Genomic DNA, 288,358 nt, shown 5'->3' with positions numbered 1-288,358 from the left:
AAAAAGTCTCCTGCCAGACACACTGAAGCTCCATTGTATATTATTTGATTATTTTCTCTTGCTGTTTTCAGGATCCTTTCTTTATCCTTGACCTTTGGGAGTTTGATTATTAAATGTCTTGAGGCAGTATTCTTTGGGTTAAATCTGTTCTACAACTTTCTTTTACTTGAATATTGATACCTTTCCCTAGGTTTGGAAAGTTCTTTATTATCCCTTTGAACACACTGTCTACTCCTATCTCTTTCTCTACCTCCTCTTCAAGGCCAATAACTCTTAGATTTTCCCTTTTGAGGCTATTTTCTGATGTTGCAGGTGTGCTTCATCCTTTTTGAATGGATGTCTCCTCTGTGAATTTCCAAATAGCCTGTCTTCAAACTCAGTAATTCTTCTGCTTGAATAATTCGGCTATTAAGAGACTCTGATACTCTTCAATATATCAACTGCATTTTCCTACTCCAGAATTTCCGCTTGATTCATTTTTTATTTTATTTTATTTTTCGAGATGGAGTTTCATTCTTGACTCCGAGGCTGAAGTGCAATGGCATGATCTCGGCTCACTGCAACCTCCGCCTCCCAGGTTTAAGCGATTCTCCTGCCTCAGCCTCCCAAGTAGCTGGGATTTACAGGTGCATGCCACCACGCCCAGGTAATTCTTGTATTTTTAGTAGACATGGGGTTTCACCATGTTGGCCAGGATGGTCTCGATCTCTTGACCTCGTGATCTGCCCACCTCGGCCTCCCAAAGTGCTGGGATTACAGACGTGAGCCACCATGCCCAGTATTGCATTGTTTGCTTCAGTATCAATGGGGGTAAAGGACAGTGCTGATTTAAAAAGAGCATAAAAGAAGGTTTTGTGATGATAGAGTAATGGTTCTATATCTTGGTTGTGGTGTAAATTTTATGACGATATGCATTTGTCAAAATTCACAGAACTATATACCTTTTTCAGGGTGAATCTTATTATTATATGTAAATTATACTACAACAAACAGGCAAAAAAGATCATTTAAGACAATACTCAAACTGCTCCGTAACAGCAATTGTTCTCAGAATTCCCCCATATATTTAATTAGCAATTATCAGAGTTCCTAGTATATATATTCAATAGTTAACTGTTTCGAACTACAGCTATCCAAATCAAAGCACCAGTCAACTCCTAGATTTTATGGGTTGTTCACAATGACACAGTAGATTTATATCAACTGCATTTTATTATTCTGTCCCTACTTTAATGAAAAATATGAAATAAGATTATCACATTCTTAGTGATTATAAGGTTAATATTTTTTACCCTTAACAATGCCTGATGAAAATGTCTGACTAATAGATATTTCAAAAGAAAACTCCATTATACAAATTTTTTAAAATATAATATGGTAAGATGGTTGAAAAGAATACTATCTAGAAGATAAATTACCTGTGTATCTGGATTTGAAGGAGTCAATATAGCAAGCAGCATCATTTTCTTTAATGCCCATCTGCTCTCCCAAAGATTTAGCTCCCATTCCATAAATGATCCCATAGCAAATCTGAAAGGGAGTCATCCAACAAATAAAGGTTATAAGTACATAAAATGCAAATAAAAGGGTTCATTAGGATTGGAATTTCGGCAAACTTTTTATTTCACAGTGAGTCAAAAAATGATTAGATTGCTTTTGGTGGGTTAGATCCAGAGGCTGATATCCAGCAAACATCTTTTCTGCCTTTCAGCATTACTTTTTGAGAGAGAGAGAGGAAGGCAGGAGGGAGTATCAATGAATAGGTATGTGTGATCTAAGGAAAAATTTATTTTTGACTATTTGTCATTTATCCAGCAGTCTTTATAGCAACTTTTTACTCCTCACAGAACTTCATTAACTTCCACTTCAAGTGCTTAGGAGTCAGGGAAGAGAAGCATTACAAACATCCCTCTTCTTGCCCTTGAAGACTTGAAGAGTAGAAAGAGTAGGCTTCGTGACTTTATGACGAAGACGTAACTGGTAAAAAATATCCTCTTCACCTCGCAGCCACCTAAAATGCTACAACTGCAGAATTCGTTTCACTTAAATACAAACAAAAATACCTAAGAAAATTTTGGGAGTAGTGAAGGGAAATGATCTAAACAGGCCATTAAAGAAAGTCTGATTTAATCATAAGGACTGCCGGGGTTCAAAGCCTAGCTCTATCATTCACAAAATGTATAATCTTGCACAAGTCACTTAACCAATTTGTACCTTAATTTCTTCATCTATAAAATGAAGACAGTAATATCTATATCATGGGATTGTTAGGTTTAAAGGATTGCTAGGTTTTACTTGTAACTGTTTAGGAAACTGACATAAAGCAAGCTCTGTATACATATCATTAAATAAAATCTAAAAAGATAACTCGCACGATTATCAGAATTCCGAAAAAAACTTTCAGCATAAGCTAGCTAAAGTCTACCCCCATCCCCACGTTTTTTAATATATTGAGAGAGGGCTTTTTTCCTTTCCTTTTTCTCTTTTTCACGTTTTGTTTTGTTGTTACTACTGTTGTTTTTTTATCTCATGTTACTTAGTGCTGTCTGAGATCTCAGCAAGGCTCAGGGATTAGGTGGTTCGGTGCATGGTGATACAAACAAAAACTGGAATAGCATGAACACTCTTAAATCATGTGAGAATCTATTAAATAGAAGCAGCTGTCTCCGGCGGGGAAGTGTGTTGGATAGGAAGTCAGGGTGCTCAAGTTCTGGCATTCTGAATTTATTCTGGCTCTACCACTTACAGCTACATGACCTTAGGCAAATTACTTTCTGTGCTTCAGTTTCCTCCTCTATAAAATGGTGATGGTAATAATAATAGCTATCTCATGGGTTATGAGAATTAAATATGGGAATATTACCTATTTTACCTAGGGTTTGATTCTTGCTAAATGCAGGATGCCTCTGGGGATTAAACAGACAGAGAGGACAGAGCTGGCTTTTTAAATAGTGGAAGAAACAAGTGTTGGTGCTAAACAGGTGGTTAGAGAAAGTGTTCCATGCTTGATGAGCCAGTCAAGAAGTACAGCTGTGAGGCTGGGTGCCGTGGCTCATGCCTGCGATCCCAGCACTTTGGGAGGCCAAGGTGGGAGGATCACTTGAAGCCACGAGTTCAAGACCAGCCTGGGCAACAAATTGAGATCCCACCTCTGCATAAAAAATAAATAAATAAATAAATAAATAAACAAACCCTACAGCTCTGAGGAATTAGAAGTGTAAATGTGAAACAAAAACACAAAAACAGCAGGATCTCAGAGTACGGTGATGTGCATTTACATCAGCTAGCAATCCTACTGTCTTGCAAATGGCATCAGATTTCCCACGAGCCATGTGGTAAGAAAGCATCAGTGTTAATCCAGGCCAGGAAATGGCATAAATGTGGCCTTTGACTTACTCTTTGCCTAATAAGTGGATTAACTAACCAATAACTTCAAGAGCTAAAAAGCTATCAGGTACTAACTATAATCTACAGGTCAGCAATATTTTTCAACAAACATTTAGAGACCACCTTCTATACAAAGCACTATGGCTTGATGCTATAAAAAAACACAAACACGAAAATATGGAACTTTACCTCAGAACACTTACAGACTAGAAAGATTTTTTTTTTTTTTTGAGATGGAGTCTCGCTCTGTCTCCCAGGCTGGAGTGCAGTGGTGCTATCTCAGCTCACTGCAAGCTCTGTCTCCTGGGTTCAGGCCATTCTCCTGCCTCAGCCCCCCGAGTAGCTGGGACTACAGGCGCCGGCCACCAAGCCCGGCTAAGTTTTTGTATTTTTAGTAGAGACGGTGTTTCACTGTGTTAGCCAGAATGGTCTCGATCTCCTGACCTCGTGATCTGCCTGCCTCAGCCTCCCAAGTGCTGGGATTACAGGCGTGGGCCACTACACCCGGCTTAGAAACATGTTTTTTAAGTATACACATGAGCACACATGCGGGTGCACACTAACACACACACTCTTACCACCACTGCCACAATGACATCTACTGAGTACCAGGCACTGTGACCAGCCATACAATGGCTTTAAATGCATATGGTTTTCCTGACACGAAGTAGCCTCAGATCTCAGTCTTTTTGGTTCTTTCTACTGCCACCACAAAAGAAAATATAATGAATACCATGAGATAAGCTCAGATGAAATGTGCTTTGAAAGATCCAAAGTTGGAGAAACTGTTTCTCAGTTGCAAATAATTGAGACCATTTTAAAAATTTTTTGAGTCACTAAATTCTTCTCCTTTATATTAAGCATGTTCACAAAAATCACCTGTTTTGCCTGCTGCCTCAGATCATCCCCAACAGACTCTGGCTCAATCATCTTCCATTCTGCTGCAATGCTCCTGAAAACATCAGCTCCAGTGTTTAACACTTGAATGAGACGACGATCATGGGATAAATGAGCCAAGATCCTCAGTTCAAGCTGGGAGTAGTCAGCAGCCAGTATTAAACCACCTGAAGTAGAAGTGATTTCAGAAAAGCTAGGACCAAGTTCTGTATCACACAATCCAAATTTTATATCATATAATTGAGCAGGATGACAAAAATTTAGTTCTAACTTAGAACTTTGAAATCACATGCCAAAAGTTAAAACCTTCCTCTTAACATGATGGAATTCGGCTCTGTATCTTAGGTCATTTTTTTCCATGTAGCTTTCAAGTACATATAATATGGTTAAAGCCACCCGGACATCTGCCCACTGTGGAGTGTGTTCCTCAGTGTTCCTACAGCACCTGGCACATAATCCAAAATGGTGCTTTCGTGCCTCTCTTATTTTGCTCTGAGTACTTATGAATTGGAAGCTTAATTTTCCTTTTCATTCTACAGAAAACCTTGCACAGTTGCTGGTAGATAATAGGCCCTTAACAAACGATTGTTGAATGAATTAATTAATGAAAAAACTGGTGTCCAATGTGTGCAAATGTTAAGTGGGCTGGAGAGAAATGTGTGCCCTGATTTGACAATAACAAAGTCATTCAGTGAAAAAAATCAAGTGGTCAACAGGTGAGCAAGTTATTAAAAGGATTAAAATAATTTACCTATAGATTAGAAATTGGAGGATTAGATATGCATGACAAAACAAAAACAAAGTTAAAAAATAAAAGCAGGGTCAAAGGAAAATTAGAAAAATATTTGCAACTGATATCACAAAGGACTCATTGCCATTTCACAAAAAGAGTTGTTACTTGTGGAGGAAAAGACCAACTATAAATAAGAAGTTCAGACATACTAAAAAACAAAAGAACCTTAAACATATTAAAGAATGCTCAACTTCATAAGAGAAATGAAAAATCTATGGCAAGAAACAATTTTTCTTCACCTATATTGCAAAAATTACAAAAGTCAGACAATACTCTGTGACAAGGCTAAGGAGAAAAACACTCGTACATCGTTACTGAGAAGTAAAATGGTAATCTCCTCCCCATTAGTTGGCAATTTAACAATATCTATTGAAATTAAACAGGTTTTTACTCCATGACTCAGCAAACAAGCCCACAGATTGCTGCACAGACTGCCTGCACATAGTTTAAACTGGTTTTTGTTTAAATGTCCTTATTGATAAGCAGAAGTCTCTAGTGTAGAAACATTACGGCTGGGCACAGTGGCTCACGCCTGTAATTCCAGCACTTTAGGAGGCCAAGGCAGGCATATCACAAGGTCAGGAGATCGAGACCATCCTAGTCAACATGGTGAAACTCTGTCTCTACTAAAAATACAAAAATTAGCTGGGCATGGTGGCACATGCCTATAATCCTAGCTACTTGGGAGGCTGAGGCTGGAGAATTGCTTGAACCAGGGAGTTGGAGGTTACAATGAGCTGAGATCCTCCCACTGCATTCCAGCATGGTGACAGAGTGAGACTCCGTCTCAAAAAAAAAAAACAAAAAACAAACAAAAAAAGAAACATTACATGAAAAAAGCAAGGTACACAATAGTATATACAGAATGCTAATTTTGTGTAAAAATAGGGAAAGAAAAGATTATATACCCATATTTGCTTATATCTGCATAAAGAAATACTGTCAAAATACATAAAAAACCTCATACATGTAGTAATCTGTAAGAGCTGGGAAGGATAGTGTAGATGACAGGGAAGGAAGAAAATACCATCAAAAAACATAAAAAACCTCATACATGTAGTAATCTGTAAGAGTTGGGAAGGATAGTGCAGATGACAGGGAAGGAAGCAAAGCTTCCCAATACACATCTTTTACATCATGTTGATTTCTGAACTATGTTAATAACCTATTCAAAAACAGAGATAAATACTAATTTAAAATAGAGGTTGAGCATCCCTAATCCAAAATTCCAAAATCCAATATGCTTCAAAATCCAAAACTTTTGAGCACCAACAAGATGCTCAAACGCCACGCTCACTGGGGCATTTCAGATTGTGGATTTTTGAATTAGAGATGTTCAATTGGTAAATATAGTGCAAATAAAAAAAAAAAGTCTAAATCTAAAACACTTCTAGTTCCAAGCATTTCACATAAGGGATACTCAACCTGTAAATGACCACAACTTTGGTGGACTTCCTACCACAGACAACTATAAGATTGGACAAATTATAAGGAGAAAAGTTCTCAGATGTTAGACAACAAGCCATGCAGAACTATAATCACTGAGAAGGGTAGAAAATTAGGTGAGCCACACAAAGGTCTTAGGGATCTGAATGGAGGCATTTTCCAGAATCTGTAGCAGGGAAAGGGAGCTGAAACACAGCACTCTATCTCTCTCAACTAAGGAAACAGAGTCTAGAGTTTGGGGCTTTGAGGCAGCTGGAATTTGGAGAGAAAAAAGGTGTGCATAAAAGGAGCACCAGAAATATGCACAGGAATCTCCTTGGATTTTTGATCAAATATTAAGTTGTGCAGGGAGAAAGTGCAGGGCACCAGGCAAAGAACAAACACTGAAGAAATAAATATTACTAAAGGAAGAACAAATACTGCATAGCTTTCAGCTGAACAACTACTTCAACAACATATTCTTGAATGCTAAGAAATGATCAAGCTGTAACAAGACTGAGAAGAAATCTTGTTTAAACAACTTTAGCACCAAGCAGACTCCAGAAAGGCCATACCTTATGAACAGGAATAACCTAGCCCTAGAGTGCAGGCTACTCTAAACATTTGTTAGCAAACCTTTAAAGGCCTCAAAATGACCAAGCTGATGTGAAAGTAAATTGTCTGACAAAAGAAAACTTTATATTCTATTAGTGAAGACTACAAAATCCAAAGATTCAACAAGGTGGCAACCATAACGTCCGCATACTAGCAGCAATGCTTCAGTATTTGTTAATTTAGTGTTCACTGTGGCTTTGTAGAATGCAACTACTATGAATAACAAGAATCAATCACATTTTACAAAAAGCGAAAGATCTTCAAATAACCCACCTGATATGATTTGGCTATGTCTCCATCCAAATCTCACCTTGAATTGTAACAAAACTCACACGTCAAGAGGCAAGGTGAAGATAATTGAATCATGTGGCTGGTTTCTCCCATACTGCTCTCATGGTAGTAAGTCTCACAAGATCTGATGGTTTTATAAACGGGAGTTCCCCTGTATAAGCTCTTGCCTGCCACCATGTAAGATGTCAAGATGCCCCTTTGCTTTTCCTTCATCTTCCACCATGATTGTGAGGCCTCCCCAGCCATGGGGAACTGTGAGTCCATCAAACCTCCTTCCTTTGTAAATTACCCAGTCTCAGGTAGGTCTTTATTAGCAGCATGACAACGGACTAATACACCACCAAACAATTACCCATAGATTCTATAGGTAACCTAACAGTATTGTAGATCAATCAAATTGCAAGTGTTTCTTTTTTGGCTTTGGATAAATTGTTCCATAACAGAGAAACTGCTTAATTAATATTCTGAATAGGCTTTGTCTCAGTGGACTTCCAAATTTTATTAGCTTACAAAATCAAACCAGTGACACAGATATTTTGGAATCTTTCACATTTGTCAAAGAAGAATTTTAAATAGATACGAAAAAATTGGTTTTTATCATATTGACAATGCTCTAGCTTTGTCATTAAAAACCTCTATTTTTTTAGAATTTTAAACAGGAGAATGATGTTTCCCTATTTCTTCATTCTACTATATATATAAAAAAGATTTATATTCAGTTTTCTAAATCAGACCATCAAAAGTGTTACAATACAGTTAAAATTATTTTATATATGTGTACAAATGCTGAGTCATCACTAGCTTAAGGAACTGTTGAAAATTTCTGACAATGAATTTAACAATCTTGTGTACTCTGTCAAAGCTCATTCATGAAAGAGTCCTACAAAGATTTACTGTACTCCAATTCAATATTTTCTTGAAACAAAAGAACATTTGCCAAGTATTCAGTAATCAAAGACAAAAAGAACAATGTGATTTATGTTTTTTGACTGATATCACACAGCATATATTTGAGGCTCCAAGAAAGTGAAAAATGTACTTCTGATCTAGCTAGACAGGTAAGAGAATTTATTTGGAAATGAAAACTTTTCATAAAACCAATTAATAATGGGCGGGGTGCGGTGGCTCACACCTGTAATCCCAATAATTTGGGAAGCTAAGGCTGGAGGATCACTTGAGCCCAGGAGTTCCAGACCAGCCTGAGTAACATAGTAGGACCCCCATCTCTACCAATAACAACAATAATAATAATGATAATTTTATGCATTTTTCAAGAATAAATCAATATGCAGTATAGTTTAATTACAATCAACATGTTCTATAAATTGAAAATATTAAAAATTTTTAAAAATGCTCTGATGTTGATGAATTTAGAGTCGCTTTTTTATTTAAGTAACAGTCCTTTGAATTTGACATACTATAGGTACACATCCCTAATCTGAAAATTCAAAATCCAAACTGTTCCAAAATCTAAAACTTTCTGAGCACTGGCATGATGCCACAAGTGGAAAGTTCTACAACTGACCTGTTGTAACAGGTCAAAGTTATAACTTTGTTTCATGAACAAAATGTAAAATATTGTATAAATTACCTTTAGGCTATGTCTATAAGATGTATATGAAACATAAATTTCATGTTATGACTTGGATCCCATCCCCAAGATATCACATTATGTATATGCAAATATTCCAAAATCTGAAACACTTTTGGTCCCAAGGATTTGAGATAAGGGAAACTCAACTTGTAATAATGAGTAACATAAGAGTAAATTTACTTAACTTGTATAGACATTGTTTTGTAATGGATGTTTCTGCTTCAAAGTCAAATTAATACTTCTAAAAAAAAGATGAACCAGCTTTGTCAATGCAGATGCAATTTTTTAAAAAATGAGTCTCTGGTACTCAATTCAGTTACTGGAATTTTTTTTTTTTTTTTTTAAGATAGGGTCTTGCTCTTTCGCCTAGGCTGGAGTGCAGTGGCATGATCATGGCTCACCGCAGCTGCATCCTTCTGGGCTCAAGTGACATGATATTCCCACCTCAGCCTCCTGAGTAGCTGGGACTACAGGTGCGCACCAACATGCCTAGCTAATTTTTTGACTTTCCGTAAAGATGGGGTCTCCCTTTGTTGCCCACGCTGAACGTGAAATCCTGGACTCAAGCAATCTTCCTGCTTCGGCCTCCAAAAGTGCTGGGATTACAGTTGTGAGCCACCACGCCTTGTGAGAAATACTTTCAAGTATGTTTGAAACAACTTGGGCATGTGATCTACTTTTTCAAAATATAAGTTTTATAAAATCAAGCATACCTTGCTAATTGGACTTTATTATACCTCACAGATATTGCAGTGTTTTGTTTTGTTTTTTTAAAGAAATTAAAGGTTTTTAGCAACTCTGAGTGGAGCAAGTGTATCAGCACCATTTTTCCAACAGCATGTGTTCACTGTGGCACATTTTATTAATAGTAATGCCCACATTATTTCAAACCCTCTCATTATTATCTGTTATGGTGATCTTTGATATTACTGTTATTACAACCCATGAACCACACTCATGTAAGAGTGAACTTCATTGATCAATTTTGTGTGTGTTCTAACTACTCCACTGACTGGCTGTTCCTCTACCTTTCTCCCCTCTCTCTCAGAACTCCCTATTCCCTGAGATACAATATTAAAATTAGGCTAATTAATCACCCTACAATGGCAATGGCCTCTATGTGTTCAAGTGAAAGGGAAAGTCACATCTCTCGTGTTAAACCAAAAAGCTAGAATTGATTAAGCTTAGTGAGGAAGGCATGTCAAAAGCTGAGATAGATTGAAAGCTAGGCCTCTTGTGTCACACAGTTAGCCAAGTTGTAAATGCAAAGGAAAAGTTCTTGAAGGAAATTAAAAGTGTGACTCCACTGCACACGCAACTGATAAGAAGGCAAAACAGGCTTATTGCTAATATGGAGAAAATTTGAGTGGTCTGGACAATAAAACTCAAACCAGCCACAACATTCTCTTAAGCCAAAGTCTAATCCAGAGCAAGGAGACTCTGATGTACTATTCAGCATGTCAATTGCATTTTCCTACTCCAGAATTTCTATGAAGGCTGAGAGGGGTGAGGAAGCTGTAGGGAAAAAAAAAAAAAAACAACTGATTCATGAGTTTTAAGAAAACTCTGTGGCACTCCAGCCTGGGCGAGAGTGAGACTCGGTCTCAAAAAAAAAAAAAAAAAAAAAGAAAGAAATTACCATACACCTTGGCTGGGCGAGGTGGCTCACGCATGTAATCCCAGCACTTTGGGAGGCCGAGGCGGGTGGATCACCTGAGGTCAGGAGTTCAAGACCAGCCTGACCAACATGGAGAAACCCCGTCTCCACTAAAAATACAAAATTAGTCGGGTGTGGTGGCCCATGCTTGTAATCCCAGCTACTAGGGAGGCTGACGCAGGAGAATCGCTTGAACCTGGGAGGCGGAGGTTGTGGTGAGCCAAGATCGCACCATTGCACTCCAGCCTGGGTAACAAGAGCAAAAGTCTGTCTCAAAAAAAAAAAAAAGAAATTACAATACACCACACAGACCTTCTGGGGACTCCCTTGGATAACTTTGATAGAATTTTGTATGCTGATAGTTTAGATATAAGTAAAACTAAAAATTGCCAAGCAGGGCATGTCATCATAGGTCTGAATTCACCATTGGCAAAAAGTTTCTGATGGAATTTAAATAAATTCAGATGGTTAATTGTGCTCACTAGGACTTGCCAGTTGGTGAAAGATTAAAGAACAAATATGTATACTAACAGTCGGGATGATCTGCAAGTTACATCATCACTTCCAAACGTCTTGACAACAAAAGGTTTACGACTAGAGTACTGAGGAGAGGTCAGGCAGAATGAGAATAGCTTTAGGGGCCACCCCATGCAATAGGAAGCAGCAGTGCAGAAAAAGAGAGAAAAAACATAAAAGCAAACAAGTTAGAAGGAGAGAAAAACTGTGCCCTTACAGGTCAAGGGAGAAGAGAAATTGAAGGAGGAGATGATTAACAGTGACAAATGCTGTAAACAAGTTAAAGAGGATGAAGACTGACAAAATCAACTGGACTTTGCAAAGAAGTTTATGACGTTAGAAAACATGGTTTCAGCAGACTGTTGCTGCTGAGCACACACCATAAAAGTTTTCCACAGAGCAGATCATGGAGACGATGACGGCTATAAACCTGGCACGACAAAGGAGAAAGGCAGGCTCCACTGTAGACAGAAAGATGGAGGGACCAATGCATGCTCTAAATCTCACTCATATTTCAGGCTTTATCCATGCTTTGAAAAACATTCTCACAGCAATGAGAAGCTTCAAAGCTATCAGCCACCTTACCTGGGAAAGGCACAAAGGCATGTCGCATGCTAATTGAAAATGGCATTCCTCTGTCTGCAGCTCTCTCCTCCATCTGTGCCTGGCGTCCAGGGTTCAGGCTGCAACCCTTCTTACTTTTTCCTCTGTGTTGCAAACAACATCATCAGTTAGACATGAAGCAGTCTCAAATATATGAAAAAGGTCTGATTTTCAGTAACATCAGTATTTCCATCTAAGAAACTTAATAAAACCCTTATCTGAGGGCTGGATGTGGTAGCTCACACCTGTAATACCAGCACTTTGGGAAGCCAAGGCGAGCAGATTGCTTGAGCCCAGGAGTTCAGGTCTAGTCAGGGCAACAAAGTGAGACCCTTGTTTCTACAAAAATTAACTAGGCATGGTGGCACACGCCTGTGGTCCCAGCTACTCAGGGGGCTGAAGTGGGAGGATTGCTTGAGCCCAGGAGGTAGAGGTTGCAGTGAGCTGAGATCGCGCCACTGCACTCCAGCCTGGGCAAGAGAGCAAGACTCCATCTCAAACAAACAAACAAACAAAAACAAACAAACCTTTATCTGAGACTCATTTTAAAGCTTAACAAAGACATTAGAACTTTTTTTTAGCAAACAGTCAATTAAGCATGAATTAGATTCTTTATAGATGGGACTCAGAATTCAAAATGGTCTAGGACAGAAATGGGTATGTCTGAAACATAAAATTAAGCTAATTTCATTTATTTGTCTAATAAGCTATTTTGAGCCATTCATACTTAAAAAAGTTTATTAATACAGATACAGAGAAACAGTGCCTACCTGCCCATGGGAAGTAGGCCTTTGCCTATAGCTTGAGAAGGTGGGCTTTCTCCTACTAGTGTTGGCATTTTGATTTCAAAATCTCTTGGCACATTCTGAATATTTGGTTCTGTAAAGGTTATTCGTCCTAAAATCAAGCAGAATAAAGATATAAAATTAGAAAAAAAATCTGGTATTTGTTTTAACAGTATTCACATTTCTGGATTATCTTAAAAATGCAGACTATCAATGCCGAACTGAAATAAATTTACATTTAAATATTTTTCATCATGTTCATGTGTCTAACAATGATAAAATAAGTACAAGACCATCCCAAAATATACGAATGTATGAATTGGCTACAATACTATGTTTTACACAGAAAACAATCTCACAATGAGAAGTAATTTGATAAACTGAACTATTCCTATGCTAAAATGAGTATCAGATTTCAGCCCTATAACATGTTAGTGGCCAGATTCGTGAGTAAAGGCTAATCAAATGGATCTTAGGAGAAACAACCACTGAAGCTTCTAAAAAGCCCATCACTTTCAGACATCATCTGGCTGTTTTTCTTCATCATTATCATTCATTAAGAGAATCAACAATAGTACTGACTAGAAGTACTGAATCAGGTGAAACTTGAATCAGGTGGTTAATAGTAAATTTTCCAGTGAACAGAAAGCTGTTTTTTTTAAAAAATGCTTATAAGCCTGGCCAACACAGTAAAACCCCGTCTCTACTAAAAACAAAAAAAATTAGCTGGGCATGGTGGCGGGTGCCTGTAATCCTCAGCTACTTGGGAGGCTGAGGCAGGAGAATCGCTTGAACCTGGGAAGTGGAGGTTGCAGTGAGCTGAGATCATGCCACTGTACTCCAGCCTGGGCAACAAAGTGAGACTCTGTCTCAAAAAAAAAAAAAAAAAAAAAAAGCTTATAAAACCTTTATTTCCCAATATATTTTACATCTTTTGTTTACTTATTGGTTGAATTTCTCTAAAACATGAAAACATGTTAAGTATCACTCCAAAAAAGTTTGAGTAATTTTGTTACTGTGATTTTTATAACACTATCAGTAACACTAAAACTCTATTTTATGACACACTCTTCATTGTAACAGGCTGTCTACTAGCTATGTATAACTCTATCGTCTTCTGATAAACCAGACATTTTAAGTGACTTGGACATTGTTTTTCTGAATGATCCCCTGATATTATATATTTGTCATTTAGCTTTTAGCACAAAATAAGTGCTCCATCAATGATAACCTTTAACATAATTATTGTCATTAAATGGCCTGTGCAGTGTTACAAAGCTAACAAACAGCAGAGGAAGGCACCCAAGGCTCTTTTTACGTCAACACATTGTCTTCTTTTCTATAACACTTAATATTCAGCACACTACTCTGGTCTATTAGTTGAATTAATGAGGCAACACTGGCAGACCAAAAAAATGGTAAAAATAAATTACAAAGAATGAATATATAGCTTAATGGACATGAAGTATATTCATGAAATGGCTTTGCTATGCTTAAGCTTGTATTTCTAAATATTATAAAAGTTATAAAATATTATTAAAATACATTTCTAAATTCACTAAGTAAAATCAGTAACAAAATCAAAATAAATGTTGCATATTTATTTGTTCTTTACAAACAAATAACAAAGCAGAAGGCCTATTACTGATTTTACCTTCTGCTTTGTAAAGAACAAATAAATGTGCAACACCATTGAAAATTCTACGTTGCTGGGCGTTATGGCTCATGCCTATAATCCCTGCACTTTGGGAGGCCGAGGTGGGTGGATTATGAGGTCAAGAGATCGAGACCATCCTGGCCAACATAACGAAACCCTGTCTCTACTAAAATTACAAAAATTAGCTGAGGCAGGAGAATCGCTTGAACCCAGGAGGCAGAGGTTGCAGTGAGCCGAGATCACGCCACTGCACTCCAGTCTGGCGACACAGTGAGACTCCATCTCAAAAATAAATAAATAAATAAATAAATAAAAAATAAAAATTTAAAAAAGAAAATTCTAGGTTGATGTTGTCTTTTCATCCCGGAGGGTTTTATTTTACATACGTTTATATTATTAGCAAATGTTTCCTTTTTTTGTTGTTGTTGAGATGGAGTCTTACTCTGTCGCCCAGGCTGGGGTGCAGTGCCGCTATCTCGGCTCACTGCAAGCTCCGCCTCCCGGGTTCACGCCATTCTCCTGCCTTAGCCTCCCGAATAGCTGGGACTATAGGTGCCTGCCACGATGCCCAGACTAATTTTTTGTATTTTTAGTAGAGACAGGGTTTCACCATGTTAGTCAGGATGGTCTCGATCTCCTGACCTCATGATCTGCCCGCCTCGGCTTCCCAAAGTGCTGGGATTACAGGCGTGAGCCACTGTGCCCGGCCTAGCATGTTTCAAAGTGAAATTTAAATACTAACAGGGCAAGATATCACTAGGATGGGACAAGTTTAGAAAGTTTAGAACAAGGGATAAAGCAAGTAGAGAAAAGCAGCGCCTCATGAAGCTTCCGCACTAGGTAACAGCAGCAACTGATAGTGAGCGCTTTCTAGGAGCCATGCACTATTCTAAATACTCTACATCTATGAAACTATTTAATCCTCAGAATTACCAGGTGAGGTAAGACTGTTATTACCTTGTTTATTTGTTTATTGGTTTATTTATTGATTGACTGAGACAAGATCTCACTCTGTTGCCCAGGCTGAAGTTCAGTGGCTCAATCACAGTTCACTGTAGCCTTGACCTCCCAGGCTCAAGCGATCCTTCTATCTCAGCCTCCCAAGTGGCTGGGACTACAGGCACAAGATACCACACGCATGGCTAATTTTTTAACTTTCTAAAGAGACATGGTTTCACTATCTTGCCCAGGCTAGGCTCAAACTCCTGGGCTCAAGTGACCCTCCCATCTTGGCCTCCCAAAGCGCTGGGATTACAGGCAGCAGCCACTGTGCCCGGCCCATTACCTTCTTTTATACATGAAAAAACTTAGGCATTGAGAGGTTAAGTATCTTGTCTAAAGATTCACAGAACCAGGATTCAAACCCTGATTTCTGATGTCAAAGCCCACATTCTATACCACCAATCTAAACTGCCTGCCTCCTCTATGAATGAGTTAAAGCCACCCTTTCTTCCACTACACATCACATTTGGCAAATATTTAGAGTTTTGTATTGCCTAGAGAAAGAATACATTTTTCTTCATAAGATTACACTCTTACTTATCTCAAGAGGACCATGAGATAACCAAAGGACTCTACAGCTTTCTTTTCTGCTTGGGTAAAATAAGACACTTACTTATACAGATGCCCCAGAGGCCTACTGAGATCAACTTGGAGAAATCTTAAGAGGCTCAAAAAAGAGCTGGGACTGAAATCAGATAAGACCACTGACTCAAATATTTAATTCCTGTGTATACTCACACTGAAAGCACTGTCTCAGACATCCCAGTTACTCTATACAAGTACTTAAAAGCAGGAACCAGGCTGGGTACAGTGGCTCACTCCTGTAATCCCAGCACTTTGGGAGGCCGAGGCGGGTGGATCACCTGAGGTCATGAATTCAAGACCAGCCTGACCAACGTGACAAAACCCCATCTCTATTAAAAACACAAAAATTAGCAGGGTGTGGTGGTGTGTGCCTGTATTCCCAGCTACTTGGGAGGTTGAGGCAGGAGAATCACTTGAACCTGGGAGGTGGAGGTTGCAGAGAGCCAAGATCGTGCCACCACACTCCAGCCTGGGCAACAAGAGTGAAACTCTGTCTCAAAAAAAATAAAAAATAAAAAATAAATAAATAACTAAAAATAAAAGCAGGAACCAATACTCATCTCTGTACCCAGGTAGTATCTATCTATGCTTTGGAAAAAGCATGTATTTTATAGGTGTAAAACTTTACTGAACCCCTTGATCAATACTTGAATTCTTGGCCATCATAAGAAATATTGCATATGAAAATGTTTTTACTTCAAAATTGGATATTGTTTATACTTAAGATTTCTCATCACCTGTAGCAGTGTGCGACTGTGATACAGGATAGATTCTTTCCATTCCAAGAAAAGGATTAAGACGCTTTTCCCGCTGAAGGGGAAAGACCACTTTGGTAATAGCATTAGTGATTCTTCTCCATTCTAATATCAAACCTGGTAAAGGATGTAATGCCTTTAATTTATTTAAAACATCCTGCCAAAAAAACATAATAAGGTAAGATTGAATTCTTGTCCAAATTCCATAGCAAGTTAGAATCTCTTTTCTGTAAATAATACAATCTCAAAATTAAATTTGAGAGTAATATCTACAACTCAAAACTCTTACTTGGGTTTTTTTTTAAACCACCATATTGATAAAACTATAACTACAGTTTATAAAATGCAAATGTGGTAATACTGAGCACTATCAATTTAAAACTACCTTTTTCAAAAAAAATCAATGAATTGTCAGTCTAACAAAGTAACTGCCCCCGCACACCCCACCAAAAGTTTATTTTACATCATCTGTTTTCTTTATGCATTTTCCTCCTTCACTCCTCACATGACTGGAAGTATACCAGTTGTTTTTGTGCTTGCCTGGATACTTAATATGCTTTCCATATGAAGGTAATCAGGAGACATTTATTTTTAAAAGTTTGAATTTTTCATACTATAGACTTTCAGTGAACTATTAAGGAACAGAAACTTGTGAGTTAAAAGGCCAGTGAGATTAAATAAAAAAATGTGCTATAGCCTGGAGCTAAAGAAACTTCCTAGGAGCAGACAAATCATAGATAACGGTATAAGGACCACAATTCTACACAAGGGCAACTTGGATAGCTCTATGGCTATATTTTCTACCCTATTTTTCCCCTGAAACATCAGTAAAAAGTAAAATTAAGCCCTTTCTTCCATCCCACTAATGCATATAGTTTCCATGGATTATGATTAACAATTTTACTTTGAAATTAGCAGATTAAATTCTTAAATCAGGGCCTGGTGCAGTGGCTCATGCCTGTAATACCAGCACACTGGGAGGCTGAGGCAGGAGGATCCCTTGAGGTCAGGAGCTCAAGACCAGCCTGGCCAACATGGTGAAACCCTGTCTCCACTAAAAATACAAAAATTAGCCAGACATGGTGGCTCAACTTTATAAACCTTTATACCATGTTAATGATAGGAAGGAAGGACACAACTGCTAACTTAGATTATGATTCAGATTTTCCATGCTGGAATATCTCCACAGAATTTGTGGGCTACCAAACCACAAACCAATGTGTTAATTTATATCTGGGTAAATTCAAATGGTAGGCTAAGATCTTGATTTCATCAGCATTCTTTCTAGACACCAAAATGTTAAAAGCAGTTTAGGTTCTGCCCTGCTCTGTGACTGCCCCAAAGAGCACCTTACTAGTGCTGAACTGTCTTCCCAGCCTTAGCTTGCGTCCATTGTCATTCCCTCTTCTGGTGGAACCCAGAGTTTTCTTGCTGCCTTGGTTTTTCATCTCTCCATTTGGGGGCAACTTCAATTCCAAAAATAAAACCTGCAAGAAATTAATGCCTCTTTAGTCAAGAATGAAACTTGCAAGGACTATCATTTAGAAAATATTTTAAGTTATTTTAGAAAACAATCTCTACAGTTCAACATGGATTGAAATAATGTTTCTCCGGATAATTTGGAATTACCACATTTAATAAATGATGGCAATGAAAATGTATATGTCAGGTAGTCGATCCATATTCTAATTAGGCACTATCAGATTAATACTAACACAGGCCTTTTTTTTTTTTTTTCTTGAGACAGGATCTCACTGTCACCCAGGCCAGAGTGTAGTGGTGTGATCACAACTCACTATAGCCTTGACTTGCTGAGCTCAAGTGATCCTCCCACCTCAGCTTCCCGAGTAGCTGGGGCCACAGGCGTGCACCACCATGCCAGGCTAATTTTTGTATCTTTGGTAGAGACAGGATTTCGCCATGTTGGCCAGGGTGGTCTCAAACTCCTAAGCACAAGCAATCCACCCACCTCGGCCTCCCAAAGTGCTGGGATTATAGGCATGAGCCACCACACCCAGCCAGCTTTTAAGCAGTCAGGAACACAGGCATGTATATACGTTGTGCTGAGCAACTGGCAAACAAGTTATTAACATTGAGACTTATTGCTGTAAGAATTGTGAGCTCTCCTAAATGAGCCTGTTCAATCAGTTAAGCCCCATAGATCAACATGGAAGCTTACATGGCTATTGTCTCATTACAAAAATCAGAAAACACTAAAGTAGGAAGGGGTTTAAAAAGTCATCTAGTACCACCACCACAATGCTGGGCCCTGACAGTCCCTAGGCACAAAAAGTTAGGAGAAGGTGGCCAATACAATGTGGCAATAATGAATGCTAGAGAGGGCTAGCAGCACCCACTGAAGATACCAGGACCACGCTGTGCAGAAGGTGGAAGATCCCATGTAACACTCACAAGCTCAGATTAGAGGGGATGAAACTAGGGCAATTCAGAACATTATCTACTATACCTAATCATTCACTTATATATTTTGAGTGGGTTTTAATGAACCTTGAATTATTTTCCCAGTAATAATTCTAAAAATTGAAACTATTTGTGTAAGCACAAGAATTTTTCCCACAAGTTGGGCCAGGGATGGAAGGGAAGATAATCCCTGTGCTTCCCTAGAATAGTAATGATGACAGAAATAATGATCTGGTTCCAGTTTCAACTGGGGTCTTAGGAATGAAAGGTACTGAGGCTTTCTGCAGATGTCAGTAACTACTTAGCCCAAGAACTGTGTTACACAGATGTGAACATATGCATGTATAGGGATTAGGGTTGCCACACATACCAAATAAAATTACAAAATGCCCAGTTAAATTTGAGTTGCATGGGGCATACTTATACTAAATTGTTATTCATTGTTTACCTGACATTCAAAATTTTTTATTGACAAATTATAGTTGTATACATTCATGGGGTACAAGATGATGCTTTGATGTAAGTATACAATGTGGTGTGATTAAATTAAGCTGATTAACATATTAATCACCACACTTAGACCTATCATTTTTTATGGTAAGACATTTGAAATTTACTCTCTTACTTTGAAATATATAATACATTATTATTGACTATAGCCACCCTGTGTACAATAAATCTTAGAATCGATTCCTCTTGTTTATCTGAAACTTTGTACCCTTTGATAAACAATTCCCCATTCCCCTATCTAAAACTTTATACCCTTTGATTAGCAACTCCCCATTTCCCCACTCCCTACTTCCCCAGCCTCTGGTAACAACTGTTCCACTTTCCACTTCAAGGAGTTCAACTTCATTGGATTCCACATATAGTGAGATCATCTGAAACATATGGTACTTATCTTTCTTTAACTGGCTTATTTCACTTAGCATAACATCCTCCAGGTTCATCCATGTTTTCAAAAATGACAGGATGAAATACAAAATTGAAACTGGATGTGCCATATTTTATCAGGCAACCCTAGTACAGGTATCGAAGGGTACACGAATGGCAGTATAGGAGAAAAAAATCAAGTAACTGGATAGGAAAAATAAAACACTATTAAAGTAACAATAAGGCAACAAACCCAGGAAGAGAGACCCATTATGAATAAAGACAACACAAAGATCTCAAGTTATATATGTAGAAGTTCTTTAGCTTAAGCTTTTTTTTTTTTTTTTTTTTTTTTGGTGAAGCTTTCAGAATTAACTGTGAAACTTCTCATACAAATTACCTTCCAGGTAACTGCCATTTTGACATGCAGGACTAAGAAGAAGCCAATATCAAAGGTCCTTTACTCTTAGTCCAGGGTTTGCTTGAGACCTATAGCTTACATGCTTTCAGGCCCATCTGAATCACAAGGGCAGCAATTCCTGCCTTGCCCCAAACCTACTTGTGCTGAAACAGAGATTCTATATTTTCTATAAGTTCCCTATGTAATTTTATGTGCAGTCAGCTAGGTATTGGCTTGGGGACTTTAAAAGCGGATACCAAAAAGAAAAAAAAAGGGCACCACTAAATTCAACACATGAATAAGAGAAATCAAGTTCCTCATTTTCTTTAAAATATGTTAACGAAGGAACAGAAAATCAAATACTGCATGTTCTCCCTTATCAGTGGGAGTTAAATGAGAATTCATGAGCACAAAAATCCCTTTTTCATTTAATCTCAGAAAAATGTCCAGTTTCGTATTCTATAGAAAGATGTTAGGGCAAGCAAGGAAGGGGTAAGGGCTCATGAAATGACTAACTTTCTGGAGAAATAGCTATGCTGTCATGCAACCACCACTACCAATCATTTCTTCAACAAATATTTAGTGAGTCCCTCCTCTGTTCCAGGCAAATCTCCTTCTTGAGGAGCTTACTTTCTAGAAGTCCTCTTTATTACCTTCCTTTATTTGTAAATTATATCTGTATATAATTATAATTTATAATCTGTATAAAATATACAGATATAATTTACAAATTAGATGCTAGAATATCCCCAAAGCAATCTGGTTAACTGGCTGTTTCATTTTAGTGATCTTTAGTGTTCAGGTAAATACACACACACACACACACCCCACAATCATTTTAACTCTAAAAATTATTTATCTATATCCCTATCCCCATGATACAACCTCAGCGATGTCATCTGAACTGGTGAAAGAAAAACTGTGGCCAGCTAGTTGATAGGCCTGGGTCTCAATTGCATCCAGCTTGGCTTGCATTATGTGTTTCTGACCTTCACATTCTGCAGTACTAAAGCCAATTCCATTTAGTTCGAGCAAGGCCAAGCAGTACTGAGAGGGCATTTCCACCTTACGGAAAACATCTGGAAGAAAAAAGAAAATTGAAATGTTAATTCATTGGCTAAGTGGCTAGATTAGCAGCCTTAAACTATACAGAATTCATCTAGAAAAATCCAGAAACGCTACCAATGTATCCTTCAGGAGCCAGTCTCCCAAGCAGCATCCTCAAGCCAACAATGAAAGGTGGAAAAGTACAGGCTAGTTTAGCACTGGACAACTATCCTTGTCTCTGCAGAGAGTAGAAGAGTTGGCAATCTTATGACTAGTCTGGATTACAAGAGACTATATTTCTCCAAAGATGTTTCTGCTTCTACTCTTAGCAGGAGCATAACAATCAACCTTACTTTGAAATCCAAAATGCTCCAAAATCTGAAACTTTCTGAGCAGACATGACACCACAAGTAGGACAGTCCATACCTGACTTTATGTGACAGGGCACAGTCAAAATGCAGGTGTACAACACAAAGTTTATTCAGCGTCTCTAAAGGAAAAAAGTCCCTCTTTGCCCCATTCAGTTTCAATATCTCTTTTCTGCCAGACAACCACAGACTGCCTACATGAGTGACTGAGACAGTGACACCTTTGCTTTCTGAAGGTTCCGTGTACACAAATTTTATTTTGTGCACAAAACTATTACATTGTATAAAATTATCTTTAGGCTATGTCTATAGGTATATATGAATTCTACATTTAGACTTGGGTCTCATCCCCAAGATATCTCATTATGTATATGCAAATATTCCAAAATCCAAAAAAATCTGAAATGTAAAAACACTTCTGGTCCCACATTTTGGATAAGGCAGATTTAACTTATATATTAAAGGCCCTGAGAGGACCTGAAGCAAAGACAACTATTTAATTTTATTTTAAGTGAAAGTCCCAAACTTATTTGACCATTAAATCCTTTTTTCATATAATACTTCTTAACATCTTGAAAAGTAAGCATCCATGGAATGTACTATAGGAAATGCTGTCCTAAATCATTAAGAAAGAATCCCTAACACTTCAGCTTCCAGTATTGAGTCACTAGGAATCTGAGCAACCCTGGCCCACCCTCCCCAGCTCCACACAAGCACATAATTTGAGGCACTGCTGGTCTCAATTAGCATGAGAAATCTCCAGGGACACCCATAACCACCATGAAAAGCAAAGAAACAAATGAGAGTTACTGGCTTCTAACCACCTGCAGAAGGTACGAAGCTGTCAGAGCCTGGCTTTAGAAGCCTGGAACTAGTGGAGAAATTCATGTTACTTGAGACTAGAGAAATAACGAACTTGGGTCAAAACAGGAACAATCGGAGAAGCACAAAGTAAGACTGGCAGGAAGCTAGACTGCATCCATAGCCATTAGGAAGGAGCAAGGTCGTTATGGGAATGGAATCCCATAGCAAAAATGTTAAGGGGATATGGATCCTTGAAACAACAACAGGATGAGGAGCTGAGTCTCAGACTCCTGTTCTGAAACAAAACTCTCAAAGGTTACTGTGGTCCTTGGATGCGGAGTAGTGTGGTACCCAGCAGAGGCAGGAGCAAAACCTTTCTAAGGGAAGATTTCCCCACATAAGTCCTGCAGGGATCCTTGATCATAATAAATCCTGTATGAACTCACAAAAAATGTGAAAAATACAAGACAGCAAAGAAATGTGAATAGGACTCAGAAGAAACAACCAAGAACAAATTCAGATCCCCAAAATTGCAGATAACGACTAGTTAAGAATATTGCACAACTGTGAATGAACTACTTACAAAACAAAAAGTGACTAGAAACAAAGTAAAATAGTAGGAAAATAGAGAACAAGTGTGTATCAATAATCATAATAAGCAGAAATACATCAATGATCACAATAAATTGGCAAATTTGGAAAAAAAAAATATATATATATGGTAAGCCTGAAAAATAAATAAGCTATACTTTGTTTATAAGACATGTCTGAAGATAGGAACCTAGAAAGGTTAAAAGGGATAGAAAAAAGCTATATGAAGTAATATTAAGAGAAAGCTGATGTTGCCATATTCATATAAGAAAACAGACTAAGAATAAAAATCATTATTTGTTATACAGATGGTCATGATACAATAATAGAAGGTTTAATTCACCAGGAAGACAAATCAATTTTAAACACATACACACCTAATAAAATGGCCTCAAAACAAAACTGATTGAATTACAGGGAAAATAAGACATAGAATATTTTGAAAACAACTTTGACTTAACAGACATATAAAATTGTGCATCCAGAATTAGAGTACACATTCTTTTGTGTGCACATAGAGCACTTACACAATAGTTCAAGTTTTAGATCATTAATTGTTCTCTAAAAATTTCCAGAATAAGTATTATATAACCATGTACTCTAACTACAACACAATTAAGTTTAAAGATAATAAAAATACAAAATAAAAGTTTCTAAATATTTAGGAATTAAAAATCATTCTTCTAAATAATTTTTGAGTGAAAAAATATACCAGAAATCTAAAAATATCTAGCATGATAAGAATATTATATATCAGGCCAGGAATAGTGGCTCACACCTGTAATCCCAGCACTTTGGGAGGCAAAGGCAGGAGGACTGCTTGAGGGCAAGAGTTCGAGACCAGTCTGGGCAACACAGCAAGACCCCCATCTCTACAAAAAACAAAAAAAAGTTGTGTGTGTGTGTGTGTGTGTACACATCAAAATTGTGGAATACAATAAAAGTAGTGCTTTGAGGAAAATTTATAGCCATATATATATACATTTTGTGTGATACAGATCCTCACTCTATTGCCCAGACTGGAGTGCAGTGGCAGAATCTCTGCTCACTGCCAACTCCGCCTCCGGAATTCAAGTTATTCTCATGCCTCAGCCTCCCAAGTAGCTGGGATTACAGGTGCATGCGACCACACCCAGCTAATTTTTGTATTTTTAGTAGAGACAGGGTTTCACCATGTTGGCCAGCTGGTCTCAAACTCCTGGCCTCAAGTGATCCACCCACCTCAGCCTCCCAGAGTGTTGGGATTACAGGCGTGAGCCACTGCACCCCGCCACCTTATATTCTTAAGTTAGAAAAGAAAAAAAAAATTTGAGAAGTAATGGTTTTAAGGTCAAAGAGGAATATTGAAAAAGGACTACAAAATAAAGTAAGGGGAAATAGATAATATAGATGTGGATAGAAATGAAGGAAATAGAAAACAAAAGTAATAGGAAGAATCAAAGACAAAAGTTGGTTCTTTGAAAAGACTAGAAAATTGGCAAAATTTCAAGTGACATTAAATAATAATATTATGAAAGAAAAAGAGGATATAACAAATAAACCAGAGATGTAAAAAAGAGAGACTTAGCAATAGCTGTATACCAATAAATTTGAAAATTTAGATGAAACATAAATTCCTTAAAAATATATAGGTTGGGAATGTCACAGCGGAGTAATAAAAAGAAAAAAAAATTGGAAAAAAATAGATATATATAGCTTACCAAATATACTCAAAAAGAAATAACTGAATAATCTTACAGTTATTAAGGAAATCAAAGTTGTAGTAAAAATATCTTTCTATATCAGATGAGAATACCTCCTGGCTAACAGAAAAATTTTAAAAATAAAACGTATCTATATCTCTTTCTACAAAGAAATAATTATATTCAAACTAAATCTGATAGCTGTCTACATTCTCTCCCAAAACTTCCCTTATCTCAATGCACTTCAATTCTTGAATTCTATGAATAGGAAAACATTAACAATGTATAAAAATGCATTTAATACCTCCTAACCACCCTTTTTTTTTTGAGATGGGGTCTCACTATGTAGTCCAGGTTGGTCTCAAAATTCTGGGCTCCAGTGATCCTCACACCTTAGACTCCTGTGTAGCTGGGATTACAGGCAGGAGCCACTGAGCCAGGCTAGCCATACATTTTTGAAAGTGCAGAAAAAAAAGAGCTTTCAAAAGCACATTGAAATGGTGAGAGTTAAAAATTATAATAATCAACTAACATAATAAGCACCTGCTCTATGACGAACACTGTCCATATTATATTCACTATCTTATTTAATCCTTAGAACAACTTTATAAGAACCAGACTTACAGTTTCAGTAGTTTGCCCAAAGTCCCTCAGCTCGTAAGTGGATAGTCCAGATCCAAACCCTAGTCTGTATGAACTCATCCATCTATTTTCTAGTACCTATTGATCAGTCAATAAATTCAGTCATCTCCTCACAATGAAGCCAAATTTGTTCTACTTCACATCTCTATCATAAGCATCCGTTAAGCTCTCTGTAGTCAGAGTGCTCAATCTGGGCCAGCAGATAACAATGACAATAAATTCATGTTATTTGCTATGAGGGAACAAAGAGACTCTCATGACTATCCTTTGCTGTGAAAAAACATCTGTTGGTTAACAGTTTCAAAAAGAAAAGAGTTAACTCTTTGAAATCCATTAAGGATGTCTTCTAAGTGTGAATAAAAATTATTTGATAAAGTTCAAATACAAAATTAGCAACAACTGCATAAATGCCATTTTGTAATTTTCTTCACACAAGGGCCAGAAGTCAGCAAATTATGGCCAAACTAACACTAGATGCATGTTTTTGTAAAGTGCTATTGGAAGACAGCCATTTGTTTTGGTCTTGTCTACAGCTGCTCTTTTGCTACAATGGCAGAGTATTCGTGATAGAGATTGTTTGGTTCACAAAGCCAAAAATATTTACTTACTCTCTGGCCTTTTACAGAAAAAAAGCACTAGACAATCCAAAGGTAGGATTTACATAAATACGTGATTTACCCATTTTTTATAAAGAGTGGCTAAATCTCTATCTCTAATCTATAACATAAAAATGCCAGAAACTTGGTTTTTACCTTGAAGGTTTTCCTTCTGCAACAGAGAGTTGAGCTGATTCATAGAGTTGAAGATGAGAATGGACTCCACAGATGCTCTGTATCGCCCAGAATGCTCACTGCCAGCATTTAGCCCCAGGCTTTGAATCCCTTGGCTGGTCTCCATCCCTTCTAGGAGTGGAAGCTCATGAGGAAGAAAACTGGTAACTATGCTATGAAGAGTCGGCTCCTGAGAATCTGGATCTAGTAACCAGCATGCCACCTGAATGGGATAGCAATGAGAATATTTTCCTGATTTTTTTCGAAGACACTTTTGTACCTCTAAATGAAAAGGGGAAAAAAGAAAGCTTATTTCTAACCTCACTCATTTTCATTTAATATTTATTCAGTGGTTTTCCCAGGAAAGGAGAAGGAAAGAATAATTGTAACAGGACTCATTTTTGGTAGCAATAACAGCAATGGCTTTCAAAGAAAGAAAAGTTGTAACTATTCCATTACTACAATGCTCAGGCCGATCCAGTTTAGCAGTAGGCTTGACAAACAAGTGTGTCTCAGCAAACTCAAACCATGTGTCTGAAAATGAAGATGGACTCCTCCACTAGGCTAATTTGGGCTAAGCTACTGTAATAAAGATGGGCTACTGTGAGGTTTTAGGTATATTTAGTTCTTTCAACACCAAAAGAAGTGAGGTATCAGGCGCGGTGGCTGCCGCCTGTAATCCCAGCACTTTGGGAGACTGAGGCGGGTTGATCACCTGAGGTCAGAAGTTCAAGACTAGCCTGGTCAACATGGTGAAACCCTGTCTCTACTAAATATACAAAAAATTAGCTGGGTGTGGTGGTGGGCACCTGTAATCCCAGCTACTCAGGAGGCTGAGGCAAGAGAATTGCTTGAACCTGGGAGGTGGAGGTTGCGGTGAGCTGAGATTGCACCAATGCACTCCAGCCTGGGCAGCAAGATCAAAACTTTGTCTCAAAAAAAAAAAAAAAAGAAGTGAGGCATAAATGTTTTACCATTAAAAGTTTATATCCAGAGTTTCAGAAAGCCTCTAGACTTTCCCCTCAGGATGGGGGGTTTGTCACCAGAAAACCATCCAATTATTCATTTGATTGCCATTTCCAACCTCCTCATGAGTAGGAGTCCTGTAGTTTCTAATACTAGATCAAGCAGATCATTAACTGGATTAGAATAAGGGAATCTAAGCCCTGTTCACAATTCTGACAATTACTTTACTATATGACTCAATTATTTCTTTTGTAGGTTAAGAATAAAGTTTTATAGGGGAATACTGAATGAAACAGTCTCATGTAAAGGTTAACAGGTTTTTTAACTGAGTCATCATTATGAAGAGTGCATCAAACTTTGCTATTATAAAGGAAAGTTCTCAGGAGCCAGTAAGGGGATTTGCCTCTATGCTAAATGGCCACTAACTACAATCCTTTTTGACATCTTATTCACACTCTTTTCCAATTTTCTGCCTCCACCCTTATGAATATTTAAAACCTTCTGCTATCATATACCTAAATCTGTTCTCATTTCACTTCCAATTTACTATTAGACAGAAAACTTAGGACTTATGACCCAAATTAAAATTTTTTCAAAATCTCTGAGGAAAGACATACACTTTAGGGCTCCAAATTTGTGACATCTCTGTTTTTATCTACACAGAGATATTTGGTGCATGATATTCTATTCTGGGTAGATGAGATTATTGAATAAAGAACTGACTAAAATTCTTAAGCTGCATTACTGAAGCTAAGGAAATACCAAGTCATTTAAGAATTAACACTAAAAATGTTGTTTTAAGTATATAAAAATTAAATAAGACATAGAACCTTAGGATCTTCATAACTTTGCTCCAAGGAGATGCCACAAGAAAGAAGAAGAATTTTATAGCTCTGGATGAAGTCATAGATGACAACAGAACATTCTTTATCAGATTCCTTTCGCAAGCAAGATTGAAGGTGCCATATCCTGTCTTTCAAAGTCAGGCTTGGATCTAGAGAAGGTGGAACCAAACTGGCACTAATTTCTTTAAAAAAAAAAAAAAAAAAGGAAAAAACAGTTTTAAGGCAAAAACTACATGTTTTCATTTGAAGCAGAATCTTTAGTAGAAAGACTGAAAAAGACTAGAAGCCTAAGGGTCTGGTTCCATGTGACGAGTAATTCAGCATCTTATCAAGGTCATATCAGCTATGTAGACGAAGTGCATCATAATCTAAAAATTATGGTTTGGGCTAGAAGATTTTTAATGCTCTACTTAATTAGGTGGGAGAAAATATTAAGCATTAATACTTCTAAAAACAAAATTTCCCAGAATGAGGAGTTAAAGACAGGAAAAGTATTTGGAAATAAATTTTAAAGAGAGATTTAGTATAAACAAATACTATTCTATCCAAATAAAGAAAAAGCTTAAGTAACTACTCACCCCAACATATTTTCCTGCAAAACAACTGAAAATAGTTCATGCTTACTAAGGAACAGACACTATACAGCATCCTTTAAAATGTTTCCTTATTAATTTTGCTCCTGTCCAAAACCAACCTATCAGCTGGGGTATCCAACAACCACAGTCAGATCACAGGGTATTTCCAGATTACATCCTTTCCATTCCAAAGACTTCTCCAAAGTTTATATGATTCGACTACTATAGACCTCTAGCTCAACGATCCCTCTAGATGAGTTTCAGACCCATTCAATGGGAGGACAGAAGACTGAAAATAAACCGCCATACTTTAGTCTTCAAAAGCAAACCCTGAAAATGGCAAGAGAGTTCCTGAGGTTTCACTGCCCCCTCAGAGGAAAAACCCATAGCATTAATAGCCTCATGTGACAGGCAGGGAGAAGTAAGGAAGTGCTTCTTAAAACATTAATTATAGTTAATATATGCAATAACGTACATGCCAGCTGCTCTCCAAAAAATTACAAGTTTTGCCGGGCACAGTGGCTCACGCCAGCACTTTGGGAGGCCGAGGCGGGTGGATCACCTGAGGTAAGGAGTTCAAGACCAGCCTGACCAACATGGGAAAACCCTGTCTCTACTAAAAAAAATACAAAATTAGCCGGAGTGGTGGCACATGCTTGTAATAGCAGCTACTTGGGAGGCTAAGGCAGAATCGCTTGAACCCAGGAGGTGAAGGTTGTATTGAGCCAAGATCAGGCCACTGCAAGCCAGCCTGGGCAACAAGAATGACACTCTGTCTCAAAAAAAAAAAAAAAAAAAGAAATTTAAACTCTAAAAATAAATCCTAGGTAAATATCAGGAAATTATTCTCAAAATATAAGATCACTACCCTAATGGATGTTACACTAATTACATAGTGACTTACTCAAATACTCATTACTTACCAGAATGCTTTTGTTCCTTCTGCAATGAAAAATAATAGGCATCCCTTCCACCCCAGCATACTGCCAGTCCAACCACCAAGATGTCATCACAACCTTTAATAGGAAATCCATCATCTCTAATAGGAATTTCCTGAGGTGAGCTAGCTAAGTAAAACAAAAGTGAAATAGTTAAAAATCTCTAAAAATAAAGACATTATATAAATTGTTAAAACAATTATAATAAAAAATCTATCTTTGATAGGCAAAATTTCCTTAAAAAATAGATATTTGGACAGTCATTTTAAGTATAAGTAAGATCTTTCCAGGTTTCTCATCAATTAAGATAACCGTCACTATGAAAAAGCAACCAAAGATTTGTTAAATCTATAGTGATTAAGTTCAAAAAAGAGAGGCTGCATTTCAAATTTTATAACTCAAACAAAAATACAGATCATTTGCATACTACAAATATTTTACAGCAAATTCAGCAATTCTTGGCTAAGAAACTCCAGAAAAATAAAGACTATTATTCCCTAGTGAAGTATAATTTTGTATCTAGAGTCAACATTTTTTCCTAAAATAATGTATCTCAAATTTTATAAAGGTCACGAATCAATCTGTCTTATTGATAATTATATCCCTAGTATCAGGAAAATAACTGGCACATAAGAACTTAGTACATATTTATTAAATTTAGGTGAACTTTTTTATCCATCTAGCCTCTATTATATAGCCTGATACAGAAAATGTGCTCAATTTTGTTTGTTGCATCAAAAATGGAAAGAGCTATTCAACACTAAAAGTACATAAAAGTTGTGGTTAACACATCTGCGCCATGAATTGAAAATCAGACAAATACCCAAACTTTTATGAACAAATTAATTCATAAAATAGCAAGGTTTAATAAATCTAATCAAACACCTGATTTCCAAGCTGTCTACAACTGGTCCCCACAATCCAGAAGGCAGAGTTCATGCAATAAGACAGGAATATACATAGCCTTACTTGACCAAAAGGTTCAACTCTCTCAAAACCTGGAAGGGCTCCGCAAGGTTTTGGAAGCAACATTTCCGTATACAATTCATGACTATCAATGGAGGTCTAAATTCTACTCAAGATAAATCTTGGAAAATGTAGCTAATGTACACTGTGAAGAACAAAGTTCCTATTAGCAATGTACTTTTGTAATTACATAAGCAAACAAGGATATTACAATTTAATAGAAAATAATTTATGAGGCCACGCATGGGGGCTCACGCCTGTAATCCCAACACTTTGGGAGGCTGAGGCAGGTGGATCACGAGGTCAGGGGATTGAGACCATCCTAGCTAACACAGTGAAACCCCGTCTCTACCAAAATACAAAAAAAAAATTAGCCGGGCGTGGTGGCGTGCGCCTGTAGTCCCAGCTACTCAGGAGGCTGAAAAAGGAGAATTGCTTGAACCTGAGAGGCAGAGGTTGCAGTGAGCTGAGATCACACCACTGCACTCCAGCCTGGCCAACAGCAAGACTCTGTCTAAAAATAATAATAACAATAATTCATGAGGCCAGGTGCAGTGGCTCATGCCTGTAATCCCAGCACTTTGAAAGGCCAACACAGGCGGATCACTTGAGGTCCGGAGTTTGAGACCATCCTGGACAACATGATGAAACCCCATATCTACTAAAAATACAAAAATTAGCCAGGCACGGTGCACATGCCTGTACTTCTAGCTACTTGGGAGGCTGAGGCAGGAGAATCACTTGAACTCAGAAAGTGGAGGGTCCAGTGAGCCAAGATCAAGATCACGCCACTGCACTCCAGCCTGGGCAACTGAGCAAGACTCCATCTCAAAAAAAAAAAAAAAAAAAAAAAAAAAAGGAAAGAAAAAGAAAAAAAAGAAAAGAATTCATGAACACTGATGATTAATAAAAACCATTATGTTACAACATTAATATACCATAAAAGAACTGTCACATTCATATTCAAAATATATATTATCCTTATTTTTGTAAACTTTTATTCTAATATATATTACATGTTCCTTTTATACTGGAGGGCAACTACCATTAATTATCAATTTAGGTATGCTGAATAAATAAGGCTGTTCTATACATAAATCCACAGCGGAGATACACACTACAATTTGAACAGATTATATTTAATACCTAACATTGAGAAATCTCTTATCTCAGTCTACTAGTTTATAAACATGAAAAAATAAAATTAAAAAAGTTCTTACCTTGCTTAAACCTACCACCAATAGTAGCAGTTTTAGAAGATGTGAAACTTCTAATCTTTTCACAAGCCAGTGAGACGGAAAATCGCTTTTTGCACCGCCACTCCTTAATGAATGTTTGAAAAAGATTTTGGTCACTTGCTACATCAATTATGGCCAAACTTTCTGAACTGCTTGAGGCTGGAGTTAACTGTAATCCATCCTGTGATAACTGAAGTGAAAAGCCTGTGTCACTAATAGGGTTGTTGTCTTTGAACCCATTTCTACTCTCTGGACTTAAATCGTGCTTTTTAATATCTGAAGGTGAGTCAAATAAATAACTTTCACCAGGTTGTAAAACATTATTAGTTTTCCAACGGTTTACAGGTGTTTCAAGAATCCCTGGAAATGTCAGCTTAGAAGCAGACGTTGGAACGGGTGTAGGAGGAATGAGACCATTATCATCAACTATATCGCTTTCTTTACGAGGTAAGAGGGATGAGGTTTCACCATGATTGGCATTGTTTTCTAGAATCTCAATCTTGCTTTTTACTTCACTATTAGAAGAAAATGAAATTCCCTGCACTTGGTTTGTCTCCAAGTTTGAAATAACTTCTTGTTCTTCATTTAACTCTGTATTTTTTCCATTCAAACTAGACAAGTTTATAGTCACTGATTTTAGGTTTTCATTTTCTAGTGGACTGGACACTTTATCTAAAATCCTTTGCAGTCCTGGACTTAGATCAAATGATGCCCCTGACCATATGAATGAATGATTTTGCCTGGTCCCAGTTAATTTTGATTTTTCAGCCCTTTCATCTTGATCTCCTCCATCTTGATCACCTTGGTGGTGCTCATCAAGTACTGGATCATTTAGTTCTAATGCTCTAGGATATACTACAGTATGATGCTTCTCTTGAACAGGAAATATATCCGCATTGTCCAAAGCTTCAACCATCTGAACAGAATCCATTTCTGAAAATATAACAGATTCATCATTGGAAAAAGTCAACTGCTGGCAGGTATCTTGATTCTCATTTACATTTGATTTTTTAATTAGGTCTTCTTGTTGTAGACACAGAGAATCACTAACATGGTGTGATGTTACTTCTGAAGGAAGGGGTTCTTTCGTTTGCACATCAGGTAATTGTTCTTTTACTAGATAGTCATCACTGAAACTATCAAAGAGTAAACTATCACTCATATTCAAACTTGTTTCAGGAACTGGAAGACATTCTCCTTCTATACCAGTGGGAGTTCTCTTTTGAGGAATCAGAGGTATAACTGGTTTCACAGTTTCTTGTGTTTGATAACCTTGAAGAAAACTATTTAATTGAGAATCAGTAACAGAAAGTTCATTCTTTTTAAAACAAAGACCATTTTCCTCCAATAGTATTGGAGAATGGAAAATTGGGCTTTCTGGAGTCAGGATATCAACCCCATGTGAATCAGTGCTTTGTTTCATAGTACCTACAGTCTTAAGATCCAAATGATCTATCTTAGTCATGCCTAGAGGATGCTGCTTAGCAGGAAAAGGAATGTGACACTCTTTCTGAAAAGAGTTCATCAAGTTCTGTTGGACTACGCTCTTCTGCATTATCCCTGCTGCCAGGTTGGTGTCCTTTGCTCCTAGTTTGGTACTTTCAGTTGCCATCTGTTGCATTATTTTCTCTGACTGAGTATCCAGGTAGAAACTATCTTCAAAATCACAGTCAGAAATATGATTATTTCTAGTTTTGTTTGTTGTGTAAGTACCCGTTTTTTCTTGTAGTCTAGAAATATTTAGAAAATTCTCATGCTGGCCTCCTGATTTGCTAAATGCTCCAGTTGATGGAAGTACTTCACTGGGTATCGCAGTTCTGCTTATATCATCTCCTAATGCCTGAAAATGACTTGGTTTATTTTCCTCCGTATTAAGCTTTATCCTTTCACAATTAATAGTAACATTTGAGTCTCTATTTATGTAACTACTGACTGCTTCACAGGGCATTTGTCTCTCTATTATATTTTTCTGTTTGGTAAAAGTGCTTGTCTGTTCATGAGATTGCTTTTGCGGGTACTGGTTAATTGGATCGGTGTCACAGTGTTTCACATAAACATTCTGGTTTTTTGAATCATTTTGTATCAGCACTTCATTTATTTTTTCTGCCTCAACAGCTACTCCTCTGCCCTTTTCACCAACCACACTAGTGGCCTGACAAGTCACATTTTTACTCTGAGATCCTGTGACAATATCTTCCACAAAATTGTCATTAGTTAGTGTTATGTTCCGTGAACAACTTTGCTTTATTTGTAATGGGAATGATGTTTTGTTATCTTTTTCCTTACCACTCAAAGATACATTTTTATCAAATGGCCCTGAATTTCTAAATTCTGTATTCTTCTCATCTAAGGTAAATGGGTCTTCACAAAGACTAGGATTAGACAGAGTCTGTCCCTGTAAATGGATTCTACATGCTCCAGAGTCTTTCAGGGGGCTGCTGTCCCTAGATTGCTTTAGATGCTTTCTATGTTTCCAAGATCGAAAACTTCTGCTCATCTTTTCTGAATTGAAATTCAAAGGTGCCTTTTTTGTTTTCTCTGAAAAAGTCTTAACAACTTTCTTATTGCTTGTTTTCCCCTCATTCTGAGAGGCTCCTGGCTTCTCTTTATTTATATCCAAAGAGGCCCATTTTCTTGCTCTGAAAATGGAATGTCTCTGATGTTCTTGATTCCCATCCTGGAAATTACAATTAAAGGAACTTGTATGCTCTCTACTTTTATTTAAGTCTTGCACTATATTTGGTGAATGCTTAATATAAGAATCACTAAATATTGTGTTACTTTTGTTCTTTGATGTTAATTTTTTATAAGAACTCTTAGTTTGGGATATAAATGTGTGTTCCTTTACTTCTGACTCACTGTGAGTCAATGAACATGTACTAGAATGTAACAGGGCACAGGGATTCCATTGCACTCCCATTTCAACTAAGTCCTGCTGCAGAATCATTCTGGCTTCTTCCACTATAAGGGCTGCTGCTTCCCTTTCAGTTAAACCTTTTCTGCCAGTCACCCAGATAGTTCGCATATTCCGACGTTCTTCAACTGCTTCCTCTTCCTCATCCACTGCCTTCCGGGCACTACACAAAGAGATGGGAAAAGACAGAAATGAATTCATTCATTCGTAAGGCAAATATTTATTAAACATTCAATCTGAGCTGTTCTAGGAACTGAAAAATAGCAATGAAGGAGAGAGAGAAATGTATCTGCTCTCATGGCACATTCTAGCTGGGGAATTCAGAAAATAAAGGTTTAAAATGCATTCTATATTACCTGGTGATGAGTTGTATACAAAAATGAGGCACCAGAAAGGGGTGGGTGGTTCTGTAGCTTTTAAACGGCATAATAAAGGAAGGCTTTGCTAAGACAGATTCTTTAAGTAGAAGCCTTTAAAAAAGTGAAAGCCATAAAACTTTCATTGAAAAACATCCAGCCAGGCGCGGTAGCTCACGCTTGTAATCCCAGCACTTTGGGAGACCGAGGAAGGCGAATCACTTGAGGCAAGGAGTTCGAGACCAGCCTGGCCAACATGGTGAAACCCTGTCTCTACTAAAAATACAAAAAATCAGCCAGGCATGGTAGCAGGTACCGGTAATCCCAGCTGCTTGGGAGGCTGAGGCATGAGAATCGCTCAAACCTAGGAGGCATTACAGTGAAACAAGATCACACCACTGCACTCCAGCCAGGGCAACAGAGCAGGACCCTGTCTCATTTAAAAAAATTTTTAAAAGGCTGTATGCAGTGGCTCATGCCTGTAATCCCAGCACTTTGGGAGGCAAAGATGGGTGTATCACCTGAGGTTAGGAGTTCAAGACCAGCCTGACCAATACGGTAAAACCCTGTTTCTACTAAAAATACAAAAATTGGCCGGGTGTGGTGGCATGGGCCTGTAGTCCCAGCTACTTGGGAGGCTAAGACAGGAGAACTGCTTGAACCCAGGAGGCAGAGGTTGCAGTGAGCCGAGATCGCACCATTGCACTCCAGGGTGACAGAGTCTCGCTCTGTCTCAAAAAAAAAAAAAAAAAGACAAGAAAGAAAACAAATCCTCCTATACAATACACAATATAAACTCTGGACAAAATATATGAAGGGACTAGAAAATGAACAAAAAAGAAAGCAGAAACTGGAGGGGGGTTGAGACTTGCAAGAAAGAAATGGCAGTGGGTGAATTTTCACTTTTTACCTGAAGGCAGGGTCCAGTCAATACCCTGTAGGTTGGCTAAAAACTTAGATAAAAACCTGGAGTTCACTGATTGACAGAAGTCAGAAGAGAGTTAAGAGTAACTACATTAAGGAGAATGACGTAAACCCGGGAGGCGGAGCTTGCAGTGAGCTGAGATCCGGCCACTGTACTCCAGCCCGGGCGACAGAGTGAGACTCCGTCTCAAAAAAAAAAAAAAAAAAGAGTAACTACATTAGTTGGAAATTGAAGGCAATATAGAACAGATAACTAGTGAAGAACAACTCCTAATTCTTCATATAAACTCTGCCCAAATCTCTGACTGACCTCTAAACTGTGCAAGTGTGAACAGATTCCAAGTGGTCAGTTAAAATAAACCAGGGGTCCTCAACCCCCGAGCTGTAGACCAGTAACAGTCCATGGCCTGTTAGGAACTGGGTCGCACAGCAGAAAGTGAATTATAGGCAAGGGAGCACTGCTGCCTGAGCTCTGCCTCCTGTCAGATCAGCTGCAGCAAACCCTATTGTGAACTGTGCATGCAAGTAATCTAGGTTGTGTGCTCCTTATGGGAATCTAATTGTTTCATCCTAAAACCAAACCATCTCCATCACCCTCCTACCCCCACCTCTACTCCTGGTCTGTGGAAAAATTGTCTTCCATGAGGAAGAGATATGCAAGAGCAAAGAGGATAGTAAAATACTATACCCCATCCCTTCTCACACAGGTTAAGGTCTCAGAGCTGGGAGTCAGGTTTAAAGTGAATGGGAGGGAAGAAACACTGAACTGGAAATAAGATTGATGCTTCCATCTAGAACAAATTGTTTAATACCTGAAAATAAAACTGGTTGTTAGTACCTCAAAGTAACTAAATACCTATAGAATCTGCCTGAGATTTCATATAAGAGAGAGTTCCAAAAAACAGTGGTAGAAAAAATAATTAAGCTATTCTTTGATTTATATACTGAGTCTAGCCCATTCAATAAATTGGTTATGCAGACATACGCACACAAAAAAAATCAAGGAATCTTCTCACAAATTGTTTTGAGGGACACTAGCATTCCAAAAAACATTTCAGAGGAATGTATTTTAAAATGCTTTTGTCTAATGAAAGTGTAAGATGAGCCTGAGATATATAATGAAATCACATCAAAATTATCAAAATCCATCAAAGCAGATCAAAATCAAAATGCATCAAAGCAGAAAGCATTGATACCAAACTTTTGCTCAGTTTTTTTGAGACACGATCTTACTCTGTCTCCCAGGCTGGAGTTCAGTGGCGCTATCAGGGCTCACTGCAGCCTCAACCTCCCGGGCTCAACCAACTCTCCAGCCTCACACCCCCAAGTAGCTGGGACTACAGGCACATGCCACCACACCCAGTTTTTTTTTTTTTTTTAAATTTTAGTAGCGATGAGATCTTGCTATGTTGCCCAGGCTATTCTTGAACTCCTAAGCTCAAGCAATCAGCCTCAGTACTCCCAAAGTACTGGGATTACAGGCGTGAGCCACTGTGCCCAGCCCCACTCAGACATTCTAGTAGGAATGTTTTTAAGTCATGTATTATTTTTAAAATATACAAAACAAAAAGTAATCTGCAAGGGGGAAAAAGTAGCCATATTTTCTTCCACTTACACCAAGTATATAATAAGATTATTTAACACAAAAATACTTTAATACATTATCTACTATTTTAAAATTAACATTTTTTTAAATTTAATAAGCCCATGTAGGTAAAGGTATTCTCTTACCTTTTGAAAGGCACAGCACTTTTCAGAATCACCTCCACCTCCACAATATTTGCCCTAGCAAGGTCCGCCACAGTATGAAAGCCAGAAGCATAGAGAACCCTGGCTCTCTGAGCATTTAGTAAGGATACCCGAACCAGGTCACACAGCTCCCTCTGGATGCCAAATGTAAGACGCTTCTGAAATTGGGAAAGTAGTAGTTCCATGTTGTGCCAGCCCAGACGGTTGGAAAACACTGTAATCATCCCTAGAACATTCATAGAATAATTGTTGAATTGATTTTTTTTTTTACAGATGAATTCGCCATTTCTTTAGATGTATTTATATTTCCTTGTTTTTTCCCTGCAAAATTGTAAGATTTAACAAGGCCCAAGGTGTAAGTTAACAAGGGAACAGACATATATTAAGAGCCTTAACTAATTGGACAATAAATGTGCTAAGTTTTATGAGATGACATTAAATGTCATCTTATTTATTCTTCATCCTGAAGTTAACACAAGAAAACTGAGGCAGAGCATATAAACACAAAACAAACAAGAAGCCCTCACCCTAAATCATTTCTCTCTCTCTTTCTTTCTTAAGCAAAAGAGAACTCTTAAAAAGGTGTTTAAGAACTCTTAAAAAGGTGTTTAAAAAGGTATAAAGGTGCTGGGCACAGTGGTTCATGCCTGTAATTCCAGCACTCTGGGAGGCTGAGTAGAGCAGATCACCTGAGGTCGGGAGTTTGAGAACAGCCTGACCAACACGGAGAAACCCCGTCTCTACTAAAAGTACAAAATTAGCCGGGCATGGTGGCGCATGCCTGTAATCCCAGTTCCTCGGGAGGCTGAGGCAGGAGAATCGCTTGAACTCAGGAGGCAGGAGTTGCGGTGAGCCGAGATCGCGCCACTGCACTCCAGCCTAGGCAACGAGAGAAACTCCATCTCAAAAAAAAAAAAAAATTAGGGATTCTTTCCACCTAGAAGAAAACAAGAGAGTTGGTTTCAATATTCAAGTGCTGAGAGAACTAGAAAGAGAGAAGTTCCCATGTGCATTTTCTTCAAAGAAAGGTTGCTGAGCTCAATAGCTGCACTGTCTTGGAATAAAGAAACCAAAACAAGTGCCATGTCATAAAGACATCTGTGGAATTAAAATTGTTTTACACTTCCCTATAAGAACATAAACCCCTTGAGGCAGTCTTTCATCTTTGATGACAGTGAGTCTAAGAGTGAGTCCCTCCCGGCTGGGCGCGGTGGCTCAGGCCTGTAATCCCAACACTTTGGGAGGCCGAGACGGGTGGATAACGAGGTCAGGAGATCGAGACCATCCTGGCTAACACGGTGAAACCTCGTCTCTACTAAAAATACAAAAAAAATTAGCCAGGCGGGGTGGCAGGTGCCTGTAGTCCCAGCTACTCAGGAGGCTGAGGCAGGAGAATGGTGTGAACCTGGGAGGTGGAGTTTGCAGTGAGCCGAGATCGTGCCACTGCACTCCAGCCTGGGAGACAGAGCAAGACTCCGTCTCAAAAAAAAAAAGTGAGTCCCTCCCTTCTTGCCACTATCTCTTCTCATCTTCCCCATAGTACTCCCTCATAAGCACATATCTTCACGATGAAACCTCTTATACATATAACACAACCTCTCATAGCCCATAGTTTCCTTCTTAAGGGCTTGTAAGGATTCCTTAGTAAAATCAGACTCAGAATTTCTCGTTTGCTTAGGGTTTAATACATTAAGGTAGACCTTAGAATAGATCATTTTTGTAACAGTCAGACAGGAGTTCAGAAATCCCTCTCCATCTTCCATCCTTCTCCTTAACAATATGTATTAATCAGTACCTTTTTTTTTTTTTTTTGAGACAGAGTCTTGCTCTGTCGCCCAGGCTAGAGTGCAGTGGCGTGATCTCGGCTCACTGCAACCTCCACCTCCTGGGTTCAAGCAATTCTCTGCCTCAGCCTCCTGAGTAGCTGGAATTACAAGCACCCACCACCACACGTGGCTAATTTTTTGTATTTTCAGTAGAGATGGGGTTTCACCATCTTGGTCAGGCTGGTCTTGAACTCCTGACTGCGTGATCCACCCGACTCAGCCTCCCAAATTGCTGGGATTACAGGCGTGAGTCACCGCGCCCAGCAATCAGTACCTTAATGAGAAAGGGGAGACCACAGAGAACTCTGTTTCGTTTCTTCTTGCAACAGGAAAAAGAAGAAAAAGGAAAACAGAAAGGAGGATAGTCAGCAGGTTGCTAAGGAATAGAGGCCAAGACATTCAGCTAGTTACCAATCCTCTGTAACATGGTACTGAGCCCTGAGGAGCCAGAGTTTTGAATTTTCCGATGATGACAAGAACTGTACAAAATTATAGCACTTTTAAAGAGGCCTACAATAAAATGGAATTTGAAAAAAAAAGCAATCTTAACTCGACTTCAAATCATCGTCTTGAATAACTATGAAACCCTTTGTTTAACTGACCTGCATAAACAGCAGCTGACTGTTGCAAAGATTGAATCTGTCCACGATTGCATCCATATTTCTGATTAATTTCCCTTAAGGGAACTTCACTGATTAAATCTAATAGCACAAGACTGGTGAAAAACCTGGGAATAAATCATCAAAAGCATGGTAAGAGATCATTCACGTCTACTAGGAGATACAATGTGTGTTGCAAAATGACTAAGAACTGGAAAGGCAACAGAGGACTTACATAATACATTCTGGTAAGATTCTTAATAGAAAATAGGGTTACTGGCCGGGCGCGGTGGCTCAAGCCTGTAATCCCAGCACTTTGGGAGGCCTAGGCGGGTGGATCACGAGGTCAGGAGATCAAGACCATCCTGACTAACACAGTGAAACCCCGTCTCTACTAAAAATACAAAAAATTAGCTGGGCATGGTGGCACATGCCTGTAGTCCCAGCTATTCAGGGGGCTGAGGCAGGAGAATCGCTTGAATCCAGGAGGCGGAAGTTGCAGTGAGCCAAGATTGTGCCACTGCACTCCAGCCTGGGCAACAGAGTGAGAATACATCTCAAAAAAAAAAAAAGAAAGAAAGAAAATAGGGTTACTGGACAAAGATTGAGATCAATGCTTGCAAAGCAAGTTTTGACATGCATTAGTACTATAGTAAAGAACTAATGTGTGTATAACAAAAAGTTGCCCATATTCAATATTGCTGCTATCAAGAAATGAGACTTGGTTCAAGAAATGTGATGACACAAAAATTTAAAAGATAACTTGATATACAGTTACATGTAAATCATTACTCCAATAAAATGACAATATAAATACAGCATCCAATTTTGATTTGAAAGGCAACAGTAGCAAAAGTAATCCAAGTATATAAATCCTTATAAAATTTATACTTAACCATATTATAAATAATATACTAAAGACTGCTTTTTAAGAAAAATCATTTCATTATATTTCTCTTTTTTTTTTTTTTGAGATGGAATCTCACTCTGTTGCCCAGGCTGGAGTGTAGTGGCACAATCTTGGCTCACTGCAACCTCCATCTCCCAGGTTCAAGCAATTCCCCCACCTCAGCCTCCCAAGTAGCTGGGATTACAGGTGCACACCACCACAAATGGCTAATTTTTGTATTTTTAGTAGAGACAGGGTTTTACCACATTGGCTAGGCTGGTCTCGAACTCCTGACCTCAAGTAATCTGCCCACTTTGGCCTCCCAAAGTGCTGGGATTACAGGTGTGAGCTACTGCACCCGGCCAATTTCATTATATTTCAAAGAAGCTAACAGCCTGTATCAATTTATCCACCTGAATCTTTTAATTAGCTCTTCTTCCCTATTGGTAGTGAATCACTTCTAAGCATGATATAAAGCATAACCCCAGGTGAAGTCACAGTAAATTGGTGGTTCTTCTGATCAACACCTTCTTTACAAAAGAGAGGTAATTAAATATTATACTTTAAAATATAAGATCTTTATATATAAGGGCTACTAAACTGTGAACTGCAGAAAGAAACTAAAATACCAATAAATTCATTAAATACAGAAAACTTGCCAGGCGTGGTGGCTCACACCTGTAATCCCAGCACTTTGGGAGGCGGAGGCGGGCAGATCACCTGAGGTCAGGAGTTTAAGACTAGCCTGACAAACATGGAGAAACCCCGTCTCTATTAAAAACACAAAACTAGCCGGGCGCGGTGGCTCAAGCCTGTAATCCCAGCAATTTGCGAGGCCGAGACGGGCGGATCACGAGGTCAAGAGATCGAGACCATCCTGGCTAACACGGTGAAACCCTGTTTCTACTACAAAAAATACAAAAAACTAGCCGGGCGAGGTGGCGGGCGCCTGTAGTCCCAGCTACTCGGGAGGCTGAGGCAGGAGAATGGCATAAACTCGGGAGGCGGAGCTTGCAGTGAGCTGAGATCCGGCCACTGAGCTCCAGCCTGGGCCGCGACAGAGCGAGACTCTGTCTCAAAAAAATAAATAAATAAAAATAAATAAAAAACATAAAAACACAAAACTAGCCAGGCATGGTGGCACATGCCTGTAATCCCAGTTCCTCTGCAGGCTGAGGCAGGAGAATCGCTTGAACTCGGGAGGCGGAGGTTGCGGTGAGCCGAGATCGTGCCATTGCACTCCAGCCTGGGCAACAAGAGCAAAACTCCATCTCAAAAAAAAAAAAAAAGAAAATGAAAAAAAAAAAAAAACTGAAAAATCTTATACTTTGCCAAAATTTTGATTTTATTGACAATGAAAGTGACTACAATAAACTGGGCATCTACTACATGCAAGACACTGTGTTAAATACTGGAAAGCCCAGAGACCTTGATGTTTACCTTTTATGGATGGCCATTTGTCGATGCTGTCTCTCAGTTCTGGTTACTACTTTTCCTTTCACACAGCGGGCCAAGAACCCCTCTTCAACTCCCACTAGCTCTGCCACCCTTTTCATTGAAGTTGGCAACTTCTCCCATAAACAGAAAAATCGATACCAATCAATAGTAGTCCAATCCTCGAACATAGGTGTAACCTAAAAGAAAAAAGTATTATTCATTAACTAAAACTATTACATTACAAAAAACCATTATACACAACCTTCATATTAAAGACAAAAGCCAGGCGTGATGGTATGCACCTGTAGTCCCAGCTACTCAGAAGGCTGAGATGGAAAGATCGCTGGAACCCAAAAGTTTGAAGCTGCAGTGAGCTATGACTGAGCCACTGCACTCTAGCTCAACTGACTGGGTGAGACTCTGTCTCTAAAAAAAATGAAATAAAATAAATAAAATGGCCAGCTGTGGTGGTTCATGCCTGTAATCCCAATGTTTTAGGAGGCCGAGGCAGGAGGATCGCTTGAGCCCAGGAGTTTGAGGCTGCAGTAAGGTATGACTGTGCTACCGCACTCCAGCCTGGGCAACAGAGCAAGACTCCATTTCAAAAAAAATTACAATAAAATAAAATTACTTAAAATAAAAAGACAAAGGCCTCAGGATTTATAAAATGTCTAACTGCGATAATACCTCATTTATATGGAAACATCATTTATTCACAAACAATGCATTGCCAGGACAAATGGAAAGAGATCATTAAGCATACAAACTGGATTTTATAGAACCCAAGTCTTTTTTTTTTTTTTTTAAAGACAAGGTCTTGTTCTATCATCCAGGCTGGGATACAGTTCACTGCAGCTTCAACCTCCTGTGCTCAAGCAATCCTCCCACTTCAGCCTCCCAAGTAACTGGGGCTATAAGGTGAGTGACACCACATCTGCCTAATTTTCTAATTTTTTTGGTGAAACTGGGTTTTATTCTGTTGCCCAGGTTGGTCTCTGACTCCTGGCCTCAAGCAATTCTCCTGCCTCAGACTCTCAATATGCTGGGATTACAGGCGTCAGCCACTGCACCTGGCCAGAACCTAAGTTTTTAATCATAGACACTTCTAATATCAATATTCTAACTGTAGTTAGAATCTTAAGCATTCTGACTAATTTTCAAGAAAGAATCAATAACATAGAGGAGAGAAGGGAAGAATCAATATTCAGAATTGATATATACCCAAAATGTCAAGATTCAACAAAAATTATGAAACATATAAGAAATAGGAAAGTGCATCTCAAACACAGGGGGAAAAGCAGGCAAAAGAAATAAAAAGAAATACCTTTGAGAGGCTCCAGCTACTGAAATAAGACTTCAAAGCAAACATTATAAACATGGTTTAAAAAAAAAAAAAAAAAAAAAAAAGGCATGCTTGAAGTAAAAGGCACGATGCCAATGTCTCATTAAGTAGAGAATACAATAAAGAGAAAATTATTTTTTAAAGAACCAAATGAAAATTCTGGAGTTAAAAGTACAATAACTGGCCAGGCACAGTGGCTCGTGCCTATAAACCCAGCACTTTGGGAGGCTGAAAGGAGAGGACCACTTGAGCTCAGGAGTTCGAGACCAGCATGAGCAACATGGTGAAACACTGTCTCTACAAAAAAGTACAAAAATTAGCCAGGGATGATGGCATATGCCTCTGGTCCCAGCTACTTGGGAGGCTGAGGTGGGAAGACTGCTTGAGCCCAGAAGGTCAAGGCTGCAGTGAGCCATAACTGTGCCACTGTACTCCTGTCTGGGCAACAGAGCAAAAACCTGTCTCCAAAAAAAAAAAAAAGTGCAATAACTAAAATGGGGTTTACTATGTTGCCCAGGTTGGTCTTGAACTCTTAAACTCAAATAACGCTCCTGCCTTGGCCTTCCAAAGTGCTAGGATTAAAGGTGTGAGCCACCGAACCTGGACCTAAAATGGATAATTTACTAGAGAGATCAACAAGATATCCAAGCTGGCATAAGAAAGAATCAGCAAACATGAATAGATTAATAATGACTATGCAATCTGAAAGAGGGAGAAGAGAAAGCAGAAAAAATGAACAGAGCCTTAAAGGAATATGAGAAACATTAAGTATACCGACATATGCATAATGAGTACCAGGAGAAGACACAAAGGAAAAGGAAAATCATCTGAAGAATTTATGGCTGAAAGTATTCCAAATTTGATGGAAAACATTAACCTACATATCCAAGACACTCAGTGAACTCCAAGCAGGATACATACAAAGACATCCACACAAAGACGCATCACAGTCAAAACATTAAAGCTAAAGAAAAAAAATCTTGAAAACAGCAAGTCATCGTGTATAAGAGAAACCTGATAAGATTAACAGCTAACTTCTCAACAGAAAAAAGAAAGCCAGAAAATGCAGTGAGATGACATATCAAACCACTCAAAGAAAAAAAAAAAATCTGTCAACTAAACATTGTTTTTTCTTTTGAAACAGGGTCTGGCTCTGTCACTCTGGCTGGAGTGCAGTGGCACAATCTCAGCTCACTGCAACGTCTACCTCCTGGGCTGAAGCCATCCCCCCACCTCAGCTTCCCAGGTAGCTGAGACTATAGGTGCATACCACCACACCTGGCTAATTTTTGTATTTTTCTGGTAAAGACGGAGTTTCACCGTGTTGCTGGTCTCAAACTCCTAGGCTCAAGCCATCTACCTGCCTCAGCCTCCCAAAGTGCTGGGATTACAGGCATGAGTCACCATGCCCAGCCTCAACTAAGAATCTTATATAAAGGAGAGTTATTTTTCAAAAATAAAAATATAACAGAAACATTCCCAGATAAACAAAACCTGAGAAAATTTTGCTAGCAAATCCATTTTATAAGAAATACTAAGGCCGGGCGCGGTGGCTCACGCCTGTAATCCCAGCACTTTGGGAGGCCGAGGCGGGCGGATCACGAGGTCAGGAGATCGAGACCATCCTGGCTAACACGGTGAAACCCCGTCTCTACTAAAAATACAAAAGTGGTGCGCGCCTGTAGTCCCAGCTATTCGGAGGCTGAGGCAGGAGAATGGCGTAAACCCGGGAGGCGGAGCTTGCAGTCAACCGAGATCGCGCCACTGCACTCCAGCCTGGGCGACAAAGCGAGACTCCGTCTCAAAAAAAAAAAAAAAAAAAAAAAGAAAAAAAAAGAAATACTATACTAGCCAGGCGCAGCGGCTCACGCCTGTAATCCCAGAATTTTGGGAGGCTGGGTGGGCAGGGGGGTGGAGGCTGGATCACTCGAGGTCAGGAGTTCAAGACTAGCCTGGTCAACATGGCAAAACCCTGTCTCTACTAAAAATACAAAAAAAAATTAGCCAGAAGTGGTGGTGCATTCCTGTAATCCCAGGGACTCAGGAGACTGAGGCACGAGAATTGCTTGAACCTGGGAGGCAGAGGTTACAGTGAGCAGAGACTGCACCACTGCACCACTGTACACCAGCCTAGGCAACAGAATGAGACTCTGTCTCCAGAAAAAAAAGAAGAAACAAAGAAATACTAAAGAAAGCTCTTCAGCTTGAAAGAAACTCACCCAAAACCATATTTCAATTCCAAACAAAAAAATCAAAGAGCATCAACAAAGGAAATTATGTGGGTACATATAAAAACAGTATCATTACATATTTATCTTTTCTTCTGAGTGATTTAAAAGGCAATTTATAAAACAATATGCATATAATTGTACTGTATTGGGTTTGTTTGTTTGTTTGAGACACAGTCTCACTCTGTTGCCCAGGCTGGAGTGCAGTGGCACAATCTCAGCTCACTGCAACCTCTACCTCCCAGGTTCAAGTGATTCTCATGCCTCAGCCTCCTGAGTAGCTAGAATTATAGATATGCACCACCACACCCAGCTCATTTTTATATTTTTAGTAAAGATGGGGCTTCACCATGATGGCCAGGCTGGTCTTGAACTCCTGACCTCAAGTGGTCCACCCGCCTCAGCCTACCAAAGTGCTGAGATTACAGGCATGAGCCACCACGCCCTGCCAATATGCATATAATTGTATTGTTGGGCCCATAACATATAAAAATCACAATATATTTGACAGTATCAGCCCACAGGAGGCAGGTGAAAGCAAAGCTGTACCGAACTAAGGAAATGACAAGAGATGGTGTCCCAAATCCATAGAAATAAATGAAGAAAAAAAACAATCATAAATAAGAACGTTAATGAAGCAAACTCTGTAAATGTATATTTGCTCTCCTTTCTTCTCTCAGCTTCTCTAAAAACATTGAATTACATAAAATACTAAGTATAACAACGTACTATTAGGTTTGCAACACATAATGATGCCATAAGTACAACAATGGCACAAAAAAAGGAATCAAAATAGAGTTATTTAAGAATACTTCTTTATCTCACTGCAATTAAGTTAGTATAAATTTTCAGCTGTACCTGATAATCCCTTGAGTAACCATAAAAAAAAAAAAAAGAGAGCAAAAAATATAGAGATAAACGTACAAAATTAAAATGTCATACAATTTTGTGCTGCATAGTCACATTTTGGTCAATGACAAACTGCATATATGACAGTAGTCCCGTTAGATTATAATGGAGCTGAAAAATTAATATTGCCTAGTGACATCATAGTCATCAAAACGTCTAACATGTTGCATTACCTTTTCTATGTTTAGAAATGTCTAGATACACAAATACTTACCATTGTATTACAACTGCCTACAGTATTCAGTAGAGTAACATGCCAAACAAGTTTGTAGCCTAGCAGCAGTTAGGTTATACCATATATCCTAGGTGTGCAGCAGGCCATAACATCTAAATTTGTGTGAGTACACTCTGTAATATTCACACAAGAACAAAATTGCCTAAAGATGCAATTCTCAGAATGTATCACTGTCCTTAAGCGATAATGACTATACTAAAAAATAATCCCTTCATTCAAAAAAGAGCCGTAAAAGAGGTACAGGGGAACAAATTCTCTGAGAATACCGACCGTAGTTGAAAACTTCAATACCTGACTTTCAACAATGAATAGAACTACTAAGAAAATCAAAAGGAAATAGAAGACTAAAACAACACTTTAAGTCAATTAGACCTAAGAGACATCTATAGAACTCCACCAAACCATAGCAAAATGTATAGCTGTCTCTTATTATCTGTGGGGGACTGGTTCCAGGACCTCCTGCAGATAACAAAATCCATGGATGCTCAAGTCTCTGATATAAAATGATAGTGTCTATATATAACCTAGACACATCCTGCCATATACAGAGTAATCATCTAGAGTAATTATAATACCTAATACCACATAAATACTAGGTAAATAGCTGATAAACTGTATTATTTAGGGAATAATGACAAAAGAAACTATAAGTTCAGTACAGAAAAAAAATTTTTTGAGATAGTCTCACTCTGTCACCCAGGCTGGAGTGCAATGGCGCGATTTCGGCTCACTGCAACCTCTGCTTCCCAGGTTCAAGTGATTCTTCTGCCTCAGCCTGGCTGGGGCCTGCTCCCAGTCAATACTTATGACTCCCAAGTAGCTGGACTCCACGCCCAGCTAATTTTTGTATTTTGTAACTTTGTATTTTTAGTACAGACAGGGTTTCACCATGTTGGTCAGGCTGGTCTCAAACTCCTGACCTCAGATGATCCACTGAAAGAAAGAAAAGAAAGAAAGAAGGAAAGAAAAAGAAAGAAGAAGGAAAGGAAAGGAAAGGAGAAAAGAAAAGAAAGAGAAAAAGAAAAGAAAACAAAATTGAAAACTATTTAGCTGGACTGATCAAGAAATGGTGCAGGACGATTCAAATTACTAAAATCAGGAATGAAAGAGGAACCACCCCCATCATCCTTACATAAGTAAAAAGGATTAGAAGGGAATACTATGAACAACTAAATGCCAACAAATTAGATAATCTATGTGGACTATTTTCTGGAAATACACAAACTACCAAAACTGATTGAAGAACAAATAGAAACTCTGAATAGTTATAATAAGTAAAAAGATTAAATTCATCATCAAAACATTTACTCCAAAGTAAAGCACAGGCCCAGGTGGCTTGACTGGTGAAATTCACCAAACATTTAAATAACAATTAACAGCAATCTTTAACAAATTCTTCAAAAAAAAAAACAAACAAAAAAAAAAAACAGAAGAGGAAGAAATATATCCTAACTCATACTGTGCAGTTAATATTACTCCAAAACCACACAAAGACATCACGAGAAAAGAGAACTACAGGTCAATGTATCTTATGACAAAAATACTAGCAAACCAAATAAAATACTAGCAAACCAAATCCAGCAACATAAAAAGGATTATACAACCTAACCAAGTCAGATACTCTCTTTTGGAATGGAAGTATTTATCCAATGCCTATACCCCCATTGCATCTTGGGAGTAACTAACTTAGCTTTTGTTATTTCACAGCCTCATCGGTGAAAAGCACTAGCCTTCTTTCAGATGAGACTTTGGACTTTTGAGTTAATGATGCAATGAGTTAAGACTTTGGGGGACTGTTGGGAAGGGATGGTTGTATCTTGGAATATGAGAAGGTCATGAGATTTAGGGGCAGGGTGGATTTATATAGTTTAGATATGTGTCCCCACCGAATTTGATGTTGAAATGTAATCTTCAATGCTGGAGATGGGGCCTGGTAGCAGGTGATTGGATCATGAAGACCGTTTCTTATGGTTTAACACCATCCCCCTTGGTGCTGTCATTGCAACAGTGAGTTCTTGTGAGATCTGGTTGTTTAAAAGTGAGTGGCACCTCCCACCTCTCTCTCACTCTCTTTCTCTTGCTCTGGCCATATAAGATGTGCCTATTTCCCCTTTACTTTCTGCCATGATTGGAAGCTTTCTGAGGCCTCCCAGAAGTAGAAGCCACTGTGCTTCCTGTACAGCCTGCAGAATCATGAGCCAATTAAACTTCTCTTCTTTATAAATTATCCAGTCTCCATAATTTCTTTACAGCAGTGTGAGAATGGACTAATACAGTAAGCCAAAAAGAATAGCTATGAACACTGAAAAAGCAGAGCAATGAAGGGAAACTTGCCCTACCAGAAAGTTTTTAATTAAAACAGAGCCACTGGCACAAAAATCAGTCAAACTGGTCTTTTGTCAGACCAAGAAGTGAAACAGAAATATACACAATGACAAATGGAATTAGAAATGTACCCAAATACAAATGGAAATACAGAAGATAAAAGTTGCCATCTTGAGTCATTACATAAATTAATTTTTTAATAAATGATGCTGAGATTACAGATAGCCATTATGAAAAAAACATGAAACTGAAGAACCATATGCTAGAATACACTCCAAATGAAGCAGAGCTCAAAATAGGGGGAGGCCAGGCACAGTGGCTCACACCTGTAATCCCAGCACTTTGGGAGGCCGAGGCAGGTGGATCACCTGAGGTTGGAAGTTCAAGACCAGCCTGACCAACATGGAGAAACCCCATCTCTACTAAAAAAAAAAAATACGAAATTAGCCAGGCATGATGGCGCATGCCTGTAATCCCAGCTACTCAGGAGGTTGAGGCAAGAGAATCGCTTGAACCCAGGAGGCGGAGGTTGCGGTGAGCCAAGATTGCACCTTGCACTCCAGCCTGGGCGACAAGAGCAAAACTCCATCTCAAAAAAAAAAAAAAAAAAAAAAAAATAGGGGGACCACAACTGTACAATTACTTGAAGAAAATGTGGGTGAATTCCTTAATAATCTCAGAGCAAAAAAAAGTTCTCACTAATTCGAAAGTTCATAAATTCAACTGCATTTTTTAAAAAATGCTAGATAAAACATACGATAGGCAAAGTCAAAAGACAAGTGAAAAACCAAGAGGAAAATCCTTCTACTTACACCACAAAGCACCAATCTCCCTAATATATAAAAAACCTTTAAAACTAAAAACAAAACAAAAGCAAACAAACAAACACCACACACAACAGAACAATGAGCAAAAGACATGGACAATTCACTGGGGAGGGAGGTGGGGAATCCTCTCATTAGCAATCACTCCCCATTTTCGTCCAGCCTCCTCACACTCCCCCAGCCCTGGGTAACTACTAAGGCACTAAATGTACTTTTTGTTTCTATGGACTGCCATTCTGGACATTTTATATAAATGGGGGAAAATGTTCAAATTTACTCATAATGTAAAAAAATGTAAACTAAAACTACACTCAAAAATACAAAAGCTTAACAATATTCTCACTACTTGCGAGGCCGTGAAAAAACAACTACTCTCATATATCACTGGTAAAACAGGAAAATGATACAAACTCTACAGAGATCAACTTTGCAAAACCAAAATCACTTACGGTTTTTCATCTTACCCAGCAGTTGCACTTCCGGGAGTCTTTCCTAAAGATACACCTCCATAAAACTAAACACTGTGTGTACCACATTATTTACTGCAGCATAATTTGCCACAACAAAATATTGAAAACAATCCAAATGTCCATCAATACGGAACTGATAGACTAAACAACAGTACATCCACCTACACAACAGAATTATAGTTATAAAAAAGATTAAAAAATGAGTTCATATGAAGTGATTTCCAAGATACACTATTAAGAAGAAAAAGGTATAGAATAATGTATACAGCATGCTACCCTCTGTATAAAAAAGGTGAAGAATATGTATGACAATTTTTGTAAACTTAAAAAAAGAGAAGAGATACATCAAAAAATGAATGAAAACAGTCATCTATGAAAGGTGGGTAGAAAAGGTGTGGAAGGGATGGTCATAGGAGTCAGACTTCTCTGACTATTCTTGTTTATATAGTTCTGACTTTTGAATCACAGAAATATTTTATATATTCAAAATCTAAAATAGTACATGCAAATACTAAATGTTTTGTCTAACTTAAAACATAAACGTATTTTAACTGCCAGTGCTTTGAGCTAGGGGTCAAGGCCTTTTGAGCACGAGTCTGTTGATTAGAATTTACCATGGCTTTCTTAAACCATAACCACAATACATTGTTTAAGAAATCCAGTTTTTGTTCTGTAACGTGAAGTTAGAAATTAAAGATAATTGCTGGCCGGGTGCGATGGCTCACACTTGTAATCCCAGCACTTTGGGAGGGCGAGGACGGTGGATCACTTGAGGTCAGGACTTCAAGACCAGCCTGGCCAACAAGGTAAAACCCTGTCTCTACTAAAAATACAAAAATTAGCCAGGTGTGGTGGCATGCACCTGTAGTCCCAGCTACACAGGAGGCTAAGGCAGAAGAATCGCTTGAACCTGGGAGGCAGAGGTTGCAATGAGCCAAGACTGTGCCACTGCACTCCAGCCTGGGCAACAGAGTGAGACTCTACTAAAAAAAAAAAAAAAAAAAAAAATTAGAAATTAAAGATCATTGCAAAATAAACTTTCAGCAGTGTCCTTTTGGTTTTTCCCCTGTCTAAATTCCTGTAACGTTTTCTCAGAGCTTTCAGTTATCTCACTTATATTTTTTTGTTTGTTTTTAAGAGACGAGGTTTCTTGCTGTCACCAAGGCTGGAGCATGGTGGTGCGATCATAGCTCACTATAACCTAGAACTCCTGGGTTCGAGTGATTCTCCTGTCTCAGCCTTGTAAGTAGCTGGAATTACCAGCATGCACCACCACACACAACTAATCTTTAATTTTTTTTTTTTTTTTGGTAGCAACAGATTCTTGCTCTGTTGCCCATGCTGGTCTCAAATTCCTGGCCTCAGGTGATCCTTCTGCCTCAGCCTAATTTTCTCAGAAGCAAACTGACATGAACAAGTTTGGGAACACAACTAACTCTTGAAGGGCATGCAACTCGAATGGTGAGAGAAGTACACAAGACCACTAACCACAAACATTCAGCATAATAACACTGCCAACAGTCTTCATATTTTAGAGAGGGAACAGGAGTAGGAATAGTTAGGTAATTTGGCAAATGACTTACATAATGTTTATGGGAGAATTTATTAAAAACAATAGATAATGTTATTAAATATTTATTCAGATACCAAATATTCATCAAAGACTATCAGCCCTGAGGTGGGAATTATTATCTCCATTTTACAAATGAGGAAATGAAATCTTAAGAGAGGTTAAGTACTTACCCAAGGTTGTACGATTACTAAGTGATGAGGCCAAAAGTTGAACTAAGGCAGTCTGACCCTAAAGCCCACAATCTTAGCCACTGTATAATAAATGAGACTTATTTTTAAGGCCATGATAGATGACCGGTGAAACCTGCTTTGAGATTCCTCCCAGTCACATTCTTGGGCACAGACCTTTGAACCTATCATGCATTATGCGAGTTTGTAAGAAAAGAAAATTGGCACTGTCTAGATATTTCCGCTCTGCTCACTACATAGTGTTTTTTATTGAAACACATTTCCTGATCAGCCCCCTTCATTCTAATGAGACTTTCAATTTTACTCACCTCCCCCTATCACTTGCTTATCAAAATGCATGCATCTACTCTTAACTGACAAAATTAATTCTTTCTGATCAGGTTCTTGCCAGAGAATATGACCAACACTATCCAATTCTTATTAATATCTTTGTTATACAAAACAATATTCACAGAGCACTGTCTAATGTAAACAAACTTTTAAAATTCCTTATGGCATTTATTATAGAGATTTTTATCAACAATGTTAAGTTCCAAAGTATCCTTTTAGGACTAAATTTCTCTTAGGCAGGGAAATGCAATGTTTTTCCTAAACTTGGTTTGTCTTTTATCTTATGAATATTAACACTAATCAAGCTTCCCTCTTTCTTTTAGTTGCTAGAAAACCCAGAATCAAAGTTGACAACAGCATTGGACATGACTTAATGGCATGCATATTTGTGTACTGACCTTTGCTTGAGTTTTACATCATGATCTTATCTTTAATTTTCTGATATTACATTTTCCTTTGCTGTTCTTTTATACATTGTAAAATATATATTTTTTATAAACCAACTCAAATATTTTTTGAAAGGAGGCTGGAGAAAATAAATTTAAAAGTAACTAGAACAATTTAGATTATTACTTTAAAACAATTCTCTTCTTACCTTTTCTCTATTCTCACCAGTACTAACCTATGCATGGAAAACAGACAAGATGTTCTGTCAGGGTATCATTGATGTTCAGAATTATATATCTATTTTTTCTCCCTATTTTCACAAATATAATCGTTAAAACAGAACTTACCAGATAGAGAATATGAAGATCATTCTCTAAAACAAAGCCCTTCATTGCTCTTTGCAGGTCAGCAAAAATATCTAAAGTATCAGCTGGAGAAAGTGAAGAAGAAAGAGTAGCCGAACCAAGATGTGTTGGATGATACACCTTTCCTGGTTTAGGGTTAGGGTGAGGAAACAGAGGAACAAACACTCAAAATAAAACAAAATACTATCTTTCTGTATTCCAGAGCTAACCCTCCCGGCTGATAAATTTTACAAATAGTACTTTATCCAGCGCATGAAAATGTATGAGCAGGCTCTATAATAATGGTCTGAAGTTGCTAAATACAATACTGATTTACTAAAAATGAGTTGATATGCTGCTCAAAATATCAAGTTCCTTTTATACTACATGAAAAGACAATTTCCATTTACTGAGCGGTCATACACCCTCACTAAAGATGAAAAAGTGAGTAAACTGCAACTGAGAAGTCACACTTACCTTCTGTTCCATCACTGGCTTCTGTACTCTGGATGAATTCATTTTCTAGCAGCCACATCACGCAGGCCTCAATTGCTCCAAGCTGAACAGACTCTTGATTTCTCTGAATTCCTTGCTTCCCTTCTTTCATACTTGCAGCCAAAAATGTGCAGGCAGCATAAGTATGCATATCTTGTGATGTACTTGCCACTCCACCAACTATTATCTGAAAGAAGATATTTGAAAATTTCTGTAACTTTTTAATAAAACAAGCAAGCCGCCAGGAGCGGTGGCTCACGCCTGTAATCTCAACACTTTGGGAGGCCAAGGCGGGCAGATCACGAGGTCAGGAGATCCAGACCATCCTGGTTAACACGGTGAAACCCTGTCTCTACTAAAAATACAAAAAAGTAGCCAGGCGTGGTGGCGGGCGCCTGTAGTCCCAGCAACTTGGGAGGCTGAGGCAGGAGAATGGCGTGAACCCGGGAGGCGGAGCTTGCAGTGAGCCGAGATCGCACCACTGCACTCCAGCCTGGGAGACAGAGTGAGACTCCATCTCAAATAAATAAATAAATAAATAAAACAAAACATGCAAGCCCTCTGAATATAAAATAAAGAAAGCTATTTCATTCTCATTTTTTAAAATGTTCTTAGAATCTTAATGTAGAGATTTTTTATTAACTTTCTCATCACCACTCACTGTAACTGTTGATAACACCTGATGACAACAGAAAAGTTCTCCTTAAAGTAGATAAAATATTTTCTTATAAAGAAAAACAAATGGGCCAGGCATGGTGGCTCACGCCTATAATCCCAGCACTTTGGGAGGCCAAGGTGGGCAGATCAGAAGGTCAGGAGATTGAGATCATCCTGGCCAACATGGCGAAATCCCGCCTCTACTAAAAATACAAAAATTAGCTGGGTGTGGTGGCAGGCACCTGTAGTCCCAGCTACTCAGGAGGCTGAGGCACGAGAATCCCTTGAACCCAGGAGCCAGAGGTTGCAGTGAGCTGAGATGGCGCCACTGCACTCCAGCCTGACAACAGAGCGAGACTCCATCTCAAAAAAAAAAAAAAAAAAAAAAAAAACATAAAGCACCAGGCACAGTGGCTCACACCTGTAATCCCAGCACTTTGGGAGGCCAAGGTGGGCAGATCACCTGAAGGCTGGTTCAAGACCAGCCTGGGCAACATGGTGAAATCCCATCTCTATTAAAAGTACAAAAATTAGCCGGGGATGGTGGTGTGTGCCTGTAATGCCAGCTACTTGGGAGGCTGGGGCAGGAGAATTTCTTGAACCCAGGAGGCAGAGGTTGCAGTGAGCTGAGATCATGCCATTGCACTCCAGCCTGGGTGACAGAGTGAGACTCTGTCCCAAAAATAAATTTAAAAAAGAAATAAACCTAAGAGTTTCATATACTAATATTTTACCACTTTAATTTAGGCATAAAAGAGCAAATGGTAATTTAGCAAACTCTCTCTTACCTCCAGAATAGCTCGTATCATGCTGGCAGTTACTTCTTCTCCTTCTCGTCTTTGCAGACAGCTGCGAACAGGCTTTAGAGAACCCTGAAGGAGAGCTATCCCTTTTGATTTCTCAGAGTTCTTACAAATTAAGATACTCTCGCCTATAACCAAAAGATATGCATTTGCAAAATCCCAATATAGTTCCATAAGATATCTGCTAAAGAGATTTTAAGTTGATTTACTTTGCTTAAAAGGAGACAAGAGATGATAGTGGTTGTTACGGTAATAAAATTATGGCTATTTTTTTGAACTCTGGACACAAGGGGATCAGAATATGCTACTCCAAACTATGCCACTTTGGCATAAGGATTATTTTGAGCTGAAGGCCTTTGGGAGGCAGCAAACACAGAAAGAACTCTTTGTCCTCTGTCCTCTCCCTACCTGCCTAAAAGCAAGAATAAATTTTTCCCTTTGTGATGATGTTTTCCCTCCCCTCTCCCATACAACACAACAACCCTTACTTATCACTGGAGACAGATCAGCACTGAGATGCGTCTGCACAAACAAACTCTACCTACTAAAATAACTTCTATCTTCCATCAGTTTCCCCCACATATTTACCTTCTCACTATTTGTTGCCCCTAAAAGCCCAGATACCTTTTCCTTTTTCTTGTCACTTCTCCACAATTTACTGTCCATTGTTAAAATGTTATATAAGACCCCAGGTTTTAACAGTTTCTCAGGTCTTCAATCCTTTTCTATAAAGGCTTCCATGTACATAAAAATTAAAAGATTAGCATCAAATAAAATTTAAATGCCTTGTCTCCTGTTAATCTGTCTGTTAATGTAATCAGCAGGTCCCAACTGCAGAACCCAAGAAAGTAAAGGAAAAGTCTTTTTCTTCCCCTACAGGATTAACCATTATTATTGAACAATGAAGTAATTAATAGAGGTACTTTCAAACCTATAAAGTAAAATGCAAATGTAAATTGTTACCAGTTATATGATAAAATAAATTCAAAAATGCTTGTAGATACCCAAAATACTTGTAGATACCCAGAATTAGGAAATATTACAACATTTACTAATCTAAATGCTTTATTGTGACAACCAAATGAACAAAAATACATGAGAGCACTTATATGTTAAAGCTGTATACAACTATACGATTTGAACAAACTATCATTGCAACAATTATGACTAGAGAGAATCATAATTTTTCTTCAAAAATGAATCCAATACTGTGGGAAAGAAAACAGGTAAGAGGTTCAAAAACACAAATGAAGAATACTTTTTTTTTCTTAATAAAAATAAAACTGGCACAATGCTGGAATATCCTTACCACCCCCAGCAAAGAGAAGGTACAGATTATCCTTCCCAACTGCCAAACTGAGAATCAAAATAGGACAAAGTAAAGGGATTATAAACTCGATGATCACTGGCTATTTATCCCAGAAATGATTATAAAGATAGGCACCATTAAAAAATCAAAACAGCCAGGCAACCAACATGGTAAAAAAACAAAACAGCCAGCCTAACCAACATGGTGAAACCCCATCTCTACTAAAAATACAAAATTAGCCAGGCATGATGACCCATTCCTGTAATCTCAGCTACTTGGAAGGCTGAGGCAGGAGAATCGCTTGAGCCCTTGAGGTAGAGGTTGCAGTGAGCCAAGATTGCACCACTGCACTCCAGCCTGGGCAACAAGAGTGAAACTTCACCTCAAAAAAAAAAAAAGCAGGGGGGCCAGGCGTGGTGGCTCATGCCTATAATCCCAGCACTATGGGAGGCCAAGGTGGGCGGATCACCTGAGGTCAGCAGTTCAAGACCAGCCTAACCAACATGGTGAAATCCTATCTCTGCTAAAAAAATGCAAAATTAGCCGGACATGATGGCACATTCCTATAATCTCAGCTACTTGAGAGGCTGAGGCAGTAAAATTGCTTGAACCCAGGAGGTGGAGATTGCAGTGAACTGAGATTGCGCCATTGCACTGCAGCCTGGGCAACAAGAGCAAAATTCCATGTCTAAAAAAAAACAAACAACAATAACCAAAAAAAAAAAAAAAAAACCCAAAACTTGGGAAAAAGTCTGAAACTTATGCATGGACCACAAAACCGAATAAAAATTGCAAGATCTAGTATGAAAAACTATCTCACTTTGACCTCATCACCCGTTCCACTCCCCTAAGTCAGCATAGTACCACACAGAAAGGAATCCCCAGGGCTCATAGCTTCTACATTGGGAAAAGAGAACCAGAGAACATATAGCTTCCCTAGCATTTCAAGAGGCTTCCCAAGAAGCCAACTCTATTCTCACCTCACAGAGAACATGCTGGGTAACAGCACAGCTAGATCACCTGGGGTCAGGCAGAAGCAAAGCAAGGAGGCAGAGCTCATGGCAACCGGCATGCAGATCTTGGTGGTAGCTCTGTGTACCTGCCAGTGGTGGTGCCAATCAGAGGTACCAGCTAACAGTGTAGCCCACCACAAAGCCAAACTGATCACTTCCAGATGTGGTAGGAAATTCTACCTGGCTTGAATCTTTAGATGGTCAGCCTCTAGGCCCAGCGTCAAACCTCATGAAGACCCTGCCCAGGAAGGGAGATGACCATCACAGTGCATTTTGGAAAGGAGCAGGGGCTAGTTCTGCCAAACCTGGGGTTTTAAACAGTGCTCAGCTCAGCCTCAAGGACCTGCCCCAGGTGGAAGATGCCTATCATAGTGTATTTTTGCAAAGTGCAGGGACTAGTTCTGCCATACGGGTGGAAGTTTAAACAGCCCTCAGTTCAGTCTCAAAGCCCATTCCGAGTCCCCACCTAGGCAGGGAGGCAAACCTCAGATATGCACTTATTTTATTTTATTTTTAGAGGGGGGATCTCTGTCGCTCACACTGGAGTGCAGTGGCATGATCATAACTCACTGAAGCCTCAAACTCCTGGGCTCAAGTGATCCTCCCATCTCAGCCTCCCAAGTCACTGGGATACAGGCATGAGCCACCATGCTCAATCATGCATTTCCACTGAGCATAGCAGCTGGTCCACTGGTCCAGAATAGCAACTCCACCTAACCTCGGGGCCCAGCCTGCAACACTATCCAAGTGCAGATCTCAAATAGGGGTACCACCTGGCCAAGGAATACACTCTGGGGCCCAGCCAAGAGGTGACTGCAATGCCAAACGAGCAACTCTGCCTGACTGTAGAGCTCAGCTAGTGGGTTCACCTGATAGCAGAACCCAGCCAGCAGTCCCACCCAAACTCAGAGCAAAGGCAGCAGCCCAACTATCTAGAGAAGCCAAAAGCAAGCTTTGTCTGCTCAGGGCTGCTATCAGTTGGCCTATTCAGAATCAAAGGCTAGACAACTGAAGTTCTATCCCTGTCAAAGAACACCTATAAAAGCCAGAGATAGCTGTCTCCTCAAATGTGCAGATACCAACACAAGAACACAGATTACAAAGAACCAGGAAGCCAAGATACCTTCAAAAGAAACTAACAAAGTTCCAACAATGAACCCTAAAGAAATGAAGATCTGTGAAATGAGAAAGAATCCAGAATAATTCTCCTAAGAAAGTCCAGCGAACTACAAAGATATATGGATAAAAAAAATCAAATAAAATTTGGAAAACAATATACAAACAAAACAAGAAGTTTGACAAAGAAATAGAAACAATAAAAAAGAAAGAGAAATCTTAGAGATGAAGAATACAATGACTGAACTGAAAAATGCAATGAAAGCTTTAGCAGCAGGCTTAAATCAAGCAGGAGAGAGAGAGATTAGGGAGTTGGAGGGATGAGAAGATGGTCAAAGAGTACAACGTTTCAGTTAGACAGGAAGAATAAATGATAAGTATTTGGGGGTGATATGTTAATTGGCTTAATTCCATAATTTTGCATTGTATACAGATAGCATCACTGTGTGCCTCATAAATATACACAGTTATAATTTGTCAATATCCAATTTTTAAAAATCACATGAATATAACACCTGGCTTTTGCAATGGCTACAAAACAGCTCAGCTTAAGAAAGAAAACAATCAACTAGGCAAGATACACAAGCCACTTTGGCCTGTTTAAAGGTCTTTTGCGGCTTTGATTCTTCAACAAAACAAACTGCGCTTTTTCTGAATGGGCAAGGTTTATGAAATGTCCAGATGAACATCAGTATATATGTACAGGTTCCTGCAACCACCTGTCTGGGGAGGACTCATCCACATCACAAGAGGGAAGTCGAAATTATTTAGAATCAAATAATTTATTACTGACTGCTGAACCTGCAAATTGCTATTTTGGCACAAAGCACTATCTTCCTAAGCTGGAAGATTCTAAGTCATCTATGGAAAGACTGAAGTGTCATTTAAATAAAACACCATGTGCTATCCAGGAATATCACTTATAAAATGCACAGAATTTCCAATGATGCTACATGATACAAAAAGCATGACCAAGTATTTAAATCTCCATAGTGAATATAAAACACTATATTCCTATATTCTTGATTAGCTTGAAGTTATGAGCAAGTCATATGACATCCTGAAATACAATGATAGGCAAGGTCAAAAGCTTGGAAGTCTTTAAGACCTCAGAAATGAACTTATTACGTATATTTTAGTTCTGTTTGAATGTTATCTGATTTAAGGCTTGATAATTATCCCAGGGCACTAACCTTCCAATTGTTCTTTCCCATAATATATACAAGCTAAGAATATAACAAGGCAAATAAGAACTCATCTTATTTCTTATTTCTCCTTATCTTCTACATTAACTAAGAGACCCTCTGTCCCTGAGAGAAGATTATCTGTGTAAAATGGACTTATACTCCATTCCCCAGAGGTCTGAGTCCACTGAGAATTGAGGATGGGCAGAGGTAGGCAAATAGGAATGGGAAGGAAGAATCTCACTCTCTTCCCCCAACTCTTTCTAAGCATATACATATAATCTGCATATTTTGTAGGTAAAGTAAGAGAGAAACAGGATAAACTTATCTGATGTCAGCTGTAGGAAAAATCCAACAAATTGGAAGTTGTTGTTTTTTTTTTTAATCATCAAAATTTTCAGGGCTTAAAAGAAAGGCAGACCAATGCCCTTCAGGGATTGTAAATGAGTCATTTATTATTGGGGCTGAGACTGAAAGCTGTTCCAATAGCCATTCACATCTTCTTAAGTATTAGTTGAGCACATGGCCACCCAAGCTAAAGATTATATTTCTCAGCCTCTCTTGGGGAATATAACCATGTGAAATGCAACCATGTGAAAGTTGGGGAATGTAGCCATGTGAAAGTTCTGGCCCACTGTACGTGAAGAGAAATACTATATGCAACTTCTGAGCAGTGGCCTCTTTGCTTCCTTATCTCCCCTTCCTGATGGCTGAAATGCAGATGTGATGAGAGAGACGAGACTAGCCATCTTATACCAAGGATAGAAACTATATTGCTGAAAATGTTAAAACAAAATAGAAGACTAGGTCCCCGACACACTATAGCCGTCATATAAGGCCTAAATTACAGTTACGTCATATAAGGCCTAGAATACAATTTTACTGTTATATGAGAAAGAAATTAATGTCTATCTTGTTAAACACCTATTGTATTGGTTTTTGTTACAGCAGTGAATTTATATTCTAACTAATCCAGTTACCGATAAATTATGGTCAATTTTTAGTATTTGTGGTAGTCATGTTCTATAAACTTGCCACGAACACAGAATACTGAACACTTGCTGCCAAGGAAGATGGATGATTAGGTTCCTGCAAGCCTCTAGTAAAAACGTTTTCATCACTTAATCAATACAAAACCTTGTTTTATGCATGTTTCTGTTTAAAGATATCTTATTTAATGTATACAGTTGTTTACATTGAGCTCCAGCAAACAGCATTGTAATTCATGCCTACAGAAAACTGATCACATATTTTCTCCATAAGGCACATCACAGCCTTAATGCACTAGGGAACATTAGATAGCATTTCAGTACTTTGCTTGCGGGTCATGTTAAACAGCAAAATCACCCACTAAAAGCACAAAAATGTGAAAAATGTGGCACTAACTAGCCCATTAAAAAGAAGCTTGCTCACAGTATAAGAGCTGAAACAAGAATGCAGAGCTTTGGCTTGTTCAACCGCAGCAGGGAAAGTGTTTTTGGAAAGATTCAAATTTTTCGCAGATCTGCATACGTCTGCAAAAGCCCCAGAGGTATTATTTCGGGATTCTGAATAAATTCTGTTAAGGTGGAAAATTCAAATATGGAATCCATGAATAATGAGAACTGACATATTTGGGGACTTCATGTGACAAGTCAGTTTATTCTAAAAGTTACTTCCTCAGTGTACTACGCAGGTTCCTCGGCCTAGAATATCCATTTCCTATCCACTTTCTGTATTCTCCTGGATTTCCTGATTTCTCTTCAGTAGCCACAGAACTGTTTGCCTGTGTGTTTTTTTTTTTTTTTGACATATCTAATAAAATATTGGAATCAATTATGTCCTAGGGTAGAAAGATAACAATTATGTCCTAGAGTGGAAAGTGGCAGGGAATGTTCCTCCCAAGGTTCTTTAATGTTAGATGGCTGATAATGATTTAGTTACACATATAACGATACAGCACATTAGAAATAAAGTTTGCTGCCGCTTTGACATTTAATTCAAACAAACCTCTTCCTCACTGCTTAAGACAAAACTTTTGTTTGGATTGCTGGTAAAAAAAAAAAAAAAAAAAAATCACAACTTGCTGGTACAAGGTAAGAAAATGAAAAGGTGTTTTTTCAGAGCCAGCACCGATTTCAAGAAAAAAGATGGGATGTCAAGTTCCTATTCCCGAAGTGTGAAGGTGCATCCCACCATCCTTGTCTGATTTCTGAGACCAGTCACCTAAGTTGAACTAACGTCTGTGAAAATTAATTAGTGCTAAAGAGTAACTATACTTAGAAATTAAAAATCATATTCCAGCTAAGTAATAATAAGTCATCTTGATTTACATAATACTAAATCATTTTATGGTATACAATACAAAAGAAAACCTTAATTCAACATTTGTAGAAAATCAACAGTTGATGATATATATATATGAAAATTATAACTCTTACTCACTATAAATATTAAGTGAATCCAAAATGATGATATGAGTGCACTGGATAATAAAGAAATATAGCATGATGAGAAACAGGTTGCCAGGCACTAGTCAAATTTCAAGTAGACACTGTCCTTCAGCAATGCTGCTACAATTAAATTCAAACTCACTTACCTACTGTGTCCACTCCTTTCCTGCCAGCACGACCAGCCATCTGCTTATAAGTAAGAATATCTAAAGGTCGACCACCAAAAATAGGGGTTCGAATAATCACACGACGTGCAGGTAAATTCACCCCAGAAGAAAGAGTAGAAGTCGCCGCCAAGACCCGAATGAGACCTTGACGGAAGGCTCCTTCAATAATATCTCTCTCTTCTAAAGTAAGACCTAAAAAAAGGATGTTTTTATATATTTATTGATATATAATGAAAATATTATACGTGACCACTTACAAATGGATTTGAATCTGCTTCAAGCCTCTAAAGATATTTGAAACTATTGTTATGACTGCTGACAAAGGAGTCATCACAGTCTACCTCTTTAACAGTATAATCTGGCCGGGTGCAGTGGCTCATGCCTGTAATTCCAGGACTTTGGGAGGCTGAGGCAGGTGGATCGCTTGAGGTCAGGAGTTGGAGACCAGCCTGGCCAACATGGTGAAACCCCACCTCTACTAAAAATACAAAAATTAGCTGTGTATGGTCATGGGCACCTGTAATCCCAGATAGTCAGGAGGCTGAGGCAGGAGAATCACCTGAACCTGGGAGGCAGAGTTTGCAATGAGCCGAGATCACATCATTGCACTCCAGCCTGGGCAATAGAGCGAGACTCAGTCTCACAAAACAACAATAACAAAAAAAGAGTAGAATCTGCTGCCCCTAGTATACCTCTATCTTATTTTCTAGACCAGGGGTCCACAAACTTTTCCTGTTCCTGTGGAATAGCAGGTCTCTGCTGTAACTATTCGACCCTGCCACTGTGACATGAAAGCAGCAACAGAACAAATGGGCATGACTGTGTTCCAATAAAACTTTATTTACAAAAACAGATGGTAGGCTAGACTTGACCAGCAGACTATAACTTGCTAATCACTGTTCCAGATAATAAACTCCTTGTGGATAGTGATATGCCTTATTCATCAAGATATCTTCAGGGCCTATGCATCACATTGGTCAGATATACTTCTGACATAAATACGTGATGAATAAAAACATGAGTAAATGAAAAACAGCGTATAGAATATATACTTATCTGGCTCATTTTCAATTTTATTTAAAAATTTAAAGGTCTGGGGTTCTAATTTTAAAACTAAGTGGTGGGTACACAGGTGTTCACTTTTTTAGTATGCATCATAAATTACATACAATGTAAATTTTGTGTGTGTGTATATATAGTAGTTTCCCCCATCTGTGGTATTGCTTTCCACAGTTTTAGTTTCCCAAAGTCAAAAATATAAAGAGGAAAATTCCAGAAATAAGAAACTCATAAGTTTTACATTGCATGCCCTACCACCCAGGACATGAATTATCCCTTTATTCAGTGTATCCATGCTATATACACTACCTGCACTATATACTGTCACTATATAGGAAAGAACATAGTATATAGAGGGTTTGGTACTATCTGTGGTTTCAGGCATCCACTGAGGATCTTGGAACATATTCTCTACAAAGAAAGACTACTATATACCATATATATAAATATATATACCCCCTCACACACACACACACATTTCAAATGCATTTAAAAGTTTTAACATGCTATGAAAAAACATCATATATGTGGGGCTGGTACTATGCATGGTTTCAGATATCCACTGGGGGTCTTGGAACACAGCTTCAGTGAACAAGGGGAGACTACTATATACAAATAAGTAAATTGAAACATATTTGTTTTACTCTTGTTTAATCTATCACACAATTTCGCTCTGTCACCCAGGTTGGAATACAGTGGCACGATCTCGGCTCACTGTAACCTTCCACCTCCTGGGTTCAAGCAATTCTGCCAGCCTCAGCCTCCCAAGAAGCTGGAATTACAGGTGCGTGCCACAGCGCCAGCTGATTTTTGTATTTTTAGTAGAGATGGGGTTTCGCCATGTTGGCCAGGCTGGTCTTGAACTCCTGACCTCAGGTGATCCACTTGCTTTGGCCTCCCAAAGTGCTGGGATTACAGGAGTGAGCCACCACGCCCAGCCCATACAATTTCTTAAAAAGAAATCTAAGGATATTAAGTGTGTTTAACAAGAAATAAATTTACACAAATATAAAAGTTAAGACAGTACGAGGAATTTTGGAGGTTTCTTAATAGCAGATTATAAATATGAAATACCTGCATGATGAAATGCTACTCCCCATGGTACAGTTTTCTGTAATACAGAGTCCAGTCCTGAAGGCAAACGTCTTAACTGATCCATCACTTCCAGGAGTTCTTTTTGTTCTAGATTTACTGGTGGGCATTCAGAGGGTTTCACCAATCCTGTCACAAAAAAATTACCAACACCATTTGCTTCTAGCTCCAGCTTCTTTAAGTGGTATCTGTCTAAATCATAATAGAACTAAATAGCAGAGGAGTGGTTCTGAAACTGCTGCATACTACAATCCCCTGGAAATCTTTTAAGAATACTGATGCCTGATTCTTAATCCTGGACATTGTTATATAACTGGCGTGGGGTGTGACCTGGACATGAAGAATTTTTAAATCTCCCCAGGCAATTCCAATGTGCGCCAAAGTTTAGGAAACTGTATAAGGGTAAGACCAGGCCCACAGGAGGGGATCAAAGGAACCTGCTGGGGAAGTAGAGTATTACAGATACTGATTACCACTCAAAGCCCCAAAATCAAAACCCTTGCTCAAGGTGTGTACCACCAACCAGCAGTAGCAGCATCAGAGGGTTTCACCAATCCTATCACAAAAAAAGCCTACTTCTCTGTTAAATTATTCTTGTCTCTTTGGCATTAATCTGGTAGTTAATTACATACCATCCTCTGTTTTTTTGTCTTCTCCCCCAGTAAGAGCTTAATGTTTTTTTGAGACAGGGTCTCACTCTGTCACCCAGGCTGGAGTACAGTGGCACAATCACTGCTCACGGCAGCCTCAACCTCCTGGGCTCAAGCAATCCTCCCACCTCAGTCTCCTGGTTAGTTAGGACCATACACATGTGCCACTATGCCCAGCCAGTATTTTTTTTTTTTTCAGTTGTAGAGATAGGGTCTCCCTATGTTGCCCAGGCTGGTCTCAAACTTCTGGGCTTAAGCAATTCTCCCACCTTGGCTTCCAAAAGTGCTGAGATTACAGGCATGAGCCACCACCCAGCCTTAACTTTCTTATATGCAGTAAAAGCTTTACGTACTTATATGTTGTCTTTAAAAATTGTCCAGACTTTTGGATTTTTGAACTTGCAAAACTTTTCATAAAAAGTAATTATATGCCTGGGCATGGTGGCTGACACCTGTAATCCCAGAACTTTGGGAGGCCAAAGTGGGCAGACCACTTGAATCCAGGAATTTGAGACCAGCCTGGGAAATGTGGCAAAATCCCATCTCTAAAAAAAAATACAAAAAAATTAGCCAGGCATGGTGGCATGCACCTATAGCCCCAGCTACTTGGGAGGCTAAAGTGGGAGGATCACTTGAGCCCATGAGGTAGAGATTACAGTGAGCTGAGATCATGCCACTGCATTCCATCCTGGACAACAGAGCAAGATCCTGTCTCAAAAAAAAAAGAAAAAGAAAATAAATGTATGTTCTAGAATTATTATGTGTCACTTGAAAATAATAAAAAATATATATATTTAAATATATATCTTATATTTCATACATTCTTAAATTTTTAGGAAAACTTTTCTTAAAATTTTAAGAACTCACAGAAAGTTGCCAATGTTTTATTTTGCTGAGGGCAATTAATTTTTTAAAACCTTATCTATCAATATTTTTATTTCAAAGGAGACATTTAACATTAAAAACTGACTAGGAATAATTTCAGAATGTAAACTGCAGCTTTATAAATAATATGCTGCCTTGTCTTTATTTTTCTGATAAAAATCTCATCATAGACCAGGCTCCAGTCCAAGCACTAGCATTTGGGAACCACTGCTGCAAACCAAGATGACAAAATCTCGAGAAAAGAAAATGATGATGATTCTGGTTATTAAGGATTATAAATGGCCATGGTAAAATGTAAGGAAATAAGCTAACCTGGTATAGAAAGTACCAATAAAGGGGAAACTGGAAGAGATAATACACTGTTAGACAACAGCCTAGCCAATATAAACTTCAAGCAAAGTTTACTTGTTAGAGCTAGGCTTTTTTCATCACTTATCTTCATGATGCCACTGGTATAAGTAATTAATAAATAAAATATCTAATATTCTGTGACTAGAACTGGTCCCTGTCTTCCTTATATTTATCTTGGACTCCAAAGCACCACAGACTAGTAAAAATAGTGAGGCAACAGTGTTCACTCTAGAATCAGTAAAAATATATACTAATGATTATAGCCATTGGTATATACTAGATCACCATTTGGCAACAAAAAAGAAACAAACGGATAAATTAACAACCTGGGTGAACATCAACCACACCAGGCTGAGTGAAAGAAGCTAGATACAAAAGACACATACATACTGTATGACTTCATTTACGTGAAATTTTTAGAAAAGCACAAGTAATCTAAAGTGATAGCAAGCAGAGATCAACAGTTGCCTAAGTCTGGGATAGAGGGAAGAGACAGCAAAAGAAAAAAGAATATTTTAGGGTAATGAAAATGTTCTAGGTGTTGAATATAGTATGGTTAAACAGATGTATACATTTGTTAAAATTTATCATATATATACAAAATTGGTACATTTTCTTATAAATAATACCTCAAAGCTTTTAAAATAGATTTGTATATACGTGTGTGTGTATATATGTGTATAAATACACACACACACACACACAAGTTGACTGTTAAACAACACAGGAGTTAGAAACAAAGAAACCCCCAGTCAAAAATCTGCACACAACTGGACTTCTCCAAAACTTAACTACTAATAGGCGGTGACTCACGCCTGTAATCCCAGCACTTTGGGAGGCCGAGGCAGGCGGATCACAAGGTCAGGAGATAGAGACCATCCTGGCTAACACGGTGAAACCCCTCTCTACTAAAAATACAAAAAATTATCTGGGTGTGGCGGTGGGCGCCTGTAGTTCCAGCTACTCGGGAGGCTGAGGCAGGAGAATGGCGTGAACCCGGGAGGCGAAGCTTGCAGTGAGCCGAGATCGCGCCACTGCACTCCAGCCTGGGCGACTGAGCGAGACCCCGTCTCAGAAAACAACAACAACAACAAAAAAAGAAAACAAGAAAGAGAAAATACCTTTACTATTCAGTAATAAATCATCATAAAGGTCTTCATCTTCATCATCTTTACCTTGAGTAGGCTGAAGAAGGAGAAAGAGGAGGGGTTCGTCTTGCTGTCTCAGGGGTGGCAGAGGCAGAAGTGGTGGCAGTAGAGGCAGGCACACTTGGTGTAACTTTACGTAAATACATCGTAATTTCTGCCTGTTTTTGCTTTTTTATTATCTAAAAATGTTTATATACGGTACCAATCCTTTCGCCATTTGCTGTCGTTTCAGTGCCTATATCATAGGAGGGTCTGTGCCATAAAAAAAGTCAGAAGCAGTCTTGTATAATTGGAATCCTTCTGCCAAACTGTCTAATGTTAACTTGTTTTCTGGCACTGCTTCTTCTGTCTTCTTACTCATCATCTGGCACTTGTTTGGAAGCACTCATTTTATTCAAGTCATCTTCTGTTAATTCCTCTGGTATGGTGTCTACTAGCTCTTAAATTTCTCCAAGATCCTTATCTTGAAACCATTTACCTCCACCATTTTTTTTGCCATTTTCACAATCTCTTTCATGATTTCATTCATTGGCTCTGTCATAAATCCTATGTGAAGTCATGTGCAATATGTGGACAGTTTTCTCCAGCAGGAATTTATCATTTTGGGCATGCTGGCTTTCACAGCTTTCCCTATAACAACAATGGCATCTTCAATGAAATAATCCTTCAAGACTTTCACAATGTTCTATCGGGGTTCTCTTCCATAATGTTGACAGTCCTTTCCGTAGAGTACCGTGCATAATGAGCTTTAAACGTCCTCATGACCCCTTGATCTAGAGACTAAATTAGAGATGCTGTGTTTGGGGGTAAGTAGATCACTTTGATGCCTTAACTGTTGAACTCAAGAGGTTCTGGATGGCCCGGGGCATTGTTCAATATCAAAAGAAAGTTAAAAGGCAGTCCTTTACTGGCAATGTATTTCCTGACTTCAGAGACAAAGCATCAATGAAACCAATCCAGAGAAAGGGTTCTCACTCTCCAGTCCTTCTTGTACAACCAAAAGACTGGCAACCAGTGTTTATCTATTCCCTCTAAGGCTTGGGGATTAGCTGTTTTATAGACATGAGTAGTCCTGATCATAAACCCAACTGCATTTGCACAAAACAAGAGTTAGCCTGTCCCTTCCTGTTTTAAATCCTGGTGCTTTCTTCTCTTCCTTACTGATAAATGGGTTCTTTGTGGCATTTCCCCCCCCCCCACCCAGAATAGGGCATTTTCATCTGCATTAAAAATCTGTTCAGGCAGATATCCTTTCTCTGCAATAATTTCCTTAATGGTATCTTGGAACTCATCTGCAGCCTCTTGGTCTTGCATCTCCTGTTATCTTGATACTTTTTCAAATTAATACAAATCACCAAAAAATTTTCCATTATGTATTGAAAAAAATCCACATATAAACCTCTAAAACTATCCAACCATCTTTTGCTGGCATTAAATTCTCCAGCTTTAGATCCCTTTGCTTTAAGTTGCCATATGGATTTCACTTTTTCCCAAATCATAGTAGTCTATAGGTATGCGTTTCTTTTGTGTGTGTGTGTGTGTGTGTGTGCGCGCATGCACGTGTGCATGTGTGTGTGTGTGTGCATCTGTGGCGACAGGGTCTCACTCTGCCACCCAGACTGAGCTGAGCACAATGGCATGATCATGGCTGACTGCACCCTTTACCTCCCAGGTTCAAACAATCCTCCCACCTCAGCCTCTCAAGTAGCTGGATCTATAGGCAAACACCACCACACCTGGCTACTTTTTTCTTTTTTTTTTTTTTTGAGATGGAGTCTCGCTCTGTCGCCCAGGCTGGAGTGCACTGGCATGATCTCGGCTCACTGCAACCTCTTCCTCCCAGGTTCAAGCAATTCTCCTGCCTCAGCCTCCCAAGTGGCTGGGACTATAGGGATGCACCACCACGCCTGGCTAATTTTTATATTTTTTAGTGGAGATGGGGTTTCACTATGTTGTCCAGGCTGGTCTCAAACTCCTGACCTCAGGTGATCCGCCCACTTCATCCTCGCAAAGTGCTGGGATTACAGGCGTGAACCACCGTGCCCGGCCTAACTTTTTAACTTTTGTAGAGATAAGGTCTCACTATGTAGCCCATGCTGGTCTTGAACTCCTGGACACAAGTGATCCTCCTGCCTTGGCCTTCCAAAGTGCTGGGATTATCGACGTAAGCCACCTCACCCGGCAGGTGTGCCTTTCATATAGTGATCCTGCAGCCACATAAAACTGCATTTTCAAAATCAGATGACAAAGTATTTCACAAAATGTGCAAAGCTGCAGCAATAGCTTCATAAATTTCCTTCTTTTTTTACAATAGTACTTGAGCTCAATTCATTTATCTTAAAATAATAAATGCATCTGCAGACCTCAATTTATGGTACATAGCAAGCAATTCAATTTTTTCATAGAATGCCACAACTTTTCTCTGCTTCTTGGGAACACTTCCGGCATCACTAGTGGCACTTCAGATTGGTCCCATGGTATTATTCAAGGTTTACAGTACTGCACTAAATATGATGAAAAGTACATGAGAAACATGATAAATTACTTTTTACTGCAATATGCAAATTATGAGAGACACAAACTGCTCATATGAAGATGATAAGCGTCACATATTTTAAGTGGATACTCACAATACATGAGCTTACTGCAACAGCAGCAGGAGGTGGCTATAAAATTAGTACAGTAGTACAGTATATATTACGGTTAATTTTATGCAGTTATGATTTAACACTGCCTCTTTACATTTGTTTACACTCTTCTTGACTGTGAATGGCGTCTGTGTCTATGTGCATAAGTTTTGATAAATATTTATTTATTTATTTATTTATTTATTCGAGAGAGGGGCTCACTCTGTCATCCAGGCTAGAGTAAAGCAGCGTGATCTTGGCTTACTGTAACCTCCACCTCCCAGGTTCAAGTGATTCTCCTGCCTCAGCCTCCCATGTAGCTAGGATTACAGGTGCCCACCATCACACCCAGCTAATTTTTGTATTTAGTAGAGATGGGGTTTCACCATGTGGGCTGGGCTGGAAATTTTAATTTTTTTTTTTTTTTTTTGAGATGGAGTTTCGCTCTTGTTGCCCATGCTGGAGTGCAATGGCGCGATCTCGGCTCACTGCAACTTCCGCCTCCTGGGTTCAAGTGATTCTCCCACCTCAGCCTCCTGAGTAGCTGGGATTACAGGTGTGCACCACCACACCCAGCTAATTTTTTGTATTTTTAGTAGAAACGGGGTTTCACTATGTTAGCCAGGCTGGTCTCGAACTCCTGACCTCAGGTGATCCACCCTCCTCAGCCTCTCAAAGTGCTGGGATTACAGGTGTGAGCCACCATGCCTGGCAGAAATTTTAATTTTTAATAAAAGATTTGGGCCGGGCACAGTGGCTTATGCCTGTAAACCCAGCACTTTGGGAGGCCGAGGCAGGTGGATCACTTGAGATCAGGAGTGCAAGACCATCCTGGCTAACATGGTGAAACCCTGTCTCTACAAAAATTAGCAGGGCATGATGGCAGGTGCCTGTAATTCCAGCTACCGGGGAGGCTGAGATGGGAGAATCACTTGAACCCAGGAGGCAGAGGTTGCAGTGAGCCGAGATCGTGCCATTGCATTTCAGCCTAAGCGACAGGTACGAGACTCTGTCTCAAAAAATAATAAATAAATAAATAAATAATCGATTTGTGTATATTTTAAGGTAGTATGTGATAAAATAGACTAGTATCTACATATGTTTTAGGCTACATGACATATCTTTTTCTTTTTGTTCTTTAATGTTTTCATGTTTCTAGGCTACACAGCTTGTCAGTTTCTTCAAATTAACACATATCGCCAAAACATTTTCTAATATATTATGTATTGACAAAAATCCACATATAAATGAACGCACACAATTCAAACCCATGTCGTTCAAAGGTCAACTTATACATATATATGCATCTGTGTATGATTTTTTTCAGAGTTACACTTTCCTTTGGAAATATAAAGAAGATATGGTTATTTTCCCCAAAGAAATGTCTACATGTGAAGTTTTGCATCCAATTTAGGGGCTCTGAAGATCAAACTCTTAAAACCCATGGATCCCTGATAAAGAACTGTAGCATATACCCAGTATTCTAAAAATCTAAAGCTGATTAGTCTAAGCATGTGTGTGTATACATAGTCTATACTAGGGACGGAATATGACTAGAATCACAAAAGCACAGTTTGGTAAAAAGGGTACCACCTAGTGGGCAGGCAGTGGCAATGATTAACAAAAGCCATGTTTTTGCTAATATAATCACTACTGTTACTTTCAAGCAAATGTACTAAGCATGAAGGCTTTCCTTTCCATCCATAACTCACCCTCAGTTTGATGATGTAGATTATAAAACTCTCGAGCAATGATATCTGCCAGCTTCTCACACCATGCCTTTGATGGACAAAAAAGTAATACTGAATGGTTATCACGAATCGTCTCATAACATAAACTAACAACATGGTCCTCATCTCCCTAAAAAAGAAAGATAAATAACCACTTTAGTGGTACTTTCAAAAGATTCTCACATCAGTTTAAAAGCACTCATTTTCCTTTCTGGGGAAGCTTTTTCTTCTTGAAGGCATAATAAAAATCAGTTACAAAGTCAATAACAAAAGAAAGGAAAAAAAAGAAGAAAAAATAAACTCCTAATGATGAAAGGTGAAAGAAATACTTACTATTCATTCAACTAATATTTATTGAGCTCCAACCTCAGGCAATGGGAATACAATATTGAGTAAAAAGAAAGTCAAGATCCTAATAGTCAAGGGGTTTATAGTCTCACCAAGAGACACATTAAAATACAGATGTCCCCAACTTCAAATGGTTGGACTTTACGATTTTTTTTATTTTACAATGGTGCAAAAGCAGTATGCATTCAATAGAAACCATACTTTGGGTGCCCATACAACTCTTCTATTTTTCACTCTCAGCACAGTATTCATTAAATTATAAAATATTAAAGACTTTATTATAAAACAGGCTTTGTGCTAGATGATTTTGCCCAACTACAGGCTAATGTAAATGTTCTGGAGAACATTTAAGGTAGGCTAGGCTAAGCTATGATATTCAGTGGGTTAAATGCATTAAATGCATTTTCAACTTACAATGAGTTTATCAGGATATAACCCCATCATAAGTCTAAGAGCATCTGTACAAAATAAATATGAAATACAATAATAATATATACCATTAAAAGAGAGTTTTAGTGTTTTGAGGTCTCATATTTGACAGAAAGATCTGAAAGAAAAATTGTCCTGAGAAAGCAATTTAGCTGAGATGTGAAGGTGGGGAAACATTATCTCAATGAAAGGTAACACATTTCAAGCAAACAAAAGGGCACATGTGAATACCCTGTGGTGGCCCTGCAAGTTCTCCATACTGGAAGTATCTCAATGTATGTATTAAAAACTAGATTAGGCCGGGCGCGGTGGCTCAAGCCTGTAATCCCAGCACTATGGGAGGCCGAGACGGGCGGATCACAAGGTCAGGAGATCGAGACCATCCTGGCTAACACGGTGAAACCCCGTCTCTACTAAAAAAAATACAAAAAACTAGCCGGGCGAGGTGGCGGGCGCCTGTAGTCCCAGCTACTCGGGAGGCTGAGGCAGGAGAATGGCGTGAACCCAGGAGGCGGAACTTGCAGTGAGCTGAGATCCGGCCACTGCACTCCAGCCTGGGCGACAGAGCGAGACTCCGTCTCAAAAAAAAAAAAAAACAACAAAAAAAAACAACAAAAAAAAAAAAAAAAAAAAAAAAAACTAGATTAATGCATCCATTTATTCACTCATTAAACGAATATTTACTATATGTCAAATATTGTTCTAGGTACTGGGGATGGAGCTGCGAACAAAGCAGAAAAAAAGCTCTACCCTCATAACGTTTCTACTCCAGTAGGAAGAGATAGATAATAACAAAAACGAGGTAAGTAAAACACATAAGGGGCTGGGCACAGTGGCTCACTCCTGTAATCCCAGCACTTTGGGAGGCTGAGGCCTGAGGTGGGGAGCTCGACACCAGCCTGACCTACATGGAGAAGCCCCGTCTCTACTGAAAATACAAAATTAGCTGGGCGTGGTGGCGCATGCCTGTAATCCCAACTAGTAGGGAGACTGAGGCAGAAGAATCGCTTGAACCTGGGAGGCGGAGGTTGCGGTGAGCTGAGATCACGCCATTGCACTCCAGCCTGAGCAACAAGAGCAAAACTCCATCTCAAAAAAAAAAACAAAAACAAAAAACACATAATATGTTTGGTTTTGAAAAGTGCTAAGGGAAAAGAAATAGAGACCATTTGAGGGAGAACATTATAATTTAGATAAGTTGGCCAGGGAAGGTCTAAGACAGTGACATTTGAGTAAAAGTCCAAAGGTGAAAGAGTAAACCACACTGATCACACTGATGCCCCTAAGGGGAAGGCATTCTAGAAAAAGAGAACCTGAGGTGGGAAATTCATGGTATATTAAAAAACAGGAGAGGCTAGTGTGAAGGAAGTGAGAGGGAACATAGTAGATAGAGCCAGAGCACTAAGAGGGGCGGGGGGTATAGATCATGTAGGACCTTACAGACTACTATGAAGACCCTGGCTTTTATTCTAAATGAAACAAAGCCACTGCAAGTTTCCGAGAAGAAGGATAACATGATCTGATGTTCATTTTAAATAGATCACGAGCTCCTGATGTAAGCATAGACTGAAAGAGACAAGGTCAGAAGCAGAGAGAACAATTAGGAAATATTTCAATAATCCAGGTAAGAAGTATAGGTGGTTCAAAAGGGTAGAGGCACAGACATGGTAAAAGAAGAAAAAAAATTAACAGGAAAGCAAATGAATGTGTTCACACATAAATGTATTGAAGTAACCAAGGCATAGCCAGGTGAAATATGGGGCACAGAGCAAAGATTCCACACCAAGCATGCAGAAGTTACAAATGCGTACCTAGATAGTTAGTGAAACACATAAATTTAGTCCTATTCCCAATTCTAAAATGACGCTTAGCTATGTTAGTACTCAGAAGGACAACTCTGCATAAAAACAGCAGATGCCTCACTCCACCAATGTACATGAGTCAGTTCTTTAACCTCAGGATTAAAGTGTATTTGGGAGTATGGGAGGGTACTTATTTATCAAGCACTTTCTAGATGCCAGACAATTTTTTTAAATCATATTTAATTCTTACAATATTCAAGATAAAGATTATAATATCCTATTTAATAGGTGAAGATATGAGATTCAGATAGGTTTTGTGATTCAACTACTATCTCAGCCATATCAAGTATCTCTATTAAGTATCAGAGGTAGATCTATCAGACTACAAAAATAATATTCTTTTCACTCTACTATATATTATACCTACCATTTAACAACAAAGTTAATCTTCCATACTAACAGTGTAAACTAAACCATAAGAAAATATTTTCCCAGTAAAAAGAAAAAGCCACAAGATCAGTTATTTTTTTTAATGTTTATATTATATATTAGGAAACAATTATTTAAATTAAAGGTACAACTACATTTCCTCTCTTACCATCACCACCAATATTTTTTTTTTGGCAGGGACAGAGTCTCACTCTGTTGCCCAGGCTGGAGTGTAGTGGCATGATCTCGGCTCACTGCAGCCTCTACCTACCATGTTCAAGCAATTCTCCTGCCTCAGCCTCCCAAGCAGCTGGGATTACAGGCACCCACCACCACGCCCAGCTAATTTTTGTATTTTTAGTAGCGACAGGGTTTCACCATGTTGGCCAGGATGGTCTTAAACTCCTGACCTCAAGTGATCCACCTGCCTGGGCCTCCCAACGTGTTGGGATTTACAGGCGTCAGCCACCACCCCCAGCTCACCACCAATTCTTTAAGAGGAAACCAATTAGCTTAATATTAATCCTAATGTATATGTAACTCCCAATTACATCATTCAGAAATTGTTAATTTGCTAGAAAATGAAATCAAACACACAGATACTAATAGTAGTGATGTAAACATATTTATTTACCTTCACTTGTAGCATAGGTTCAAATTCCCTCACAAGTTTCATTGAAGAGTCATATATGGAATTTCCAACTTTTACTGACTCCAAAAGCGGTACAGGGCGAAAGTCGGTATGGTAGTGTTCAGCATTCAACCAGGAAGCCACAAGCTCCAAATTAGGAAGGGTAGCACTCATGCCAACAATCTGCACAGCATTAGACAGAGAACTGGCTAAATCTGCCTGACTATTAAAAAAAAATGAAAAGAATATTAAAAGATAAAAAATGCATTAATAATTAGTGTTGCTAACAATATTTATGGTTATGTCCTTTGGTACACACATGCATACATTTCTTTAGGATATATACCTAAGAATAAAATTACTGAGCCACAGATTGAGTCACAGATTATCTTCAATTTAGATAATCCCACATTGTTTTCCAAGGTAACACCTCCACAATCTGTGTTTTCTATTGTTCCATAATCTTGTCACCACTCGGTATTGTCAATCTTTAGAATATGTTAGCAGTTATAGAGGGTACGTGGTAGTATTTCTTTTTTTTTAGACAGGGTCTTGCTCTGTCACCCAGGCTAGAGTACAATGGACCTGTCTCAGCTCACTGCAACCTCTGCCTCCCAGGTTCAAGCGATTCTCCTGCCTCAGCCGCCCGAGTAGCTGGGACTACAGGTGCGTACTACCACACCCAGCTAATTTTTGTATGTTTAGTAGAGACAGTGTTTCACTGTGTTGGCCAGGCTGGTCTCGAACTGACCTCATGATCCTCCCACTTCAGGCTCCCAAAGTGCTGGGATTACAGGCATGAGCCACTGCGCCTGGCCAGTATTTCTTTGAAGAAGTAATTTACAGTTCCCTGATAACCAGTGAGACTGAGCATCACTTCACGTGTATGAACCACGTGGATACCCTGGTGGTGGTGGTGGTTGTTGTTGTTGTTGTTGTTGTTAGAAACAGAGTCTCGCTCTGTTGCCCACTCACTACAAGCTCCGCCTCCTGGGTTCATGCCATTCTCCTGCCTCAGCTTCCCGAGTAGCTGGGACTACAGGCACCCACCACCACACCTGGCTAATTTTTTTGTATTTTTAGTAGAGACGGGTTTTCACCGTATTAGCCAGGATGGTCTCAATCTCCTGACCTCATGATCCGCCCACCTCAGCCTCCCAAACTGCTGGGATTACAGGTGTGAGCCACCATGCCCAGCCAATACCCTGTTTCAAAAGCCTGTTTTTTTGTCCATTGATATAGTGGGTTGTGTTTTTCTTATTCATTTGTAGAACTTTTAAATGTCTGGATAGTGACTTTCCTCTTCCATTTTTTGCTCTGTTTTTATTATTTTATCAAGCTTTCTGTTGCATTATTTTACTTTTTTTTCTCTAGACAGGGTCTAGCTCTGTCAGCAGGAGTGCAAAGGCGCAATCTCGGCTCATGGCAACCTCTACCTCCAGGGTTCAAGTGATTCTTACGCCACCTGAGTAGCTGGGATTGCAGGTGTGCATCAAGACGCCCAGCCAGATTTTGTATTTTCAGTAGAAACAGGGTTTTGCCATGTTGGGCAGGCTCGTCTAGAACTGGCCTCAAGTGATCTGCCTGCCTCGGCCTCCCAAAGTGCTGGGATTACAGGCATAAGCCACCAGGCCTGGCCTTTTTTCTAAGTTATTGGGATGGATCATTAAATAATTGATTCTCAGTCTCTCTTCCTTATAATATATGTGTTTTATGCTATCAATTTCCTTTTAAAAACAACTTTTGCTGCCCTTCACAAGTTTTGTTAGTAAATATTTTTATTATACTTTCAGTTCAAACTATTTTCTAATTTCTGTTGTGATTACTTTTTTGATCTAAAAAATGTCAAAATTGTGTTTATTTCCAGTAATGTAGACATTTTCTAGTTATGCTTTTCTTATAGCTAATTTCACTGCTGTTAGAAAATAAATGATATGAATTCATTAAAATATGTTAAGACTTGCTTTATGGTCCAGCATATGGAAACTTTTTAATAAATATTCCATGTGTAACTCAAATGAACATGTATTCTGCTGTTTTGAGGTAATTGTTCAATATATATCCATTAGGTCAAATTTGCTGATTATATTAATCATATTTTCTATATCCCTAGTGATTTGGGATAGAGATGGTTATCTGCTTGTTCTATCACAAGAGAGATGTGTTCAATTCTCCCTTAACTGAAAAGAACCTATTGAATACCCAGCACAATGACTAAAAATAGACCAACACCAACACACATCAGTATGAAATTTCACAGCACTGTGGAAAAAGAGGAGCGCCTAAAAATTCCCAGACAGAATTTAAAAAATTGTATACAAAGGATGAAAAACCAGCACAGCACTGAATTTCTCAATAGCAATGAGAAAATGAAGTAATGCCTTGACAACTCTGAAGGAAAAGTATTTCCAATCTTGACTTTTATACCTGGACAGTCCATAATTATGGAGACTGGGTATGGTGACTCATGCCTATCAACCTAGCACTTTGGGAGGCTGAGGTGGGTAGGTCACCTGAGGTCAGGCAATCGAGACCAGCCTGGCCAACATGGTGAAACACTGTCTCTACTAAAAATACAAAAATTAGCTGGGTCTGATGGCAGGTGCCTATAATCCCAGGTACTCGGGAGGCTGAGGCAGGAGAATCACTTGAACCTGGGAGGTGAAGGTTGCAGTAAGCCGAGATCGCACCACTTCACTCCAGCCTGGGCAAAAGAGCAGAACCCCATCTCAAAAAAAAAAAAAAAAAAGAAAGAAAGAATTATGAGGCATTTTCAGACATGCAAGTTCTCAAAAAATTTATACCTATATGTGTTCACTGAAATAAAGTAGAAGTTCCTGGAAGATATTCCCACCAAAACAAGAAGGTAAATCAAGACAGATACATGGTCAAAAAACTGGTTGGGGGAAGGGAATCCCAAGATAGCTGCTATGTAGCATATATATAGATTAACCACCTATCTAGACTGGAACAACTTGAAGGGCTTTAGGAAAATCTTCAAGAAGATGACTGGCAGAATAGCAAATGAGGTAGAATACACAGCTGGGGAGGAGGCTAGGGATAAATTAGCAGTAAGTTTCTGGAAAACCAAGCCATCAAACAAAAAAGACAGTTATTAATTTCAGAGAAGACAAAAAGTTGTTTAGAAAAGCAAAAGTAATCATATTACACTATAGCCCAGTTACCAATGTTATTTATATAGTCATAATAGCGTAACACTGAATAAAGATCCAAGCAAAATCGTAACATAACTATATTTGAAGAAGAGGAAGATAATGAGAGGATAAGGAGAGACTGCAGAGAAGGGAGAAGATTGGGTAGTGGTTAGTAAAGAATTTAAAAGAAAGCTAGATCTTCATCTTTCATAGTAAAAGTCAATATATAAGGTCTGAAATTTAAAAAATTAAGTAGCCACAAGTAGAGATGCTGCTGTAAATATTTTTAAAAAGCTACAAGAGTTGAAAGGTTAAAGTAGCCTCTGAGAAGTGAGGGCTAAAAAAATATTATTTTTCAAAATTAGCCTGACTACTTATATATATAGTACAGAATACAGAAATAGATTTTTTTAAATCTATAATAAAATACAGAAAGTAGATTTTTTAAAATCTATAATAAAAATGTATACATTGGAAGGGTGAACAGTCAGAAAATTAAGAATGTTTACAAAGTAATCTGAAATCAGTTTCAACCTGAAATACTTTTCAGGTTGTTGTTAGAGACATGGTCTTGTTCTGTAGCCCAGGCTGGAGTAAAGAGGCACAAGCATACCTCATTGCAGCCTGGAACTCTTGGGCTCAAGTAATCCTCCTGCCTCAGTCTCCTGAGAAGCTGGGATTACAGGCTTGTGCCACCATGCCCAGCTAATTTTTTATCATTTATAGAAATGGGGTCTCACTGTGTTGCCCAGGCTGGTCTGGAACTCAGGCTCAAGTGATCCTCCCATCTCAGCCTTCCAAAGTGCTGGGATTACAGGTGTCAGCCACTATGCCTGGACTGACTTCTTCTGGAACAAAAACAAACTACTATACATGAGTTTTCTCAATAAGAAAAATATTACACTCCCTTAATTTATTTAACTCATACTTATGCACTTTTTCAGACACTTTCTCAACACTGTTTGAAATCTCAGGAACTCAGTTATTTCACGTACTCACCAAGATGCTGATTTCCGAGTAATATAGCAAATCTTGGTCAACAAAAGTTCCAGCAGATACCCTCGGTGAGAGTCTCCCAGCATATGTAATTCATCCACAACCACCATTCCTAAAAAGATTTTCCAGATACTAGGTTTTTACAGAATGTCACATCCACGAAGAATTTTTTTCCAACTTTTATTTCACTCTATTTTATTTCCTTTATATCAACTTTTATTTTGGATTCAGGGGGTACATGTGCAGGTTTGTTACCTGGGTATATTGCGTAATGCTGAGGTTTGGAGTACGATCCCATCACCCAGGTACTTAGCAATAGTACCCTATTATTAAATAGTTTTTCAACCCTTGTTCCCTTCTAGTAGTCCCCAGTTTCTGTTGTTGCCATCTTTACATCCATGAGTACTCAAAGTTTAATTCCCACTTACAAGTGAGAACATGTGGTACTTGGTTTTCTGTTCCAGCATTAATTGGCTTAGGATAATGGCTCCAGCTGCATCCATGTGGCTTTGCTACAAAGGACATGATTTTACTCTTTTTATGACTGTGACAAGAAGAAATTTAAAAGACTCAATATCTTATATCACACATTGATATAAGATATAATACATTGCAAGTAATGCAAATTTCAAACCATAAATCAAAAATCATATTCCTTATAATGGGCAATTCTTTTCCAAGATGTTTCAGGTATTACAGGCAGCTGTACTACAAGGTATACTGGATCTAAAAATCAATTATAAGCTTACTCAGGGCTAAACAAACCCAGGGAAAACTGCCTCTCATCACTCTTCTAAATTGGCAGCTTCACTGAAATAAACATACAATGAAATATCAAAGACATCTATGTCAGTTTTCAGTGTATTGACTTTTCAATGGGAAAACGTATATACTCATGTTGGTAAGTAGCTTAGAAAAAAAACAGAAGAGGGTCCAAAAGAAAAAGACAATTTTAAGAGATTTTTAATATGGTAGGCTAGTGAGTCACCATACTGCAAAACATAAATATGATCACAATGTCCTTCACTACTTGGAGAATTTAACCAATGTATATACTTGGAAAAATTCTTAAGAATTACTGAAAATTCAGTATCAACCAATACTTTCTTTAGTTAAACATTTTCATAACAACATAGTTTCCACATGCACTGGTATTCTCCCCATCCCAAATTCTCCCCACCAAAAAACAACTTTCCGGTGAAAAGGAATTTGAGGAGACAATAGGGAACTTCCTAATGACACATGATGTTCTTTTTCCTATCAATAAGCTATCTCCAAAATTGTACTGTCTAATGAGTTATTTTAGCACTTATTCATTCATTCAAAAAAAAAAAAAAGTATTCTGTCTACCATGTGCCAGGCACTGTGCTAGGTACATCAGAAATAGCACTTACTAGGAGTCTATTGCAACTCTCAAATATTTAAAGTCCAATGGGGTCACAAGTAATAAGACAATTCTGATACAAATCAATTACAATTTCTCTCTCCAAGCTTTATGGAGCATAGCCCATGTCTGATTCCCACCCTCCACCCCTACCCTACCATAATTTTACCATGGTATTTTTAAGTGTACCACATTCTCAATAAGTAGCTGATATTCTTGATACTTCTGCTGCTGAAATCCTTCTATGCCTGTTGCTACCTCTACATAATGGCCTTTCCATAATGGCAAAAAAAAATGCATTAAGATAGAAAATCTTCCCAGAATCCCAAGCTCAAATAGAGTGTCAGTTTCTTTAGCTTCCTACCATTTCCATGCGAAATGGTAGACTCTAGGTCCAAGCCCAAAATAGACATCATAGCAGCAGAATATAGTAACAAAAACACATACACATAACTGCAAAATGGCAGATCTGGCCCAGCAGCCTTCCTTCTATTCCTGGTAAAGTTTAGATAAGAAAGAAGCAAGGAGAAGTTATTAAGGGCTTAAGGATATCCTCTACATTCTGTAAAGTACAAAAATGCAACATAATGGCATCAATAACAGCAGCAGGACACAAAACTTATAAACACAGCATTCCTAACATTACAGATGCCAATTCTCGCCTCCAGAAGTAGACAATAGACAATAGAAAAATAAAGGGGACCTACAGAAATCACAACAGCTCCACTTCATTCCATCAAAAATAGCAACAGAAAGTATTTACTTATTTTCTAACTTTCTTACCTAACAGATCCATCTTATTTTCCTCTATGAGGCGATTGATCAGACCATTGGCTCTCTCAATTGTGCAGACTGCAATATCCAATGAAGAGAAATGCCTTGATGGAGAGGTGCTGCCCATATAACCGTCTACTTTTATTCCTACTTCCTGAAACAGACTCTGAATTGAGCAAAAAGGAACAATACAGGTGAAAAAACTTGAAATTCAAGAGTTATAAACTGGTTCTATCCCAGAACATAGACATAACTATCTAAAGACATCTACCAGATTAGTCATCAGTTGTTTCTGGCCAGGACACACTGGTTCTTTTTAGATCATATACTAAAAATATAAAGTTTAGAACTGACAAAACTTAGATTTCTGTTAAGAGTCAAATAAAATTATGCAATTTTAATGACAGCATAATAATCTAAAAAGTTCTAAGAGCTATTTATAGGAATTAAAATTGGAGAAAAACTACCACAAGCACTAACATTTTTAATCTAATAAACAGCAAGAAACGAGTTATAACACTTTAAGAAACAAATTTATACTTTATGAGGAAAATAGTCTCATTATCCTAATGACCAATTTTTTAATGTAATTGGAAGAAAAACTTTTAAAAGTCAAATTCAGTGGGATTTTTATAATAATTTTTTTTTTTTTTAGTTTAACTTTTAACTAACATACCTTTCAATAAAAAGGATCCTTTCATCATTTTGTTACTTTGGGTCTAAGTTGAGTGATGTTACCATGTAGGACCAGCTTTGTTGGCTATTGTGCCTCTGAAATAACTGTTAAAAAGATTTATAGAACCATAGAAATTTAGAGCTATTCATTCAATAAAATTTTCCTGAGTGTTTACTGAGTTAACCCACAGTGCTAAGGGTTAACATCCTAATTTTACAAATAAAAAAACTGAGGCCCAACAGGTTATATGCCTGGCCTAAAGACATAGTTAGTCACAAAACTGGGACTAGAACCCACATTTCTTTAACAATCCGTATAACGATCTTTCCATTCCAAAAGCACATATTTTTCACTGCAGAAATCACAACAGTAAATTTATTCCATTTAATAAAACACTGTATTTGTGAAAATGCCCTAAAAACTGTGAGCATCATATTGATGTAAACTACTATTAGTCATTTTTGCAGAACAGAGGAACAGATCACATACCTGGAGCTTTACATAAGCACCAATGGATCTTGACCTTCATCCCCTAAATATTCCTAAATAGACCTCAATTAGAGCAGGATATGCTTCCTTAAACACTCCTTCCTTTCTATGCTTCAGTCTAGTCCAACTGTTCAATTAAATGCTGATTCTTAATGTGCATGTTTATATGCTAGTTTAAGTATTTTGTTTATTTCCTAAGAAAACGTTTACAAATTTTTACACAATTCTCACCAATTATTCTTTTGATTTGATGGCCCCTTCTCCTTAATAATAATTTTTTTAAAATTTCCTTCTGTGATTTTTTTAAATTTTTTTTTTTTTTTTTTTTTTTTGAGACAGAGTCTCACTCTGTTGCCCAGGCTGGAGTGCAATAGCACGATCTCGGCTTACTGTAACCTCTGCCTCCCAGGTTCAAGTAATTCTCTCACCTCAGCCTCCCGAGTAGCTGGGATTACAGGTGTGAGCCACCACGCCCAGCTAATTTTTGTATTTTTAGTAGAGATGGGGTTTCACCATGTTGGCCAGGCTGGTCTCGATCTCCTGACCACAGGTGACCCACTCACCTCAGTCTCCTGAAGTGCTGGGATTACAGGCGTGAACCACCACACCTGGCCCCCTGCTGCAAATTTTTAATGCTTTCAGCAGTCACCTCTTAAAGCTACATGGGATGCAATAAAGAAACTTTGTTTTCCACTTACTTTCATAATTCTATTTCAAATGAATGAAACCAAGGCTGCCAATAATGAGCCTTTCACTATTTCTAACTTAGTAAAAAACATTACCTGGAGGTAGTATTTCTTCTCTTTAGCCACAGAAACAAAGGGAAGAATAAACAAAGCTTTCTTCCGCATTTCCAAAACCCGCTTCAAAATAAGTAATTCTGCCACAAGAGTCTTCCCAGCACTTGTAGGAGCTAAAACATGATTATTCCACAATATTATAAGAAAAAAGTAATATTTGGTACAATTCATTAATAAATGTTTTAAGCCATGTGTAGTACTACAGAGCCTAAGGCTAACGGATCACTAAGGGCCCAATAGCACTTAAAATCTTTACACACTGAAATTCCCTTTACTTTAAACCAGCTGTCTTAATAGCCTCAACTAAAAACAGTGTAAACAAATCTTTATATCAGCAATATATGATGAATATATTGAGTACCTAGTTTATACCTAAAGATCCTTTCCTTTAAGTACCAAATGGGTAAAAGGTTTGCTTTGAGGAAGTAGATGAACAACTTTATTATGATAGGAGCTATGATTGAAGTTGAGGAAAAGGGCTGGGCGCAGTGGCTCACACCTGTAAACCTAGCACTTTAGAAGGCCGAGGCCGGGGGATCACTTGAGGTCACGAGTTTGAAACCATCCTAGACAACATGGTAAAACCCCGTCTCTATTACTATAAAAATAAAAAATAATAATAGCCAGGCGTAGTGGCAGGCACCTGTAATCCCAGTTACTCCAGAGTCTGAGGCACAAGAATTGCTTCATCCTGGGAGGCAGAGGTTGCAGTGAGCCGAGATCACCCCACTGCACTCCAGCCTGAGTGACAGTGAGAGATTTCGTCTCAAAAAGAAAAGAAAAGAAGTGGAAGGAAAGGAGTTGCAAGGAATCTTATGGAAAGAAAACAGAATTTATGAGAAGGTAAGGAAGAAAGACAGGGATAGCCGGGGTGGTGGCTGACACCTGCAATCCCAACACTTTGGGAGGCCGAGATGGGCAAGGTGGTGTGCGTCTGTAATCCCAGCATCTCAGGAGGCTGAGGCCTGAGAATCACTTAAACCCAGGAAGCGGAGGCTACAGTCACACCATTGCACTCCAGCATGGGTAACACAGCGAGACTCCATTCCAAAAAAAAAAAAAGGAAGGAAGAGGAAAGGAAGGCCGTGCCTAAGAAACAGCATATGGTACAAAGGGCCTACAAGAAATCCTGGCATGTTCAGATGACATAGTAGGTAATTTACTAAGCAAGGAGTATAAAGTACCCCAGGGGTATAAAAGAAGAGATATGAAAGTGCCACAAGAAGAGTTTATAATCCCACTATTTAAGGAGTTTAAACCTTGTCCTGAAAGCAATGCAGTGTGACCGATGAGTTTTATGAAAAGGAGTGACAAGATCATATTTGTACTTTATAAAGATCTCTTTGGACTGGGCACGGTGAATCATGCCTGTAATCTCAAAACTTAGGGAGGATCACTTGAGCCCAGGAGTTCAAGACCAGTCTGGGCAACACAGTGCCACCCCCATCTCTACAAAAAATTTAAACAAAAAATTTTTTTAAAAAGACCACTTTGGGGTTGGGTGTGGTGGCGGGCGCCTGCAATTCTAGCTGCTCGGGAGGCTGAGGCAGGAGAATCGCTTGAACCCGGGAGGCAGAGGTTGCAGTGAGCTGATACTGTGCCATTGCACTCCAGCCTGGGCAACAAGAGTGAAACTCCATCAAAAAAAAAAAAAAAAAAAGGACTTCTTTGGCTGCAGGAGCAGGGCAAGATCAGAGGAAAAGAATGAACTAGTTTCAAAGCTACTGCATAATCTAGAAGAAAGATGATAATGAGCTGTACTAGGTAATGGACCTAAAAATAGAAAGGAGGAGTCAGAAGCAAGAGGTAACAGGACTTGGTGATTAATTGCATAAGCTGGTGACCAGAATTCTGAATGATACCCAAGTTTCAGTTTCAAGCAATTGAAATGGTCAAGCCATTATGCCACTGCCACTGACTGCGACCTCTTAGCATTTACAAGTATTTTATTTTGTATTTTATTTTTTGTAATGCCCTTTCACAATACAAGTACTTTCTATGTGCCAAAACTGCTCTGAGTTCTTATATATTAAATAATTTAATCAACCCTAAGTACTACCAACGCACACATACTCACAAACACATATATATTCTCTCACTCTTCCTAAGTAATCTGTGAGGCTGCATAGCCAGTGATAGCTTTCAAATCCAACCAGTCTAATTCCACTGCCTGAACTTATATCTGCTGATAATTATTTAATTCTTCCTTACAGCCATAATGAAAAAATCTGTGTGACTCGAAATTTCGGAGAAAACTGACACAAAGGAATTGCATCTTACCAAATGATTAGATTTAAAGTCAGTGTAGAAAGCATGGGTTAAAAATTGTGTATGTCATAGTTGCCCTTGAAAACCCATATAGGGCCAGGCGCGGTGGCTCATGCCTGTAATCCCAGGACTTTGGGAGGCTGACTTTGGATCACCTGAGGTCAGGAGTTCGAGACCAGCCTGACCAAGATGGTGAAACCCCATCTCTACTAAAAATACAAAAATTAGCTGGGCATGGTGGCAGGCATCTGTAATCCCAGCTACTCAGGAGGCTGAGGCAGGAGAATCACTTGAACCCGGAAGGCAGAGGTTGCAGTGAGCCGAGATCACGCCATTGCACTCCAGTCTGGGCAACAGAGCAAGACTCCATCTCAAAAAAAAAAAAAAAGAAAACCCATAAAAATTGTATATAAAGTATATTACATATCATTTGTATATACAACCCTGTACAAACAGGTCAATTTATAGCTGGGCACAGTGACTCACACCTATAATCCCAGCATTTGGGAGGCTAAGGTGGGCAGATCACTTGAGGTCAGAAGTTCAAGACTAGCCTGGCCAACATGGTGAAATCCCATCTCTACTAAAAATACAAAAAAGTAGCCAGGCCTGGTGGCACATGCCTGTAATCCCAGCTACTTGGGAGGCTGAGGCAGAAGAATCGCTTGAACCTGCGAGGTGGAAGTTGCAGTGAGCCCAGATAGCGCCACTGCACTCCAGCCTGGAGCGAGACTCCATCAAAAAACAAAAAAAAAAAAACAAAAAACAAAAAACAAAAACTCAATTAACAAACATATAACGATAATACTCATACCCTGAAAAGCAACCAGGATCAAATGGGGGAAGGGCAGATTTACATCTCCCATTGTACACTCACTGGGATATTATGTTTCTTGAGAATGATGGCAGACTGAATTGCCCACTCTTTAAACTGTCATTTTTCTTACTTCCCCCGTCCCCAAACAATAAAACTTTTGTAACTTAAATATAAATAAACTCCACTTTTCGCACAGATTTTAAGATTTTCTCTAGTTATAAAGCACTGCCTCATTCACCTTTTAAAAGAATCACAACTACCTCAATAGAGTATTGTTTACATTCATATCTTAAAAATAGTAATTAATTTACATAAATTTCGATACCTGAATAAACTAAATTCTTTCCTTCCAGGACTTGTCCCAGCAAAAGGCACTCTGCCTGCCATTCGAACATCTTTTTTACACCAAAACTGTGGTATTTTTCCAGAACTGCTTTAGGAAGACCCCAGTTTGCCAATAGTAGCTTGTCTATTTGGTAGTCAGGAACTGTAGGCTTGCATTCTCCTTTTAGGAAAAAGAAAAAATTAAAAATTTAATTTACTTCTAATATATGAGTTTTACAATTAGCCCTTCACCGTGTGTTGGAATTCCAACATGTTGAAATGAAGCTCTTTAAAGCACATCCTGACTTCAAGAATCTTATGAGAAATTGACCATGTATAGAAAAGTAATAAATTGTTGTTTACTGCATATAATAAAAACAATTCCTTAAAAGCCTCAAACAAACAAAAAAAGCGTGTAATACACAGTAGATAAAGGGTGTTGGAACTACAGGTGGAGTTGGGGGAAGAGGGCAATATGGAAGCACTACAAAGCTAAGTTAGATGAGTTTCTATTTATAGTAAGTTTTAGTTCCATGACGACTGCACAACTAACGATTTTTAAAAACTGGGTCAACATCCACAAGACACCCAACCAATCTCATTACGAATCCCTTCTAGCCTTCCTCTGGACGCCCAACAGCCTGTGCCATACTCTAGGCCCAGCAATCCTGTCTTAAGGGTCTGTAAGGAGTACTGGGTACTGTTAGGAAGGAGCCCCCGAACAGGTGATGGGATTTGGCTAACTAGGAAGTTGTTTCTGTAAAGGTCGAAAGACCCAGAAGCCACGTGAATATTAATACCAGGCGATCACTGAAAACACGCGTATGTCTGAACAGAAAGTGACCTGCCACACCAGGCCCGAGTCACAGAGAAGGGAAGTAGAAGCCCAGTGGGGTATGCAGTGAAGCAAGTCCCGTGGGGTGAGGACACCTCCCGACCCATGGCCCGGCGGAGCTGCCTCCGTTGCCCGCGGCCTCCCGGGTTCCTGGAGCACCTGCAGCTGCGGCCGACTGACGGCTGCGGTCCTTCAGGCAGCGACCCAGGCCCGGCGGCGGACTCAGCACGGACCCGGAGAGGAGCTGGGGGCTGGCACTGCTGTCACCGCCACTTCCCGAGAACGAATCTGAGCCTGATTCTGAACGCCGCCGTTTCCCACTCCGACGCAGAAGATTCATGGCAAATCCTTCTCGGCCGATCAGGGCAAGCCACAGTTCCAGCGTCCTCCCTCTCGGGAGAACCCTGGCCAGGCAAAAGGTGCGGTCATTTTCCCGCCGGTCTTCAAACTCAAGCCTCCCGGCCCGCCCCGGAACCATAGAGTTACCCGTGGCGTAACTAACCCGAAAGCCATAGAATCGTGGGGAAGGAGCGGCTCTCGCTGGTGTCTAAGACTTCCGGCCTCCAGCCTCCGTGGTTGGTTAATATGAGAGGTAGATTAAATAGGAAGAATACAGAATCTACAGTTATAACCATACTGACCTAAAAACCTTCCTTCTCTTTTTGTCCATTTCCGGTTTGAATAGGAAGGCCATGCTAACTTCATAAAATAGGCTGCCCATAATAGGTAGATCAGGGAAGTAGCTCTTCTTAACGTATTGGTATTTTGTAAAGAATTATTTCAGATTGAGAAGCATTAATGCAAGATAGCCTACGGTTTCTAATGGAGCATAATTTCCCCCTTTCGCCTAGTGTATGATGGTAGGGTAGGGCTATTTCTGAACACAATTTCCATTTTAGCCAGCATGCATTATGAGGAATATGTAACGAGGAACTGGGAATTGCTGGCTGACAGACCCCTGAGACACTGTATGAACGCCGCGAGGAAAGGGCTCTGAATATACCCGAGGGATCGTTATGAGCCAAGAGCTTAGTAATGTATCTGTATTGTCCCTTTTGTAAAGGTAGAAGCGAACGAGTTCTGAACGTAAAACAGTGAACATTCATTACCTAGTTGCACAATTCATTTCACCAAGAAAACCTAGTAGGTCCCAAGCCTGACCTGAAGAGGCTGTGCAATTCTAGAGCACTAAAAATCTCAAAAGGTCCAGTCCAATTAAAAAACAAAACAAACAAACAAAAAACTCGAATACAATCTGGAAAATAACATTCGAACCATCAATTCTTTCCTTGAAAACCTATTTTAAGTGATTTAAATGACAATATTCTAAAGTTCCACGAGATGGCGACATTACTCCGTGAATGAGACATTTTTCCTTCACCTTTTATGCAATCAACAACTATTTATTGAGTATCTACTGTAAGCTAGCCACTGGGTAAACGGCAGTGAAATGACATAAAATGGTTCCTGCTCTCGAAGAGAAAGAGTCTAGAGAACAAGGCAGACATTAAACAAGTCAGTCAATGAAGTGTGCCGTATGCTCGGGCAGAAATGAATAGAGTACTATTAAAGAAATAAAAGAGATCCGGCCGGGCATGGTGGCTCACGCCTGTAATCCCAGCACTTTGGGAGGCCGAGACGAGTGCATCACCTGAGGTCAGGAGTTCTAGACCAGCCTGGCCAACATGGTGAAACCCCGTCTCTACAAAAATACAAAAATTATCCGGGCATGATGGCGGGTGCCTGTAGTACCAGCTACTCAGGAGGCTGAGGCGGGAGAAGAGAATTGCTTGAACCCAGGAGGCGGAGGTTGTAGTGAGCGGAGATCACACCACTGCACTCCAACCTGGGTGACAGAGGAAGACTCCGTCTCAAAAAAAAAAAAAAAAAAAAAAAGAGATCCCTGGATTGTAGTTAAGAAAGAACTTTCTCAGATGCAGTGTAATTTAAGGGTTCACAGTGCAACTCTGGGGGCAGTCAGTCTAGGTTTGAAGACTTAGTAGCTGTGAGATCTTGGGCAACTTGCTTAACCCTTTTTTTTTTTGAGACGGAGTGTCCCACTCTGTCGCCCAGGCTGGAGTGCAGTGGCTTGATTGATCTCTGCTGACTGCAACCTCTGCCTCCCAGGTTCAAGCGTTTCTCCTGCCTCAGCTTCCCAAGTAGCTGGGACTACAGGCCCACACCCGGCTAATTTTTGTATTTTTAGTAGAGACAGGGTTTCACCATATTGGTCAGACTGATCTCGAATTCCTGACCTCAAATGACCCGTCCACCTCCACCTCCCAAAGTGCTGAGATTACAGCATAACTCTTTTGTGCTTCCATGTCCTCATCTATATGATAGAGGTAATAATTGTAACAACTTATTTGGTTATTTTGAGGACTGAATAAGTCAATATGTGTAAAGTGCTTAGAATAGTGCCGGCACTTAATAAATACTATCAGAGAAAATATTTAGATGTTCTAATATAGCTCCCAATTTAAATTCAGCATTTTGTTGGGAAAAGACTAAGCTAGAAAAATCTCTTACAAAGCTATTCTATTTTTATTATTAGGTGAACTATGATCAAATGAGAAAAATAATTAGAAAGGAATTGAAAGGAATGTTTTATGTCATCCTACCAAAAGCCTGGAGAATATTTTAAAATATATAATTTATTTTAAATTTATTTTAAATGTTCAACATTTCTAATTTTTTCAGAAAAACTCTGAAAATGGAGAAGGCTGTTTCTCAAAAATATTAAAGAAAGATATTTATGCTAACAGTCATCATAATAAATAACATTAAAATACCAGAAGCATTTTCCATCTGTATTGTGTCTAAGCTTGTGTTCCTTGGAATTTTGTCTGTGATAATTCTTCAAGGAGGCTGGACATGGTGGCTCACACCTGTAATCCCAGCACTTAGGGAGGCCAAGGCAGGCGAATCATCTGAGGTCAGGAGTTCGAGACCAGCCGGGACAACATAGTGAAACCCCGTCTCTACTAAAAATACAAAATTTAGCCAGGCCTTGTGTTGCACCTGTGGTCCCACCTACTTGGGAGGCTAAGGCAGGAGAATGGCTTGAACCCAGGAGGTGGAGGTTACAGTGAACCAGGATCACACCACTGCACTCCAGCCTGGGTGATAGAGCAAGACTCAGTCTCAAAAAAAAAAAAAAAAAATCTTCAAGGTCTGAGTAAACCCCTCCAAATAAAATTTACACATACTTCTGCCAGTTACCTGGGAGACATACCAATTGTGGATCACTTTAAATTTAATCTTTGGCTTTTTTTTTTTTTTTTTAATATAGAAGTAGTAGAATTTTGTTAGATACCCAGAGTCAGGTTTGTGCAGGCTTGCATCCCTATTGTCTCAATCTGCAGGACAGATATTTCTCTGCTTTATTTACTGAGAGTGCTGCTTTTCTTGGGTTTTGGCTTTCTGCAGAATTTTTTTTTTTTTTTTTTTTTTTTTTTTTTTTTTTGAGACAGAGTCTCACTCTGTTGCCCAGGCTGGAGTGCAGTGGTATGATCTCAGCTCACTGCAATCTCCACCTCCCAGGTTCAAGTGATTCTCATGCCTCAGCCTCCTGAGTAGCTGGGATTACAGATGGGCACTACCACGCCCAGCTCATTTTTGTATTTTTGGGTAGAGATGGGGTTTCACCATGTTGGCCAGGCTGGTCTCGAACTCCTGACCTCAAGTGATCCACCGGTCTTAGCCTCCCAAAGTGCTGGGATTACAGGCATGAGCCACCACACCTGGCCTATACAAAGAATTTTCTATCTTACCTCCCACCCTGCTAGGAACAACAGATTCCTATCCCTCAAAGCCCATAATTCATGCTCTCGACTCCAGGGGAAACAGCAGGTATTACTATGGAAAACTTTGGGTCTAGTGCTTTTCTTAATCCTCTAGAATATGTTTGACATTTCTGTCCTACAAAGGATTCCCTGATTTTAATCAGCTTAGTTACGAATTTTAAAAGTTTTTAAAATATAATATTTAGAATTTTAAGGAACGTGTGCCATACTCAAAGTGGTTTCTTTTTCAGTTTAATATTGCTAAAAATAGAAGAAAAAAAAACCCTCAAATAACAATAATTGATGTACATTCAAAAACATCATCTGATTTTTTTATAATTTACATAAATTATCAAGAGTGATTTGCCATGGAAATTTCAGAAGTTATATGGAAAAATAAAATTTTACCCAAACTAGGCCAGGCACAGTGGCTGACACCTGTAAACCTAACACTTTGGGAGGCCAAGGTGGGAGGATCACTTGAGCCCAGGAGTTTGAGCCTAGCCTGCACAACATAGTGAAACCCTATTTATACAAAAAATTTAAAAACTAGCCAGGAGTGGTGGCATGTGCCTGTAGTCCCAGCTACTAGGGAGGTTGAGGAGAGAGAATAGCTTGCACCCAGGAGGTTAAGGCTGCAGTGAGTTGTGATGGCACCACTGCAATCCCCCAAGTGGCCCTGTTTAAAAAAAAATAAATTACTCAAACTACATTTGTGAATTTACTAAAACAGAATTATCTACCCAAACTGAAAACTCTTTTTCTCATGTGAGTGGAAGTGATTTACAAAAGGGCAAAAAAGAAAGAGCTGCAAAATAAACAATGAACGTGGAATAACAGTAGTACTAATTAGGTCTAAGGTACTCAGAACAAAGGAGATGGTAATTAAGGGGATTTTGTGTTTGAAATCCAGTGACTCTCAACTAAAACAAGTCCAGTGGTACACATTAGAATCCCCTGAGAAGCTTTTAAAATATTATAATATCCCTGGAAAGTCTGAGTTAATTGAGCTGGGATGGAGTGCAGGCACTGGCATGTCTTAAAAGGTACCCAGGTATTCTGACATGCTGGAATTGAAAACCACCAGTGCAGCCGGGTGCGGTGGCTCACGCCTGTAATCCCAGCACTTTGGGAGGCCGAGGCAGGCAGATCTTCTGAGGTTGGGGGTTCGAGATCAGCCTGACCAACATGGAGAAACCCCGTCTTTACTGAAAAAAAAAAAAAGAAAAAGAAAGAAAAGAAAAGAAAGGCCGGGCACAGTGGCTCATGCCTGTAATCCCAGCACTTTGGGAGGCTGAGGTGGGTGGATCATGAGGTCAGGAGATCAAGACCATCCCAGCTAACACAGTGAAACCCCGTCTCTACTAAAAATACAAAAAAATTAGCCAGGCATGGTGGCACGTGCCTGTAATCCCAGCAACGTGGGAAGCTGAGGCAGGAGAATCGCTTGAACCCGGGAGGTGGAGGATGTAGTGAGCCAAGATTTTGCCATTGTACTCCAGCCTGGGTGACAAGAGTGAAACTTCATCTAAAAAAAAAAAAGAAAGAAAAAAGAAAAAAAGAAAAGTAGATTAATAATGTAAGCTATATAGTCAGGCATGGTGGCTCATGCCTGTAATCCCAGCACTTTCGGAGGCCGAGGTGGGTGGATCACGAGATCAGGAGTTCAAGACCAGCCTGGCCAAGATGGTGAAACCCTGTCTCTACTAAAAATACAAAAAAAAAGTAGCCGGGTGCAGTGGTAGGTGCCTGTAATGCCAGCTACTCAGTAGGCAGAGGCAGGAGAATCACCTGAATCCAAGAGGTGGAGGTTGCGGTGAGCCAAGATTGCGCCACTGCACTCCAGCCTGGCCGACAGAGCAAGACTCCATCTCAAAAAAAAAGAAAAAAAAAAAAAAAGAGTTAGAAGATGAGGGGAAAGTTGAAGCTAAGTGAATTAGCAATTAATTTCAAAAAGCAAAATTGTTCATATTGATATTTAAGTGAAAAAAGTGACTTGTAAAATTTAATAGGAAGCATGATTCAAATATTTTGGAAAAATATAAACACATAGACACACTCAATAGAAATAAGTACATTATGCCGGGCACAGTGGCTCATGCCTGTAATACCAGCACTTCAGGAGGCCAAGGCGGGCAGGTAACCTGAGGTCAGGAGTTTGAGATTAGCTTGGCTAACATGGTGAAGCCGCTATCTACTAAAAATACAAAATTAGCTGGGTGTAGTGGTGCACACCTGTAGTCCCAGCTACTTGGGAGGTTGAGGCAGGAGAATCGCATGAACCCGGGAGGTGGAGGATGTAGTGAGCTGAGATTTTGCCATTGTACTCCAGCCTGGGCGACAAGAGTGAAACGTCATCCAAATTTTTTAAAAAAAGAAAGAAAAAAAAGAAAAGTAGATTAAAAATGTAAGCTATGCCGGGCGCGGTGGCTCACGCCTGTAATCCCAGCGCTTTGGGAGGCCGAGGCGGGCGGATCACAAGGTCAGGAGATCGAGACCACGGTGAAACCCCGTCTCTACTAAAAATACAAAAAATTAGCCGGGCGCGGTTGTGGGCGCCTGTAGTCCCAGCTACTCGGGAGGCTGAGGCAGGAGAATGGCGTGAACCCAGGAGGCGGAGCTTGCAGTGAGCCGAGATCGCGCCACTGCACTCCAGCCTGGGCGACAGAGCGAGACTCCGTCTCAAAAAAAAAAAAAAAATGTAAGCTATATAGCCAGGCGTGGTAGTTCATGCCTATAATCCCAGCACTTTGGGAGGCAGAGACGGGCAGAACATCTGAGGTCAGAAGTTCAAGACCAACCTGGCCAACATAGCAAAATAGCAAAATTTCTACTACTAAAAATACAAAAATTAGCCAGGTATGGTGGCACACACCTGTCATCCCAGCTACTTGGAAGACTGAGGGCAGGAGAATCGCTTGAACCAGGGAGGTGGAGGTTGCAATGAGCCTAGATAGCACCATTGCACTCCAGACTGGGTGACAGAGAAAGACTCCATCTGAAAAAAATTAAAAAAATAAAAATAAAAATAAAATAAAATACTGCTTGTATCGGGTCATTCTTGCATTGCTATAAAGAAATACTTGGCCGGGCGTGGTGGCTCATGTCTGTAATCCCAGCACTTTGGGAGGCCAAGTCAGGTGGATCACTTAAGGTCAGGAGTTTGAGACTAGCCTGGCCAACATGGTGAAACCCCATCTCTACCAAAAGATACAAAAACGAGCCCGGCGTGGCAGCATGTGCCTGTGATCTCAGCTACTTGAGAACTGAGACAGGAGAATCACTTGAAGCCAGGAGGTAGAGGTTGCAGTGAGCTGAGATCGCACCACTGCACTCCAGCCTGGCCAATAGAGCAAGACTCAATCTTAAAAAAAAAAAACAAAAAGAAAACAAAAAACAAAAACAGGGCAGGATGCAGTCGCTCACGCCTGTAATCCCAGCACTTTGGGAGGCCAAGGTGGATGGATTACTAGAGGTCAGGAGTTCCAGACCAGCCTGACCAACACGGCAAAACCCCATCTCTACTAAAAATACAAAAATTAGCTGGGCATGGTGGCGCACGCTTGTAATCCCAGCTACTTGGGAGACTGAGGCAAGAGAATCTCTTGAACCCGGGGGCGGAGGTTGCAGTGAGCAGAGATCACGCCACTTCACTCCAACCTGGGAGAAAGTGAATGAAACTCCATGAGCCGGGCGCGGTGGCTCAAGCCTGAAATCCCAGCACTTTGGGAGGCTGAGACGGGCGGATCACGAGGTCAGGAGATCGAGACCATCCTGGCTAACACGGTGAAACCCCATCTCTACTAAAAAATACAAAAAACTAGCCGGGCGAGGTGGCGGGCGCCTGTGGTCCCAGCTACTCGGGAGGCTGAGGCAGGAGAATGGCGTGAACCCGGGAGGCAGAGCTTGCAGTGAGCTGAGATCTGGCCACTGCACTCCAGCCTGGGCGACAGAGCCAGACTCAGTCTCAAAAAAAAAAAAGAAACTCCATGAAAGAGAGAGAGAGAGAGAAGGAAGGAAGGAAGGAAGGAAGGAAGGAAGGAAGGAAGGAAGGAAGGAAGGAAGGAAGGAAGGAAGGGAAGAAAGGAGGGAGGGAGGGAGGGAGGGAGGGAAGGAGAGACCTGAGACTGGGTAATTTATAAAAGAAAGAAGTTTAATTGGCTCAGGGTTCTGCAGGCTTTACAAGAAGCATAGTGCTAGCATCTACTCAATTTCTAGGGAGGCCTCAGAAAGCTTATAATCATAATGGAAGGCAAAGGGGAAGCAAGCACCTCACATGGAGAAAGGAGCAAGCAAGAAGGAGAGTGCAGGGGTGGGGGTTGGGGGTGCCACACACATTTAAATGACCAGGTGTTGTATAAACTCAGAGTCTGAGAGCTCACTTATCACCAAGAGGATAGCCCAAGCCATTCATGAAGGATCGGCCCCCATGATCCAAACCTCCCACCAGACCCCACCTCCAACACTGGGAATTACAGTTCAACATGAGGTTTGGGTGGGGACAAATATCCAAACTGTATCACTGCTCAAATATATTGTCTCTGTCTCTCCTTCCAGATTTCCAATTAGAAATATATTAACCTTTCCCACTCTATTCTCCCCATTTCTTAATTCCTATCTTTCTTTCTTTCTTCTTTTTATTTATTTATTTATTTTTTTAGACAGAGTCCTGCTCTGTTGCCCAGGCTACAGTGCAGTGGTGTGATCTTGGCTCAGTGCAACCTCTGACTCCCGGGTTCAAGCAATTATCTTGCCTTAGCCTCCCCAGTAGCTGGGATTACAGGTACCCACCACCACGCCCCGCTAATTTTTTTGCATTGTTTAGTAGAGATGGGGTTTCACCATGTTGGCCAGGCTGGTCTTGAACTCCTGACCTCAGGTGATTTGCCCATCTCGGCCTCCTAAAGTACTGGGATTACAGGTGTGAGCCACCTTGCCTGGTCCCGTTTCTTAATTTCTTCCTCCTTGGGAAAGGATATTCCCAGCAGCTGGGATCTTGGCATTTCCTCTTCCCATAGACTATCTTGTGTCCTCTATGAAAAATTTTCAGGAAACTGTTTGGACTTGAGGGCTTTTGCTCACTTAGTTATGGAAGATCAGCTTTAAACATTGATTTTAGGGTTTTCCTGAAATATTTTGTCACAATCAAAATTGTTGTTGATCAAGGCCTACCCATTTCTTTTATAAATGAGAAAGAAAAAAAGAAAAAGATTACATTAATTCATGCAATTATTCCACAGATATTCTGATTTAAAAGTTATCTTCTCAGTGAGGCCTTCCTTGACCACCCTTTCTAAATATCCCCCATTGGCTCAGCTCTGTTTTCTCTTCCTCTGCTTTATAGTCTTCATAACACTTTTAAGTCTCTGTAACGTATTATTTACTTTTTTATTTATTTACTTTTTTATTTTTATTTTTTGAGACAGAGTATTGCTCTGTCACCTAGGCTAGAGTGCAGTAGCATGATCTCTGCTAACTGCAACCTCCCCTTCCCAGGTTCAAGCAATTCTTCCACCTCAGCCTCCCAAAGTAGCTGGGATTACAGGCGCGCACCACCATGCCCAGCTAATTTTTGTATTTTTAGAAGACACCTTTTTTTCACCATGTTGGCCTAGCTGGTCTTGAACTCCTGGCCTCAAGCAATCTGCCTGCCTGGGCCTCCCAAAGTGCTGGGATTACAGGCATGAGCCACCACGCCAGGCCATTTGCATTTATTTACATTTTTATAGACTTTCTCACCAGAAAGTAAGTTCCATGAAGGCAGGAACTTTGCCTTCTATGTCTTATCTCCAGCACTTAGTTACAATGTATGACACATAGCAGACACTCACAGATATTTGTGGAATGAGTGAATGACCACTGTGTCAGACACATTGCTGGGCTCTGGGATACAGTGATGAATGAATGAGACACAGTCTTCCCTTTTGTGAATCTCAATTTCAAACCATCTGACTACCTTTTCTAAAGTTTTTCACTTTTGTTCTTTGACTTGGAAAAAGAGAGGTTTAGTCTGAGGAAGGCTTTACTGAGTGTGCTATGTTCCCTGAGATATAAATATTAACCACTCATATTAGAGACAAGAATTGTGAGCATTTGAGAATGATTCCTAAACTTTGAATCTCCTGGAGTTTGATATTTGTGCCCTGATTTCCTTAGTCTGATTTGTCCTTTTTCTTCCTCCTGGAATGAGAGAAGGAAGAGCTATAAAAACCTTGAAGAAGACTTTTTTTTTTTTAGATACGGCCTCACTGTGTTGTCCAGGCTGGACTGCAGTGGCTTTTCACAGGCACAATCAGGACACTGTAGCCTACAATGCCCAGGCTCCAGCAACCTTCCTGCCTCATCCTCCCAAGTGGCTGGACTACAGGCCTGCACCACCACATCCTTGAAAGAGGCTTTTACCAATGAAGGAAGAATGAGACAAAGGTCAAGAATTGAATTATATTTCCAGTGGCTCACACCTGTAAGCCTAGAACCTTGGGAGGCTGAGGTGGGTAGATCACTTGAAACCAGGAGTTTCAGACCAGCCTGAGCAACATGGCAAAACCCCATCTCTACTAAAAATACAAAAATTAGCCAGGCGTGGTGACCCGCACCTGTGATCCCAGCTACTCAGGAGGCTGAGGTGGGAGGATTCCTTGAGCCCAGGAGGTGGAGTTTGCAGTGAGCTGAGATCACACTACTGCACTCCACTCCAGCCTGGGTGACAGTGTTACCAGAGGGTCCTTGTTCTTAGAGCTCCCAAAATGGTGGCAGGCCGCTTCCAAGGTGGCGGCAAGCCTCTTGTTCTCTGACCTGGGGTTCTTGGCCTCACGGATTCCAAGGAATGGAATCGTGGGCCATGCAGTGAGTGTTATAGCTCTATTCAGCTAGATTAGGACGAACTCTGGGCACTTAGCCCGAGCAGGAACAATGGCAAGCCTCTAGTCTGATTGGGAGCAGCAATGGGCGCAGAAGTGCAGCAGACACCCTGCTGGATCCGGAGGGTTGGAAGTCAGCGGCGTGTCTGTGACGGCAGCAAACAGCAGTGGTGGATGGCGAGTGAAAGCTCAGCTCCAGTCATAACAAACATGGACCAGAAGAGTGTGCAGTTACAAGATTTAATAGAGTGAAAACAGAGCTCCCATAAAATGGGAGGGGACTCAAAGGGGGTTGCCACTCTGGGCTTACATGCCTGGGGTTTATATCCCAACCATCGTCCCTCCCCCTGTGCTCTGAGGCGATATATGATTTGACTATGTCTTTACCTCCTGCTTTAGCCTAATTTGTATTTTAGTGAGCCCTCTTTACTATCTGATTGGTCGGGTGTGAGCTGAGTTGCAAGCCCTATGTTTAAAGGTGGATGCAGTCACCTTCTCAGCTAGGCTTAGGGATTCTTCTAGGAAATCCAGCTATTCCTGTCTCTCAACAGAGCAAGACTCAATCTCAAAAAAAAAAAAAAAAGGAGCTAGGCATATTGGTGCACACTCATACTCCCAGCTACTCAGGAGGCTAAGGCTGGAGGATTGCTCGGGCTTAGGAGGTCGAGGCTGCAGTGAGCTATGATCATGCCACTGTACTGCAGCCTGGGCAACAGAGTGAGACCCTGTCTCCAAAAATTAAAATAAAGAAGATTTCAGTCATGTGCTTTCTTTTTCTGTCTAATCTTGTCTTCATCTTTGTCAACTCTGCATCTCTGCCTCTTTTTCTTTTCCAGATGTTTTTAAAAATTTCTTTCTCTGTCTGCCTCTGTCTTCAAGAGTTTCAATTTCTTTCTTTCCCTCAGTCACTGCTCCAGCTGTTTCACTGTCTCTCCCTCCTCCTATATTCTCCTTCTCTGCCTCTGACTTTCTGTTTTTCTATCTCTGAATCTTATTGAATTTTTTCCTTCTTTCACACTTCTAATTTTTGTGACTCATCTCTATATATAGAGTGGGGGTTGTGAGCAAAATCTCTGGAGTCAGAAAAGTCTTGAATTAGAACCTGGCTCTGCCACCTCCTGAGTATAACCTTGGGCACACTGTGCTATCCATATAAGCCCCACTTTTTTTTCTTACTGATAAGAACATAATCTGGCCGGGTGCGGTGGCTTACACCTGTAATCTCAGCATTTTGGGAGGCCGAGGTGGGTGGATCACGAGGTCAGGAGTTCGAGGCCAGACTGGCCAACATGGTGAAACGCCATCTCTACTAAAGAGGCAAAAAATTAGCCGGGTGTGGTGGCACATGCCTGTAGTCCCAGCTACTCGGGAGACTGAGGCAGGAGAATCCCTTGAACCTGGGAGGCGGAAGTTGCAGTGAGCCAAGATAGCACCACTGTACTCCAGCCTGGGCAACAGGTCTAGACTCCATCTCAAATATATATATAAAATAATCTATTTCAGAAGTTTGCTATGAGAGTTAAATAAAATACATAAACGGGGACCTGGCACACCATAAGTGAATAAGTTCACACTATCCCCCAAGCAATCAATCACTAAACAAACAAGAGCTGTTGTTAATTATTTTATGTCTGCCTCCCTCCAAGACTTACTGTCTTCCTGGGGTACAGAATGCTAATGATTAGGGAGTCTAAAAGTATGGAAAAAAACCCCACTTTGGTCTTTTCTTACCCTAACTCTCAATATAAGACCATCTCACCTGGGGTCACCAAAATGTATGTGGGGATTTCTCCCCAGCAGCAACCAATTCTGCAGCAGTTTCTCCAATGGGCACCAGTTTAGTGTCCTCTAATTGAGTTCAATTCTGACACTACCTACCTGGAAATAATATCTGATCCGGCAGGTCAAGAGCTCAGTCCCACAAGGCTGTCCCCACTTCAGATGCCTGTTGCAAGCACAGGTTATGGTCTGTGCTCTGACCAACTGGCTATAAATCTGGGTTCCCACAACCCCATCTTTGGGTATAATTAATATGCTTGAGTGGCTCACAGAACTCAGAGAAACATGTTTTTGTTTTGTTTTTGAGACAGGGTTCATTCTGTTGCCTAGTCTGGAGTGGAGTGGTACAATCCTAGCTCACTGCAGCCTTGACCTTCTGGGCTCAAGGGATCCTCCCACCTCAGCTCCTGAGTACCTGGGACTGCAGGCATTGCCACCTTGCCCAGCTAATTTTTTTTATTTTTTGTAGAGACAGAGTCTCACTATGTTGTCCAGACTGGGCTCAAACCCCTGGCCTCAAGTGATCCTCCCACCTCGGCCTGTCAAAATGTTGGGATTACAGGCATGCACCACTGCACCTGGTAAACACTTTACTTATATTTACTGGTTTATTAATAAAGGATATAATAAAAGATACTGAAGCGCCAGATGAAGGGATACCTACGGCAAGGTTTGTGGGAAGGGGTGCAGAGCTTCCATGCCTGCTCTAGGCTCACCACCCTTCAGGAACTTCATTATGTTCAGCTATCCTGACGCTCTTCTAAACCCTGTCCTCTTGGGTTATTATGGAGGTTTCACTGTGTAAGTGTAATTGACTGGATTATTGGCCGTTAGTGACAATCTTAACCTTTTGCCTTCCATCCTCACCTTGAAGACTGGAGGGTGGGGCTGAAAGCCCCAATCCTCTAAGCATGCCTTGGTCTTTCTGATGACCAGCCCCACACTGAAGATACCTAGGGGCTGTCAGCTACCAGTCATCGTGTTGACATACAAAACACACGCTTATCACTCTGGAAATTCTGACTTTCCAGAGCTCTGTGCCAGGAAATATGCATGTGCATATATATCTTATTGTAAATCACAATATCACAGATGATGTAATGTTCTGATTGCTCCAGTGATGTTAATCGCTTTAATCTTGTTAAAGTAATCAGAACCAAAATGGTGTCATTTATGTTAAAAACAAAAGCAAAAATCCTGATGAAAAGAGCTGGGGAAGGCCATGAATAGAAGGTCCTCATGCTCATATGCATGATAACAAAAACTATCACAAAAGACTGCAAAAAATACAACCTTGCACACAGGATATCACAATCTTACACAAAAAACACTTCTGCAAGGACATCTGCCTAGCAATTGCCTGTCCAACCTCGGACTGGCATCACCCTTGTTATTGACTTTTGTAGCTGGGGATAACTGTTTCAAAAGAATTATGTAATTCTCTTCATTTTTTCCTTTAAACATCTTTGCCTTCCTCTACCTCCCTGAATATGCCCATAATTTATTATGGCATGCGTATTCCCTTTGCAATGCTCTATTCCCAGATTTGTATCTTTTCCTTTTAGAGAGCCTCTTTCCATTTGTTACTTAGGTCGACAACCTCAGAATAACCCCAAAAGGTTAGGTAACATGCCCAAGGTCGGCCGGGCACGGTGGCTCACGCCTGTAATCCCAGCACTTTGGGAGGCCAAGGCAGGCGGATCACGAGGTCAGGAGACTGAGACCATCCTGGCTAAAATGGTGAAACCCCGTCTCTACTAAAAATGCAAAAAATTAGCCGCAAAAAATTAGCCGGGCGTGGTGGTGAGCGCCTGTAGTCCCAGCTACTCGGGAGGCTGAGGCAGGAGAATGGTGTGAACCCGGGAGGCAAGATTGCACCACTGCACTCCAGCCTGGGCGACACAGCGAGACTCCGTCTCAAAAAAAAAAACACATGCCCAAGGCCACACATCTAGTAAATAAATGCCTAGATGCATATATTCTGGCTCCAGGGCCCATTCTCACTGTTTTCTACATTTTCTCACTCTCCTTATCCTTCCTTTTCTGTCCTTCTCCTCACCTTGCAGATACTTTTGACTTCTGGGAGAACTGCCAAAGTTTTATTTACATCTTTGCCTTCTTTTAGCTCTTCACGTTTGAACAAGGGCACTGGCAGTCAGGAGTTAGGGAGGAGTCTTAGGGCCTGCCAAGCTCAGAGGAGGGCAAGCTGGAGAAGAGGCACCTGGGGATAAGGAAGAATGAGTCAATCAGACTTTCAGAAACAGGACCAGCTGCTGGAATAAGGGTCTTGTCCCAAGGGCACCAGTCTTTTAGGATGAATAAATGGATTTACTGGAATGAAGACACAATATCCCCAACAACCATAATCTATGCCACATAGCTGCACAGGATCTTCCCTCAGGGTGTGGGTGGAGATCAAGAGTAGGCCCCTAAGGCTCCTTCCAGACAATTTCCCTCCCTTTCAACACAAGCCATGGGCTTCTACTTCTGCTGACAGTTCTCTCCTGGATCATTTCTGAAGCTGGGAATCTTCGCTGTCATCTGGGATGCTCTCACCTAGGACATTCTCTCCCCTTCCTGCTACAAGGCACTCCTGCAGTCCTACCTCTTCACAGACTGGCTTCTATCTGCAAGAAAGGGATTTGCATTTCTCACCAGTTAGGAAAACAGAAGGGCAGAGAAAAGGAAGGAGGAGCTGCCTGAGGGCAAAGCTGGGCTTGTCCCTACCCTAGGTCCACTCAAGGTAAAACTCAGCACATAAACAGGCTGACTGAAAATGGGGAAGAGATGAAGAAAGAGTTCAGCAAATCTGATTTATTTTAAATTTTCATTTTTTTCTCATTAAAAAAATAATAATTAAATAGAGACAGGGTCTGGCTATCTTGCACAGGCTAGTCTCAAATTCCTGGGCTCAAGTGATTCTCCTGCCTCGGACTTTGAGTGTTGGGATTAGAGGCATGAGCCACTGCACACAGCCTTTTTCTCATTCTTATAAAAAAACATGAAAATAATGAATTATGCGACTGTTCAAGGGAATCCCAATCCCTTAAGAACCCCTATTAACAGTTTGCTTCCTTCTCTCTTTAATTTTGTTTTTCTTTATTGGCCTTTTTGCTTCAGTACATTTTCTTTGAGATGGAGTCTTGCTCTCTTACCCAGGCTGGAGTGCCGTGGCTCAATCTCAGCTTACTGCAACCTCTGCCTCCCAGCCACAAGCAATCCTCCTGCCTCAGGCTCCTGAGTAGCTGGGATTACAGGCAGGCACCCCTGCGCCCGGCTAATTTTTATATTTTTAGTAGAGATGGAGTTTTGACATGTTGGCCAGCCTTGTCTGGAACTCTTGACCTCAAATGATTCACCCGCCTCAGCCTCCCAAAGTGCTGGGATTACAGGCATGAGCCACTGTGCCTGGCTGAGAAATTGAGTTTTGAAAGAGATTTAGAGAGTGGAAGGATAAAAGAGGAGAAATGGAGGAGAAAGGGAGGGAAGGAGGGAGGAGACGGATAGGAGGGCAACAGACTGACAGGAATAAGAGAATTTGGTAGGTATAGATAATTAAGAGACATTTAAAAAGTTGGTTGATGGGCTGGGCACAGTGGTTCACACCTATGGTCCCAACAACTCCGGAGTCTGGGGTGGGAGGGTCATTTGAGTCTGGGAGGTCAAGGCTGCAGTGAGCTATGATCATGCCCCTGTACTCCAGCCTAGTCAACAGAGCAAGATCCTGTCTCAAAAATGCATAAATAAATGAAAGTTGGCTGGGCGTGATGGTTCATGCCTATAATCCCAGCACTTTGGGTGGTTGAGGTGGAAGGATCATCTCTCTCTTTTCTTTTTTGAGATGGAGTCTCGGTCTGTTGCCCAGGCTGGAATGCAGTGGCCAGATCTTGGCTGACTGCAACCTCTGCCTCCCTGGTTCAAGCAATTCTCCCACCTCTGCCTCTCGAGTAGTAGTAGCTGAGACTACAGATGTGCACCACTGGGCCTGGCTAATTTTCGTATTTTTAGTAGACATGGGGTTTTGTCACGTTGGCAGGCTAGTCTTAAACTCCCAGCCTCAGGTGATCCACCCGCCTCAGTCTCCCAAAGTACTGGGATTACAGGCATGAGCCACCATGCCCAGCCTGGGAGGATCTCTTGAAGCCAAGCCTAAGCAACATAGGGAAATCCCGTCTCTACAAAATAATAATAACAATAATAATAATAATAGGTGTGGTGGCATGCACCTGTAGTCCCAGTTACTCAAGAGGCTTACTTGAGCACTGGAGTTTGAGGCTGCAGTGAGCTATGATCGTGCCAGCAGTGTCTTCAGGGGAGACCCTATCTCTAAAGAAAAAAAAAAGTGAGATACTGCTGAAAAGAATAAGATAGAGATTTTGAGAGAGATATTGAGTTAAATTGTGAGGTTTCTCTGTAGCTACTGTGTTAGCTCTTTCTGCAACATCTGTCAATTGTTGCCCCATTTCCTGGATCGATCCTTTAATGAGTAAATTTTTTTTTTTTTTTTTTTGAGATGGAGTCTTGCTCTGTCTCCAGGCTGGAGTGCAGTAATGTAATCTCGGCTCATTGCAATCTCTGCCTCCTGGATTCAAGAGATTCCCCTGCCTCAGTCTCCCGAGTAGCTGGGACTGCAGGCGTGCACCACCACACCTGGCTAATTTTTTATGTTTTAGTAGAGACCGGGTTTCACCATGTTGGCCAGGATGGTGTTGATTTCCTGACCTCATGATCTGCCCGCTTCGGCCTCCCAAAGTGCTGGGAATTACAGGCGTGGCATCTTTTTAATGCCAAAAGATTTAGGCATTGCCAGGCGCGGTGGCTCACGCCTGTAATCCCAGCACTTTGGGAGGCTGAGGCAGGCGGATCACCTGAGGTCAGGAGTTCAAGGCTAGCCTGGTCAACATGGTGAAACCCCATCTCTACTAAAAATACAAAAATTAGCCAGGCGTGGTGGCAGGCGCCTGTAGTCCCAGCTACTAGGGAGGCTGAGGCAGAAGGATCACTTGAACCCAGGAGGTGAAGGTTGCAGTGAGCCTAGATCACACTATTGCACTTCAGCCTGGGCAACAAGAGTGAATCTTCTTTCTTTTTTAGGATACAGACCAACAGCTTTCATGTTTTGTTTCTAGATCTGATACATTAGTCTAAGACTTGTGCCCTCTGGGCCAGCTGACAGAGCAGCAGGAAGGATCGAGGGTCAGAGACTCCTCCCTGGTCCAGAGAAGTGTAGGCTAGCAAGCTGATAGTACTACCAAAGTGGGAAGCAAGAGACAACTGTGTTATAGTCATAATTGAGACCCCTTCCACCCTGCTTAGTCCCAGAATAGTGCTTGTTACCAGTAGGTGCTCAATAAATAGGCATCAATGAATGAATACATTTAAAAAACAAATAAACATGAATAAGTAAGACTTCAGTCATTTTGAGGGAGATGGTGGCAGCGTTGGGTGGGCACAGTACTACAGAAAAAACAAAATTAAATGTCAAGAAAAAGCATCAGCCACAGTGATAAAAGATACATATCAGACTCTGGCATTATGGCTAATCAAGCTGCAGCTCTGAAAGTTCAGGAGAGGCTGGGCACAGTGGTTCATGCCTGTAATTCCAACGCTTTGGGAGGCCAAGACGGGAGGATCACTTGAGGTCTGGAGTTTGAGACCAGCCTGACCAACATGCTGAAACCCTGACTCTACTAAAAATACTAAAATTAGCTGGGTGTGGTGGTGGGTGCCTGTATGCCCCCCAGCTATTCGGGAGGCTGAGACAGGAGAATCACTCAAAAAAAAAGGAGATGACCGTATTTGAGAAATACGAAGAATAGAATGAGAAGGTCATATAAATCCAATAGAAATTCCAGGAGAACCCATTAGCAAGAATGGAAGAAAAACAATATGGCTTAGAAATGTTCATAATTAGAGAAATTCAAGAGTGTTTAGATTGAAGACATACAATGAGACATAAACAAGATAAATAAAAACAAATCTTACTTAGACAGTTTCAGCTACAAATATAGACTCTGGACAAAGCACACATCTTTTAAAAACAACCAGAGGCCGGGCACAGTGGCTCATGCCTATAATCTCAGCACTTTAGGAGGCCATAGCGGGCAGATCACGAGATCAGTAGTTTGAGACCAGACTGGCCAATGTGGTAAAACTCTGTCTCTACAAAACAATACAAAAATACACACATACATATATATACACACATACACACACACACATACACACACATATAGCTGGGGTGAGGTGGCTTGCACCTATAATCTGAGCTATTAGGGAGGCTGAGACAGGAGAATTGCTTGAACCTGGGAGGCAGAGGTTACAGTGAGCAGAGATCGTGCCACTGCACTCCAGCCTGGGTAACAGAGCAAGACTCCATCTTAGAAAAATAAAATAAAATAAAAGCAACTAGAGAGTAGAGAACAATTACCTGCAAGGGAATAAAAGTTTGGATGTTAGCAGACTTCTCAAATAAATGGCTTCTGTACTCACCTAACCTATTTTGCAAGAATGATAACATAATAAAGACATTTTTAGACAAAGAAAGTTTGAAAATGTTTACAATTAGAACTATTGTTGATTCTACATCAGAAAAAATAAAGCTGTGCCCAAAAGAAAGAGGATGAAAGAAGCAATGATGATCAAAGCACTTGATAAACATGTGGTTAAATCTAAATAAATATTTATGACAAAAATAATAACGACCGCTTTTAGGAACATAAAAGCAAATTTAGGCTGGACATAGTGATTCATACCTGTAATCCCAGCATTTTGGGGAGCCAAGGCAGGAGGATCACTTGGGCCCAGGAGTTCTAGACCAGCGTGGGCAACCTAGCAACACCCCATCTCTACAAAAATATTGTTTTAAAAAATTAACTGAGGTGGTGGTCCTTACCTGTAGTCCCAGCTACTGGGGAGGCTGCAGTGAGAAAATCATTCTAGCCCAGGAGGTCAAGGCTGCAGAGTCATGATGGCACCACTGCAGTCCAGCTTGGGTGACAGAGTGAACACCATCTCTAAACAAAGTATAAATAAAAATAATGTAACTTTAAATCTTGCATATAACTTACATACCATTTGAGAGGGGGAGAAAATAAAATGCAACCATTCTAACAGAAAGCTGGAAAAGTTAAAAACACACAAAGATGGTAAGAAATCTGGTAGAAATAAGTAGTGATCCCCCCATTATCCATGCGGATACATTCCAGGATCCTCAGTTTCTTCCTATACAACCACATCGTGTAGGCCAGGTAGCTTATACAGCATGGATACACTGGACGAAGGAATGATTCACATCCTGGGAAGAGCAGTACAGCCAATTTAAAATTTGAGCATTAAAAAAAAAAAGGGCTGGGCGTGGTGGCTCACTCCTATAATCCCAGCACTCTGGGAGGCCAAGGCGGGTGGATCACTTGAGGTCAGAAGTTCAAGACAGCCTGATCAACATGGTGAAACCCTGTCTCTACTGAAAAAACACAAAATTAGCTGGTGGGTTGCACACGCCTCTAATCCTACCTCCTTGGGAGGCTGAGACAGGAGAACCACTTGAATCCAGGAAGTGGATATTGCAGTGAGCTGATATCATGCCATTGCATTCCAGCCTGGGCAACAAGAGTGAAACTCTATCTCAAAAAAAAAAAAAAAAGAAAAAAGAAAAGAAAACTTACACATTTTTTATTTATGGAAGTTTCCATTTAATATTTTTGGATGACAGTTGACTAAAACCACAAAAAGCAAAACTGTGGATAAGGTGGGATTACTGTGTTCTTTTTTTTTTTTTTTTTTTTTTTTTTTTTTTTTTTGAGACGGAGTCTCGCTCTGTCACCCGGGCTGGAGTGCAGTGGCCGGATCTCAGCTCACTGCAAGCTCCGCCTCCCGGGTTTACGCCATTCTCCTGCCTCAGCCTCCCGAATAGCTGGGACTACAGGTGCCCGCCACCTCGCCCGGCTAGTTTTTTGTATTTTTTTTAGTAGAGACGTATTTTTTTTAGTAGAGACGGGGTTTCACCGTGTTAGCCAGGATGGTCTCGATCTCCTGACCTCGTGATCCGCCCGCCTCGGCCTCCCAGAGTGCTGGGATTACAGGCTTGAGCCACCGCGCCCGGCCGGATTACTGTGTTCTTATCCTATCAAATATAAATGGATTATTCCATATGAAAATTCTCAGATTGGATCACTATTTTAAAGACACACTTCTAAAACTTTATTTTCATTTTTTTGAGGTAGGGTCTTGCTCTCTTGCTCTGTTGCCCAGACTGGAGTAGATTGGTGCAATTAGGGCTCACTGCAGCCTCAACCTCCCAGGCCGAAGTGATCCTTCCACCTCAGCCTCCCAAGTACCTCAGACCACAGGCGAGTGTTACCACACCTAGAGGAATTTTACACCTAGAACAACGCAAGCGTAAAAGTAAAAATGTGGTTGCATCAGAAAGCACAGGAGCCGCCTTGAAGGGTAGTCAAAGGTAGGAAGTTTGAGTATAAAAAAAGAATAATGACTATTTTCAGCAATAGTTACACTATGCTCTAAGCATACTTTTATTGAATGAACAAATGAATGAATGAAGGGTGGGACATCAGGGTGTGTCTGGGTGGTGCAGGGGCAGGAGGAGGTCTGATTGTATAAAAACTGCATTTAAATACAGGGTCTTCCGCATGAGGACACACTAAGGAAACTGCATTTGCAGAGAGAGACACACCATGCAGGACTGAAAATAGTTAGTCTAAGGGATTCTTGACAGGTAAGCATGGGGAGGCGCGGAGGGTAGCCAGAATGTGGGGCTTTAAGTGCTCAAAGAGGATTTGAAAAATCAAAGGAGCAATATTAAAGGGTGCAAACCACTCAGCCCATTCACATTAGAGGGACATGATATAGAGGGTTGCAAGTAGGGGACAGAAGAAACCTCAGAAAGACTGACTGCTCACCTCATGAAAATCAGGGAGTGAATGTGAGACTCCTTACTTACTGAGTGTGGTTGTCTGTTCTGCAGGGCTCCCAAGCTTTCCCCACCTGTGTTAGCCAGACCTTTGGAAATCCTTAATTAGAATGTAAACTCCATCATAGCAACTATTTTTGTGTACTTCATTCATTGCAGAACCCACAGACTTATGTAAGTGCCCATTTGTAGGTGGTAGGCAATAAAAATTTGCTGAGTAAATGTGGTTCTGCTAGTGGCAATTCTGCCTTATGATCTCCATAGCCTTGATGAGGGAAAGCACTGTAGACCAGTTGAATCATTTGCTTCTTTGTTTCTTTAATATGCTAGTTTAAGCTGCAGACTCTCAATGCCCATCCCAGGAAAGAGGGCCAGGGTTTATAGACTGTGTGTACAAGAGTCAGTAAGACCTGATTCATTCCCAGCTATGCTTCTCCTCTACCTGGCCAAACTTTTAGATCTCATGTCTCTTCATCTTTAAGAGGTTGATAATAATTGTCCATTATCCCGTGTGTTTGCCGAGGATCACAGGAATCATGTATGTGAAGCACTTGAATGTCTGACAGTATCCTAATGCTGCTACTGAATGTTACTGCATCATTTCTTCACTCTTAGGATTGTACTGAAGAACAGATGCTTAGTTAAGTTTAATTTCTTTTCAATTAAATGCCAAGCCTTAGGCCATCCCTTGTTATTGCTGTTCAAACTTTTTGGTCTCAGAACCTCTTTATATTCTTAAAAATTGTTGAGGACTCCAAAGAACTTTTGTTTCATATTCAAAGTGAAAACTGAAAGATTAAAATATATTTATTCATTCCTTTCAAAATAAAATGATAAATGCATTGCATGTAACTATATTTTCCACACACACACACAAATTGTGAGACCAATGGCATTGTTTTACATTTTAGTACTTTAGGGCTTAATGGAAGATGACAGAATTCTCTTCTGCTTTGCAGTCCCTTTTCTGATGCATTACTTTGAAGTGTAAGAAGAAAATCTGACCTTATACAGATATGATGCTAGGAAAAGGAGTATTCTTATAGCCTTTGAAATAATTGTGGATATTCTTTGAAACTACAACACAGACTCAACAAGTAGCAGTTTCTTAAAGATGAGTTGCAATGTGAAATTTGTTTTCTTTTTTTGAGGCAGAGTCTCACTCTGTCACCCAGCCTGGAGTACAGTGGCATGATCTCAGATCGCTGCAGCCTCTGCCTCCCAGGTTCAAGCGATTCTTCTGCCTCAGCCTCCCTAGTAGCTGGGACTACAGGTGCGTGCCACCACACCCAGCTAATTTTCATATTCTTAGTAGAGACGGGGTTTTACCATGTTGGTCAGGCTGGTCTCAAACTCCTGACCTCAAGTAATTCACCCTCCTTGGCTTTCCAAAGTGCTGGGATTACAGGCATGAACCACCATGCCTGGCCTGCAATGTGAAATTTGAAATCAGATGAATGAACTTTTCAAACTCTGTCACATTAAAATCCATTGGCCTACATTGGACTTTGAGTGGATCTTTTACCCACGCATGATTTTGTAACATACTGGTCATTTGCAAAATATTGGTTTATGAATTAAGAAGCTCTTCTAGATTTATTCCCCTACACATTTGTTATAGAATAAGAGTGAAAAAGTAAAATAACATGCAAGATGTCACCACTGAGGGAGGCTAGCTGAAGTGTGTGCAGCACCTTCACCATATATATTATTTTGCTCTTGTGAATCTGAAATTAGTTCAAAATTAAAAGTAAACAAAACAAAACCAATAAATAATATGGTAATTTTTGCTTTCAATATTCATATACATTCCAAATAACTTTTACAAATTTAAGACCTATTATATGTAACCAGATATTTACCATATGTGTGGCTTTTCCTTTATTCTTGAAGTTCCAATTTTCCCTCTTAGGAAGAACTTTCTTGAACACTCCATAGAACAGGACTACCAGCCACAGATTCTCATAGTTCTGAGAATGTCTTCTTTTCACCTTCTTTCCTGAAAGATATTTTCCCTGGATATGGAATCTGAGTTGATTGGGAGTGATGGCAAGTGGTGTAAAAAAGAATCTAAGTTGACAGTGGAACAAAACCTTTGAAGTGCTAAAAGAAAAGAACTGTCTTTGTTTCTGATGAGAAATCTGTGGTCATTTGATCTCTATCTTTTCGTATATAGATTGCACTTCAACAATCTCATCGAAGAAATATCCCTCTACTTTGAGTCACAAAGATATTGACACACGATTTCTTTTGTTATTTCTAAAGTTTCATTTTTGACAAGTACAGCTAGAGTATTTCTCTATGTTATAAAATATGAATCATTTTCCAGCTGAGGTAGAGCAATTGGGGGTTAACCTCACTTGCCAGATGTAATACAGCAAGCTCAGGCTCCTTGAAAGCATTGCTATCAAGCGAATGAATTCCTCATCAGCATTCCCTATCTCATAGGCCTTCCATCTCAGATTCAGACACCATGATGAACAGAATGGCCCCAGGGAATCGCCAGCCAGACCCTTTCATCAACAGGAAAGATCCCAACATGAAGATGATACAACCGCAGGATCCAGCTAGTCCCAGTGAGTATCATCCTTCTTTCTCCTCTTTCTCTCTCTACTGCCCCCTTCTCATGTGGCCCTGTAATTGCATTTTGCATTTGTTTTAAGGCAGCTATTGATTGTTGCTAAAAATCTATTCAAAAAGTCTTCCCATTATAAAAGGAGAAATACATTTCAAATCAAATGGGCCTTTGGTCCATGGTTGATTCAAATTATGAGAGATAAGCTAAGAATATAATATGTAGAGCAAGTGAGAACGTTTTTCTAGGAGAAAACATCTGAAGCATAGAGAGATAGAAATTGAGAAATCTCCTTTTCCAAGGCAGGTATATTGTGGCCCAATATGGTGGAAAAATTAAAATTAAAAAAAAAGCTCATTATTCAGAGTAGTAGTGTATACATGTATAAAAAGATTTATTTACATAAGGTGGATCTTAGTGAATTGTTCTGAAATATGTATTTGTTATTTGATATTTTACCCTGGAGGTTTTCCAAACATTGTTTTTTCTATTTTTAGTAGAGATGGGGTTTCACCATGTTAGTCAGGATGGTCTCAATCTCCCGACCTCAGGTGATCCACCCGCCTTGGCCTCTCAAAGTACTGGGATTATAGGCGTGAGCCACCGCGCCCAGCTAACTCCTGACCTTGTGATCCGCCTGCCTCTGCTTCCCAAAGTGCTGGGATTACAGGCATGAGCCACCAAGCCTGGCCGGCTTATTATTATTATTATTATTTTTTCTTTAAAGATGGAGTTTTGCTCTTATTGCCCAGGCTGGAGTGGAATGGCGCGATCTCGGATCACTGTAACCTACACTTCTTAGAATCAAGTGATTCTCCTGCCTCAGCCTCCCAAATAGCTGGGATTACAGGCATGCGTGACCACACCTGGCTAATTTTTGTATTTTTAGTAGAGAGGGAGTTTCACCATGTTGATCAGGCTGGATGGTCTTGAACTCATGACCTTGGGTGATCTATGAGCCTCAGCCTTACAAAGTGCTAGGATTACAGGTGTGAGCCACCAGTGCCCGGCCAGGCTTAATATTATTAATATGTCAGTACTACCTAGGCAATTTACAGATTTAATGCAATCCCTATAAAAATCCCAGTGGTGCTTTTTGCAGAAACTAAAAATGTCTATCCAAAAATTTATATAAAGTCTCAAGGAATCCCAAATAGCCAAAATAATGTTGAAAAAGATGAACATATGAACAAAGCTAGAGGCCTCATATTATGTAATCTCAACATTTATTACAAATTACAGTAATCAAAGAGTGTGATGCTGGCATAAAGACAGATATATAGACCAATAGAAGAGAACAAAGTCCAGAAATACATCCTTGCACATATAGTCAACAAGGGTGCTAAGGCCATTCAATTGGGACGGGACAGTCTCTGAAACAAATGGTGTTGGGAAAACTGAATATCCACATGCAAAAGAATGATGCTGGATCCTTATCTTACCACACGCAAAAATTAAAATGGATCAAGTCCTAAACACAAAAGCTAAAACTGCAAAGTTCTGAGAAAAAACATAGGGGAAAAGCTTTATGACATTTGATTTAGCAATGGTTTCTTGGATATGACACCAAAAGCACAGGCAACAAAATATAAATAGATAAATCAGACTACATTAAAAATAAAAGCTTGCATGATCAAAGGACACAATCGAAAGGGTGAAATGGGGCTGGGCATGGTGGCTCATGCCTGTAATCCTGGCACTTTGGGAGGCCGAGATGTGTGGACCACCTGAGGTCAGGAGTTCTAAACCAGCCTGGCCAACATGGTGAAACCCCGTCTCTACTAAAAATACAAAAAGTAGCCAGGCATGGTGGCAGTCGCCTGTAGTCCCAGCTAGTTGGGAGGCTGAGGTGGGAGAATCGCTTGAACTTGGGAGACGGAGACTGCAGCAGAGATCATGCCACTGTACTCCAGCTTGGGTGACAGAGAGAGACTCTGTCTCAAAAAAGAAAAAAAAAAAAAAAAGTAAAATGGCAAACTATGGAGTGGGAGAAAATATTTGCAAAGCATTTATCTAATAAGGGGTTAATAGCTATAATACATACAAAACTAGAACTCAACAACAATAAAAAAAAATCCAATTAAAAATGGGCAAAAACCTGAGGTCAGGAGTTCAAGATCAGCCTGACAACATGGAGAAACCCCGTCTCTACTAAAAATACAAAATTAGTCAGGTGTGGTGGTGCATGTCTGTAATCCCAGCTACTCGGGAGGCTGAGGCGGGAGAATCACTTGAACCCGGAAGGTGGAGTTTGCGGTGAGCCAAGATCACGCCATTGAACTCCAGCCTAGGCAACAAGAGCAAAACTCCGTCTCAAAAAAAAAAAAAAAAAAAAAAAAAAAAAGGCAAAAACTTGAATAGATCTTTCTCCAAAGAAGATATACAAATGGACAAATCCATGAAAGATGTTCAGCAACATTAATTATTAGGGGAAAGAAGATCAAAACCACACCCATTAGGATGACAACTATCCAAGAAACAGAAAATAACAAGTATCAGTGGGGATGGGGAGAAATTAGAATGCTTGCAGGAATGTAAAATGGCACTGCCGCTGTGAAAAACAGGATGATGGTACCTCAAAAATTAAAAATAGACTCACCATATGATACAACAATTTCACTTAGAGGTATATACCCAAAAGAATCGAAAGCCGGGTCTATGCTGGGCATGGTGGTTCACACCTATAATCCCACTTGGGGAGGCCAAAGCAGGAGTTTGAGACCAGGTTGGGCAACATAGTGAGACTCCATCTCAAAAAATTATCCAAGCATGGTGGTAATCCCAAAGTGCTGGGATTACAGATGTAAGCCACCGTGCCCAGCCGAAAAAAGTTTTTTAATTAGCCAGGAGTGGTGATAGTGCCTGTAGTCCTAGCTACTCAGAAGGAGGAGGCCAGAGGATTGCAGGAGCTCAAGAATTCAAAGTTGCAATGAACTGTGATCGTGCCACAGCACTCCAGCCTGGGCAATAGAGCAAGACTTTGTCTCTAAAAAAAGAGAGAGAGAGAGAAAGAAAGAAAAATCCTATTTGCCAGATGAGATGGGCTGGATTCCTGAACAAATAAATGAAGAGAGGAAACCCATTTAGACCAGTGGGTTATATTCAGGTGCAAAGACATGGGGTTTATTCCTAGTTTTTTCTATTTCATAATAAAAAAAAAAAAATTTGGCTAGCTCTTGCACAGAATATTCCTAGTTTCTAGAATAACGAACGTGTGAGAAAGATGAGAAGACAGAAGCTACTATCCACTGTCCTGAGGTTAAGTAGGGTAGAAAGACTGAGTACCAGAGAATAAAAGTAAAACAGAAAACTTTTCAGTGCAGGCAGGCAAACTAAAACTCAGAGGAGCCAGTTTCCAGAGTGAACAGACTGAGTACACAGAAAATTGAAGAGGTAACTCATGTCCTATCAGAGACAAAATCTCAGAAAGCAGAGAACAGAGCATTGTTACACAGGGATCAGCCATTCAGAATCAAGACCTGGGATCTGCATTTTCTGGATCTTAAGCCTGGTTGGAGGAAAGGCATGGGAGATTCACCATAGTGATTTGTTTTTTGGTTTTTGTTGTTTTGGTGGGGGGAGAGATTGGTAATGTAAATGTAACCACCCCTTCTTCATCTCTGCCCTGAAGCAACATGGAGAAGGCATCAAGAACGTACTTCATTCTCCCGCCAACAGTATGAAGCGCTAGAAGCTCTGTTTAGCCAGACCATGTTCCCAGATAGAAATCTTCAGGAGAAACTAGCTTTGAAACTCAACCTGCCGGAGTCAACAGTAAAGGTCTGATCCCCTGTGGTGTGCTTGGTACCCCCATCCAAGCCACATTCACCTATCCAGCCTGGAAATTCCCCACCCTCCACCCCTGCCCCGCAATTGTATTTCATTGAGTACCTACTGAAACGGTATCAAACTGGGGACAGACTGGCCTCACTCATGCAGTTTGAAAAATGAGAAAAAATGAGGTTCAGAGGCAAAGTGACTGGGCCACAGAGATAGGAAATAGTGTTGCTAGAATTAAAACTCCAGAAATCAGATTTTTTACATTTGTACTATAGAGTTCAAATAGGGGAAAGGTGCTCATCCAGACAGACTCCTCACTTAGAGTCTTTTTAAGCAAAGCCCTGCAATCTGTTTATTCATAATGCTACCAACAGGCAAATAATACTCCCTCTAACCTCTGAGCCTGCTAAAGCCCATGACATTTTTCTTTTTCTTCTTTCTTTTTTTTTTTTTTTTTTTTTTTTTTTAGAGATGGGAGTCTCACTGTGTTGCCCAGGCTGGTCTCAAACTCCTGAGCTCAAGTGATCCCCTCGCCTTAGACTCTCAAAGTGCTGGTATTACAGATGTGAGCCACCGTGACTGGCCATACATTTTTTTCTTGTTTTTGTTTTTGAGACGGAGTCTCTCTCTGTCACCCAGGCTAGAGTGCAGTGGCACTATCTCCACTCACTGCAAGCTCCGCCTCCTGGGTTCACGCCATTCTCCTGCCTCAGCCTCCCGTGTAGCTAGGACTATAGGCACCCGCCACTGCACCCGGCTAATTTTTGTATTTTTAGTAGAGATGGGGTTTCACCGTGTTAACCAGGATGGTCTCTATCTCCTGACCTCGCGATCCGCCCGCCTCGGCTTCCCAAAGTGCTGGGATTACAGGAGTGAGCCACTGTGCCCGGCCGGCCATACATTTTTATTGGAGTATTCCTTACAGAGGAGGCCTCCTGAAATAATCCTTAAAAATCCTTCAGTTCAAATTACTCACCTCTCTCTAGATCCTAGATCCCTGAACCAGCCTCTCTTCTCTAGAGTTCAGGACCCTGTCTCTGAACCCCCATCACAAACCCTGAAACACACCCACTTTCTTCCTTTCTGGGGCCCCAGACCTGATCTTCGTCATCCCTCCTATTGACTCCAGTCATGCCCATCTCTGCTTTTGCAGAGCCCAGTGTCATGGTGAATTTGAGAGGACATTAAGATTATAACCTGGCTGTTTTCACTCAGGAGAAGCTTCAAATGCCTTCTCCAAGAACAGCCCACAATCTCCCCTCTTCCCCCACTCCCAGGTTTGGTTCAGGAACCGGCGATTCAAATTGAAGAAGCAGCAGCAGCAGCAGCAGCAGCAACAGCAGCAACAGCAGCAGCAGCAGCAGCAGCAATCAGCAAAGCAACGAAACCAGATCCCTTCATCCAAGAAGAATGTGCCCACCTCCCTCAGAACGTCCCTCAATCCTTATGCTTTTTCTCCTGTGATTTCAGATTTCTACAGCTCCCTTCCACCTCAGCCCTTAGACCCTTCCAATAGGGCATGGAACTCTACCTTCACTGAGAGTTCCACAAGTGACTTCCAAATGCAAGATACTCAGTGGGAGAGGCTGGTGGCCTCAGTACCTGCTTTGTACTCTGATGCCTATGACATATTCCAAATCATAGAACTGTACAATCTTCCTGATGAGAATGAGATATCCAGCTCTTCTTTCCACTGTCTGCATCAGTATCTCTCACCCACAAAGTACCAGGTAGAAGGACAGGGTTCCTCTCTCAGCACCTTTGCTGGTCCAGCTGTAGGCCTATCTCCCACACAAACCTGGCCCAGTATGACAAGCCAAGGCTGTCAAGCCTACAGTCAAGCCAACAGATAGCCTGGAATTTCAGAAAACCTCCAATATGGTAGACTTGGGACTAGAGTACTAATAAATATGGACCATTTAGAAAGGAGGTCTTCTTGCCTCTTGTACATGACTTTTTTTTCCTTTGTCTCATTTTAACCCAAACATCTGGGTCTGTGCCTCTGATTTCCATGGGAATGTTGCAAAAAGAGTTTTCCAAGTAGAGCTGGGCACTACGTAATCAGCCCCACAATTCTCCCTGAGAAGCCTGCCTAGTCCCTTACACGGCCAATGAGACGCCAAAATTCCCTTCCCAAAACTATCCTGGAGTTTCTAAAAGTAGGACAGTGGTTTTGGGGGTTTTCCACTTCATCTTTATGAAAGTAGGTCTCACTCTGTCACCCAGGCTGGAATATAGTGGTACAATCACAGCTCATTAAAGCCTTGACCTCCTGGACTCAGGTGATTCTCCCACCTCAGCCTCCTGAGTAGCTAGGACTACAGGTGCCCACCGCCACACCTGGCTAATTTTTGTTTTTGAGACAGAGTTTCACACTGTCACACAGGGTGGAGTACAGTGGCGGGATATCGGCTCACTGCAACCTCCACCTCCCAGGATTCAAGTGATTCTCCTGCCTCAGCCTCCTAAGTAGCTGGGATTACAGGCATGTGCCACCATGCCTGGCTAAATTTCATATTTTTACTAGAGATGGGGTTTCACCATGTTGCCCAGGCTGGTCTCGAACTCCTGACCTCCAGTGATCTGCCTGCCTTGACCTCTCAAAGTGCTGGGATTACAACACTTTGAGCCACTGAGCCTGGCCAATTTTTGCATTTTTTGTAGAGACAAGGTTTTGCCACGTTGCCCAGGCTGGTCTCGACTTCCTGGACTTAACGCCGTCCACCTGCCTCAGCCTCCCAAAGTGCTAGGAATACAGGAGTGCACCATTGCACCCAGTTGGGTTATCCAGTTTAAAAACACTTTTTTTTTTTTTTTCAAGGAAACCAAAGAAAACATCATCCACTTTCTGTCTGTATCGTTCCGATTTTCGTATATGTGTTGCGGAAGTGAGCACACTATCATCCACTTTTAATGAGAAGAAGTCATAAACTTACATTTTCTTTCCAATTTTTAGGGTTTTTGTTGCTGCTGTTGTTGTTTTTTGAGACAGCAGTCTGTCACCGAGGCTGGAGTGCAGTGGCACCATCTTGGCTCACTGCAGCCTCTGCCTCCTGGACTCAAACAATCCTCCCACCTCAGCCTTCTGAGTAGCTGAGACTACAGACACACATCACCATGCCTGACTAATTTTTGTATTTTTAGCAGAGACGGGGTCTTGCCATGTTGCCCAGGCTGAGTTTGGGTGTTTTTTTTTAAGGGGACTTTCAGTCCTAATTTGAGGGGAAATTACTATTACCACTAGTTTTAATATATAGTACAATGAAAAAAAAAAAATATATATATATATAGTACAATGGTCCAGACATAATAAAAGGTGTAAAAACTGGCACAGGAAGAAATAAAAACAGAGTTTTGAAGGTGAGATGATAAACTTGCAAATCTAACAAAATAAAAATAGTCAAACTTTTAGAATGGTCCGGGCTTGGTGGCTCATGTCTGTAATCCCAGTACTTTGGGAGGCCGATGCAGGTGGATCACCTGAGGTCAGGATTTCGAGACCAGCCTGGCCAACATGGTGAAACCCCATCTCTACTAAAAATACAAAAATTAGCTGGGCGCGGTGGTGGGCGCCTATAATCCCAGCTACTGGGGAGGCTGAGGCAGGAGAATCATTTGAACCTGGGAGGCAGAGGTTGCAGTGAGCCGAGATCACGTCATCACACTCCAGCCTGGGGGACAAAAGTAAGACTTCGTCTCAAAAAAAAAGCCGGGCGTGGTCACTCACGCCTGTAATCCTAGCACTTTCGGAGGCCAAGGCAGGTGGATCACGAGGTCAGGAGTTCGAGACCATACTGGCCAACATGGTGAAACCCTGTCTCTACTAAAAACAACAAAAAAAATAGCTGGGCGTGGTTCAGGAGCCTATAATCCCGGCTACTCGGGAGGCTGAGGCAAGAGAATCGCTTGAACCCGGGAGGCAGAGGTTGCATTGAGCCAAGATCGCACCATTGCACTCCATCGTGGGCAACAGAGTGAGACTCAGTCTCAAAAAAAAAAAAAAACCAAAACTTTTAGAATGACATTTTAGCACATTTTCCAGCCACATGATTAACCTACGAAATTAGTATCATTTCTGAACACTAGTAATAAAGAAACATAAGGGCCAGCCGTGGTGGTTCACACCTCTAATCCCAGCACTTTGGGAGGCCAAGGCGGGCGGATCACATGGTCAGGAGATCGAGACCAGCCTGACCAACATATTGAAACCCCATCTCTACTAAAAATAAAAAAAAACTAAAAAAAAAAAAAAGCTGGATGTGGTGGCACATGCCTATAATCCCAGCTACTCGGGAGGCTGAGGAAGGATAATTGCTTGAACCTGGGAGGTGGAGGTTGCAGTTAGCTGAGATTGCACAACTGCACTCCAGCCTGGACAACAGAGCAAGACTCTATCTCAAAAAAATAAATAAATAAATAAATAAACATAAGATAAGTACCGCTCAATGAAAAATGTACAAGTACCTAGAAATTCATGAAGAAAATACCTCTGTGGAGAAAACTTCAGAACTTAAAAAAGAACACAGAAAATGTTTTGAATACACCAGGCATGGTGGCTTATGCCTGTAATGCTAGCACTTTTGGAGGCCAAGGTGGGCAGATCACGAGATCAAGAGATCGAAACCAACCTGGCCAACATGGTGATATCCTGCCTCTACTATAAATACAAAAAAAAAAAAAAAAAAATTAGCTGGGTGTGGTGGCACACATCTGTAGTCCCAGCTACTTGGGAGACTGAGGCAGGAGAATCACAAGGATTGAAATTATGCAGTGTGTTCTCCAAACATGATGGAATGAATTTAGAAATCAATAATGGAAGAAAATTTGGGAAATTCACAAATATGTGGATATTAAACAACACATTCCTAAATAACCAATGGTTAAAGAGGAAATCACAGTCTGAGCAACATGGCAAAACCCTGTCTCTACAAAAAATACAAAATTAGCTGGGCATGGTGGCCAGAGCCCATGGTCCCAGCTACTCGGGAGGCTGAGGTAAGAGGACCCCTTGAGCCACAGAGGTCGAGGCTGCAGTGAGCCGTGACTGTGCCACTGCACTCCAGCTTGAGCAACACAGTGATACTGTCAATAGATAAATAAATAGAAGAAATTATAAGTAAAATTGGAAAACACTTGTAACTGAAAAAAACAAAAGCACAACAAACCAAAACATGGGATAAAGCTAAATCAATGCTTAGAAGGAAATTTATAGCTTCAAATGCTTACATCTTTTTTTTTTTTACAAAAAAGGTCTCAGATCAATAGTTTTACACAGGAAGGAAGTGGCATAGTTTTATTACTATCTGTCAAATTAAACTTTAAGGCAAAACTTTTTTATTGAGATGGAGTCTTGTTCTGTCACCCACCAGACTGTGCAATCTCAGCTGACTGCAACATCCAACTCCCAGGTTCAAACAATTCTCCTGCCTTAGCCTCCCAAGTAGCTGGGACTACAGGTGTACGGCACCACACCTGACTAATTTTTGTATTTTTAGTAGAGATAGGGTTTTGCCATGTTGCCCAGGCTGGCCTCAAACACCTGAGCTCAAGTTATCCTCCTGCCTCAGCCTCCCAAAGGGCTGAGATTACAGGTGTGAGCCACCTCACCTGGCCAAAAGAGTTTTTTTTAGAAATAAAGTATATTAGACAACAACAAAAGGAACAATTAACCTGAAATACATAATAACTCTGAACTTGTATATACTTAAAAACATTACCCAAAATATATGAGACAAATTTTAACAAAAATTAAAATTCTTAAGAAAACTTCACCAATACATAAAGTGTGGTATATTCATACAACACTCTCAATAATTGATAATAACAGTCCAAAGAAAGCAGAAAGAAGGAAAGTCTAGAGCAGAAATAAATAAAATGGAGAATAGAAAAGCAATACAGAAAAAATTTATGAAATCAAAAGCTGGTTCTTTGAAAAGATCAACAAAATGGCAAACGTTTAGCTAGATTGACCACCCCCTCAAAAGACTCAAATTATTAGAATCAGAAACAAAAAGGCAAGATTTTATCACCAAACTTATAGAAATAAAAATTATTAGAAAGAAATACTATGAACAATTGAATGCCAACAAATTAGATAAATGAAATGGACAAATTCCTAGGAAGACACAGAATACCAAATCTGACTCCAGAAGAAATAGATGTTGAGAATAGAGCTTGCTATGGTATGAATGTGTCCCACAGCTCATGTGTTAGAAACTTAATCCCCAAAGCAGCAGCGTTGAGAGGTGGAACCTTTAAGGGTGACTAGGCAGAGCCCCCATGAATGGATTAATGCCATTATTGTGGGAGTGGGTTAGTTATCTCAGAAGTGGGTTCCCGATAAAAAGGATGGGTTCAGTGCTCTTCCCCAAAATCTTTGTCCCCACCCCCACCTCTCTCTCTTTTCTGTCTCTCTCTCTTTCTCTCTGTCTCTCTTCCCTCCTCCTCTCCCTTCCTTCTGCCATAGGAGGATGAAACATGAAGGGTCTGGCCAGATGTGGCCCCTCCGTCTTCCATCTGAGACTGGAAGACTTCCCACCTTCAGCACTGTACGAAATAAATCTGTGTTCTTCATCAATTACCCAGTCTCAGGTATTCTGTTATAACAACACAAAAGCGGACTAAGACAGAGTTATAACAAGCACGGAGATTGAGTTAACAATTGAAAACTTCCCACAAAGAAAAGCCGAGTTCCAGATGGCTTCACTGCTAAATTCTACCAAAATGTTTAAAGAAGAATTGACACCAATCCTTCACAAACTTTTCCAAAAAACAAAAGAGGAGGGAACTCATTTTATGAGATCAATATTGTCCAGATACCAAAGCTGAACAAAGACGCCATAAGGGAAGTACGGACTATAGTGAGTATCCCCTATCGGAAATGCTTGGAACCAGAAGTGTTTCGGATTTGGAGTTTTTTGCATTTGGAATATTTGCACATACATAATGAGATATCTTGGGGATGGGACACCAGCCTACACACAACTCATTTATGTTTCATATATACCTTATATACATAGCCTGAAGGTAATTGTACAATATTTTAAGTAACTGTGTGCATGAAACAAAGTTTTGACTGCGTTTTGACTATGACCCATCGCATGAGGCCAAGTGTGGAATTTTCCTCTTGTGGTGTCACATCAGTGCTCAGTTTTGGATTTTAAAGCGTTTTGGAACTCAGATTTTCAGATTGGGGATACTCAACTTGTAATATCTCTTCTGAATATAGATGCAGAATTCCTCACTAAGGTCCTTTTGTAGTTCATCAGTGTGATGACTGGGCATTCACGCAAATGTGTGAGAGTGCCACCCTCGAGCCTTGTTTCAATGTTGGCACATTATGCATCTGACTTGAAAAAACAAATTCTCAGTAAAATACTAACAAACTAAATTTAGCAATATGTAAAAAGGATAGATACCATGACCAAGTAGGGTTTATTCAGGAATGGAAGATTGATTCAACATTAAAAAATTCATCAATGTAATACACAATATTAATAGAACGAAGGACAAAAACCACATGATCATCTTGCTGGGCACAGAAAAAACATTTGATGAAGATCCACACTCTTTCTTGATTCACTCAACAAACTAGAACAATCAAACTCCTCACCTTCAACTTGATAAAGGTCATCTACAAAGATCCACAGGCAACATCGTACTTATTGGTGCGAGACTGAATGCTTGTCCCCTAAGATCAGGAACAAGTGAAGTGTGGCCACTCTCACCACTCTTGTTAAACACAGTGCTGGAAGTTCTAGGCAGGGTAAAACGGCAAGTAAAGGAAGTAACAGGCATCCAAATTGCAAAGAAAGAAGTTAAAATATTTCTGTTAACAGATGGCATGATCTTGAAAATCCTTTGGAATCCACAACAAAACTATTAGAACTAATAAACCAGTTCAGCAAAGTTTCAAGATTCAAGATCAGTGTAGAAATTTTTTACAATTTTTAAACTGCTATTTGCTCATTCCAAATAAGTTTACCTCCATGGACATATATGTATGGAAGAATCCAGGGGAAAGGTTAATTCGATGGCTGTTAATCACAGCCAAATTTAGCACATCTGCTCTTAGTCAAAATACATTCAAATACATTCAAATAACAGCTGGCATTGTTGAGCACTTGCTATGTGGTATATATCATTCATGTGCCTTATGTGTACTGACAGTTACATGTGGTCAAACCAAGTATCATCGCCATTCCACAATGGAGAAAACTGAAATAGAAAATGGTTAAGTAAATTGGCCAAAATCACATACCTAATCCCAGAACTTTGGGAGGCTGAGGCGGGAGGATCATGAGGTCAGGAGTTCAAGACTGGCCTGACCAACATGGTGAAACCTGGTCTCTACTAAAAATACAAAAATTAGCCAGGCATGGTGGCGTGTGCCTGTAATCCCAGATATTCAGGAGGCTGAGGCAGGAGAATCACTTGAACCCGGGAGGTGGAGGTTGCAGTGAGCCGAGATCCTGCCACTGCACTCTAGCCTGAGTGACAGAGCGAGACTCCATCTCAAAAAAAAGAAAAAAGAAAAAAAAACACCAAAGCCAGGATTCTATTTGCTTTTTTCTTCACAAGATCCTGAATGAGTTTATCTGAAGATGATAAGATAAAGAACACTAGACTGAGAGTTAAACAAGCTCTCTGGGGCTTTCCTCTGGCTCTTCCACTTACAAGATGTGTGATCTTGGATGAGCAATTTCCCTTTTCTGAATCTCTGTCTCCTCATCTGTAAAAAGAGAGATTTGGACTAAATGACAGCTAAAGCCTCCTACAACCTCTAATTCTCTCCCACTGGATTTACTCTACACCTGGTTTCTGAATTACAAACTCTCCCTTTTCCAGCCACCTAGGAAAGACGAGGACCAAGGGAGGACACACACTTACTTGTCATGACAAGAGATAGGAGAAACTGAAGCAGGACAGCATGTCACTTACACAAGTTGCTGCTTCAGCCAGTGATGGGTTTAGGTGAGCAGCATGGTTATAATTAGAGCAGCAGCCAGTCCTGAATGCTCTGCCAGCCTCCTCCAGCACAGCTGGGCTGGCCGATTGCACATGTAGGAATCTGAGAGGCTGCTCTTGAAAATGATCCTTCTTAAAAGGATTTTCTGTCTTCCTCTAGGGAAGGAAAACCTATTGATATAAAACTTCACTTCCCATTCAGTTTCCCCTGCTAAATGCCACTCCAGGAGAGACTGAGTGTTGATAAATACAGGGGAAGGAAAAAGTCGTAAGCTGAGCCTGGTCACATTGCCCCTTGTGATATCGTTTTATTTTTAACTCGCAACACTTGGACTACTTCTGTTGAAGTTTTCGCTCCTTTCCCTGCCTTCCCAACAGAACTGTGTCCTCTACTGCAGCTGACGCAACCCAGCCACCTCCCAGCAATCCGCTTAGTTGCAATCAAGGGTTCAGGTGCAAGCAGATGCTGACTTAGCCCGTTCCATTAAGGTAAGCATTCAAACAGGAGCAGGTGCACCATGAGGAGGATATTCAGAGGTGAATATGCAGATGAAGCTGAGCCGCATATCACTTTTGTGTCCTGTGGAAGAGGATTGTTAAGCAAATTAGTTATGTAAAGATGTGGGGGAAAGGCAGGCACTGAGAATGAGATCCAGCCGTGTGTAAATTTCTGTTTCCAATTCAAGAGCAGGTAGAGTACTTGCTTTCTGACAGCTTAGGTTCTTTCTTCTATAATCAACCAGAGTAGTTATGATATCTGTAAAGTTACAACATGGTGATGGGTGGGGGGATCTGGGGGAGTGGAGGAGGTGGTGAGGAAACAAGTGGAAGGCCTAGAACCCAGGATTTCTATTTCCTTTTCTTTCTTTTTTGAGACAGTCTTGCTCTGTTGCCCAGGCTGGAGTGCAGTGGCACCATCTTGGCTCACTGCAGCCGCTACCTCCCAGGTTCAAGTGATTCTCCTGCCTCAACCTTCCGAGTAGCTGAGACTACAGGCACACACCACATCTGGCCAATTTTTGTATTTTTTTAGTAGAGACGGGGTTTCACCTTGACGGTCAGGCTGGTCTTGAACTCCCGGCCTCAAGTGATCTGCCCCCCTCAGTCTCCAAAATTGCTGGGATTACAGGTGTGAGCCACTGTGCCTGGCCCAGAATTTCTATTATTTGTTTATTTAATTCATTGTAATTATTTTTTTTGAGACAGAGTCTCCCTCTGCCGCCCAGGCTGGAGCACAGTGGCGCAGTCTCAGCTCACTGCAACCTCCACCTTCTAGGTTCAAGAGATCCTCTGCTTCAGCCTCCTGAGTAGCTGGGACTACAGGCCTGTGCCACCATGCTTGGCTAATTTTTGTATTTTTTGTAGAGACGGGGTTTCACTTATTTCTACAGGTTTTTGCCTGTTGGCCAGGCTGGTCTCGAACTCTTGGCCTCAAGTGATCCACCCCCTTTGGCCTCCCATAGTGCTGAGAATACAAGCAAGAGGAGCTGCGCTTGGTCAGAATTTCTCTTTTCTGAAGTCTAAATGTTGTGATCTTTTCTCCAGTCAATACTTGCTGTGTTTAATTGCAAGTCATTCTCACGTAGCTTAAAATTTCATCTGCTGTGTCATACTACCGGTTAACAAGCACAACTGTATTTTCTGTATGTACTATTGAAACTCTGCAGAGTTTAAAACCTTTTATTCTCCAACAATATTCTCTAAGTGTGGCCCTCTTCTCCCCAGCTCTCTTGAGTCCAAAGTGCATCCATGAAATATAAGTGAGATATTTTTCAAGTTGAGAAACTTATACAGGCTTATGCACCAAAACCAAAGATTGTTATAAGCTTGAACAATTTTGCATATTCAGAGGGATAAAAGTAAAATAACTAATGATAATGAGGTATCAAAAGTTATACGTATAGACAGTTTCTCGCTTCTAGAATAACTGTATAGTGTTGCATGCACTAAAAATTGGTAAGGTAAGGGAACAGTGTTTATTTTCTTGTTTTTCACTGGTTCAAAGTTCAGCTAAGGACGTCCTGGGAAGTGGCCTATGCAGGAAAAGGGATTCTGTACACTCTGACCTTTGATGTGTACAGGCTAAAGCCACCAATGCCAAGTAAAAGGAGACCAAAAGTAACTATTCAGATACCTTAACTCCTGGTTCCTTCCTGTCTGTCTCTGTAACCTCCATATGTACCCCAAGTCTCTGTTATAGGTGTCTGGGTTATAATTATGTCTGTTTCCTGGGCACAAGCAAATTCACTGTGTATAATCACCTAACTTCATTTAATTTTTCCAGGGCTTCCACAGCAGCAAGGTCTCCAAGCTGTATGCTGGGGCGCGGTCCTGGTGAAACTAGGGTGTGTTGGCTTACAAGTAATCAAGCAGACAGGTTGAGTCCCAGATACCTCTAGACAATCCAGTTACTTTAGCACTTTCTTGGCCAATACAATGGTAATTTAATAGAATAGTACTGATACATAAACACCAGATATGAGAATTAACTAGCTAATTCAATAACTAATAAGTATAAAGGTAGAGAGATTTCTAGTATAGCTGGAGAAATCAGATTGCAAAGTGGAATGGATCTGGAAAAGGGTGGCTATGTTTTAGGATAAAGTGAAGGTACTGGAATCGCAGCGTCGAAGCCAAGGATTATGGAACCTAATGTGGGAATTATCCTCAGCAAATTGATTGTGATAAAATCTCAAGAAGGCAAAGAGATTACTTTAATAATTAACTTCACAAATTTTCTTTCCCGACAATTAAATATTTCCATAGCAGAGAAACAGGTCAACAATGCATAATTAAAGTAATTAATTGGCTGGTTAATAGGTTAAGAGTTAAAAATATCTTTGGCCTTTAAATTTTAACCTCATCACTTTCCCTGAAGTTAAAGCTCAGAAATAAATCATTATTGCCAGGGCCAGCCACATGAGGAGGCAGAATGGTTTAGTCACTGACATCATGTGAGGGGTGCTGAGAGGGCCCCTTGCCTAAAAATATCTCCCTGACATCAACCCTGTTTGCCTACTAACTTTAAAATTATAGAAAAGAATGTTAAAACTATTATCTGCTAATCCCATTCTCTTTTGCTTGAGTCAGTGATTTAAATACACCTGCTATATGTGTTAGCATGACTTTGTTGGCCAGCAACACTTGGTCACCACCTCCTCCTTCTTCCAGGCTTCGTCCTACTCTGCCCTTGGTAGGACTGCCAACATGCCTTGGCTGTCACCACTCAGGTAGCTTTGTGTGGTGCTGTGATATCTACAGACTCTCAATAAAACTTCAAAGCACAATAGAAAAAAGGCACTTGACTAGAACCAGACAATCTGGGAGCATAGACAAGACATTTCACTTCTCAGACCCTCAGTTTCTCTTCTAGGAAACAAGGAGGTTAAAACAGACCTTTTCCTTTCAAAATGAGGTCCTTAGAACATCAGCTTCATCTGGAGTTTGTTGCAAGGGAAGAGTCTCAGGCCTCACCCAGGTCCCATTGGATCAGAATCTGCATTTTAAAAAGGTTGCCTGGGTGATTCCTTTGCATGTTGAAGTTTGAGAAGCTATGGAATAGCAGATTTCTTATTATCTGCCTGATCCAGAGTTCGGATTCTATGACTGCCAAGTGTTAAAAAGAAAAAGTACTTTAATCCCCTGCAAACAATCTGGCAGTGCTCAGAGTATCTATTATAAATCCAGCCCACTGAGGTCTTTTCTTCAATGAGGCCTACATTAACCTAAGTTGAAATGATTTCCTTTTCACCTTAAAAAAAAAAAAGCAGCCCCAATTAGCATACATCTGACATCACTCTACTTTCTTCCTAAATTTGTTCCAAATTACTCACACAGCTTTTAAAATGCTGCCTTTTTAATGGTTCAGTTTAATTCAATTCACTCCTATTCAATGTTCTTTGACTGAGTGCTGGGGGCAGTGTTGGCTCTACTCACCCTTCAGTCCCTAGAAGCCCAATTGGTGGGTCCTAAAAGGGTATTATCACCCTCTGTTGATATTCCGGTCAGACCTCCTTCCACTGCCTGCACACACCTCGCTGGCGACAACACTTGTGCCCATCATTGGAACCTCTCTCACCATTCTCACCATCACAGCAACTTTGCCAGGTTCTGCCAACTGCCACAGTCAATCACAAGAGAGAAGGCAAGTCTCAAGGACCTCGATTTCCTTTTTTCTTAATGAGCAGAATAACTCAGATGAGCAATAAAAATTACAAATTTTGGCCTAGGAAACAAAGATGCCTTCAAGTTGTCTGTACGGCATCTACAAAGTTCCAGTCCTAAAGCTGCACTATTCCAATTCCTAAGTGCTTAAGGAATGGCTCATGGTGATTAAAGGGGGCCGAAAGTGGGGGGAAGTGTGGAGGTTTACATTCTTAAAAGAGTGGGGAAATAATTTTTTAAAAATAGAATTTTAATATCATCAAACTGACAGTGGAATATAAGATACATTGGAGTGAGGGGGACTGAAAATGGAAAGGCCAGACACGGGCTACAGGAGGACAGTGAGAACACATGAAGGCCTGGAGGAGGGAGTTGACTGTGAGAATGACCTTCCTCATAGAGTGACTCATCTATTACACACTCCTTATTTCATCTCATTTGATGCTCGTGCAACCCTATGAGTTATTATAGGCCCTATTTTTTTTTTTTTTTTAAAGACAGAATTTTACTCTGTTGCCCAGGCTGGAGTGCAGTGGCATGATCTTGGCTCACTGCAACCTCTGCCTCCCAGGTTGAAGTGATGCTTGTGCCTCAGCCTTCTGAGCAGCTGGGATTACAGGTGCCTGACACCACACCCGGCTACTTTTTTGTAGTTTTAGTAGAGATGGGGTTTCTCCATGTTGGCTAGGCTGGTGTCGAACTCCTGACCTCAAGTGATCCACCTACCTCAGCCTCCCAAAGTGCTGGGATTACAGGTGTGAGCCACCGTGCCCTGCCTATAAGCCCTATTTTTGAATTAATAAATTAGCTTTAGGGAGATTAACTTGTCAAAAATCACTCAGCTTATTCATAGGAGTGCTCATTGATTTACTTTATATTGGGGGTGTCAGGTAAGGATTCTCTGTGGAGGTAACATGTAAGCAGAAAACTAAGTGGCAAGAAGGAGTCCACAGTGCAAATACAGAACGAGAGGAGAATTCTCCTGGTAGAAAGAGCAGGTACACAGGCCCTGTGCTGGAATAAGTGACAAGACCAGAGCAAAGTGCATAAGGGCGGGAGGTCAGGTAAAAGAGCAAGCAGGGGAGAGCTCATGCATGGCCTCATGGGCCAAGAGAAGGATTTCAGAGTTTATTTCCTTGTGAAGGGAATCCACTGGAAATTTTAAGTGGGGGAGTAATAACCTAGTTTTGTAAATTGTTAAAAATTACACTTCCTGCTTTTAAATATGGCCAATCCATTCTCCCCAAAATAGAAGCTTTAAAATTCCCCTGTCTTAGCAGTGAACATAATATGATTTAGATTTAAATATTCCAAAGATTCACACAGAACTAGATTTTACTAGATGTGCTAGATGTAGTTTAAATGGAATATGAGTTGGTGGAAGGACCTGGTGTGTGAATTGAGACATGGTGAAAATGGAAGGAGTAAGACTGATCATAAACCCATTGCAAGGATGATGCCTGGCATTGGGCAGTGGTGGAGATGGAAAGAAGTGGGTAGAATTTGCCCACTCCTTTTCCAGATCTTTCATCAAGGCCTTCCCACCTAACTGGCAATCCTTCCACCTTGGTCTCCCACAGTGCTGGGATTACAGACACGAGCCACTAAACTGGGCCCAATTTACTCCTTTCTGCGTGGTCCACACAGCACCACAATCTATATCAAATCGAGTTGCTGCCCCCTTGCCAGGTGCTAAATGCTTCCCTATTTCTTTAAAAAAACAAGCTATGCCTAAGGCTCACACACCTGGTCCTTCCACCAGCCTATGTTTCTTTTTTTTTTTTTTTTTTTTGAGACGGAGTCTCGCTTTGTCACCCAGGCTAGAGTGCAGTGGCCGGATCTCAGCTCACTGCAAGCTCCGCCTCCCAGGTTCACACCATTCTCCTGCCTCAGCCTCCCACGTAGCTGGGACTACAGGCGCCCGCCACCTCACCCGGCTAGTTTTTTGTATGTTTTAGTAGAGACGGCGTTTCACCGTGTTAGCCAGGATGGTCTCGATCTCCTGACCTCGTGATCCGCCCGTCTCGGCCTCCCAAAGTGCTGGGATTACAGGCTTGAGCCACCGCGCCCGGCCCCTATGTTTCATTTAAACTACTACATCCAGCACATTCCATGTAGATCTTCGGACTACTTAAGTCTAACCTATATTAGTTTGACTGCTATCTCCTACAGGGGAACTTTAACACTCATATTTTGGAGAAAATGTGTAGACCATATATTTAACTTCTGTTCATTTTTAAGAGGATAGAACATACTGCTTTTTCAGACAAGAAGCAAGAATTTAAATGTGAACACAGGGGCCAGGCGCGGTGGCTAATGCCTGTAATCCTAGCACTTTGGGAGGCCGAGGTGGGTGGATCACCTGAGGCCAGGAGTTCGAGACCAGCCTGGTCAACATGGCAAAACCCCCGTCTCTACTAAAAATACAAAAATTAGCTGGGTGTGGTAGCGCACACCTGTAATCCCAGCTACTCAGTAGGCTGAGGAAGGAGAGTCGCTTCAACCCAGGAGGTGGAGGTTGCAGTAAGCCAAGATCGTGCCACTGCACTCCGGCCTGGGTAACAGGAGCGAGATTCTGATTCTTAAAAAAAAAAAAAAAAAGGGAACACAAGGCATAGAAATTAAAAGGGAAATGGCACCTGGATAGCCATACTCTGTCTCAGGCATAGATTTTTGTCAACCTTTTCACAGTGAAGAGTTTCTATAATCTGAGTGCTTTGATCTAGTAGATATTTCATTTTAAGTATCAGAAACCATATTGTAGTGCATACACACACACACACACATATATATATGTGTGTATATATATATTTTTTTGTTGTTGTTGAGACGAAGTCTCACTCTGGTGCCCAGGCTGGAGTGCAGTCGCATGATCACAGCTCACTGCAGCCTCAATCTCCCAGGCTCAAGCAGTCCTCCCGTGGCAGCCCTCCAAGTAGGTAAGACTACAGACATGTGTCACACTTGGCCACACTTGGCTTTTTTTTTTTTTTTTTTTTTTTAGTAGATACAAGGTCTTGCTATGTTGCCCAGGCTGGTCTCAATCTCCTGAGCTCAAGCAATCTCCCACCTCGGCCTCCCAATGTGCTGGGATTGTAGATATAAGCCACAGCACCTGACCTACGTAGTGCATATTTTTTAACCCTACAACCTTCCCTTTCACATTTGTATCCTCTGAAATGCAAAGCCATTGGGCCTGGATGCTCCTCTTGTTTTCTCTGCCCAGAGAGGGCACAGTACGGGATATGATCCAAAGAAGTACCAAAAAAATCACCATAAGGATGGAGGTGCTTCCTAAGGAAGGGCATCTGGCTCCTTTACAACCTGAAAAGATCAATATATGTGGACACTATTCTATGCCCCATCTCTAGCAATGGGCTTGCATTTTCCCCAGACCATGTGGATCAAACACCTGTGTCTCTGTGGGTCTCTGAGGGACAAGTGTGATGTAGCAAAGAGTATAGAGTTTGAAGACAGACAGGCCTAGGCCTCTTTGTGCTTCAGAATCCTTATTCGTAAATTGGAAATGGTAGTACCCACCTCACGTGGTTGTTGTGAGAATTAAATGAGGTGTTATGTAAAAGCATAGGAAAGGCACTAACATTTCATTTCTCTGCCTCCATAACACCCAAAACTCAGAGAAATCTGTCAATCTAGGAAAGTCAGACAAACCCCACGGAGGATAAGGATCCTGGTACTGTGCACAGGAGCAGAGAAGATTGGGAGAACAGGGCATCTTCTATTGCAAGGCAACCAATGATATATCTAATTTGATCATTTTGGGGCAACACCAGTTGGCTCCTACTTAAGGCGATCAATCAACTGTCCAAGTTTGCCCAGGACTCAGGCATTTTCTGGGACATGGGACTTTCAGTGGTAAACCAGGAGAGTCCCAAGCAAACCAGGACAAATTGGTCATCCCACTTACCCAGTCATGATTAGACTATCGAGAGTTCCAGATTGACCCTTATCTCAGTGAGAACAATTTCCCCCACATATACAACAAAAGGCTCAGATGTGATTTGTTCACAGATGTGAGGCTATTTCATCTTCCCCCTTCCTTTCACTGGCAAACTTCTCTGGAGTGGTCTCTACTCACCACGCCTTTCTGCTCTGCACACGTCCTCTCTCAGTCACTCGTCAGGTGTAGCTCCAAAGCCTGGTAGGAGATCTTTAAATAGCAACATGAAAAAAACCAAAAGCATCTTTGTTATCCCTTAAAGGGAAATTTTCAAGTAACTTCAAAGAGCTGGAGAGCAATAAGGCTGTACCATAAATGCTTCCAGCTTCAATAATACGGTTCCCAAGAAAATACTATTCCCAAGAACCATATTCCATAGTGCTGAAGGATAAGAAATGATTGAGCTTAAGAGTTAATCACCAGTATGCCTCCAGCCAGACACATTCCTGCTGCTGGGGCAGAGTTCTCACCGCACACATGGAAGCACACAGAACTAGCCAGCCCTTCTTTTCCTTCCCAGGAACTGAGCTCAACTTAATGACAGAACAGCATGGCAAATATGAAGTTAGACATTCCTGGAGCTGGTAGCTTTTTTCACAGAGCCTTATTCCATTTGTGATTTTCCCCTTCTTTCCCATCTAAAAACCAGCAGGGGACTCTGAATTATCCAGACTTTGTCCTCATTGGTGAATTTATCTTCTGAATAAAAATAGATGGTCACATTCTCTCAGCCAGGACAGGCCCTGCCAACAATGGAGTATATGCTTACTAGCTTTCCTTCCTCTATCAGCAAACAACACATTTTCAATGGCTAAGGGTCACACTGCACAGCTAAAATGCCACACTTGCTCTGGCAAGAGCTCTTTGGGGACCTCCCATAAGCAGTAGCATTGTCATCATTGTTCTTAACTTGGCAGTATCACTTGAGGCTGTAGCTCACTCTTTCCTTTGCATCTGTGACAACATAATCCTGACTCTTTTAGCTCTCTGGTCTCTCCTTCTCTGGTTCTACTTCTTCCTAATTTCCCCCAAAGCCACCATACTTGGCTATGTAATTCATGGCTTCAGTTTCTATTCTGTGTTTTTACTTCCCCACATACGGCTTCCTCTCTCACTTGCAAGTGGATACTTCTCAAATCTGCATCTCCACATTCCAGTCCCTCATCTTCCCATCCATGAGATCTATCACCCTCTCAAGCATCTTGTATTAAACTTGCAGGACCCATCTTTCCTCCCCAAATTGTTCCCTCTTTAGATCTCTATTTTTCTCAAAAATTATAGCCAACATTCTTTCTCCCTGGTTTGAAATCTTGGCATCAACTTTGTTTCCTTTTTTGCCATCCCAGCTGGAAATAAAAATGTGATTCTCCCTTTGTAATGTCTTCTGTGTGTCTCATCTTGACTATTTTTACTGTCATCAGTCTCACCCATCCAAGCTTCCATCGCATTCTCCACACAGCAGTATCTAACTCTAGGTCTTCCTACTCCATTTATTCCTCCAGTACTCCTACTTAACACCCCAATTACAGTGTTAAATGGCTCCCTACTGTGTATCAAATAATTCCAGATACTTTAGCCTAATATTTAAAAATGTCCACAGTAAGTCCATAATGGACTCTTTTTTTCCAAAAGTGACTGGAATATGGCAGGAATCCACCTGCACATTACATTGCATGTTAAGAGATCAGTAGCTGGACTCTTGGACCCAAAAGATGTGTTTCCTGCTGGATCCTATTCTGCTCCAACACAGTCCATTTTTGTCCATTCAGGCTTCTCTAACAAAAGATTCTAGACTGGGCAGCTTACAGACAACAGAAACTATTTGGAGACTGGAAAAGCCAAGATCAAGATGCCAGCAGATTCCGTGTCTGGTAAGGGCCTTCTTGGGTCACAGACTGCCAACTTTTACTCCTGTCCTCATGTGGTGGAAGGCACAAAGGATCTCTCGGGCTTCTTTTATAAGGGCACTAGTTCTATTCATGAGGGTTTTACTGTGATGTCTTAATTGTTGCCAGAAAAGAGTGCCCTGATCCAGACCCCAAGAGCGAATTCTTAGATTCTCACAGGAAAGAATTTGAGGCAAGTCACAGAGCACAGTGAAAGAGCAAGTTTATTGGAAACTACTCTGTTACAGACTAGGACATCCTCAGCAAGAGGAGGAGTGCTCCATCTTTTGTTAGCGTCTGTACTTATAAGAAACTATAAAGAGGTAAGTTAACTTGGAATGTGCAGACGTGCTCCGATGTGCTCACTAAAGGTAGTGGCTGTCAGTGTTATCGATGACCATCAATACTTTAACCTGAACTTGCTCATTAACATTATCTTTAAGTAAAGAGGGCTACACTCTCGGGACATATGGACATTCTGTAGGCTTGGTGAGAGATGTTTTGTCTGGCCATAAATATTCTGTAATTATAAGTGGTGGTCAGCTTGGGATGTGGCTATTTTCAGATCATAAGTATTAACCCTACAGGTGCCTTGTGGGTGCCTCACTATTCACTTAAAGATGACATCACTTTGGTCATGTTTTTTTTATTATTATTATACTTTAAGTTCTAGGGTACATGTCCACAACATGCAGGTTTGTTACATATGTATACATGTGTCATGTTGGTGTGCTGCACCCATCAACTTGTCATTTACATTAGGTATATCTCCTAATGCTCTCCCTCCCCCCTTCCCCTACCCCACAACAGGCCCTGGTGTGTGGTGTTCCCCACCCTGTGTCCAAGTGTTCTCATTGTTCAATTCACACCTGTGAGTGAGAACATGTGGTGTTTGGTTTTCTGCCTTTGCAATAGTTTGCTGAGAATGATGGTTTCCAGCTTCATCCATGTTCCTACAAAGGACATGAACTCATCCTTTTTTATGGTTGCATAGTACTCCATGGTGTGTATGTGCCACATTTTTGTAAACCAGTCTACCACTGATGGACATTTGGGTTGGTTTCAAGTCTTTGCTATTGTGAATAGTGCCACAATAAACATACATGTGCATGTGTCTTTATAGCAGCATGACTTATAATCCTTTGGGTATATACGCAGTAATGGGATGGCTGGGTCAAATGGTATTTCTAGTTCTAGATCCTTGAGGAATCACCACACTGTCTTCCACAATGGTTGAACTAGTTTACAGTCCCACCAACAGTGTAAAAGTTTTCCTGTTTCTCCACATCCTTTCCAGCACCTGTTGTTTCCTGACTTTTTAATGATCACCACTCTAACAGGTGTGAGATGGTATCTCATTGTGGTTTTGATTTGCATTTCTCTGATGGCCAGTGATGATGAGCATTTTTTCATGTGTCTGTTGGCTGCATAAGTGTCTTCTTTTGAGAAATGTCTGTTCATATCCTTCGCCCACTTTTTGATGGGGTTGTTTGATTTTTTCTTGTAAATTTGTTTAAGTTCTTTATTAGCCCTTTGTCAGATGGGTAGATTGCAAAAATTTTCTCCCATTCTGTAGGTTGCCTGTTCACTCTGATGGTAGTTTATTGAGATGGAGTCTCGCTCTGTCGCCCAGGCTGGAGTGCAGTGACATGATCTCTGCTCACTGCAACCTCCACCTCCCCAGTTCAAGCAATTCTCCTGCCTCAGCCTCCAGAGGAGCTGGGACTAAAGGTGTGTGCCACCACGCCCAACTAATTTTTTGTATTTTTAGTAGAGATGGGGTTTCACTGTGTTAGCCAGAATGGTCTTGATCTCCTGACCTTGTGATCTGCCCGCCTTGGCCTCCCAAAGTACTGGGATTACAGGTGTGGGCCACCATGTCCGGCTCTGGTCATGTTTTATTAAGCCAGAGGCCTGATGAGTAGGGGTTCCTCTAACATATTTTCCCCTTCTGTCACAAGTGGACTCTTAATCCTAAGGGACACTGAAGGGTGGGGGTCAGTCTTCTGGAACCTCTTCCTGCTGAGAAAGGTCATTGATATTAACCCTGCCTAACTTTAAGGGACCTGTCATGCTGGGAGGGGTCTTAACCAGAGGTAGCTCGAAGCTGTTGCAGTTGACTGGAGGAGCAATAGGTCTGTAGGTTTGTAGATCACTCATAAGTTGATATCCTGAAACATAGAAAGTTATATATAAACATAGAAAGTCATACAAAAAAAAGTTTCTATAAACACAGAAAGTTATATATAAGAATTATAGTTATAATTATAAATCATGATATATGAGTACCATACGTTGTGAATTAAGGATTAATAAGAATAGGACCATGCAAAACATACAAAATGTGCAGCAACAATAAAATCCACAATGTAAAGCTATGCCTATTCCAATTATTATAGCCAGGGTAACAAATGGAACTTTTTCCACCATGATGGCCCTGACCCAAACCATGATGCTAGTCATTATCTAAAGACAGTGTGCGATTAGAGATGGCTTTAATTTGTTGATTTATATCTGGAGGGTCAAATAAATATTGTCTGAGTTATTTGAGATATATATACAATATTTAGTTCTGATAATAGCACAGGTTCCTCCCTGTGCTGCAGTCAGAGTATCTAGTGACATTCTGTTTTGCGTGACAGCCTTACGCATATAATACATTTCAGCATTTATAAAAGATGTATCTCACAGGCTGTTACTTAAACCCCATTGGGTATCATTGACAATGGCCTCAACATGCCAGATAGCATCTTCCGATCTAATAGATGGTAGAAAGAGTGAGGCCAAGTGGTTATACCCATGAAAAATGGATCTGGCCCATATGCTGGTTATGTGGAGAAGGTTGGCTGGCTTTTTTTTTTTTGACGTGGTCTCACTCTGTTGCCGAGGCTGGAATGCGGTGGCATGATCTCGGCTCACTGCAACCTCCACTTCCTGGATTCAAGCAATTCTCCTGCCTCAGCCTCCCAAGTAGCTGGGATTACTGGTGCACACTACCACACCCGGATAATTACAGATGTCTGAAATTCCTGACCTCAAGTGATTCATCCACCTCGGCCTCCCAAAGTGCTGAAAGTGCTCAGATTACAGGCATGAGCCACTAGGCCGGCCCAGCTGGCTTTTTAAAATAGTCTTTGTCCAGTGACCCAGGGTCAAGATAAGCTTCACGTAGCAGATAAGTCCATTTGTTGCAGGACTATGGTATGTTGGCATTGTCTTGCAGGAATCCATCCCATGACACAAGTAGCATTTGTCAAAGCATCAAGGGAGTGATTCCATTGTTCCTAACACAATGGGACTACCTGACTTAGGTGTGCTGCAGAGGTGGTTAGTCATATAAAACCATCCCAAATTTGAAGAAATCATTTTTCAAAACTGGAGTTTTTGAGCTTTTTAGTTCGGATGTTTATCTTTGGGTCTAGAAAGGAGGTACCCAGTGCAAGAAACTTTTCTGTGGTCTCATTTGCTGAGAATGGCTTCCTATGCCCAGAATTGCTAAAAGTGTTATTAACTGGCCATTGGGTTACATTGTTCCAAGTCAGGCCAGATATTTGTACTCCTATCCATTATTTAAGTCCCTCTAAGTATTCTGTAAGTTACCTAAGCATGTCCTGTGTGGGGGATATCCACCAGGGCAAGCCTGAGGTGCTAGAGAAGGGCAATAGCTCACAAATCCAGCAAGAGAACATTGGCATAGTCCTGTGCCCATTGTAAGAAAAGATTTGAACCTCCAGCAATAGTGAAAGGAAGGACAGAAGCCCCAAAACAGATACGAATAAAAGAGAAGCTGTATTCTATAGTTATATCCTGTAAGGGCATAGATATTGCTTACCCACAGCTGGGACAGACTCATACCAGTAAAAGTAAAAGATGACCAGGAGGAGGATCAGGAAAACTAACCTGGCCCCCAAGCTTATCCAGAGCATCACGTTGTAAGAAGAAGCTTCCAAGGATTTCTCCTGAAGAGGAAGTGTAGACCTTCTACTGGCTCACAAGAGTAGACTAGATTAGCAGACTGGGTGTTGGTAGCTTGTGGGGCTTCATAAGAAACAGGTTTAATTCAAGACAAATGTACCTAACTGTGAATCCCTTGCAGTTTAACTGCTATTGGAGTGCTCAGAGCACTTGATATGGTCCTTTCCACATTGGGGAAAGCTGGTCGCTAGAGACCCTTCCATTTATGTCTTTAGTAAGGTTAAATACCCTAGTTGAACTGAAACAGAATTTTCCTCTCACGTGGGGAGGGAAAGCCTTTTATATCCATATTCACACAGTGCGTTTTGCATTTGTCCTAGATTGATGACATATTTTTGTAATTAATGAATCATTTCATCTATTAGGAGATTTGCAGTTAGGAAAGGGCTTCCTTATGTTAATTCAAAAGGACTTAATTATAAGTTTCCCTTTGGAGCAGCTCAAACCTGCCGTAAAGCTACAGGCAATAGAGATAGCCAGGTCTCTGATGTTTCCTGGCAAAATTTAGCTAGAGTCCTCTTTGGCTTATGATTAACCCTTTCCACCTTTCCAGAGGATTGGGGTCTCCATGCAGAACGAAGATGATATTGGATTCCCAATGCCAAGGATAGATATTGGGTTATGCCTGCCGTGAAAGAGGGGCCATAGCTACTTTGCCGTCTTTCAGATAACCCGAACTGAGGAATTATTTCTTTTAATAAACTTTTAGATAGGTGTGGTGTGGTGGCTCACGCCTGTAATCCCAGCACTTTGAAAGGCCTAGGCAGGCGGATCACCTGAGGTCAAAATTTCAGACTAGCCTGGCCAATATGGTGAAACCCTGTATCTACTAAAAATACAAAAATTGGCTGGGTGTAGTGGTGCATGCCTGTAGTCCCAGTTACTTGGAAAGCTGAGGCAGGAGAGTCGCTTGAACTCAGGAGGTAGAGGTTGCAGTGAGCCGAGATCATGCCACTGCACTCCAGCTTGGGTGACAAGAGTGAAACTCCATCTCAAAAAAAAAAAAAAAATTTAGAGACCTCTAAGGCTCTTTTTTTTTTTTTTGAGATGAAGTCTCGCTCTGTCGCCCAGGCTGGAGTGCAGTGGCATGATCTCGGCTCACTGCAAGCTCTACCTCCCGGATTCACGCCATTCTCCTGCCTCAGCCTCCCAAGTAGCTGGGACTATAGGTGCCTGCCACCACGCCCAGCTAATTTTTTGTATTTTTAGTAGAGACGGGGTTTCACTGTGTTAGCCAGGATTGTCTCGATCTCCTGACCTTGTGATCCAGCCATCTCAGCCTCCCAAAGTGCTGGGATTACAGGCATGAGCCACCGTGCCGGGCCGAGACCTCTAAAGCTCTTTTGGATCAAGTGGGGTAAAGCCTTAACCTAACCAGTGAAGGTAATAATAAACACCAGTAAATAATTGAATCCCCTACAGAGAGGCATTTAAATAAAGTCTAGTTGCCAGACTTCACCCAGATAGATTCCTCTATGTTGGACAGGTTTAACTAGAGATGGGGGCAATGCCTGGCTGTTTGGGTTATTTTGGGCACAGAGCTTTCAGGCTCAAGTCATCTGTTTTAGTATCTTGAAAAGTTTTCCCATAAATAAATAAGGTATCAACTGAAATAAAGAATCCCTTCCCAAATGAGTGGAATTATGAAAATGCTTAACTATTTTCCACTGATTGACACTTGGCATTAGTAATTTATTACTATTAGCCAGCCAGAGGGGGCCTGGGCCAAATCGTGATCCCTGGCTCATTTTTGTTCTTCTTTGGAGTACACTGGCTCAGCTATATCTGGGGCTGCGGGCACTAGGATGCCCATAAGCGTAACTGGCTCTTTTAGTGCAGTGGCCTTGGCCCCTACATCTGCAAGGGCATTTCCTTTAATAATATCATCAAAATGTGCTCTGCAATGAATTACAGCCATTTCCTTTGGCAGTAAAGCAGCATCTAACAAGCTCAAAATATCTGAGTGATGTTTTCTGGGGGAGTCCTTAGCGGTCAGGTGTCCCCACTCTTTCCAAATGTTGGCATGACCATGAAGCATTAAAAAGGCATACTTGGAATCATCATAAATGTTAATTTTTACATCCTTTTCCAATTGCAGGGCCCTAGTAAGAGCAATTAGCTCAGCTTCCATCTGTAAACCATTCTGCCTCAGGATTGTTAAGGGGCTCATCCCTTAAGTTTGGCCTGCTAGAATAAATTGCTCCGTAACCTGTAGGCAGGAATGGTTTACAGCGTCTGTGGACTCTGGCAGACAAGCAGCTGGGTTTACTTGGCGAATTTCAAGAGTTATGTCTGGTGTGTCTAACAGTAAGGTCTGATGCTTTAATAAACATCCTCCCATCATCCACTGGTGCCCTTTAGCCTCTAGGAACCCCTGGACTTGGTGTGCGATCAAAACCTCCAGGTGCTGTCCTAATGTTAGTGTATTAGCTTCATCTACCAGAAGAGCAGTAGCTGCAACAGCCCCAAGGCATCCAGGCCATGCAGAAGCCACATGGTCTAGTTGCTTAGAAAAGTAGGCTACTGGCTGTGGAATACTCCCCAATTTTTGGACAAGAACATCCAAGACCATACCTTGCTTTTTGGCCACATAAAGGAAAAATGGCTTATCCAAGTTGGGGATTCCTAAGGCTGGAGCAGAGCCCAATTTCACTTTGACAGTATTGAAGTTTTGTCTGCAATTCTCATTCCAATCAAAGGGTTTTAAATCTGTCCTTTATAGAACCTCACATAGAAGCTTGAAATGTTTGCCCAAATCCAGGCACTCATAAGTGGCAGAACCCAGTCATTCCTAAAAAGGCCCACATTGGTTTCTTGGTCTGGGGCTCTTGAATGAGCTTCCTTCCATTCTGAGGCTATTGCTTGGGTACCAGAGGTTAAGATATATCCCAAATTGATTCTGGAGGAGTGTTACAAATAAGAAAAAGAGAAACAAATAGTAAATAATAAAAAATATAAAAAAAGACATATCCAAAATATTTGACTTTCTGAGTAGAAATCTGAGCCTTGTGTGGTGACACCCTATATCCACTAGTTCCCAGGAAATTTAGCAATTTAACAGTAGTATTATCTGAGTTCTCTTTAGTTGGGCTAGCAATGAGCAAATCATCTACATACTAGATAATTGTGCCCTTTCGCAGTTGTAGATTCTTCAAGTCCTTAGCTAGAGCATTTCCAGACAAGTGTGGGTTATCCCGCAGCCCTTTAGGGAGAACTGTGCAGGTTAGTTGTGAGGTTGAATGAGTATCTGAATCATTCCATTCAAGGGCAAACAGAGGTCGTGGATCTGGATGCATTAGGTGCAGAAAAATATATCCTTATCTTCCTTTTTTCTCTCCTCAGGGGACAGGAACAAAAGTAACACTCGTTTGCTTTATGCTCTCCAAAGGTAACCATGGCTTGCAACCGAATCAATAAATTCCTCCCCAGTAAGGGGTAGGACATGCAGGTAGTACTAAAAAGCCATGCAAGAAAACAAGAGTCCCTGAAGGACAGCTTAAAGAATAAGGAAAGTGGCAATTCAATGCCCGTACAGCTATGAGAAGACAGGCTCCATTATGCTGGGTCAGAACAAAGTAAACTGCTCCCGTATTGAATAATAAATTAATAATCTTATCTGCCACTTCAAGAGTCACCTGAGGCTCCTCGAGAGCAATGGCTAATTGTCCAACAGGAACTGAGGTGTGAAGTCTGGGGCCGGTCACTCTTAGGTCTGCTGGGCCATTATGGGTTCAGGAGCCAACAACTCTCTTGGGAGCACAGGCCATTCCCTCTTCCAGTGACCAACCTCCTTACAGAAAACACATTGGTTTACACCCAGGGCACAGTGGCCCAGGGCACAGTGGCTCAGAGGCCCAGAATGGGGCTTTCTGCCTGCTCACTTCCTCTGGCAGGGCTTGGGGGATAAGGGGCTGACTCTGAAGGGGTAGAGAGCTCAAAGCTGCAGCTAAAAGCTGGGCCTTTTGGGAGGTTTGCTTTACTTTCTCTGCTTCCTCTGCCCTATCTTGCCCATTGAAAACTGTAAAAGTCATGTCTAAAAGCTGATTTATGGAAGTCTGGGGGCCTAAGGTTGCTTTTGTAGCTTCCTGCAGATATCAGGAGCAGACTGGGTTATGAAATGAACTCCTAGCAATGCCTGTACCTCCTTGGAGTCAGGGTCAGTGTTAATATGTTTCCTCAAGGTCTCAATTAAGTGCCCTTGGAACAAGGTTGGGTTTTCATCCTTTCCCTGAGTAATTTCCCTGACTTTACCATAATTAACAGGCTTTATCACAAATCTCATTGCTTCAAGGAGGCAATTAATCATATGGTTTCTCCTCTCTAGGTTCTTACTTCCTTTTTTTGTTGTTGTTTTTTTCCTCAAGATGGAGTCTTACTCTGTTGCCCAGGCTGGGGTGCAGTGGCAAGATCTTGGCTCACTGCAACCTCCGCCTCCCAGATTCGGGTGAGTTCTCCTGGCTCAGCTTCCCAAGTAGCTGGGACCACAGGCACATACCACCACGTATGGCTAATTTTTGTGTTTTTAGTAGAGACAGGGTTTCACCACATTGCCCAGGCTGGTATCAAACTCCTGACCTCAAGTGAGCTGCCCACCTTGGCTGCCCAAACTTACTTCCTCTTAATAACTCCTATTTAGGTCCCAGTCAGGCACTGCTGTGCCTCCTACTGGATAGATGTCATGTCCCTGGTTGCAGGCTGCCCCTCCATCTTCATATGCTTTAACAGCTCCCCTAATATGCTGCTTTTCTTCTTCTGCGAAGCAGGTAGACAGAAGTATATGCAAATCTTGCCAGGTTAATTCATATGTCAGTGTTAGTCTCTCAAATTCATCTACGAATTTTCCTAGACCCTCTAAAAACCAGCTGAATTTTTCCTGGTGTAAGGCTGTCAGGCACAGAAAAGGTATAAGGCTGTCAGGCACATATACCCATAGAGTGCCCCGTCACCATCTGCCAACTCCTGAAGAGAGCAAAGAGTCAACTTTGACAGCTGGTAAGAGGCCCCACTGAGAGTGGTGCTGGTGGGGCTCGGCTCTTTGGGTAATGAATGTAAGACAGGGCTTGAAGGGTAAGGAGGAGGTGATGGCAGGACATCAGACATCCCCAAATAACTAGGAGGGGTTAATAATACTTTGGATACTTCTGGGGAACTAGGAGTCTGACTTTGTTCCTCCGGAGCACTTGAACTTACAGTGGGGAGTCCAGGACCAGCTGGGGGAAGCCTGGGATTAGGAGGCACTTACATAAGTGGTCATGAATTATGTCTAGTCCCTCATTTTTCTTTCCTTCTATCAAGCATATACAAGCGTACTTTAAATACTTATCCTGGCTAACCATTAGGAAGGCCTGCACATAGAGTATTTCTCCACACTTAGTTTCCCTTCTACAAAACAAATCAAGCCGAGGTATAGTGTTTGGGGCCGCTGTAACACCTGAGGTCCACCTTTCTGGTCCTCTCAAAGGATATTGGGACCAGTGTTATATTAAAAAAAAAAAAAATCATCTTAAGCCCATCCAATTTAAACCTTCCCTAATAGGTTAAAATGCACCCTAGCAGTGAGCTCTTCAGGACAGATACGGCATGAGAACTGGTATACCAGGACTGAAGGTGCTGAATACCACTCCTTGTCGGCAAGATTGTACTGCCTCCAGCTGAGCTCCACTAAAAGGGACAAGAGAATTCTTAGTGCCAATTTGGCCAAGGGAGGAACTCCTGGAGCCAGTAGTGTCCCCTTGTTCATATCAGATAATAAGAACAAGTAGGCAGACTCATGGTCACCTGAGGCAATGCCACAAGGAACCCAGCAAAAAAAAGATGTTGAACCAAACAAGGGAAGTGGGCAAGCTGTAACTTGGGATCCCGTGACAAAACTATTGCAGGGCAAAAATGACATTCTGGGTCTAGGAAACAGGGCCCAGCTGTCCGTGACCAGCCAATGAAAGATGATCTTCTGATTAACAGATAAGAGAAAACTGTTAAGAAAAAGTCTCCTGTCCTCCATTCTGGGGCTAATTGTTTGCAGGGACAGACATAAGAGAGGCTTTTGCTTGAAGGGCATTTCTAATCTTGTCACAAATAGCTGTTAAATACCACACTTCAACTTGTAACTGCAGTAATGGAGAAGTTTTTGCCCATCTCTTCCAATAATTAAGGTACAAAAAGACTAGATCCTGAGCGACTTCTTGTTTCCAGTGTCCCTCAGACAAATGGTGAATTAAGTCAGAGGAGAGGCAAGGAAAGTAAAAGCTAAACTATTTGGTGGCTGGGCGTGGTGGCTCATGCCTGTAATCCCAACACTTTGGGAGGCTGAGGTGGGTGGATCACTTGAGGTCAGGAGTTCAAGACCAGCCTGGCCAACATGGTAAAACCCTGTCTCTACTAAAAATACAAAAATTAGACCGGGCATGGTGGCTCATGCCTGTAATCCCAGCACTTTGGGAGGCCGAGGTGGGTGGATCACGAGGTCAAGAGATCCAGACCATCCTGGCCAACATGGTGAAACCTTGTCTCTATTAAAAACACAAAAATTAGCTGGGTGTGCGGGCACGTGCCTGTAGTCCCAGCTACTTGGGAGGCTGAGGCAGGAGAATCGCTTGAACCCAGAAGGCGGAGGTTGCAATGAGCCGAGATTGTGCCACTGCATTCCAGTCTGGTGACAGAGCGAGACTCCGTCTCAATAAAAAATTAAACAGGCGTGGTGGTGAGTGCCTGTAATCCTAACTACTCAGGAGGCTGAGGCAGGAGGATTGCTTGAACCCAAGAGGTGGAGGTTGCAGTGAGCCGAGAGGGAGATCGCACCACTCCACTCCAGCCTGATAGAGAGAGACTCTGTCTCAAAAAAAAAAAAAAAAAAAGAAAAAAGAATATGCTAAACTGTTTGGGCCATCCTTTCTGTGGCAGCCTCAGGGCTTCTGTGAAACAAAGGCAGAAAGCCGACAGGAAACAAGAAGCAGGACACTCAGGCCAGCAACAGAGAGCACAAGGTGGATTACTCCCAAGAAGATAGTGGCAAACATCTCATAGGGCCAAATCCATTTTCCCAAATAAACTCTGGGGCTTTTAACTCCTTGGGCCCTGGGCTTCAAATCCAAGCAGCAGTGGACAAACATCCTTGTCCCCTGGAATGGCTTAATAACTCTAAAATGAGCCCCACTTACCCAAAGTCGGCCAATTAATGCTGCACAGACTGTTTTCCTTCTGAGTGGGAGTCTCTTCTTATTGTCAATCCCCACACAAGGACACCAGAAAGATGTTGCGGGAAAAGAGGGTCATGATCCAGACACCAAGAGTGGGTTCTTGGATTCTCACAGGAAAGGATTTGAGGCACGTGAAAGAAGCACATTTGCCAGGCTCAGTGGCTTATGCCTGTAATCCCAGCACTTTGGGAGCCCGAGGCAGGTGAATCTCGAGGTCAGGAGATCGAGACTATCCTGGCTAAAACGATGAAACCCCTACAAAAAATTTGCTGGGTGTAGTGGCACATGCCTGTAGTCCCAGCTACTCAAGAGGCTAAGGCAGGAGAATCACTTGAATCTGGGAGGCGGAGGTTGCGGTGAGCCGAGACCGTGCCACTGCACTCCAGCCTGGGCAACAGAGAGAGCATCTCAAAAACAGAAAAAAAGGTAGCACATTTGTTGGAAACTACTCAGTTGCAGACTAGGGCATCTGCAGCTGAAGGAGGAATGCTCCCTCTTTTGTTAGTGTCTCTACTTATAAGAAACCCGAGGAGAGCAGATTACTTGAGGTCAGGAGTTTGAAACCAGCCTGGTCAACATGGCAAAACCCCATCTCTTCTAAAAATATTAAATTAGCGGGGCATGGTGGTATGCGCCTTTAATCCCAGATACTGGGGAAGTTGAGGTGGGAGAATCATTTGAACCCGGGAGGCGGAGGTTGCAGTTAGATAGTGCCACTGCACTCCAGCCTGGTCAACAAAGCAACAGAGTGAGACTCTGTCGCAAAAAAAAAAAAAAGAAAGAAAAAGAAAGAAACTGTAAGGAAACTATAAGGAGCTAAATTAAACTGGAAACGTGCAGATGTGTTCACTAAAGGTAGTGGCTGTCAGTGTTATCAAAGACCAAAGACCATCAATCTTTTAACCTCAGCTTGCTCATTAACATTATCTTTAAGTAAAGAGGGCTGCCCTCTCAGGACATCTGGATGCTTTGTAGGCTTGGTGGGAGAAGTTTTGTCTGGCCATAAATATTCTGTAATTTTAAGTGTGGTCACCTTGCGATGTAGCTATTTGTAGACCCTAAGTGTTAACCTTACCGGTGTCTTGTGAGTGCCTCGCTATTCACTTTAAGAGGGAGTCACTCTGGTCATGTCTTATTAAACCAGAGGCCTGGTAAGCAGAACTTCCTCTAACATAATCACTTCTCGAAGGCCCCACCACCAGACACCCCCACATTGGGAATTAGATTTCCACATGTGGATTTGGGGGGGACATAAACATTCAGACCACAGCACAATCCAACCCTCTCAGCCACCCCGCTGTGCTCCTCTCCTTCTCTGGCTTTAACACCTTTGTTTATCTTCTGCTGGCCCTGACCCTTTTTGATGCTTCTGCTTGCGACTTCTCCCCCGGCCCCTGACTAGGGCTATTAGGAGTATAGAGCACTCTACTGTGATTCATCTTTCACACTCAGTAGCCCCAGTGGGGTCCAGAACAAGGGTTCTCATTTATTAATGGGCGTAAGACTTGGACGGGGAGTGTGTTAAGCATGTAAATTCCAGGAATACATCCTTCCCTCAGGTCCAGTGGTACAGCCAGCATCTGTGGCAGTGGAACTTTTTGTGAAGATGGGAATGTTCTATTCTGTATTGTCCTAAAGATGAGCTACTAGCCACACATGGCAATAGAGCACTTGAAATGTGGCTAACGTGATTGAGAAACTGAATTATTCATTTTATTGCATTTTGATTAAATTTAAATAGCCACATGTGGCTGGTGACTATCATATTGAACAGTGCAGATCTATAGGGTTAGCAAGCATCACAGCTGACTCTAATGAACAATAGTGTTTAAGATTGTAACAAGCCATCCAGGTGACTCTTATGCTCACTTACTGGCAAGTAGTAGTAGGTAATCAACAAATGTTTGTTGAATAAATGAATGAGTGGAGGAACTAATAAAATGAATGAACCACACTATAATTTCCTTGTGATTTAAGGCTGTTTCTCCTGAAAAAGAAAATGTGGGGGACTGTTCCAGATTAAAGAGGCTAAAAAGACTTGACAATCAAATAGAATAAATTGACATTAAAAGGATCCTTGTTCAAAAATGAGCAGAGGTCTTAAAGCCAGACATAGAAAGATACATATTGCATGTTCTCGTTCATATGTGGGAGCTAAAAAAGTTGATCTCATGGAGGTAGAGAGTGAATGATAGTTACCAGAGCCTGGGAAGGGTGTAGACGATAGTGGCAGAGGGAAGAAGAGAGGTTGGTGAATGGATATGAACAGACAGAGAAAACAAGTTTTAGTGTTTGGTAGCAGAGTAGGTGACTATAGCTAGCAACAGTGTATTGTATATTTCAAAATAGCTAGAAGAGAGTCCTGGAAATGTTCCCAACATATAGAAATGATAAATACTTGAGACGACGACCTAAATATCCTGACTTGATGATTACAGATTCTATGCATATAAGAAAATATCACATGTACACCATAACCATGCACAAATATTATGTATCAGTTAAAAATATTTGGGCCGGGCACAGTGGCTCACACCTGTAATCCCAGCACTTTGGGAGGCTGAGGTGGGTGGATCACGAGGTCAAGAGATCGAGACCATCTTGACCAACATGGTGAAACCTCATCTCTAGTAAAAATACAAAAAATTAGCTAGGCATGGTGGTGGGCGCCTGTAATCCCAGCTACTCAGGAGGTTGAGGCAGGAGAATTGCTTGAACCTGGGAGGCAGAGGTTGTAGTGAGCCGAGATTGCACCACTGCACTCCAGCCGGGGCAACAGTGTGAGACTCTGTCTCAAAAAACAACAACAAAATTTTAAAAAATATATAGTTAGAAGAAATAAGTTATAGTATTTGATAGTACAGTAGAAAAATTATAATTAACAATAATTTATTGTATATCTCAAAATAACTAAAGGAGGCCAGGCACGGTGGCTCATGCCTGTAATCCCAGCAGTTTTGGAGGTCAAGGCAGGTGGATCACTTGAGGTCAGGAGTTCAAGACTAGACTGCCCAACATGGTGAAACCCTGTCTCTACTAAAAACACAAAAATTAGCTAGGCATGGTAGCGCATGATTGTAATCCCAGCTACTTGGGAAGCTGAGGCAAAAGAATTACTTGAACCCAGGAGGTGGAGGTTTCAGTGAGCTACGATGTGCCACTGCACTCCACACTGGGTAACAGAGCAAGGCTCTGTCAAAAAAAAAAAAAAAAAAAAAAAAAGCTGAAAGAGAAGAATTATAATGTTCCCAACATAAAGAAAAGTGTTTGAGGTGATGGATATCCCAATTACCCTGATTCGATCATTCCACATTGTATACAGGCATCAAAATATTGCATGTACCCCCAAAACATGTACAACTATTATATATCAATAAAAATGTTTAATAAATAAAAATATTAAAAATTTAAAAATAACTATAATAGACATTTTGGAGACAACTGGAGAAATGTGACTATAGGCATTATACATGATATTAGAAAAGTATTTTTGTTTTCTTAGGTGAGATAATGTTACTATAAGTCTTCATTCTTAGGAAGTACAAGCTGAAGTACTTAGGGATAAAGCATCTTATATCAGCAACTTTCTTTCTTTCTTCCTTTTTTTTGAGATGGAGTTTCGCTCTGTTGCCCAGGCTAGAGTGCAATGGCACGATCTTGATTCACTGCAACCTCTGCCTCCCGGGTTCAAGCAATTTTCCTGCCTCAGCCTCCCTAGTAGCTGGGATTACAGGCACATGCCACTGTGCCCGGTTAAATTTTTTTTTTTGTAGTTTTAGTAGAGACGGGATTTCACCACGTTGATCAGGCTGGTCTTAAACTCCTGATGTCAGATGATCCACCTGCTTCGGCCTTCCAAAGTGCTGGGGTTATAGGCTTGAGCCACCGCTCCCGGCTGGCAACTTATTTTCAAGTGGCTCAGTCAAAACTGTGTGTGTGTGTGTGTGTGTGTGTGTGTATGTGTGTGTGGTTGGGGGGTGGAGGGAGATTGAGAGAGGGACAGAGAGGAGAGAAAGAAAGGACACAAAAATGGTAAAATGTTAGCAATTGCTGAATCTAGATAAAGTACGTTTTGGTGTTTGTTGTATGTATTCCTTCACCTTTTCTGTATATTTGAAATGTCTTTTTTTTTTTTTCAAGTTGGGGGAAATTTTACCCACAATGAATTGGCAAATTCTAAAGTAAAGTTTTTTTTTTTTTTTTTTTTTTTTTTTTTTTTTTTTTTTTTAAGACAGAGTCTTACTCTCTTACCCAGGCTGGAGTGCAGTGGTGCCATTACAGTTCACTGCAGCCTTGACCTCTCAGGCTCAAGCAATCCTCCCACGTCAGTGTCACTCTCAAGTAGCTGGGATCATAGGCATGCACCACCATGCCCCACTAATTTTTAAATTTTTTTTTTTTTTCAGTAAAGACAGGATATTGCTATGTTTCTCGGACTGGTCTTGAACTCCTGGGCTCAAGCAATCAACCCACCTCAGCCTCTCAAATTGCTGAGATTACAGGTGTGAGCCATTGCACCTGGCCAAATTTTAAACTTATGGATGTACTGACATTTGGATGCTAACCTCCCCTCCATCACAGACTAACACAGTGCTGAAAGTATGTTACAAATTCTCTGGACCAGATATTGCAAACTGGCAACCTACAGATCCTATCTGGCCAGTATTCATGTTTTCTTTGGTTCAAATAGAGTGTTGTTTTAAATTAAGTTAGTTGTTAACATTTAAAATTCAGAGTATTTTTATTTTGATATATTATGTAGTAAAATATTTTGCATTGTGATGAAATATAAAATACTACTTTACAATAGCAAACATGTATAGATCACTTCCTGTGAAACAAGCACTGTTCTAAGAGTTTCATGTATATTTAGCTCATTTACTCCTTACAGCAGCACTATGGGATAGGTACTATTATTATCCTCTCTCTACAGATGGGGAAACTGATGAACAAAGAAGTGAAGTAACTTTCCCAAAGTCTTCACAGCCACTGACTTGTAGCGCCAGGGTGTAAACCTGTGCAGTCTGCCTTCTAACCACTAAACCATATCACCACTCACAAAAGTCCACATCCCCAAGGTCTCTGGAAAAACCAAGTCTGGCAACACATTTCCACATGGCATCAATTAACCAGGGCTGAGAAATTTCATTTCCCTGAAGACAGGGCATTTTCTCTTTCACTTGCCAGAGTCTCCGTTCAGTCAACTTCTGGGGCCTTTGGGGTTTTGACCCCTGCTCTAGCACAGCTGAATATACCAGGGGAAATGGCATGTTACAGATATTTCACAGACACCTACACACTGCCCCAGACCAAGTTAGATGTCAGGCTGACCTCTAAGTGGACAGGAAGCCCCAGTGGAAGAGAAGATTAGAAGGTAACGTAGGCCAGATTGTGGGTAGAAGAGTGTTTAGAATGCCAGGATAATTGTCAGCAGACAATGGAGAAAGTTATAGGAAGCAGAAGTTACACATCCCACGGTTGGTAATACGCCCTATCAGAGGGCAGTGGGGGTCGGAGAAAATAGCATGGGCCAGCATGGCCTGGACTACAAAGCTGATTCCATCACTTAGCAGCTGTGTGACCTTGGACAAGTTACTTACCTTCAAGCTTCTGTTTCCTTGACTCAAAAATGGGGATAAAGACACCTCCAGGATGGTGGAAGGAATTAAATGAGACAGTGTGTGAAGTCTCTTTAGCCCCTGTTAGTACAGGTAACCTAACTGCTTTTCTTACTAATCATTTATATTCATATTTTCCCCTAGAGCTAAGAAGCAAGAAGAAATTGGGGCACCATGGTAAGCACCAGGAGCTTATTGAAGCTTCACCATTGAGAGGTCCAGGTCTTCCTTCATTTATCCTGTAGCCCAAGCAGCTAGCAGACTTGCTCTTACGGGTTGATGATGTTTATCAACTTTTTTCCAAACCAGAGATCCTGGACAGAACTTGGAAGAAACTGATACAGAGTAAGGGGAAAACAGTTGAGAAGGATTTTTGAGCAAAGAGTTTTAGTGAACATTTAAATAAAATAGTCAAAAAGCCAGCAATAATCTAAATGGCTAGCAATTCCTTCATTCAGCAAGCACTGAATACCCACAAAGGTCCAGGGCCCATGCTAGATGCTAGGGACAGAAATGCGAGCAAAACCAGAGCTGGCTGCTGTCCTCCCAGCCCGCCCTCTGGTGGTAGTTGATTAAATGATAGCACACCCATATTCCGGTATGTTACACTGCCATTATGAAGAAAGTCTGTAGAGAATAACTAATAAAACAATCTAGTTTCGTGTTCTAATAGCAACGTAAAAAGCAGAATGAAGAGTTGTATCCATAGTATTATCTGTATGATATAAATAACCTGTAATCCACAACTCAAAAATAACAATTGTCAACAGTGTAGTCCATTATATTCAATTCTTTTTTTCCTATTCTAAACACATCTACCACATATATACAATAAACTGTTGCAAAACTCTAAAAAGTACTTACAGTTGTTATTTCTGGATTGTGGGATTGTGATTTTCCATATATTTCAAGGTTTCTACAAAAAGCAGGCATAAACAGGAAATATGTCAATTAAAACACAGTCACAGACATGCACAGAGCATCTCCTCAGTATTCATTTGTTTTCTTTCCCCTGTCCTTGGTGTGTCCAGGGGAAAGCCCGCAGGCCTCCGCCAGGGCACCACAGGCATTGTGAGGGATGCTTCAACCGCCACTGCCACATTCCTGCGGAACCCAACGTCTCCTGCCTGGTAATAAGCTGCCACCTGCTCTGTGGTGCCACCTTCCACATGTGCAAAGAGGCAGAGCACCAGCTCCTCTGCCCTTTAGAGCAGGTTCCATGCCTCAACTCCGAATATGGCTGCCCTCTGTCCATGTCCCGCCACAAACTGGCCAAGCACCTGCAGGTGTGCCCCGCCAGCGTGGTCTGCTGCTCCATGGAGTGGAACCGCTGGCCAAATGTGGACTCTGAAACCACCCTTCACGAGAACATCATGAAAGAGACCCCCAGTGAGGAGTGTTTGGACACAGCCCTGGCCCTGCAGGACCAGAAGGTCCTCTTCAGATCCTTGAAAATGGTGGAACTTTTCCCAGAAACTAGAGAGGCTACTGAGGAGGAACCAACTATGAATGGTGAAACCGGTGTGGAGGAAATGGGAGGAGCAGTGGGTGGAGTGGATATCAGTTTGGTACCACATGGTTTGTCAGCAACTAATGGGGAGATGGCAGAGCTAAGTCAAGAAGAACGGGAGGTGCTAGCCAAAACCAAAGAAGGGATGGACCTGGCTAAGTTTGGCCAGTGGGAAAATATTTTCAGCAAAGAGCACGCAGCCTCTGCTTTAACAAATTCGTCAGCGAGCTGTGAGAGCAAGAACAAGAATGGCCCAGAGAAGGAACAGATTTCCAGTGGCAATAACATGGTAGAAGGAGAGGGCGCTCCCGAAAAGAAAGAACCACAGGAAAATCAGAAGCAGCAGAACGTTCACACAGCTGTGGAAACCACAGGGCTTGCCCCTTGGCAGGATGGTGTTCTGGAAAGACTGAAAACAGCTGTGGATGCAAAGGACTATAACATGTATCTAGTGCACAATGGGCGGATGCTGATCCACTTTGGTCAGATGCCTGCTTGTACACCCAAGGAGAGAGACTTTGTTTATGGCAAGCTTGAGGCTCAGGAAGTTAAGACTGTTTATACCTTCAAAGTTCCTGTGAGCTACTGTGGAAAGCGAGCTCGACTTGGAGATGCCATGTTGAGTTGTAAGCCGAGTGAACACAAGGCAGTGGATACTTCAGATCTGGGGATCACTGTGGAGGACCTGCCCAAATCAGATCTCATCAAGACCACCCTCCAGTGTGCTTTGGAAAGAGAACTCAAAGGCCACGTCATCTCTGAATCCAGAAGCATTGATGGACTGTTCATGGATTTTGCCACACAAACATACAACTTTGAGCCAGAACAGTTTTCCTCTGGGACAGTGCTGGCTGACCTAACCGCTGCCACCCCAGGGGGACTCCATGTGGAGCTGCACAGTGAGTGTGTCACCAGGAGACACAACAAAAGCAGTTCTGCCTTCACTTTCACTTGCAACAAATTCTTCAGGAGGGATGAGTTCCCCCTGCACTTCAAGAATGTCCACACAGACATTCAGTCATGTCTCAATGGCTGGTTCCAGCATCGATGCCCCCTCGCCTACTTGGGATGTACATTTGTTCAAAACCATTTCCGTCCCCCGGGGCAAAAGGCAAAAGTAATCTACAGCCAGGAGCTCAAGACCTTTGCCATTAAGCCGGAGGTTGCTCCAGAGCTGAGCGAACGAAGGAAGAACAACCATCTTTTGGGTCATGGAGGAAAAAGCCAGAATTCTTTAACCAGCCTGCCCCTGGAGATTTTGCAGTACATTGCTGGGTTCTTGGACAGTGTCAGCCTGGCCCAGCTCTCCCAGGTGTCTGTGCTGATGAGGAATATCTGTGCCACTTTGTTACAAGAGAGAGGGATGGTCCTTTTGCAATGGAAGAAGAAGAGGTATTCCCATGGAGGCACCTCCTGGAGAGTCCACAGAGAGGTAAGTCAACACTCATTTATTGATGGATTGATTGACTCATTCAGCAATTTTTTGTTTCATTTTTTACAAACAGGTACTCTCTCTGTTGCCCAGGCAAAAGTGCAGTGGTGCAATCATAGCTTACCACAGCCTCGAACTTCTGGGCTCAAGTGATCCTCTTGCCTTTGTCTTCCAAGTAGCTGGGACTACAGGTGTGCATCACCACATCTGACTAATTTTTAAATTGAGATGGGGTCTCACTGTGTTGTGCAGGCTGGTTTTGAACTCCTGGTCTCAAGTGATCCTCCCATTTCGGCCTCCGAAAGTGCTGAAATTACAGGTGTGAGCCACTGCACCTGGCCTTAACAATTTTTTTTTCTTTTTTTTTTTTTTTGAGATGGAGTCTTGCTCTGTCGCCCAGTCTGGAGTGCAGTGGCACAATCTCGGCTCACTGCAATCTCCACCTCCCAGGTTCATGCCATTCTCCTGCCTCAGCCTCCTGAGCAGCTGGGACTACAGGCACCCACCACCATGCCTGGCTAATTTTTTGTATTTTTAGTAGAGATGTGGTTTCACTGTGTTAGCCAGGATGGTCTGGAACTCCTGACCTTGTGATCCGCCCACCTCGGCCTCCCAAAGTGCTGGGATTATAGGCGTGAGCCACCATGCCCAGCCCAACAAATATTTTTAAAGGGCTTTTTTTTTTTTTTTTTTTTTTTTGAGACAGAGTTTGCTCTTGTTGCCCAGGCTGGAGTGCAATGGCATGATCTTGGCTCACCACAACCTCCACGTCCCAGGTTCAAGCGATTCTCCTAGCTGGGATTACAGGCATGCACTACCATACCCTGCTAATTTTATATTTTTAGTAAAGACGGGGTTTCTCCATGTTGGTCAGGCTGGTCTCAAACTCCCAACCTCAGGTGATCCACCCGCCTCAGCCTCCCAAAGTGCTGGGATTACAGGTATGAGCCACTGCACCCCGCCCCTTTTTTTTTTTTTTTCTGAGATGGAGTTTTGCTCTTTTTGCCCATGCTGGAGTGCAATGGCACAATCTCGGCTCACCGCGACCTCTGCCTCCCGGGTTCAAGCAATTCTCCTGCCTCATCCTCCCGAGTAGCTGGGATTACAGGCATGCACCACCACACCCGGCTAATTTTGTATTTTTAGTAGAGACAGGCTTTCTCTATGTTGGTCAGACTGGTCTCAAACTCCCAACCTCAGGTGATCCACCCCCATCAGCCTCCCAAAGTGCTGGGATTATAGGCGTGAGCCACTGCGCCCAGCCTTAAACAGCTTGTTATGTGCCAAGCAGGGTACTAGGCATGGGAACAGTTGCTGAGAATAAGACTGACTCAAGGAGGTCAGTTTAGTAGAAAAGACAGACCTATAAACACATAAATAGCAATCCAGAGGGTAGTGCCTGTTCATCTGTGTATGTGTGCTGAATATCTTCTGTTTGCTCACAAGACCCATTCTCCATCCTTCTCCACCCTGTCTGTCCCCCAGGAGGCTGACCTGGACAGATTGCCTCAGCTGGCTCCCTTGCCCTCCAGCTTCCAGTGGGGATAACCTAAATGGAGCATGTCAGCAGGAGATGGGAGGGAGGGAAGAATGAGGTTGAAGTATCTATTCTCCTGGTTTCCCCCTCTGCATGGTTCCTCCCCTTTGTGACACTTTGAGCAGGTGCTGTCCCTCCACTGAAGGTGGCTTTATCAGGTGGCTCTCTCCACAAAATTACTCACTCCGGGATCCAACGACCTTCCTCCTTCTTTTTCAGGCCCAGGGCATAACTCTCTAGGTAGCTACTCACCCTGGGTACTGCACTGTATCTCGTGGCTTTCCTATACCTTGTTCTCGCGTCTGTAAATCATTCCTTTAAAAAAAAAATTCTCTTCAAATTACCAAGTCTGAGAGTGCTGCCTGTTCCCTGCTCTGACTCTGATTGGTACAGGAGGCCAACAAATCTCCTCAGTCCCATGTCAACTCATTTTTTAAAACAGTTTTTGCCTTTGATAAAGACATTTTGAAATTCTAAATGAATTTGGCCCACTGATTTCCCCTGGTCCAAATGCTAATTTAATTGTTCAAAAAACACTCTGCTCTATAGATCAAAGAACCCTTCCCTTCAGAAATACCTTGTTCCTTTTCCCCAATAGGTCATGTTTGTTTAAGTGTATTATAACTTCTACCAGCTTGTACCATACTGAAGTGAGGCTCCTAATTCATCATATCCCAGTGCCTGTAGCATCCTTTCTCATGGTAAACATGTTGGTAATATGAACCATGAATTTATGATGCCCATTTAGGTCAATAATTCCATAATCTCACTGTTGAATTTCTTCCTAGTATGTGGTATTTGCAAATTGGCATCGGGGAGTTAGAGTTGTTTGCATCTATTTTTATTGATTATGTCTAAAACATTTTGTATGTTTTCCATTATTTATTCCTGAGCAGTCTTCCTCAAAAAGTAATTACAAGACTTTCTCTCCCTCGTATACGTGCCTGAATTCAAGTGTTAAATAAACACTGACTGCCAACCTAGCACGTATTAGGAGGAACATGAATGAAGACTAACACACTGCCTTCAGAAATAGTATTGTCTAAAAACACCTAACATCAGATGTAAATAATTTAATTTAGATACTAGAAATCCCATTATTTTTTGGCTCAAGTTTGTCCCCAGTTCAATGCTGGCTGACCACTCTCAGATATTATTTGGGACAAGCTAATTTCCTTGCAGAAAGAAATAAAGAAAATTTAGTTGGGGCTAAAGGATACTCACATTAGAATGGATTTTTAAAGTTAAAAGGGAAATAGTTCTAAGATCTCAAAGAAACCACTTTTCCTACATAGCAACAAGGACAAGAAACTGTAGGTGAAGTAGTCAGGTTGAAAGAGTATTGGGCTATGCCTACTCACATAACCAGACTTGAAAATGGTGACTTTGCCATTACATCCCAGGTGGAAAGACCAGAGGATATTTCAGAACTCATAGAATTTTCCTATGGGGTTCCCATTCTAGTGAGACTCTTATGAGTTAGAATACTTTAATTTCGAGCAATAGAAAATCAACCTAAAGTGGCATAAACAATAAAGGGAGTTTATTGGATTGTGTAACTAAAAAGTCTAACGGTAATGGCTTCAGGTAAGGCTTGATCTAACAGCTCAAAAAATGTCCCCAAATGACATCTCTTCTTTCTGTTTTTTACCTCTACTTCCTCAACAATGGCTACATTGTAAGATAGTTCTCACTCGGTGGTCCCTGGTGATTGCCGGCAGCTCCTAGGACTTCAGCTTCGCAGTTCAAGTACAGAAAGAAAAAGATAATCTGCTTTTTGGTATCTCCAACAAAAGTTCTGGAATAAGAATTGCACTGGTACTAATTGTCCTGATTTGAACTGTGCATCTACTCTAAAATTAATCACTTGCTGGTGGAGGAGCAAGGAAGAGTGTGTGTCAATATGCTGATTGGTGTTAGTGATTCTCACAACTACAGGGCTGGTTGGGAAGATTATTGGTTGGCAGGGGGAATTAGGAGTTGGATGCTGGAGAAGGGGCTACCAAACGTCTTCAGGAGCCACTAAACACTCTGGAGTCTAAGAATATGAAGAACAGAAGGATATTTCCTTATAGTGCCCAAATAAAGCCAGCCAGAGGGTAACACCCCTATATTCACCTTTGAACTTCTATCTTTCTCAACAGATCTGGCAGTTCAGCAGCCTCTTCTCCAAAATCAAGAGCTGGGAGTTTAATGAAGTCACCTCCATGTCCGAGCACCTGAAGTCCTGTCCTTTCAACATCGTAGAGCACAAAACTGACCCGATTCTTTTGACTAGCATGTGTCAGCCCCGTGAGCAGGCCCGAGAGAGCTTAGTCTCCACCTTTAGAGTCAGACCACGAGGAAGATACGTCTCCTAAAAATGCAGATGCCACCCGATGCACCCTTCTTGGATTTCTTCTCGGAGTTCCTGAAGTAGGACAGAGTGTGGTTTTGAGGATTCCCTTCTGTAAACTGCCTATTTATTTGCTTATCAGGGTGTATTGGAACATGCAATGTCCTTCAAAACCTCAACACAAGGCCAAAGAATTTCCTAAGCCATGTCTTGTACCATAGTGACATATTAGTGACTTATTTCCTTTTTTCTTTTCTTTTCTTTTTTCTTTCTTTCTAAAATAGATTGGTCTGAGAAGAAAATAAGTAATTTGAGGCCATTTGGAAGATGGACCCAATTTCTTAAGCGATGAGAGAGCATGAAATTCCATAATCAGTACAGGCCTGTGCTTTTATGGGCTTTTTAGTTTACAGAGCACTTTCAAATTTATGGGACAGGAAACGCAGAATGGGACTAAGGTACAAAGAGTTACTCCCCAGGGAATGCAGGGTGAAGGGAACAAAGCTGGAGGCTCTGGAGCTGGGTCTGTTTTGATGGTCAAGTCCAGGGCTCATTTTGGCCATTCTACTGCCTCTAGGCCAGGGTAGTTCTAACACAGCCTGACATAGGAGAGCCCCTGACTGAGCATGGCAGCCTTGAAGATACCACAGGCCAAAACATGAGGGGCAGAAATGGGGTCACAGAGTCTGTTGTTAGAATCTTGGCAACATACAGCAGGAAAGCCTTGAGAAATGGGGAGTCCAAAGGAGACACCGTATTTATGGAGAACATTAGGACAAAAAGCCACAAGCCTACTTTGTAACATTTTAATGACTTAAGGGTCAAGATGTTTTTTCCTCAGAAAATTATGTTCTGAGTTAGGCAGAACCTAGGCATGGCCCTGGGCCACCCTGTGCTATCTGAAATGACCTCAATACACTAATGCCAACCTCAGCGTCTTGCCAGAATGCACAGGGTAGCCCAGGGAGACCACACCTTTGGCAAAGTCCAGACAAGGCCCACTGCAGTTCCTATGGCACCAGTCACCAGCTCCTAGACACCACTTGGGTACCCCATTGGGGTCTTGGAGAGGAAGACATGTGAACCTAATGGCTCCCTGAAATTGCTCCTACCCATCCATATTGCTGGTCATGCATTCAGTCTGACAAAAATGGATGATACTGCTATTTTTGGTAACAAACAGTGAATATTCATAAGAACAAAAGTAAAAGAAAAAAAGACACAGTAGAAACTAGCATCCCCTAAAGCAGGGCTTCTTAAGAGACTTGGAATATTGACATTTTTTAAATGGATATTTTTTTTTTTTTTTGGATGGGGAGGGGATGGAGTTTCACTCTTGTTGCCCAGGTTGGAGCGCAATGACAACGATCTCGGCTCACTGCAACCTCCGCCTCCTGGGTTCAAGCGATTCTCCTGCCTCAGCCTCCTGAGTAGCTGGGATTACACGCCTGGCTAATTTTGTATTTTTAGTAGAGACGGGGTTTCTCCATGTTGGTCAGGCTGGTCTTGAACTCCCGACCTCAGGTGACCTGCCCGCCTTGGCCTCCCAAAGTGCTGGGATTATAGGTGTGAGCCACTGTGCCCGGTCTGAATTGGATAATTATTTGTTGCAAGGGACTGTTCTGTGTGCTACAAGATACTTGGTAGCATCCTTGGCCTATCCATTAAATGCCAGTAGCACCCCCACAGTGGCAACAACCAAAAATGTCACCAGATATTGCTAAAGGTCAGGGAGCAAAATGGCTCCCGGTTGAAAATCCCTAAAGGATGTCATACTAGTGACAATAAGTTAGGATAGGCTTATTTTTTGGTGCAGCAAAATCTTATCTCACATAGTCATCCACAATAGTTATGATTTAATACAGCTCTTTATTTATGAAATAGGTTTTAGACACGTGGTGATTTTAAGTTGGGAACCGGATGGAAATGATTTGTTTGGTATGCCTTCATGTCCTTCAGCCACATGCAGGAATGTATCCTTTCAGCTCTCTTTGGTTATACCTGAAGCCAGGAGTGTTGAGTTATTAGCCTTGTGTTTATATTCCTCTCACTGTAATTGGTATCATTTTCCCAGCAGTCCTAGCAGTCCTCAAGCAAGTGGGAAATAGGAAAAGAAAAGGACAGGGATTGTACAGAAGCAGATGATAAAAAATTTAGCCAACAAAAGAAAGAGTCTAGTCAATCTGGGTACTTGTTATTGCCTGGGTTCTCTCTAAACATGGTTCAGAGCTGGTGTAGATGAAGTAGGTGAAACCTCTGAAAAGAGTGGAGAAGGCAGTAGAGCAAGCCCCAGACCAGAAATACGCTCATCTTTTCATTGTCATGTGCCATGCGGCACTATTTGGTAATGTCACTCTATTTTTCCTGATTCCATCCTTTGGTTTATATTTCATATTTGTATATAAGGCACCATTTTCTAAAAATATGACTAGGGTGTGACCTAAGGTTTTATTCTGTGAAGATGAGTAACTGGAAAGAAGCTAACACTACAGTGGGAAGAAAGGAAGAGAGTTGTCCAGGTGGTAGTTCCACATGTTTTGAATCTAGTCCTTCCTACATGGAGGAAAAAAGCTCCTAAATTCCACTCTGGGTTTGTGATTTTAATAGAAATAGAAAGGGAAACTACAGACCCATGGAGATGAAATTCAGGGGCTATGGACGGATAGAGGAGAAAGGTGCTACTTAGAGAATGGAGGAGAAAGGTGCTACTTAGAGAATGGAGGAGAAAGGTGCTACTTGGAGAAAGGAAGAGGGCAGAGGGCTTTCCCTTCCCAAACTGGGTGGGTGGGGGCAGCCTCAAGAGAGTGGCACTGCCCACAACTGCTTGTGGGTTGTACACTTCAAACTGCACTCTTCCCCTCCAGTTGCTGCCTTCAGAGCCGTGTTGAAGCACGAGCTTCAATAAGACAAGCACACTTCATAGTGAGAGGGCAGTGGCACCAAAGCCCTTCAGAGCGACTATGGATTAGACAGAAATGATTTGTGAGAGGAAGCTGGAGTGAACGGCATGAATGGCAAGTGTTATCTGACAGAGGCAAGACAGCTAGATGTGGCTTCAGATTTAGAAACAGCTGAGGGGAGCAAAGAGGGACTGTGTATACAGGGAGGGGACATATCTATGGGCAGAGCCCTTGGTGAGTATCATCACCAAGAAAGGCAAGTCCAGAGTAGAGATCAGCTGAACATGGAGGATGGGTCTGTAGAACTGGGCCAGAGAGGATCTTGCTGCCTTAGTAGCATAAGGGTCTGGAAAAGAAGTTTCTGTCTCACAACAAAGGAAAAAGTGAAAAGCAAGGTGGAACTTGAAGATGTGTCACGAAAATCACTATAAAAATCTGATTTATGTGTGATATCAAATCAAACTGAAGTGAAGAATGAGACTGAGTATATCAGTGGTGACTGACCTCTGTATACTAGAAATCTCAATGTCTCTAGAAGAGGAAATAAAAGCTGCTTTGCACTCTGAAAGGCTAATTGGGTGAATCTTATGAGTTAAGTCTAGAGACAGATGTGTGATTCACAGGCATAGAAGTTGTCGCTGAAACCAAGTGTGTATCATGAACAAAGACCAGAGCACAAGCCAAGCTTGTCCAACCTGCCTTATTGTGCTGTTGTTCTGTTTTGTTTTGTTTTATGTTTTTAGCAGCCTGAAGCCATGGTTTTTAGTTTCTGTCTCTAGTGATAAGCGGAAAAGAGGAATGAGAAAGGGGCTTTACTGGCCCAACCAGAAACAGAAACTATGAACTCATGACTGAATTCTCTCCCTTGGACACCCTGCTGGGCAGCTCACCAACTCTATGAAGCCCTGGAGCAACTAACTATGGGTCTTAGCAACTCATTCTAGCTCCTCCTTGATTCCAATGCCTTCTCCATCTTTTTTTTTTCTTTCTTTCTTTTTTTTTTTTTTGAGACAAGGTCTCACTCTGTCACCCAAGCTGGAGTGCAGTGGTGCGATCACAGCTCACTGAAGCCTTGACTTTGACTTCCCAGGCTCAGGTGATTCTCCCACCTCAGACTACTGAGTACTGGGACTATAGGCCCACACCACCATGCCCAGCCATTGCTCAGGCTGATCTGTTTTGGACTGGGTTTAAAATGCCTAAGGAGGCCAGGTGTAGTGGTTTATGCCTGTAATTCTAGCACTTTGGAGGCTAAGGGGGGGACGATCACCTGAGGTCAGGAGTTCGAGACCAGCCTGGCCAACATGGGGAAATCCCATCTCTATTAAAAATTCAAAAATTAGCTGGGCGTGGTGGCACACACCTGCAGTCACAGCTACTTGGGAGGCTGAGGCAGGAGAATCTCTTGAACCCGGGAAGTGGAGGTTGCAGTAAGCTTAGATCATGCTGCGGCACCCAAGCCTGGGTAACAGAGCAAGACTCCTTCTCAAAAAAAAAAAAAAAAAAAGTTCAACCTAAGGAAAAGGCCTAGCCTTTGACATCTAGGGTGCAGGAGAATTGGCAGTGGTAAGAGAAAGTCTCCTGGATATGTCTGCAAGAGGAAAGGTTGGAGCCTTAAGATTTGGGGCCATGAGGGCCACACAAAAAGTATTATTTACCTCAGCATACAGGTGAACCATAGTCTCACTTTATTTCGAATTTTAGGACTGAACAGAAAGAAGGTTCAGAGATATTTCTTCAGGGAAGGAAAGTGGGCAAATAGCACAACCAGGCAAACCACACAATCTAGACGTACTTTTCCGGGTAAACAAACCAGGAAGCCCAGAGCTCATAGAGGACTAGAGCAGAACTTGGGGTGGTAGAGAGGTGTTCATGGGGAAGGAGGCAAGACCACAAGAGAAATGTCCACGAGCTCATCCAGGGTAGAGAGGACTCTTGGGGAAGGGGACCTCCTTCCCCATGCTATCTCTGCCCCAAGCCCTTAATGAAGCGGGAGAGGGAAGTCTGTCCAGAATCTCATCTGGTTAGACATCTGCAAAAGGAATAGGGAGGGGGTGGAGGCAGAGCCACTTTGGACATGGGAAATCACAGTTGCAGTGGACAGTGAGCTCCAGTCACTCCAGAAGCTTGACATAATTTGCAGGGAAGAGTCCAAAGTGGCCATGGCAACGTCCCCGCCACCAGCCCTCGTCCACCATCTCAATGTCAGTGATTACGTCGTCCGGATCAAAGGAAAGCTCATCACTTCCCTCTGAGGAGAAAGTTGAGGGGATATTAGAATGGTCAGACATGAATGTCTCTTCTCCCACGTCCCCTTGTCTTATATCAGGGGCCTGCAGGTACCAGGCTCCTCAGGCCACTCCCAACCTACCTCCTTGGTAATCATATAGGGCCACAGCTGAGATCCCCAGAGTCCCAGCTCCAACCGGGCAGCCTGATCCTGCATAATGAGAAACACAAACATGGTCTCATCAACATGAAGAAGGCAAACAGAGAAAGATCCTACTGGGGCAATGGAGAAATTCTTCTTCCTCTTACCCTCCCCTGGACATGACCAAATTCTCCTGCTTCTCCTCCCATCACTCACCAGCCGGAGCAGAAGAAAAAGAAGAACCTTCAGGCTCGAGCACCTCCTCATAGTCCCCCTCTGGTTCATCCTCCTGCTCATGCCTGTCCATCTCCTCCACATCCTCATAGTCATTCTCGGGCTCGGGCTCAGGCTCTGCTTCATATACTGGCTCTTCTTCCACCTGGAGGCCTTCCAGAGTCCTAGGGGGCAGAGCTGGGGGCTCCTCGTTGTCCTGAGAAGAGACAGTGTGGAGCAGTGTGACTTCCACTCTCCAGGAGGACTCAGTGGAGGAGTAAGACCCCTGCCCTTCACCACCCTGCCTCTTCTCCCCTCCACCCTTGCCTCCATCTAACAGACTGTCCTGGGGAACATAGCCTTTCATCCATCTTCATTCCTCAACCTCCTCCCACACCCACCCACCCAAAACACATTCCAGAGACAATGGGAAGAGAATGTAAAAGGTGTGAGGGGAGGGAAGTAGAAAGTGAGTCAGATTCTTTGGAAGGCCAAGAAAACATTGAAGCAAAAGCACATTGTTGAGCTACCACAGCTAGGATAACCAGCTGTCCTAATTTGCCCAGGACTGAGGAGTTTCCCAGAAGGCAGGGTAGGGTCTTCAGTGCTGACACCAGAACAGTGCAAGGAAAACAAGGATGGTTGGCCACCCTGCACAGCCCACCTTCCTAAGACTGGAGGAGATGGGGTGAGGGCAGAGAATCTTTTTTTTTTTCTTTTTTTTGAGATGGAGTCTCGCTCTGTCGCCCAGGCTGGAGTGCAGTGGTGCGATCTCGGCTCACTACAAGCTCCACTCCCGGGTTCACACCATTCTCCTGTCTCAGCCTCCTGAGTAGCTGGGACTACAGGTGCCCGCCACCACGCCTGGCTAGTTTTTTGTATTTTTTAGTAGAGACGGGGTTTCACCGTGCTAGCAAGGATGGTCTCGATCTCCTGACCTCGTGATCTGCCCGTCTCAGCCTCCCAAAGTGCTAGGATTACAGGTGTGAGCCACCGCACCCGGCCGGCAGAGAATCTTTGAAGGTTTGCTTACCTCCCGGAGAGTCTGCCTAACGGGCAGCAATGGCACTGGTTGTTCCCTGCTGGTTCTCACAGGCTCAGGCTCTGATGATGGAGGAGTCCCAGCTGGAGGCCAGGCCTGTGGAGAATGAAGCATCTCTCAAGTTAGCAAGCCTCCATCTTCACTCTTTTTTTTGTTTTGTTTTGAGACAGACTCTCGCTCTGTAGCCCAGGCTGGAGTGCAATGGCGCGATAGCTCATTGCAACCTCCGCATCCCGGGTTCAGGCAATTTTCCTGCCTCAGCCTCCTGAGTAGCTGGGAGTACAGGCACGGGCCACCATGCCTGGCTAATTTTTGTATTTTTAGTAGAGACAGGGTTTCACTATGTTGGTCAGGCTGGTCTTGAACTCCTGATCTCCTGACCTCGTGATCCGGCCACCTTGGCCTCCCAAAGTGCTGGGATTACAGGCGTGAGCCACCACGCTTGGCCCATCTTCATTCTTTTTTTTTTTATTTTATATATTTTTTGAGACAGGGTCTCACTCTGCTGCCCTGGCTGGAGCATAGTGGTGAGATCATAGCTTACTGTAGCCTCAAACTCCTGGGCTCAAACGATCCTCCTCTCCAAGTCTCCCAAGTAGCTGGGACTATGGGCACGCACCACAATGCCCAGCTAATTAAAAAAATTTTTTTTATAGAGACAGGGTCTTACTATGTTGCCCAGGTTGGTTTAGAACTCCTAGCTTCAGGTGGTCCTCTTAACTTGGCCTCCCCAAGTGCTAGGATTACAGGCATAAGCCACCACACCATGCATGTCTTCACTGCTACATTTACCAGGAACACCCTCTCCTGCTCTCTGCCAATTCAAATGGAACTCATCCCTCAAGATGAGCTCCAACCTGAAGTGACGGCCCCTTCCTCATAGTTCCTACAGCAATAATTGGCTGTGCTGGCTGGTGACTTGCTTTCTGTGGTACTATGTAAATCTTGAGGGTTTTTTCTGACATTCTGATAGGAGGTCCAATTACAGTCAGACTGAAGTCTTCTAAAGACAGAGACAACAGACCCTGCCTAACCCAGCGGAGGCCTTTGCCTTATTTTCTGCCAATGGTTTGGACCCCTTAGGCTCCTGTCTGGGCAAGAGATCCCGGATGTGGATCCCAGCGGGCCAGGCACTCACCTCTGAGGAGATTTTCTTGGGCAGTGGGGCCGGTACTGTGGGCTCTTCCATAGCTATCACTGGCTGTGGAGCCTCAGGGCTCATCTTTGTCACAGCCTTTCGCTCCTGTTGCCTCCTGGCTACCTGCTGTGCCTTCTCCTCTTCCTCTCGCTTCCTCTTCTCCTCAGCCATGGACTCAAATTTCGCCTTCAGCCCACGAGCACCACTAGAAGCTGCAGACACAGGCAAGAAGAATTAGGGTTGTTTTGGATTGGAGGGTGGGGAAGGGCATGGCACTTGAAGGAAGAAGGGGAATCAGTTAAATATCCAGGAGGAGGGATTTGTGGGACAGGAAGGTAAAGAGGTATTGACAGAGGAACAAGGGGATTATAGGAGGATGACATAGCCCTGAAGCCTGGTTTTTTTTTGTTGTTTTTTTTTTTGTTTTTTTTTTTTTTGTTTTGAGACGGCGTTTCACTTTTGTTGCACAGGCTGGAGTGCAATGGAGCGATCTCGGCTCACTGCAATCTCCGCCTCCCAGAAATCAGGCGACTCTCCTGCCTCAGCCTTCCTGAGTAGCTGGGATTACAGGCATGCGCCACCACGCCGGCTAATTTTGTATTTTTAGTAGAGACGGGGTTTCTCCATGTTGGCCAGGCTGGCCTCCAACTTTAGACCTCAGATGATCCACCCGCCTCGGCCTCCCGAAGTGCTGAGATTACAGATTTGAGCCACTGCGCCCGGCGAAGCCTGGATTTTTATAAAGCCAGGCTATGTGACCTCGTGTCTTTTTGTTTTGTTTTGTCTTGTTTTGAGACAGGGTCTCAGCCCAGGCTGGAGTGCAGTGGTGCAGTCATGGCATACTGCAGCCTCAGCCTCCCGGGCTCAAGCAATCCTCCTACCTCAGCCTCTGGAGTAGTTGGGACCACAGGTGTGCACCCCCACACCCGGCTAATTTTTGTATTTTTTGTAGAGAGGGGATCTTGCTGTGTTGCCCAGCCTCATCTTGAACTCCTGGGTTCAAGTGATTCTCCTACTTCAGCCTCCCAAAGTGCTGGGATTGCAGGTGTAAGCCACCATGCCCAGCCCACCTGTGTCCTTTCTGAATTGTAAACTTTGGGCTTCCAACCAGCATCCTCCCCTGTCCATATTCCATAAATCTGTATGCCTTCTTCAAGCCACCACTCATCCTCAACCCCATCCGAAGCTCCTATCCCTATGTGTCCTTCCCAAGTGGTTCCCCACCAATGTTCCCACGCCACCCCACCCCCGCTCCATGCCACACTTTGTTCTCTGCCTCCAGTTCCTTCCCCGACGTCACTCTTTCTATCCACTTGACTTGGTTCTTTCTTTCTCTCTCTCTCCCTCTCTCTCTCCTTCCCTCCCTCCCTCCTTCCCTCTCTCTCCCTCCCTCCCTCCCTCCCTCCCTCTCTCTCTCTCTCTCTTTCTTTCTTTCTTTCTTTCTTTCTTTCTTTCTTTCTTTCTTTCTTTCTTTCTTTCTTTCTTTCTTTCTTTCTTTCTTTCTTTCTCTCTCTCTCTCTCTTTCTTTCCCTCCCTCCCTCCCTCCTTCCCTCCTTCCTTCCTTCCTTCCTTCGTCTGTCTCTCTCTTTCTTTCTTTCCTTCTTTCTTTCTTTTTATAGAGTCTCACTCTGTCACCCAGGTTGGAGTTCAGTGGCATGATCTCAGCTCACTCCAACTTCCACCTCCTAGGTTCAAGCAATTCTCCTGCCTCAGCCTCCCAAGTAGCTGGGATTACAGGCATGCACCACCATGCCTGGCTAATTTTTGTATTTTTTATAAAGATGGGGCTCCCCCAGGTGGTCCAAGCTATTCTTAAACTCCTGAGCTCAAGCAATCCTCCCATCTTAGCCTCCTGAAGTGCTGGGATTACAGGTGTGAGCCCCGCCTTACCTGATTTTTCTAGGAGAGACAGAATCTGGGAATATGAGGATAGGGATCAGGTCTACCTTAGCTAATCTAGGTAGTTAAAGGCATGGAGGATATAGGCTGGGGAAGAAAAAGAATGAGGGAGAAGGAAGTGAGGTGCATGGAGAGTGAATCACTAAGCCTCACCGGCTTCTATGGGTGTCGTCTTCTTATAAGCTGTGGTTGGGGCCTCCATTTCATTGAAGCCGACAGCGCTCTGCAGGCAGGAGAACAGCACGTGTGTTGCAGGAGAGAGGCAGGGGTATTGGTGACCTGGAGGTGGTATTGGGGGTTGGGGACCACTATAGGAGGTATCCCTAACCATTGGATGCTCAACAGCTGGACAGCATGTTCCAATGTTGTTTTGTGGTAGAGAGGGGGTAAAGAAGTTCTTAACTGCTGGGTTCAGCTCCCCCTTTCGAAAGCTCAGTGACCTTAGAATCCCACGTCTCCAAGCCCAGTTGCCTAAAATGTAGCAGGGCCCGTGGCCAATGCATGAGGAGGAACTACTATAGGGAGGACCGTGGCATGGGTTGGGAAGAGACTTAAGATTGGGTTAAGCAATACGAAGAAATCAATACAATTTCCAGTCCAACGCCACCTTTCCCTGTGGTTTATCTGTGTCTCTGTATGCCTCTCCCACTGTCCTCAGTCAAAGCTCAGGCTTTGGAAGACATACCCCTTGGACGCTGAGGGCAGTCAGTGGGGAGTGCAGGACAGCAGCGGACAGGCTCTGTGTGCCCAGCACCACCATCCCCTCCCTCTCCCAGCCTTCTTCACACTCTTCTCTGCTCACTTTCCTAAACTTAGAGAACTTCTTAAGACATTGGTGTTCTGGTGCTTTACCTTATCCACTCGGTCCTTCTGGATTCCATACTGGCCACCAAAGCCCTTGGCATAATCTGCAGGACAGAAAGTTCTGAGTTATAGGAGATCAAAATGCTGGGAATGTGTAGTAAGAAGAATCAGTGGGAAGAAAAATAGGAATGTGGAAAACAGACATAGGAGGAAATGTGAGAATCAGAGCATAGAGGGAGGCATGGATGGGAAGAGAAGGAAACAGATGGGGAAAAATCTGGGAGAGAATGGAGAAGAGAATGATGGAAATAGGGAAACATGGAAAGCGGAAAGCAACAGATAAGGAAAAATGTAAAAGAAATAGGAAAAAAATACAGAGGGCACTCCAGTCATCCCTATGGGTTCCAGGGAAGCAGTAAACCTCTTTATCCTCTGTGAGGACAGCAGAGAGCCCTGTAAGACTCATGGCAAACCATCTTCTGACCATCACCTAGCCTGTCTGTCCTCATTCCTTCCTCAATGCTCCCTTCTCTCTCACCTCCCTCCTAGGCCCTGCTCTTAATCCTGCTGTTTTCCTCTCCACCTCTCCTCTCTTCCCTCACTACCACCATCCATCCCCTATATGTGCTTACTGCCTGTGCACCCCCTGCTCTGCACATCTGCCCCCTCTGTATTCTGGGGCCCCTGGGTGAGCTTCCAGAAAGGAAGGAAGGAGAGCCCTGTGCTATCTGTGACTTTCCCCCTTCCAACCCCAACTCACCTCGCTGGGACTCGTGTTTCTCCGTCTCTCCCTTGTAGTCATATCCCAGAGCTGCTTTGTCCCGTTTATCCTTCTCCACCCCATACCGGCCACCAAAGCCACGAGAGTAATCTGCGGTCAAAGGAGCAGTCATGAGAGCCCACCCTTAGGCTCCAGCACACAGGGAAGCGCTGGAGAAGAGAGGTCAGCAGGAATGCGTGCAGAGTGTTAGGGGCCTGGGGAAAGAGCAAGGCTTGAATATAGGGGAATTAAAGAGAAACCGTGACTTAAGTAGTCTTTGAATTGAATATTGCTTACTTTTTCCCTCTCTTCTCTCATTTCCATGCCAAGATGAGAAGAACATTCCCATTTTCTCCCTTCTTCTTCAAGAAGGGGCAAGTATAGAGAGTGAGGAGATTGCAGAAAAAAAAAGGCAGATACATGAAATGTATGCCTTTCCCCTACTCCCATATAAGCACATAGAAATGTCAGATAAAACATAACACTTTTGTTTTAAAGAGTGAAGCTCAGGCTGGGCACGGTGCTCATGCCTGTAATCTCAGCACTTTAGGGGCCAAGGCAGGCGGATCACCTGAGGTCAGAAGTTTGAGACCAGCCTGGCCAAAATGGGGAAACTCTGTCTCTACTAAAAAATACAAAAATTATCCAGGCATGGTGATGTGTGCCTGTAGTCCCAGCTACTCGGGAGGCTGAGGCAGGAGAGAATCACTTGAACCCAGGAGGTGGAGGTTGCAGTGAACCGAGATTGCACCATTGCACTCCAGCCTAGGTGACAGAGCGAGACTCCATCTCAAAAAAATAAAAATAAAAAGTGAAGCTCAGAAGAAAGGAAGGAAAAAATTCTGGCTCCAGAAACCAGAAACAAAGAGATGAATCAAAGCTGTATGTGTGAGGGTAATTATGAACTGACACCACAGAAAACCCAAGGGCATTTTGGGGGGATTTTTTTGTTTGATTTTAGAGGCAGGCTCTTGCTCTTTTGCCCAGGCTAGAGTGCAGGGTACAATCATGGCTCACTGTAACCTTGAACTCCTGGGGTCAAGCAATCCTCCTGAGTCCCTGGGACCACAGGCACATGTCACCATGCCTCGCTAATTTAAAAAAAGTCTGTAGTGATGGGATCTCACTATGTTGCCCAGTCTAGCCTTAAACTCCTGGGCTCAAAGGACCCACCCCCCTCAGCCTCCCAAAGTGCTGTGATTCCGTGTGTGAACTACCACACCTGTCAGATTTTAAATTCCAAATGTAATGAACAGGGATTAGGATCGAGGCTCTGCAATTCTAATTTCCATATAAGAATGGGGGAAGAGGGAAGAAAGCCAGAAACGAAGCTCTGTCCACTCCTGTAAGAGAGTGCTAGAAAAATTCTACTCATTTACCCAGGAAAATCATGAGCGGGGCTTGTAGCCTGTTCAACATTTGATAAGGGGAAAATTTGCTTCTTAAGACATGGAAACTCTAAGCCTACATCTGAGTGTAGAGTGCAAATACACAAATTTTTTTTTTTTTACTACTTATGTGATGCAGGAATTCTAAGCTGAGAAATTAACTAAATACTGATCCAGGAAAATATATATTGTTGAAAGAGTAAGCATAAGAAAGATGGCATGAATATGAGACAAAGTTATCTCAAGACAAAATGTATTCTAAGAGACAAGAGAGACATGCTACAATGATAAAAGAACAATACCTTTCATCGGAAATATGTATGCTGGCATAAACCTATTCACAGAACCAAAATTCATGAAGCTCTCAAATAAAAGAAAAATGTAAAAAGCCAGGTGTGGTGAATGCCTGTAGTCCTAGCCTCTCAGAAGGCTGAGGCAGGAGGATGGCTTGAGCTCAGGAGTTTGAGACCAGCCTGAGAAACATAGCAAGACTCCAACACACACACACACACACACACACACACACACACACACACACACACAATGCAAAAGCTGACAGAAGTAGAAAGAGAAACAGACAAACCTGTAATAGTAGTTGAAATTTTTAACACCACTCTTCCATTAATTGATAGATATTTTAGGCAAAAAGGAATCAGTAAAATTATAGAAGATACAGACATTATCAATTAATAAGACCTAATTGACTCTTATACGACACTATACCCCAAAATACAGAATATACTTTTTTTCATGCATATAGAACAGAACATTGACCAAATAGACCATGTGCCGGTCCATAAGTCTCTAAGACAGTAAGTCTCAGTACATTTCGAAAGACTGAAATATTAGATATCATATTCTGATCACAATAGAATTAAAGTAAAAGTCAATACCAATAAAATCATCTAGAAAATTTCCCTGATACTTAGAAAATTAGTAACAACTTTTAAATAATACATGTGTCAAAGAAGAAATTACAAGGGAAATAAGAAAATATTTTTAACTGAATTTTTTTGTTTTTGCTTTTGTTTTTGTTTTTGAGACAGGGTCTCACTCTGTTACCCAGGCTGAAGTGTAGTGGCACAATCATGGCTCGCTGCAGCCTCAACCTCCTGGGCTCAAGCGATCCTCCCACATTAGCCCCCTGAATAGCTGGGACCACAGGTTTGTGATGAATGAAAATTACAATACATATAGTATTTGTTGAATGTAGCAAATGGTTGTAGTGAATGTAGTGTTTAGAGGGAAATGTATAGTTTTTTAAGTGCCCATATAGTAAAGGAAGGCTTAAAATCAATTATCTAAGTTTCTACCTTAAGAGGCTAGAAAAAGAACAAACTAAATCAACACTAAGTAGAAGAAAAACATAATAAAGATATGAGCAGAAACCAATACATTTTTTAAAACAGGTAAACAATAGAGAAAATTAGCAAAGCCAAAAGCTTGTTCTTTGGAAAGAATAATAAAATTGATGAAATTCTAGTAAGAACAATTAAAAAGAGAAAAAACACAAATAAATAAGATCAGAAATGAAAATACTCATTTCATATCACTAGAAATCTTACAGAAGTTAAAAAGAAGAGACTATTATAAATGAATTTATGCCAATAAATCTGACAACACAGACAAAATGAACAAAGTCCTTGAAAAGCACAACATACCATAACCAACTTAAAAAACAGAAAGACTTGAACTCCATGGGAAAAAATAATAATAAAGGAAAAAAAAGTCCATTACTATTAAGACCTCTAAAGTTGAGCCAGAAGTAGAGGCAATATTTCCCTGGATGAGGTACTTACTAAACCCAGGGCACATGAAATTTTCATAAAACAAATATCCCTCTTCTTCACTCAAATAAGTTTATAAACAAAGATTACGAACCATCAAGGAAATAAATAACCGTGAGGAACAGCAGATTAGTCAGAAGAACTCACACAGCCAAGAACTGCAAATAATATAAAATATGAAAGAAACTATAAAGTACATGTTTAAAATAATTAAAGAGCTTAAAGAAGTGGTACAGGGAACCATAATGAAACTATAATGTCTTATGGAAAATGAATCAGCAGATATGCAATAGAACTGAAAGAAACTCCAGAAATGAAAATATCTGATGTGGTGGCTCATGCCTGTAATCCCAGCACTTTGGGAGGCCAAGATGGGAGGATCACTTCAGCCCAGGAGTTTGAGGCCAGCCTGGGCAACATAATGAGACTTTATCTAAAAAAAAGAGAGGGAAGGGAAGGGAAGGGGAGGGAAGGGAAGGGGAGGGAAGGGAAGGGGAAGGAAGGGAAGGGAGGGGAGGGAAGATATTTGAAAGAGAGTTTAAAATGTAATGGACAGTTTAAATAATAATAAAATACAGCTAAAGAGAGAATTAGTGAACTTAACCTAGATCTAAAGGAATAACCCAGAATGCGGCTCAGGGACATAAAGAGAAGAGAGAAGAAGTATTATTCAAAGAGAAAATGCCTGAGAACTTTCTATAATGAAAGTCACATCTGAGGTTGGAAAAGAGCAGTAAGTCCCATATAGGATAATAAAAGTAGATCTAACATCTAGACACACCCTAATAATAGTGCAGAATATCAGAGACCAAAAGAAAATCTTTAATTAAAAAAACCCAGAGATATAAGACATGTTACCTACTCAGGAATGATAGTCTGACACAAGAGATGTCAGAGACAATAAAATAAGATCTTCAAAGTGATGAAGGGAAAATAAAAATGAAGAATGATGCAAAATAAAGACTTTTTCAAAGACTGAAAGCTCTTTCACAGACTCATTAAAAGAATTATCAATGGATATATTTTAGCAAGAAGGGAACAGAAGACGCAAAGGTGAAACAAAGAAATACAATAAGCAATGATGAGTTAGAAAATAGAAGACGCAAAGGTGAAACAAAGAAATACAATAAGCAATGTTGAGTTAGGAAACAGGTAAATACCTTGGTCAATTTAAATAAGCATTTACTAGGTAATAATAATGATTCATTTTTGTGGGGTTTATAAGATGGGACCAATAATAAGATGGAATGAGATGGAACCAATATACTGAACGACAACAATATGGTTGGTTAAAAAGAATGTAGTTAAAATGTTCTATGTTTCACATATACTCAGGAAGAGATTGTGATTAATTTTAAATTTAAGTCAAAGATGCATGTTAAAATTTGGCAATAACCTTCCAAAATAAAGGAATAGAAAACCTTATTTTCGATCCATTAGAGAAAAAAGAGGGATTCAAAAACTTGATCAATATTATAGAAAGCAATCATGGAGAAAAAGAGAAGCAAGTACACACTGAGTTTAAAAAGCATATAAAATAGGGCTGGGTACGGTGGCTCACACCTGTAATCCTAGCACTTTGGGAGGCCGAGGCGGAGGATCACGAGGTCAGGACATAGAGACCATCCTGGCTAACACAGTGAAACTCCATCTCTACTAAAAATACAAAAAAAATTAGCCAGGAGTGGTGGCAGTCACCTGTAGTCCCAGCTACTCGGGAGGCTGAGGCAGGAGAATGGCGTGAACCCGGGACACAGAGCTTGCAGTGAGCCGAGATCGCGCCACTGCACTTTAGCCTGGGTGACAGAGCAAGACTTCCTCTCAAAAAAACAAAAAAGCAAAACAAAACAAAAGTATATAAAATAGCGCTGGGTGCGGTGGCTCATGCCTACAATTCCAGCACTTTGAGAGGGCGAGAGGGGAGAATCACTTGAGCCAAAATGTTTGAGACTGCCTGGGCAACATAGTGAGACTCCATCTCTACAAAGAATAAAGAATTAGCCAGGCATGGTGGTGCACACCTGTAGTCACAGCTACTCAGAACGCTGAGGTGGGAGGATCGCTTGAGCCCAGGAAGTCAAAGTTGCAGTGACCTGTGATTGTGCCACTGCACTCCCGCCTGGGTGACAGTGCAAGACTCTGTCTCAAAAACAAACAAATGAACAAAAAGTAAATAAAATAGTGGTGAGCTGGGTCATGGAAGTTAAAGAACTGATGACAACTGTTGGAAGATAAAGTCTTAGCAGAAGAGCCTGCCAGTCAGATTGCCGAGGCTGAGTGAAGTCCAGTGTCCTTGCCTTTCTGAGATGTGTGCTTCTCCACTTCTCCTTTATAATCAAAGCCGACTGCTGACTACAGAGAAGAGGAGAGAGAATTGGTTAGAATCCGAGCTGACAGGTTTTCCCCTTCCTGACCTCCCCTTACTCCCAGCCAGTCCCAGAGGTAGTTTGTAGGGGCTTCAGGCTGAGTATGGGTGTTTAATGTAGAAACAGGCTGGTATGGACACAAGAGACTACAGAGTGATGAACATTGGCCCTGGACACAGACGGTTCTAGGTTCAAACCCTACATCCCCTATTTATAGTTGTTGAAGTTTAGGCATGTTCCTTTATATCACTAAGCCCCAGTCTCTTTTAATATAAAATCAGGAGAGGCATGTCTGTCTTGTCTACTTCAACTGTAAAATGAGAGAAATGATCCCTCTTCATTTGGGATATCACGAGAACTAAATGGGACAAGGTAAAGTGTCTACTTAGGTTCATTCGCTAACTTAGTGCTTTTCTTTCTAACGAATCCTCACAAAAGTGAAATGTAATACCTAGAAAAGCGCCTTATAAAGTATAAATCACTCTGTTCATGAAGAGACATTACCCTATTCCCAGTTGATAATGCTGTACCTCTTCTCTTTCATTACTCAATAATGGAAACACAATATGTGGATTTTGGTGGGATAACTGCAACCAGGAGAGTCTGGATCCTAGCCAGCTCCGGGACTGGACATGTTGCCCAGATACTCAATATTACCGCAGAGTTTTGTTCTCCATCTGGCTCAGGAACTATGGGTATCTGAGCAAGTCTGGGGTTTTGCATCTTAAGAACTAATTAACATGCATTGTTTCTTGATTTACATGACACACTGACTGGGTGATTCCATTTGTGGCTTGTGAGCAAAAGATGTCAGAATCGGAGATTAAGCAAAGGCAGGCAAGAGGGGGGCCAAGATGGAACAGGGAATTCCATCCTGATTCTAGAACATTGCATGCTCCATATTCCATTATTGCCTTCTACATCTTCCCTTAGCTTTGCAGTATGTTTTAAACTTTCCTGATTTTGTTTTTCATGGATTTCACCCCCATGATGCAAACAATTAATGTTCTAGAACTTAGCTTTAAGGATTCATGCCCACCTAATTAACAACTGTTGGTAAAAACAAAGAAAAAATCTCAGCTAGCTATGAAGAAGATGTCCTCTCTCTGTGTGCAGCTGCAGGGCAGGAGATACCATTCTGCACCATAAAAAATGAGCTCAAAGAATTTGACCTAATAAGGTGTGGAACTAAAAACATCAATGAGTTATCAATCTTACTCTCCTGTCAACAATATGATGCTGTAATCATATGATACTTTTTTTTCTCTTTAAAACAACATTTTCTTTTGTTTTGTACAAAGGAGTCTTTAAAAACATCTGGACTTTCTAGATTGATGCTAAATCCTGTAAACAGTAACCCTAATTAGTTGTTTAACTTGATTATCTGCTGCCATGGTAGTAATATTTATTATTTTTTTTAATTTTTATTTATTTATTTATTTATTTTGAGGCGGAGTCTTGCTCTGTCACCCAGGCTGGAGTGCAGTGGCCGGATCTCAGCTCCCTGCAAGCTCCGCCTCCCGGGTTCCCGCCATTCTCCTGCCTCAGCCTCCCGAGTAGCTGGGACTACAGGCGCCGCCACCACGCCCAGCTAATTTTTTGTGTTTTTAGTAGAGACGGGGTTTCGCCGTGTTAGCCAGGATGGTCTCGATCTCCTGACCTCATGATCCGCCCGTCTCGGCCTCCCAAAGTGCTGGGATTATAGGCTTGAGCCACCGCGCCCAGCCGGTAGTAATATTTAAACTGACAACTCTGTTTTCCTAAAAGGCATGAGTATTTATATGGTTTTGATGTTAAGCCAAAGAAGAGCTTAGACTATTCTCTGTTCTGTCAAACCAGTGGCTTGAGGAATTCTTCATTCAAACAGACAGTTTGAGAGGCTTCTCCTTATTTGAATCGCTGAGCTCAACATGTGGCTTCCAACATTGGCACCAAGGAACTTGCTGAGGGAGGTATCCCTGTGATGGTGTCAGGTCCTCACAGCATCCACTGCCCTGTCTTCCAACAAAGAAGCATGTGCCTCCATCCAGAGGTGAGTGTGGGCAACTTTCACATGACTGGAGGTGGGTGGTCGGGAGAGAGAGTGATCACTTACCTTGTCTGCCCTGTCCCTCTCAACTCCGTACTTGCCCCCAAAGCCTTTGGCAGCATCCGTCTGAGAAGAGTGCTTCTCCACCTCGGCAACATACTCATGGCCCACTGCACTCTGAGAAGAATCAAGGATGGAGTGAGTGAAATGATAAAAATGACCTTAAAAAAATAAATACAGAGATGGAGTGGGATGTAGGCATGTAAGAAATTCCATTCTGGGTCAGATCTATGGCCTCTGACAGTGGTGCCAAGGAATATGCGATGGGAGAGCAAGGTGACTTTTTCTGGAGACCTGCTCATTCCTGTTCTTCTTTAATACCATTAGTAATCCTTCATTCTGAACACTCCCATAGGATGGGCTGGGAACCAGGGGATAGAGACTGGATAGACAGAGCAGTGTTTAAATCAGAAACAAAAAGAGCTGAAACAAGAGCATTGTGCAGCAGAACACAGTGTAGTGTGGGGTAGTGTGGAGGAGAGACCAAGGGGACTGATCGGACGCCATAGCCGGGATGGAATTTTCACTAGGAGAGCCAGTGATTTTGTTCTAGATCTTTGCTCCTGTATGGCCATCAAAGTTCAGAAGTGAACTCTGAGCTTTATGCAACATGTAATGTAGGACATATATATAAAAAATCACTAAATACACAGTAAAGAAAATAGTAAAGAGAAGTTGTAACATAGATATAATACATAAACATTTAAAAGCAGCAAATGATTTTAAAACATATTTTTTCCTTCTCCACTTATGCTCCCTGTCTTCTTGGTCTAGGAGTTACAGTGTGGTTAGGGCTACAACAGGCCAGCAGTTCTAATATATAGGCTCTTATTTTCTGCCACGTATATCTTATGTGTTGAGATAAGAAAAATTTGATACAAATAATATGATATTTGTATCAATAATATTGGTCTCAATAATATTAGAGACCAAATGAACACTGTACTTTTGAATGAGTTTTAACTCATGAACCAATAAATGAGTCAAAAAATATATATTTTGATCTAGAACAAAAGTATCTGGGTGTTCTAGTGAAATATTTTATATATACTTAAATATTATATACTATATATTTATGAATAAACTATTTATAATATAAATATATTGTATCATATAATTATAATATATTAAGATATACATATAATATAATTTATATATTTGCATTTACTTATAATTATGTTATATATTAATATATATTTATAAATATATGCATAATTATATAAGTAAGTATATAATATATAATGTATTAATATATATTAATTATATACTTATATATAATATATACTTATATATAACTATATATTATATATAACAGATACTATATATAAATATATAACTATATAAGTATATAAATATATTATACATAAATATATTGATATATTATATATTAATATATATTAATGTTATATATAATCATATATTTTATATGTCACATTATATAATATATAATCTACATTATTAATATGTAATATGTTATATATTATATTTTATATCATTAATATATAATATGTAATATATAATATATACTATTAATATTATATATTATACTATATACTATATAATATATAAGTATATAAAAATATATATTATATTATATTTATTATGATTATAATATAATATATATTATATTTATTATATATTATATAATCATACAAATATATAATAAATATATACTTATATAATAATATACTTATATATAATTGGCTCTTATAGAGGTATATAATTATATATAAGTATATAATTATTCATAAATATTTACAAAATATATAAATAGATATATCAATTTTTTAAATGTATATTTTCAAAGCAAATCTTTCCCTTTCAAATTACCTTGTCCATTCGGTCTCTTTCTACTCCAAACCGACCTCCATAGCCATGGGATGCTTTGGGCCCTGACTCCATCTCTTTCTTCTTGAGAACATCATGCTCCTCTGATACTTTGTTCCTCAGCTGGTGGATGCTGGAAGAAACCACATGACCAAGGATCATCTATCCCAGGAAGGTCAACAAACCCATCTTCCCAGAAAAATGGAAGTCTTGAAGTCTGTCCTGTTTATTTTCAGTAATAACCTGGGCCCCCAGAGTATACTAGTGACAGGTCTAGAAGTAAAAGATCAGTCTGGCCTACATACCATAGCCTGATTTAAACTCTCCATAGGCCAAAAATATTTCCTCTAGTCTGTTATTTTGCTCACTAAAATAACCTTCTGACCTTTTAGTCCCATTTTTCATGTTCTTAAATATTAGAGGACAATGATACCTATATTCTGATAACTGGAAAGTTATTTTCTTTTCTGAATGGATCTGCTTTCTATCAATTAGAGGATGTGTCTCAAAAAGCAGAAAAATATTCACATACCATTGGACCTACACATTCTAGTTTTAGGAGTCTACACCAGGGAAACTATTTTAAATATGGCAAAGCTTAATATCTAAATGATACTCATTGAAACATAGTATATAATAGCAATAACTAAGAAACAATCTATATGACCAGTGGTTGGGTAATAGTTAAATAAATTGAAATATTACCTTTCACTAGTGTACTAGGAAGTCATTAAAAACAATGCTTATAAAAACACAGAATTGGGGAAATTTATTTAAACATTAGTAGTATTTTTTTAATGCTTTTTGGTCATGAATTAAGATCTTCTGCCCCTTCCCCACAGCCTGATAATACCTGAGAGAACTAATAACTAATGACAACTAACTAACAAAATCCACTCACAGTAATTGCTATGACATGTTAAGGCTCAAATTATCTTGATTTGAAGGGACACCTTTATCCCTAAGAGAAAGTACCACCAAAAAAAGGCATTCTCTTTCTTACTTCACACCCACTTCCATCTTTACCATGAAGGTGACTGCAATACTTAAGAGGGTGGAAAGCCATCTTGGCCAACCTCTTTGGCTTGAGGATATGAAGTGATAGCTCAGCACCAAATGACAATCAGATCTGTTATTTGGACACATAAGGATCAGTGGATTGTTGGAAACATTTGGGCAAGAGAATCCTAAATAAGAAATTTGACTTTCTGTAGCAAGCAATGAGGGTTTAGGGTATTGAGAGTGATATTACTGGGACTTCACCAGCTCAAGACAACCAGACACATTGGTTATACGTAGAATGGCTGTCTCACAGCAGAAATTGTCTTCTTTTACAGAAGAATAGATCCATCTGGTGGCCTTTAATGGATAATTCCACTAAAGGTCTTTTAAAAAGGCTTCTCAGCTTTAGCCACAGTTAATTTTAGAAAGCTGGCTATGAACCAGATGAAATTAAGCCAAGTGCTGGAAGAACCCCCTGTTCCCATGCCTCCTCTAAACTCTCTGGCAGCATTGAAAGCAGAGATCTTGTGTTGTCAGTTCAACACCAACACTGTGTCAAAAGCTACTAGTACCAAGGACATGTAAATGCCTGCCCAGTATCTTCCAACTGAAGTATTCAGATGAAAGATGAAGAAAAGGGGGCCAAAATTTACTTTCAAATGGAAAAAATATGCAATTTTTAAATGAGTATAATAATTGTTAAATGGGTTATAACTATATTATAGTTAAAACAAGTTTTTAAAAGGGATTAGAAAATGATAGGAATATTCATCTAAAGGATAACAGAAAAACTAGTCAGGGGATCATATCAATAGATGATATAATTTGAATGAAATTGTTGAGGCCCAAAGAAAATAAACTTCTTTAGGTTATAGCTGAAGTCATTCTAAACAGATTATTATTATTATTATTATTGAGACAGAATCTCGCTCTGTCACCCAGGCTGGAGTGCAGTGGCATGATCTCAGCTCACTGCAACCTCTGCCTCCCAGGTTCAAGCGATTCTCTTGCCTCAGCCTCTGGAGTAGCTGGGATTACAGGCATGCATGTCACGCCCACCTAGATTTTGTATTTTTAGTAGAGACAGGGTTTTACCATGTTGATCAGGCTGGTCTCAAATTCCTGACCTCAAGTGATCCTCTTGCCTTGGCTTCCCAAAGTGTTGAGATTACAGGTGTGAGCCACCACGCCCAGCCTAAACAGGTCTTAATTATATCATTCCTTCATTTGATAGCTATTAACTAAACAGCTTTTAAGTGTGAGGTACTATTAGGCTCTGAAGACATAAAGATGTTTAATGTATGGAGATAGAGGACAGCTAGAAGAGACAGAAAGGAAAACAAGAAATTCCAATTCAATATGCTGTGTTGTGCCTAAGAAACTTGACATATTAACTCTCAGATATCCAATTTAAGTTTTATAAGACTTTGGATTGATAAAGCAATGCAGTTTATGTGAACCAAGCAAAATGTAGCACCTCAAAGGTGACTCATTCCTCAATCTGTGTTTTTTTAAATTACAAAACTAAAAGTGCAAATGTGAGTGACTCAGAATATAAGGTTTTTATTCACAGATGTCATTATCATGTATGTAGAAAATCCTAAAGAATTCACACAAAAAAAGCTACTAAAGCATTGTGCATTTGCAGGGTCACAGTATACAAGTCATATCAAAATCAATTGTATTTTTACATACTGGCCATAAACATTTGGAAACTGAAAGTTAAATATAAATACATGAAATAACATGAAACATTTTAGGATAAACTTAACAAAGTATGTGCAACACCTAAACACTAAAAAATATTTCTAAAAATATTAAAGAAGACCTAAATAAATGGAGAGATATCCCATGTTCATGGATTGGAAAACTCAATGTCATTAAGATGTCAATTCTCCCTAAAATGATCTATAGGTTCAGTGCAATCCCAATCAAAATCTGAACAGGCATTCTTGTAGGAATTGACTAGTGAATTGTAAAACTTATGTGAAAATGTAAAGTCCTGAAATAGTAAAATTTTTTTTTTTTTTCTTTTTAAAGGAGAGCAAACTTGAGGACTACATGATTTCTTGACTTACAAAGCTACAATAATCAGTGCAGTATGGTATGCTGTCAGGGTAGAAAATAGATCAACAGAACAGAATAGAGTCCAGAAATAGACCCACATGTATGTGGTCAAAGATGCCAGGTAAGTCAATGGGAACAGGATACTCTTTTAATAGTGTTGAACAACTAAATAATCACATGGAAAAAAATGAACCTCAATCTTGACCTCACACTGCACAGAAAAGTCAACTTGAAATGGATCATAGACTTAAATGTAAAAGCTAAAACTGTAAGTCCTTTAGGACAAAACATCAAAGAAAGTCTTCACAACTTTGGGGTAGGTGAATATTTCTCAGACACATAAAGCATTAGCCCCATAATTTTTTTTTTCAATAAATTAGACTTCATCAGGATTAAGATCTTTTGCTCTTAAAAAGATGCCATTAATAAAATGAAAAAGCAGCCAGGTGCAGTGGCTCATGCCTGTAATCTTAGCACTTTGGGAGGTCAAGGCAGGTGGATCACAAGGTCAGGAGCTCAAGACTAGCCTGGCCAATATGGTGAAACCCCATCTCTACAAAAATTACAAAAATTAGCTGGGCATGGTGGCGGCTGCCTGTAGGCTGAGCTACTGGGGAGGCTGAAGCAGCAGAATCGCTTGAACCCAGGAGGCAGAGGTTGCAGTGAGCTGAGATCATGTCACTGCACTCCAGCCTTGGCGACAGAGCAAGACTCTCTCTCAATAAATAAATAAACAAATAAAGTGAAAAAGCAAGTTACATTCTTGGAGAATACACTTGTAAAACACATATTTCACAAAAGACTTACATCCAGAATATATGAAGAACTTTCAGCAACTTAATAAAAAGACAAACAACTCACTTTAAAAGTGATAAAAAGATGTGAACAGATATAAAATGGCAAATGAAAATATACTCAATAAAACTGGTCACCAAAGAAATTCAAATTAAAATCACCACATACTTAAAAGAGTGGTTAAGTTTGTTGTTGTTGTTATTTTGTTTTGTTTGTCTTTTAGAGAAGTTCTCAGTCTGTCACCCAGGCTGGAGTGCAGTGGGGCAAACATGGCTCACTGCAGCCTCAACCTCCTGGGCTCAAGTGCTTCTCCTGCCTCTCAGCCTCCCGAATAGCTCAGACCACAGGTGAGCATCCCCACACCAAGCCAATTTTTAATTTTTTTGTAGACACAGAATCTCTCCACGTTGTCCAGATGGTCTTGAACTCCTGGGCTCAATTCATGCGCCTGCCTTGGCCTCCCAAAGTGCTGGGGTTACAGGCATGAGCCACTGCACCCAGCTAAATTTAAAAATACTAACAATGGCAAATGTTGACAAAAATGTGGAGCATCTGAAACCCATACATTACTGGTAGGAATGAAAGAGGGTAAATTCCCTTTGAAAAAGAGTTTGAGTCTCTCTTATACCTGATGTAAATGACGAGTTGATGGGTGCTGACGAGTTGATGGCTGCAGCACACCAACATGGCACAAGTATACATATGTAACAAACCTGCACGTTATGCACATGTACCCTAGAACTCAAAGTATAATAAAAAAAAAAAAAAAAAAAGAGTTTGAGTCTCTCAAAAAGTTAAACATACACTTATTATATGACTCAGCAATTCTACTTCTGGCAATTTCCCAAGAGAAATAAGGATATGTCAACAAAAAGATTTGTATCCAAATGCCCATGACAGTTTCATTTGTAATAGATCCAAATTGTCAATAATCCAAATGTCTATCGACAGGATAATGAATAATCATACTGTGACATATCCATACAATGGGACACTACTTGACAATATAAAAGAACAAAAGACTTATATACACAACACCATGGACAAATCTGGAAAACATTATGCTGAAAGAAGACAACACAAAACAATACATTCTATATTATTCTGTTTGCATGAAATTCTATGCCAGACAAAACTAATCTATAGTGACAAAAAGATCAGTGTTTATGGGGTGTATTGACTGCAAAGAGGTGCAGGGAAATTTTCATGGTAATAGATATATTCTGTATCTTGATTGCATTGGTGGTTATATATATAGGTGGCTGTATTATATATATATAGTCAAAACTCATTGAACTATTTGCTTATAATGATTAGGTATCAATAAAGTTAATTTCTGGCTGGGCGTGGTGGCTTACACCTCTAATCCCAGTACTGTGGGAGGCCGAGGCAGGCGGATCACTTGAGGTCAGGAGTTCGAGACCAGCCTGGCCAACATGGTGAAACCCTGTCTCTACTAAAAATACACAAATTAGCTGGGCAAGGTGGCACATGCCTGTAATCCCAGCTACTCAGGAAGCTGAGGTAGGAGAATTACTTGAAGCCGGGAGGCAGAGGCAGAGGTTTCAGTGAGCTGAGATTGCACCACTGCACTCCAGTCTGGATGATAGAGCGAAACTCCATCTCAAAAAAAAAAAAAAAAGTTAATTTTTGAAAAATAATAAAGTGAAGAAAACATTAAATGAAAGAGACTTTGGGCACTCATAAAGAGGTTTGTTTATTAAGTGATTGTAGTATTATTAAAGCCAACTTATCAAGTACTTTGTCACTGTAAACAGAATAGCAAGCAGCCTTAGGGAATGGCAATAGCTTAGCTCTTGGGAATTTGCATTTTATTTCAACAAGAGAATTATGGACATGACAATATTATGTTTATTAGACAAAAACAATATAATGGTTAAGATTTCAGCCCATGGAGTCAGACTGAGCCAAATTCAAATTACTACAGGTTGAGTTTCCCTCATCCCAAACGCTTGGGACTAGAAGTGTTTTGGATTCAGAATTTTTTCAGATTTTGGAATATTTGCATATACATAATGAGATGTCTTAGGGACTAGACCCATGTGTAAACAGGAAATTCATTTATATGTCATATACACTATATTAAGAAAGGTATTAAAGAAGACCAAAATAAATGGAGGTAACTTTATTTTTCCCTTGGGGACGCCGAAAAACCTGTGTTGTGCACCTGTATTTTGACTGCAACCCATCACATGTAGTCAGGTGTGGAATTTTCTACTTGTGGTATCATGTGGGCTTTCAAACATTTCAGATTTTGGAACATTTTAGATTTTCAATTTTTGAATTAGGGATGCTCAACCTGTATCTCTGTATCATTGGACAAATTGCTAAACATTAATATATCCATTCACTTTTCTGTGAAATCAGGATGCCAACGTCATCTATGATATAGGGTTGTTTTTAAAAAGTACTGTGTTTTGCATGACATATAATAGCTTAATAAATGTTGGTCATTATTCTTAAGTTACAGCCATGGCTCTTCCCAGTACCCCTGTAAGGTAAACAGGGATGGTACTATAATCTCCAGTCACCGCTGGAAATCAAAATAGGATGGTAAAACATTATTACTCTCCTCAGCATCATGAGCCCTTTTACAGCAGAGCTGGAATCAGTCCGTAGAGCTCCAGAATTCTATTTCAATACTCTTGGTATTACACCATTCTTTATTTCCGCTTGCTGTAAAATGTCAGGGCACAAGAAAGAGGACAGGGTCACTGAGGCAGACATCCTATGGTTATAGCTCAGTAAAGATTTAATCTAAAGGCCAGACAGGTTCCAGGAAGTGCTGAAAGATTATTCCAGAGTGGTACCACTAAGTGTGTGGTCCACAAGCTGAACTGTTTCTGTTTCACAGGGATAAGAATAAAAATTGAGAATATGTGTTTAGAAACTTTTATAGCAATTTGACATAGTGATTTTATTCTCTTTCTTTTTTAGAAATGAGGTCTCACTATGTTGCTCAGGCTGGAGTGCAATGGCTACTCACAAATACAATCCCACTACTGATCAGTACTGGAGTTTTGACCTGCCCCATTTCTGACCTGGGCCAGTTCACCCCTTCTTAGGCAACCTATGGTCCCCGACTCCTGGGAGGTGGGAGGTCACTATGTTGATTCAGAATTTATTGTGGAGACCCAATCAGCATAGAGCACTATAGCCCAGAACTACTGGACTCAAGTGATCCTCCTGCCTCAGCCTCCTGAGTAGCTGGGTCTATAGGCACAGACTAGCATGCCTGACAACATCGTGATTTTATATCTATTGAATTTAAAAATACAAACTGTGTTTGTATTGTCTATGTTATTTTTAACCATTTATTTTTCCAGAAACTCAATTTTATTTTATTTTACAAAAGTTTCAGTCTGTGACAGGTTTGAAAATAAACAGACTGGTCAAGGGAAAAGACATCCTTGAGTCTTGAGAATGAATGGACAAGAGTGGAGAAAAGAAGGTGGAGAGAAGGGTGATAGTTCTTGAAAACCAGGCAGTTCCTTTACAGAATGGATAAGGGACGCATAGGACCATTTGAATTATTCACTGAATTACCAAATTACTACCCAAACTAAATTTATTCAAGCAGACCTAAAAAGAGACATCACGCTGTGGGGAAGGTAGTAAGATTAGTAAGAACTACAACCACTTCCTTTTCCTGCTTTTAGTGGTCTCAGCTCTACAGCTACTGTTTTGTTTTGTTTCATTTTGTTTTTGTTGTTGTTGTTTTCATTTTGGGATCTGGCAGTGTTAGAATCTACAACTACTGTTCTCCTCTCCAATTTCCCCCTCTTTTCCAAGGACCATGGTGATTCCCATCAGATGTTAAAGACTGGCTTAGCCCACACTAACCACGGGGAATCCCCAAATAGTGGAAACTTACTACTGGAAAGTCCTCTAGAGGTCTTTTTGATCCAGATGGGCAAAATGAGAATCAGAGAGGAAAAGGGACTTGTCTAAGGCCACCTGGCCTGTTACCAGTAGATACCAGGCTTTTACTCCTTGATAACCTGGGTAAATGGGAGATGAGAGAGCTTTTTTTGTCAATACCTCCATCATTTATTCTATCAGATATTCAGTTAGGTTAACAAGGAAATGTGCAGGGTCACCATGTTGTACAACTCCAGGGAGCACCAGTCAGGGTGATCTGTATACAGGAGTTGTGCAATACAACAGTACAGGTAGACACCACTTAGGAGAAAAGAGGGCTGTTGTCTGTTTACATGTTCGTTAGATTTTAGAAAGGAAATCTGATTAACCTATGTTAACAGGAAACAAAAATAACATCACTGAGCTGCTCAGAAGTGCTAAGTACTGCATTAGACATTGGCTATCCCATTGAATTCTCACTACACATCTTCTGGGTGGCTACTTTTTTTTACATTATTTCATTTTTTTATTAGGGTTGCTTTTTTTTTTTTTTTTTTTTTGCCAATGCCTACTATATTGCAAGTTGTCATGGTGGAGTGTTGGGAAAAGTTTTCAATTAGCAATAATCACACCTCAGATAAACCTCATTGGCTACAATACCACCACTGTGCAAAGCTAGAGTTGCTATTCTTATCCCTGTTTGATAAATAAGCTGAGGTTCAAAAAAGTTATGTGACTAAGTTCACATTGCTAAGAGTGGCAGAGTTAGGAATTGAATCTAAATCTATCTGATATCCAAATTCAAGCTCTTTCCGTAAGATTATGGCAGGAATTTAGGAGACTTCCTTAAAATATTGTACTCCTACCTCCTATATATGAAACAGGCACTGGGAGAAAAAAGGTACGAAGTATGCAGCCTCATCTGGACAATTCCCAGAATACTAGCACTGAGTGGCTTTTATTTAGAAAAGGAAAAGGGTCCTTTTTTTTTTTTTTTTTTTGATCTATGAGTCTATAGAGGGGTATCACAGAAACTTCCTGAATGACCCTGTTCCATTGTTTCAGTCTTTGTCCAGAATGGCATGGTTTAAGAATAATATTCATTATAGGTACTTAATTAAAACATTTATTTATTTATTTATTTATTTATTTATTTATTTATTTATTTATCGAGACTGAGTCTCGCTCTATTGCCCTGGCTGGAGTGCAGTGGCGTGATCTCAGCTCACAGCAACCTGTGTCTCCTGGGTTCAAGAGACTCTTGTGCTTCGGCCTCCTGAGTAGCTGGGATTACAGGCGCCCACCACCACGCCTGGCTAATTTTTGTATTTTTAGTAGAGACAGAGTTTCATCATGTTGGCCAGGCTGGTCTTGAACTCCTGACCTCAAGTGATCTGCTTGCCTTGGCCTACCAAAGTTCTGGGATTACAAGCATGAGCCACAACGCCTGGCCGAAATCATTTATTTCTGATTAAACAATGTGGTACTGTCATCCAGTTGTATAAACTTGTGCCAGGCTTTCACAGTGTGTTGCTTGTGCAATGTGGTCATCCACTGACACTTTCTAAAATCTAGAGGTAAAAACACTGCTCTTAGGGTGTGGTGGGGGGAGTTAAAAATGGAGCTTAAGACTTTATTAATCTTGCCATTTTGTGTGTAGTTGTTGAATGCTTGCTCGTTACACTATTTATTGTGTCTACCTTGCTACTAATGTTTGACATTCTGATACTATCCAAAGCAGATGGTCCTGGTTAGATGATCCTGAATAATCCATGGAAGAGAGGAGGGGATCTCTCAGCCTGAATATATGACATATCCCACAGAAACCCCTGGATATGTCTGTAAGTTCCTTTTATCTTCTGGTATCAGAGGGTTTTGTTTGTTTGTTTGTTTCTGGTAAGATGCAAATGGGGCTATAATCTTAAAGATTCCTGAACATCATTGCCAAAATAGTTTTTATCAACAGGTTTTTCAAGTGTTATATTTCTTCATATTACCATGCATGGCTTCCAACTTCTGTCAAATAGCTAAGTACAAATCTGTATTTTAAAAGTTATTTGGGCCAGGTATGGGAGCTGAAGTGGCCTCTTTTTATAGCATTTATTCTGAGTTCTTCACCTTGACATTTTACTGAATTATTCTTAGTCCATCTGAAGGAAGTCACCCTGAATTCTAAATACACATTTATATTTATCTGAAGAGATAGACAGGAGATAGATGACTGCCAGGTAGATAGATAGAGAGGACCTTAGTATTTGGGCCACTTCCTCTCTGAATCTCTCATGCCTTACTAAAGGAAGAGAGGCAGTTAATCCAATAGACCCCCACTTAGGGAAATAGCAGAGTTGTTAGGTATAAAAGACAGATAATAGCGTTGAGGAGGATAAGAGGAGAGACGTAAAATAGAAGTACACAATGACACACAAGCTACACACAGGAACAGACTCTAGAAAAAACCAAACACAGTAATACATAGACATGAACTACCCTATCCTTTTCCTCCCTCACCTTCCCCCAAGTCCCTGAGTTTTCTTTGGGCTCTTCCCATAACCCCCTTCCTTTTCCCCAGTCCTTTTGGCACTTACTTGATGTGTTCTGTGCGTCCAGAGCCCTCGATGGTCTTGGCTCCCCACCGCTGCTCCTTCTCAGAGATGTCATTCTGCAAATGACAGCACTCAGTAATATGTGACGGCAAGAAATGTGCCACATTGAGAAGGGCCACACAACTGATACATGCCCCCCATGTCCCCTGTGTCCACTGCCTTCTTCAGTCTGGGTCTTTACTCACATCCCCTCTATGTTTATCCCATCCTGACCCCATGTAAGAATTAAACTGGTGAGGCCGGGCATGGTGGCTTATGCCTGTAATCCTAGCATTTTAGGAGGCCGAGGCGGGTGGATCTCTTGAGGTCAAGAGTTCAAGACTAACTTGGCCAACATGATGAAACCCCATCTCTACCAAAAAAAATACAAAAATTAGCCAGGTGTGGTGGCGTGCACCTGTAGTCCCAGCTACAGGGACTACTCGGGAGGCTGAGGTAGGAGAATCGCTTGAACCTGGGCGACAGAGGTTGCAGTGAGCTGAGACTGCACCTCTGCACTCCAGCCTGGGTGACAGAGTGAGACTTGTCTCATAAAGCAAACAAACAAATAAAAAACACAAAGAATTAAACTAGTGAGCTCTGAAACCTCCATTCTTCCTCTGCATACTTCATGCCTACCCCATCTGGTCTCCTACAGCTTTTCAATCCCCCAGTTACACATGTCCAGCTTGAATCCTGGGTCATGGGCCTGGGGAGACCCAGGTTCACCTGCTTCTCAATTTCAGTATAGCCTGCCATCGCCTGTCAATCACACCGTCAAACTCACCCACGCCTGTCTCCTTTCATCCCTGATACCAGGTATCGTGCATGCCCCACAGGCGACAGCCAACTGTCCTACCAATTAGTCCCAGTAAGAGGGCTGTCTCAGTCCCAGAAGGCCCTCTTCCAAGGATCCTCAAAGGTCACAGAGTTGCCCAGATGCCCTCGCCACCCCACTCTCTGCAATATTCAAGCAAAGCTACTTCCAAACTCACCACAAAGTCAGGATCTGTGTCCCAATCATCACCCTGGGTCTCCACGGAAACAGACACATCATGGCCCACTACAGACTTCCACATCTGAGAGTGACAGGAGATGGGAATAATTAGGGACAAAAAAGGATCAAGAGGAGGGAAAATAGGAATGTTGAAGTCAAAATATAGAAGCCCAATATTTCCTGCCATTTTTTTTCTTAGAAGAAAATAGAAAATGAAGCAAAGCAAATGGGAGTTGTAGGAAGGCTTTTCTGCTCAGTTACAAGAGGAGAGATGGGGCTTTATTCAAGACAAACCAATGTGGCCTGGGCCCGCTTGGAGCTAGAGAGAAGTTGCCATGGGTGTGGGTAACACTAGGTAACCTGTAAGTCAAAATTGCTGGAATTGTTCACTTGTGTCCCGAGGCCAGCCAGGCAGTGGCTGAAGGTGGTTGGCAATGAGGGGTGCTATAATATCCCTAGAATTATGGCCTCATTTCACTCAGGTTTCTATATACGATTCCTTTGTCACTGTTGAAATACCAATTGGTTCAGTTTCTCACAAGTGAACATCTACGTCTCTCTTTACAACCTGCTGAACTATACTGAGAATTTTTCCAGCCTCTTGTCCAAGTGGTGTCCCACCTTCACCCTGAGACTGGTCACTTCACAGCTGCATAAGGTCAGTAGGGACAGTTGGCTGACATTTCCACACTGAAGAATGCATGGGAAAGCATTATTTGCTGGGAATAAGTCAGTTATTACTCAATTTTTAAAAAATGGTTCAATTATATTTCTAAAGAAAAGTAGTTCAAAAAATAGCATGTTTTCAAGTTGACAATTTATCATAGAAAAGAAAAAAGAATCATATATAATAAATCTTATTTTGAACATTAAGAGGTATTCAGTTTTTATCAACTAAATAAATGTTGCAGAAATATTTAGAGAACACTAGCTTGGAAGGGTGCCAAACTTACTCTGCTAGAGCATCCCCAGTGTTCTAGTCGGCCTTCTGGACTGTGCAGAAGGAAGAGCAGCATGGTTGCTCTGCATCTGTGGATCTTGGTGTGAAGAAGTAACAACAGACAATGCTCATCTGCTATGGTCGCTACTGAGACTTCTTGACCCTGGCACGACTTGCTAGCTGGCAACCCTTCCCTCCTCAGACACCTCATCCCATTGGATACCTTCTTCATGCTCTCCATTGTCTCCAAAGAGTTCCTTTACAACTACTCCTCGGGTTCTCCTGTCTCCACCTAGGCCTTCAGATTCTCCAGTTTTCTATTTCCACTTGAAAACTCCATCTTCTCCATTGAGCAACCCCTTAAAAACCAGCCCAGGGGAAGCCTGGGGTAAATCAGTTAAAGAGATGCTAAGGGGACACTGGGCAGATATTGACTGAGTCAGCCGTGAGTCACGGCTGAAAGCAGCTCGGCTTTCCCTGACGCGGGTGGAGACAGCAAAACAAGACTTAGAATCCTGCATCCTTACTACCCCTCTACTTCTCATCCCCTGGCTCCTGGGCTGCTGTGCAACAAAAGGACTGTCACACACAAAACTGGAATGGAGAAGTTTCTGAAATAGTCATGAGCAATAAGGAAGCAATGAGGACTGATGGTCCCATCCTCTTTCCTGTGGCTCCTCTGAGGCCTCAGCCTGACTCTCCCATTCACCCATTTTTGAAATAAAGAGTTTCTGAAATAGAGACAATTTATCTAATATCCTTGACCTATTGACCAGAAACCAGAAAGGTAAGAAGTGCTATCTAGAGGTGAGAACCAGAGAGTAATCTGGTGAGGCCTTGTTGCGATGCTGACCTCCTGCATCAAAGTACACGGACTGGGAGTCAGAAGCCCTGGCTGTCACCCCAGCTCTGTGACTAAGCCTCTGAGAGACCATCACAAGGGCATCAACAGAGTAGGTACTCATTTGCCAGGTATGAGACCAGGCGATTAATAAATACCAACTTGAATAATTTGCCAAATCAGCAGTTATCTCTGATTTCCCCAGTGGAAAATAATGAAGGGGTTAACCTAGCTAATCTGTAAAGTCTCCTTGATTTCTGACATTTGGGGATTCTGTGATCTACAATCACAGAAACTAGCCCCAGCAGAACCATCATGCCTTCTCTTGGGCTCCATCAGCACTTGGTACTCAGTGCTACTTTACATCAGTGACTACTTCCTTATCTGTTACATTTCCTATGTGGGTTTGTTTCCCTGAGACCATATGCTCTTCAAGGGCAGACACTGTTTTCTTCTCCTGTGGTCCTCCTCCCAACTCAGTACCTAGGGGAGACATGCCTTAGACTGGGTTGTAGATTGTCAGCAGAAACCAGGCAACACTTTGCTTGACGTTTGTGCTAGATGGCTCCTGAATCATTTGCCTTGAGTTTAAGTCCCTCCCTTCTGTTTCTATCTCCAGATGCTGATTTGCTACAACCACTCACAACCAGGCCTTCTGGCCATAAAAGGATAAAAGCCTACTAGTGGTGACCTTGCCCATCACCAAGGACTAAGAGCCAGGTAGGTTCCTCCTCAACAATTACTGTGTTTCCCGACTGTCCCATGGCTCAGAGTACCCACCTCCACCTGTGCGAGCCTCTGTTCTAAGCGCCCGGCTCCTCGCGTCCACACCGACTCCCTCTCTGGCTGCTGCCACTTCGGAGTGAGAAACTGAGCTGCTGCTTCAGTTCCGTATTCAGGTTTTCGTCATTTCCTGCCACCCCATCCTCACAGCTACTTCCTGAAATTTGAGTCAGTTCCTTCTGCTTTAGACACTTAAATTTTAAAAGGATTAAATGTTTCTGTGCCTGGTCTTTTTGCAAGGTTTTGACAATGGGGGTCATAGGGCAGTCATAGAAAATGCTGCTTTGACTCTGACTTTGTAATCTACTGAGAGAAACAAACATTCAACCAGAAAACATATTAGAGAATTCCATAGAACAGCACTGTATCCTAAATAGGGTGGCAGTTACGTTTGAGACTGTAAAGGAATTCAGAGCATTTGGTATGGGATGTATTCATCAAGAAAGGCTTTATGGGAGAAGTCATTTATATGTGGATTTTGAAGCATGAGACTTAAAAAGAAACTCACCCCTATATTACCCACGGCACTTAAAAGTGGAGTTTTCATATAGATGTTCAAATAAACATCGACCAGTTGAATGCCAGAAGGAATAACTCATAAGGGAAAAGGCAAGACATGGAAGGAGAAAGTTTCCTAGCTTGTTTGGGGCACTGTGGAGTCTGAGCTAACAAACTAAAGATTTGGCTCCAGATATTAGGAAGAATTCTGAAAGAACCAGGTGCTGGTCAGCTGATGGAAGGTCTTTGTGGCCTCCTGTTTCACTGCGTGTCAAGACTTGCTGCCCCTCCCTTCCCTCTTGAAGTCAGACGTGCTGAGGTGACTTGTTTTGGCCAGTGAGAGATGCCACTTTCTGGCGGAGACCGTAAGACCACTGCAAGCTTTGCTATGCTCTTTCACCACTGCCCAAGGCAACCTGCAATTCTCCATGTTGGCTCCTCCAGCAGACTGAGTCCCTGAGTGAGAAAGAACACAAGTGGAGCCCCATCCACCATGTGAGGGAATTGGAGTCTTTCACTAAATAGTCCTTTGTTTTGGCTACGGCGAATTTGAGGGTGTCTGTTATTGTATCTGACCTAGCCTCTCCTAATCTTGATTGTCTGTGGACTTCTTGATTTGTTCACAACGGTGCATTCTCCAAGGAGTTTAAGCAGGACTAGATGAAACTGGCCCATGATACAGGCACTTTTCTGCATTAGGAATATGAAGCCTCTGTCACTTCCAAATCTAAGGATTCTATGCCTGGGGGAGCTTTATTTATCCCTCCTACTTTATTACCTATTTATCGTGGTGGTACCGAAGTTATAAGGAAGAGTACATTTGTAGAAGGGAAAATAGTCTTGTAAAATCACTTGGAATCCTCATGTAGTGTCAAAATACGAATTAGACTATATACTGTGACACACCATCCAGGTACATAGTTCTCTGGAGAAACTAGAAATTAATCAGAGATGACACCAAGAAGCCCCATCTTTCTTTAGCAAATGTCACAAGTTCATTACTGATGAGGTAGTGAGGTGTATCACACAGAAATAGAACGGGCCTTGAAATCAGATAGACTTGGTTCAATTAAACCATTTACTGTACTTTGAGAAAGTGAGCTAGCTTCTCTCAAGCAGCAACTTAATATAAAAAACCATAATAGCTGGTCACGGTGGCTCCCGCCTCTAATCCCAGTACTTTGGGAGGCCAAGACGGGTGGATCACAAGGTCAGGAGTTTGAGACTAGCCTGGCCAACGTAGTGAAACCATCTCTACTAAAAATACAAAAATTAGCCAGGCATGGTGGCAGGCACCTGTAATCCCAGCAACTTGGGAGGCTGAGGCAGGAGAATCGCTTGAAACTGGAAGGCAGAGGTTGCAGTGAGTCAAGATCGTGCCACTGCACTCCAGCCTCAGTGGAAGAGTGAAACTCGGTCTCAAAACACAAAACAAAACAAAACAAAACATAATGCCCATCTAACCTGCTACATGCTATTAAGCTTCTCTTCTCCCATTCCCACCCAGAGGGATCCCTAGGGGTCTAATGTTTTCACTATGTGCTAGACAAGAGTTCTAGGACCATGCATGGACCTGCATCAATTTCATGCCCTAAGGCCCAGCTTATTTGATTCAGTATTAGGATAGATTTTCCTCACTGCATTCATCACCTGGCGTCTAGCAGCTAAGGCTGGAAGAATGCCTGCAGCTGTCACTGATATTGGCCAGTGAGAAGAAAGCCTGAATATGTAGAGCTTTCTACCCTGTAACCATTTCTGGCTACCTCCTTCCCTACTTCTCTTACCCACCTTCCACCCCGCCAGCATGCAAACACAGGTACTGAAGCACCTGTGCACATATCCATTCACTCACACATACACACACACACACACAAACTCTTCATTCTGAAAATAATTTTATTATTTTACATTTGTTCAGGAAACTTCCCAGGATGTTGTGACCAAGATTTAATCACCACAGTAGATTTAGAGCAGATCGGTCAGCCCACTGGTCTTCTCTCTTCTTTAGGGAGAGAATAGGCAGTGAACACATCATGTATACAGTAGGGAGAAAATAACCAACTGGTAGGATGGGGGAGGGGAGGGGAGGCAGGGAATAGGCACAAATGGAATTCAATCCTGGCTGTCCTTCTCAGGTCTGTCTATATTTAATTTTATCTTCCCTATATTCTCCTTCCATTGCCACAGAGGACAGAGACAATGGGGCTGAGAAACTGTAATAACTCTCACTAACAGCAAAGTAGTTTAGTACTTCAAGAGGCCAGGAGTTGCAGTGTGGTGTTAGACCAGTCAGACTCCTGGCTGAGAGTCAATGCCTACTACTGGCTCCCAGTGGCCCCTGGGCACTGTCTCAGGGCCCACGTTCCAGGAATATCTGGATATTCCTGGAACGACAAGAATTGGAACCCTGCTGTCCATAGATGCTTCTCCCTGCCCTTTGGTGAAAGGAAAGACTTGGGCCACTTAATACCTTAGTATACATGTGATCAAGGGCAAAAGCAAGGGGATTCTATCCTTATAGTCTAGGACCAGAAATTCTCCCTCCAATTATATCTGAAATTGGCAGGGAAGAAGATGCTGTCCTCCCACGTGATCTAATAGCTAAAACCCCTAGGGAGTTCCTTCAGCTCTCACCACCGTATTCTGCAAGAGACCTAAATCAGACGTCCTATGAGGTGATGTGTTCATTTCCCTGAACTTTGTTTATGGCAGAGCCACCTTCCCCCTGAAACAGGAGAAAATACAGGCAATGAGGCAAAGAAAGTTATCAATCAAAATGATACTGAACTTCAGATTATTAGGTTTATTGAAACCATCCTCTTGGCTTAGCTGACATTCCTCAGTATCTTTTACAGGACCACAAAAGATCAGGGTCCTGCAAAATCTCAACAAATATTAGGCTCAACAAACCAACTGTGATTCTCAGATTAAGCAGAAGTGTTCAGGCCCAGGGCAGTAGAAGAAAGCAGACTCGCCAGTCCCTGCAGCTCCAACCTGTCCTCGTATCCACCTCTGTTTTTGCAGGCACTTTCCGTGGAGAGTTGGAGAGAAGACCTGTAAATGGGAAGACTGTTCCACTGGAATTGATAGTTCTGATGTTAGAGGTGAGAGAATTCCAAGTTCTGAGGCGAGTGGTCCAAAGAGTAACAACTAAGTCTATAGATGGCCCGTAAAACACAGAATGAGCAGGACATGAATCATTAGAAAGTAGACGGCTGCTAGAAGTGGCACTCGGGTCCGTGAATGACAGAGTGAACGCAGGACTCGCTTCCATCCAATGCCACTCCGGGTCTGAAAGAAAAATGTGAAAGTCAGAGAGTTTTCACCCTATAGGGCTACGCTGCTTTCCCTCCTAGTAGTCTTGCACTTAAGCAAAGCTGACCCAACCACTGTAGAAAGGGGTATCCTGAGAGGAAAGTTGCCTCAGAGTCAACAACTTGGCAAATTCCACCAGGTTCTTCTAATCTTCCCCACCCTTCCAGCCTTAGACTCATCAGCTGTTCAGTGGCTGGACTTCCACATTCCTTCTCCTCAGCTCCTTGCCCCCAATACAGCCAGCCCTGTCTGATAGTAGAACACCCTCTCTTTATCCTTTTTCCTTCTTACCCTTCGACAACTGTTGCTTGTAAGATCTATTAACAGTGCCTGCTCCTGAGTGCCACAGGAGCCAATGATAGGAGTCCGGGAAGAGTCCCATTCACTGTGCTCTAACCTGAGTTGAGGAAAAAAAGAGGCATAGCATTGGTTCATAGCATAAGAGGCTGATCAGGCCAAGTCTTCCCAGTCATCCTGCCACACAATGCAGCATAGGAGGAGACTTGTAGCAAAAGCTGCTCCCACAGACATAACCCGATGCAAGGGCGGTACCAGCAGATACCTTCCTTCAGCAGCAGCAAAATGTGATGATAACTATCAGGAATTGACTGCCTACTTACTGTGTATCAGGCTCTAGGCTGGGTGCTTTACATACATTTAATCCTCAGGTTTTGGGGTTGGTCTTATTATCTTCAAAGTGCTAAGGCTTACAGAGGTTAAATTACTTGCCCACGGCGGCACAGCCAGTAAGCAGTAGAGCCAGAATTTAATACCCAGCTTTGTCTTTCAAGCCTCACGCTCTTCTTTCCACCACACACCTGACTTGGAGAAACTCGTTATATATTTTTTTCTTTTATTAAAGGCTAATAGGCAAAAGCATCCAAGGAAGATTTCTGTGGGGTTTTAAAAATTAAATTGAACTAAAAAAATTAAATTGAATTGGCAGTCTCTACTGCCTTCTGGCTCATTTTTTGCTGATTTGCTTATTTAATACTGGAACTTCTCCATTTAATGAAGAGGCTGTCATTACTCACTCAATGGTTATGTCAAACAAACAAAGGAGCTGCATGTAACAGCACATTTGATCAAGCATTTGCCTACAGGGATGAACTTTTTCATTGGGGTAGGGAGGATGAAACCCTTTCCTCCATTCTTCGTGCTTTCTCCTTATGAAAGGATATCCATTAGTTTAATACTCTTGGGATCGCTGCAGGACACATTCTTTTCTCCAGGAGAGAATACCTTAATCCAATTTGTGAGTCTAGAAAGAGAAACTGAGCATGCACAGCCTAGCTCCTTCTTTCCTGCTTCCCTCCTGAGAGCCAGGCTGACTAAAGAATACACCTTCTGTGTCTATTCCCCCATGCAATAAGCTTTTCAGAAGCAGCAGCATGGTCTGTTACCATGGAGGTCAGTCTGTCAATGTAGGCTAGGCTGAGGAAGGAAGTCTGTAGGTATTGATGAGGAAGATAGTATTGGCTGCCTTTATACTGGAAGGCCACTGAGTTCCACCTGCTCTATAGAGTACATGTGAGATTCTAATGTTACAATGGTAGTACCTGGACTAGGTAGGCAGCCCTTAATTAGCTATCCCAATTTCCATTCCGCATCAGGGCTAAAGAGGGAATTGTGGCTTGAATTAATATGGCTTGCCCACAGGCTCAAGAATCATCATCCCACACATGCAGTCTCAGCTGGTTTGGGTCAGGTTAGTTACACAAGAGGGAGATCAACCTCCCCATTGGCCAGGTTTCACCGGTCTAAACAATTCCATAGCAAGTGGAAGACAAACAGTCATGGGGCCACAGGCCTGAAAACGCTCGGCAGAGATGGCAAGACACCACACAAGGCATTTAAGCAAAGCTGGCCCACCCTCGAAGCTGCATATCAAGGCCTGAATAGGTGATGAAAATTAAGAGGTTGTGAATATGTTGGATTGGAAAGAAAGGTATCTCAAGTAAGACCTACTCAATGGGGCTGTCACCTCTGCCACATAAACTTTGCAAGAAGGCATTAATATCAGAAATGTCATTCTCTGAGGAAAGTGATCATATACATAGGTGGCTTTCTCCCAAAATATAATCAAAGTGCCTGCTTTTAACGATATTTTCCATGGAAAGGGACTTCCAGCAGCAAAACACTTGTAGCAACTCTCTATCCTCTCATGCATAGTGATTCTTTTGATGAATTGAGAATAAGGAACGAGGGATGTGTAGCTCTGCCCTTCCGAGTTACACTTGGAGCAAACTGCTCATAGGAAGCACAGTTCGCTCTGTTACTCCAATGCTCTAGTTTGGCAAGAGCAGGATTTTCTGTGAAGGAGGTCTACCTTGGCCCAACATTGTCTGTGACTAGGAGGGAAAGTTCAGGGTTAGGAAGTGCATTTGCCAACAAATAGAAAAGCCACATTCTTTTAACATCATTTTTAAAGCAGTCTTTTAATCTCTCAATCTTTTAATCTTTTAAAAAAGATTTCAATGGATTCAGATCTCAGGTAGAAAATGAAGTTGTCACTTACCTGGTCCTCTAGAAAACCCAACACCTACCTCATATAGTTATTGCTGGGATGAAATAAGATATCTTTCAATAATGGTAGATATCATTATTATTCTCTAAGAACAACTGCTTTAGAAAACACTGACTCTCCTACACTCCCAAAAGTACAGTGTTCTCTTGGGTGCCCACAATGTTGGTAAACTCATTGCAGCAACTACCTCAAGATGAGAAAAAGATCTTAAGAAATCCTGAGTCTGGCAGGAAATGTACACGAGTATGATCAGAAAGGATCGGAAGGGAACAGAGGCGATATCCCTCAGCCTTTACCGTCTGATCTGCTCCTCGGCCAGAGAGAGAGCATTCTCGGCAGCCACTCTTTGGTCTCGTTCTTCTTCCAGCAGCTTCCTTAATTCATTCACTTCCTGTCTGGTGTTGCACAGCTGCTGCTGAGCTTCAGAAAAGCTTCAGGATGAAAGGAAAACAAAGAGTATCACTAGATGCAGAACACAGTTGCTAATACAAGGGATTCAAAGTCTTCATAAGGTTGTAAAGCAAGAAAATTCATAGAAGCCTGTCTGAACACGGTATTTTAAAAGCAAAGTTGTAGAAGGATTAAATGAAGCTGCAGAAAATACCTAAAGAAATTTCAGGAACTGATTATCTTTCATTTTACTATCATAGAATCGTTAGTGGTGTGTGTGTGTGTGTGTTGGTGTTGCTCTTTTTGTTTTACAAACTTTTCACACACAAATGTTAGTTATTATTGTTACTATTTGATCCTCACATCACTTCTGTGAAGCTAATAAGACATATTAACTCCATATAAAAGACTCCAGTTAAATCTAGATTACTGCCTAATTTCTGGACTCTAGTGTATGCTCCAGGGTTGAGAGAGCCACTCCCCTACCTTTGCTGCGGCTCCCTTAGTTCCTCAGGATCACTCTTTCTGTGAACTCCATTCTTTTCCTGGGGAGCTCCTGGAGCAACATCTATATTTAGTGGCCCCTGGAAGAAGAATAAGCTTAGTAATTCAGTGACGAAAGCTCTTAAGAAAGTGTACTCGAGCAAAACGAGAGCTCGTTTACAGAGGATTATCCCCGCTTATAATTCTCAAGTCCAAATTTAGAAGTCAGAAGCTTCTGCTCTAGCAGATTACTCACCTACATAAAACTCTCGTCTTGATTAGATTTTTCTCCCAGATTCTCATTCTTGAATTTCTCCTCTTAAAAGTAAAGTCTGGGCCGAGCACCGCGGCTCACGCCTATAATCCCAGCACTTTGGGAGGCCGAGGCGGGTGGATCACAAGGTCAGGAGTTCAAGACCAGCCTGGCCAAGATGGCGAAACCCTGTCTCTACTAAAAATACAAAAAAATTAGCCAGGTGTGGTGGCAGGCGCCTGTAATCCCAGCAACTCGGGAGGCTGAGGCAGAGAACTGCTTGAACCCGGGAGGCGGAGGTTGCAGTGAGCCGAGATCGTGCCACTGCACTCCAGCCTGGGTGACAGAGCGAGACTCCGTCTTAAAAAAAAAAAAAGTTAAGTCTGCTGTGGATGTTTATGGATTTTCCAGATGCCACTTTGATCCTTCCCTTGCTCGCCAGCCCCTCCCAAACCCCTTCTCCTCCTCCGTATCCTATATGTCTTCATACTAATTCTCAGGCTCCTCCAACTTCAATGCTGCACTCCTCTCCCTGGCTGTCAACAGTGCTGCCTGTTTCGTTTCTCAGGTCCGAAGTTTCCTACAATTTTCTTATTGCTTAAAGCAAAATCAATACTTCCTCTGTTTCAGAGTACCAAAAGTCTCGGTCATCGCTGTTTCCTACTCATGTTTTGATTTCTCTCCCACCATCTCACTGATCTTTTTTCTTCTAATTGCTTCACTGTAATTTTTCTCAGACCTTATTCCCATGTCAATTAACTCTTTCTTCTCTCTCATTTTCTTCCCTGACACCTAATTACATTAACTTCTTCCGTAACTTCTTCCATACTTCCACCACTTACACTAAATGTCATCACACTTTTCCCAGTCTCTCACCTTCTCCTTACTCACCGCCTGCAGCTCTTGAACCTGCTTCTCCAAGACTGCACAGTGATTTAAAAGGTCACCATAGTGCTGCTGGTTCTCACGAAGACTCTGACTGGTATCGCAGAGCTGAATGGAAAGGGTGTTTTTCTCTTCCAGTAGCTGAGAGAACTGAAACAGAAGCGAGGATAAGCACCATCCTGCAGTACTATAAGGAGTGCTTAGGCGAACTGTTCTGAGTTTTCAGGATTGAATTTTCCTATGGAAGACCTTTGTTTCAGCAACAGCAACAATAGCACTTTGTGTTCCTTCAAAGTTGGAAAAAGCATAATTTTTTTTCTTTTTTTTTACCAAGACAGAAAACAATTCTGGAGGAGTAGCAGAAAGGTTTTCTTGTTTTGTTTTTTAAAAGGGTGCCCAGTACATTAACTGAAAAACCATGAAGCAGAAATCCATAAGCAATCTAATAAGATAGGCTATTCTGGGTACATAAGAGGGAGAAGGCAGTGCCTCAGGTCGAAGTTCACGCTACTAACAAATGACTATAATCTCCAGAACTCAATATGGCTGGAGAGAGCTGTCACCCCAAAATGTGTGCAATAATATGACTAGGCAGATTCCTCAGTACCATAAAGGGTTATAAGTTACTGAGAGAATAGAATAAAAAGTTATAAAATGTGGTAGAAGGGAGAAACAGAATAAATCCCAACATGTCTATGTGTATGTCAGAAACTGTATTGGGAGCATAGATTCCCCAGGTAGAAACATTTCAGTCCCTTAAAGCAGAACTCTCCTCTACTGCATGACTAACAGGTCATCGTTCAGTCTTCCCTTGAACGTGTTCAGTGTTAGGGTGCCCACTACCTGACAAAGCAACCCGAACCATTTAAAAAACTGAAAATTCGTTTTTATATTGAATGAAAAATTTACCTATTGTAGCTTCTCCCCATTGATTTGAATTTGGTACTCTGGAACTACAATTCTCTCACTTGCAGGCTGTCAAGTTTTAAGTTTTAGTTGTGATTAGCCTCCAGGTACATTAATAACCACAGAGATGTCTCTCCAACTTATATACTGTAGGACCATGTACATTATATGAGAGGAACCCAGTATACCAGTTGCATGTTCAGTCTTTTCTTGATGATTCTTTTTTGTAAGTTTTTGTGAAAAAAAGTTGAAACAAACAATGTTTTAGAGGAGAGGCGACAGTTTTCTAGAGACAACTGTGAGAAAGGGCATTTGATGCATATAAAAAATTAGAACAAGAGAATCCATACATACTTGTAAAAGTGCTCTGTTAGCTGAAAATTGCTCTTCGGATGTAGGGTTATTTTTTGTTTGTCATTCTGAACAGCAATGTTAGCTTACAAAGTACTTTCACTAGTATCATCTTATTTGAGACAGACAGAGAAAGGATTTCTGTCCTTGTTTACAAATGGCTAGTAGATGTCAAACCAGGACTCAAGTGTGGTTCTTGATTCCAAGTCTAGAGCTCTATCTACTATCTGATGGTGTCCAATCTGACAGTCTAGCAATGAAAGTTAAGAAAATTATAGAATTTTGTTTTCATCCATCTCATGTTTTTACGTTTTTACGTTTCTAGCACATTTTTACATTATATACAAACATCCAACCAGCTGGTAGAAATGCAGTCATCCTTTATTACCTATGGGGTATTGGTTTCAGGACCACCCCTGGACTCCCAACTCCCAGTATACCAAAATTTAAGGGTTGCTCAAATCCCTTATATATAATGGCAGGGTATTTGCATATAACTTATATGCAACCTCCCATATACTTAAAATATTTTTAAATTCATGCATAATAGATGTACATATTTTCAGGATACATGCTACAATGTAATATATTCATATAATTTGTAAAGATCAAATCAGTGTATCTGGAATATCCATCACCTTAAGTATTTGTCTTTCCTTTATGCTAGAAGCATTTAAATTCTTCTCTTCTAGGTATTTTTAAATGTACAATCGATTGTGGTAAACTATAATCACCTATTGATTTACCTAACACTAGGTCTTATTTCTTCTATCAAACCATGTATTTGTACCCATTAATCAACTTCTCTTCATTCCCTCCTCTCCTTTATCCTTCCCAGCCTTTAGTAACTACCCAATGCACTCTCTACCTTCATGAAATTAACTTTTTTTTGCTCCCACACATGAATGAGAATGTGATATTTGTCTTTCTGTTCTTGGCTTATTTCACTTAACATAATGTCCTCCAGCTCCATCCATGTTGCCATGAATGACAGAATTTCATACCTCTTTATAGCTAAATAATATTCCCTTGTGTATATATACCACATTTTTAATCTATTCATCTGTTGATGGGTACTTAGGTTGATTCTATATTTTGTTTTTTATGAATAGTGCTGCAATAAACATGGGAGTACAGATGTCTTTTTGATATATTGACTTCCTTTCTTTTAGATATGTGGGTTGCTGAATCATATGGTAGTTCCATTTTTTGCTTTTAGATATACCTCCATACTGTTCTCCACAGTGGCTGTACTAACTTACATTGCTAACAGTGTATGGGAGTTCCCCTTTCTCTGCATCCTTGCCAGCATCTGTTACTGCCTGTCTTTTTGATAAAAGCCATTTCAGCAGAGGTGAGATGATATCTCACTATTGCTTTGATTCACAATTCTCTGATGATTAGTGATGCTGAGTTTTGTTTTAATATCTGTTGGCCATTTGTATGTCTTCTTTTGAGAAATGTCTATTCAGATGTTTCGTCAATTTTTAAATTGAGTTATTTGTTTTCTTGCTATTTAATTGTTTGAGTCCCTTATATATTCTGGTTATTAATCCCTTGGTAGATGGGTAGTTTGCAAATGTTTTCTCTCATTTTGTGGATTGTCTCTTCACTCTGTTGATTGCTTCCTTTGCCGTACAGAGCCTTTTAGCTTGCTATAATCCTATTTGTCTGTTTTTGCCTTGGTTGCCTGTACTTTTCAGGTCTCACACAAAAAAGCCTTGACCAGATCCATGTGCTGAAGCATTTTCACAAGTTTTGTTCTAGTAGTTTCATAGTTTCAGATCTTAGAATTAAGTCTTTAATCCATTTTGATTTGATTTTTGTATGATGAGAGATAGGAGTCTAGTTTTATTTTTCTGCATATAGATATCCAGTTTCCCAGCACTATTTATTGGAGAAATTGTCCTTTCTCCAGCGTATGTTCTTGGTGCCTTTGTCAAGGATAAGTTGCCCCTAAATGCCTGGCTTTATACCTGGGTTTTTAATTGTTTCATTGGTGATCTGTGTGTTTGTTTTTATGCCCGTATCATGCTGATTAATCAGATAGTGTGATGCTTCCAGCTTTGTTTTGTGTGTGTGTATGTTTTTTTAGATGGAGTCTCACTCTGTCACCCAGGCTGGAGTGCAGTGGTGCAATCTCGGCTCACTGTAACCTCCACCTTCCAGGTTCAAGCAATTCTCTGCCTCAGCATCCCAAGTATCTGGGATTACAGGCGCCCACCACCATGCCAAGATAATTTTTGTATTTTTAGTAGAGACGGGGTTTCACCATGTTGGCCAGGCTGGTCTTGAACTCCTGACCTCAGGTGATCCACCTGCCTCGGCTTCCCAAAGTGCTGGGATTACAGGCGTGAGCCACCACACTCGGCCCAGCTTTCTTCTTTTTAATCAAGATTGAGTTAGCTATTTAGGAGTTTTTGTGGTTACCTACACATTAAATTTTTTTTTCCATTTTTGTGAAGAATGTCATTGGTATTTTGATAGGGATTGCATTTAACCTGTAGATTGTTTTGTGTAGTACTGTCATTTTAATGTTATTAATTCTTCTAATCCATGAGCATGAAATATCTTCCCTTTTTTAGTGTCCTTTTCAATTTCTTTCAGTGTTTTATAAATCTTTCACTTCTTTGGTTAAATTGATTCCTAAGTATTTTAAGTTCTTTGTAGCTATTGTAAATGGGATTGCTATCTGTCTGTCTGTCTATCTATCTATCTATCTATCTATCTAGATCGATCTATCTATCTATCTATCTATCTATCTATCTATCTATCTATCTATTTTTGAAACACAGTCTCGCTTTGTCGCCCAGGCTGGAGTGCAGTGGTGCGATCTCAGCTATTGCAACCTCCGCCTCCCAGGTTCAAGTGATTCACATGCCTCAGCCACCTGAGTAGCTGGGATTACAGGTGTGCACCACCATGCCTGGCTAATTTTTGTATTTTTAGTAGAGAAGGGATTTCGCTATGTTGGCCAGACTGGTCTCAAACTCCTGGCCTCAAGTGATCTGCCCACCTTGGCCTCCCAAAGTGCAAAGATTACAGGCATGAGCCACCATGGCTGACTGGGATTGCTTTCTTGATTTCTTTTCCAGATTGTTTGCTGTTGGCATATATAAATGCAACTGGTGTTTGCCTGTTGATTTTGTATCCTGCAACTTTACTGAATTCGTTTATCAGTTCTAACAGTTTTTTGGTGGATTCTTTCGGTTTTTCTAAGTATAAGGTCAGATCATCAGCAAAAAAGGCTAATTTGACCTCTTCTTTCCAATCTGGATGTGCTTTATTTTCTTTTGCCTAATTGCTCTAGCTAGGGTGTCTAGTAATATATTGAATAACAGTGGTGAAAGTGGGCATCCTTGTCTTATTCCAGATCTTAGAGGAAACGCCTTCAATCTTTCCCTGTTCAGTACAATGTTATCTGTGGCCGCCATATACTTTAAATAATCTCTAGATTACTTATAATACGTAACACAATGCAAATGCTATATAAATAGTTGTTATACTGTATTTTTAAAATTCATGTTTTTTTCCTGAATATTTTCAATCTACAGTTAATTAAATCTGTGAATGCAGAAACCACCAATATGAAGGGCCAACTATAAATATAAAACCTGAACATCTGACAAAAGAATTAGGGCAGTGGCTTAGAGAACAATCTATGCTGAGAGCCCATCTACTACAATCTCATTCTGGGGCCCAAGAAGCAATTCTCCTAGTTAGCTGGGGCTCATTCAGAGTGAGACTAAGCTCATGAGATTGTAAGCTTCATGAAGGAATATGTGTATCCTCAGTACTTAGCACACAGCCAGGCTCATGGAAGAAAAATAATAGTTATTAGTTTAATGGCTGAATAAGGCTAGGAATGAGGTGCCTTTCTTACAGATGAGTTCTAAAGGAAGAACTGTTTCTCACTCAGAATGACAGTGACCGATGCAGTGTTTCTCACACTTCAAGTGGAATTACATATCTCAATAAAGGTGTTAACACAACTTTATCACTTAGAATCCAGTATATAAATATACGTAGTTAAAACTAAAGTTTGTCAAAGACAGACAAATTCTTTATTATATATTACATACATGTTTTTACCTCATTTCTTTTTCTGTAAAAACACCAACTGCACTATTTGTAATAGCCCCAAACTGGAGAAGCCCAAATGTCCTTCAACAGAATAGAGATTGTGGTATATGCCTACAGTGCAATACTACACAGCATGAGAGTGGAAAAATGACACTATATGCAACGACATGGATGAATCTCACAAAATAAATGAAGCAATACAAAAGAGAAGGTATGACGCCATTTATATGTAGTTCTAAGTGGGTAGGAGTGAACAGAAGACACAAGGGACTTCTGGAGTTCTTGTATGTTCTGATTCTAGATCTGGGTGCTGATTATATATATAGGCATCTTCACTTTGTGAAAATATATCATGATGTACTTATGATTTATTTACTTTTCTGTATGTTTTACTTCAATAAAACATTAAAATTTTTTTAGTTGTTACCCACCAAAATGATTTCATCATTAATTAATGGTCCTGAATTTCAGTTTAAAACACTGTCCTAGACAGACAAATGCCCAGTGTGATTCAGAGTCTAATGTTTGGAGAGTAAATGTAACAGAGATGAGATGGGAGTTAGTTTACGAAAAAAAGAGACAGGCTAGAGCTGTAAAGGGTGGAACTTCCGGAAATAGCTGATTTGCTGGAAGGGGAACTGCATGGGAGCTGCTCTGGAGTCCCTTTGAAAACTCCCAGACAAATCTACCAATAAAGGGTCTGCAGTTTAACCAATTCATTTGGGCCTGCAAACTTTAAAAACTGCAAATGTCTCCTCCAAGTTAATAGTGTAGTCTCTGATACTTCAGTGTCAATTAGTTGAATTTAACTACATTTAATAAGTACCTTCTATATATGCAGTCACTGTGCTTTTCCACATACATGATCACGTTTATCTCAGACTGACTTCCTCCTAACACCTCAGGCAAGTTACTTACCACTCCAGGGCCTTTTTCCTCATCTGTGAAAATAGCCTAGTGATCTTTATAATTTTTGGATCACAGATCCCTTGGTCAACTGATGAGTTCTTGTGATGAAAAGCTTATACACACACACTATTGTGCATACAATTTTTGGGCATTCTTGGCTCTCCTCAAAGCTAATCTCTGGACTTCTGATTCTGATTGATCTCTAAATATCTTGTAGTTCTATCATAGACTACTTAGCTGAGTTCCTCTCAACAGGGCAGAACTAGGGCAGGTGCCACTAAAAAATATTTTGAATAGCCAGGGAGCAACAGGAGGACAGTTCTTAAGAGGGTGGGGTAGGGAGTAGCCTCAGCATTAATACAAGTGATACAGGTCAGGGGGAAGGCTTCCCAAAGTAGTTGGCTTCTTCACTCTTACTCTCTGAATTTATCCAATCATTCCCAAGGACTCACCAAGGGCAAAGAACAAGAAATGGCCCTGTGTCCAGGGCTTTGGAATAAGCACCCAGGTCCTGAGAAAGGTGAAACTTGTGTACCCTAAGATATGCTACAGCTGGGACTCTATGCTGAATCAGCTTCTATTTGCCTTCCTGTTCCAGTCATGGAAAAAAGAAACTGAATTCCAGTCTAACAGGAAACACTTACCTTGCTGTTCAGTTGCTGAATTCTTAATTCCTTTTGGTGAATTTCCTTTAAGCTGTCATTGAGCTGGGTCCTGAGAAGTTCTGTCTCATAAATCAGATTTTGTGACCCATCTGGGGAAGCTGATGTCTCTGGGGATGCCTGCCAGGACACAAGCATTGATGAAATTCTCTCCTAAGATTGCTCATGCTTAATTCCTTCCCTCTAGAAATCCTGTCCGCCCCATAGGAAGTCATAAGGTGGCTTATGGGCACTTAAAAGTGGCAGATACTTAATTTGTAGTAAGTTGATGCTTTCTGGTTTAGTGCCTTTAAAAAAAAAAAAAAAAACTTTCTCTGCAATCATTATCATTTGTTTAAAAATTTATCTCTGAGTAACAATCAGCATTGAAATTACTCACCTGTCTTTGGTATTGCACTTTGAGGGGCTGAGCCTGGGAGGAAGAAGACCTCAATTCCCTTATAAGATTCTGCAGATGACTGAGCTGCTGATCTTTATCTGAAATAGCCATAAGGTACTGTTCCTTCATTCTCCTCTCATGTATTTCCCAGGAACTCTTCTCCATCCTAGAAAAAACATGACACAATCACAGGTAAAAAATATATGTGTAGCTGGGCATGGTAGCTCGCACCTGTAACCTCAGCACTTTGCTTATCTTCAAAGTTACTCAAATCTGGAAGGTAAAGAAAGAAAGGCTAAGAAAAAGGTGGAAAGAGAAAATGTGGAGAAAAAACAGAAATCTTTTTTTCTCTATCTCTCTTTCTCTTCCCCAAGGGTCAATTATATAAGGAAATAAGGAAAATAAATATCCTTTTAGATTGCCATTAGAGGAAATTTAAAGAAGAAAGGCTGCAGGAAATAAGCCTTTAGAGGCCTTTAGAGCTTTGCAGCTCTTCTTAGGTTTACACTAGTAGCTGAACACTTTAATATTTCTGTAGTTCTAGGTGATGTGGAGATAAGATTAGAGGATTAAGCGATGCTCTGACACGGTACCAGTCACCTTTGGAGGACCCTGAATTCAATGCTCAGCATTAAAGTGCATCTGAAGGACACAGCAAGCACCTAAACTTTTGATGATATATTAAGATTCTAACAGAATAAAGCTGGGGTGCTAATCCCTGAAGAAAAATGGAGGTCAAAATGGAGCAATTTATCTTTTCTCTTGAGATTCAATTTCGAAAAGAAGAAACAAATTTATATTTCTAGAGAGCAAAACTCAGTTGCTTTGCCTTTTTTTTTTTTACTTGCTCTGCAATCATCATCATTTGTTTAAAGAAAAAAAAATTGTTCTTGTATTATCTGGGGAAGCTGCCAACTCCATGCAATGAGCTTGATACATTTCACTTATAAGCAAGTCCATAAAGATGTTAAATATGAAAATCTTTTAGATGTAATTTTACTCCATAACATTTAAATCACTGAATTCTAAAAAGCATTTTGCTATATCAATGTTGCTTAAGGTTTAAAATCTTGGGTGTCTGAACATTAAGAACTCTCTTAGAGATGTTATGATATTTATACTATATTGACAGTTGTCATTCTAGTGGCCCCTTGTAAGCTGGATAGGAATTGAGACTCCAACTCATATTTTCTGTATTCATTTGCCTCTTGTCCTCTAACATTGGTGAGACAAAGCGGGTGCTGTGTGATCAGCAGCAATGTCCAACATGGTAATTCTCCTTTTAATATCAAATCTTGAAAGCTTTTTGAATTTGTTTTTCTTTTTTTTTTTTTTTTTTGAAACAGGGTCTCACTCTGTCACCCAGGCTAGAGTGCAGTGGCATGATGTTGGCTCACTGAAACCTCCACCTCCCGGGTTCAAGCAATTCTCCTGCCTCAGTCTCCCAAGCAGCTGGGATTACAGGCGCACGCCACCATGCCCAGATAATTTTTGTATTTTTAGTAGAGACAGCCAGGCTGGTCTTGAACTCCTGACCTCAGATGATCCACCCGCCTTGGCCTCCCAAAGTGATGGGATTACAGGTGTGAGCCACCGCGCCCAGCCAAGTTTGAATTTATTAAGGCAGCATGAACCATCTTAAGTTAAACAGTTACAACCTCCCCAAAATGAGGCTGCAACAACTAGACCTGTTTTTATACACTAAGTGTTTATTCTTGGGATTAAATTTGTTAGAAAAATTGAATTTAAAAAAAATCAGAATTATAGATCCTATCTTAATTTCTTCTGCCATGATAGCATTGTTATTGTTCTGTTCCTTAAAAACAAGAGCTAGGATTTCTGGTTCTAGACAAAATAAAATAAACACATTTCTCCTTATTCCTCCAACTAAGGCTGAGTATCCCTAATCAGAAAATCAGAAATACTCCAAAATCCAAAACTTTTTGGGCACTGCAATGACACTCAAAGGAAATGCTCATTTAGATAATGCAAATATTCCAAAATCCAAAAAAATCCACAATCCAAAACACTTCCAATCCCAAGCATTTCAGATAAGGAATACTCAACCTGCATAGATAAAACCCTTTGGCCTTATAAATAAAAACAAACATAAGAAAATTTAGAAAGATGAAGGTGGCAAGCCAGCTAGGGATCCCCAGACTTGAGGAATGACATGGTGGCAAGTTCCTTGGTTTACCATTTGTATTCTGCATATCCCAAACTGGATACTGGAGAATTCCATGACCCAGGAACACCAATGAGTACCAGGTTTACTCTGTCTTGACAAAGGACCAGGAAGGGACAGTCTAGTTAGACAGAGACATTCATGATAATAACCACCATACTCCAGGCAAACAACATGGAAAAACCACAGTATCTCACCACTCCCATTAACAAAGACCTGGTAGATGAGCTAGTTACCTTCTTGGCTGGTGATAACAAGGTACACCTCACCCTCCCTACTGGAGTAGTGTCAGAAAAGGCCAAGTATGGAGCTTGGGCTCTCATGACCACCTAGTGTTAAGAAGGTTCCTCTCTCCGACTGCCCCTCCTCCCCCCACTCCCACTGTGGTATCACTGGAGGCAACATGTGGGGCCTGGACATCCACCTCCACCATAACAAGGTTGATAAGGCACTCTTCCTTGTCCCTGCAGAGGTGGTATCAGAAGAGACCAAGTGGGGAATCTGGGACTTTGAGTACCACCCAGTAGTAACAAGATGCCCCTCTTCAACCATTCCCCATAGTGTCAGTGGAGGCTAAGCGGACAGCCTGGACTTTCACCACCACCTGGCAATAATGAGGTGCCCCTCTCCATTCCTTCCAGCACAGTATCAATGGAGGCCATGTGGGCATCATGGACTTTCACTTCCCCTGGCAGTATCAGGACATCCCTTCCTTCTAGGGGTATCAACGAAAGTTGAATGGGGTGCCTGGAGTTCACCATCCACCTAGTGTCTCCTTTCCTCTGCTGGTGTGTTGTCAGTGAAGCCTGCTAACACAGAAGATTCAAATAAGACTGAAAGTCTTATAATCTCCAAAATGTTCGGAATATAACTAAAAATCACTCATCATACCAAGAACCAGGAAAACCACAACTTGATTAAGAAAAGGAAATCAACAGATTATAACATTGAGGTGACACAGATATTAGAATTATATGACAAGAATTTTACAGCAGCCATCATAGAAATGCTTCAACAAGCAATTACTAAGATACTGGAAAAAGTATAGAAAGCTTCAGCAAAGAAAGAGAAGATGTAAAGAAGAACTGAATGGAAATTTTAGAACTGAAAAATACAATATCCAAACTAAAAAGCTAACTCACTGGGTGCCACAGCAGAATGGAGGTAGGAAGCAGAGAACTTGAAAATCAAATAGAAAATACCAAATCTGAATGATAAAGAGAAAATAATCAATAAACTGGATTTCATCAAAATTAAAAAGACCCTGTTGAGGGAGATAAAAGATAAGCTGCAAATTGGGAAAAAATATTTGCAAACCACAAATCAAACACAGAATGCATACCTATAATATATAAAGAATGCTTAAAACTTAACAGTAAAAAGTTAACCCAATTAGAAAATGGACAAAAGGCACAAACAGATATTTCATCAAAGAGGATATATGGATGTCAAATACGCACATTAAAAAGATGTTTGGCCATTATGCAAAGTGGTTTTGCAGTTTCTTAAAAAACAAAACATTCACTTACTCTATGAGCTAGCATTTGCACTCCTGGGCAATTATCCCAAAGAAATGAAAACTTATGTCCACACAAAAACCTATATACAAATGTTCATAGTAGCACTATTAGAGTAGCTAAAAATTAAAAACACTATGCATGTCCTTCAACAGGTGAATACAGTGGTATATTCATAATATGAAACATTATTTATAATGAAAAGAATGAACTACGATACGTACAACAATACTGATGGATCTCAAGGGCATTATGGCACATGAAAAAAGCCAATTTCAAAGGGTTATTCCAGTTAGAAAACATTCTAAGCCGGGCACAGTGGCTCACGCCTGTAATTCCAACACTTTGGGTGGCCGAGGCAGGGGAATCATGAGGTCAGGAGATCGAGACCATCCTGGCTAACACGGTGAAACCCCATCTCTACTAAATATACAAAAAAATTAGCTGGGCATGGTGGTTGGCGCCTGTAGTCCTAGCTACTCGGGAGGCTAAGGCAGGAGAATGGCGTGAACCCAGGAGGTGGAGCTTGCAGTGAGCCGAGATCGCGCCACTGGCTCCAGCCTGGGCCACAGAGCGAGACTCTGTCTCAAAAAAAAAAAAAAAAAAAAAGAAAAGAAAACATTCTCAAAATGACAAAATTGAAAACAGGTGAGTGGTTGCTAGGGGTTGAGGATGCAAGGAGGGTAGGGAAGGGAGGAACGTGACTATAGACTAGTAGCACAAAGGACGTATTTGTGGTGATGGAGTAGTTCTGTGTTTTGGTTTTGGTGGTGCTTACATAAATACACATGTCACAAAATTGTATAGAACCACACACACAGCTACTCAAATGCATGTAAAAATGGTGGAATCTGAATGTGGTCTGTGAATTGTACAAATGGCAGTTTCCTGGTTTTGATACTGTGCTACAGTTATATAAGATGTTACCACTGGAAGAAACTGGGTGAAGTGTACATAGAAGCTCTCTGCACTATCTTCCCAAATCTACAATTATTTCAAAATAAAAAGGTAAAATGAAAAGAGTTGAAAAGGAGGGATTATCGTACCTGAGCTGATGCAGCTCATGCTGCCAGGAGAGGTTTTCCTGCCTGAGTTCTTCTTGCATAATCTGAAATGTTTTTGTCTTATCTTGATACTCCTGAAGTTGAGCCTTCAGTGGACGTAACTCTGTGATCTCTTGATTAATCTGTAAGTATTGCTGCTGCAGATTCTTCAATTCCTTCAGCTTTAACCAAAGGGAAAGTAAAAGGATTATTTGTCACATCTCATTCATTTAACTATAAGTAATTGGTAGCTCCCTACTAAGCAGTCAGACACTACAACATGAAACCAGCACCTAACAGTCCACTGACGACATATCACTGCAGCATAAGTCTCTAAAGTGGTGAAATACATGCAGCTAGGCTGATGGAAATCACCCATGGAGCTGCCATCGAGGCTGCAGGGTCTGACTATTCCTGCAACTTCTACTCCTTTTCCTGGTTCCTAAGGTCGTAAGTTCACTTTAGGGCTACAATTCTGATGTGGGGTAGACTTAAGAGACCTACAGCTTCACTGTGGGTGGTCACATCCTAAAACAAGAACTAGTCATGTGTCCTTGTTAGGGTTCTTAACTTTCCTACAGGCCTATCAATCTTAATTGTAGCTTAGTGGATACTGATTATAAAGAAGGCACTGCTGCTCAGTGGTTAAGGACACAGGCTCTGGAGTTAGATATCGTACTACTTCTTGGACATGTGACCCAATGCATGTTCTTCATACCCTCTAAGTCTTAATTTTCCTCATCTATTAAATGAAGATAATTATAGTACCTTTTTCATAAGAATATGAGAAGTAAATGAGCAAATTAATGCACTTCACACATAAAGTTAGTGATGACGACAGACTTGCCTTTAATTAGCAACACTGCCTACCTACATTTCAGATATATTTTCAAGCTCTTTATCTCCAATACTCATTAAAAGCTTAGTAATACTTGGGAGAAATAATATCAGGACATCTGGGAAAAGATGGGGGTCTTGTTCACACACCTCTTTCACCCACTTAGAAACATCGCTAAAGCTAAAATAATAGCATTTTTTAAAGCACAAAACACAAGAACAGGAAAAACAATAGAGAAATCAGCAACAATAAAATTAATTTTGGAAGCTGAAAAGCAGATGAGTAAGTGGTAACTGACTTAACAGATCTGAGAAAGCAGAATCTAAAGCTGACAGTAAGAAAATCCAAGAATCAGTAGAACGTACTCTGCAGAATCTTCAAAAGGCTCAGGAATTAGCAGCATCATGTACCTCTGGAAAATACGGTGATGGGGGTGGGAGGGAGGTGATAGCTGAGATAAGGAGGTCTAGATGAAAGCTGCCTAAGAAGCAATTTTTTTTTTTTGGAGAGACGGAGTCTCAGTATGTTGCCCAGGTTGGTTTCAAACTCAAGGGCTCAAGTGATCCTTCCACCTTGGCCTCCCAAAGTGCTGGGATTACAGGCATGAGCCACTGTGCCTGGCCAGAAAACAACTTCATCCATAGATCCCCTCCTCAGCTCCACACTTTTTGTTACTCCAACAGACAACTAATTTTATTCTCTGGAGAGGTAAAAGAAGTGTCTGTGGACTATGGCACATGAGGCACAGTTGCAAGTAAGGGTACTGTTCCAAATAGAGTGAATGCATGCTTCCTGAGTGCTTGAAGCCTTTCCCCTACTGAGCTTGAAGACTGCTGGTAAAAAGCCTTTTCCCTCCACAATGGAAATGAGAAGTCTTCTCTTGAAAATCTGACCAGCCCAAGAGAAACTAAAGATACTGAGATAAGGGCTACCAATAAGCTCAATAAGATCATCATGCAATGAAACTCCATTGGTAAGCCCTACCCACAAGCTTTTAGACCCTCCCCTTAAACATGAAGAGTACACTGAGGATTAACCTTCACCTGAAGAATGGCTAACATTAAGGAAGGGAAGAAAACCAACTGGAGAAGGTAATTTAGAAGAGATTATCAGGTGAGAAAATGTAATGTACTCAAAGATTTAAGAGATAATATTGTAAATAAGAAACATTATAGCATAAATTAAAAATTATAAAGAAAAACTCATTATAAGAAAATGTCAAAAAACAAAACTACCACCACTAGCCTTAGAAAAAGAAGTTAAGGGATCCTGAGCAACATGGCCTAATAGGAACAGCTCCAGCCTCCAGCTCCCAGCACAAACAACACAGAAGACGGGTGATTTCTGCATTTTCAACTGAGGTACTGGGTTCATCTCAGTGGGGAGTGCCCAACAATCAGTGCTGGTCAGCTGATGCAGCCCAACCAGTGAGAGCTGAAGCAGGGTGAGGCACTGCCTCACCTGGGAAGCGCAAGGGGGAGGGGAATCCTGTTCCTAGCCAAGGGAAACTGAGACACACAACACCTGGAAAATCAGGTAACTCCCACCCTAATACTGCGCTTTACCAAGGGTCTTAGCAAACGGCACACTAGGAGATTATATCCCACACCTGGCCTGGAGGGTCCCACACCCACGGAGCTTCCCTCATTGCTAGCACAGCAGTCGGAGATCTAACTGCAAGGCAGCAGTTGGAAAACACTCTGCAGAATATCATCCAGGAGAACTTCCCCAACCTAGTAAGGCAGGCCAACATTCAAATTCAGGAAATACAGAGAATGCCACAAAGATACTCCTCGAGAAGAGTAACTCCAAGACACATAATTGTCAGATTACCCAAAGTTGAAAGGAAGGAAAAAATCTTAAGTTCAGGCAGAGAGAAAGGTCGGGTTACCCACAAAGGGAAGCCCATAAGACTAACAGCAGATCTCTCGGCAGAAACTCTCCAAGCCAGAAGAGCGGGGGCCAATATTCAGCGCTCTTAAAGAAAAGAATTTTCAACCCAGAATTTCATATCCAGCCAAACTAAGTTTCGTAAATGAAAGAGAAATAAAATCTTTTACAGATAAGCAAATGCTTAGAGATTTTGTCACCACCAGGCCTGCTCTACAAGAGACGGTGAAGGAAGCACTAAACATGGAAAGGAACAACCAGTACCAGCCATTGCAAAAACATGCCAAAATGTAAAGACCATCAATGCTAGGAAAAAACTGTATCAACTAATGAGCAAAATAACCAGCTAATATCACAATGACAGGACCAAGTTCACACATAACAATATTAACCTTCAATGTAAATGGACTAAATGGTCCAATTAAAATACACAGACTGGCAAATTGGATAAAGAGTCAAGACCCATCAGTTTGCTGTATTCAGGAGACCCATGCAGACACACACACAGGCTCAAAATAAAGGGATGGAGGAAGATCTACCAAGCAAATGGAAAACAAAAAAAAGCAGGGGTTGCAATCCTAGTCTCTGATAAAACAGACTTGAAACCATCAAAAATCAAAAGAGACAAGGCCATTACATAATGGTAAAGGGATCAATTCAACAGGAAGAGCTAACTATCCTAAATATATATGCACCCAATACAGGAGCACCCAGGTTCATAAAGCAAGTCCTTAAAGACTTACAAAGAGACTTACACTCCCATACAATAATAATGGGAGACTTCAACACCCCACTGTCAACATTAGACAGATCAATGACACAGAAAGTTAATAAGAATATCCAGGAATTGAACTCAACTGCAGCAAGTGGACCTAATAGACATCTACAGAACATTCCACCCCAAATCAACAGAATATACATTCTTCTCAGCACCACATCACACTTATTCCAAAATTGACCACATAGTTGGAAGTAAAGCACTCCTCAGCAAATGTACAAGAACAGAAATTATAACAAACTCTCTCGCAGACCACAGTGCAATCAAACTAGAACTCAGGACTAAGAAACTCAATCAAAACCGCTCAACTACATGGAAACTGAACAACCTGCTCCTGAATGACTAGTGGGTACATAACGAAATGAAAGCAGAAATAAAGATGCTCTTTGAAGCCAAAGAGAACAAAGATACAACATACCAGAATCTCTGGGACACATTTACAGCAGTGTGTAGAGGGAAATTTATAGCACTAAATGCCCACAAGAGAAAGCTGGAAAGATCCAAAACTGACACCCTAACATCACAATTAAAAGAACTAGAGAAGCAAGAGCAAACACATTCAAAAGTTAGCAGAAGGCAAGAAATAACTAAGATCAGAGCAGAACTGAATGAGATAGAGACACAAAAAACTCTCCAAAAAATCAATGAATCCAGGAGTTGGTTTTTTGAAAAGATCAACAAAATTGATAGACCACCAGCAAGACTAATAAAGAAGAAAAGAGAGAAGAATCAAATAGACACAATAAACAATGATAAAGGGGATATCACCACCAATCCCACAGAAATACAAACTACCATCAGAGAATACTATAAACACCTCTATGCAAATAAACTAGAAAACACAGAAGAAATGGATAATTTGCTGGATACTTACACTCCTCCAAGACTAAACCAGGAAGAAGTTGAATCCCTGAATAGACCAATAGCAGGCTCTGAAATTGAGGCAATAATTAATAGCCTACCAACCAAAAAAAGTCCAGGATCAGACGGATTCACAGTCGAATTATACCAGAGGTACAGGAGGAACTGGTACCATTCCTTCTGAAATTATTCCAATCAATAGAAAAAGAGGGAATCCTCCCTAACTCATTTTATGAGGCCAACATCATCCTGATACCAAAGCCTGGCAGAGACACAACAAAATAGAGAATTTCAGACCAATATCCCTGATGAACATCGAAGCAAAAATCCTCAATAAAATACTGGCATACCGAATCCAGCAGCACATCAAAAAGCTTATCCACCATGATCAAGTGGGCTTCATCCCTGGGATGCAAGGCTGGTTCAACATATGCAAATCAATAAACGTAATCCAGCATATAAACAGAACCAAAGACAAAAACCACATGATTATCTCAATAGATGCAGAAAAGGCCTTTGATAAAATTCAACAGCCCTTCATGCTAAAAACTCTCAATAAATTCGGTATTGATGGAACGTATCTCAAAATAATAAGAGCTATTTATGACAAACCCACAGCCAATATCATACTGAATGGGCAAAAACTGGAAGCATTCCCTTTGAAAACTGGCACAAGACAGGGATGCCTTCTCTCACCACTCCTATTCAACATAGTGTTGGAAGTTCTGGCTAGGGCAATCAGGCGAGAGAAAGAAATCAAGGGTATTCAGTTAGGAAAAGAAGAAGTCAAATTGTCCCTGCTTGCAGATGACATGATTGTATATTTCGAAAACCCCATTGTCTCAGCCCAAAATCTCCTTAAGCTGATAAGCAACTTCAGCAAAGTCTCAGGATACAAAATCAATGTGCAAAAATCACAAGCATTGTTATACACCAGTAACAGACAACAGAGAGCCAAATCAGGAATGAACTCCCATTCACAATAGCTTCAAAGAGAATAAAATGCCTAGGAATCCAACTTACATGGGATGTAAAGGACCTCTTCAAGGAGAACTACAAACCACTGCTTAGTGAAATAAAAGAGGACACAAACAAATGGAAGAACATACCATGCTCGTGGATAGGAAGAATCAATATTGTGAAAATGGCCATACTGCCCAAGGTAATTTAGAGATTCAATGCCATCCCTATCAAGCTACCAATGACTTTCATCACAGAATTGGAAAAAACTGCTTTAAAGTTCATATGGAACCAAACAAGACCCTGCATTGCCAAGACAATCCTAAGCCAAAAGAACAAAGCTGGAGGCATCACGCTACCTGACTTCAAACTATACTACAAGGTTACAGTAACCAAAACAGCATGGTACTGGTACCAAAACAGAGATATAGACCAATGGAACAGAACAGAGACCTCAGAAATAATACCAGACATCTACAGCCATCTGATCTTTGACAAACTTGACAAAAACAAGAAATGGGGAAAGGATTCCCTATTTAATAAATGGTGCTGGGAAAATTGGATAGCCATAAGTAGAAAGCTGAAACTGAATCCTTTCCTTACTCCTTATACGAAAATTAATTCAAGATGGATTAGAGACTTAAATGTTAGACCTAATACCATAAAATCCCTAGAAGAAAACCTAGGTAATACCATTCAGGACATAGGCATGGGCAAGGACTTCATGTCTAAAACACTAAAAGCAATGGCAACAAAAGCCAAAATTGACAAATGGGATCTCATTAAACTAAAGAGCTTCTGCACAGCAAAAGAAACTACCATCAGAGTGAACAGGCAACCTACAGAATGGGAGAAAATTTTTGCAATCTACTCATCTGACAAAGGGCTAATATCCAGAACCTACAAAGAACTCAAACAAATTTACAAGAAAAAAACAAACAACCCCATCAAAAAGTGGGCAAAGGATATGAACAGACATTTCTCAAAAGAAGACATTCATACAGCCAACAGACACATGAAAAAATGCTCATCATCACTGGCCATCAGAGAAATGCAAATCAAAACCACAATGAGATACCATCTCACACCAGTTAGAATGGCGATCATTAAAAACTCAGGAAACAACAGGTGCTGGAGAGGATGTGGAGAAATAGGAACACTTTTACACTGTTGGTGGGATTGTAAACTAGTTCAACCGTTGTGGAAAACAGTATGGCTATTCCTCAAGGATCTAGAACTAGAAATACCATATGACCCAGCCATCCCATTACTGGGTATATACCCAAAGGATTATAAATCATGCTGCTATAAAGACACATGCACACGTATGTTTATTGCGGCACTATTCACAATAGCAAAGACTTGGAATCAACCCAAATGTCCATCAGTGACAGACTGGATTAAGAAAATGTGGCACACACACACCATGGAATACTATGGAGCCATAAAAAAGGATGAGTTTGTGTCCTTTGTAGGGACATGGATGCAACTGGAAACCATCATTCTCAGCAAACTATCGCAAGAACACCGCATGCTGTCACTCATAGGTGGGAATTGAACAGTGAGATCACTTGGACATGAGAAGGGGAACATCACACACTGGGGCCTATTATGGGGAGGGGGAATTGGGGAGGGATGGCAAGGGAGTTATACCTGTTGTAAATGAGGAGTTAATGGGTGCTGATGAGTTGATGGGTGCAGCACACCAACATGGCACATGTATACATAGGTAACTAACCTGCACGTTGTACACATGTACCCTAGAGCTTAAAGTATAATAAAAAAAAAAAAGAAAAAGAAGTTAAGAAAATCTATCTATGAGACAAAGAAAAAAATTCCTTAGACATTAAAAATAGAATGGCACAAATGAAAAAAAATTTGGAATCAAAATACAAAGGTAAGAAAATCTTCCAGAAATACAGCAAAAAAAGAGAGAAAAGGTAAGAAAATTAGAGAAGCATTCGAGAAGGTCCTACATCTAAATAACAAAAATTTCAGAAATAAGACAACAGAGAAAAAGGATAGAAGAAAATGGTAAAAAAATAATTCAATGAAATTTCCAAAAAGCTGCTAGTATGATTTCTTAGATTCAAAGGACTAGTTAGCATGATAAAGAAAAAAAGACCTATACCAAATTATACAATCAAAAAATTCCAGAATAGGGGAGAAAGGGAGGGAAGGTGGGGTGAGGGGAAGAGAAGTGAGAAACAGATGACATACAAAGGATCAGGAATCAGAATAGCTTTAGATTGTGAACCACATATAACCTAAAAAGCTATAAACCAATGTTTTCACAGTTTTCAAGGGAAATTATTTTCAGCCTAGAATTCTATATCCAACAAAACTATCCACCAGGTAAGAGAGATAAAAAGACATTTTCAATAGCTACTGAATGATTTATTCCAAGAAAAAGATGGCACAAAATCAAGAAAACGAATACATAGAATAGACGAAATAGGAGATCTAATATAGGAGAAAGGTGAAGGGAAATATTCTAGGATAGAAAGTGTATCCTAGGAGTACAGGGCCACTGGTTCATGTAGAAGGAAATCAGGTACTCCGGGAGAATTTTCTTCCTGAAGATGACATTGATGGCAATAAACATCTTGAGAGGAGATGTGGACAAATGGCAGTAAATCTGAGGTTAAATTACATTAAGTGCAAAGAAAACTAAGTAACAACAATAACAAAAATTGTTATTAGTCTGGGAAAAACAGACTCAGGAAAATAAAAGTAACATGTCTCTAATGCTCTAGTAGCATTTGTAGTCATAAAAATGCAAATCTGAATTGGTTTAACCAAAATTAAAATTAAATTATATCAAGAAAATGAGGAAGGTCAGGCGTGGTGGCTCACGCCTGTAATCCCAGCACTTTGGGAGGCCGAGGTGGGCGGATCACAAGGTCAGGAGATCGAGAACATCCTGGCTAACACAGTGAAACCCCGTCTCTACTAAAAACACAAAAACTTAGCTGGGTGTGGTGGTGGGCGCCTGTAGTCCCAGGTACTTGGGAGGCTGAGGCAGGAGAATGGCGTCAACCTGGGAGGCAGAGCTTGCAGTGAGCCGAGATCGTGCCACTGCACTCCAGCCTGGGCGACAGAGTGAGACTCCGTCCCCCAAAAAAAAAAAAAAAAAAAAAAAGAAAAGAAAAGAAAAAGAAAAAGAAAAAAGAAAATGAGGAAGGGGTTTGTATTAAAATGTGCACACACTGGCTGGGCGCAGTGGCTCACGCCTGTAATCCCAACACTTTGGGAGTCCAAGGCAGGCGGATCATGATGTCAAGAGATTGAGATCATCCTGGCCAACATGGTGAAACCCCGTCTCTACTAAAAATACAAAAATTAGGTGGGCATCGTGGTGCACGCCTGTAGTCCCAGCTCCTTGGGAGGCTGAGGCAGAAGAATCACTTGAACCCGGGAGGCGGAGGTTGCAGTGAGCTGAGATCGCACCACTGCACTCCAGCCTGGGGACAGAGCAAGACTCCGTTTCAAATAAATAAATAAGTAAAAAGTGCATACACTAATAGGTTTTACTGTGAAAGCAGGGGGAGTAGAGCGCTAAACCCTGTTAGTGTAAAGAAAGTCAATAGTTGATGCAACAAATGAAGAGCCAAAAAATGCAATATAAGCATGATATTTAGATACAGAGGAAATACTGAAATAAGCTAAAAGGTTGACAGCAAATTGCCTCAGAAGAAATGGGGTTGATGTAGTACTACTCTTAGCTTTTCTCACCAAACATTGTAGAATTTAGTGACTAATTAAATATGTGCCATATAACTTAATTTTTAACTCAAACCCCAAAACGTATTTTTGTTTTGATTTAAGGCAAAAACATATTCCTTTATGCAATCCATTCAATCCATAGTATCTAGACTAGAGGTATCCTAGAATGGATCATCAGAAAGCTGTGTGCCTGGGACTGCATTTTAGCTCCTTGGAGTGGTAGTTTTAGTGAACTGGACATAATTCTTTTGCTATGCACTTACATTAAGGTACAGCTAAATAAAAACCCTAAAAAACATATTATTATATTTACTGTAGAGAAGTAATGGATGTTTCACAACTGCATAGTCTTCTCTTTATGGGAACACAGAAGAAATTTCTTACAGGCCTCAATACTTAAAGACTATTCTTGTCTTGAGTAGGTGATTTTTCTTTCTCCTTTTCTCCTAGACGATGAATACTGCAGTCATGCATGTGGTTTTCATTCCCTCTTTCTGATGGCTAATAGAAACCTCAGAGCATGTGTCTTTATAGCAGCATAATTTATAATCCTTTGGGTATATACCCAGTAATGGGATGGCTGGGTCATATGGTACATCTAGTTCTAGATCCTTGAGGAATCGCCATACTGTTTTCCATAATGGTTGAACTAGTTTACAATCCCACCAACAGTGTAAAAGTGTTCCTATTTCTCCACATCCTCTCCAGCACCTGTTGTTTCCTGACTTTTTAATGATCGCCATTCTAACTGGTGTGAGATGGTATCTCATTGTGGTTTTGATTTGCATTTCTCTGATGGCCAGTGATGATGAGCATTTTTTCATGTGTCTGTTGGCTGTATGAATGTCTTCTTTTGAGAAATGTCTGTTCATATCCTTTGCCCACTTTTTGATGGGGTTGTTTGTTTTTTTCTTGTAAATTTGTTTGAGTTCTTTGTAAGTTCTGGATATTAGCCCTTTGTCAGATGAGTAGATTGCAAAAATTTTCTCCCATTCTGTAGGTTGCCTGTTCACTCTGATGGTAGTTTCTTTTGCTGTGCAGAAGCTCTTTAATTTAATGAGATCCCATTTGTCAATTTTGGCTTTTGCTGCCGTTGCTTTTGGTGTTTTAGACATGAAGTCTTTGCCCATGCCTATGTCCTGAATGGTACTACCTAGGTTTTCCTCTAGGATTTTTATGGTATTAGGTCTAACATTTAAGTCTCTAATCCATCTTGAATTAAGACACATGCACACGTATGTTTATTGCAGCACTATTCACAATAGCAAAGACTTGGAATCAACCCAAATGTCCATCAGTGACAGATTGGATTAAGAAAATGTGGCACATATACACCATGGAATACTATGCAGCCATCAAAAAGGATGAGTTTGCGTCCTTTGTAGGGACATGGATGCAGCTGGAAACCATCATTCTTAGCAAACTATCACAAGAACAGAAAACCAAACACCGCATGTTCTCACTCATAGGTGGGAACTGAACAATGAGATCACTTGGACTCAGGAAGGGGAACATCACACACAGGGGCCTATCATGGGGAGGGGGGAGGGGGGAGGGATTGCATTGGGAGTTATACCTGATGTAAATGATGAGTTGATGGGTGCAGCACACCAACATGGCACAAGTATACATATGTAACAAACCTGCACGTTATGCACATGTACCCTACAACTTAAAGTACAATAATAATAAATAAATTTAAAAAAAAAAAAAAAAAAAAAGAAACCTCAGAGCAAACTATGGATCCCGCTTTCTAACACAGTATAGAACATAGTAACTTCCCCTTGGGACACTAACCTTACTCCTGGTTTAATCTTTTTCTAGCCTATCCTCTTTTTCTCTTCCATCTCAGTCCCTTTTATTTTATCTTGAAAAACTGTTTATATCTTTATATGCTACCCCAAATCATTTTCAAAATGAGGAGCGCATAGATAAATACAGGCACCCCTAAAGATATGCCATCTGCTTAGTCAATTCTATGCTAAAGATGTACAAACAAGTATAAGACATGACACCAGGAGTTTGCAATCTAATTGGGGAAATAAAAAATAGTGTATAGAAATTAAACACATGCACACACACACACACACACACACACAATATGGCAATATGGGACAAATGGTAAGTAAAGTACTAGGGAAGTACAAAGGCAAAAGACAATCAGGCAATCACGAAATATAAGCAGAGGATTTGAGCTCTGGAATGACCTTTAAATAGTGGGAAATAGATACTCAAAAAAGGAAAGCAATTGGGAGAACATTTTGGCTGCAGATGATAATATGGCTAAGTAGGAGGTACCAGGTATGATTATTGTGTACTGAGTAGATCAGTTTGGCGTGAATGAAGGGTATGAGTAGGGAGCAGTAAAAGGGAACGCTGGAAAGGTATGGATAAATTATAGGATCTTGACCAGGTGCGATGGCTCACGCCTGTAATTCCAGCACTTTGGGAGCTGAGGCAGGTGGATAACCTGAGGTCAGGAGTTCAAGACCAGCCTCGCCAATATGGTGAAAGTCCATCTCTACTAAAAATACAAAAATTAGCTAGGTGTGGTGGTGCATGTCTGTAGTCCCAGCTACTTGGGAGGCTGAGGCAGGAGAATTGCTTGAACCTGGGAGGCAGAGGTTACAGTGAGCCAAGATTGTACCACTGCACTCCAGTCTGGGTGACAGAGCAAGACTCCATCTCAAAAACAAACAAACAAACAAAACAAAAACAGGGTCTTAAATGCCAGACTAAAGGGGGTTTGAATACTAAGTCTATTCGAGAGATAATACAACTTTTAAACATTTTTAAGTAGTGCAATAACAAAATAGAGTTTCAGAAAGACTTATTCGGCCATGGTCTGAAAATACTGGAGAGATGATAACCTGGAAGCAACATTATTACAACAGTTTAAGGATAAAGTGTTAGAGCTTATCTTAGGATGTTGAAGATGGAAAAGAAAAATATTTGAGGCACATTGTGAATAAAAGAGTGATACATCTTGAGGGTTAAATAAAATAAAATCACAGTTATGAGCCTTTGAGAACAGAGTAATATGACTGTGAATTACAGAAACATGAAAATAAAAAAGTTGGCTTGGCTGTAACTATCCAGCAAACAAAAATGTGCAAAGTTGAGTGCGTAGTGTTTATAACAGATAAGAATAATAAAGCAATTCACTGAATTAAACATAGTTAGCTAATTCAGAATCTATCCTAACAGCTCCACGAAAAAAGATTTTGACTTGGAAGGTAATCAATACCAGCATATCATAAATTACAGCTTTGAGGCACATACTGTCCTGATGAATAGAACCTTTTGCATTTACGTTCTGAAAAGACAGACAAAAGGCCAAGCTCTCAGGGCAAAGTCAACTGAACTCAAATTATTTAAAAAATATAAACAGGTATGCGTATGTTGGAAGTCAAAACCACAACTGAACAGAAGGGCTTTGTTCAGATTACAGAAGGGGAAAGACTGTCTATAATATAGGATATTAAGTGAAATAGGAATGAATACAATTACCTACAATGAAAAGGAGAAACTGACTCTACAGTTAGGGGAAATAATCTTTTCACTAGAGCTAATCTTAAAAATTAGAATTTTCAGATTGTGGGTATGGGTCACATTTCAAAATGGAAAACCCAGCCTTTCAAAACTCCATTTATTTCCTATTTGGCCTATTTTCCTACAAATACAAAGCCTTGACAGAGTTAAGAGACTATCATGAAAGTGAAGACAGTAACATTGCAAAGTAGAATCCCCTAACAAGCCAAGAGTGGTGGCTCATGCTTGTACTCCCGGCTATTTGGGAGGCTGAGGCAGGAGGACTGCTTGAGCCCAGGAGTTCAGTAGAATCCCCTGACAACCTGGCTTGGCTCATACAGTTCCAGTTTTTGCCCCTCAATCTTGGGAGACCTGGATTAAACTCCTGGCTCCTACTAAAAGCTGTCAAATGTCAGCATTAGGAAGCCTTTTTAGCTTTTTCTCCCATTGGAAATGTTGGGTATTAAAAGGAAGTGGGTAAATGGTTCAGCCTGCAAATAAAACTTTACAAAAAAGTCATTTAAACTTATTTAAAGAAACTCTTTTTACATTTAACTTTTTTTTATTTTTGACAAATTAGGGTTTAGTTACCCATGAGATGAACTGAGTCCTTCCTGCTCCAAATTCTACCAGATAATCTATTGCTAAATTGTAAGCAAGGCACTAAATGGTAACACTTCCACTCTAAGAAGGCGCTAAGTGATCCTTTTGCTTTCTTTCAGTTAAGCTATGACAAATTCTGGAAACATTTACATGTGTCTTTGTGTATATCAAATATATAAAACAGCTTTCCACCTCAGTCCTTTTATAACAAATGGAGAGTTTTTGTGCCAAGGAAATTTCTGATTTTTTTTCTAATGGTATTGGCAGGTTTCGCAATTTAAATCATGTTTCTGTGTTTCTCTAAGAACAAACAGAACCTGTGGGATATATAATACTTCCCCTGAGTGCCCAGATAATATGTATAAGAATGTGTTTATCCTTTTCTGTAAAAATAAATTAAAAGAAAGGTTCAAAAACTCTTAAACAGATCAGAAAGAAATAACTAGCTACTCACTAGTCTGTCTCTGTCATTTTGGAGTGAAGACATAGCCTTTTTTAAACTCTGTACTTCAGCCAGGCTGGTGGCAGGCTGAGCTGCAGACCTCTGCTTCCCTTCCTCTGACTTTCGAAATTTCTCCAGCTCATTCCACAGGTGATCTCTCTCATTCTGTAGACTGGCCATAGCCTTGGAAAAGGACTGCACTTGGTTATAAGAATCTTCTAGTTGTGAGGACAAGTGAAGCAGTTGCTCATCTTTGGATAGGAGCTGTTGGTTAAGTTTCTCAAGGTAAGATAAGCTGTTTTCCTCAGGCAAGTCCATTGAAAAGGTGGTTTCAGAAAGAAGAGCATGTCTTTCTCTGTTTAAGAGTCCCTGTTGTTCTTTCAACTGTGCCAATTCCTTCAGACTGGCATCATATTTCCTTTTCAGTTCATCAAGTTCCTCATTGGCATGATCTCTACTATTTTGCAAGGAACTCATAGACCTTCCAAAAGACTGAATTTGTGCTGTGAGATCTTTATTTTCTTTGGTGACCATGAGTAACTTCTGTTCCATCTCCACCAGATCTCTTGCTAGTTCTGCTACTCTCTCTTCTGCTGTTTCAGTTTCATTTCTCATTATCCCTGCATCATGATGAAGATGCTTTAATTCTTTCTTCAGTTTATCTTCAATTTCACCTACCTTCTTGGCAGCTTCCTTTTGAACACAAACCAATTCTTCTTCCAGTTCTGTAATTCTCTTTTGAGAGGAGGAAAGCAAAGCACTTAACCTCTGTAGCTCTTCTTCTTTTACTTTTAACTGGGCATGATAGATTCCTAAAGTACCTTCTTCTTGCAAGGCTGTTACTTGTCTCGTTAGCTGGGATACAGACACTTTCAAACTCTCAATCTCTTTAGATAAATCTCGTTTCTCCTCTTGCAGGGCATTAGAGGACCTCTGCAGATCCTCATTTGCTTCCTCAGATTCCTTCAGCTTTTCTTCTAATTTAGCATATTTATTTTTCAGCTCCTTATTTTGCTGAAGTTGAGCTTCAAGAAGTTGCTTTTGTTGGCTGTCCTTTATTGATATCACTTGGTTCAGGTCTTCTCTATATTGGATCAGTTCTGCATCTAGCTTGGCATTCTCAGAATTGAGATCATCCATATGACTTCTCAAGCCTCGTATTTCTTCTTTAAGCTTATTATTCTCAGCAGCAGCCTCTTGGATGAGTTGGTCTTTTTCCAAGATTACAGAGAGATGTCGCTCTTCCAGCTGCTGATAGTCACCCACTATGCGGTCTCGATCATTTTGGAGAGAAGACATGGATTTAACAAAGGAATCCAACTGTGCCTTTTGCTGAATGTTTTCCTTTTTGATGGCATTCAGTGTTTCCATGAGCTGATTGGTTTTGTCAACAGCCTTCTTGTTCTCCTCTTCTAAAACAATATTCTCCTCTTCCTCCTGGGACAGCAGGTTTTCCAGCTCTTTAATTTCTTTATCATGTTGCTGACGCAGTTCAGCAATAGCTACTTGGATTGCCTCTTCCTTGCCAGAAAGCAGGCTTATCATCTTTTGCTCTTTCATATTTATTTCTTCATGCAGCCTACTGGTCAGTTCTCTGGAGGCCTGAAGATCAGTCTCCAGTTGTTCATAACTGAACTTAGAATTTTGAATATCAGCCTCTTGCTGCCTTATGATCCCTTCCAAATTTTCTTTTTGTTCCTTACATTTTTCTAAAGAGTTACTTAAATCAGTCAGCTGGTCTTTGAGAATGTTAAGTTCTGATTCCAACTTAGCTAATTCATTCTGAGAATTGTGGTACAGGTGGCGTGTCTCTTCTAGCTGGGACAAAAGTTCCTTGTTTTCCCCCTGTAGAGTATCACAGACCTTCTGTTGAAGCTGGACCTCTGTCTGGGCCTTGGACTCCCAAATCTGCTTGTCATGTTCAAGCCTGAAAGAGAGAGAAGGTCATTAGTTACAGATTTCAAGAAAAAAACTATGTTTCCCAAAGAACAAATACTATAACATGTACTCAATAGATTTACAAATGAATTAACATTCATAACAGGTGTTAAATGTTTTACTGAAGATGTATTAATTCTCTGTACCTACATATTTATCTACTGAGTGCTATGTATTAAAGGTATATCACACCTAAGGGTTCATATATTTAAGTCATAAACTCCAAAATATGTCATTTAGTGACATGGTTTTCGACATCCTGAAAAGTAACATTTTCTCCTACTTTATTCTACTTTGCTCCAGACAAGCTAATGTCTGGCTTCTCTAAGGGATAATCTTGATATGAAAGGCAGTGAGGAAATCTATTTTAGAACAAAAGGGTCCTATTAGAAGCAAGGAATACAAAGGATGAGAGACATTGTTAGTTCTAGAGCTTAAAAAGTGATATAAAATTGAAATTTGAGAAAAAATAACTCTACAAGGCATATGCAGTATCAATTAATGTGGACTACAGGAAGGAGAAAAGATGAGACTATCTAGGACACCAAGGCAATTAATTTGAGAGTACTCTGGTAAAAATCCAGGCAAGAGTAGTTGAAATGGAAATGAAAAGAAATACAGAGGCCAGGTGTAGTGGTTCATGCCAGTAATCCTAGCACTTTGGGAGGCCGAGGCGGGTGGATCACCTGAGGTCAGGAGTTCGAGACCAGCCCGGCCAACATGGTGAAACCCTGTCTCTACTAAAAATACAAAAAATTAGTTGGACGTGGTGGTAGGCTCCTGTAATCCCAGCTACTGAGAAGGCTGAGGCAGGAGAATTGCTTGAACCCAGGAAGTAGAGGTTGCAGTGAGCCAAAAGCACGCCATTGCACTCCAGCCTGGGTGATAAGAGCAAGACTCCATCTTAAACAAAACAGAAATAAAGAAATCTCTCAATAGAAAGATGGGAAGAGAAGATGTGAACTTTTCATGTTCATACAGTTGTAGCAGGATTGTTCTTTGCCAAAAAAAGAGTAGATGTGAGAGGGAATATATCTCCCATGGGAATTTATGCCAAAATTAGTCCCATTGTCTAAAAGGAAACAAATAGTTTAGAGACTTTCTTTGCTTCCAGTTACGTCTGGAGGAGGAAAAAATTCACTACTCATTTACCTGGAAATGTTAATCTTTAATTCCTCCATATGGATGGACATCTGTCTAAGCTGATCCTTTAGAACACTGCAATTCTCTTCTTTGAGTCTAATTTCTTCTTCTTTGGTTTGAATCGCATCACTAAACTTCCTCTCCCATTTCTTAGCTTCATCTATTACCCTGTCGCGATCATCCTGGAGGGAAGACATGCTCTTAGTAAAGGCTGCAAGCTGGGCCACAGTACTGTCCAAGTTTTCCTGAACTTGCTGAATTTCCTTGTCTTTCTTGTTCAAAGTAACCTGAATCTCTCCAATTGTCTCTTCCAAGTGGACTTTTTCTCTGCGCAAAGCATCCAGCTTCTCTTGCATATTCTTCTTCTCTTTCAGGTGCTTCTCTTCTGCCTGTTCCAGTCTTCGCTCAAGATCTTCATCCTTTTGTTTCATTTGGCTTTTAACTGATTCTTTATTTGACTGGAGTTCCTTTTTCAACTTGAGATTGTCTGCTAGGACCCTTGCTGCTTCACTTTGTGTGTCATCTAGCAGGACTTTGAAGCTAGCTAATTCTGCTTGTGCCTTTTTGCGGTGTTCAACTGCTTGAGCCAGATTTTCTTTGGTTATTTCCAAATCTTTTTGAGACTCAGTTTGAACAAATTCTAGAGCTTTAACAGTTCTCTCCAGAGCACTAATTTTCTCTTGATACCTGATGCAGTCCTTCTGTAGCTGCTTTACTTCTTGTTGTTTTTCTTTTAACAGTTCCTGAAGTTCCTTTGCATGGCTTTTATTTCCAGGTTCTTTCTGAGCACCTTGTATTTTCTCCAAATATTCCTTTCGTATTTCTGATTCCACCTTAGTTTTTTCCTTGACTAACTGCTGCTTTTCTTCTTCCAGTTCACTCACACACTTTTTAAGGTTCTTCATTTCAGATTCCAATAGCTCATTTTTTATTTGGGCATCTGTAACATCCTGACAATAATTCCCAATGCTTCCATTAAGTTCTGCTAATTGATTCATAAGCCTCTCTTCCAAATCATCTTTCTCTTCTTCTGCTGTCTCCTTTAGTTTGGTAACTCTGGAGAGTTCTTCTTGGATTTGCTGATTTAACAGGTTCATTTTGCTTACTTCTTCCTGAAGCAGTTTTAGTTCACCATCCTTTGTTGATATCTGACTCAGTAAGGCATTTCTCTCATTTTCTAGAGTCTGGCTAAATTCCTTGTTTTTCTGCTTCTCCTCCTCTAATCCAGCAATTCTTTCCTTGAGCTGATCAATCTGCTGTAGGTAGTTATTAATTTCATCATGTGAGCTGACATCCTCACTTACAGCAGGGTTGGCACTGTTCTCTGAAGGAACCGATTCTGAACATGCAGGCCTTGTGCTCATACTCAGAGAGTCTTGATCTTCAGTCTCACCTGGTATAGACTGTGTGGCCTCTTCCGTGACATTCATTTGGTTATCGTGTTTCTCAGTGGCCTCTAGGTTAGCTTGTTTAGATACATTACTTTCTAACTGATGCTTTAAATCTTGAACCTCTTCACTTAGAGAGTCTTTCTCCGACATTAAAGACTGAAACTTCTTAGAAAGGGTTTCATACTCCATTTTGACCCTTTCAAGTTCTTCTTTCATGCTGGCATTGGAAGAAAGAAGTGTTTCCATACACTCTTTAGCTGTACCTCCTGCAGGGTGCACCTCTGCCCTAAGCCGGTCATTCTCTTCTTCCAGCTCTAGGATTTTCTGCTGTTTAGATTTAGCAAACTTTCTCATCTTTTCTTTCATTTCCTCCATTTCTTTCTCAGCTTCCTGCAACTGCTTTTCTGTCTCCTTCTTGTTTGCCTCTGTGCTTCTTAACTTGCCATACAGTTCTTGTTTCTCTTGCCTCACAGCTTCCACCACGTGCTGAATCCTTTCTGCTTCATTACTAACATTCTCATAGGACTGCAGAAGAATTTCATACTCTTTTTGTAGTTCCTTGTGTTTCTCTTGCCACTCACTACTTTCTGCAATCTTAGAAGACTTCAAAGATTCAATTTCCTTCACTAACTTTTCCTTGTCTTCAGTAAGACCCTCTAGAGCTAGTTTTAGACTTTCACAGGAGCCACTGAGACTTTGATTTTCCAATAAAGACCTGTCCATTTCTGTAATGAGTTTGTCTCTTTCTTCTTGAAGAAGAGCTAACCTCCCTAAGACTCTATCTTTTTCTTTATTTTGAGCAGAAACATGGCTTTCCACATCTGCCAGAGACTTGGTGAGATGTTCAATGGTATCTCTGGCCAAAGACAATTCCTCTTGGAGACTTTTGTTTTCTTTTAGTGCTTCTTTTCGGGAAATAAGGGCAGCTTGCAGTTTCCTTTGTATTTGTTGCTTTGCTCTACTTTCTTCTTCAATCTCTTCTGGTTTTTGCTTCATTTCACAAAGTTCCACCTGTAGCTGCTTTATCCTCTCATCATGCTCTTTGGCTTGCATTTCTAGCTGTGTATGTAGAGCCTTAATTAAATCTTCTTGTTCTATTATCTCTGTCTGTATTTTAGTGAGAGCTGCTTCTTTCTCACGAAGTTGTCCAGAAAGGTAGCTAACGTCTTCTTCCTTTTCGCTTATGAGTTTTTGTAGTTCATCTAGCTCAGGTTGCAATTCTCTTAGATGTTCTAGACCAGCAATTTGTAGTTGGCTGCTTTCCAATTTCTGCTGCAGGCTTTCTGCACGAACTTCAGCTTCATGGGATGCTGTCTTTAGACTCTCAATTTCTAAACCCTGTTTATTTATCTGGTCTTGTAACTGAAATACCTCTTCTGATTTTTTAGTAAGTTCACTTGTTGTAGAACTAATTTTCAATTCTAACTCTTCTTTCTCAGTCTCTATTTCCTTCAGCTGGGCCTTAATCTGGGCAACAGAAGTTCCGCCCTGCAGAGCACTCGCATCTTCAGAATGAGAAGGCCAGTCTGGGCACAAGTTGGACTCTAAAACAGGTTGAGTGTGATGCTGTTCTGTGGCTTTGAATAAAGGTTCTTCTAAACCCGGAGTGGGAGAGCACCATTCCTGCTGGTCAGGGCTTGGGAGTTTTCCGTCTATGGATTCCCTTACTTGAATCTGGAGTTGCCTTAGCTGGTCTCCAATATTCTCATTTTCCTTGCTTTGCTCATCAAACTGTTCTTGTAAGCGATTGTAGTCATCTTTCTGTTGCTTTAGCTCCTCCCTAAGATGTCTTTCTTTTTCCTGTGCCTTTTTAAGAATTGCCTTGCGGGAGGTTAAGGCTTCCTGTAGCTTCTTTTGAAGTTGCTCCTTTTCTTTTTCAAGGGCCAGTATCTTTTCTTCTAGTTCTGGTTTCCAGTGTTCACCACTATCTGTACCAGGTGGACTTATCACCACTGTTTCCTTTACAAGTGCTACGGAGTCCCCATCACTTGCATCCGTGTTACTTGTGGTTAACTTCTGGATAATTACTTGGTTTTCACTGATTTCTGCTTGGAGCAAATCTATTTGGTTTGTTTTATCTTGCAAGGTCTGATTCATCTCTTTGACCAGAGCCTGTAATTGTTCTTCAGCTGCCATCTTTTCTTCCAAATCCTTCCTTATATGCTCTAGTTCCACTTCTTTCTCATATATTGTCTGTTTTAAAGAAATTTCTATTTCTTGGCACTTAGAAGTCACACATTTTTCTGAGTATTCTTTGTTTTCTTTATCTTCTTCCACTTCTCCCCTCTCACTCTCACTGAGTGGGATCTCTTTCTTAGATTGATCTTTCAAGTTGGCTAATTCCTCTTCCAATCTACTGACTCTTTGAAGAAGCTCCTTTCTGTTAATAAGAGCTGCCTGGAGCTTTCTCTTTCTCTGCTCATTTTCTTTCTTCAGAAGGTCAAATTCATGCTGGAGTTCTTCCTTACTTATCAGTCCTGCTGGGCTCATCTCATCATAATTTTGTTTAAGGCCAGAAACAACTTCATTATCTTCTTCTACTTGCTCTTTTTTTGCTTCCTCAGCTCTGGATAATAAATTTAGCTGTTCTTTAAGAGTCTTAATTTCAACCCCAAGAGAAAACTTCTCTTCATTAAGCTGAACCATTTTCTCAGTCATACTAAAGCTGATTTCTGTCACTTGTTGATCCTTCTCCTCGATGGTTTGTTGGAGGGTTTCCACATCTCTCTTTTTCTCCAGTAAGAGCTGATCCATTTTTGCTATTTCAAGTTCCTTCTGTGAAAGAGCCTGGGACAGTTCTTCGACCTTACTTGAGATATGCCTCACACGTTCTGCCCCCTCAAGCACTTCACTTTCCTTATTTTGCAGCTGGCTTTGCAGGCTTCTTATCAGGGTACTCTGCTCAGAAAACTGAAGCTGCACATCATCCAGTTCATTCTGTAAAACTTCAATTTTCACATCTTTAGATTTGGCTTCTATGCTGAGACTATGGATCTGTTCAGTGAGCAGGTTGTGATGAGCAGTTTGGCTTTCATAGTCAAATCTTCTTTGCCTTTCTGCTTCTGCAAGGTTCATTTCCAGTTGCTTTACCTGAGCCCTCAATTCTGTTACTACACTAAGTTCCTTCACCTGAGCGAGAAGCTGGTCTCTTTCTTCAGACAAAGCAGTGAATGCACTGCTGTTGTTGTCAGCATTTTTCTTAAACTCCTCAATCAACTGGTTTAGGTTGCTAATTTCCTTAGCTTTCTCATCTAAATTTTTCTCATAGATTTCTTGTGCTTTATGAAAGTTTAGCTCAAGCTCCAAAATTTGACTTTTTAACCTTTCCAACTCATCCTGATGACACTGACCAATATCTGGTACAGCAGAAAGGGATTTATCACAATCCTGCTTTGTTGATTTCAATTCTACTCCAGCATCATTTAAAGATATTTCCTCAGATGTTCTATTTTGATGTTCAGTGCTCGCCTGTTCTTTCTCAACTGCTGGAAGACTGCTCTCTTCATCTGGCATTAAGGGAAAATTTTGCCCTGTATCTTCAAGAAATACTTCCATTTTAATTGGAGCTATTCCCTCACCGTCCATCTGTTTCATTTCTTTCTGGTCAAGGACCTCATGATCCCCTTCCTCAGCCCTTTTCCCCTGGAGCTGTAATTTAAGAAATGCAATTTCCTCTTGAGCTTCTTTCATTTCCAACAATAAAACTGATAATTCTTTATGTTTCTGAGAAAATGTGTTTTCTAGAACATCTTGTCCACTTTCCTCAGTAGAACAGCTCCTCTTGTTGGCATCATCAACAATGCTGATCTATTTTTAGAAAAAGAAAAAAAAAAAAGCTTTAATCAAATGTTTTACAACATTAAAAAAAAAAAAGCCCAATTAAAAACTTGTATTTCATCTTCTACAACTTCAGACTTTTTGGTCAAAACCTTCTTTGTACCATAACACTGCTAAATCCTTTTCAAATCAGTTTGTCTTTCCCAACCGGACCTCCAAGGACACTCTGCCAATCCTGCACTGAAGTCAAGCCCTATTCATAAGACCTAAGGAAACCTGGAATTCATTTTCTGGAGATTTCTTACATGAGAAGCTTTTTTTTTTCTTCAGAATAAAACTCCTATTAAAAAAAAAAAAAAAGTAAGCAGATCCTTTTGTTAGGAAGCCACATTATTCCTCAAGGGCATGTATGATTCTATCACTGACTTACTGATTAGAAGAACATAGCTAACTAAACACAACACAGCTAACAATAATCTTAAATCAACAGAATGATACTAAGCAACCATACACTTATAGTAATTTTCAGATTATAAAAAGGATCATTCTCTAAAGATCCCTTTTTATTTAATCTTAGTAAAACTGTGCCAATCTTATCTCTTCACTGAGAAACTCTTCTGAGATGAACAAAGAAGTTGAGACAGATGATAACCCAGTATAAAAAAAATGGGTTATCAAATCCCAAATTAGTAGCTACTATATTTGTGTTGCTTTAGGACAATGAATTCTAATATTCAGAAACAAGTAACAATAAATGAGATATAATAACCATTATGAATCTCTTTAATAGGTCTTACACTATAGGTAATGTACTTCTCTGACAACACTAGAAAATTATAGACGTCTTTTCATATGAAGCTACCTTCTCTTAATCTAGTTCATGTTCTGATTATATTAAGAACATATCACTTACCTCACTGACTTCTCTATCTGCTTCCCCAATTCTATTCTGAGCCTCCAGAAGAGTAATCTGAGAAGATAGTTTTTCTGAAAGTCACAAAATAAATATCTTTAGAAGATATATATGGAGTGTATGAACAAACAGGATTGCATGTGAAGCTATCTGAAATGCATGAAATAATTTTTTTACAAAATAAAATAGTTTGGGAGAGGAAAAAGCCTCATTAAAATAAAGAAGTGGCAAGAGGATATGATTACATGAGATATAAGATAGAACAGTACTAGGTGATGATAATGATACTGAATGAAGTATACTAAATAGTGGAAGGTTTGAAAGGAGAAGGATGCCAGGGTGCAGGACATAGAGCAGCAGCTATTTCTGTGGCATAATCCAGAACTTCTAGGACAATATATATAATTTATCTATAATCCTACCATGTTTGTAATATATATTTGGCATTAATATAGCACTTACAGTGTTCTTCAATGTTCATAAAGATATCAAATTTTAGCACGAAAAGGGAGCTATCCTATCTCCTCAATGATCATATAAGGAAACAAAGAAATGACATGACCCGAAAGATTATGCAGCTAGTTCAGGGAGCTGGGATTAGAATCCAAGTCTTTGGAGTTTTAACCCAAGTTCTGTTACAATGTGTATATATTGAGCATCGATATCAATATCCTCAAGAAGCTTATATTCTTTCTGAGAAGATAAAACAGATATACCAAAGGAAAAATACATATATATATTTTTTTATACTGTATCCAAATGTCTTAATGTGACCTACAGGAACCCTTATGCTTTGACCCTACTAATTCTGCAACCTCCTCTTCTTGTATTGCACCCTTTTTGTTCACTCTGCTCCAAAAACACTGGCCTGTTTTCTCTTCTGCAAACTTATCAAGTTCATTCATACCTGAGGACATTTGTACTGCTTTTTTCTCTGCCTGGAATGCTCTTTGCTTAGCCTCTTTGCATGGCTGTCCCCTTTTCATCATTCAGGTTTAAAGTCCTCGGAAAGGCCTACTCTCACTACTCCAATTCTGCGTTCCTCTTCTCCAAGGCATACTTGAAATACCCTGTTTTATTTTTAGCCTAATACTTATCATTCTCTGAAACTTTCTTATGTGTATAAACAGGTTTGCAGTCTGTCTTCCTCTCCAATATGATCATAGCTGTATCCCCAGGAACGACAATAGTGCCTGGCACATAGGAAAGGCACCATAGATGAGACAAGTGAATTCAAGACACTATATAATATGTTCAGACACTTCACAAGATTACTTGAAAAAGAGGTACAGTGGTAGAAATGTCAGTGCAAAAGGTGAGTTGAAAAGAACATGACATACAAGGTAAAAGTAATCTGTGAGGCCAGACGCAAAAACCAATATAGAAAACCTTAAGGTCAGTGATCCCTGCAGGAAAGAGCAAAGGAATGGAACCCATATAATACCTCCAAACCATGTGAAACCACATGGACAGGATACAGATTGTTTGCAAAACTGCAAAATAAGCATCATGGATAAGGTCTCAAAGAAGTGCTCTGAATGGGTTAAATAATGAGCTGAATTTGTGGTGTTCTTTACTTATTAGAAATAGTGGGAATCATCTGATACAAGTGTATAAGCTTCCATTTAGATCTAAGTGGAAAACTGTAAAATGGTTACGTTAGAAATACTAGCTCTATAGAGTTTAATAAAAGTTTTACAACCTTTACTTGCTATTCATTCTCACTCCTAAATGATAAAGTGTAGTACTCAGTTAATCCAAGATGAATTAGATCAACAAAGCATTAACGATACGCTACTAAATCCATAAAGTCTACATGAAGCATATGATAAGTGGAAGGAGACACATCTTCATTCTCATTAACTGTTCACACACAATCCAATAGGATAAAATGCTAAGTTCAGTTCAATCCAACAAAACTTTATTCAGTATCCATTATTTGCCAGGTAGTATACTTGTTTTGGGTAAAGCAAAGATAGAAAAAAAAATGGCCCCTGCCCTTGAAGAGCTTATAAACTTTAAGAGCTTATAGTAAAAAAGACAAACATATAAACAGATCATTTTAATACAATGTTAAAAGTATAAAAGGATACTATGGAAGCACACAAAAAATCATTTAACCCAACTTTTGGGGATCAGTACCAAATTCCTGAAAAAGATAATATACTAGTCAAGGCCTGAGAGATGAGTAAGAATCATCCAGACTAAAGGAAAGGAGCAGGATTCTAAGTAGGGTACAGCACAAGCATAAACCACTCACTCACAACATAGTTTCTACCTTTAAACCTTTATACTGATCTCTGTTACCTCATCCCACAAATTTACTACCAGAATGTCCTTTCTTTCTTCATTTTACCTATTTTAAAAATCATCTTACTAAGGTCCTGTTCAAGCCATACTTCCTATAGGATACAATGACCATTCCAAAATGATTATGAGTTACAAAGAAATCCTGCAGCATGTATAGTCCATAATGCAAAATGTTATGTAAACACTGATACTATGCTCTAATTGTTTAATGTGTATTAATTTTATCTTTCATAGTTACCAGCTCTATTATCTAAATCTTTATTATCATGGAATCAGAGAATTCTACATGTTACACATAAATAATGATAAAAGTAGAGGTACTTGTGGGATAAGAAGACAGAGAATTATGGTTTTCTTTTATACATACCATTCTCAGCTTTCAGCTCCTCCAGCTCTATAGAACTAAGGAGCAAGGCTCCCTTTTCATTCTCTAGTTCTACCACTCTCTTCTGCAAAGAAGCAATATTCTCCTCAGTGACTGCCTAAATTGTAGAAAGACAACAAATTAATGATTCTCCAGTAGAAAATTCTCACACTAATGCCCAGATAGCCTCTAGCATTTTTGTCTTCTAAAAGTTCTCCAGCCATGAAAATACTTTAAAAATAACATCTACTTATCTGCCTAGGTAATCTTTGAAGAAAAGTGTTTTATCTAAAGATTTAGAAAAAGAAATAAAATATTTCACACAAATATCAAGTTCATTGGCTTTTAAATTTAAGATTGAAGCCTGGAATACAAAGATAGAAATTCCAAGTCTATAGCATAAGAAAGAACATTTTCAGGTTCACAAACAAATAATATTAAAAGATTAGATTAATGCCACCAAGTAACATGGTCTCTCTCCTGAAGGAGAATGAACATGAGGAGAGGTTCCACAAAGAGGAATAGAGGCAAAGGAATATGTACCTCTTAAGAAAGGAAGAATATTTATAATTTTTTTCCAAGTATAATAAAAATTCCCTTGCCTTAATTTATACATCCAGAATTTTTGGTCCTAAGGATAGGCATATATCTAATTATGCCACATCTTTAGTTTTATGTCTTTACATATTTTTTTTATTCTCCATGGGTATTATTCTATACAATTTTCATACAATTGTAGAATTTTTAAGCCATGAGGGTCTTCACAGCATACTTGACCCCAAAATCTTCATCCAATGTTTAAAATAAATAGCAAGGGATGAATTTAGGGTTTTTATGGCTTTTATTTTGAGGGAAGTTCCCAGTTTGCAGTACACAGGGCAAGTAAAACTCTTAATAGAATAGCCACAGATATTTCTGGCTTGAAGAATGAGAAGAAAGAGTTTGGGACAAACATAGCTGCTAGGAAGTGAGGAGGGAGATCAGAGAGAAGAAAAAGAGTTAGGAAGGAGGAGCCCTGAATTCTGTGTATAAACTTAGCTGAAATTGCCGGCTGAACAATGGCACTATGTATTTGTTGAACTGACTTAAAGCAGCCCAGCTAAGGCAAAAATAACTGAACGGAGTTTTGATGCCTCTCTGTCATAGGCCAGAGTTTGGGGTTTGAGTCCAACTTACTGTCTGATAAAAAGTAACTAAAATTTTAGAAATAATAAAATAGAATCTTGAGAACAAAACACAACATCTGGAATTCAAAACAAAACCATTCACACATAAAGAAACAGGAAAGTGTGACCCATTCTCAAGGAAAAGAATGTAATCAACAGATTCTAGCTATAAAACGATGCAGATTTTGTAAGTAGCAAACAAGAATTTTAATAAAGAAGCTATTTTATCTATGCTTAGGACATAAATGAAAATGCTCATAATGAATAAGAAGAAAGGAAATCTTAGTACGAACAAAGAAAATGTAACAATGAACTAGTTTGAAATTCTATAACTAATAAACATAATACCTGAAATGAAAATTTCGATAGGCTTAATAGAATATAGACAACAGAAGAAAGTCTTGGTGAACTTGAAGATAATAAATCAACAGAAATTATCCAACCTGAAGACGGAAGAATAAAAAAAAAAAAATGAATACAACCTCAGGGACACGTGGGACAATATTAAAAGGTTCAATATACGTGTAATTGGAGTACCAGAAGAGACGAGGGGCAGAATAGGAAGAAAAAATATTTTAAGAAACAGAGATATAGACCAATGGAACAGAACAGAGTCCTCAGAAATAATACCACACATCTACAGCCATCTGATCTTTGACAAACCTGACAAAAACAATAAATGGGGAAAGGATTCCCTATTTAATAAATGGTGCTGGGAAAATTGGATAGCCATAAGTAGAAAGCTGAAACTGGATCCTTTCCTTACTCCTTATACGAAAATTAATTCAAGATGGATTAGAGACTTAAATGTTAGACCTAATACCATAAAAACCCTAGAGGAAAACCTAGGTAGTACCATTCAGGACATAGGCATGGGCAAAGACTTCATGTCTAAAACACCAAAAGCAACGGCAGCAAAAGCCAAAATTGACAAATGGGATCTCATTAAACTAAAGAGCTTCTGCACAGCAAAAGAAACTACCATCAGAGTGAACAGGCAACCTACAGAATGGGAGAAAATTTTTGCAATCTACTCATCTGACAAAGGGCTAATATCCAGAACCTACAAAGAACTCAAACAAATTTACAAGAAAAAAACAAACAACCCCATCAAAAAGTGGGCAAAGGATATGAACAGACATTTCTCAAAAGAAGACATTCATACAGCCAACAGACACATGAAAAAATGCTCATCATCACTGGCCATCAGAGAAATGCAAATCAAAACCACAATGAGATACCATCTCACACCAGTTAGAATGGCAATCATTAAAAAGTCAGGAAACAACAGGTGCTGGAGAGGATGTGGAGAAATAGGAACACTTTTACACTGTTGGTGGGATTGTAAACTAGTTCAACAATTATGGAAAACAGTATGGCGATTCCTCAAGGATCTAGAACTAGATGTACCATATGACCCAGCCATCCCATTACTGGGGATATACCCAAAGGATTATAAATCATGCTGCTATAAAGACACATGCACACGTATGTTCATTGTGGCACTATTCACAATAGCAAAGACTTGGAATCAACCCAAATGTCCATCAGTGACAGACTGGATTAAGAAAATGTGGCACATATACACCATGGAATACTATGCAGCCATCAAAAAGGATGAGTTTGTGTCCTTTGTAGGGACACGGATGCAGCTGGAAACCATCATTCTTAGCAAACTATCACAAGAACAGAAAACCAAACACCGCATGTTCTCACTCATAGGTGGGAACTGAACAATGAGATCATTTGGATTCGGGAAGGGGAACATCACACACCGGGGCCTATCATGGGGAGGGGGGAGGGGGGAGGGATTGCATTGGGAGTTATACCTGATGTAAATGACGAGTTGATGGGTGCTGATGAGTTGATGGGTGCAGCACAGCAACATGGCACAAGCATACATATGTAACAAACCTGCACGTTATGCACATGTACCCTAGAACTTAAAGTATAATAATAATAAAAAATTAAAAAAAATAAAAATAAATAAAAACTAGCTAAACAAACAAACAAAAAAAGAAATGGTCAAAAATTTCTCAAATGTAAGGTTATATATGTAAGAAACTCAACAAAAGCAAGCAAGAGAATGACAAAGAAAACTATAACTAAGTACATCACAGACAAGGATAAAAGGAAAGTCTAAAATCTCCATAGGCAAATGATACTTTACATACAGAGGAACAACAATTTGAATGAATACTGACCAATTTTTAGGGAAAAAATATAGGCCAGAAGAGGGAAACACCTTCTTTAAAGTACTGAAAGAAAGGCTAGATGTGGTAGCTCACGCCTATAAGGCTGGATGCAGTGGCTCACACCTATAATCCCAGCACTTTGGGAGGCCGAGGCGGGTGGATCACCTGAGGTCGAGAGTTCAAGACCAGCTTGACCAACATGGAGAAACTCTGTCTCTGCTAAAGTACAAAATTAGCCAGGCGTGGTTACTCATGCCTGTAATCTCAGCTACTCGGGAGACTGAGGCAGGAGAATCGCTTGAACCCAGGAGGCACAGGTAGCGGTAAGCCGAGATCGTGCCATTGCACTCCAGCCTGGGTGACAAAAACGAAACTCTGTCTCAAAAAAAAAAAAAAAGTTCTGAAAGAAAAATTGTCAATCCAGAATTATAATATCCAGTAACAAATATCATTCAAGAGTAAAAGTAAAATAAAGACATTTTTAGACAAGGAAAAAACTAAGAAAAATTTTTCACAGACAGACCTATACTATAATATTATGGGTTGTTGTAGAGGCTGAAGAAAATGGTATCAAATAGATATCTGATCATCAGAGAGGAAAGGGCATTACAAATGGTAAATATGTGGATAAATGTTAAGGTCAATATTTTCCCCTTAATGTCTTTCAAATCTATATAACCGTTTTAAGCACAAATATTAAAATTGTGTGCTGAGGCTTATCACTTTTGTTAATATAATACAACAACTGTGGCATAAGGAATAGGGTAAGGGTATATGATTATAAAGATTCTACCTTTTAAGTGAAGTAGTACAGTATTAACTCTAAGAAGACTGAAAAGGATATATGTTGTACTTCCTAGAGCAACCACTTAAAAAACTTTCGTAAAAAGATATAGCTCAATACCCAATAGAGGAGTTTTGCTTCTGCTAAAGACTGAGTAACATGGAACGGATTTAACCTCCTACCTGAAATAGCAATAACCAAAACCAGACAAAATAATAAAATAATCATTTTCAGAATACTGCATATCAAGCAACAAAGGATAATTATCTCTGAAAGAGGCAGAAAACAAATAAAGTGATCCCTAAAGCTGACCAAGCTTCATGACTTAAGAGAGTTTTCAGCTTATGATCCAAGAAGGGGGAACATAGGCTGAGCCTGGTAGACTCCCTAAGTTCATGAGACAGAGCTGACAGTCCAGAAAGAGCAAGATAGCTGCAGTTCACAGAACAGAATATCAGATGGGAAAAAGTCACATGCGGAGAAAACTCTGCAGATCTGCAAAGGGACTGAACAAGTGTTCAGTGAAGTACAGAGCAGCACATGAATGTGAGGAAAGCATCCAAGGCTACCTGAACTACCCCTACCTATCTGAAGAGATTAAAGAATAGCACCTGGTACTCACACAAAACCCGGAAGAGTGTCAGTTATATAGCCAACTGTGAAAAAACACTTCTCAGGGCATTGAGTAGGATACTCAGCAAGGTCTTGCCTCAGGAGTAAGGAATGACTGAGCACTGATTCGAACCCTCCTAACAAATCAAAGCAGCAAGATCTGAAAGGACCAAGTTTTTTCAAAGAATTTAACTGAATCCCATAAAAAAGCTCCAAAGTATGTTAACAAAACAAAGATAGAAACAAAGGAGAATCACTTGAACCCGGGAGGCAGAGATTGCAGGTTTTGACTAATTTGACTAATTCATGGCAGAAAATCTTCCAAAACTATAAACACAGAGATTGAAAAAGCTCAATGAACCCCAATCACAAGAAACGTGCTATGTCAAGGCACATCATAATTCAAGTGCTCAAAAACAGTGGTAAAATCCTAAAAGCAGGCAGGAAAAAACAGAAAGAGAGAAGCATGACAGATTTCTTATCAAAAACAAAATGCAAGGGCCAGATGCAGTGGTTCATACCTGTAATCCCAGCACTTTGGGAGGCTGAGGGGGGTGGATTGCTTGAGACCAGAGTTCGAGACTAGCCTGGCCAACATGGCAAAACCCCATCTCTACTAAAAATACAAAATTAGCCAAGCATGGTGGCTGGTGCCTGTAATCCAAGCTACTCGGGAGGCTGAGGCAGGAGAATCACTTGAACCCGGGAGGCGGAGGCTGCAGTGAGCCGAGATTGCGCCACTGCACTCCAGCCTGGTAACAAAGCAAGACTCCATCTCAAAAACAAACAAACAAACAAACAAAAAAAACCATGACCAGCAGACTTGCACATACATCCATGTGCACGCATACACAAAAATTAAAAGAAGTCCTTCAGAGCCAGGTCCAGTAGCTCATACCTGTAATCCCAGCACTTTGGGAGGCCAAGGCAGGATCATTTGAGCTCAGGAGGTTAAAACCAGCCATCCTAGGTAACTTAGCAAGACCTCATCTCTACTAAAAGTAAAAAAAAAAAAAAAAAGTTATCTGGGTATCATGGTGCATGCCTGTAGTCGCAGTTACTCTGGAGGCCAATGTGGAAGAATCACTTGAGCCCAGGAGGATGAGGCTGCAGTAAGCCATGATCATGCCACTGCACTCCGGCCTGGGCGACAAAGTGAGAACCTGTCTCCATTATAAAAAAAAAAGTCCGTCAGAGAGAAGAAAAATGACACCAGATGGAAATATGGAGCCAGGGTTTGGCAAACTTTGGAGGTCCGCATAAATAAAGTTTTATTGGAACATAACCACAACCATTTGTTTCCCTTCGCTCTATGTCTATTCTTGCTGTACAATGGCAGAGTTGAGTACGTGCAACAAAGACTATCTGACCCACAAAGCCTAAAATATTTACTATACATAAAAGGATTGGCAATCTCTGATCTACCACCAAAGAATGAAAAGTACCAGAAATGGTAACTGCAATGGTAGTTAAGATTTATTTTCTTATTTTAATCTCCTTAAAACATAAACGTAAATGCTTTATATGTATTAGCCAAAAACTGTCCACAACCCAAATTATCCATCAATGAGTCAATGGTACACAAATTGTGCTGTTTACAACATACTCAACAATACAGTGGAATGAATTATTACTAAACAGACATTAGGATGAATCTCAAGTATGCTGAGTACAATAAGCCAACAAAAAAGTATATATACAACTTATATAAAATTTTTAAAAAATCTGTAATGACAGAAAGCAGATCAGTGTTTGTCTAGTAGGGAAAGATGTGAGGGAAAAGATTAAAAGAGGACATGAGAAAACTTCTAGAGATGATGAATATGTTCATTTTCTTGATAGTAGTGATGGTTTTACATGTTATCCAATTGTACTGGGTGCTGTGGCTTAAACACCTGTAATCCCAACACTTTGGGAGACAAAAGCAGGAGGATCACTTGAGCCCAGGAGTTAGTTTGAGGCCAGCCTGGGCAACACAGTGAGACCTTGTCTCTACAAAAAAAAAAAAAAAAATTGGCCAGACATGGTGGCTCATGCCTATAGTCCCAGCTATTCAGAAGGCTGAGGTGAGAGGATTGCTTGAGCCCAGGAAGTTAAGGCTGTAGTGAGCTCTGATCACATGACTGCACTCCAGCCTGGGTGAGAGTACAAGACCCTGTTTCAAAAAACAAATGAACAAACAAACAAAACCCTCTTTAAACTGTATACTTTAAACGTGTACACATTACTGTATGTTAAGTATAACTTTAATAGAGCTGTTTAAAAGAAAAAGTTGTCAATCAATAAATGAAAATTAAATTCAAGAAACTTCTAATTATCAAATAGAAGGCAGGAAAAAAGAAGGGAAAACAGAGGGAAAAAAACAGAAAGCAAAATGGTAGACCTAAATCCAATCACATCAATAATTACATTAAAAGGACTAAGCACTCCAATTACAAAGAAGAGAAGAAATTAAAAAGTATAACCCAACTATATGTTGCCTTCAAGACATTCACTTTAAAGAAAGACATAAGTTAAAAGTAAAAGGATAGAAAAGAATATACCATTCAAGCAATAAACATAACACTGAATACTTTTATTAATGCCAGATACAGAGAAATGCAAATAAAGAAGTATTACTAGAGATAGAGTAACATTTTGTAAGTGAAAAAAGGAACATTTTATCTGAAAGATAAATGTGTATGTACTAATAACAGAGATTCCAATTACCAAGAGGCAAAAAATGACTACATTAAAAGGAGAAACAGACAATTCCACAGTCGTAGTTGGAGATTTCAACCCCCTCTCAGCAAATGTTTCAATAACCAGACAAAAATCAAAGACAAATATAACCTGAACAATACTATGATCTAAGTGCTATTTGTAGAACATTAAATCCAATTACTACAGAATACTATTTACAAGTATACAAAGTATGTTCACCAAGACACCATATGCTGCATCATAAAATAGGTCTCAATAAATTTCAAAGGATTGAAGTCATATAAAACATATTCTCTGATCATAATGAAATTATATTAGAAATCAGTAAGATATATAGAAATAAAACCAAATAGCTGGATATTCTACAACAACATGTTTATTTAGAACACACTTCTAAACAATCCATGGTCAATGAAAAAACCACAGAGAAACTCAGAAAAATCTTCAAAAACTGAAATGATTAAAAAACCACAACATAACAAGCTGTGCTTAGAGGGAACTGTGTTAACTTTAAATGTTCATATGAGAAAAGAAGACCTGAAATCTTTGATAAAAAGTTTCACCTTAAGAAGCTATAAAAAGAAGAGCAAAGTAAATCCAAGTAGAAAGAAACACTAAAGAGTAGAAATCAATGAAAATGAAAATAATCAGCAACAGAGAAAATTAACAAGGCCAAAAGTGGCTCTTTGAAAAGATTGGGGGAAAAAGTTGAATAAATTCTAGGTAGACTGATAAAGAAAATGAAGCACAAATTAACAACAGCAGGGATCAGAGCTTACAGGCATTAAAAGGATAAAAAGTAAATACTATAACCAACATTATGACAAAAACAGAACATCTTCAATGAAATGGACAAAACCCCAGGAAAAAAAAAAAAAAAAAAAAAAAAGCCCAAACAAACCAAAACTGGCACAGAGTGAAAAAAAAACAATAACTTATTATTAGCCTTATATCTGTAAAGGAAATTCAGTTCATTATCAGAAACCTTCCGAAAACTCCAGACTCAGATGGTTTCATTGGTAAATTCCTTTTTTTTTTTTTTTTTTGAGACGGAGTTTTGCTCTTGTCACCCAGGTTGGAGTGCAATGGCGCGATCTCGGCTTACTACAACCTCCGCCTCCCGGGCTCAAGCGATTCTCCTGCCTCAGCTTCCCGAGGAGATGGGATTACAGGCATCTGCCACCATGCCCAGCTAATTTTTTTTGTATTTTTAGTAGAGATGGGGTTTCACCATGTTGGCCAGGCTGGTCTTGAACTCCTGACCTCAGGTGATCCACCCACCTTGGCCTCCCAAAGTGCTGGGATTACAGGCGCAAGCCACTGCACCTAGCGGTAAATTCTTTTTTAAAAAAGTATTTAAAAAATTATTTTCAAAAACTGAAATAATACCAATCACATACAAACTCTCATAAAATAGAAAGAAAGGAAACACTCACAGAAAATAGAAAAGGGAACATATTATGAGGCTGCCATACCCTTAATACCAAAACCTGATAAAGATATTATAAAACAAGAAAACCATAGACTAATATCCTCCATAAATATGAATACAAAAATCCTTCACAAAATATTAGCAAATCAAATTCAGTAATATAGAAAAAGGATAATACAGTTGACTCTTGAACATGTGTTTGAACTACATGAGTTCACTTATATGCAGATTTTTTTCAACAAATATATTGGGGTTGGGTGTGGTGGCTTATGCCTATAATTCTAGCATTTTGGGAGGCCAAGGGAAGAGGACTGCTTGAGTCCAGAAGTTCTAGACCAGCCTCGGCAACATGATGAAATTCCATTTCCACCAATAAATAAACAAACACACACACACAAATAGCTGGGCATGGTGGCATGTGCCTGTAGTCCCAGCTACTTAGGAGGCTGAGGTGGGAGGATCACTTAAGCCCAGGAGGTTGACGCTGCAGTGAGCTGTCATCGCACCACTACACTCCAGCCTGGGCGATGGAGTGATTCTGTCTCAAAAGAAAGAAATAAATAAAATTTTAAAAAAACAAAAACAAAACTGGTCAGGCGCAGTGGGTCACGCCTGTAATGGGAGGCCAAGGCAGGTAGATCACCAATGGTTAAGAGGTATGGTTAGGAGTTTCAGACCAGCCTGGCCAACAGGGCAAAACCCCGTCTCTACTAAAAATAACAAAAATTAGCCAGGTGTGGTGGTGGGCACCTGTAGTCCCAACTACTTGAGAGGCTGAGGCAGGAGAATTGCTTGAACCTGGGAGATGGAGGTCGCAGTGAGCTGAGATCACACCACTGCACTCCAGCCTGGGCAACAGTGAAACTCCATCTCAAAAAAATAAATAAATAAATAGAAAAAATTTTAGGAGGTTTGCTACAACTTGACATTTGTTATTACTCATAGAAGAACCACATAGCCTAGAAATATAAAAAAAAAAAAAGGAAAGAAAGAAAGTTTATTTTAAAAAAATTAAGAAAAAATTAAGAAATAGCAAAAAAACTAAGAAAATTTCCTCTACAAGATTGAGGATGATCTGATAGAGGAAATTCCTTAAAAACCTAAAACTAGTATCACAGCCAATGGCAAATTATGGAACACTTTCTGCTTAGATTAGAAACAATCCAAGAAGGTCAAGTCTCACCACTTCTATTAAACAGTGTACTGGAGGCATAAAAATTAGAAAGAAATGAAATTTGTCTTTATTTTCAGATAACATGATTGCTTACATAGAAAATCCTAGAGAATCTACAAAAAGAGACTAAAACCAATAAAATTAATTTGTTTAGCAAGGTCACAGAATATAAGCTTAATAAAATTCAGTTGTATACTTACATATTAGCATACATTGGAAAATGAAATAAAAATAATTCCATCTATAATAATATCAAAAATATTAACTACTTCAGAATAAATGTTATAATGTGCACAGTTTCTCCAATGAAAACTAAAAAACACTGCTGAAAGAAATTAAAGATCTGAATAAATGTAAGTACACACTATATTCGTAGATTTAAAAGTTTAGTAAAGATGTCAATTCTCCTTAAATTGATCAATAGATTCCACACAGTACCCATTCAAAATCTCATCTGTCTTTTTTTAAAAAGAAGAATTTGAGAAGCTGATTGTATAACTTATGTGGAAAGGACCTGGAATAATCAAAGCAATCTTGAAAAGAAGAACAAAGTTGGAGGACTTATACTATTAATATTTGACTTCAAGACTAACAACAAACTACAATAATGAAGACTGTGATACTGCCATAGGGACTGACAAATAGATCAATATAACAGAACACAAAATTCAGAAGTAGATGTATTAGTCTTTGATTTTCAATGAAGGCAGCAAAAGAATCCAATGAGGAAAGTAAAGTCTCCTTAAGAAATGGTGCTGAAACAATGAAATATCCATAGGGAAAAAACAAAACAACTTGACCTTTACCTTACAACACATACAAAAATTCATTTGAGATTCAGAGACTTCACATGAAAACTAAAACCATAAAGCTTGTGGAAGAAAGCATAAGAGAATATCTTCATGAACTGGAGCTAAGCAAAGGTTTCACAGGACACAGGAAAAAAAACAATAAAAAATGATAAATAATTAAGTTCATCAAAATTTAGAAGTATGTGCCAATGAAAAGATGTCATGATGAAAATGAATAGGCAAAAGCCACAGCATGGGAGAAAATATTCACCAAATATATGATAATAGATTGACATTCAGAATATATAAAGAATTCCTACTTGATAATAAAAAGACAAAGAACTCAATTTTAAGAATGGGGAAATGATGTAAACAGACACTTCACCAATAGAAGGTATACATATGGCTAAGAATCTCAAGAAAAAAGGTTCAACATAATTTGTCATCAGGGAAATGCAAATTTAAACCACAATGAAATACCACTATATACCCATTAGAATGACCGAAATGTTTTAAAACTGACACCACCAAATCTTGGAGAACATGTGGAACAAATGGAACTCTCATAAATTTTAGGTGGGAGTATAAAATAGTACAACCACAGCCGGGTGTGCTGGCTCATGCTTGTAATCCCAGCACTTTGGGAGGCCAAGGCGGGCAGATCATGAGGTCAGGAGCTTGAGACCAGCCTGGCCAACATGGTGAAACCCCATCTCTACTGAAAATACAAAAATCAGCCGGGCGTGGTGGCGGGTGCCTGTAATCCCAGCTACTTGGGAGGCTGAGGCAGGATAATTGCTTGAACCCGGGAGGCGGAGGTTGCAGTGAGCCAAGATGGCACCACTGCACTCCAGCCTGGGAGACAGAGCAAGACTCCATCTTGGAAAAAAAAAAATAGTACAACCACTTTGGGAAAAGATCTGGCAATTCCTAATAAAGCTAAATATGTAGGTACACTATGGCCCAGCAAAGCAATTCCTCAACTAGTATTTACTGAAGATAAATGAAAACATATGTCCACATAACTACTTGTATGAGAATGTTCATAGCAGTTTAATTCATAATAGCCAAAGCATGAAAAAGCCCAGGTGTCCATCAATAGGAAAATGCAGTACAATCATGTAAATGGAAAATTCAGCATGTTCATAAAATGTTTCTCAGCAATACATGCACAATATGGTTGAATCTCCAAATATGCTGAGTAAAAGCTTTACACGTAAGAGGACCTATTGTATGGTTAAATGTACATGATGTTGTAAAACAGGCAAAATTAATCTATGGTGAAAAATCAGTAGTTGTCTTTGGAGGGGAAGGGTGAGGATGACTATAAACGGGTACAGGGATACTTTGTGAGGTGATGGTAACGTGATATACCTTGAATAGGGGTTTGGGCAACACAGGTGTATGCATTTGACAAAACTCAAGGAATTGCATACTTAAGATCTGTGCATTTAAAGGTTTATAAATCTTACCTCAAAAGAAAAAGAATAATTACAAATAAATATTGAAATATAGTCAATGATATGAATGCTGACATACTTAGAGGGAAATGTACTGATGTCCACAACTTACAGTGAAATGTATTACAAATTTAAGATGAATTGATGGATGGGCAGAGGGATGAATAAATAGATATTTGATAAAGCAAACATGGTAGAATGTTCATGATAGAATTCAGAGGGGTATACAGACGTTCACTACAAAACTCTTTCAACTTATTTGAATGGTTGGAAAATATCTTCACAAAACATTGGAGGAAAAAGTCAAGAATGGGAGAACAGAAGAGACTGGAAACCCTAGATGCTAGAAACCAAGAGGCAAAAATTTTTATCAGTGGACAGTACAGCCCGGGAACGACAGGACTGTGCTGACCAATATGTCTGTGAGTTTGGAAGGGTATAATCTTACAGTGGAGATGACTGAATCTAGTTTTCTCAACTTGACATTAGTCAATTAAGAACATCAAACTAACCACCTTCATTTTGATATTCAGGCTCAATCAGCCTGCATCAGCCTTCGATGGTTATAATCTAGCTCTCTACAGAGATTTTTGTAGAAGGAAGAGAGAATATACTGGCCAATCAGAAGCTACCTGGCCATTATTTTTTTTACTGTTAATTAATTAATGGGAACAACATGATTTCCATAGTAGACTTTTAAGTTTGATTAGACTGACTTGTGTTCACTAAACCTGATCAAATCTTAGTTTATCAAAAAAAAAAAAAGACTTCTGAACTGGGAAAATCAACTATAAAAGCAAAAGTAATGATTCATCTCCAATACAAATTGTTAAGACCTTAAAATCAGAAAGGCTTCTGAGACCATGGTATTTGTTATCTATTAGTTTCTTATTCTTTATTGTTGAAACACTGCATTAATGCCTTTCATGATTCCTTTCAAATAGAATTGTCCTCAAAAAAGTATTTTTTTCAGGTAGAAAAAACATAAGGTTTATATAGCTCTCTGGAATAAATCCTCATTAGAGCACTGAAGTACAGATACAGCAAAGACAAACAGTTAATATTCATAAGAAGTTCACATTTAATTACCTGTGTGCCCTCATTATAAACATCTGGGAAACAAGTCTGAGATGCTGTTTCATGTTGTTGCAAGGGCAGTCTATTTAGAAATTGGCTAATTTCTTTGGATTTTTGCTGGAGTTGATCTAAGGAAAAGAAAACAAATAAATGTAATATTTGCTTCAAGTCTGAAATGTAGTTATTATTATCTTCTAAGGATACACTGTATGCTGTTTACTAGTTACCTTAGTTAAAATTAGGATGCCAATGACAACATTATTAACTGTTTAAATGTTCTCAAGGACCAAAGGACACCTCAGTAAGTCACTTCCTTCAAAAGTGAAATAAAACAGGCCTAGGCTTTTTTTTTTTTTTTTTTTTTTTTTTTGAGACGGAGTCTCCCTCTGTTGCCCAGGCTGGAGTGCAGCGATGCAATCTCGGCTCACCGTAACCTCTGACTCACGGGTTCAAGTGATTCTCTTGCCTCAGCCTTCCAGGTAGCTGGCATTACAGGCGTGTGTCACCATGCCCGGCTAATTATTTTTGTATTTTTAGTAGAGATGGGGTTTCACCATGTTGGCCAGGCTGGTCTCGAACTCCTGACCTCAGGTAATCCCCCCACCTTGGCCTCCCCAAAGTGCTGGAATTCAGGCGTGAGCCACTGTGCCCGGCCCTAGGCATTTTTTAAAGTTCATTTTCCATTTCCCCCTTGAAAACGGCTTTAGGGTTTTTGTTTTCTTCACTCTCAACAGGTGTTATGGATTCCACCAAGACTCCACCACATGGTTTTAAACATTAACATACTTAAGAGAACAGCTTGCTCATGTAACACCCTGGTCCTGTGTGATGCCCTTCAAAACTGTCTGGCTAGGGAGCGGTGGCTCACGCCTGTAATCCCAGCACTGTGGGAAACCGAGGCAGGCAGATGATCTGAGGTCAGGAGTTCGAGACCAGCCTGACCAATGCCGAGAGGCCCTGTCTTTAGTAAAAATACAAAATACAATGCATGGTGGTGCATGCCTGCAATCCCAGCTACTCGGGAGGCTGAGGCAGGAGAATCACTTGAACCCGGGAGGCGGAGGTTGCAGTGAGCCGAGATCACGCCATTGCACTGCATCCTGGGCAACAAGAGCAAAACTCTGTCTCAAAACAAACAAACAAAAAACTGTCTGGCTAACATTGTTATTCAATACAAATTTTCTTTTTCTTTTTTTTTTTTTTTGAGATGGAGTCTTGCTGTGTCGCCCAGGCTGGAGTGCAGTGGCGCGATCTCGGCTCACTGCAAGCTCCGCCTCCGGGGTTCACGCCATTCTCCCGCCTCAGCCTCCGAGTAGCTGAGACTACAGGCGCCCGCCACCACTCCCGGCTAGTTTTTTGTATTTTTAGTAGGGACGGGGTTTCACCATGTTAGCGAGGATGGTCTCGATCTCCTGACCTTGTGATCCACCCGCCTCGGCCTCCCAAAGTGCTGGGATTACAGGCTTGAGCCACTGCGCCCGGCCTCAATACAAATTTTCAACTTAACTCTTTCTAAAATCTTTTGTTTATGTCTATGTCTATGCCAATCTATTAGTAAAGGTTATAATTTGGGGAAGAGGATTGGTGAGATGGAGTATTAGTGTTGAGGAAGTTTCACTTTTTAATTTATAAAGTTCTAAAATGTTCAACTCTTTAGAGGCATATATTACTTTTATAATAACACATTTTTAATGCAAATCAAAACCACAATGAGATACCATCTCACACCAGTTAGAATGGCAATCATTAAAAAGTCAGGAAACAACAGGTGCTGGAGAGGATGTGGAGAAATAGGAACACTTTTACACTGTTGGTGGGATTGTAAACTAGTTCAACAATTATGGAAAACAGTATGGCGATTCCTCAAGGATCTAGAACTAGATGTACCATATGACCCAGCCATCCCATTACTGGGGATATACCCAAAGGATTATAAATCATGCTGCTATAAAGACACATGCACACGTATGTTCATTGCGGCACTATTCACAATAGCAAAGACTTGGAATCAACCCAAATGTCCATCAGTGACAGACTGGATTAAGAAAATGTGGCACATATACACCATGGAATACTATGCAGCCATCAAAAAGGATGAGTTTGTGTCCTTTGTAGGGACATGGATGCAGCTGGAAACCATCATTCTTAGCAAACTATCACAAGAACAGAAAACCAAACACCGCATGTTCTCACTCATAGGTGGGAACTGAACAATGAGATCACTTGGACTTGGGAAGGGGGACATCACACACCGGGGCCTATTATGGGGAGGGGAGAGGGGGGAGGGATTGCATTGGGAGTTACACCTGATGTAAATGACGAGCTGATGGGTGCAGCACAGCAACATGGCACAAGTATACATATGTAACAAACCTGCACGTTATGCACATGTACCCTAGAACTTAAAGTATAATAATAATTAAAAAAAAAAAAAGTTTCCTTTATACCTTCTTAAAGGATAAATTTTCACCTATAAGAAATCAGGTGAAAAGAGATTTTCACCTATAAGAAAAGCATTGAGACCCATTCATCTTTAGATTTATGGATGACTCCATGCAATTTAGTCTCCTAACCTATGTACCTAGATCTGGCCTAAGTTTTCCAAAAACTAATTCAAATCCCACTTGTTTCAGTCACTGAATCCTTCAGATCAGAGTCATATTTAACATAGCATTCTATTTAATATCTGGAACATCACTATCACATTTTTAGTATTATAATGATAATTATAATATTAAGACAGATTATAGCCAGTCAGAGGCAGGAAAAATGCATCAAGAAGTTCAGAAGAGCTGTTTTTCTCAGTCCTTCTATTGGTTCAATCGGTTTGAGCAAAGATTTCATTAACGGATCCCTGAAAATATGAAATACAAGCCACTCAGGTGGTAGAGACACAGACTTCAAAAGCAATCAGCTACTGACCTTCCAGCTGCTCAATGGTCTGGGCTGACTGAACTGCCTGTTCATCCTTATCTTGGAGAAGCTTTGAATTTTGATCCTTTAGAGCATCACAGGCAGACTGCAGCTCTTGTCCAGTCTTTTGAAGACTCAAAATATGAGAGGTCTTCTCTTCCATTTCTGCTTTGTGCTTCTGCTCCAAAGCACTATACCGAGACTCTAGTTCAGCCTGGGCTTGGCCTGCTTGCTCTAACTGTTCTAAAAGATGACGCATTTCTTCTTGCAGATTATGGAAGGATAATTTTCTCTCTGCCACTTCAAGTTCCATCTTTTCCAGTAGAATCTTGGACTCCTCTCTTTCTGTTTCCACAGTGTTCCTTAAAGTATTATGCTCAGCTTCTATCTGCTGTAACTGCTGAGAGAGAATCTAAGAAAAAAGACAAAGTCTCATGAGCCATAAATATATTATTTCTTTTTTTTTTTTTTTTTTTGTTGAGACAGAGTCTCCATGTGTCGCCCAGACTGGAGTGCAGTGGCCGGATCTCAGCTCACTGCAAGCTCCGCCTCCCGGGTTCACGCCATTCTCCTGCCTCAGCCTCCCGAGTAGCTGGGACTACAGGCGTCCGCCACCTCGCCCGGCTAGTTTTTGTATTTTTTAGTAGAGACGGGGTTTCACCGTGTTAGCCAGGATGGTCTCGATCTCCTGACCTTGTGATCCGCCCGTCTCGGCCTCCCAAAGTGCTGGGATTACAGGCTTGAGCCACCGCGCCCGGCATATTATTTCATTTCAACAAGCATTGTAAAGTGCTGCTTCTTGTAGGACAGAAAAAAATGGAAATATGTTTCTATGCTAGAGAGAAAGCCCTTCTCAAGAAGGAGAGTTGAAAATTAAGAGGAGAGGAACTGGCTGACTTTCTCCAGCAGCACACAGGCACCCAGAAAAACAAACATTGTGAGAATGTGGACTGTAGCACCAATTCTGCATTTTGATGAGACTACTTGAATGTGACAGGATAGGGACACAAGGAATCCAAGGGCTGGAAAAAAGGTAGTTCAAACTGTCAAGCATGGGTCCATACAGGACACGGAAAGGAGCAAGGGTAAGGAAGAATTAACATACTGGAGGAGCAAAGTGGAATTCAATGGAGTTCAATGAGAATGAAGATCAGGACAATATGAGAAAGAAAATGGCAGGATGGATTATAGTCAGATCAGCATTACTGATTACCTCAAGGGAATATTGCAGAATGAGATCATTTCAATCCAACAGAAGGTCAATTGACAAAAACAAGAAAAGATGGGACTGTACATAAAGCACAAAAATCATTCAAGACAGAGAAGAGTAACTGATGAAAAAGAAACTCACTAAAGGATAATATAGGCCAAGTATCCTTTATTCTAAATGCTTGGGACCAGAAGTATTTCAGTTTTCCATTTTTTTCAGATTTTTGGAATATATTGGCTATCTTGGGGATGCGACCCAAGTCTAAACATGAAATTCATTTGTTTCATATACATTGTATACACATAACCTAAAGACAATTTTATACAGTATTTTAAATGATTTTGTGCATATTTGCCTTTGACCTGTTACCCTGTTCCACAAAGTCAGTTGTGGCATTTTCCACTTATGGTGTCATGTTGGTGCTCAGAAAGTTTCAGATTTTGGAGCATTTTGGATTTTCAGATTAGGCATACTCAATCTGTATGACATTCCAGAGAAACTAGGACCCTAGACCTAAAATGGCAAAGGGAAAGAGCAACAATAAAGAAGGGCAATGTATGCTCCATGAGGGAAAGAACTGTATTTATTTTTGCTCCTAATTGTACTGCATCCCCACCACTTAAGTACAAGGTATTCGTTGAAAGAATGAATAAATGGCATCAATTCTCTGAAGACTTTAAATAGGCTTTTTTATCTACTGCCTGGCAAACTAAAGTGGAAATGAATACCCCCCAAGGCAGGAAGTAAAGATTAGAAGGCAGTACCTGGTTTCTCTGCTCAGCAGCAGTCAGCTCCTGTTGCAGCAAGTCAACGACCTGAGCACGGCCCACCAAGGATTCTTCGTGTTCCTCAAGCTTCCTTTGCAGCACCCTCAATTTCTGAGAAGAAAACATTTTAGACATAATGTGCTAACAAATGAGTGCTTGTATTTGCTTCTCTTTCAAAATGTCATGTAGATTTGTGTACTAAAATTTTGGGGTGTTGAAAATGACAGTCTAAAGAGTGGGAGACCAGCATGCCATGCTCCCCATCCAGTAGCAACAAAGACTCTCCAAAATGTCTTCTCCAGAGCACCATCAACAACCAGACCCAGATACAAGCAAGTCCCTGAATTAGGGAGCCTCTTTAAAAATTAGAAAAAAACAATGACACATATCTGCCTTCAAAATCATAACAGTTAATAACCTGTACCTAGATAGCATAGGTAACATGTACATCTCACCCACCCAAGAGAACATTCTCTGCAGGCAAGAACCATTTCTCTTCTCCTAGTTTCATGCACTGAGCAGGCACTTGAAAAACACTTGTTGAATAAATAAATCAACGATAAGCATATACAATTAGTATTCTACTTAATAATATGTTGTATTCTAACACTTTATTTAGTGGTGCATTCTGAAAGAGTGCTTAGAACTTAGAAGTTTTTGCTCTAATTAACTCTAATTACTTTTCACTCTAATTAAACAGATCAAACATAAAGTATCACTGAAGTGCCTTTCAGTACCACACTGCACTACACACTAAGTGAAATCAAATACTTTGAGTTAGTAGATGGTGAACTCAAATACAATGAAGCCAATTTTCAAAATCTACTCAAATTATTTTTAAAAAGAATTACTGATCTAATAAAAGACTTCGTGGCTTCAAAATCATTCTTTTTCATCTCTAATTTTTTGAATACTTAAAACTGACTTCATTGATTTGAAGCTTTGGGTTAGGTGTGTAATGCACAAAGGTAGCTATAATCAGAAAACTGAAGAGAAACCAATTTTTGACTATCACATAAATTCACCAACTAAACTCAGCTTTTGAGCACCAACAACCTGATTAGAGGGGTAAAAGGCAAGAAAAGGATAACAAAAAATAAATAATTTTTATGCAACAGAACACAAGGACACCAAAGAGGCCAATAAGGAAAACACTAACACCAAGTGAAGAGCAGTGGGTAAGGGTAGGAAAGTGGCTGTGATGGATTAAATATTAACCAAAATGACAGTCATTCTACTGAGTTTTAGCAACACACCTGTTGCATCTCTGTTTCCACATCTGCCTGGGTTACTAACTGAAGAAGCTCATCTTCATGAAGACGAACTTGTGTTTCAAAGCGGGCATCTTTCTCTCGGACCACCTGCTGCATGGAACTCAACTGAAGACACATACCAGAGAAACTATGCAAGTTACACTCCCCGAATATTGCACAAATAAAACTCACAGACTACTTTCCAAGACAGACACTGAGACTTGATAATAGCTTTTTAAAGTGAAATTTTGATTGTCAAGGATGAGGACATTGGAAGAGAGATAGGCCAGACAGTAACTACGAAATGTGAGAGAAAGCCTATTTTCAAATTCAGAGGTTAGCCTAACATAAATTTTGATCAAAAATTATACACTCATGGTTACTAGAAATGTTTTAAATATACAAGAAGTGTATTTTTTAAAGTTCTAGAAAGATTAAGATATTAAACACATAAGGTGAAGTTAAGTTAGATTTCTATTAAACCATGGACACTTCTTGCTCATGGCTGAAAAGCTTTCAATAAAATTCTCATGCCCTATAAGTGAAAATTCAAACTAACATATCATTTATTCAAGATTCTCTGCAACTGGAAATACTAATCTATCTTTCTAGTCTTATTTTCAAAGAATTGCTTCTAATAAAGAACCTGGTGTGCTTCTAAATCCACACCACCTCCCCAGACAGCTGTTTTCAGCTGTCACTACCTGCAGCCTTCTAGATCATGCTCATTTTTAACTGGCTCTGAACAGAATGAAATGGAAATAAATAGACTGATCGTAAGCTGCTCAGTATCAGTGCTTCGTCTTCTTTTTAGGTTGTGCGTGTGTGCATCTGCTTATTCATCTCCTTAAGATCTACAGTGGAGCATGCTGCTTAGCTGTTAGCTTGCCCATTTTGCATTGGTCCTTTACTGCTGCTATCGCAGTTTGTGACACCTTGAATCAACTTTGGCTCTCTTTTTTGGGAGGAGAAAAGAAAATCCTCATAATTTTTTATTATCTGGATTCCGAACTCACTAGGAATTTGGACTCTTGTGTTTCAAGTGTGTAGGCACTGGAGTCTTTCATTAGCCAAACATTTCTAACTCCTTTCCCATAAATGTTCTATATTCTTTTTCTTCTCTGCAGTTTTGCTCACACCATTCCCCATCACTGAAATTATCTTCCCCAGCTTGTCTAGAATATTATCTATCTATCACGGTTTTGCCTAAATCCCAACTTTTTCATGTAATTTTCCTTAACTGTCATACTCACAGTGACCTCTTTCGCCTCTCAAAATATTTTGTTTGTACTGCTGCTTGCTTTGGCACTTATTCAGAAAGCCTTAAATTATGATGAATCTCTTAATACGTTTATATATCCTGGCTTTCCATATTTTAGCAACATATAGGTAAAAACCTATTTTGTATTTCTTCATCCTGCACTTTATATACTGCATATACATAAAAAGGACACAATAAAAATAAATAAAAAATTAAAAAAGGACACAATAAAAGCTAATAGGTAAAACCAAGAATTTCAGGATATACAATTTTAACGGTATACACACCAGTAGGCCAACCACAGAGAGAAGGCACCATTAATACTACAAATTATTAATAAAGTAAACACCTAATGGATAAGATTAGGTTTAGCAATGTACAAAAGTACTTCAGGGAAAAAAATCTTTCATGATTCATAAGCATTCCCCCACTGCACCTCCCCCCCGCCACACAAAAATTACAGTGCCTGTAATCCCAGCACTTTGGGAGGCCAAGGTGTGAGGATCACTTGAACTCAGGAGAGCGAGGCCTGCCTGGGCAACATAGTGAGAACTTGTCTCTTCAAAAAATGTAAAAAATTTAGCCAGATGTGGTGGTACATGCCTGTAGCCCCAGCTACTTGGGAGGCTGAGGTGAGTGAGAGGATGGCTTGAGCCCAGGAGATTGAGGCTGCAGTGATCTATGATTGTACCACTTGTACTCCAGCTTGGACAACAGAGTGAGACCCAATTTCAAAAATAAATATGTGGGAATGGGTGGCCAACCAAGAAACCTAGAAAAATAGAAAAAGTTGAGGATGCCAATCCAAATGGTCTCGTCTCGATAGACGAAAAAAATGGGAAGAAGAATGTCACATACTGGTGCCATTTAACATAAAATCACATGACCTACACCACTTTCTCATTACAAGCTCACTAAGTAATCTAACTATAATTTATCTTCCTATTAAGATAGATATTATTTTAGGGAAAGAATGAACCTAATTATTTTTCTTTCTTTTGGTTTACTTATTGATCTCCTCTGAACTCAGCATGAGCCCATTCCTAAAAGACTTGAATCTCTGTCTGCTATTAAAATTAAGTTTCTGGACCTGCAGAACTAAGAAACAGTCATCAATTAGGCTACAGAAAATTAATCAAGGTAAATAACACATTGTGAGGTTTTCTGGTGTTCCCTAATGACACACTTACCTATCACACATCTCCTAATCTCTTCTACTATATATCCTTCTAATTTCTAGTGCAACACCCATGCTACTATACTTTTATCTACTAAGATTTCTTAAAGTGACTCATTGCTCTTTATCCCGATTTTGTGAGGTCCCTTCCACCCCTACCTGTGCAGCTTGCTCTGCCTGTGTCTGGCTGAGCTGGGCTTGTAAAGTGCTAATGAGTTCTTCCTTCTCCTGGAGCTGTTGCTTCATCATTACAAATTCTTTCATCTCTGTAGAACTCTTATCAAACTGAAGACATAGAAGGAAAAAAAATTATTTAAGCAAAAGAATTAGCATTATTAATTCTTTGACCTCCCTTTCTTGCTTGACCTAAATGCCTACCACATTTCCGTCTAGTTTCCATTGAACACAAAGGGAAATTGCATGCATTATCAAAATTTTATTTGTCAGAAGAAGACAGAAGCAGTAGTGGCAATTTTTCAATTTCTCTGAATCCTCACATAGAGATAGTACGAGATAGTGAAACCAAAAAAACCACATATAACATTTACGGTAAAATTAGGCAGACCGTCCTAAAAACCATAAAATATAGGCTAGTAAGGACAAACCACCAAAACCCACAAGAACTACATTGTATTAGTCTTACATCATATAAGAAAAAGAAGGCAGCAACAGAGTGAAATCTGATGGCTCTGAAAAAGGGACACCACTAAACAGCCAATGTATTTATTTGTTGGAATGCACAGTTGGCCAATTTTAGAATAGTGGCAGGGCTTTGCCATTCCTTAATACTAGGTAAATGCAAGGGGTGCACAGTAAGAAGGTCTAAAAGGGTTAGAGCAATCTAGGCCCCCGGAACTCTCAAAACTGACTCATCATGGCTCCCTTCTGAGACATGAACCTGTACTAAGAAGAAAGTGCCAGGAGTGACATAAAAATTATGCAGAAAAGGAATTAAAGAGACAGAAGAAAGAGGTCTACAAACATACTGTATAATTCAATATCAACTAGTCACATGTGGATATAGAGGGCTTGAAATGGGTCTGATAGAAAAGAAATATTTTTAATTTTTAACATTATTTAATTTGAATTTGAAAACCGAAGTATAAATTATTTTTCCATTAAGTACAACTTTGTTTTGGCATGACTATATTTCATCTTATCTGTTGCATCATGTAAGTTACTGTTGAGGTGTTGCACAAGTAACAAATGTATATGTAGTTGGTATCAATGGGTTGATTCAGTGTAACTTTTATCTAGACCCCTATATAACATTGTAATGTGTTTACTTGTATACTTCATGCAGACAGCTTGAGTAACAGTTGATACCAATTTAATCATAACTAATAAATTGCAAGATAAACATTATAACTGAATTTTTGAAGTTCAAAAATAAATATAGACACATTTCAAAATTTAAAATGAAGGTCTTCTACTGTTGTATAGTTGGTTCCTTTTCACTTCTAAGTAGTATTCCAGTGTGTGGATATACCACAGTTTAAATACCTCCCTACTGATGGGCATGTGAGTTGTTTCCAGTCTTTAATTATTACAAATAAACCTATTACTATTGGACAGTGCTGATATAAACCAAAGCGAAGGGCAGAAGGAAGAAAGCCAGGAAATCTCAGAAATCCAGCTTCCATATCTTTGAACACAACACAAAAACAACAGAAAAAGGAAGTCTGTTAAGAAAAGCTTTCTTGAATCAAGCCTCCTTCCAAATAGAGGTTTAGGAAAATGAATTTCACACAAAAATAAGGAACAGAAAAGGATGAAGGTCATATCCTATATAAAGTTACTATTAAAAAAAACAGAGTAGCCCCCACTAGCAAGAGGACCCTCACCAGATGCAGCCTCTCACCCTTGGTCTTCTCAGCCTCCATAACTTCTTATAAATTACCCAGTTTCAGGTATTCTGCCTCAAGCAAGAGAAAACGGACTAAAATGGAAAATTGGTATTGACAAGTGGGGTCATTGCTGATAATGATTATTTGAAAATGTGGAAGCAGTTTTGGAACTGGGTAATGGGCAGAGGCTGGAAGAATTCTGGGGAACTAGCTTAAAAAAAAAAAAAAAAGCCTAGATTCCAATGAGGGGTTTGAAGATAAGACAACTACAGAAAGTTTAGCACTCCTTGGAGATTGGTTAAGCTGTTGTGACCACAATGCTGACAGAAATATAAATAGTAAAGCCCATTCTGGTGAGGTTTCAGATAGAACTGAGGAACAAAGTATCAGAAACTAGAGTAAAGCCCATCCTTGTTGTAAATTAGCAATGAACTTGGCTGAACTTGTCCAGTTTTCATATGGCCAAGAACTTTGTAGAAGGCTGAGCTTGAGAGTGATGAACTAGGGTACATGGCAGGAGAAAATTTTAAGCAGCAAACTGCTCAAGCTGCTATGTGGTTACTTCTATCTGCTTACAGTGAACACAGAAAAAGAAAACAGAGCAAAAAAAAAAAAAATTGGAAAATTTGCAACCTGGTCATGTGGTAAAGAATGGAAGATTTCAGGATGGGAATCCAAGAATGCACAGCCACCACTTGCTAAAGAAATTAACACGGTTAAAAGGGAGCCAGTAACTAATAGTCAAGACAATGGGAAAAGGCCCTAAAGGCATTTCAGAAGGCATTTTAGAAACCTTTAAAGCTGCCCCAACAGCTGCCATCACAGGCCCATGGCCCTAAGAGGACAGAATGGTTTCTGTGAATAGGCCTTGAGATACCACTGCTCTGTGCCACTTCAGGACACTGCTCCTTGCAGGTCAGCTGTTCTGGTCAGTGCAAAGCAGCCCCAGGTATGGCTCATGCCACAGGTCAAAAGGTATGAGTTGTAAAACTTGGTAACATCCACATGGTGCTAATTCCGCAGGCTCACAGAAAGCAAGAGCTGTGGAGGCTTGGTAATCTCCACTCACATGTCAAAGGATAAGTCAGGGGGCTCAGGCAGAGACTTGTCTCAGGGCAGAACCACCAGCGACAGCCCCACTAGAGCAATGCCAAGGGGAAATGAGGGGTTGGAATTGCCCTACAGAGTCTCCACTAGAGACTAGTGGAACCATGCCTAGTGGAACCATGGTGTGGAACTACCACTGCCATACCAGAACTATAGAGCTACCAGTGTGCAATGCAAAGTCAGCCTGGGAGAGCTGCTGGCTGGATGAAGCCCAGCAAAGCCATAGGGGCAGAACTGCCTGAGGTCTTAGGGACCCAACCCCTGTACCTGTACAGAGGATGCTGAAAATGGAGTAAAAGAAGGTTTTCTGGAATTTTAAGGCCCAATGTCTGCTCTCTTGGTTTTCAAACTTGCTTGGGGTCTGTTACTCTCTTTCTTCTTGCCTAGTTCTCCCTTTTAGAATGATGACGTGAATCCTATGCTTGTCCTACCATTGTATCTTGGAGGTAGGTAATGTTTTTATTTCATAGGCTCACAGAAGAATTGGTGCAGGAATGAGCTAAGACTTTGGGGCTGCGGGGATAGAATTAACGTATTTGCATATGGGAAGAATATGAGTTTTAGAGGGCCAAGGGTGGAAGGCTATGGTGTGAATGTCATCTCCAAAACTCATGTTGAAACTGAATCCCCAGTGTGACAAGAGGCCTTTAAGAAAGGACTGGTTCAGGAGGTCTCTGAACTCAGGAATGGATTAACACATTCATGGATTAATGAATTAATGGGTTGTCATAGAAAGGGAACTGGTAGCTTTATAAGAAGAAGAGAGACCTGAGCTGGCCAATTAGCACACTCAGCCCCCTCACTATGTGATGCCTTGTGCTGCCTTGCGACACCACTGAGAGCCCTATCAGCAAGAAGACCCTCACCAGATGCAGTCCCCCAACTTTAGACTTCTCAGCCTCCATAAATGTAAGAAATAAATTCTTCTATTTAAATTAAATTAAATTTCTTTTATTATAAATTAAAAACAAAACTAAGGAGCAGAATGATATGATTATAGGTGATAAAAGCATACCAGAGGCACACTAAAAAAAAAAAAAAAAATCCACATTGCAATCTATTTCAAAAAGTTTTTAAAAATTAAGAAAACTATACAGGCCAGGCATGGTGGCTCACACCTGTAATCCCAGCACTTTGGGAGGCCCAGGCAGGTGGATCACTTGAGGTCAGGAGTTCCAGACCAGCCTAGCTAACATGGTGGAACTCCATTGCTATTAAAAATACAAAAAATTAGCCAGGCATGGTGGTGCATGCCTGTAATCCCAGCTACTCGGGAGGCTGAGGCAGGAGAATTGCTTGAACCTGGCAAGCAGAGGTTGCAGAGAGCTGAGATCATGCTGCTGCGCTCCAGCCCGGGCAACAGAGTGAGACCCTGTCTCAAAAAAAAAAAACAAAAAGAAAAAGAAAAAAAAAAAAATTATACAGAGATGAGAGAAAAACATAAATCAGATTTAGAAAAATCAGAAATGAAGTTGACTGAACTCATGAAAAATCCAATATAAAAGAAAAACTCATTGCACTATAGAAGATAAAAAACAAAAAAAAACACAAAAATAAACAAAAAACAGAATGCCTAAAGTGAAATAAAACAACAAACAAAAAAACAAACTTAAAATGTGTGAAAAGATGTATTGAAAGAGTATATTGGGTATCTACAAATAACAACTAAAAATGACAAATACCAAAGCATATTCTAATAAAATTACCAGACAAGAAGAAAGGAAGAAAAGGAGACAGATATATACATAGATAAATGCCCATTGTGCATCTAGAAAAATGTATTTGTCACATAATAATCCATTGGTTTTAGTGATTCGTTAACCTAATGATTATGAAGTAAATTCCATCCCTACCTGTGCAGCTTGTTCTGCCTGTGCCTGAGTAAGCTGGGCTTGCAAAGTGCTGATTTGTTCCTCCTTCTCCTGGAGTTTATGTTTTATCTTTTCTACTTCCATCTCTTCCTCTGTAGAACTCTTGTCATGCTGAAAATGCAGGAGATAAAGTCATTATTTAAAAGAATTACAATTAATATATATTTGATATTTTCTTCTAATTTTTCATTTACAACCATTTAGTTATAATTTTATTAAACTGATGGGAGCAAGAAAAACCAGCTGATCTAACAAATGAGAAATCTTAGGGTTGTCCAGTTTTCGTATGGCCAAACAGTTCCTCACACCAAACATGTGAACCCAAAACTGTGGACAACATAGAAAACAGCTATCTGAAAATACTGGAGAGCAACCAAAAGCAGGAAGATACTGGAGGGGATGTGATAATTGGAAGAAATGGCACCAAGTGTCCCATTTTGACAGCTTTTATTCTGAGGGCAAAACCAGTCAGTGCCATGCAGGACTAAACCTTAATAGAAAACCCAAAGTCTTGCTGCCTTGAAGAATCAAGGAGCGAGCTCAGGAAATTATAGCTGTTGTTAAGTGAGAAGCAAAACGTCAGAAAAGAGCCAGTGAGGGGAAATCCAAATTTTTCAATAATCTGTTTTTTTTTCCAAAAGCTCTCCCTTAGACTGAGATTCTGCCTCACTATAAATTTAGTCCCTCCCAACCCCCTAAACAAAGCTATTTCTGCTTGCTGGAATTACAAAGAATACTTGTATACTTTCACATAAGTCAGTCAAGCACCTGAGGACTGTTGTCATTTCTGCAACTATACTTTCCACAGAATACCTAGCTCTGTATTGAGTATATAATAGTTAAAGGGTTGCTATGATTGATTGCTGAAACTTAGAAATCATTTCTTTAACAGAAGAAGAAAATGAGCTCTAAGACATTGATTTCTTTAAGGTCTCAGAGCTAAAAATTAAATTAAAAAGCAGAATATAAAATGGGTAATTTAAAAATCTGACATCATAGCTGAGGAGAAGCTGGAGGGAACAAAGCAATATGAGGAGAGAGGCTGGTGCTACCACAGTGAGGGGAAGATAACTGACAGAGGAAAAACCAAAAGGAAAAGAAGGATCAAGATGAAATTATTTGAGAAGATTGAGAAAAGCTTTTAAAATAAGCTTCAAGAAGTTAAATAAGGTTATCAATTCAGGAAAAGTAATGTCCTCTGATCATTAGCCCCTGAGAGGAAAGACTAAGCAGGAACTGGGTCACTAACTAGTGATCCCAAGAGTTGTGCCTAGAAAATTGATTAAAATCTAATTTCCCAAGAACTAAGGATACTAGTGGGTCAAGGAGTAAAACAAAATGAAACTAAAAAAATAAAAAGATTTCTTACACACAGTAAGTCTAGGCTCACTCTATAATTTCAGTATGTATGTGATATGCCTGCCTCCATATAATCTGTACCAAACTCTCCACAAAACTGAAGTTTCTTGTTCTCATCTAACTGAATGTGAATATGTGGAGTTTAACCATAGAGGAAAGATAATGAAAATTTGAGTAATGGGACAATATTCCTCACAGGGCAGTACTTTCCTTACTCCTCCTCTGTATCTCCAACCTTAAACTGCTTTGTTGGCTGCAGTCATAAACCTAGAGAGCCTCCCTTTGAGAGAGTCCAAGGTAATTCAGCTGATTCAGCCCACATGCATGAAGCTTTAATCCACCACTATGTGACTATATGAGGACACAGAATATTCTGTGTTAAGTCACTGAATTAAAAAATTTCACAGCTGGAAGAAACCTTAGAGATAACATAGTTTAATCTTCTAATCAATGATGAAACGCTTCTAAAAGGTAGGTTTCCCTCCTCTCTAAATGCCTCACTTCAGTACTTATTTCTTCCTGTAAGCCTTTTTTAATTCCCTGAAAGTCTAGGTCACAACTGGCATTTCATATCCATGTTTTCTGTAGGCCTTTCATTCTCCCTGTGTGTGGCCCACAGTCCAGCTGAACTATAAGCTCAATAAGAAAAAAAAACAAAAAAACAAAACATTATTTAGTGCTGTATCATTTTAGCATCCTAAATGTTTGTGATTGGTGAAGATCTGCTGTATTCGTAGGTTTTTTCAACTTAGGAAATACACACTATACCCAGTCACCATACCTTGGAAAGTTGCTCCTCTGACTGAGGTTCTGTCAGCAGAACAGTCCCTCCTTGTGCTTTCATTTCTTCTATGTGTTTATTCAAAGAAGTTAATTTGGCCTTCGCATGAAGTTTTAGTTTTTTAATTTTGTTATCAGCAGCTTTTTTTTCTTCCTGCCCGAGAACAATGATGGTAAATACATAAATGTTTATTTACCTCTTATCTAGCACATACTAAAAGTTATTTTTATTATTATTACTTTTAGAGACAGGGTCTCTCTCTGTCACCAGGGATGGAGTGCAGTGGTGCAATCACAACTCACTGCAGCCTCTAACTCCTGGGCTCAAATGATCCTCCTATCTCAGCTTCCAGAGTAGCTGGGACTACAGGTGCCCACCACCATGCCTAGCTAATTTTTTTAAAATTTTTTTTTGTGGAGACAGGGTCTCACTATGTTGCCCAGGCTAATCTCGAACTCCTGACCTCAATAAATCCTCCCATCTCAGACTCCCAAAATGCTGGGATTACAGGTGTGAGCTACCACGCCCAGTCCAAAAGTTATTTTCAGTAGGCATAAGGTTATAGTACTAGGGAGATCATTAGATTCTCTAATAATCTAAGTGGAGACAAAAATCAAAGTGAGTAGTGTATCATCTGTCCTTTATCAAACGCTCCACAAGAAAGGATAAAAACAATAGTACCTGTAGAGCTTCATCTTTCTGCTGCAGTTGAACATCCTTCTGTCTAATAATATCTTTTAGCTCCGCCACCAATTGCTCTGCATAAGCCAGGCGCTCTTGAACATCTTCTTGTGTAGTATTATTAAATTCCATGTCAGATTCTTGGTGCAATTCCTAATATTTAGGAAAAAAGTTGCCAATGCACCAGGTGTTAGTTTCCTAATAGGAGTTTCTTCATTCCAACTTCTTATGTTTTGCCCAATTCATATTCTTGTTAACTCAAGAATCTAACTCTGATCCAATAATAATCATTATCATAGCCATTACAATGTATTAAGTATTTTATAAATGTTAAACATTTTACAAACATTATCCCATGTATTATCATCCTAATTTTACCTAAGAGAAAAATAAAGAAAAGCAAAAATCATAAACCAGTAAGGGTAAAGGCCAAAAGTTAGAGAGTAGTTAAGTAAAACTCTCTTAACCACTAAGCATTACTTCTTGTCTTCTCAGAAAACTAAGGACTTTTATTAATTCCTTATGTGGACTTCAGAAAATATAATACATACTGCCAATTTGTGTCATCTTAAAAAAAAAAAAAGAAAATATAATACAAACTATAAGAGAAGTGGTAAATGAAGTTATAAAGCAAACAGATATTCTGAAACCCAAAAGGTGTTCCAGTTTCCCCATTTGTCACTTAGACCTTTCCTGTGGAACAGGAATAGCCAAGGATGAGAACAAAGGACTTAAAACAATCTGGCACTAAACAAGACCCAGGGAGACAAATGAGAAAGTCCTTTCAAATTGTATTCAGGACTTGTTTCCCATCACTGTGGCTTTTAAGCTAAAAACTTACAAGGATCACTTATAAAATTTCAGTATTTTTCTAAATCCTCGCTTCAACTAGCACCAGGGAGGCTTCTCACACCCTTCTATCTTAAATTATTTTCCTTAGAAGAACACAGAGCATATGTCTTACCAGTTCAAATCAGAACAGAACTACTCACAGGGTCTAAGGGAGCCCTCATATTCTGATCAGTGTCATCATCTCCTGATAATTCATGCAAAACAACATTTGCTAATCCTGATAATCGGCTCAGCATTTCTGCAGGAAAAGAAGGGGGGAAAAAAAACTAAGAATCAGCAAAATGAACATAGGCTTCTCCTATATTGATAACCATATCATCCGCAAATGAAAAAAGAAAACTGTACAGGTGATTTGTATTAGACACAGTCTGCAGCACAATGATGTCTTCAAAAAGGCATTTGAGTACTTACAGTGTAGTCACACATTGTTCTTTTCAGTGGCAATTGTACAGAGGTTATCACCATCACTAACATCATTTCTAAAATAAAATACAAGTACCTAATCATTAAACATTAATACAATGTTAAATATAAATATATAATTGTTAAATACACCTTAAAGGTAATTTTTATCTTTAATGCCCTTCTTTCATAGTAGTTTCACTTTCAAACATGAATTTCTTTTTTCTTTCTTTTTTTGAGACAGGGTCTTGCTCTGTCACACAGGCTGGAGTACAGGGACACTATCTCAGCTCACTGCAACCTCTGCTTCCTGGGCTCAAGCGATCCTCCCACTTCAGCCTTTCGGGTAGCTGAGACTATAGGCACACACCCAAACATGAATTTCTTATTCTTTCTTCCTCTGCCAGACAGTTATTTTCTCCCATTTGTTCAAATAAACTCCATGATACTGCAACATTTTTCTTTTTATGTGCCCCATGAACCCCATTCTTTCAGAAAGCTTTCTTGATAAACCATGTGGTTTTGCTAAAATTTAAATATAAACTTTGTTCAAAATGTACAGCATTAAATGCATATATTAGAAAAGGAGGAAGGACAGAAATCAGTAACCTACAATTCTTCGGTAGAAAATTAGAAAAAGAAGAATAAATTAAAGCCAGTGTCTAAGCAGGAAAAAAAAAATCAGAGTAGAAATTAATAAAAATAGAATAGAGAATATCAATAAAACCAAAAGTTGATTATCTGAAAAGATCAATAAAATTGATAAAACTCTAGTCAAGATGACCAAGAAAAAAATAGAGAAGACATAAATTATTGGCATCATAAATAAAAGAGGAAACATCATTAATGATCTAACATATACATTAAAAGATAATAAACACTACAAATAGCCCTATACTTTTAAATTCATTGATGTAGATAAAATGGGTCAGTTCACTGAAAGATACAAGCTACCAAATCTCAAGAAGAAATAGAGAACCTGAATATAAATGAGTAGATGTGTGTGAGTGCATGTGTGTGTACACACACACACTCATATATATACATACACACATAAATATGAAATTGAATTCATACATTAAAAACCTTCTAAAAAAAGAAAACTCCAGATTAAGGTGGCTTCATTAGCAAGTAACAACAAACATTTAAGGAATAATACCAATTTTATATAATATATGCCAGAAGATAGAAAAGGAGGGAACACCTTCTAACTTATTTTACCAGACCAGCATTGCCCTAATACTAAAAGCAGACAAAGATACTACAAGAAAACTATAGACCAATGTTCCTCATAGTCACGGTCAACAAAATATTCAAAATACTCCATAAAATATTAGCTAACTAAATCCAGTAATATATAAAAAGATAATACATCACAACCAAGTGGGGTTCGAGAAATGTAATGCTAATTCAAAATATGAAAATCAATGTAATTCACCATATTAATAGACTGAATGAGGAAAACCATATAATATCAATAGATTCAGAAAAAGCATTTGATACATTTCAATATCTATTCATGATTATGAATTCACAATGAGAATAATTCATTCTCAGCAAACTAAGAATAGAAGTAAATTTCCTTAACCTAATAAAGGGCATTTTTAAAAAACTTACAGCCAACCTCATAATTACTGGTGAGAAACTGAATGTTCTCACCATATGAGAAACAAGGCAAAGATGTTGTCTCTTACTACTTCTATCTAACACTATACTGGAGTTGCCCAGCCAGTGCAACAAGCAAGAAAAGGAAAAGACATACAAATTGGAAAGGAAGAAATAAAACTGTCTCAACTATCAAAATGATTGTGCATGTAGACTTTCCTTAAAAAACAACTCCTAGAATAAGTGAATTTAGCAAGGTTGCAGGATACAAAGTCACTATATAAAAGTCAACTTGCAGGCCAGGTGCGGTGGCTCACGCCTGTAATCCCAGCACTTTGGGAGGCCGAGGCGGATCACAAGCTCAGGAGATCGAGACCATCTTGGCTAACACTGTGAAACCCCGTTTCTACTGAAAACACAAAAAATTAGCCGGGTGTGGTGGCAGGCACCTGTAATCCCAGCTACTTGGGAGGCTGAGGCAGGAGAATGGCGTGAACTCAGGAAATGGAGCTTGCAGTGAGCCTAGATGGCTCCATCTCAAAAAAAAAAAAGTCAGCTGCATTCCCATTACAATGAACAAGAGGAATTTGAAACCAATAAGAATACCATTTACAACAGCACTGAAAAAGAAGAGCAGGACTTGGGTAGACAGCTAACAAATATTTGCTGAATGCCGAAAACTACTGAAAAACTGAGAAAGAAAGGCCGGGCGCGGTGGCTCAAGCCTGTAATCCCAGCACTTTGGGAGGCCGAGACGGGCGGATCACGAGGCCAGGAGATCGAGACCATCCTGGCTAACACGGTGAAACCCCGTCTCTACTAAAAAATACAAAAAACTAGCCGGGCGCGGTGGCAGGCGCCTGTAGTCCCAACTACTCGGGAGGCTGAGGCAGGAGAATGGCGTGAACCCGGGAGGCGGAGCTTGCAGTGAGCTGAGATCCGGCCACTGCACTCCAGCCTGGGCGGCAGAGCGAGACTCCGTCTCAAAAAAAAAAAAGAAAAACTGAGAAAGAAATAAAAAATCTAAATAAATGTAGAAATAGAACATATATGTGCATTTGAACTCTATAATATTAAAGTACCAATTCTCCCCATTTTGATCTATAAAATTAGTGCAATTCCAAACTTAATCCCATCAAGCTTTTAGTAAACATCAAAAAGCTGACTCTAAAACATATGAAAAGGCAAGGAGTGTGGAAATTACTAACTACAATTACAAGATGGTGCAGCACTGGTGAAAGTACAGACACACAGATCAATGGAGCAAAATGGAGAGCTTAGAAATAGACACACACAAATCGAGTCAACTGATTTTTGACAAAGGTACAAATGCAATTAAGTTGAGAAAGGACAATCTTTTCAATAAATGGTTATGGAACAATTGGACATCTACAGAAGAGTGAACCTTGACATACAACTCGCACCTTATACAAAGCATATCTCAAAATGGATCAAAGACCTAAACTTAAAATGTAAAGCTTTCAGAAATAAACACAGGAGAAAATTTTTGTGATGCTGAATTTGGCAGTGAGCTTTTAGACACCAAAAAAGCACAATACATTATAAAAAATATTGATTAAAAATTTATCAAAACATACAACTTTTGCTCTGTGAAGACGATGTTAAGAAAATGAAAAGACAAGTCATTGAAGCTGGGCGCAGTGGCTCACACCTGTAATCCCAGCACTTTGGGAGACTGAGGCAAGCCGATCAGTTCAGGCCAGGAGTTCAAGACCAGTCTGGCCAACATGGCAAAACCCCACCTCTACTAAAAATACAAAAATCAGCTGGGCGTGGTGGTGCATGCCTGTAGTCCCAGCTACTCGGGAGGCTGAGGCACAAGAATCGCTTGAACCTGGAAGGCAGGGATTGCAGTAAGCTGAGATCATGCCACTGCACTCCAGCTTGGGCAACAGAGCGAGACTCTGTCTCAAAAAAAAAAAAGACAAGTCACAGATTAGGAGAAAATATTACAAATAGCATATCCAGTAAATAACTAGTATCCAGAATAAAAAAAATAAAAATACATTAAAACTCAACATCGGCCGGGCGCAGTGGCTCAAGCCTGTAATCCCAGCACTCTGGGAGGCCGAGGCGGGTGGATCACGAGGTCAGGAGATCGAGACCATCCTGGCTAACACGGTGAAACCCCGTCTCTACTAAAAAAAAATACAAAAAACTAGCCGGGCGAGGTGGCGGGCGCCTGTAGTCCCAGCTATTCGGGAGGCTGAGGCAGGAGAATGGCGTAAACCCGGGAGGCGGAGCTTGCAGTGAGCTGAGATCCGGCCACTGCACTCCAGCCCGGGCGACAGAGCGAGACTCCGTCTCAAAAAAAAAAAAAAAAAAAACAAAAAAAACCTCAACATCAATAAAGTAAAACACCTGATAAAGAAATGTGCAAGAGATGTGGATACTTCACCAAAGAAGATATGTGGATGGTAAATAAATATATGAAAAGATGCTTAAGTTAATCTGGCATTAGGAAAATACTCATTAAAAGTAAAATGAAATACCACTACCTACCTATTAGAATTGCTAAAATATGTATTTTTTAATGCTGGCAGGGATATAGAACAACAGGAACTTTCAGTGCCTGCAGATTAGAATACAAAATGGTACAGCTACTTTGGAAAACTGTTTGACAGTTTCTTTAAAAGTTAAACGTACATTTACCAATCTCACTCCTAGGCATCTAACCAAGTTTATAGTAGGTTTGCTCATAATCACAGATTCTGAAAATAGCCAGGATATCCTTCAACAAGTGAATGAGTAACAAACTGTAGCACATCCAAACAATGGAATACTACTCAGCAAAAGAATGAGCTATTGATTCACACAACACAATACTTAAACCTAAAATGCCTTTTGCTACATGGAATAAGCTAAACACTAAAAGATACACACCATACTATTCTACTTATATAACATTTTGAACAAGTCCAGAAATAAACCCACACAAACATAGCTGTCAGGGCTTGAGGGAAGGAGATGTGGCTGAATAAAAAAGAGCAACACAAGGGAATGTCTAAGGTGAAGGAACTGTTCTGTATGATCCTGAAGTGGTAAATTCATAACCATGTGCATTTGTCAAAACTCACTGAACTGTACATTCCAAAGAGCAACTTAATTGTACACAATTTTTTTAAAACTTCACCCAGGATGTCAGGAGTTCCAAAAATGGAATGCAGACTGTGACAAATAGATCTAACTATATTATAAATATATGATATAACCGCACTGAAGGAGATGGGGCTAACCTAAGAAACAAAAATGGTGTTTTGACTGGGTACTATAAGGATAAAGACAAAAAGAACTGACATAAACACTGTACTCTAGTTGGTAAATTTCTTTCTCACAGTGGTATGGATTGGTAATTCTGAAACTACTTCATTGTACACTAGAGTTAAACGAGTAAGTAAATTGTAAATAATGAGATTCAGGTTTTTTACCATCAGTGAAAGAAGTTACAAATAAACAAGGCAAGAAGGCTAGGATAAACCCCATGGTACTGGATTAGAGTCAGAGATATCAGTATGAACTCATGTTTATTTTAATATATATGTAAATAGATAAATGCAGAAATAAGTATAGATATGTATGCATTATAAATAATCAGTTATTACAGAGAAATATATATTCTAGTTGTGTCCACTGAAAACTCCTAGAAACAGTAACACCTCGGTAGCAATGAGTGCATCCAGCATCTAGATCTTGATTTCTAAATGCAAATCTCCAATAAAAGGAACTAGGGCTCCTTGGAGAAATGGCTGCCTATCTAGGGTTGGGGCAGGGAGCTAGAAAGTAAGGAAGTGTTCAAAAAAGGAAAAGAAAAAAAATGGGGTATGTGACCAGGAGCCAACCTGAAGGAGCTCCCAATGACCAATGCTAGAATAATTTGAGTCGCAAAATAAATAACAATGGTATTTGATTATATGGATTATAACCCAAATAAAAAATTAAATATCCATCAGTCAATATTGACATAAATAAATTAAATAAATTAATAATAGAGACAAATCTTCCTTACAAAAGAATTCCAAATAATTTATGTAGCTACGACCCCCTCTAAAAAGTGGAGCTGAATTCCACTCTCCTTCAGTATGGGCTGGACTTAGTGAATCATTTCCAAAGACTAGAATATGAAAAAAGAAAAATAGCAACATCAGTGGTGAGACTTGGCAACCAACACCTCAACCAAGTGATCAAGATTAACATCACCAGTGATAAATCATCGTAATATCATGTAACCCCTGATATAATGTGATGAGAAGGGTACTTTATCTCTGTGGTATTCTGCAAAACCCGTAAGCCCAGTCTAATCAAGAGAAAACGGTAGGAAAGCCCACACTCAGGGACATTCTAGAAATACCTGACCAATACTCTTCAAAACTGTCAAAGTAATGAAAAACAACAAAAAACTAAGAAACAGTCACAGATGAGAGAAGACAAGGAGACATGCTGATTAAATACAAAGTAGGCCGGGCACAGTGGCTCACGCCTGTAATCCCAGCACTTTGGGAGGCCAAGGCAGGTGGATCACTTGAGGTCAGTAGTTCGAGACCAGCCTGGCCAACATGGTGAAACCCCATCTCTACTAAAAAACACAAAAATCAGACGGGTGTGGTGGCATGCACCTGTAGTCCCAGCTACTGGGCAGTCTGAGATGGGAGAATCACTTGAATCCGGGAAGCAGAGGTTGCAGTGAGCTGAGATCGCACCACTGCACTCCAGCCTGGGTGCCAGAGTGAGACCCTGTCTCTAAATAAATAAATAAATAAATAAACGCAAGGCAGTATCCTGGATTGGGTTCTGAAACAGAATAAGGACATTAGTGGAAAAAATGGTGAAATCTGAATGAAGTCTGCCTATAGTTTAGTTTATGGCATTGCACCTGTGTTCTTTGTTTTGAAAAACTTACCATGGCTGTGTAAAATGTTAACATTAGAGGATGCTAGATAAAGTGTATACAATAACTGTCCATCTAATCTTCCCAAGTTATATGTAAATCTAAAGTTATTCCAAAATCAATTTACTTTTATAACCACTGTGTAGGCTACATATTCAGATCAGTGTCAACTGCTAGTCCATAAAGTTCATGAAAGTGAGAAGCATATTAATGCTTTGATAGGAAAAATCAAAATACAACTGGACTGTGCATAGTATTAGTTTACATGATTATGCCTAATTTTACATTTTGTAATAAAATGTAAAACATTTTAAAACCCTCATCAGAGGCCAGGTGCAGTGACTCATGCCTGTAATCCCAGCACTTTGGGAGGCTGAGGCGGGTTGATCACAAGGTCAGGAGTTTGAGACCAGTCTGACCAACGTGGTGAAACCCCGTCTCTACTAAAAATACAAAAATTAGCCAGGTGTGGCGGCACGTGCCTGTAATCCCAGTTACTCAGGAGGCTGAGGCAGGAGAATCACTTGAACCCGAGAGGCAGAGGTTGCAGTGAGCCAAGATCGCACCACTGCACAACAGAGCAAGATTCCGTCTCAAAAACAAGAACAACAACAACAAAAAACACCCTCAGCAGGAAGAAATATAAAAACTATTGTACAAAATAAACACTTAAATGAAACTAGGCTCTGCTACAGTTTTCTCCTACTGGGGATAATAATAGTGTTTAGGACAGCCATGGTTTTTAAGAAAGAAGTGATGAGAAATATCTGTTTTTTTAATAGGTTGTCTTGGGTAATCTAAGTAGCACATCACTTGGAAAAGATATGTGAGACAGAGATAGAAAACGTGAACTGTTCCCTAGGAAGGCAATGCAGGAGCGTATATAACTTCATATCTAAATCCTGGAAGGGCAACACAGTGTCATACATGAGTACACAGGGCCATATATAACTATTTATTCAAGGTATGAGAACCACAGCTATAGTCAGGTTAAAAAAAATCACAATTCAGCAGTATACAGATTCTAAACTTTCTTTTTAACTTTAGAGATCATATTTTTTTTGGTATATAATGAAGGAAATGAATACCATTACTAAAGAGTTTCTTAAACATACAGATTTCTACTAATCAAAGAAAATCATAATGGAACCTAACTTATCAAACAGAATCACTTTATCTTCAGATTTTTCAGACCACTTTGGGAACAAAGAAAACAAAATAACCAACTGATGGGGTTCTGAGAAGATGGGAGTAGCAAGGGGCCCCATGGATTTTGTATCTTCCTTTATTCCCACATAAAAACAGACAAAGCAACTAGATAACAAAAGATCCACGACAGCCTTCACCAAAAAATTACAAAGTTTCCTACAAACCCCAAAATAAACGTGGATATAGACAAACCACCAACAGTCACAAGATCTGGGTGTCACTGGTGTTTAACTGGGAGGAAACTGAGGGAAGCCAGAGGAGTGTGACACCAAGAGGACCTCAAAAGAGCCAGTGAGCATTCACTGGCAAATGTGCCAAGCCAATTACAGAACAGTAGTTGATATAAGGAGGAGTCTTCCCATTCCAGTAACAGGTACCTGCCAGGGGCCTACAAGGGCTGAAAGAGCTGAGGCAGTCTGGACCTTTATTATAAATTCTCAGAACTGAAGAGTTGGGGCTCTCTTGCAGGATAGGGTCCCACACTGAGGAGAATCTGCTAAGAGGAGAATTAAAATTAAGTGACTAAGGAAAGAGGAGGTCCAGATAAAGAGCGGGTAAAAGTGGCAAGGAAAGAAAAGCAGGAAATCTGAGAAATCAGCTGCCATATAGTTGAACAATGTCTGAAAACAGCACAAGAAGAAACCTTATCAAGTTAGAAAAGCTGTATAAAATCTCTTTCTAAAAGTTCAGCAACACTAAATTCATATTAAAAATGAACTACTGAGGCCAGGCGTGCTGGCTCATCCTGTAATCCTAGCACTTTGGGAGGCTGAGGTGGGATGACCACTTGAGCCTAGGAGTTCAAGAGTAGCCTGAGCAATATAGCAAGATCCCATCTCTACAAAATTTTTTTTTTAAATATTAGCCAGGCATGGTGGCACATGCATGTAGGCCCAGCTATTCAGGAGGCTGAGGTGGGAAGATTGCTTGAGCCCAAGAGGTGGAGGCTGCAGTGAGCCATAATCACACCCCTACACTCCAGCTTGGGTGACAGAGTAAGACCCTGCCACCCCCCACCCCCCCCCCCAAAAAAAAAGAGCAACTGAAAAGTATCACACTTCAGATACGTTACTAGAAGGAAAAAAAAGGAGGAAAACAATCATAATAACATCCAGACAGAAAATGGAAGCATGTCAGAGAGCCATGCTCAAAACACAGTTCAAAACTATAACCACCTAAATCTACTTAAGGAACTAAAAGGCATTTAAAATGACATAAGATGTGAAAAAATAAACACCAGAAATAGAAAAACCCAGAAATAAAGTGAAAACAAGAAGTGACTGAAAAATTTAAAAAATCATTTTGGAAATGAAAACAAAACTAGAAGGAAAAGGAAAATGAGTAAATATAACAAACCATGCCATTAAAAAAAAGCAAAGTTGAAATGAAGGATAATTTTAAAAATCAAAAAGAAATGACCTAAAAACTAGACATGCAACTACCTTATGACCCTCAATTCTACTCCCCAGCATTTATCTTAGAGAAAAGAAAACTTAAGTTCACACAAAAACCTGCAGTATATAAACATTCATAGCAGTTTTATTTGTATTAATAGATGGTTAAACAAACTGTTATATACCGGGAAATGGTTAAACAAACTGGTACATACATCCCATGGAATACTTCTCAGTAATAAAAAGGAACGAACTACTGATGAACCCAACAACTTAGATGGATCTCCAGAAAACTACACTGAAAGAAAAAAAAAGCCAATCCCAAAAGGTTACATATTATACAATTCCATACTTCCATAACATTTTTGAAATGACAAAATTCTAGAAATGGAAAGATTAGTGGTTACCAGTGGTTAGACAGGGGTTGGGGTGGGAAGTGACTGTGGTCATAACAAGGTAACACAAGGGATCCTTGTGGTGGTGCAACTGTTCAATATCTTGACTATGGCAGTGGATACAGGAACCTACACAGGTGATATAATACTACAGAACTTAATAATACACACACAGACATATATAATGAATATACAAATGAATACACAAGTAAAACTGGGGAATATATCAATCTCAATATCCTAATTATGATATTATGTATTAGTTTTTGCAAAATGTTACCAATGGAGGAAACAACAAAGTGTGTAAAAGAGCTCTGTATTATTTCTTACAACTGCATGTGACTCTACAATTGTCTTCATATTTAACAAACAAAAGAAAAAGAAATGGACTAAATGCAACATGATATCCTGAATTGAATCCTGGAACAGAAAATGGACATTAATGGAGAAACTGGTGAAATGTGAACGTCTGGAGCTTAGTTAATATTAATGTACAATGCTGGTTTCTAAATTTTGTACACTGCTAATGTCACATGTTAATCTTAGGGAATACTAAGCAAAGGATACACCAGATTTCTGCACTATCTTTGCAAATCTTCTGTAGTAAACTTTCTGTAGTGATCTGAAATAATTCCTAATTATCTGTTTATTTTTTAAAAATGTAAGAAATTAAGAGTTACAAAGGATTTGCAAGAAACTGATAAATACTGAAGTAATGTGAATAACAGGATTCCCTGAAGAAGAAAAGCAAACCAACAGCACAAATATGAAAAACCATAATCCAAGAATACTCATTTGAATTTTTTTAAAAAAAGATTTGAAACTACATCTTGAAAGAGCCCACAGTGTACCTCAGAATGTCAACTCAGAATGACCAACAAAATGGTCTGGTAAAATTACTGGACTTAAAAAAAAATCCTTTAGGATTTAGGCTCAAAGATCATATGACTAGTAAGATAAAGAAAAGAAAACATTAGATTTTTCAACAGCAATGTTTTTGCCAGAAAAAAAAAAAAAAAGAGTTACAAATTTAAGATATTCAAGAAAAGAAAAAAGTGAGCCAAGGATTCTATTTCTGGCAAACATAACCTTCAGATATAAAAAACAGACAAAATATTATGAACAAGCAAGAAAATTCATGAAATATGAATATTCCCTTAAGCCTTTCCTAAAGAATTTATTAGAGGCAAAACTTGAGATACTCCAAATGACTAAAGAAACATCATTATAAGAACTAGTGGTGAGCATTAAATATAAGGTCATTAACAGAATTAAGACTAAATAAAGACTGAGGAAGAGACAGCATAGTATGTAATAATTATATGCTCTGACAATATATAGGACAACCATGAAAAAAAATTGGGAAGAATGTGAATAGCATATGCAAAAAATAAAAAATATTTTTTAAACAGTTTTCAATAATTAAAAGTAGTTGTCTATGGTCATACTACCCTGAACACACCCGATCTCGTCTAAAGGGGTTGTGGTGCTGATATTAGTATCACTACTCCTAGATTCCTATATGTGAAATGTAGAATTAAAGCAAATGAGTAATTATGGATATATTAATTCTGTATTTTCAGTTATGAAAAGAAGATACAGATGTAATACAGAAGAAATTAAGAACCCCAAAATACAAACTTTGTATTGATCTTTGAATCTGAATAGGAACAGTGTGAAATGACAATTCAGTATTTTATATTTGTTCACATATTTTCCTAGCTCTGTCCACTGAAAAGGCTTAAAAGTAATGACAAATTGAGAAGCAATGAATATCTCTAGTGCCTAGATTGGGGTCTTGAAATACTCGTTCCCATCTTTAAAAAGTTTTTAAAAGGAGGTTTTCTTAGAGAAATGGCTAATTCTAGTTCTAAAGTGGAAATGTACAAAATGATCCTGAAACATCTTGTCATACAAAATAGGAAGCTTTCAAAGGACACAGGTTCCCATTGGCTAAAAGTATAATTTGAATATATATGAATAAGAATTATAGCACACTGGGTCATACTGTCCACGGTAATTTATAGATTCAATGCCATCCCCATCAAGCTACCAAGGACTTTCTTCACAAAATTGGAAAAAACTACCTTAAAGTTCATATGGAACCAAACAAGAGCCCACATAGCCAAGACAATCCTAAGCAAAAAGAACAAAGCTGGAGGCATCACGCTACCTGACTTCAAACTATATTACAAGGCGACAGTAACCAAAACAGCATGGTACTTATACCAAAATAGATGTATAGACCAATGGAATAGAACAGAGACCTCAGAAATAACACCACACATCTACAACCATGTGATCTTTGACAAACCTGACAAAAACAAGAAATGGGGAAAGGATTCCCTACTTAATAAATGGTGCTGGGAAAACTGGCTAGCCATATGTAGAAAGCTGAAACTGGATCCCTTCCTTAAACCTTATTAAAGACTTAAATGTTAGACCTAAAACCATAAAAACCCTAGAAGAAAGCCTAGGCAATACCATTCAGGACATAGGCATGGGCAAAGACTTCATGACTAAAACACCAAAAGCAATGGCAACAAAAGTCAAAATAGACAAGTGAGATTTAGTTAAACTAAAGAGCTTCTGCACAGCAAAAGAAACTACCATCAGAGTGAACAGGCAACCTACAGAATGGGAGAAAATTTTTGCAATCTGCCCATCTGACAAAGGGCTAATAACCAGAATCTACAAATAACTTAAACAAATTTACAAGAAAAAAGCAAACACCACCATCGAAAAGTGGGCAAAGGATATGAACAGATACTTCTCAAAAGAAGACATTTATGTAGCCAACAGACACATGAAAAAATGCTCATCATCACTGTTCATCAGAGAAATGCAAATCAAAACTACAATGAGATACCATCTCACGCCAGTTAGAATGGCGATCATTAAAAATCAGGAAACAACAGATGCTAGAGAGGTTGTGGCAAAATAGGAACACTTTTACACTACTGGTGGGAGTGTAAATTAGTTCAACCATGTGAAAGACAGTGTGGCAATTCCTCAAGGATCAGAACTAGAAATACCATTTGACCCAGCCATACCATTACTGGGTATATACCAAAAAGATTATAAATCATGCTACTATAAAGACACATGTACATGTATGTTTATTGTGTCACTATTCACAATAGCAAAGACTTGGAACCAACCCAAATGTCCATCAGTGATAGACTGGATTAAGAAAATGTGGCACATATCCACCATGGAACACTATGTAGCCATAAAAAAAGATGAGTTCATGTCCTTGGCGGGGACATGGATGAAGGTGGAAACCATCATTCTCAGCAAACTATCACAAGGACAGAAATCAAACACCGCATGTTCTCACTCATAGGTGGGAATTGAACAATCAGAACACTTGGACACAGGGCAGGGAACATCACACACCAGGGCCTGTCGGGGTGGAGGGCTGGGTAAGGGATAGCATTAGGAGAAATACCTAATGTAAACGAAGAGTTGATGGGTGCAGGAAACCAACATGGCACATGGATACCTATGTAACAAACCTGCACGTTGTGCACATGTACCCTAGAATTTAAAATATAATTTAAAAAAACCCAGTTAATCAAAATTAATACCTCTAGGAATAGAAATTGTAAATACATAAATTTCCATGGAAAAATTATAAAATAAGCCACCAATGCTAAAACACCAGGAATAGTTGCTATTAGAAAATTCTACCCAATGGTCAAAAATGAGAGAATCTAAGTGCTATAGAAGTTGCTATTTATATTGCTCCAAAATATAGAAAAAGAAAATGAAAAATTGCAAACCATCTCCCTACAAATATTGATGCCAACATTCTAAATACATTTGAATTAGAATTTTAAATAAAATATTAGCAAACTGAATCTGACTAGATACTGAAAAAAATGATCACCAAGTGGATTTATTCTAGTAATTCAAATATCATTAATTATTATGAAATCCACTATGGACACCCATACCACTACCACATGAGTTTCTGATTGACCCTCCCCAGAAAGAAGCGTGCCCACCAGCATCCTACTGAGTATCACTGAATATCATAGCAAACGAAGAACACATACACATGAACACAGGGTAATAATGATAATATTAATGGCAACAATTACTGAGCAACATTTAATTTAAATGTAAGTAAGTGTACCAGACACTTTATATACTCTTTAATCTTAACAAAATCTGCAAGATAAGTATTATCATCATCCCCATTTTATAGAGGGAAAACTGACACTTAGAAATTAAGACATTTCAAGGTCCCTTAGTTAAATACATAATACAATAGCAGCCAGGCAGGGTGGCTCACGCCTGTAATCCCAGCACTTTAGAAGGCTGAGGTGAGAGGATGGCTTGAGCACAAGAGTTCAAGACCAGCCTGAGCAACATAGTGAGACCCTGTCTCCACAAACATTTTTTTTTTTTAATTAGCTGGGCATACTGGCATATGCCTGTAGTCCCAGCTATTCGGGAGGCTGAGGCAGGAGGATCACTTGAGCCCAGGAGTTTGAGAGTGCAGTCAGCTATGATCACACCACCGTATTCCAGCCTAGGCAACAGAACAAGACTTTGTCTCAAAAAAAAGAAAGAATAAAATAAAAAAGATTAATAGAATAAAATAAAAAGCTATTTAAAGGAAAAACAGATTACTTTTCTCACATAACCATTTAAAAATATGTACATTTTAAGGAAGGAAAGATTAATATTTAAATGAGATAAAAATCTGGGAGAGTGCTAGAGATGTACCAGTTCAGGCAAGACAAAAGGAGTCTCTCATAGATTGATTCAACAATCTCAGAGATCCACAGGAAAGCAGGTGACATAGTGGGAAGTGCACTAAACTGGGAGCCAAGGAACTGAGTTTTCAGTCCTGGCTCAATAAGAAGCTGCATCATGCCAAGGCCAGGGATTCCATAAAACACTACGGCAAATAAAACAATTCCTCAAAGTCTATGCTGGCCACAGCTTTCACAAGGACCTTAACACTTATGTGTTAAAGTGGCACTAGAATTAAGTAAGTTTTATTTTCTCCAAGTCTTCACTGTTATCAACGATTGTTCTTACAACAACCACCTGGTGTTGAGCATTATGCTAGGAACTATAAAAATACAAAAAGAAATATAAAGCATGTCCCTAGTCACAGAAAACAGAACAACATGCACAGGAAAATAAGCAAAATAACTGAAGACAGTGAGTGCATGCCTGTGTGTATATGCACACACGCCATCTATTTTGGAATTTAAATCATATTTTCCCACAGAAACACAGAGAAGGTGGTTAGGTTTCAGTTGAGGTGACTCCAGAAACTTATTTCATGCTTATTTAGTTAAGCCTCAGTAGCTGTCCTTAATTCTTTAAATCTCAAAATGATTTTCAACCAAGTTGAGGGGCTAATAGGTAGTGCTGTATGGCTGAAAATAACATATTCGATATTGTGACATAATTTTACAATTAGAAAATGAACAACTATTTTTCATGATGCAGACGCCACTATTTTAATTAAACAAATTTAAAAGTAAGTGGTAGCTATAACATACATACACAGCATGACCAGCCAAGCACTGCTCCAATATCTTTATACATAACTTACTTCTCATTATTTAACTCACTTTATTTATTTATTTATTTTGAGACCGAGTTTCACTATTGTCACCCAGGCTGGAGTGCAGAGCACGATCTCTCTGCAATCTCCATCTCCCGGGTTCAAGCGATTCTCCTGCCTCAGCCTCCCGAGTAGCTGGGATTACTGGTACCCGCTGCTACGCCTGGCTAACTTTTTGTATTTTTAGTAGAGAGGGGGGTTTCACCACGTTGGCCAGGCTGGTCTCAAACTCCTGACCTCAAGTGATCCACCCGCCTTTGCCTCCCAAAGTGCTGGGATTATAGGCTTGAGCCACTGCGCCTGGCTTAACTCACTTTATCCCTAAAACAAATGCAAGAGGGAGTACTGTCAATATTCCCAGTTTTAAGGTGAGTAAACTAAGGCAGAAGGATGTTAAGTAATTTCCCCAGTCATATAGTTTGACAAAGCTTCTTGATGGGTGAAGACACACAGAAAAAATTTTATTTTCTGAATAATCTCATTACCCAATATTCTTCACTCAGGTTGAAAACAGAACGAGGGGACAAGGGCATTATGTTAATAGTTAGGTAAGTACTTTTTTTTTTTTTTTAAGCAGTACGTAAACTAAAATGATTCATAGTAATATGGCCCCAAATAATTCCATATTGTTTAAACTACAGACAGGTTCACACAAGGGACCTAGGATATATATACATGGATGTTCACTACAGCAGTGTTTTGATGGTTAATGACTGAAAATCTAAATGTCCATCAATGGGGACAGGCTAAATATAATTTTTATATTTTTACAAAGGAATGCCATGTAGCCATCTAAAAGGATGAAGCAGTTTTATACCCATGGATATTGAAAGTGCCTAATACACAGTATGAAAGGACAAAAGAAAGACGTAGAATAGCATGTGTATTAGCATTCCACTTGTGGGAAAGACAGAAGCGGGTATGTATTATCATGTGCTTTATTATGATCAGAAAATTTCTTAAATATAACCAAGAAATTATTTACAGTGCTTACTTCTGGGAAGTGGGGAATGGAGATGGGTAGATCAGTAGATAGAAAAGAAAAAGACTTTTCTTTTTACATTGTATCCTTCTGTATTAAATTTCCTTTTATCAAAAGCATGTAGCTGATCTTAAAATAGCTTAATTAAAAATACAGCAACATAGAGCCTAGTCTCCTTTTACATAATGGTTTCTAACCACAGACTGGTATGTAATGATCAGTGGTATTCCTAATAGTAGTTAACCTAGAGAAATTAATGAATGATTTATTTTATAAACAAGGATAAAGTCAACATCCCTTTAATTAATCCATTAATCAAAGGGAGAAAAAGAAAGGGGGCCTATAAATCTCAAGCAGAAGGTTGAAAAAAATCTTCTAAAGATTATTTTTAAGAAAGGCTGCATTCCAGAGTCTGGATGCCAGAAATGCCAACGACCTTCTTGAAAAACAAGGAAGTATCTTTACGTGATTGTCAAATTGGATTGGGAGGTCCCAAAGGGTGGACAAGGCTTTTTAAAAATTTCATTCTTTTAAGTTTATACTTTTGCATATTTCATATTATACACAACATATTTACAGTGGTAGTCATACACTATGAATAATTAAACATACAATATTTGGGGAGATGCATGCTCAAAAATGTTTTACTGATGGGGAGTGCAATTAAAAAGGTTTGGAAGCTACTGTGGTTGTAAAAAAAATTAATGCAGTGAAGAGAAAAACATTAAATGGTCATTCTGTGGTCAAGCGATGAAAAGTAAAAGCTATGAAGCAGTTAATGTACAATGCCTGCAACTTTGGAGTACTCTTCAACTTTTTCCTGCATCCATTACAAAACCAAATCCTGCCATTTTTCCAATAGAATATTTCCTGAGTTTGCTCCTTCATAACCATTCTGGCCATCTAAATCTTATAAATTCACGCTTTTGGAAAGGCCTCCGGCCCTTCTGTAAAAAGCCCTCCACTTGCCTGCATCTTGCACAGAACTGTAAGAAGGTCCTTTAAGTGCTCGGCCAGCTTCCAACTATCTCAAAAACTGAAAGTACTTATTCATGATTTTAAATATCCCTGTCCCACTCTCAAAGTGTCCGCTCCCCGCAGACCAACTGGAGCTCTTTAAATAAGTCAGACAAATATATTCCTCATTCCTCAAGGGACTCACCCTCCCTTTCACACTCCGGTTGTGCAGATTAAACACACTCCACACCATCAAACCAAGTTATTTTTTCCTCGAGAACTCTCCTCGAGGTTCCTTTTTCTCTAACAGCCTGCCCACCTCTGATTCCTGGGATTTTCGTGTTGACGGGATCGTTGGGATCTTTCCTCTCTTCTCATCTTTCCAGTAACCCATTAGCATTAGCAGGATCACTGGACAGGCCTCCGTTTGCATTAATATCGCCAATGATTCTGTGATCTCCGCCCTCAAGACCTTTGATTTCTTTTGGTCCCGCCTCCCCTTCGGGACACTAAGTTTGTTTAGGGCCTGAGCACAGGGGCCCGGCAGGTTCTTTCCGACGTCAGCGGCTGCGTACCGAGGCCGACTTAGGCAGGCCGCTCCAGGAACAAGGCCGTGCGGCCAGGACTGACCTGGGCGCTTTTCCCCGTCGCTCGCAGGGGAGAAACGTGCCGGGGAGGGGACAGACCGTGAGCAAGTGGTCCAAGTCTGCGCAGGGCGACCCCGAAAGCCCTCCGGTGGGGCCGAGAGGCTTGTGGGCTACTAGAACGAGGCCTGGTAGGTGAAGGAGGCGGGTGAAGGGCCGGATCCAGGACTGAATCCGGGAGAGGCGGGGCGAGGAGGGGACTTCAGTGTAGCTGCTTGGGCAGCTCCCGCGACCCCTCTGGCGGGGGTGACTGTTATTGGACTCGCAGAGGGAAGAGTTGGGGAGCGTCCCCCACTCACCTAGAAGCGCTGCCGCCTGAGGCTTCAGCTGCCCCCCTCCCAATTCAAGCCACGTCAGCTCGGGAACCCCGTACGCAACACCTTCCACCGCCGCGCCCCGCCAGGGACTCAGCCACTAGCAGTTGGGACGGAAGATGGGATTAAGACACCGACCAATCAGGACTATCGGCAGTGGGTTACCAGGGAGACCAGGCACGCCTTGTTTGTTACCAACCTATCAACAATGACGGAAACCAATCAACGACAGAAGATGCCCCGCTTCCTCAAAGAAACAGCCAATGGACCCTAAAGAGTGAATGAGGGGCGTGATTAGACGCGAGTAGGTGCCCCGGAAGAAGATCTGGGGAGGGACAGGAAATGCCGAGTGGGCGGGCGTTCTGGGAAAGGTCAGGTGTTCTCAGTGTGAGGTGGTTATGCTGGTTTCGTCTAATTCCTCCGCTTAGTAGGCTGTGACTGACCGAGACTGCGGCT

General features: G+C 40.2%; 5 protein-coding genes, 1 non-coding gene and 1 pseudogene across 69 annotated transcripts in view; 3 read left to right on the top strand and 4 right to left on the bottom strand.

Moving 5' to 3' along the window:
• POLQ (DNA polymerase theta) overlaps positions 1–88,882 on the bottom strand; it is a 105,596-nt gene extending 16,714 nt beyond the window's left edge. For 2 of the 16 annotated variants that reach the window (XR_012431665.1, XM_005548035.4), the window contains exons 1-26: positions 88,572–88,882; positions 87,579–87,758; positions 84,151–84,281; positions 82,213–82,369; positions 80,049–80,157; positions 75,898–76,117; positions 72,238–72,385; positions 64,847–64,993; positions 62,693–62,905; positions 55,478–55,620; positions 54,015–54,219; positions 53,541–53,683; positions 42,386–42,579; positions 40,060–40,184; positions 37,614–37,857; positions 31,671–34,765; positions 29,470–29,613; positions 27,957–28,153; positions 26,143–26,383; positions 21,142–21,335; positions 17,912–18,049; positions 16,545–16,719; positions 12,549–12,675; positions 11,761–11,882; positions 4,267–4,451; positions 1,419–1,530 (exon numbers count right to left, since the gene is read on the bottom strand). Coding sequence is in view for 12 of the 16 variants with exons in the window: in XM_005548035.4 (XP_005548092.2) it covers positions 1,419–1,530; positions 4,267–4,451; positions 11,761–11,882; positions 12,549–12,675; positions 16,545–16,719; positions 17,912–18,049; positions 21,142–21,335; positions 26,143–26,383; positions 27,957–28,153; positions 29,470–29,613; positions 31,671–34,765; positions 37,614–37,857; positions 40,060–40,184; positions 42,386–42,579; positions 53,541–53,683; positions 54,015–54,219; positions 55,478–55,620; positions 62,693–62,905; positions 64,847–64,993; positions 72,238–72,385; positions 75,898–76,117; positions 80,049–80,157; positions 82,213–82,369; positions 84,151–84,281; positions 87,579–87,758; positions 88,572–88,752 (7,270 nt within the window). In the remaining 4 variants the exon portion in view is untranslated. Of the gene's footprint in view, positions 1–1,418; positions 1,531–4,266; positions 4,452–11,760; positions 11,883–12,548; positions 12,676–16,544; positions 16,720–17,911; positions 18,050–21,141; positions 21,336–26,142; positions 26,384–27,956; positions 28,154–29,469; positions 29,614–31,670; positions 34,766–37,613; positions 37,858–40,059; positions 40,185–42,385; positions 42,580–53,540; positions 53,684–54,014; positions 54,220–55,477; positions 55,621–62,692; positions 62,906–64,846; positions 64,994–72,237; positions 72,386–75,897; positions 76,118–80,048; positions 80,158–82,212; positions 82,370–82,879; positions 82,984–84,150; positions 84,282–87,578; positions 87,759–88,571 lie in introns of those variants that run through there. The other 14 variants (XM_065539161.2, XM_015446376.4, XM_045385489.3 and 11 more) reach the window with 14 other exon arrangements.
• Positions 88,883–109,485: 20,603 nt separating this feature from the next.
• On the top strand, positions 109,486–117,991 carry ARGFX (arginine-fifty homeobox). Its single transcript, XM_045385249.2, has 4 exons — positions 109,486–109,573; positions 112,217–112,344; positions 115,975–116,123; positions 117,401–117,991. The coding sequence occupies exons 2-4, from the start codon at positions 112,242–112,244 to the stop codon at positions 117,974–117,976; spliced, it is 828 nt and encodes a 275-aa protein (XP_045241184.2). The 5' UTR covers positions 109,486–109,573; positions 112,217–112,241; the 3' UTR covers positions 117,977–117,991.
• Positions 117,992–123,371: 5,380 nt separating this feature from the next.
• On the top strand, positions 123,372–123,474 carry LOC123572101 (small nucleolar RNA U13). The gene has a single exon (XR_006696437.1). It is a non-coding gene; the product is annotated as a small nucleolar RNA U13 (small nucleolar RNA).
• Positions 123,475–125,455: 1,981 nt separating this feature from the next.
• On the top strand, positions 125,456–162,172 carry FBXO40 (F-box protein 40). Of its 10 annotated transcripts, none has more exons than XM_065539159.1 (6): positions 125,456–125,579; positions 134,985–135,086; positions 150,679–150,774; positions 152,035–152,067; positions 152,922–154,832; positions 158,514–162,172. In XM_065539159.1, the coding sequence occupies exons 4-6, from the start codon at positions 152,065–152,067 to the stop codon at positions 158,727–158,729; spliced, it is 2,130 nt and encodes a 709-aa protein (XP_065395231.1). In that variant the 5' UTR covers positions 125,456–125,579; positions 134,985–135,086; positions 150,679–150,774; positions 152,035–152,064; the 3' UTR covers positions 158,730–162,172. The 10 variants fall into 10 exon arrangements, with proteins under 10 accessions (XP_065395231.1, XP_073889467.1, XP_065395232.1 ...); XM_074033366.1 differs by having other exon boundaries at positions 152,035–152,235; XM_065539160.1 differs by lacking the exon at positions 134,985–135,086.
• A 1,097-nt stretch (positions 162,173–163,269) lies between these two features.
• HCLS1 (hematopoietic cell-specific Lyn substrate 1) lies at positions 163,270–193,258 on the bottom strand. Of its 2 annotated transcripts, XM_045385493.3 has the most exons (15): positions 193,175–193,258; positions 191,567–191,650; positions 190,612–190,695; positions 189,620–189,693; positions 179,292–179,421; positions 177,468–177,578; positions 175,304–175,358; positions 169,832–169,942; positions 169,120–169,175; positions 168,421–168,490; positions 166,369–166,580; positions 165,222–165,326; positions 164,192–164,405; positions 163,976–164,044; positions 163,270–163,855 (listed from the first exon to the last, which is right to left on the bottom strand). In XM_045385493.3, exons 2-15 carry the CDS (start codon positions 191,627–191,629, stop codon positions 163,719–163,721), a joined length of 1,491 nt encoding a protein of 496 aa, XP_045241428.1. In that variant the 5' UTR covers positions 191,630–191,650; positions 193,175–193,258; the 3' UTR covers positions 163,270–163,718. The 2 variants fall into 2 exon arrangements, with proteins under 2 accessions (XP_045241428.1, XP_045241429.1); XM_045385494.3 differs by lacking the exon at positions 191,567–191,650.
• Positions 187,581–187,711, bottom strand: LOC123572147 (U4 spliceosomal RNA; annotated as a pseudogene).
• A 3,200-nt stretch (positions 193,259–196,458) lies between the features above and the next one.
• GOLGB1 (golgin B1) lies at positions 196,459–287,997 on the bottom strand. Of its 39 annotated transcripts, none has more exons than XM_074033337.1 (23): positions 287,264–287,997; positions 269,913–269,980; positions 269,642–269,739; positions 268,650–268,802; positions 267,969–268,121; positions 265,811–265,939; positions 261,163–261,288; positions 258,569–258,691; positions 257,310–257,423; positions 255,345–255,747; positions 252,435–252,550; positions 239,032–239,146; positions 236,355–236,428; positions 230,283–235,471; positions 227,205–229,119; positions 213,567–213,745; positions 208,819–208,984; positions 208,422–208,559; positions 201,520–201,678; positions 200,394–200,491; positions 199,814–199,948; positions 197,282–197,387; positions 196,459–196,966 (listed from the first exon to the last, which is right to left on the bottom strand). In XM_074033337.1, exons 3-23 carry the CDS (start codon positions 269,735–269,737, stop codon positions 196,832–196,834), a joined length of 9,822 nt encoding a protein of 3,273 aa, XP_073889438.1. In that variant the 5' UTR covers positions 269,738–269,739; positions 269,913–269,980; positions 287,264–287,997; the 3' UTR covers positions 196,459–196,831. The 39 variants fall into 39 exon arrangements, with proteins under 39 accessions (XP_073889438.1, XP_073889440.1, XP_073889444.1 ...); XM_074033339.1 differs by having other exon boundaries at positions 258,569–258,676; XM_074033343.1 differs by having other exon boundaries at positions 258,569–258,673.
• Positions 287,998–288,358: the final 361 nt, after the last annotated feature.

Source organism: Macaca fascicularis, chromosome 2 (genome assembly GCF_037993035.2).
Source record: "Macaca fascicularis isolate 582-1 chromosome 2, T2T-MFA8v1.1".
NCBI lineage: Eukaryota > Metazoa > Chordata > Mammalia > Primates > Cercopithecidae > Macaca > Macaca fascicularis.
Note: the sequence above shows the minus strand (reverse complement) of the source record. Positions and strands in the feature narration are given on the sequence as shown.

Coding starts and splice junctions, on each gene's coding strand:
- HCLS1 (XM_045385493.3), bottom strand. CDS start 191,629: ATGCTGCTCTTCCTTCTGCACAGTCCAGAAGGCCGACTAGAACACTGG. Junction 189,694..190,611: donor ACACAGATCCTGACTTTGTG/GTGAGTTTGGAA, acceptor TGTCATTTGCAG/AATGACATCTCTGAGAAGGA. Junction 166,581..168,420: donor GACGACACCCATAGAAGCCG/GTGAGGCTTAGT, acceptor CTGTGTCTGCAG/CTTCTAGTGGTGCTCGTGGG.
- GOLGB1 (XM_074033337.1), bottom strand. CDS start 269,737: ATGCTGAGCCGATTATCAGGATTAGCAAATGTTGTTTTGCATGAATTA. Junction 239,147..252,434: donor TTTATAATGAGGGCACACAG/GTAATTAAATGT, acceptor TCTACAATTTAG/GCAGTCACTGAGGAGAATAT. Junction 213,746..227,204: donor AAAATGACAGAGACAGACTA/GTGAGTAGCTAG, acceptor CTTTGGTTAAAG/CTGAAGGAATTGAAGAATCT.
- ARGFX (XM_045385249.2), top strand. CDS start 112,242: ATGATGAACAGAATGGCCCCAGGGAATCGCCAGCCAGACCCTTTCATC. Junction 112,345..115,974: donor GCAGGATCCAGCTAGTCCCA/GTGAGTATCATC, acceptor TCTGCCCTGAAG/CAACATGGAGAAGGCATCAA. Junction 116,124..117,400: donor TGCCGGAGTCAACAGTAAAG/GTCTGATCCCCT, acceptor CCCCACTCCCAG/GTTTGGTTCAGGAACCGGCG.
- FBXO40 (XM_005548029.4), top strand. Junction 154,833..158,513: donor CCTGGAGAGTCCACAGAGAG/GTAAGTCAACAC, acceptor CTTTCTCAACAG/ATCTGGCAGTTCAGCAGCCT.